The 288,358-nt window shown below is 39.8% G+C and overlaps 1 protein-coding gene across 1 annotated transcript; it reads right to left on the bottom strand.

Moving 5' to 3' along the window:
• Nucleotides 1–68,110: 68,110 nt before the first annotated feature.
• On the bottom strand, nucleotides 68,111–286,308 carry CCDC85A (coiled-coil domain containing 85A). Its single transcript, XM_020909034.2, is given in 8 exon segments — nucleotides 68,111–69,954; nucleotides 74,147–74,245; nucleotides 77,681–77,800; nucleotides 80,863–80,997; nucleotides 116,207–116,283; nucleotides 276,558–277,194; nucleotides 277,196–277,510; nucleotides 285,224–286,308. Coding segments are annotated over 8 exon segments (1,731 nt in total). The 5' UTR covers nucleotides 285,482–286,308; the 3' UTR covers nucleotides 68,111–69,864.
• Nucleotides 286,309–288,358: the final 2,050 nt, after the last annotated feature.

The raw sequence follows: 288,358 nt of genomic DNA, 5'->3' as shown, positions 1-288,358 counted from the left end.
TCCAGTTACTTCTATCAGATTTTTGTATTTAACAAATGGTAACGATAACCTATTCTGGCAAAACAAGAGGATAGGATCATGGAAAAAAAATAAGGAACAACTTCACGAATATTTCTGTCACTTGCAGGCAGCATTGCACTTATGTATGTCCAGTTTAACGTGAGTGGAAGCGACATGCAGCATCTTACCCACTACCAGGATTTAACATGTTACTTTTAGCAAGAAATAACAAAATCAGAGCCTCTCATACAGAGGAAATCATATGGGCACATTAAAGTTTGAAGAATTTCAATTCAACTCTATTAGAAGACTCTTATTCCCCAAGGATCGTGGTCAAAGGGTAAGTTTACTTTTGCATTCTGCACACATATTTATATACTCTCACCTACTCAAAATACTCAAAGTAGTCTCACCAATAAGAGAGTCCATCTATAGAGGATCTTCCAATTTATGATTAATTACATCACAGAACAGGACATTTCTATAAGAAGCAGCCCAGGTTTTAGAGAAATCATTCTTATAATCAACTGTAGTATTTGTTCTTGGAACGTTTTTTAAATCACAATTCTGTTCTCTTGATCAACAGGAAATAAATTTACTGTAATCCTTCTTCCTCATGGCACACTTACAGGTCTTGTAGATGGATATCAATTCCTTCAAAGTTCATCTATATGGTCATTCTTCCTTGTCCTTTCAGTTAATCTCTCTTGATGTTAATACTCCCTGTTCTGTTAACTTTACGTGAATTCAATCTATTGCATGAAAGCCTCTCTTAAAATATTGCATCAGGAACTGAGCATATTATTCAATGTACAATTTAGTCAAAACAAGAATTATTTCCAGTAATTTGAACAATTTACCATTTTTAATACAGCTTGTCATACTGTGTGCATTTTGAGTATTCTTGCAATCATGGAAGACTTGGGGCTTATAGTGACTGCATGATTGTTAATTCTTCCAGGTTCTTTGCACATGAAATGCTATTTAGAAAAGCATCCTACTTCTTTTTGGCTCAACTAAATAAATCCCCATTTGTTATTGCCAATTTTTTTCTTGAGTCTGTTTATCATTTCAAGACTATCAATGATATTTTTAATGTATGATCATATCATGTACTTTCCCTCTCTTAATTTCCATCTCCTTCCTATACCCACTTCTCCCCCCTTCACATTCTAAGTGGTTTGGCCGGGGCCCCACCTTTCTACCATAGAAGTCTTGGTCTCTTAAAATTTTGAGTCTTGAACTGAGATAAAAAGGCATGTAAAGCTGTTGGAACTTTGTTATCTGGTGACAGCAATACATAAGCTTGTCTCAGAGCTCCATCTTCTGTGATCTCCTCTGCCTCCTGGTTGTGATTCTGCCTACTCAGCTGTTCTTGCAATTCTGTGAGATAGCATGTATTCCCCAGTCATTTCATTCCAAGCTCAAATTACTCAATGCTGATCTAGTTGCTCACAACCAAATATTCTAACTGTTTCATACAATTCTCAATTTTGCATCCACTGTAACTTTTATTATTAAAAGTAAAACTTTATTCTTAAAAAAATTAAGCTTTGCATTCATTATAGGTTAGAAGATATTCACTGATTGTTTGTGTAGGCTTTATTTTTCTTTTTTTCTGAGAACTGCCTAGTCATTTAGAAAAACGAAGTTATTTACTTCCTGGAAATATAATTCATGGGATAATGATTCGAAAATCTGATTAGAAAATGTACAGACATTAAGAAATATATGAAAAGTTATTTAAATAGATTTATTATGTTGTTGTTTAGTCTCCAAGTGTTGTCTGACTATGCGACCCCACGGACTGCAGCGCACCTTGCTTCCCTATTTTCACTATCTTCTGGAGTTTGCTCAAACTCATGTCCACTGAGTCAGTAACGTTATGCAATTATCTCATCCTCTGTCACCCCCTTCTCTCCCTATGCTCAGTCTTTCCCAGCGTTAGGATCTTTTCCAATGAGATGGCTCTTGGCATCAGGTGGCCAAAGTATTGGAGCTTGAACATAGTCCTTCTAATGAATATTCACTAGTGCTTTCCTTTAAGATCTTTTAAAGTGTAAGATTTATTATATTTACATTTTAAATTCTCAACATTTTATAAGTATGCATTTTAAAATCCAATTGGTTCAAACACATTGGCATGTGTGTATAGATGCACATATGTGTGTATACATGCATATATGTGTGCATACATTTATTTTATTATGCTATATATAAGTTACTTTGTATTCATTACTTCTTTTCTTTTAAGGACTTTTTAGAAGATAATTATCTATACTTAATACATGGATAAGTACCTGTTTAATAAATTGTTCAAAGATTATGTCACTTAAAAGTTTTACTGAACATGAACTTCCTGTCAGAATTACATTAAAGCACATGCTATTAGAGCAAATATACTAAAGAAAATGGAGATAAGAAATATGACAAAAATAACATGATTCAGGGTGAGAATATCAAAATTTTGGAGTGAGCACAAATATTGTGTAAACTTTATAAAAACATGTAGAAAATTTATTTATATTGTGCTTATGTGTGCACCATCCAGAAATGCATTTTAAAAATATTAATATTTGATTATATATTAAGTCTTGGGGGGAAAGTGAGTAAAGACTGAATAAATGGATATGTAGAGAGCATATTTATCTTGTTCTTAAAACAGAAGCTTGAAACTACCTTTCATTTTTATATATAAAAGAGAATTTGCTCTACTCTACATCCCTATACAGAGATATTTTGAAAATACACAAGACCATGAACATTTAATTCACTTTTTAATAGTGAATGCTAAAATTAAATAAATGGCAGCTAAGTTACAGATATTTGTAAAAACATTAAGATAATTTCCAAACTGAAGCCTCTGTGATTTGGAAGCTTAAAAATGTTGGAACAAATACTCCAATACTACTTGTTGGTATTAAAGTACATTGCAACTTAGTATCTAATGCTTTATATTGAGTCAAAATACAGCATTTTTTTTCTTTTAATGTCTGAGTTTTTACAATATTAAAATGTAAAGCATTTAAAATGAATTTTTTTCATAGTAGTCCTGAAGTACTGTTCAAGATAAAAAAGAACTTCAGTTCAGTTTAGTCGCTCAGTTGTGTCCAACTCTGTGATCCCATGAACCACAGCACACCAGGCCTCCCTGTCCATCAGCAACTGCCGGAGTCTACCCAAACCCATGTCCACTGAGTCGGTGATGCCATCCAACCATCTCATCCTCTGTTGTCCCCTTCTCCTCCTGCCCTCAATCTTTCCCAGCATCAGGGTCTTTTCCAGTGAGTCAGCACTTTGTATCAAGTGGCCAAAATATTGGAGTTTTAGCTTCAACATCAGTCCTTCCAATGAACACCCAGGACTGATCTCCTTTAGGATGGACTGGTTAGATCTCCTTGCAGTCCAAGGGACTCTCAAGAGTCTTCTCCAACACCACAGTTCAAAAGCATCAATTCTTCGGTGCTCAGCTTTTTTCACAGTCCAACTCTCACATCACTGGAAAAACCATAGCCTTGACTAGACGGACCTTTGTTGGCAAAGTAATGTCTCTGCTTTTTAACACGCTGTCTAGGTTGGTCATAACTTTCCTTCCAAGGAGTAAGCATCTTTTAATTTCATGGCTGCAGTCACCATCTGCAGTGATTTTGGAGCCCAAGAAAATGAAGTCAGCACTGTTTACACTGTTTCCCTATCTACTTGCCATGAAGTGATGGGACCAGATGCCATGATCTTAGTTTTCTGAATGTTGAGTTTAAGCCAACATTTTCACTCTCCTCTTTCACTTTCATCAAGAGACTCTTTAGTTCTTGTTCACTTTCTGCCATAAGGGTGGTGTCATCTGCATATTTGAAGTGATGGAATTTCAGTTGAGCTATTTCAAATCCTAAAAGATGATGCTGTGAAAGTGTTACACTCAATATGCCAGCAAATTTGGAAAACTCAGCAGTGGCCATGGGACTGCAAAAGTCAGTTTTTGTAAATGTTTTTAGATTTTATTACACTAAAAAAATTATGTCTATTTTGGTAAGAAATTTTTATGAGTGACTATTAAGTTTTTTCAAATTATTTTCCTTTTTTGATTGAGATAGTTAAGTAGTATTTATATTGCATGAAGAGAGACCAAATATCAAGCAAAAGAAATTAGAATATATAACTGAGGTAAGGATATGAAAATGCATTATTTTGCAAAACCAGCATGTCTATTTATAGTTTCTTTTTCATTTTTCACTTTAGTATCATAGCAGCTAACATTAAATTTCATTTTTCACTATATTATAGCTCATTGCCTCCAGAATTCCTTTTTTTATAATCATAGAAATTACATACCTATTTCCACAGTGGATAATTTTATTAGGTATGGTTAATACAAATTTGAATTGTAATTTTGAGGTTGCATATAAATACAAGAGGAATATTAGCTTATTAAAAGCTTGCTTAATATCAATTGTTTTTACCTTATAAGTCTAGATATAGAATAGATCATCTTTTATGAAATTAATAAGCATTCAATAAATTGACTGTGCATCCTGATGAAGTAGTGACTTGTTCTGGCATGAAATAAGTTCAGGTGAGAATTTTTACATAAGAATTTAATGGCATTTCACCATTTTCACAGAACAAATATATTAAAAATATCTTCCATCATCTTAAGGTAACATATGGTTTTATAGTTTACAACAGTTGGTGCAATTTATAGAGGAAATTGAAAGGGACAAGTAGATAGTATTAAAGTCACAAAGCATGTTATTCAATTAGAAGTAAATAACTATGCTTTAGAAATATAGCTGCCTCAAAACTTAGAATAATGAAGTCTTATTTCAAATGACTTTTTGTAGCCTGATACACTGTGCAAATAATTAATATATAAACAGTAGTATTTCTGAGATTTCTGAAATTATAGACTAAGTATAATTGTCTGTCACTATTTAATACATTTATTACTGCTATGGAAATTTTTAAAGTTCATTTATCTATTTACATTATGCTTTATTTTATTGATTTTAGAGCCTTTAGTCTTAGTGAAGTTTATTTTGTGTGCATATGTATGTCAGCAACAAAATCTCTGTGATTTCTACTTAATTAAAATAGCAATCATTATTTAATTAGTGTAGTAGGCAGAATTCTAAAATGATCCCCATGATTTTTTTCCTTCAAGTTAAGCCTCTGATTATGTTATATTCCATGGCAAAGGGATCTTTCGGATATAATTAAAGTTTTTAATCAGTTGACTTTGAATTAATCAAAGGGGAGATTACCCAGACCAACCTAACCTAATCACCTGAGCCCTTTAAAAGTAGGATTTCTTTGGTTGTTTATAGGAATTGGACACATAAAATGAGAGAGGTTCAGGGAAGGCTCTCCATTGTTCTGATGGAGCAGGGCCAGAGGCAAAGGCAGAAAGTATCCAGTTAGCTCTCTCTAGCTCCAAGCACAATTATCTATAATATATCTCCTAAAGACCTCTCTCTCCCCCCACCCCCCAGGAAATGACCCTGATGAATTATTTTAGTTCCTGGATCCACGCAGTGTCAGCACTGGGTTCCTGTGAGACAAAAGGAAGAGGACAGGCCAGGGAGGGCTTCTCATCAGTACATGTTCTGACCGGTCCTGACTCTCCTCTCCTTCACCTTCTACACACACAGCAGCTTTTAAATGAAGAAACTGCCTCGTCTGAAAGAATAAGAGGAGGTAGGAAGCAGCCTCTGTCAGGCCCTGAGCTGAGGTGTTCTGAGTCTAAATCTGGAATACAACTGAGGACTTTCAGTCCACCAGGGGCAGGACAAATGTGAGAAACAGACCATAGGAAAATGCCTACGAAGCAGATAGTTCTGGGTGAACTGTAGGTTTCAGGACTATTCTGTTAGGAGAGGCAGCCTTTTCAAGATAACTCTGAGGACAAAGTTCTATTGTTACTGCCCTGTGGAGGGCCAATTCTTGTCAAAATTGTGAAATGGATTGTACTGGAACTTTCTGTGACAGAAACTCTATTCACTTTGCTTGGGCTAAAAGGAGAACCGGCTGGCTCACGTTGTTGGGAAGAACAAGGCAGGGCTGGCTCCAGGCACAGAGGAATCCCCAGGTCTCTCCTCCTCTCTCTCTCCTCTTGAGTCCCATGTTTGTTGCCTTTTAAGGCATCCTCTCTCCCTGTGGTGACAGAGGGTTACCATCAGCATCTGGGTTTCACTGTTTTGGTATCAATCCCCAAAACCACTCTGATAGACCTTCCTTGAGTTACATTTGTACCTCCAGACTCCTCACTGCTTCGCCAAATCAGGAGCGGGGACAGGTCCGCTCGCACTATTCGATTTGGGAAGCCAGAAGAGGGGAAGTGCTCTGGGAAGACAAAACAATCACATGTACTAGTCACTGGGGCAGCTTTATGGTTTCCCACCACCATCCTCCTCCACCGGCCCTGTGAGGCATTTACTCTCCTCTCACCGCCCAGCCACTGTCCAGCACCCATCTCAACACTCTGTCTGTAAGGACTGCTGTCCTCTCCACTCTGTACTTTATAGTCTTCAAATTCCAGCCCCTGATGAGGATGGAATGCATAAATTTGAAGCTGCTGAAAGAAATATTCCTTCAACTGAGGAGCCTCCTCTGTTGATGGAGGAAGGTCAGAACCCATCAGAGTACAGGGTGTAGGCAGTTGTCTTAGAAAGTCAAAAGGTGTACTTTCATTTATTTGAATTCATGTCAGAGCTTTAGGATCCTCTCTAACATACAAGAATAGCCTCCAAGTTTTAGAAAGCTTCTCGAGAAAGCTGGCATTTACCTTATCCATTCAGACAAGCCCAAGCTTAAAAATCTGTTAGGAATTCAGCAGTAGAGGCCTGAGCCTGGAAGCAGAGCTTCCTCCAGATCTAGGGCTGCCAAAGTGGCCCCTCCTGGCCCTCACTTCAGGGAAACTCCAAATCAGATCAGCATTGCTGGGCTTGTTCTGTGCTCTAAGTTGGACCAGACAATCAACGAAAAGTGAAAAACCATACTGACCCCCCAAGAGGCCCTGACTCATCTTCCCTCACACTCAGAAAATATCACCTTCCTTATAGAACTTTCACAGCCTCCATAGATTATTTTTTGTTGTGTTGTGTGTTTTAATAGTAATTGGACCAGAAGGATTGTGAAAAATCCTCTTAAAACCAGAGATCATAAAATTCAGAACAGTATGTTGGGCTTTACAGGCTAAAGTAGACTTCCCAATGTGTCTTGTTTTCTTGCTACCAAATAACAGCCTTGACCTCTAGGGCTCCAGTCAGGGACTAGTTAAGGACTAGCACTGTAATGAGTACCATGCCTCTCTCCTGCATGGAGGGGGATATCTGTATCAGCTGTGTCTAATAGTCATATGTACATAAGAGGCCAGAAGAATCATATCCTCTCTGATTTCTATATTATGCTGGAAAATACCAGAGATTCTCAACCATTATCACACACAGGATTGCCTGGGAAGCTTTCAAAATAGGCCTATGTCCTGACTTCATCCTCAGAAGCACTGAAATAATTATTCTCAGGTGGAGCACAGACATTGCAATGTATTACAAACTTCCCAGGAGATTCTGCTGCACAGCAAAGGTTCAGAACCTGTGCTATACACACAAAAATTGTATTTATTGAGGCCTTGCCGTATGCTAAGGATTGCACTTAATTATTTAGAAGCATTATCTCATTCAAGTCTCAAAACGACTCTACTTGATAGCTGCCATTATACTCATTGTATAGAGGAAGCTATTGAATTTAGAGGGGTTATTTAAATAGCCATTAAGCCTTTCTATGGTTAAAAGTCAAGTTTCTTTGGGGAGGAGGAAAATGGTGATGATGATAAGAACGACAGGACAATAATGTAGAAATATTTAGTGCCCTCACTCTTCCTTTTAAGTACACAGAAAAGTTCATTAAAAGAAGATACACATCAACAAAGGAATGGAGAAAGAAGATGTGGTACATATATGCAATGGAATATTTCTCAGCCATAAAAAGGAATGAGACTGCATCATTTGAAGAGAGGTGGATGGACCTAGGGACTGTCATACAGACGGAAGTAAGTCAGAAGGAAAAAAAAAAGTTGTATTTTAACGAATATATGTAGAATCTGAAAAAAATGGTAGATATGGTCTTATTTGCAAAGCGGAAATGGAGACACAGAGGTAGAGAACCAACATGTGAATACCAGGAGGGAAAGGGGAGGAGTGGGAAGAATTGGAAGATATGGAATTACATACATACACTACTTGTGTAAAATAGATAATAAATGAGAACATAGCACAGGGGACTCTACTCAGTGTTCTGTGGTGACCTAAGGGGTAAGGAAATCACAAAAATCAAAGTGATTCACTTTGCTATACAGCAGAAACTAATATAGCATTGTAAAGTAACTACACTCCAATAAAAATAAATTTGAAAAAAAATACACACACTTGCACACATATGACACAGGGTTTAAAAGAACCTTAAAATTATTCATACCAGAATTTAAATTTTGCATATGAGAAAATTAGGAAATGAAAAGTGAAATGATTTGCTCAGTATCACACATATTTGAAAAACCTGGTTGTAAGTCTCCTGACTCCTAATTTGGGCCACTTTTCCATACTCAGTGACAGAGAGCTCATCAGGAAAACAGATCAGTACCAGAAAATATACAACATACTATAATTGCATTCCTCCAACCTATGACCATTACATTAAATTGCATTCCTCCAACTTACAGCCATGACATTACCAACCAAGTCACAGTCATGTGCTTATGCTGAGAGTCTGAAAACAGTTTGCAGAGGGCTTCTTGGGAGTCTCAGGGCTGTGTCCTCCATTATTTATATCTGAAAAACAAATGTGTTTTCTTCCAGAAAGGCTACCTAACCCATGTGAAATGAGTCCACCAAACCCATATGCATTTAGGTTTTGCTTTCTCAGTGGTTTCCAAACTGGTTCTACCCTGTCAGGTCAGAATTACTCAAGGTACTGATATCAAAATACATTATTGTGGGCCATGAAACCTTAGTACCAATCAGAATTCCTGGAAATGAGGCCCATTTTGAAAAAGTACTCAGGTGATTCTTCTGCACATGAACACTTACTTAAGAACCACTGACTTTAGGTAAGAGCCTTTCCTGCTACAGGTGGGTTCCCAGAAGGACCAGGATAAAATCAGTGACTTCATGACTAAAAATGCCTTTTGCTTTGTTAGTTCTGATTCTTATCTTATACTGAGAGCAATGATATTCCACTAGGAAATCCCTGAGAATTTCTATACAGACTCTAAGCCAGGCTGGAAGGCCTATGTAAAGGGCTGCGGTTCCTCTACCTTTTGATCTCGGGCATTGGAATCAGCAGAACATGGCATCTTTGTTCACCAAGTCCCTCGAGCCCCTCAGCTTCTCGATGCCTCGTTTGCTGCCCAGAGGACTGTCAGCAGGGGCAGATGGCCAGCCCTGGGGCTCAGCTCCGCCCCGCTCTGCCGTGCTTCCCCCAAGCAGTGGCTTTCCAGAGAGTGACACCCTGACGCTCCTGTGGTCATTTGCCATATTTATACTTTTTTATCATCTCTGGGGGATTCAGCCTTTCCATTTATGCTAGCAATGGAAGTACAAGTGAACCCCTCTGCTGACTCAAAAGTTTTTACTTCTTCTTGTAATGTTTAACCAAAAAATCAAAAATTTATGAGGAACACTGGGTGCTTGCTCTCTGAAAAGAAGGCAATCCTCTGTATAAAATATATCTATTTCTTTGCATTCTAAGACTTATTTTTCAAGGCATAGGTATGCCTTCTGTGATATCATAGGATCATAATATGAGACCTGCCTAATCAGAGATAGGCAGCATCCTGACAATTGGATGTTATGTATTCGTGATGCAGGTAGAGGCCAAAGAACAAGAAGAGACAGAAGGGAGTTGCCTCTAACCATTTGTATGAAAAAAAAAACCCACCCAGCTATTTGAACTAAATTGAACCATGTAGTATTATCATGTTCCGTTATATGTTACCCTATCAAAATCTTTAGTCAATCTCTTCAAACAGAATCAAACCCATATATAGTAGGTAAATTTACTAAAACAGAAGAAAACTGGAAAATCCTTATTCTCCAATCTCCGGAATAAACAGAATCTGGAGTTTAATCTGATTTATAGCCCTAGTGCAAATCCAGTCCAACATACTCAAAGTGTCTACAATGTAATATCAAAATATATTACAATAAAAACCTATTTTAGACAATGTATTAAACTAGAATCCAATCATGAATCATGGCATTTGGTTCTAGAGGGAAACATGGTAACAAAGGTGGGAAATCTAAGCAAAAGTATGTCTCTACGGGATAATAACCCTGGGAGATAGTGAAGGACAGGGGAGCCTGATGTGTCCATGGGGTCGCAGAGTCAGAACTTAGCAAATGAACAACGACAATGGAACAGGCCCAGAGGCATACCCCTGTACCCTGAAACTCTGCATCTGACTACTGTGGAGTCTCATGACTCAAGTGGTTAGGGCTAGGCCCAAGTAGGACAGGATTAATGTATTTCCCCTCAGTTAGGAACCAGGATTGAGCTTGTTGGTAGGTTTGTCCTAAAGACAGTTAAGACAGACAAAGCCTTAAGCTAGAAAGAAAGAAGTTGATGGTAACAAAGAATCAACTTGGAGGGGTACAGTCATACACAGCCTGCTGGTGGAATCAGACGGGGAAAGTCTCCCAGTTCATTCCCATTGGAAAATAATTTTCCTCCTTTATCACAAGATGTCATTTTACTCTGAGCCAACAATCTGCAATTAAGGTTTCCCAGAACTGAGGGTGCGGTGGAATTCTGTGGCTAGGGTGAGACACCTGCCACTGGCACCAGCACAAGGACATTTAGTGCTTGGCCCAAAGAGCTGCCCGTTACTCAGTTGAATCTGGAAGCCAGGACCACCCGGCTGGAAAGCTTCATCTCCTTCCAAGTTTCTTAAACACAGAGACACCTGGGCTCCCCAACAATGCTGACATTTAAAGAGAAGCCTGCCTTTAAAAGGCAGTGACTATTACCCACCAAAATGATCTCATTCACTTTTGTTCTAGAAATGCTTTAACACTTATTAATATTTAATACTTACCTGTGCTTCCCATAGCATCAACCCAGTAAGTATTGCTTCAATCTTAATATAAAACAATGTGCTTGATTGCAAAAACAGATGAGTAAAACTCTATATTTGCCCTAAATAGGTTTGCAATCTAGTATTAGTAATGTTTTACACATGCGAAGTGGTGAAGTATCAAGAAGTGCAATCTAGGACCATCTGAATTTGTTAAAGGCAGACAAAGCCTGAATAGGTGTTTCTAAAGATCTAGTGCTTAGTTCTCAGAGTGTCCTTTTTTGCTTGATGTGGGAGGACTGGAAAGCTTTGTAGGTTCATTTTTTGTATCCGGATCCAGCCTTTGACTGTTATTTCCTCTCTGCCTTTTGAGTGTTATTGAGGATATGTAAAACACAGGGAAGAGCTAAAAGGAGTTACTCAATCAGTCTATTGAAGTATTTTTTATATATGTAATTTTTGTTTATTTCTCTGTTTAGCTATGCTGGGTTTTCATTGCTGCATACAGGCTTTTTCTCTAGTTACAGTGAGGGAGCTACTTTCTAGTTGCAGTGCACAGGCTTCTCATTGCAGTAGCTTCTCTTGCTGTGGAGCACGGGCTCTAGGGCTCTAGGGTGCACAGGCTTCAGCTGGTGTGGCATGTGAGCTTAGTAGTTGTGGCTCCTGGGCTCTAGAGCACAGGCTCAATAGCTGTGGCACATGGGTTTAGTGACCCCACAGCATGTTGGATCTTCCCAGACCAGAGATCGAATCCATGTCTCTTGCACTGGCAGGCGAATTCTTTTACCAGTGAGCACCAAGGAAGCCCCAACATGTTTTTAAGTACTTACTTTTATTCTGAAGCATGAACTCTACCCTGCATCCTAAGCATGTGCTTTTCCATATATTTTCCATGTTCTTCACAAGCATCCTATATCCGGTTTATAACAGGCTTAGATGTTCTGTGTCACTTGTCAAAACTTGTTAGAAAATGATAGAGTTGGAACTTAAGTCCAGCTTTGTCTATTTTCAAGTAGTTCTCCTAAAATATTGTTAGATTTTGCCTCATGCTGTAACTAGCTACCTACCAAATTGCTGTTGTTCAGTTGCTCAATTGTGTCTGACTCTTTGTGACCCCATGGACTATAACCCACCAGGCTCCTCTTCCATGAGATTTTCCAGGCAAGGATACTGGAGTGGGTTGCCATTTCCTTCTCCAGGGGATCTTCCCAGACCAGGGATCAAACCCATGCCTCTTGCACTGGCAGACAGGTTCTTTAACACTGAGCCACCAAGGAACCCCAACTACCAAGTACTTGGTATCAATATGGTACCAGGGTTGGGGGTAGGAGTGGAAAATTATTCTAGTTTGAACTAAAAATTGTAGAATTAAGGTATTTCTCAGCATGTCAGCAAAACTCATGGGATGGGCAAACTAGAGATATTTTCATGAGATGACAGAAAGTTAATTTGTTACGATTATTAACCTTTGGGGGATTTTGAAATACCTCTAGTTAAATTCACATACCCACAAAATGTTTGTACAAATTCACTAGGCTCATATAACTTCTGCAGCTCATTCAGACCCAGTCAGGACTGGTCGACTCAGGTAAAGAATATAATTTCTAAGGGAAAAAGGAACCAGTCACAGCAAGCTTGACGCATTAACCAAGTCTCAAGCATAGTGTGGTGTCTCCTGCTCACCTTTGGCTGGTACTCTAGCTGCCATCCACTCTAATCTTACGGTCCTGAAAGCTAAGATGAGAGTAGCAGAAAGAGTAAACCCTTAGGAGGAGTTAAAATTCAGTGCAAGCTGCTCTTGTGTAGTAGAAAAATTGCACACATACAAAAGAGAGTAGAAAATTCCACCTAAAATATGGGATTTAGTCCCGAACCTCATGCAGCTTTGGTACATTGGGTGTCAGGTTTTAGTAGCAGTGCGATCTGTCAGGGGCTTCTCCAGTGGCTCAGCAGTAAAAATTGGCCTGTCAATGCAGGAGCCACAGGAGACCCAGAATCAATCCCTGGGTCAGGAAGATCCCTTGGAGGAGGAAATGGCAACCCACTCCAGAATTCCTGCCTGGAAAATTCCATGGACACAAGAGCCTGGCAAACTATAATACATAAGGTCGCTAGGAGTCAGATTGAGAGACTGAGCAGAGCAGAATGGCATTGGTCATCATGTAATTGATGTGATCTACTAGGGACTTTCAAAACAATTTTGAGAGTTGTCAGTCTAAATGAGGCTAGAGAGACAAGAGCATTAGGAAGAATAGCTCCAAAACACACACACATACCCCAGAAATTAACAATAACTCCTACTACATATAATAATTATTACATTATTATAATAATTATATAATTACACTATTATATAATTATTATATATAATGATAGTTATCATTGTGTGGAAAACTTTACAGAAGTAATTGAAAACATGAAAATGTTTGACTTACCAGTGAAAAAAAGAAATGGTTCATTGTGTGAGAAGACTGGAATGTGAAGAGACGGGATCACCAAAGTGATTAGCCAGCAAAAGCATTACTTTAAAAATAAAATGATTTTTCTATCTTCTAAAAATTCCCCTTTTTTTGTAGTGGCCCCATTGAATTCTACTAAAGCTATACAAAATGCATTTTTTTCAACAGATTAATTCTCCAAAACCCATTAATGTATTGCTTTAAGAGCCTTTTACTATTTATTGTTATTCAAATAACTGTCTAAATAACATGTCAGTTGCTTCTCCTGTCAGAAAAGTCTCTTTAGACCATGAAAGAAATGGTAATTAAACAGAATCCCTACTGGATGCCATTGATCTTTCACTCGGGATTGAAACCTTTCTGTAGAATATCAGAACTGACAATAATAAGTTAACACTTGAATATAAAGTGTCAGTGTGCTTTGGGAATTTAATTTCAAATTCTGATTACAAAATATTAGACAGCTGTGTATAATTCAAAGCATTAGTACTTAATAATTGTACTTTAAATTGCTTAATTCTAAAATGAGAATAATGTGTGGCTTCATATGGACTACTTTCTTATTTATAATAATATATGTATCTTATGTATAAAAATTATATCTCATTAATTTTTTATGTTATTCTGAGATTTGGGGGATATTTCTGATATTTTTACGGATTAACCAAAACTAGAAATTGGACATAGTGCCATGGAAATCCCTTTCTGCAGAAGTTTGCAATGTAAATCAACAATTGTGGGAAAACAAACTTTAACAGCACAGGGGTAGATTTTTGTTGTCCCTTGTTGTTGATGGTTTTTGTTTTCATGGGGTCTTGATTCTGTTTTTGTTTATCAGGTTAATTTCTTTGCTTTTGGACACCAGAGAACTTTTATCTTATTTTGGCCCCATTGATTTTTTTTTAGACATACCTCACTCCTTTGTCTGCTACATTAAACAACTTTTAACTGCTATTTTGCAGCTGAGATTTTAAAAAATCTATTTGAAAACCCTAATGATCAATTTATTCATCTTGAAACAGTATCCATTGGGCACCTACTACATGCCAAGTACTGTTCTGGGCAATTGGAACACAGGCCACTGACTCCATGAGCTTGTAGTTTACAAACACCCTAATAAAAAAATAAATGCTATGGCAATATATAGAAAAAGTAGTTAGTGCTAAAGAAAAAGAAGATAACAGAGCATAGAAAGAGGGACCAAGACTCGGCGCAGGGTTGCAATCTTATCTAAGGTTGTAGGGGAGACCTCACTGAGATGTCTTTGAGGAGGGATTTAGAGGAGTTGAAGAGGTTAGCTACAGACATCTGGGAAAAGAGAATGAGACAGAGAGAGGCAGTGCAACTAATATAAAGTGGAATTATATCTCATGCATTCAAGGAATAGCAGGAAGGCCAGTGTGCCTCTAGTGGAGTGAGTGAAAGGAAGAGTAATAGGAGAAAAGACAAGAAGATAATAGGGAGACTTATAAGTCTCTGCAAGTACTTGTGATTTTACTCTAAGTAGCAGGGAAATCCTTTGGAAGGTTCAACCTCTGCCACCCCCATCTGCTTTTGCCTTCCTTCTTTCCCAGCATTAGGATCTCTTCCAGTGAGTCAGCTCTTTGCATCAGGTGGCCAAAGTATTGGAGCTTCAGCTTCAGGGTCAGTCATTCCAATGGATATTCGGAGTTGATTTCCTTTCAGATGAGTCTCATCTGGTACCACAGTTCAAAAGCATCAGTTCTTCAGCTCTCGGCCTCTCTTATGGTCCACCTCTCACATGAGTACATGACTACTTGAAAAACCATTGCTTTGACTCTTTGTCAACAAAGTAATGTCTCAGCTTTTTAATATGCTGTCTAGGTTTGTCACAGCTGTCCTTCCAAGGAGCAAGCATCTTTTAATCTTCACTGTCTGAAGTGATTTTGGAGCCCAAGTAAAGAAAATCTGTCACTGCTTCCACTTTTTCCCCTTCTATTTGCCATGAAGTGATGGGACTGGATGCCATGATTTTAGTTTTTTGGATGATGAGTTTCAAGTCAGCTTTTTCAGTCTCCTCTTTCACTTTTATCAAGAGATGCTTTAGTTCCTCTTTGCTTTCAGCCATAAGAATGGTGTCATCAGCATATCTGAGGTTGTTGATATTTCTACCAGCCATCTTGATTCCAGCTTGTGATTCATCCAGCCCAGCATTTCACATGATGTACTCAGCATATAAGTTAAATAAGCAGGTGACAATATATAGCCTTGACATACTTTTTTCCCAATTTTGAACCAGTCCATTGTTGCATGTCCTGTTCTACCTGTTGCTTCTTGACCTGTATACAGGCTTCTCAGGAGATAGGTGAGGTGGCCTGTTATTCTGATCTCTTTAAGAATTTTCCACAGTTTGTTGTGATCCATACAGTCAAACAGTTTAGTGTAGGCAATGAAGCAGAAGTAGATGTATTTTTGGAATTCCTCTGCTTTTTCTGTGATCCAAAGGATGCTGGCAGTTTGATCTCTGGTTCCTCTACCTTTTTTTTTTTTTTACAATATTGTAGTGGTTTTTGTCATACATTGACATGAATCCACCATGAATACATGTAAATCCTCTACCTTTTTAAAATCCAGCTTGTACATCTGGAAGTCCTCAGTTCATGTACTGTTGAAGCCTGTCCTGAAGGATTTTGAGCGTTACCTTGCTAGCGTGTAAAATGAGTGCAATTGTATGGTAGTTTGAACATTCTTTGGTATTTCCTTTCTTTGGGATAGGAACAAAAACTGACCTTTTCCAGTCATGTGGCCACTGCTGCATTTTCCAAATTTGCTGGCACATTGAGTACATCATTTTAACAGTATCATCTTTTAGGATCTGAAGTAACTCAACTGGAATTTCATCACCTCCACTAGTTTTTATCATAGCAATGCTTCCTACAGCTCCCTTGACTTCACACTCCAAGATGTTCGACTTTAGGTGAGTGCCCACACAACCATGGTTATACAAGTCATCAAGGCCTTTCTTGTATAGTTCTTCTGTGTATTCTAGCCACCCCTTCCTAATCTCTTTTGCTTCTGTTTTGTCCTTATCATTTTCAGTCCTTTGTCATGCCCATCCTTGCATGAAATATTCCCTTGATATCTCCAATTTTCTTGAAGAAATCACTAGTCTTTTCCATTCTGTTGTTTTCCTATGTGTTTTTTACATTGTTCACTTAGGAAGGCTTTCTTATCTCTCCTTGTTACTCTCTAGAAGTCTCCATTCAGTTGGGCTATCTTTCCCTTTCTCCCTTGCTTTTTGCTTCTCTTCTTTCCTCGGCTATTTGTAAAGCCTTCTCAGACAACCACTTTGCCTTCTTGCAATTCTTTTTCTTTGGAATGGTTTTGGTCACTGCCTCCTGTACAGTGTTAAGAACCTCCATCCATAGCTCTTCAGGCACTCTGTCTACCAGATTTAATCCCTTGAATCTACTCATCACCACCACTGTATAAGGAATTTTATTTAGGTCATACTTAAATGACCTAGTGGTTTTCCCTACTTTCTTCAATTTAAGCCTGAATTTTGCGATTATGAGCTCATGATCTGAGCCACAGTCACCTCCAGGTCTTGTTTTTGCTGACTCTGTAGAGCTTCTACATCTTTTGCTGCAAAGAATATAATCAATCTGATTTCAGTATTGACCATCTGGTGATGCGTCCACATGTAGAATCATCTCTTGGGTTGTTGGAAAAGGGCATTTGTTATGACCAGCATGTTCTCTTGACAAAACTCTGTTAGCCTTTGTCCTGCTTCATTTTGTAATTCAAGGCCAAACTTGCCTGTTATTCTGGGTATCTTCTTGACCTCCTACTTTCACATTCCAATCTCCTATGATGAAAAGAACATCTTTTTTTGGTGTTAGTTCTAGAAGGTCTTGTAGGTCTTCACAGAACCATTCAACTTCAGCTTCTTTGGCATCAGTGGTTGGGACATAGGCTTGGATTACTGTGATGTCGAATGGTTTGCCTTGGAAACGAACTGAGATCATTCTGTTGTTTTTGAGATTGTTCCCACGTACTGCATTTTGGACTCTCTTGTTGACTCTGAGGGCTATTCCATTTTTTCTAAGGGATTCTTGCCCACAGTAGTAGGTATAATGGTCATCTGAATTAAATTCACCCATTCCCATCCATTTTAGTTCACTGATTCCTAAGATGTTGATGTTCACTCTTGCCATCTCCTGCTTGACCATGTCCAATTTGCCTTGATTCATGGACCTAACATTCCAGGTTCCTATGCAGTATTTTTCTATAGAGTATTGACTTTATTTTCACCACCAGACACATCCATAACTGAGCATTGTTTCTGCTTTGGCCCAGCCTTTCCTTCTTTCTGGAGCTATTTGTAATTGCCTGCCATGCTTCCCCACGTAGCTCAGCTGGTAAAGACTCTGCCTGCAATGCAGGAGATCCCCGTTCGATTCCTGGGCCAGGAAGATCTGCTGGAGAAGAAATAGGCTACCCACACCAGTATTCTTGGGCTTCCCTCGTGGCTCAGCTGGTAAAGAATCTGCCTGCAATCCAGGAGACCTTGATTCAATCCCTGGGTTGGGAGATCCTCTGGAGAACGGAAAGGCTACCCACTCCAGTATTCTGGCCTGGAGAATTCCGTGGACTGTACATAGTCCATGGGGTCGCAAACAGTCAGACATGACTGAGAGAGTTTCACTTTCACTTCCCCAGTAGCATATTGGATGCCTTCTGACCTAGGAGGAGTGCTCATCTTCTGGTGTTGTATCTTTTTGCCTTTTCATACAGTCCATAGGGTTCTCCAAGCAAGAATACTGGAGTGGGTTGCCATTTCCTCCTCCAGTTGACCATGTTTTGTCAGAACTCTTCACTATGACCTGTCCACCTTAGGTGGCCATGCACAGCATGGCTCACAGCTTCATTGAGTTACAAACCCATTTGCCATGACAACGCTGTGATCCATGAAGGGGGCCTGGATAATAGATATGTTTTAAAGGTAATGCCATGGGATTTGCTGATGGGTTAGAGAGTGAGAGGAGTTGAAGATGGCTCTAAGTGTTTGGTTTAAGCAATCAGAAAGATGGAGATGTCATAACTTGGAGAACACAAAGCCAAAGAATGGACTTAGAAAGATAAAGAACTCTAATTTTTAAAAAAGTGGAGTTTGGACTTCTGCTTTCCTGTCTGGAATTTAAGAAACTTAGAAGTCATCACTCCACTCTAATGTATAGAAACTGCAAAATCAACAACCCTTCTTACCTCCATCACAGAAATGATGTCACAGCACACCCCCCCCCACTGCCCCTCAAATTGGGGAGACAGGCAAGTACACAGAGAGGCAAGCACACTGGAGAGGAAACCCGTAAGCAGTAACTTCCACAGGAACCAGTCCAGTGTAGGAAAACTTTCCCTGTAATTGATGGATTGCTGGAGGCTCAGTGTGGGAAAGTTTGAGAGTTTAAAACTCCAGGGGCCCCACTCATGGGGTACCCCAACATTTATGTAAGTTTTACCTCCAGGACCCATACAGATCCTCACAGTGAATATCAGAAAAAATTCTCTTCATGATTCCAGCAGAGTACAAAAAAACAAAACCCTTTGAAAATATGCTAGAGAATTCTGATTTTAAGGCCTATCCTCAGGTAAAACTATTTTACCAGAGCCCAATTTGCTGGGGTTTTATCAGAATCCAACCTATATGAGGGAAGGGAAATATGCAACTGCAGCCCATCCTGTCTCATGTAGGGGAATAAGAATATTGAGAAGTACTGGTAAAATTCACAGTCCAGGGATGCAGGCTCTCTATGAGACTGAGATCTAACTATAGGACTTGTTAGCATTATAGAATGCTTCCCCTCCCCACCACCACTTACCACAGTATTACTAAAGGCCTTTTATTTAATATCTCATATTCACCTTTCAACAAAAACCTTTAGAAAACATTCTAGCAGAGGAAAAAAAAATAGTTCAAAGAGAATTAGAACGGGAGTCAGAAATAGCAGCTATGATATGGTGGGGTATATTCAGTGTTAGATGCAAATAATCAATAAATTTCTGTCTGCCCTGCTCCCAGCTTTTTATGCAATTTTGCCTCCAATGAGCTCCAGCAGTCTGTTGTGACCTACTGTCCTCAGGGTACCAGAGCCACTTGTGCAGAAAGCTGAAAGTATCTGGGTTTTCCATTCACACCACCATGCGCACACCCTTATTCTGCATCCAGTCCTTTGCAAGTGACAGATGGCATGGCAGGATGACAGCCCAGCTTACTTGCCTTGACTCGGGACTGTTTACACCCTTGCAGCATCAGGCTAGGGTACCCATCCCCCTTCTGTTCATATTTCCCCCGTTTCTCCAGAGACTGCTTCTCAAATACAAGAGTGCTTCTAAGAAACGTGACCTGAAACATTTTTGTAGTAAGTTTTCGCAGCACCTTGTACTTCTGCTTCATATTACTCAACTGACAGGCAATTACTTGTGCAAAATCTATTTTCCCTCAAGTGTGTGAACTGTGTGAGTGACTGTGTTGTCCTCACTGCTGTATCCTGAGCATCTAACCCTGTTAGTGGCACATAGATTCAAATACATGTTGGATTGTAAACGAATGAATGAACAAACCAAGAGGATCAAGATTAATTAGTGAATTAGTGACATGTTTGTAATGTTGTTAAAGGAAACAATGCTCTATTGCCTCTAAGTAGAGTTAGTGAATTAACCTAAGACAGATAAGCTAGACTTACTGCTGAAAAAGTCCTTACAAATATACTTGTCAGTTTTTTGCCTTCTGGACCTTCTTTATATTTTCAACTCTGATCACTTTACTTAAAAGAGAAGACAGAAGCAAGAAAGGGGCTAAGTAGGTACCAGTTATACAGGATACATGGTTGTCGTAGTCCTTCTTCCTCTTAGGTTCCATCCTTATAGCTATGGTCAATTGAACAGTGTTCAGAATATCAGATTCTTTGAACAAAGTCAGCAAAACACAACAAATGGTTCAAGCCCCAGTCATCACCTCTGCTGCTCATATTTGCTAATTGAGGCCTCAGCAAATGGTTCAGGTCATCAGAGCAATAAATTCAGGAGAGGAAATGTGTGCATTAATCCACCTGTTCATCTGAAGGAAAAGGAACTAACTGATTCTCTCAGTGTGTGTTCTCACTCACTTAAGACACCAAATGGCAACAAGTATTTCCTGAATAATGTCAGGGCAAAGAATACAGAAGAGAAGTACACATGGAAAAAAAAATTAGCTGATTCTTCCTGCTCTTCTGCCTAGAATTTTAAAAGGCAAACTGAACAAATGTGAATTTTTCATTTTTAAATCTTTTTTTAAGTTTTCTTCCTCTGTGAGTTGAATATTTCATTCACCCAATATAAATATCAATTTTGAGTTGTAATGTAGAAAAAGATGTGTTCATTATCCATAAGACCTTGGCTCCAACTTGGCTCCAATATTCCCTTGGGGAGCTAAGGAACCTTGCTCAAGATGAAAGAAATTAAGGTCCTGCTCTGAGCTGAAGAGAGTCCTGCGGAGAGAAAAGTCAATGTGTATTGTCTGCAAAGATGTCTTCTTTATAAAAGCCTCATGCTAACATTTTGAGAATAGTTATACCATCTCAGAAAAGAATGAGAACCATGTTTGACTTTGTGTGCTAAATGAAGAGAGAATTCAGTAACTAAATCTCTGTTTCATCATGTATGCAAATTAACTGTATTGATTTTAACTCAATAACTAAATCTTGTTTCACCATAAATGCAAATTACTGCATTAAAATATAATTTATTTAATCCAAACTTAGATGAAATGTTTATTCACATAGTAAATGTGAAAAAGAAATAAACCCCCTTAGTTCATGGCAGTGTTGTTTTATTTTTGTTTTGCTTCATGGTAGTTGATTTAGAATTTCCTTAATGCTCTTCCTGTGACTTTGGTTGGCATTTGATAAGGACAGCTTGATGGTTATATTTTTAAGTTCCTGAATATATACTCTGGTTCTTTCAAAAAATAGTTAATGAGCTTATGAAAAGATGACACTGGAATGGCTATTGGAAGTAAATAAATCAGGAATGGAAAATAAGGACTGAGGAAAAAATAGAAATTCAAAGATGCTTGTCATGGAGATTAATACTGTTTATATGACTGAAATTCTCAACATCACTCTGGACCTCCTGTCAGTCTACAGAAGGTCAAATGTTGTAAGTTTAAACACACTAAACAAAAGACAGTGGGGGGGGGAAACATCAATATTTCATTATATGAGACTCAGTTCAGTTCAGTTAAGTCACTCATTCATGTCTGACTCTTTGCGACCCCATAAACTGTAGCCAGGCCTCCCTGTCCATCACCAACTCCCAGAGTTTACTCGAACTCATGTCCATTGAGTCAGTGATGCTATCCAGCCATCTAATCCTCTGTCATCCCCTTTTACTGCCCTCAATATTTCCCAGAATCAGGGTCTTTTCAAATGGGTCAGCTCTTCCCATCAGGTGGCCAAAGTATTAGAGTTTCAGCTTCAACATCAGTCCTACCAATGAACACCCAGGACTGATCTCCTTTAGGATGGACTGGTTGGATCTTCTTGCAGTCCAAGGGACTCTCAAGTTTCTTCTCTAGCACCACAGTTCAAAATCATGAATTCTTCAGTGCTCAGCTTTTTTTATGGAGAGTCCTTAAAAAACTAGGAATAAAACCACCATATGACCCAGCAATTCCACTCCTAGGCATATACCCTGGGGAAAACAAAATTGAAAGACAAACATGTATCCCATTGTTCATTGCAGCACTATTTACAAAAGCTAGAACATGAAATCAACCTAGATGTCCATCAACAAATGAATGGATAAAGAAGTTGTAGTACATATATACAATGGAATATTACTCAGCCATAAAAAGGAACACATTTGAGTCAGTTCTAATGATGTGGATAAATCTAGAATCTATTATTCAGAGTGAAGTGAGTCAGAAAGAGAAAGATAAATACTGTATTCTAATGCATATATATGGAATCTAGAAAAATGATACTGAAGAAATTATTTACACGGCAACAGTGGAGAAACAGACATAAAGAATAGACTTATACACATGGGGACAGGGGAGGAGAAGATGAGATGTATGAAAAGAGCAATGTGAAAACTTACATAATCATATGTAAAATAGATAGCCAACAGGTATTTGCGGTATGGCTCATGAAACTCAAAACAGGGGCTCTGTGTCAACCTAGAGGGATGGGGAGGGAGATGGGAGGGAGTTTCAAAAGGGAGGGGATATATGTATACCTATGGCTGATTTGTGTTGAGGTTTAACAGAAAACAGCAAAATTCTGTAAAGCAATTATCCTTCAACAAAAATTAAATTAATTTTTTTAAAAATCACCTGGTCCTAATACACAATTGAATGCCAGTTAAGGCCTCTATGTAAACTCAAAATGTGGCAGTGGGCAGAGAGATTGACTGGCTTGATGGCCTCACAAGACAAGCCTCATTCGTAAGTTCTCTTGTTTATTGAATCTACCATCTCCTAGTCTGGAGTGGTCTGCCTCTTTCTTCTATCTATCCATGACTTCCATATACAGGAAACTATTTGTGAACCAACAGTTGACAAACCATTTAGGAGATGGGAGAAATGGGCCTTGGTAAAGGGGTGTCCACAGAGAAAATTCCAAGTTGGTCTTTGGCCTCTGTGTTCTTTAGATGCTTGTGGATTGCTGTGTGTATAGCAACTCGCTGAAGATGCTGGCTGGACTAATGTGCTTCTTCAAGGAACAGGGGGGAGTGCATTTCAGCAAAGAAAACCATATGACTGCACATTAGGCTGGGCTCTGCTATGGGCAGTTCTGTGGTCACTGATGCCCAACCAGAGGCAGAAATTTGGGTTAGAAATTTGGAAGGAGGGCTGTGATGATTAGAGAAGAATGTGTGGGTGTCCACTACTCTGGCAGTTCAGGGCTGGCAGATAAGATGGGCAAACTGGACAAATTGGAGACATTTATGTGCTGCTTTGCAAAACTAGAAGAGTGAAAGTTACAATTGATCATGGTGTGAGTGCTGGTGATAAAAGAGGTTGGGATGCCAAGAGGTGGAATCTTTGTGAAAATGAGTCTAGAGGAAGATGCTGTGGTGTTTGACAGAAAGGATGACACTTCAGTAGATGCAGCAGACTGGGTGCATAGAAAAAACACCCACGGTAGCACTTGGGTGGATGGCATATTGCCAAGAATGCCAGATTTCCACTGAAGTATTGGGCCGGCCAAAAGATTCATTTGAGTTTTACTTTCCCTTTCACATTGTATGGAAAACCCTGCATGAACTTTTTGGCCAACCCAATGCAGTGACTTGGTTAATGCAATGATAGCTTGTTCTGTGTGTTCTAAACAACAGCCAAGGCAACTATCAAAGGAGTCTGAGGTTGCCCACCAAGGTTCTCAACATGCAAGGGATTGGCAGATTATATTAGGCAGACCAGTCCCTCTGAGTATAGGTTCTAAATGTGCCTTAGTTTGTGTGGACACTGTGTCTAGCCTAACCCAGCCAGCAATCACTAGGGACTAAAGAATTTAACTGAGTACCATGTACAAATACCCTCCTCATCTAGATGGTGACTGGGATCACATTTTAAAGGTCATGAAGTGTTATTGTTGTTTAGTCACTAAGTCATGTCAATCTTTGCACCCCCATGCACTGAAGCATGCCAGGCTTCCCTGTCCTTCACTATCTCCCTGAGTATGCTCACACTCATGTCCATTGAGTCAGTGATGCCATCCAACCATCTCATCCTCTGTTATCCCCTTCTCCTCCTGCCTTCAATCTTTCCCACCATCAGGGTCTTTTCCAATGAGTTGGCTCTTCACATCAGGTGGCCAAAGTATCAGAACTTCATTTTTAGTATCAGTCCTTCCAGTGAATATTCACGGTTGACTTCCTTTAGGATTGACTGGTTTGATCTCTTTGCAGTCCAAGGGACTCTCAAGAATATTCTCCAGCACCAAAATTCAAAAGCATCAGTTCTTCCACACTCAGCCTTCTTTATAAAGACTGAAGTGAACAACACCCTAATCTAATCCCCAGTCCAAGGGACTTAGTAAATTAGTGGTTTGGCTCTTGGTGGGAAAAAAAAAAAAATGTGTTACATCTTTTAGGTATTGGTGAAGAAGAGCTATAGTGTCTCTTGATGAAAGTGAAAGAGGAGAGTGAAAAAGTTGGCTTAAAGCTCAGCATTCAGAACACTGAGATCATGGCATCCGGTCCCATCATTTCATGGGAAATAGATGGAGAAACAGTGGCTCACTTTATTTTTGGGGGCTCCAAGATCACTACAGATGGTGATTGCAGTCATGAAATTAAAAGACAGTTACTCCTGGGAAGGAAAGTTATGACCAACCTAGAGAGCATATGAAAAAGCAGAGACATTACTTTGCCAACAAAGGTCCATCTAGTCAAGGCTATGGTTTTTCCAGTGGTCATGTATGGATGTGAGAGTTGGATTATAAAGAAAGCTGAGCACCGACAAATTAATGCTTTTGAACTGTGGTGTTGGAGAAGACTCTTGAGAGTCCCTTGGACTGCAAGGAGATCCAACCAGTCCATCCTAAAGGAGAACAGTCCTGAGTGTTCATTGGAAGGACTGATGTTGAAGCTGAAACCTGATACGAAGAGCTAACTCATTGGAAAAGACCCTGATGCTGGGAAAAAATTGAGGACAGGAGGAGAAGGGGATGACAGAGGATGAGATGGTTGGATGGCATCACCCACTCAATGGACATGTGTTTAGGTGGACTCCAAGAGTTGGTGATGGACAGGGAGGTCTGGCATGCTGTGGTTCATGGGGTCTCAAAGAGTCGGACACGACTGAGCGACTGAACTGAACTGAACTGATCTTCATATGTGGTTTATCTTGCATTCACTTCTGTTGCTACTGTGGTATCTGCCTCTACTGCAGCCAGACAGCCACCAGACAAGCCACCTCCATGCTAGTGGAAGCCCTTGCTGACCTCTCGGGGTGTCTCTAAGATTGTAAGAGCCAGTTATGAGGCATATTGGAGAAGGTCTTCCATAGGACATGACTGCCGCTTGACCCATAAGTTGGACCCAGGTAACTGGAGGCTCCTCACAGCCTCCCCTGTCCTTCAAATGAATGTTCTTGCTTTATCCACAGTGGGAGCTATTTTCAAAGCCGCGGCCTTGAGAGAGCAATATGCTGAGACCATCTGGACAGTACACTTGACTGAATCTCATTATGGCCTCTTTATGAACTTTTAAGGTTAAGGCACGGGTGGTGCAGAGATCTCATCTTGCGACTATGCAAAACAAGCCTCTTTAATTTCCTTAACTGTTAAATAGCACCTACCAATCTAGAGTGGCCCACCTCTTTCTTCCATCTTTCCTTTCCCTCCTTGTGTAGGAACCAGCATTCAAACCAACAATGAAATATTGGCATAAAAAAAATCAGTGAACCAAAAGAGATCTAAAAACACAGATGCATGGGTGTGCACACACACTTGTATATATTTATAAACTTAAACAAGTGAAACTAAAAATAAGTGCAGAAGGATGGACTATTCACTAATTGATTCTGGAATATAATAGAGAAAAAAACTTGATTCCTATCTTATAAAACATAAAATTATAACTGGTTAGATTCACATATAAATAATACAATTTTTTAATGCTTAGAATAAGTAGATTATCTTTAGAGTAGTTTCAGGGTAAGAAGGCTTTCTGGAGGGATAGTTGATATACAATATTAAATAAGTTTCAAGTGTATAACATTTGTTGTTCATGTCTGACTCTTTGCACTGCAGTATCCAGGCTTCCCTGTTCTTCACTATCTTCTGCAGTTTACTCAAATTCATGTCCGCTGAGTCGGTGATGCCATTTAACCATTTCACCCTCCTCTGCCCTCTTCTCCTTTTGCCTTCAACCTTTCCCAGCATCAGGGTCTTTTCCAACGTGCAACATAGTACATAGTGTACAACATAGTATGCAGCATAGTGTATAGCATAGATATTCACAATTAAAGGTTATATGGAATATATATATTTTATAGTTATAAATATATAACTATATATATAGTTATATATAGTTATAGTTATATATAGTTATTTATATAAACTATATATATAAATAAAATATATATATTTTATAGTTATAAAATATTGGATATATCCCCTGTATTGTACAATATTTTCGTGTAGCTTATTTTATGCATAATAATTTGTGCATTCATGCCCCATTGTTCTCTTGCCCCTCTCCCTCCCCTCTTCCCACTTACAGCCACTAGTTTTGTTCTCTAGATCTGTTTTCTTTGTGTTGTACTCATTTGTTACTTTTATTTATTAGATTCCATTTCTGACTTATTTCACTTGGCATTATAAACTTCCAAGTTCATCCATGTTGATGCAAATGGCAAGATTTTTATTCTTTTTTATGACTGTGTAGTATTCCATCATGTGTTTATCCATTCTTTATCCATTTATCCACCAATGAACACTTAGGATACTTCCATAAATTGTTTGATTTTAAATAATGCTGCTATGAACATGGGTGTGCATGTACCTTTTCAAACTAGTGTTTCTTCCAGATACATACCTAGGTTTGGAATTGCTGGACCAGATGTTAGTTATATTTTTAGATTTTTTAGAATCCTCCATACTGTTTTCAACAGTGACTATGCCAGTATACATTCCCAACAACAGTGTAGGAAGGTTCACTCTGCTCCATATCCTTGCCAACATTTATTTGTGTTCTTTTTGATGGTAGCCATTCTGACCAGTGTGATATGATGTCTTTGTAGTTTTAATTTGCATATCTTTGATTAATGCTGCTGAGCATCATTTCATGTGTCTATTTGCCATCTGTAAGTCATTTTTGGAGAAATGTCTATTCACATTTTCTGCCTGTTTTTGAATCTGCTTGTTTTGTTTTGTAGTTGTTGAGTTCTATGTACTCTTTGTATATCTTGGATATTAATCCATTATCAGTTATATTGTTTGCAAATATTTTCTCCCATTCAGTAAATTGTCTTTTCACTTTGCCAGTGGTTTCCTTTGCTGTCCATAGGTCCCTTATGTGTTTTTGTTTCCTTTGCCTTAGGAGACAGACAAAATATTGCTACAATTTATGTGAAAGAGTATTCCGCCTATTCTTTCTTTTCAGTTTTGGGTCTTAAATTTAGTTCTTTAATCCATTTTGAGTTTATTTTTCGGTAGAGTGTTAGAAGATATTTCATTCTTTTCCTTGTAGCTATTTGATTTTCCCAGCACCACTTATTGAAGAGACAGTCATTTCACCATTGTATATTCTTATCACCTTTATCAAAGAGTAATTGACCATAAGTGAGTGGGTTTATTTCTGGCTCTCTATTCTGTTCCATTGAGCTATGTGTCTATTTTATGCCTGTATAATACTGTTTTGATTACTGTAAGTTTGTAATATAGTCTAAAGTTAAAGAGCATATTTCCTCCATCTCTGTTCTTTCACAAGATTTTATTGACTGCCAGAGATCTTATGTTTCCACAAATATTTTAAAATTTTTCTAGTTCTGTGAAAAATGCCAATGGTATTGACAATGTAATTCTTCTAATCCATGAAAATGCTATATCTTTCCATCTGTGTCATCTTCAATTTTTTTTTTCATCAGTGTCTTATAGTTTTGGGAGTACAGGTCCTTTGCCTCCTTAGGTGTGTTTATTCCAAGTATTTTATTGCTCTTAATGCAATTATAAAGAAAATTGTTTCTTTAATTTCTCTGACAGTTCATTGCTAGTGTGTAGAAATCAACAGGTTTCTGTGTATTTCATATTTTGTAAATTTAATTTATTGATGATCTTCAGTAGTTTTCTGTTAGCACCATTAGAATTTTCTATGTATAATATTATGTCTTCTACAAACAGACAGCTTTGTTTCTTCTTTTCCAATTTGGAATTATTTTTATTTCTTATTGCTGTGACTAGGACGGACAACCAATACAACGTTGAGTGAATGTGACAAGAGTGGACATCATGGTCTTGTCTCTATCTTATAGGAAACACTTTCAGCTTTCCACCATTGAGTATGATGTTTGCAGAGGATTTGTCAGATAAAGTCTTTATCATGTTGAGATGTGGTCCCTTTATGCCCATTTCCTGGAGAAATTTTATCCAGGAAAAATTTTTATCCAGGAAATGTTACATTTTATCTAGAGCTTTTTCTGCATTTATTAAAGTGATCATATGGTTTTTGTTCTTCAATTTGTTGATGTGGTGTATCACTTTGATTTTTTTGTGAATATTGAAAACCCTTGCATCCCTGGTATAGATACCACTTAATCATGGGGTATGATCAATTTAACATACTGTTGGATTTTATTTGCTAATACTTTCTTGAAGATTTTTGCATCTATCTCCATTAGTGATATCGACTTGTAATTTTCTTCTTTGTGATATCATTTTCTGGTTTTGGTGTGAATATGATACTGACCTTGGCAAATGAATTTGGATGAGTTCCTACCTCTGCAAATTTTTGTAATAGTTTGAGAAAGTTAGGTGTTAACTCTTTAAATGTTTGGTATGAATCATCTGTGAAACCATCTAGTCCTAGACTTCTGTTTGTTGGGAGACTTTTTACTACTGATTAAATTTCATTATTGGCCATTTATCTGTTCATATTTTCTACTTCTTCCTGGTAGTATTGGAAGATTGTTCATTTCTAAGAATTTGTCCATTTCTCCTAGACTGTCCATTTTATTTACATATATTTGTTTGTAATCTCTTATGATCCTCTGTATTTCTATGGTTAGTTTTGACTTCTCCTTTCTCATTTTTTTATCTTATTGATTTGAACATTCTCTAATTTTTTCTTGATGAGTCTGGCTGAAGATTGATCAGTTTTGTTTATCTTTTCAAAGAACCACCTTTTAGTTTCATTGGTCTTTTTATTGCTTTTTTTTTAGTCTCTGATTCATTTATTTCTGATCTTTATGATTTCTTTCCTTCTACTAACTTTAGATTTTGTTTGTTCTTCTTTTTCCAGCTCCTTTAGATGTAAAGTTATGTTGTTTGTTTGAGATATCCTTGTTTCCTGAGGTAAACTTGCTTAAGTATCAACCACCTACTTAGAACTATTTTGCTGTGTCTCATAGATTTTGGGTTGTGCTGTTTTCATTACCAGTTCTCTCTAAGTATTTTTTATACTTCTTTCTTGATTCCTTCAGAGATTCATTAGTTAAGAACATACTATTTAGTCTCTACTTTATTTTGCAGCTTTTTTCTTAGAGTTGATTTCTAGTTTCATAGCATTGTGGTCAGAAAAGTTGCTTGATATGATTTAAATTTTCTTAAATTGATTGAGTTTTCTTTTGTGACCTAGCATGATATCTATCCTGGGAAATGTTCCATGTGCTTTTGAGTAGAATGTATATTCTTCTGGTGTTGGAGAGAATATTCTGTCTATGTATATTGAAACCCATCTGGTCTCATGTGTCATTGAAGGCCAGTTCCTTATTGATTTTCTGTCTAGATGGTCTGTAGATGATGTAAGTAGGGTGTCCCGTACAATTATGTTACTGTCAATTTCTCCCTTTATGTCTATTAACATTTTATTAACTGGAGACATATTAATACCTTCTTTGTTATCCAAACACTATTGACTAGAGACATTTCAATATTCACTTATGTAACAAATTTCTGGCCACAGGCAGTAGCTTCTGTAAAAATCCTCCAGTCAATAATCTTTTACTATTTGCTTTCTGTATTTAGGTGCTCTTATGTTGGGTGCATTATATATTTACAGTTGTTGTATCTTCTTGAGTTGATCCCTTGATCACTATGTAATGTCATTTGTTGTTATTTGTGACAATATTTTAAAGTCTGTTTTGTCTGATATAAGTATTCTTAACATGGCTTTATTTTTATTTCTAAGAAATACCTCCTGAAATACCTCCTTCTATCTTCTCACTTTCAGTCTGTTTGTCTTTAGATCTGATGTGAGTCTGCTGTGGTTCTTGTTCAGTCCCTAAGCCATATACAACTCTTTGTGACCCCATGGACTGCAGCATGCCAGCTTCCCTTTCCTTCACTATATCCCACAGTTTGCTCAAAGTTATGTCCATTGAGTTGGTGATACCATGCACTCATCTCATCCTCTGTCGCCCCCTTCTACTCCTGCCTGCAATCTTTTCCAGCATCAAAGTATTTTCCAATAAGTCAGCTCTTCAGATAAGGTGGCCAAAGTATTGGAGCTTCAGCATCAGTCCTTCCAATGAATATTCAGGGTTGATCTCCTTTAGGTTTCACTGGTTTGATCTTCTTGCTATCCAGGGGACTCTCAAGAGGCTTCTACAGCATCATGATAGGAAAGCATCAATACTTCAGCACTGAGCCGGCTTTATGGTCCAACTCTCACGTCCATACATGACTAATGGAAAACCATAGCTTTGACTATATGGACTTCTGTCAGCAAAATGATGTCTCTGCTTTTCAATACACTGTCTAAGTTTGTTATAGCGTTTCTTCCAAGGAGCAAGTGTCTTTTAATTTCGTGGCTACAGTCACCATCCACAGTGATTTTGGAGCCCAAGAAAATAAAGTCTGTCACTGTTTCCACTTTTACCACAACTATTCATCATGAAGTGGTGGGACCAGATGCCATGATCTTAGTTTTTCAAATGTTGAGTTTTAAGCAAGATTTTCACTCTTATAAAGAATCTCCTGGTTCTTCTTCAACTTTCTGCCATTAGTGGTATCATTTGCATATCTGAGGTTGTTTATATTTCTCCCAGCAATCTTAATTCCAGCTTTCAGATTCATCCAGCCCAGCATTTCACATGATGTATTCTGCATGTAAGTTAAATAAGAAGGGCAACAATATACAGCCTTGACGTACTCCTTTCCCAAAGTGCAACCAGTTTGTTGTTCCATGTCCACTTCTAACTGTTGCTTCTTGTCCTGCATACAGATGTCTCAGGAAACAGGTAGTGTGTTCTGCTATCCCCATCTCTTTGAGAATTTTCCAGTTTGTTGTGATCCACACAGTCAAAGTCTTTAGCATAGTCATTGAAGCAGAGTAGATATTTTTCTGGAATCCCCTGGCTTTTCTATGATCCTCTGCTTTTTCTAAGTCTAGCTGTTCTTGGTTCACATACTGTTGAAGCCTAGCTTGAAGAATTTTGAGCATTAACTTATAGCATGTGAGATGAATGCAACTGTATGGTAGTTTGTGCGTTGCCTTTCTTTGGGATTGGAATGAAAACTGATCTTTTCCAGTCCTGTGACCACTGCTGAGTTTTCCAAATTTGTTGACTTGTTGAGTGCAGCACTTTCACAGCATCATCTTTTGGATTTGAAAGAGCTCAACTGGAATTCCATCACCTCCACTAGCTTTCTTCATAGCAATGCTTCCATGGGCTTCCCTGGTGGCTCAGCTGGTAAAGAATCCACCTGTGAGGTGAGAGACCTGGGTTTGATCCCGGGGTTGGGAAGATCCCCTTGAGAAGGGAAAGCCTACCCACTCCAGTATTTAGGCCTAGAGAGTTCCATGAACATGCAGTGCACAGGGTCACAGACATGACTGAGCAACTTTCACACACACAAGTACAATGCTTCCTAAGGCCCACTTGACTTCACACTTGTAGATGTCTGGCTCTAGGTGAGTTCCACGCCGTTGTGGTTATCTGGGTCATTAAGACCTTTTGTGTATAGTTTTTCTGTGTATTTTTGCCACCTCTTCTTAACATCTTTTGCTTCTGTTATGGCCTTGCCATTTCTATCCTTTATTGGGCCCACCTTTGAATGGAGTGTTCCCTTGATATCTCTAGTTTTCTTGAAGAGATCTCTAGTCTTTCCCATACTGTTGTTCTCCTCTCTTTTTTTGCATTGTGCACTTAAGAAGGATTTATTATCTCCCCTTTCTAATCTCTTGAACTCTGCATTCAGTTGGGTATATCTTTTCCTTTCTCCTTTGCCTTTCATTTCTCTTCTTTTCTCAGCTATTTGTCAAGTCTTCTCAGACAACTGCTTTGCCTTCTTGCACTTCTTTTTCTTTGAAGTAGTTTTGGTCACTGCTTCCTGTACAATATTATGAACCTCTATCCATAGTTCTTCAGGCACTCTGTATACCAGATCTAATCCCTTGAATCTGTTCATCACCCTCACTGTATAATCATAACCACTATATAATCATAAGGGATGTGATTTAGGTCATACCTGAATGGTCTAGTGGTTTTCTGGACTTTCTTCAATTTAACCCTGGATTTTGCAATAAGAAGCTGATGATCTCAGCCACAGTCAGCTCCAGATCTTGTTTTTGCTAACTGTATAGAACTTCTCCATCTTTGGCTGAAAAAATTATCAATCTAATTTTGGTTGACCAGCCAATGATGTCCACGTGTAGAGTGGACTGTTCTCTCATGAGGACACCAAAATCACAACTAGCTGTTGAACAACCATTGACAGAGGATGTTGTAACTCACCAAAACAAGATAACCCACGTCTAGGGACAAAGGAGAAGCTGCAGTGAGACAATAGGTGAGGCCCAGTCACAATAAAATCAAATCCCATACCAGTGGTTGGGCAACTCACAAACTGGAGAACAATCATACCAAGGAAATTTGCACACTGTTGAGAAGGTTTTAGGCCCCACATCAGACTTCCCAACCTGAGAATTCAGCAAAGGAACTGGGAATCTCCAGGGAATCTGACTTTGAGTCTGTTGTTGGCAACATATATATGGGTCTTGTTTTTGTATCCATTTAACCACTCTCTTTTGATTGGAGCCTTTAATCCAGTTACAGTTAAAGTAATTATTGATATGTGTGGTCTTCTTGCCATTTTACTAATTGTTTTGAGTTTGTTTTTTATATCTTTTTTAATAGGTTCCTTCTTTTGTGATTGGATGTCTATTTTTATGTTTGGATTCCTTTCAGTTTGTGTGTGTATGATTTATTATAGTTTATTGGTTTTCAGTTACCATGAGGTCTATAAATATAGCAATATATATGTGTGTATATGAATATGACTTTTAAGTTATTGATCTCTTAATTTCAAATTCATTTTAACAATCTTGTATTTGTACTCTCCTCCCCTCATGATTACTGATTCTAAGATCATATTTTACATCTAATTTGTTTTGTTTGTTCCTTAACTGCTTATTGTGGATATAGATGATCTTACTATTTTGTCTGTTAACCTTTCTACTAGCTTCGTGCATAGGTGATTACCTAAATTTACTATATGTTTACCTTTGCCAATGAGCTTTTTCCTTTCATAATTTTCTCATTGTTTCTCATTGCTTGCTTTCCTTTTTCTCTTAAAGAAGTTTCTTCAACATTTCCTGTAAAGCTGTTTAGATGGTATTAACACTCTTTTAGTTTTTACTTGTTTGTAAAGTGTTTGATCTCTCAGTCAAGTCTGAGAGACTTGCCAGGTAGAATATTTTTGATTGTAGGTTTGTCTCATTGATCTCTATCAATATATCATGCCATTTTCTTCTGGCTTGCAGTTTCTGCTGAAAAGTCAGTTGATAGCCTCATGGAAGTCCCCTTGTACATAATGTGTTGCTTTCCTCTTGCTGATTTTCATATCCTCTTTATCTCTAATTTTTGCTGTTTTAATTACAGTATGTTTTGGTGGGTTCCTCATTGGAATTCTCCATGTTTCCTGGACTGGTCTGTTTCCTTTGCCACGTAAGGAAATTTTTTAATCATTATGTCTTCAATTATGTTCTCAGATTTCTTCTCTCTCTCTCTCTTTTCCTTATAGGATTTCTGTAATACAAATATTAGTGTAGTTGGCATTGTCTCAAAGGCCGTCTAAACTGCGTGCATTTATTTTCCCTTCTTTTTCTTCTGTTCAGTGTTGGTGATTGCCACTACGTTCCTCCAGCTCAGTGACCATTGCTCTGTATCATTTAGTCTACTGTTGACTCCTTCTCATGTATTTTTCATTTCTATACCTATGCACCCATTTTGCTCTTGAGTTCTTGATCATCTTTACAGTCACTACCCTAAACTCTCTTGGGTTGATTGCCTATCTCCACTTCACTTCATTCTTCTTTTGGAGCTTTATATTGTTCCTTCATTTGGAACATGCTCCTCTGTCACCTCATTTTGCCTAAATTCCTCCTTTTGTTTCTATTTATCTGGTACATCGGTTTTGTCTCAACCTTGGAGAAGTGGCTTTTTAAGGAGGCATTGTATGGGTCCCAGAAGCACACTACCCTCATCCCCAAAGTTATATGCTCTAGGGGTTCCCCCCTGTAAGTGTTGTGTGGCTCTATCTATTATGAAAAATTATTTGGGCAGTCTGATAGGCCTGGCTGGCTTCCAGTCTACTTGGTTGCCAGGTCCTAGCTTATGGGAAGGCTACAAGTTGCTGGTTGGTGGGACTCAATCAACAGGCCACTGTGGAATCCTAGTGGCCCGGGGCTAGTGCTAGGTTCCGTCAGTCCAGTTCAGTTCAGTTGTTCAGTCGTGTCCAACTCTTTGCAACCCCACGGACTGCAGCACACCAGTGTTAGGTTACTTGTGGTTAAAGAGAGTGTCCAAGATACCCAGGGGCTGTTTTCATATTCTGGTGGATGAAACCAGCCGTGGGGTTACTGCCAGCATACTGGCAGTTAGAACCAGGTCCTGGGGCTTGGTTGCAGAGCCCATGGGTCACAGAGTTGGTGTCAAATCACTCGTTTGGTGGGGCTAATTCACAAAACAATTGAAATCAGTCTTGAAGCTTATGTTGGTCTGCTGGTTTATGGGACCAGAGCCCAGCAGGTCACAGGGCAGATTCTGGCCTGCTCATGAGCATGTTCAATCCACAGACTAAAGCACTACAGTTTTCTTTCAACTGTTGTCTACTCACTGACAGGTAAGCCTGGGCCTGAGGCTAGAGCAGGCTTGGTGGGGTACAAGGCCAGGACCCAGGCATTCTGGGGCTGGTACCTGTGCACTGGTAGGTGGAGGTGGGTCCCAGAGTGTCTGGTTGGAGCACCCTGGAAGTTTATGGTCTAGCACCTATGCAGTGGTATGTGTGGCTGTGCCCTGAGTCCTTGGAAGAACAGGAATGTTTCCAGGGGTGACTTTAGGCTCAGGGAGACATAAGGCAGCCCTTCTGCTGGTAGATGTGTCTTTGTCCATGCTCAGTTAGGTGTTTGGCCTGAGGCATCCTGGAACTAGCAGCAATGGGCTGTTGGTCCAGGGCAGGGCTGAGTTCTGGGGCTAATAAGCTAGAGGGAGTATTCTAAAATGGTACTCACCAGCACCTGTGTCCACATAATAGCGCGAGCTTCACAGAATAGTTGACACCAGAGTCTATGTCCCCAGGGTGAGCTGCAGTTGCCTCCTGCCTCATCAGGAGACTCTCCAAGGTAAGTAAGTAGGTCTGACCCATGTGTGTGTGCTCAGTGGCTCAATCACATCCAACTGTCTGGCCTCATGGACTGTAGCCCACCAGACTCCTCTGTCTGTAAAATTTTCCAGGTAAGAATGCTGGAATAGGCTGCTATTTTCTACCTCAGGGGATCTTCCCGACCCAGGGATCGAATCCACATCTCCTGGTGTCTCCTGCATTGGCAAGTGAATTCTTTATCACTAGCACCATTTGGGAAGCCCAGATCTGACCTAAGTTCCTATCAAATTACCTCCTCTTCCCTGGGTTCCAGAGTGTGTGAGATTCTGTCTGTACCCTTTAAGAGTGAAGATTCTATTTCCTGTAGCCCTCCTAAAATTAAACCCAACTTGCCTTCAAAGTCAAATACTCTGGGGTCTCGTCTTCACAGTGCAGGACCACCAGTCTGGGGAGCCTCATGTGGGATTCAAGTCTCTCAGTCCTTTGGGAGAACTTAGCAATTGTAGATATTCTCCCATTTTGTGGGTTGCCCTCCAAGGGGATTTGGCACTTGACTATGTCGTGATTCCACCTCTCCAATCACCTCACCGTGGTACCTTTTTATATCTTTATTTACCGAAGATCTTTTCTGATAGGTTCTGATCTTTTTTATTGATGGTTGTTCTGCAAATATGTGATTTTGATGTCCCTGTGAAAGGAGGTGAGCTAAGTCTTTGTACTCCACCATCTTGGCCAATCTCCTTAAGAAGTCTTTCTCAAACTGCAAAAAAAGCAGAAGTCATAAGGGAACACTAAAATTTTTCCTACATAAATATTTTAGGTTGGGAAGATCGCCTGGAGAATGAAATGGCTACCAACTCTAGTATTCTTGCCTGCAGAATTCCATGGACAGAGGACTGAGGCCACAAAGAGTTGGCCAAATGAGCAACTAACAAACAAGAAGTAATGAAAAAAATTGGGAAAGATATGTGTGGTACGTAAAGCACTTAGTCTTACTAAACAAAATATATCAAGCCCTAAAATTTAAAAAGCAACCTAGAATACAAATGGTTAAGTACGTGGACTTCAGGAGGAAAACCAAATGACAATAAATATTATTATGGTTAATCTCACTAACAGTGGGGTAAAGCCGACTAAAATCACAATGAGATACTATTTTATACTTATCGGATCAACAAAACCTGTACAAGATCCTATGTACCAGATGCTAAGTACATAGGTAAATAGATCTCTTGAATGTTCTACTGGTACATGGACAAATCATTCCAGGGGATAGTCTGGTAACATATTATAATTGAAGACATTCATATCCTTCAAACAAATCATTCCATTTCTAAGTGTTTATTCTAGAACTCTGGCACAGGGGCACAAAGAGAAATGCACAAAGGTTTTCACTGAACTTTGTTTATTTTGCTACTATACATTATTTGGCTATTATAATCTAAAATAATCTAACTCTGGGTCAAAATAAATTGTGGCATATTCTTATGATGAAAAATTATGCAGCAATTTAAAAATATTAATTAGATCCTCATGAATTAATATATACATATCTCAAGTATTTAATAAAGAATTTGCAGGATAACATTTATGTAAATGCATAAAACATAAGAACAATTTTCTACACATATGAACATATTTATGTTATAAAAGTATGAGTGGAAATGACACATAAAAACCCTGGAACACATTTTACCTTTAGAATGGGGAGAAGGAGATGAATACAGAAGGAAATTCAAAAGAGACTCTCTAAAAAATATTCTCTGTTAAGAGTGAATCAACGATTAGCAAAATGTCACCATTTGTTAAAACATTTTCTTTTCACTAAATCTTTGAAATACTTTATAATTTGGAAAAATGGGCAAACTCCAAGTCCAGAGTTTTATTAACATCTCTGGTCCCCTTTTATTCTCGGAAATTCTAAAACTCCTAGGATTCCTCCTAGGGCCACTCCAGTGGACCTCTCCCATCCTCCACTGATACATTTCCTTGCCCCCTCTCTTCTCAGCTCCCAGCATAGTTGGGTCTGAAATACTGCTTCTCACTCTTCCCACTGCATTTCTACAAACAGTCTTCCTTTACCATTGAGACTCTACCTCAGCACTCTTTTATTTTTCTTCCCAGATGGATTGGTGGATGGAGGAGTTGGCAGAGGTGTGACATAACAGATGAAAATAAACAAGCAAAAGGAAGCAGGAAGGCCATGAAGCCCCACTGGCGATTTTTTTAAAAATTATGGTATAGTTGACACTTTCAGTCATACAGCATAGTGATTTAGTATTTTTGCAGATTATACTCTATTATATGTTATTACAAGATAATGACTGTAATACCCTGTGCTATAGAGTAAATCTTTGTTTCTTATCCATTTTATATACAGTAGTTTGTTAATCTCATACCCCTATCTAATTCCTCCCTACTTTCTCTCCTGTTTCATAGCCATGTTTATTTTCTATATCTGAATCTTTTTGTTTTTACATATACATTCATTTGTATTTTTGAGATTCCACACATAAGTGATATCATACAGAATTTTTCACTCTCTGATTTATTTCATTAAGCATAATATTGTCTAGGTCCATTTATGTTGCTATAAATGACAGTATTTCATTCCCTTTTATGGTTGAGTAATATTACATTGCACTCATCTCACAGGCTAGTAAAGTAATGCTCAAAATTCTCCAAGCCAGGCTTCAGCAATACGTGAACCATGAACTTCCAGATGTTCAAGCTGGTTTTAGAAAAGGCAAAGGAAGCAGAGATCAAATTGCCAACATCTGCTGGATCACCGAAAGAGCAAGAGAGTTCCAGAAAAACATCTATTTTTGCTTTGTTGACTATGCCAAAGCCTTTGACTGTGTGGATCACAATAAACTGTGGAAAACTCTTCAAGAGATGGGAATACCAGACCACCTGACCTGCCTCTTAAGAAACCTGTATGCAGGTCAGGAAGCAACAGTTAGAACTGGACATGGAACAACAGACTGGTTCCAAATAGGAAAAGGAGTACGCCAAGGCTGTATATTGTCACCCTGCTTATTTAACTTATATGCAGAGTACATCATGAGAAATGCTGGGCTGGAAGAAGCACAAGCTGGAATCAAGATTGCCGAGAGAAATGTCAATAACCTCAGATATGCAGATGACACCACCCTTATGGCAGAAAGTGAAGAGGAACTAAAAAGCCTTTTTATGAAAGTGAAAGAGGAGCGTGAAAAAGCTGGCTTAAAGCTCAACATTGAAAAAACTAAGATCATGGCATCTGGTCCCATCACTTCATGGGAAATAGATGGGGAGACAGTGGAAACAGTGTCAGACTTTATTTTTGGGGGCTCCAAAATCACTGCAGATGGTGATTGCAGCCATGAGATTCAAAGACGCTTACTCCTTGGAAGGAAAGTTATGACCAACATAGATAGCATATTAAAAAGCAGAGACATTACTTTGCCAACAAAGGTCCATCTAGTCAAGGCTATGGTTTTTCCAGTGGTCATGTATGGATGTGAGAGTTGGACTGTGAAGAAAGCTGAGTGCCAAAAAATTGATGTTTTTGAACTATGGTGTTGGAGAAGACTCTTGACCATCCCTTGGACTGCAAGGAGATCCAACCAGTCCATCCTAAAGGAGATCAGTCCTGGGTGTTCACTGGAAGGACTGATGAGTAAGCTGAAACTCCAGTACTTTGGCCACCTCATGTGAAGAGTTGACTCATTGGAAAAGACCTTAATTCTGGGAGGGATTGGGGGCAGGAGGAGAAGGGGACGACAGAGGATGAGATGGCTGGATGGCATCACTGACTCGATGGACATGAGAGTTTGAATAAACTCCGGGAGTTGGTGATGGACAGGGAGGCCTGCCATGCTGCGATTCATGGGGTCGCAAAGAGTCAGACATGACTGAGAGACTGAACAGAACTGAACTGAATATTCCATTGTGTATGTATATATGTGTATGTATATGTATATTGTGTATATATATATATACACATATATATGTGTATATGTATGTATGTGTATATGTATATATATGCATGTATATATACATGTGTATGTATATATGGTGTTTGGGTTTCTTACATGTCTTGGCTATTGTAAATAATCCAGTTATGAACTTTAGGGTACAAGTATCTTTCCAAATTAATATTTTCATATTTTCTGGAAATATACTGAGGAGGAGATTGCTAGATCAGATGGTGGTTCAATTTTTAGTTTCTTGAGAAACTTCCATGTTGTTTTCAATAATGACTGCACCAGTTCACATTGTTCCCAACATTGTGCAGGAGTTCATTTTTCCACATCTTCACCAACATTTGATATTTATAAACTTTTTGAAGATGTCCATTCTGATAGGTGTGAGATGATAGCTCCTTGTCTTCATTTGCATTTCTCTAAAATACTTAGTGATGTTGAGCACTTTTTCCTGTGACTATTAGCCATCTGCATGTATTCTCTAGAAAAATGTCTATTCTGATCTGCACATTTTATGATTGATTTATTTTTTCTTTAATATTGCATGAGTTTCATGTGTACAGTGTAGTGATTTCATTTTATTTCAGAGTATGTTCTATTATAGGTTATTACAAAATATCAGATGTAATTCCCTGTGCTATATAGTAAATTCTTGGTTGCTTACATGTTGTATCTATAGTAACTTGTATCACTTCATCCCATACTTCTAATCTGTCCATCACCTTTTTGGTGACCATAAGTTTGTTTTCTTTTTCAGTGAGTCTGTTTTTGCATATAGACTCATTTATACTATATTCTCTATTCCACATATCAGTATATGTAGTGTTTGCCTTTCTCTGTTTTACTAAGCGTAATATTCTCTATGTTTGTTGATACTGCGGAAAATGGAAATATTTTACTCTTTTCAAAAAATGATTGAGTAATATTCCACTGTGTATTAATATATAATTTCTTCTTAAGCCTGTTAATGGACAGTTGCCATGTTTCTATGGCATGGATATTATAAATAGTGCTGTTATAAACATTAGGGTGCATGCATCTTTTTCAATTAAAGGTTTCACTTTTTCCCAGATCTATACACAGGAGTGAGATCACTGGATCATATGGCAGCTCTATTTTTAGTTTTTTGGGGAACCTCCATGCTATTTTCCATAGTAGCCGCATGAAGTTACATTACAAGCAGCAATGTATGAAGGTTTTCTTTGTCTATACCCTCCTCATTATTTATTATTTGTAGACTTTAACATTTTTATTAGAGTATAGTAGATCTAAAATATTGTGTTAATTTCGAGTGTGCAGCAAAGTGAATCAGTAGTACATATACATATACCTACTCTTTTTTGCATTCTTTCCCCATATAGGCCATTACAGAAAAAATTGACTAGAATTCCTTCTGCTACACTGTAGGTCCTCGTTAGTTACATTTTACATATAGTGGCATATACATGTCAACCTTAATCTCCAAATGTATCCCTTCCCCCACCTTACTCACTGGTGTTGTTGTTTCTTTCCTTACATCTGTAATTCTATTTCTGTTTTGTAAAGGTTTGTTTTTACCCCCATTTTAGATTCCACATATATGCAATATCATATGATTGTCTTTCTCTGACTTGACTCTGTGTGACAGACTCTAGGTCCATCCACATCTCTACAAATGACCTAAATAATGCATTCCTTTTCATGGCTGAATAATATTCCATTGTATACATGTACCACATCTTCTTTATGCATTCTTCTGTGGATGGACATTTAGGTTGCATCTGTGTCTGGGCTATTGTAAACAGTGCTGCAATGAATATTGGGGTGCACATATCTTTTGAAATTATGGTTTTCTCTGGATATATGCTGAGACATGAGATTGCTGAATCACATGGTTGCTCTATTTTTCAGGTTTTTAGAAAACCTCCATACCATTCTCCATAGTATCTGCACCAGTTAACATTACTACCCTCAGTGTAGGAGGGTTCCCTTTTCTCCACAGCCTCTCCAGCACTTATTGTTTGTAGAATTTTTGGTCATGGACATTCTGACTGGTGTGAGATGATACCTCATTGTAGGTTTTTTTCTGTTTGATTTTTGCATTTCTCTAATAATTAGTGGTGTTGAGCATCTTTTCATGTGCCTGTTGGGCATCTGTCTGTCTTTTTTAGAAAAATTTCTATTTAGATCTTCCACCCATTTTTTTGACTGGGTTGCTTGCTATCTTGACCTTTAACTGCATAAGCTGTTTATATATTTTGAAGATTAATCCCTTGTCAATTGCTTCATTCCCAAATATTTTCTCCAATTCTGTAGGTTGTCTTTTTGTTTTGTTAATGGTTCCCTTTGTCTTGCAAAACCTTAAGTTTAATTAGGTCTCATTTGTTTATCTTTGTTTTTTTTTTCATCAGCCTAGGAGGTGAATAAAAAACATCTTGCTGAGATTTATGTCTAAGAGTGTTCAGCCTATGTTTTCCTCTAAGAGCTTTATAGTATCTGACCTTACATCTAGGTCTTTAATCCATTTTGAATTTATTTTTGTGTATGCTATTAGGGAGTGTTCTAATTTTATTCTTTTACATGTGGCTGTCCAGTTTTCCTAGCACAACTTACTGAAGAGACTGTATTTTCTCCACTGTACATTCTTGTCTCCTTTGTCATAGATTAGATCATCACAGAAGCATGGGTTTATCTCTGGGCTTTCTATCCTGTTCCATTGGTCTACATTTCTATTTTTGTGCTATACCACCCTGTCTTGATTACTGTAGCTTTGTAGAATAATCTAAAGTCAGGGAGCCTGATTTCTCCAACTCAGTTTTTCTTTCTCAAGATTGCTTTGTCTTTTGTGTTTCTATACAAATTGTAATTTTTGTTCTAGTCCTCTGAAAAAATACCATTGGTAATTTGGTAGGGTTTACATTGAATCTGTAGATTGCTTTGCATAGTGCAATCATTTTCAAAACATTGATTCTTACAATCCAGGACCATGGCACATCTCTCCACCTGCTTGTGTCATCTTTATTTAATTCACCAGTATCTTACAGTTTTCTGAGTGTAATTCTTTTGTTTCCTTAGGAGGGTTTATCCTTAGGTGTTTTATTCTTTTTGACGCAGTGGTAAACATGGTTTATTCTTTGATTTCTCTTTCTGATCTTTCATTGTTAGTGTATAGGAATGCAAGAAATTTCTTTGCATTAACTTTTTATCCTGCAACTTCACTAAATTCATTGATGAGCTCTAGTAGTTTTTCTGGTAGCATCTTTAGGGTTTTCTATGCATAGTATCATGCCATCTGAGACAGTAACAGTTTTACTTCTCCTTCTTTAATTTGGATTTATTTATTTTTCTTCTCTGATTACCTTGGCTAGAACTTTCTGTAGACTAATAGTAGCAATAGTGGGTATTTTTGTCTTGTTCCTGATTTTAGAGTAAATACTTTCTGTTTTTCACCATTGAGAATGATGTTTGCTGTGGGTTTCTCATATATGGACTTTACTATGTTGAAGTAGGTTCCCTCTACACCCACTTTCTGGAGAGCTTTTTTATTTTTTAAAAACATAAATATATGTTGAATTTTGTCAAAAACTTTTTCTGCATCTATTGAAATGACCATGCATTTTTTATTCTTCAGTTTGTTGATGTGGTATTGTGGTATATCACACTAATTTATCTGCAGATATTGATAAATCCTTGAATCCCTGGAATTAATCCTACTTGATCGTGGTGGATGGTCCTTTTAATGTGTTGTTTGATTCTGTTTGCTAGTATTTTGTCATGTCTATGCTCGTATTTTGTGTGTCTATGCTCGTCAGTGATATTGACCTGTAATTTGGTGGGGGGGATGTGGTGGTATATCTTTGTCTGCTTTGGTATCACCATGATGGTGGCCTTGTGGAATGAGCCTTTAAAATTTTTTGGAAGAGTTTCAGGTTGACCTCCCAGGTGGCTCAGTGGTAAGGAATCTACCTGCCAATGCAGGAGACACAGAAGACACGGATATAATCCCTTGAACAGGATGATCCCCTGGAAGAGGAAATGGCAAACTGCTCCAGTATTCTTGCTGGGAAAATCCCATGGACCAAGAAGCCTGGTGAACCCCTGAAGTCCATGGGGTTACAAAAGAGTAGGACGTGAGTAAGCAATTGAGCACATCAGGTTAGGTGTTAACTCTTCTCTAAATGTTTGATAGAAATTTCTGTGAAAGCATCTGGTCTTTGACATTTATTTGTTGGAAGATTTTTAATGACAGCTTCAATTTCAGTATTCACGACTGGTCTGTTCATATTTTCTGTTTCTTCCCAGGTACATTACGGAACCAAGGAGAAGTAGAAAATATGAACTGACCAATCATAAGTACTGAAATTGTTGACTTTTTCGTGATATCTTTCTGACCAGTATGAAGTGATAGCTCTTTGTGATTTTTATTTGTATTTCTATAAAAATTAGCAATGCTGAGCATCTTTTCATGTGCCTGTTAACCATTTTATGTCTCCTTTGGTGGGGGAAGTGTCTATTTAAGCCTTCTGTCCATTTCTTGTTGTTTTTTTTTTTATTTTGAGTCAGAGCTGTTTTTATATTTTGGACATTAATTTTTTCAGTAGCACATATTTCCTACTATTGCACAGAATGTTTTACTCATTTTGTTGATGGTTTCCTTTGCTTTCGAAAAGCTTTTATATTTGACTAGACCTCATTTGTTTATTCTTTCTTTTATTTCTTTTGGATTAAGAGACTGATCTAAGAAAATATTACTGGGATTTTTATGAAAGAATGTTTTACCTATGTTCTCTTCCAGGAATTTTATTATGTCATATCTGATAGGACTTTAAACCATTTTGAGTTTATTTGTATGTATGATAAAGGGAGTGTTCATTGATTTACATGTAGATGCTCAGCTCTCCAATCAATATTTGCTAACCAGACTGTCTTCTCTTCATTTCTTCATTGTATATTCTTGCTTCCACTGTCATAGATCAATTGACCATGGGTACACAGGTTTATGTCTGGGCTCTGTATTCTGTTCCCTATGTCTGTTTTTATGCCAGTATCACAGTATTTTGGTTATGTACCATCGTAGTATAACAAGAAGTCTGGAAGGGATACACATCTAGCTTTCTTTTTTTCTTGTAATTGCTTTGACCATTCTCAGTATTTGATGTTCCCATATGAATATTGGAATTATTTGTTCTAGTTCTGAGTAAAAAGTGTCATTGATATTTTGATAGATATTGCATTAAATCTGTAGATTGCTTCCAGTAGGATCGCTCAGTTAGTCAGTTCAGTTGCTCAGCCATGTCCAACTCTTTGAGGCCCCATGGACTGCAGGACACCAGGATTCCCTGTCCATCACCAACTCCTGGAGCTTGCTCACACTCAAATCCATCAAGTCAGGGATGCCATCTAACTATCTCATTCTCTGCTGTTCCCTTCTCCTCCTGCCTTCAGTCTTTCCCAGCATCAGGGTTTTTCCCAATGAATCAGTTCTTTGTATCACATGGCCAAAGGATTAAACTTTCAGCTTCAGCATCAGTCCTTCCAATGAATATTCAGGGCTGATTTCCTTTAGGATTGACTGGTTGGATCTCCTTGCAGTCTAAGGGACTCTCAGGAGTCTTCTCTAACACCATAGGTCAAAAGCATCAATTCTTCGGCACTCAGCTTTCTTTATAGTCTAACTCTCACATCCATACATAACTCCTAGAAAAACCATAGCTTTAACCAGACATTTTTGGCAAAGTAATGTCTCTGCATTTTAGCATGCTGTCTAGGTTGGTCATAGCTTCTCTTCCAAGGAGCAAGTGTCTTTTAATTTCATGGTTGTAATCACCATCTGCAGTGATTTTGGAGCCCAAGAAATAAAGTCTGTCACAGTTTCCATTGTTTCCCCATCTATTTGCCATGAAGTGATGGGACCAGGTGCCATGATCTTAGTTTTCTGAATGCTGAGTTTTAAGCCAGTTTTTTCACTCTCTTCGTTCACTTTCATTACGAGGCTCTTTAGTTCTTCTTGGCTTTCTGCCATAAGAGTGCTGTCATCTGCATATCCGAGGTTATTGATATTTCTTCCAGCAATTTTGATTCCAGCTTGTGCTTCATCCAGCCCAGAATTTTGCATGATGTGCTCTGCATATAAGTTAAATAATCAGGGTGACAATATACAGCTTTGACGTACTCCTTTCCCGATTTGGAACAAGTCTGTTGTTCCATGTCCAGTTCTAAGTGTTGCCTCAGAAATCTCCTAGATTTCTCAGGAGGCAGGTCAGGTGGTCTTGTATTCCCATCTCTTTAAGAATTTTCCACAGTTTGCTGTAATCTACACAGTCAACGGCATTGGTATAGTCAATAAAGCAGAAGTAGATGTTTTTCTGGAACTCTCCTACTTTTTCAATGATCCAATGAATGTTTGCAATTTGATCTCTGGTTCCTCTGCCTTTTCTAAATCCAGCTTGAACATCTGGAAGTTCACAGTTAATGTACTGTTGAAGCTTTGCTTGGAGAATTTTGAGCATTACTTTGCTAGTGTGTAAGATGAGTGCTACTTTATTAATATTAATTATTCTAATCCAAAATGTAGGATATCTTTCCATTTATTTGCATTATCAATGTTCTTTATCAATGTTTTCTGGTATTTAGAGTATAGATCTTTCACATCCTTGGTGAATTTTGTTACTAGGTATTTTATTTTCATAAATGTAATTTAAAATGGGATTTTCAAACTTTACCCACCTGATATTTCATTAGTGTAAAGAAACATAACAAATTTCTATATATTAATACTGTTTTCTACACCTTGCAGAATTTATTCTAATAGTTTTTGGGTGGTGACTTTGTGGTTCTCTATATAGAGTACTCTGTCATCTGCAAAGAGATATACTTTTACTTCTTCCTTATCAATCTGGATAACTTTTATTTCTTTTATTGTCTTATTGCTGTGGCAAAGCCTTCCAATACTGTATAAAGTGAAGCGATGAGAATAGGCATCCTTTTCATGTTTTTTCTAAATTTAGCAGGGATTTTTTTCAGTTTTTAACCTTTAAGCATGATATTGGCTGAGTTTCTCAAAAATGACCTGTATTATGTTGAGATTTGTTCCCTTGATAACTACACTGGTGAGATTTTTTTATTTGAATAGATGTTGAATTTTGTCAAATGTTTTTTCTGCATTTAGTGAAATTATCAGGTATTCTTTTTCTTTCCTTTTGTGAATGTGATGTATTACACTTATTTGCATATGTGGATTCATTCTTGTGACACTGGAATGAATCCAACTTGATCATGGTAGATACTTCTTATGTATTGTTGAATTCATTTTTCTAATATTTTAAGATTTTTGCATCTATATTAATCAAAGATACTGGACTGTCATTTTCTTTTGTGTAGTTTCTTTGTCTAGTTTTGGTATCAGGATGATGGTGGTACCATAGGATAAATTTGTGAGTGTTCCCTCTTCTTCAGTTTTTTGGAACAGGTTAAGAAGGATAGTTGCAAGTACTTTGTATACTTACTAGAATTCCCTAGTGAAGCACTCTGCTCCTGGACTATTTATTCCTGGGTGGTGGTGGTGGTGGTGGTGGTGGTGTGTGTGTGTGTGTGTGTGTGTTTAGAGAGTCTATTTTGCTTCTAGAGTTTCATCTGTTCAGGTCATCTATTTATTCTTTTCTTGGTCTTGGCAAGCTGTATATTTCTAGAATCTTGTCCTTTGCTTCTAGGTTGTCCAGTTTGTTGACATTTAACAGTTGATAGTATTCTTATAGGACTTTCAGGGTATTTCTATTGTACGGGTTGTTATTTCTCTTCTTTCAATACTTACTTTGATTTTTGGGTCCTTGATTTTCTTCCTGGTGAGCCTGACTAGGGGTCTGTTGATCTTTTTTCTTAATCTCTTCAAAAACCAGCTCTTGGTTGTATTGATCATTTTTCTTGTTTTTTGATCTTTGTGTTATTCATTTTCTCTCTGATTTTTATTTCCTTCCTTCTTCTGACTTTGGGCTTGTTTTTTCTTATTTCTCTAATTCTTTTAAGTGATAGATTAGGTTGTTAAGATTTTTTTATTTTCTTCAGGAACAACTGTATTTCTGTGAACCTCTTATAGCTGTTTTGCTGCATCCCATAGATTTTGTGATTCTATTTCTGCTTTATTGACTAGAAAACAAGATTCTCCTTCTGCTTTATTGACTACACCAAAGTCTTTGACTGTGTGGATCACAACAGACTGTAGAAAATTCTTAAAGAGATGGTAATACCAGACCACCTGACTTGCCTCCTGAGAAATCTGTATACAGTTCAAGAAGCAACATTTAGAACTGGACATGGAACAACAGACTGGTTCCAAATTGGGAAAGGAGTATGTCAAGGCTGTATGTTATCATCCTGCTTATTTAACTTATATGCATGGCATATCATGTGAAATGCTGGTTTGAATGAAGCACAAGCTGGAATCAAAATTGCTGGGAGAAATATCAGTAACCTCAGATACACAGATGATACCACTCTTATGGCAGAAAGTGAAGGAGAACTAAAGAGCCTCTTGATGAAAGTGAAAGAAGAGTGAAAAAGCTGGCTTAAAACTCGACATTCAGGAAACTAAGATCATGGCACCTGGTCTCATTATTTCATGGCAAACAGCTGGGTAAACAATGGAAACTGTGACAGGCTTTATTTCTTGGGCTCCAAAATCACTGCAGATGGTGACTACAGCCATGAAATTAAAAGACACTTGCTCCTTGGAAGAGAAGCTATGACCAACCTAGACAGCATGCTAAAAAGAGGAGACCAAAAAAAAAAAAAAAAAAGCGGAGACATTACTTTGCCAAAAAAGGTCTGGTTAAAGCTATGGTTTTTCTAGGAGTTATGTATGGATGTGAGAGTTGAACTATAAAGAAAGCTGAGTGCTGAAGAATTGATGCTTTTGACCTGTGGTGTTGGAGAAGATTCAGTCTTGAGAGTCCCTTGGACTGCAAGGAGATCCAACCAGTCAATCCTAAAGGAAATCAGCCCTGAATATTCATTGGAAGGACTGATGCTGAAGCTGAAAGTTTAATCCTTTGGCCATGTGATACAAAGAACTGATTCATTGGGAAAAACCCTGATGCTGGGAAAGACTGAAGGCAGGAGGAGAAGGGAACAGCAGAGAATGAGATAGTTAGATGGCATCACCAACTTGATGGATATGAGCAAGCTCCAGGAGTTGGTGATGGACAGGGAATCCTGGTGTCCTGCAGTCCATGGGGTCGCAGAGTCAGACACAACTGAGCGACTGAACTGAACTGAACTGATCCATTTGTTAATATCCACTTTACAATATTTACTTTAGTTGCCCCTCTATTTGGTGCATAGAGATTAATAAGTTTAATATTCTTACTGAATTGATACCTTTATCATTATATAATGCCTTTCTTTATCTTTCTCTATAGCTGTGTTTTAAAGTTTATTTTCTTTGATATGAATATTGCTACTCCCACATTCTCATCATTTCCCTATGCAAGTAATATCTTTTTCCATCACATCACTGTATTCTGTATTTTGCCCTGAAGTGGATCTCTTGCAGTCAATATATTGCAAACTGTTTTTGTTTCTTTTAATTGAGGTATAGGTGCTTTACAGTGTTGTGTTACTTTCTACTGTACAATGAAGTGAATCAGCTCTAAGTATACATATATCCCTTCCCTTGTGGACCTCGCTCCCACCTCCCACCACCCCACCCATGTCAGTCATCACAGAACACTGAGCTGAACTCCTTGCACTTTATTGCCAGTTCCCACTGTCTATTTTATACATGGTAGTGCATTGGAGAGAGGAGGCAATGGCACCCCACTCCAGTCCTCTTGCCTGGAAAATCCCATGGATGGAGGAGCCTGGTGGGCTGCAGTCCATGGGTCGCTAAGAGTCAGACACAACTGAGCGACTTCACTTTCACTTTTCATTTTCATGCATTGGAGAAGGAAATAGCAACCCACTCCAGTGTTTTTGCCTAGAGAATCCCAGGGAAGGTGGAGCCTGATGGGCTGCCATGTATGGAGTCGCACAGAGTCGGACATGACTGAAGCAACTTAGCAGCATCAGCAGCAGTGTTATTTATGGGACTTCCCAGGTGGCAGTAAAGAACATTCTTGCCAATGCAGGAGACATAAGAGATGCAAATTCAATCCCTGGATTGGAAGGAGTCCCTGGAGAAGGGCATGGCAACCCACGCCAGTATTCTTACCTAAAGAATCACATGGACAGAGGAGCTGGGCTGACTATAGTCCATAGGGTTGCAAAGAGTCAGACACGACTGAAGTGACTTAGCACACAGGCACGCACATGTATTTATGAGCTTCACTGGTACCTCAGATGGTAAAGAATTTGCCTGCAATATGGGAGACCCAGGTTTGATCCCTGGGGCAAGATCCCCCGGAGAAGAGAAAGGCTACCCACTCCATTATTCTTGCCTGGAGAATTCCATGGACAGAGGAGCCTGACAGCCTACAGTGTTTTATGTCAGTCTTAATCTTCCAGTTCATCCCTCTAGCCATCAACCCTATGTCCAAACATCCACTCTCTATGTCTGCATCTCTGTTCCTACAAATAGGTTTATCTGTACTGTTTTTGTATAGCCACATATATGTGTTTTTATCTTTCTGACTTCTCTCTGTATAATAGATTCTAGGTCTTCCACAAATGACCTGATTTCTTTTCTTGTTATGGCTGAGTAATATTCCATTGTATATGTGTACCACAATTTCATTATCCATTCGTCACTGGACATGCTTTCATGTCATGGCTATTGTAAATAATGCTGCAATGAACATTGGGGTGCATGTCTCTTTGAATTAAGATTTTCTCAAGGTATATGCCCAGTACTGGTATTGCTACATCATATGTTAGTTCTATTTTTAGTTTCTTAAAAATCCTCCATACTGTTCTCCATAATGACTGTATCATCTTACTTATATTCCACCCAACAGTACAAGAGGGTACCCTTTTTTCCACAACCTCTCCAGTATTTATTGTTTGTAGATTTTTTGATCATGGCCATTCCGACTGGTGTGAGGTGATACCACACTGTAGCTTTAATCTTCATTTCTATAATAATTAATTATGTTGAGCATCCTTTCACGTGCTTTTTAGCCATTTGTATGTCTTCTTTGGAGAAATATCTATTTAAGTCTTGCACTCATTTTTTAATTGGGTTGTTTCTTTTTGTGATATTGAGCTGAATGTGCTTTTAATATATTTTGAAGACTAATTCCTTGTGAGTTGCTTTATTTGCAAATATTTTCTGTCATTCTGAGGGTTGTCTTTTCATCTTGTTTATGGTTTCCTTTGCTGTACAAAAGCTTTTGAGTCCCATTGTGTTTATTTTTGCTTTTATTTTTTTACTCTGTTCCTGTTCAGTCACTAAAGTGTCCAACTCTTTGTGACTCCATGGACTGCAGCATGCCAGGTTCCTCTGTCTTCCACTATCTCCTAGAGTTTGCTCAAATTCATGTCGATCAAATCGGTGATGCTATCTAACCAGCTCACCTTCTGCCACCTCCTTCTTGTTTTGCCTTCAGTCTTTCCCAGCATCAGGGTCTTTTCCAATGAGTCAGCTCTTTGCATCAGGCCAAAGTATTAGAGCTTCAACATCAGTCCTTCCAATGAATATTCTGATTTTTTTGACTGGTTTGATCTCCTTCCAGTCCAACAGACTCTAAAGAGTCTTTTCTAGCACCACAATATGAAAGCATCACTTCTTCGGTGCTCAGCCTTCTTTATAGCCTGACTATCACATCCATACATGACTACTAGAAAAACCATAGCTTTGACTATATGGACCTTTGTCAGAAAAGTGATGTCTCTGCTTTTTAGTACACTGTTTAGGTTTATCATATCTTTCCTCTTAAGGAGCAAATGTCTTCCAATTTCATGGCTGCACTCACAGTCTGCAGTGATTTTGGAGCTCAGGAAAAGAAAATCTGTCACTGTTTCCACTTTTTTCCCTTCTATTTGCCGTCAAGTAATGGGACTGGATGCCATGATCTTAGTTTTTTTAATATTAAATTTCAAGCCAGATTTTCCATTCTCCTTTTTCACCCTCATCAAGAGGCTCTTTAGTTCCTCTTCGCTTTCTGGCATTAGAGTGGTATCACCTGCAAATCTGAGGTTGTTATTTCTCCCAGCAATCTTGAATCCAGCTTATGATTCACCCAGCCTGGCATTTCACATGATATATTCTGCATATAAGTTAAATAAGCAGAATGGCAATGTATAGCCTTGTCATGCTCCTTTCCCAATTTTGTACCAGTTAGCTGTTCCCTGTCTGGTTCTAACTGTTGCTTCTTGACCCACATACAGGTTTCTCTGGAGATAGATCAGGTGTTCTGGTACTCTCACCTCTTTCAGAACTTTTCCTTAGTTTGTTGTGATCCACACAGTCAAAGACTTTAGCATAGTAGGAGGTGGTTAAAAAAGATCTTGCTGTGATTTATGTCAAGGGGGATTCTGCCTGTGTTCCACCAAGTTTTATAGCATTTGGGCTTACATTTAGGTTTCTAATCCATTTTGAGTTTATTTTTGTATATTGTGTTAGGGAGTGTTCTAATTTCATTCTTTAACATGTAGCTATTCGGTTTTCCCAGCACCACTTGCTAAAGAGATTGTCTTTTCTCCATTGTATTTCTTGTCTTCTTCATCATAGATTAATTGAGCATAGGTATGTGGATTTATCTCTGGGCTTCCTATCCTGTTCTAAGGATCTATGTTTCTTTTTTTGTGTCAATAACATACTGAGTTGATTACTGTAGCTTTGTAGTATAGTCTGAAGCCACGAAGCCTGATTCCACCAGCTCTGTTCTTCTCTCTCAAGATTGCTTTATCTTTTGGGTTTTCATACAAATTGTAATTTTTTGTCCTAATTCTGTGAAAAAGCCACTGGTAATTTGATAGGGATTGTACTGAATATATAGATTGCTTTGGGTAGTATAGTCATTTTCACAGTATTGATTCTTTCTATCCAAGAACATTGCACATATCTCCATCTGTTTCTTTCATCTTTGATGTCTTTCATCAGTGTTGTATAGTTTTCTGAGTACAGGTCTTTTGCCTCCTTAGGTAGGTTTATTCCTATGTATTTTATTCTTTTTGTTGCAATGATAAATGGGGTTGTTTCTTTAATTTTTCTTTCAGTGCTGTGACTGTTACTGTATGGAAATGCAAGAGATTTCTGTGCATTAATTTTATATCCTGCAACTTTACCAAATTCATTGAGCTCTAGTAGTTTTCTGGTGGCATCTTTAGGATTTTCTATGTATAGTACCATATCATCTGAAACAGTGACAGTTTTACATCTTCTTTTTAATGTGGATTCATTTCATTTCTTTTTCTTCTCTGATTGACATGGCTAGAACTTCCATAATTATGTTGAATAATAGTGGTGAGAGCGAAGTTCTTATTTTATTCCTGATCTTAGAGGAAATGCTTTCTGTTTTACACCAGTGAGAATGATGTTTGCTGTGGGTTTGTCATATATGGACTTTATTATGTAGAGGTAGTTTCTCCCTATACCCACTCATTGGAGAGTTTTTAGCCTAAATGAACTTGAATTTTGTGAAAAGCTTTGTTTTAAATTTTTTTTGAAAGAAGAGAAGCTAAAGGCAAAGGAGAAAGGAAAGATATACCAATTTGAATAGAAAGTTCCAGAGAATACCAAGGAGAGATAAGAAAGTCTTCCTCAGTGATCAGTGCAAAGAAATAGAGGAAAATAATAAAATGGGAAAGACTAGAGATCTCTTCAAGAAAATTAGAGATACCAAGGGAATATTTCATGTAAAGATGGGCACAATAAAGGACAGAAATGGTATGGACCTGACAGAAGCAGAAGGTATTAAGAAGAGGTGGCAAGAATATACAGAAAATATCTTCATGACCCAGATAACCATGGTGGTGTGATCACTCACCTAGAGTCAGACATACTGGAATGTGAAGTCAAGTGGGCCTTAGGAAGCATCACTACAAACAAAGCTAGTAGAGGTGATGTAATTCCACTTGAGCTATTTCAAACTCTAAAAGATGATGCTGTGAAAGTGCTACACTCAATATGCCAGCAAATTTGGAACAACTCAGCAGTGGCCACAGGACTGAAAAAGGTCAGTTTTTATTCCAATCTCAAAGAAAGGCAATGCCAAAGAATGTTCAACCTACTGCACAACTGTGCTTATCTCACATGCTAGCAAAGTAATGCTCAAAATTCTTCAAGCCAAGCTTCACCAGTATGTGATGCATGAACTTTCTACTGTTCAAGCTGGATTTAGAAAAGGCAGAGGAACCAGAGATCAAATTGCCAACATCTGCTGGATCATTGAAAAGCAAGAGAGTTCCAGAAAAGCATCTACTTCTGCTTCATTGACTATGCCAAAGCCTTTGACTGTGTGGATCACAATAAACTGTGAAAAATTCTCCAAGAGATGGGAATACCAGACCACCTGACCTACCTCCTGAGAAATCTGTATGCAGGTCAGGAAGCAACGGTTAGAACTGGACATGGAACAACAGACTAGTTCCAAATTGGGAAAGGAGTATGTCAAGGCTGTATATTGTCACCCTGCTTATTTAACTTACATGCAGAGTACATCATGCGAAATGCTGGGCTGGATGAAGCACAAGCTGGGATCAAGATTGCTAGGAGAAATATCAATAACCTCAGATACACAGATGACGCCACCCTTATGGCAGAAACTGAAGAGAAATTAAACAGCCTCTTGATGAAAGTGAAAGAAGAGAGTGAAAAAGCTGGCTTAAAACTCAACATTCAAAAAATGACGATCATGGCATCTCATCCCATCACTCCATGATAAATAGATGGGGAAACAATGGAAACAGTGACAGACTTTATTTTCTTGGGCCCCAAAATCACTGCAGATGGTGACTGCAGCCATGAAATTAAAAGACGCTTGCTCCTTGGAAGAAAAGCTATGACCAAACTAGACAGCATATTAAAAAGCAGAGACATTACTTTGCCAAAAAAGTTCTGTCTAGTCGAAGTTATGCTTTTTCCAGTTGTCACATACAGATGTGAGTTTTGGACTGTAAAGAAAGCTGAGCACCAAAGAATTGATGCTTTTAAACTGTGGTGCTGGAGAAGACTCTTGAGAGTCCCTTGGACTGCAGTGAGATCCAACCAGTCAATCCTAAAGGAAAATCAGTCCTGCATATTCATTGGAAGACTGTGCTGAAGCTTTAACTCCAATCGTTTGGCCACCTGATGTGAAGAACTGACTCGGAAAATACCATGATGCTGGGAAGGATTGAAGGCAGAAGGAGAAGGGGATGACAGAGGATGAGATGGTTGCATGGCATCACCTACTCAATGGACATGATTTGAGCAAGCTCTGGTACATGGTGATGGGTAGGGAAGACTGGCATGCTGCAGCCCATGGGGCTGCAAAAAGTCAAACATGATTGAGTAACTGAACTGACTGGGATGAGATTATATACGTTTTTTATTTTTAATTTGTTAACATGGTGTATCACATTGATTAGTTCAGGTATAAAGGATAATCCTTTCATCACTGAGATAAATCCAATTGATCATGGTGTGTGATCTTTTTAATATGTTGTTGGATTCTGTTTGCTGGTATTTTGTTAAGGATTTTTGTGTTTATGTTCATTAATGATATTTGCCCCAAATTTTTTTAGGGGGGATATCTTTTTTTGTTTTTGATATCAGGATGATGGTGGCCTCATAGAATGAGCTTAGGAGTGTTCCTTCCTCTGGAATATTTTGGAAGCATTTGAGAAGGATGGATGTTATCTCTTCTTTAAGTGTTTGATAGAATTTGCCTGTGAAGCCATTTGGTCCTGGAATTTTGTTTGGAAGATTTTGCCACTTTGTCTGTTCATCAGATTATTTTGTTTTTTGTTATTTAAAGTAATTATTCTTAAGCATGTGCTTATTGCCATTTCTGTCCTTGTTTTCTAGTTGTTTTTGTTGTTATTCTGTTTTTTTTTCCATTTATGGTTTGATTTTCTTTGTAGTATGTTTGAGTTCCTTTCTTTTTGTTTTTTTTATAAATCTATTTTATGTTTTTGATTTGTGGTTATCATGGAATTTAAGAATTTGACAAGGAACTATATCTATTCGCTTTAACCCTAGTCATTAAATTTAAAAGACATTCCAAAAGAGCTATAATTTTGTATACTCCTCACCCACATTTTGTGATTTTCGTGTTCTGTTTTATATCTTAATGCATATCCTTTTATTTTTTTATTGCAGTTATAAGCATGTTTACAATTTTGGACTGTTTTTAATCTATGTACTGGATTATTTAAATTATTTTCAATTCTTTCAATATATTTGCCTTTCCTTTTGGGATTTTTCCCTTTCCTTTAGATTTTTGTGTTTTGTTTCCTATTTAAAAAATACCTTTCTGTTCTCCTTTTAAGGTAGGTTTAGTATGCTGAATTCTTTTAGTTTTCACTTGTTTCAGAAGTCCTTTATCTCTTCTTCTATTCTAATCCAGGGAAGAGTATCCTGGATTGTAGCTTTTTTCCCTTGTAGGACTTTAACTATATCATGCAACTCCCTTCTGGCCTGTAAAGTTTTCTGTAGAGAAACAAGCTGGAGAGCCTTAAGGGAATTTCCCTTGTGTATCACTTTTCCTCTTGCTGCTTTTAGAATCCTATTTTTAAACTTTTACCATTAATTATATTAATATGACTATTTGGGTTCATCTTGATTGGGACACTCTGTGTTTCCTGTACCTGGATATTTCTTTCCTTAGATTTGGGAAGTTTCCAGCCATAATTTCTTCAAATAACATTTTTAATGCCCTTTTCTCTCTTCTCCTCCTGAAACACTTATTATGCAGTTGGATGGCATCACCAACTCAATGGACATGAGTTTGAGTAAACTCTGGGAGTTGGTGATGGACAGGGAGGCCTGGCATGCTGCAGTCCATGGGGTCGCAAAGAGTCGGGCACGACTGAGCGACTGAACTGAACTGAACTGAACATGCTTTATATTACCCCAAAGATCTTGTATAGTATACTTTTTTGCTCTCTCTCTATGTTCTGATTGGGTGATTTCCATTTTTCTGTTTTCCAGACCATGTAAGCATTCTTTGCTGTCATTTAATTGACTGTTCTTTGCTTCCTGATGGCCTTTTATTTCAGCTGTTGAATTTTCTATTCTTGATTGTTTTATCTTTATACTTCCCATTCCCTTTTACTGTGTCTGCATTTCTATTGATAATTTTCTTAATTCAGTTAGCATTTTTATTACTGCCCTTTTGATCACAGAGTGTGGTGGACTGGTAAGCTCTGTGTATTACTCTTTCATAGATTTCTTTTGTTTCTCTGTGCTCAGTCGCTTGGTCATGTCCGGTTCTTGGGGACCCAGGGACTATAGCCCACCAAGCTCCTCTGTCCATGGAATTTTCCAGGCAAGAACACGAGTGGGCATCCATTTCCTACTCCAGGGGATTTTCCCAACCCAGGGGTTGAACCCTAACTCTTACTTCTCCTGCATTGGCAGGCAGATTCTTTACCACTAGTGTCGTCTGGGAAGCCCCAGGTATTCCTTTATTTGTTCCTTTAGTTGGGTATAATTCCTCTGCCTTTTCATTTCACTTTACTGTGGCCTTGAGGGTTTGTTTCTATGTTGGAGCAACCTTGTACAGAGTGTGTCTGTCCAAAGTCTTTGGTACAAGGGCTGGTTTTGGTATAGACACCAGTCATGTCTTTGCTCAGGGTGTGCTGGCCTTTATCTGATAGGAGGTGCAGTTGGTGTTGGAGAATGTAAAACCTGTGCAAGATGTCATGTAGAACTTGCTCTCTGCTCTGCGTATGTCACTGCCCTGTTGGTAGTGGGTTCTGCTTCCCAGTTGTTGGAGTAGAAGCCCTGAGGGTCATCTTTGATCGGGCTTCATGCCCTTGAGGGCAGGTCCTGCCCCAAAGGAGGTGATTGCTAAAATGATTCCCATGTGGTGATTCCCACATGCACTGCCTGTGTAGATGTCTACATCTCTGCTTAGAAGCAGGCCAAAGTCATATCACTTCCCATCTGTGTTCATACCAGATTTAGTCCAAGGTTATGTTGTAGAATAATCTGGGACTGAGGGTATGGCATTCTCAGGTGGCTGCAGTGTTGCCCAATATCTGGGCTGCCTCTGTGCCAGTATTCTCTCAAGACCTGTCTGCCCCAGATCAAGTGCTAAGTTTTGGTGTGGAATGGGCAGGGTCAGGGTGGTCTCATTGGGAGATGAACCACTGCATGCTCCTGCAGCGCATGGCTGCCACTGCCTGCTTGGACCACACCCAAGTCCCCCAGGTATCTCTGCATAGTTAGGTTCTGAGTCCTTTCCCAGAGCTCGTCTGCCAGTCTTCCAGATCTGAGCTGCAGTGCACTCCTATGACATTGCCTCTGGCATGTGCTGACAGCAGCCGTCACTGCTCCATGCAGATTACACACCAGACACTCATCTGGGTCTATGTACCTAGTCTAAGTCTCTACCCAGGGCCATGACAACTTTGGTACAGAGTGAGTGGAGCCAGGGTGTTTGCCCTGTTTGGACGGGAGAGTACAGCAGCGAGGTGGCAGCCCGTAGTACAAGACTTTCTCCACCCTGATGGTTGGCAAGCCAGCACACATGCACTCCTCCTCTGTGTCAGTGGTTCTCCCAGGAGCCAAGAGGATTTGTCTCCTCCACACAGGCCCCTAGGACTAGGATACCCATATTGCAGCTCGACTGCTTGCTCCATAGGATGAGGGTTCTACAGTGACCTACAGTTAGGTCTTTAAACCATTTTGAATTTATTTTTGTATATGGCATGAGGAAATTGCTTGTTCTAATCTGCTTGTTCTATATATGACTGTCCAGTTTTCCAAGCGCCACTTTTTGAAGAAACTGTCTTTTCTCCGTTGTATATTCTGGCCAGTTTGTCATAGATTAATTGACTTCATGTTTGGGGGCTTATTTCTGAAGTCTATTTTGGTCCATTGACCTATTTGTCTATTTTTTGTCAGCACCATGCTGTTTTGATTACTGTAGTTTTGTTTTCTGTTGTCTGGGAGGGTTATAACTCCAGCTTTTCTTCTTTTTTCTGAAGACACTGTGACAATTTAAGGTCTTCTGTGGTTCCATGTGAATTCTAAGATTATTTGTTGTTGCCTGTAAAAAATGTGATACCTCTCTGTGAGATGTGCCTCATTTGATTTGCATTTCTCTAGTTAGTGATGTTGAACATCTTTTCATACATTTTTTGGCCATCTGTATGTCTTCTTTGGAAAAGTTATCTATTTAGATCTTCCATCCATTTTCTGATTATGTTGTTTGTTTTTTGATATTGAACTACATGAGCTGTTTGTATATTTTGGAGATTAGTCCCTTGTCGATTGCTTTGCAAATATTTTCTCCCATTCTGAGGCCTGTCATTTTGTTTATGGTTTCCTTTGCTATGCAAAGGCTTTTAAGTTTAATTAGGTCCATTTGTTTTTTTCTATTTTTATTGCTCTTTGAGGTGGATCAAAAAAGATGTTGCTACTATTTATATCAGAGTGTTATGCTTATGTTTTCCTCTAAGAGTTTTATAATATCTGACCTTATATTTATGTATTTAATCCATTTTGAGTTTATTTTTGTGTACAGTGTTAGGAAGTATCCTAATTTTATTCTTTTACATGTAGCTGTCCAGTTTTGCCACCATCACTTATTGAAGAGACAGTCTTTTCTCCATTGTATATTCTTGCCTCCTTTGTCATAGATTAGTTGACAATAGGTGTGTGGGTTTATCTCTGGACTTCTTATTTTGTACCATTGAAATGTATTTCTGTTTTTGTCCCAGAAACATTGTTTTTTTAGTAGCATGCTCTTTAGTGTCCACATGTTTGTCCTTTTCTCATTTGTGCTTCTGTAGTTGAGTCTAATTTTGTACTATTAAGGCAAGAAATAGTGCTTGATATAATTTCTATCCTATTCAATTTGTTGAGCAGTTTTATGCCCTAGTATGTGCCTTTCCTGGAGAATGTTCCATGTGCACTTGGATGTGTATTATGCTGTGTTTGGATGTATTACCCTGTAGAAATTAATTAAATCCAACTCATTGATTGTGTCATTTAATACCACTCTTGTCTTGATTTTTCCATCTGGATGAGCTGTCTGTTGATGTCAGTGCTACAGTTAAAATTTCCTACTATTATTGCACTACTGTCAGTTTCTCCCTTGAAGTCTGTTAGTGTTTACTTTATATACTTACATGCACCAAATATAGGGGCACCTATGTTAGTGGATACTATAATATCTTCTTATTGCATTATTCTGTCAATATATAACAGCTTTATTTGTCCTTCATTATCATCCTTATTTTAAAGTCTATTTTGTCTGATATGACTATTGCTATCTCTGCTTTCTTGGGAGTTTCCATAGAAACTTTCTTTTTCCCAGCCTCTCACTTTGTGTGTGTATGTCTTTTGCACTGAAGTGTGCATATTGCAGGTTCTTATTTTGTTTTTTAAAATCTAATCTGCTACTATGTCTTTTGATTGGATCATTTAGTTTGTTGATATTTATCATAATTATGGATAGGATGTACTTATTGCCATTTTAATCATTGTTTTCTGGTTATTTTTGTAGTCCTTCTCTGTTCATTTCTTTTTGTTTCTTTTGTGGTTTGATTATATTTTGTTTGATTATATGATTGGTTTCCTGTTTATTTTTTGTGTCTGTTGTAGGTTTTTGATTTGTGGTTACTGTGAGGTCCTTATTGTTTACCTATAATTATATCTATTTTATTTAAACTGATATTCATTTAAGTTCAAATACATTCCAAAAGATCTACAATTTTTACTTTCCTTCCCCATTTCTTTCTAATTTTACATTTTCTACCTTAAGCTTATCCCTTAACTGTATCATTGTTATAGTTGCTTTTACAAATCTTTGCCTTTTAATCAACATACTGGCTTATTTAAATGATCTTCAATCCTTACTATATATTTGTCTTTCATATTGAGATTTTCCCTGTTCTGTAGACTCTTGATTCTTTTTAGAGAAGATACTTCAGTATTCCTTTGAGGGTAGGTTCAGTATGGGCAAATTCCTTTAGATTTTGCTTGTCTCCTGCTGCAGTCCATGGGGTCGCAAAGAGTCGGACATGACTGAGCAACTGAACTGACTGAGAAGTTCTTTCTCTCTCCTTCTATTCTAAATATTTAATAATCTTCCTGGGTAGAGTACCCCAGGTTGCAGCTTTTTCTATTTCAGGACTTTGAATGTATCATGCCACTCCCTTCTGGCCTGTAAAGTTTCCTTAGAAAACCAGCTGACCGCCTTATGGGAATTCCCTTGGAAAACTTTTTCTCTTGCTGCTTTTACTCTCTTTTTGTCTTTCAGTTCAGATCAGTCACTCAGTTGTGTCCAACTCTTTGTGACCCCATGGACTGTAGCACGCCAGGCTTCTCTGTCCATCACCAACTCCTGGAGCTTGTTCAAACTCATGTGCATCACGTTGGTGATGCCTTCCAACCATCTCAAGCTTTGACTTCCCCTTCTCCTCCCACCTTCAATCTTTCCCAGCATCACAGTCTTTTCGAATGAGTCAGTTCCTCTCATCAGGTGGCCAAAGGATTGGAGCTTCAGCTTCAACATCAGTCCTTCCAATGAATATTCAGGGCTGATTTCCTTTAGGATTGACTGGTTGAATCTCCTTGTAGTCCAAAGGTCTCTCAAGAGTTTTCTCCAAAACCACAGTTCAAAAGCATCAATTCTTCAGCGCTCAGCTTTCTTTATAGTCCACCTCTCACATCCATACATGACGACCAGAAAAACCATAGCTTTGACTAGATGAACCATTTATGGCAAAGTAGTATCTCTGCTTTTTTAATATGCTGTCTAGGTTGGTCATAGCTTTTCTTCCAAGGAGCAAGCATCTTTTAATCTCATGGCTGCAGTCACCATCTGCAGTGATTTTGGAGCCCAAGAATATAAAGTCTGTCACTGTTTCCATTGTTTTCCCATCTATTTGCCATGAAGTGATGGGACCAGATGCCATGATCTTAGTTTTCAGAATGTTGAGCTTTAAACCAATTTTTTCACTCTCCTCTTTCATTTTTATCAAGAGGCTCTTTAGTTCTTCACTTTCTGCCATAAGGGTTGTGTCATCTGCATATCTGAGCTTATTGATATTTTTCCCAGCAATCTCGATTCCAGCTTGTGCTTCATCAAGCCCAGTGTTTCTCACGATACACTCTGCATATAAGTTAAATAAGCATGGTGACAGTATACAGCCTTGACATACTCCTTTCCCTATTTGGAACCAGTCTGTTGTTCATGTCCAGTTTCTAACCGTTGCTTCCTGACCTGCATACAGATTTCTCAGGAGGTAGGTCAGGTGGTCTGGTATTCCCACCTCTTTCAGAATTTTCCACAGTTTGTGGTGATTCATACAAAGCCTTTGGCATAGTCAATAAAGCAGAAGCAGATGTTTTTCTGGAACTCTCTTGCTTTTTCGATGATCCAGTGGATGTTGGTCCCTCTGCCTTTTCTAAATGAAGCCTGACTTGGAGAATTTTGAGCATTACTTTGCTAGCGTGTGAGATGAGTGCAATTGTGCGGTAGTTTGAACATTCTTTGGCATTGCCTTTCTTTGGGATTGGAATGAAAACTGACCTTTTCCAGTCCTGTGGCCACTGCTAGGTTTTCCAGATTTGCTGGCATACTGAATGCAGCACTGTCACAGCATCATCTTTTAGGATCTGAAATAGCGCAACTGGAATTCTATCACATCCACTAGCTTTGTTCGTAGTGGTGCTTTGTAAGGCTCACTTGACTTCTCATTCCAGGATGTCTGGCTCTAGGTGAGTGATCACAACATCGTAGTTATTTGGGTCATGAAGATATTTTTTGTATTGTTCTGTGTTTTTAACTTTTGCCATTTTAACTATGACATGCCTTAATGTCAATCTGTTTGGGCTCATCTTGTTTGGGACCCTCTGTGCTTCCTGTCTGAATATTTCTTTCCTTCTTTAGGTTTGGAAAGTTTTCAGCCGTAACTCCTTCAAACAGTTTCTCGAAATCTTTTTTTTCTTTCTTCCTGTAACCCCTATATTGGCACCTTTGATAGTATCCCAGAGGTTTCATATGTTATACTCACATATTTTTATTTGTCTGCTGTTCTGATTGGATGTTTTTCATTAGTCTATCTTCCAGATCATTTATGCAATCTTCTGTGACATTTAGTCAGCTATTTGCTGTTCCTAGTGTGCTTTTATCTCAAATATTTATCTATTTTTTTGTGCTACTTCTTTATAATTTGATTCTTCATGAAAAATTAACTTTGTTTACATCAATTTTATCCCCTAATTCATTCAGCCTTATTACTACCAATATTTTTGAATTATTTGTCTGGTAGATTACACTCTGTTTCATTAATTTTTCAGAAGTTTTCTCTTGGTCTTTCAATTGAGAGTAGTTTGTGCTTTCATTCTATTTAACTTTCTGTGTCTCTATGAATTTAGGTGAAACAGTTACCTATTTTGGTCTTGAAGGGGTGTCCTTATGTGGGAATGTACCTGTGTAAACAGCACGTGTCCAACCCCTTTGATGTGGGTGCCAGTCATGTCTTTCCTCAGGGGGTGCTGGCAGCTGTCGCTTTCGTAGGAGGTTCAGCTGCTGATAGAGGAGCTAGAGTCTGATAGGGGTATGAGGCAGGACTTGCTCTCTGCTCAGTGGCCATCACTGCCCTGTCAGGTCGGGGGGCCTTCTCTCAAGTTGCTGGAATAGAATACCTGAAGGTTTGGCTCAAGCTAGCTCCATTCCCTTCAACTGTGTGTTTTGCCTTCTCCCCACACTGGGACCTTTGTACCAAAGGAGGGCACTGCTGAAGTAGAGTTGGTATGCTCACAGAGGTCCAGTGCTCTGCCTGTGTAGGCATCCGGGGCTCTGCTCAGATGCAGCACATGGTGCATCTTTTCCCCTGTTGTGACCACCTTAGATCTAGCATTAGACTATGGCATGCAGTGGACAGGGCCAGAGCATTCACTTGGCTTGGACTGGGGACCTGTCTCTGCCATGCCTGGGGGCAAACCAGCACCTGTACACTCCTCAGGAGTAGAGTCCAGACTTCTCTAGTCTTTCTATCTGTCCTAATGCTTTTCTAATCAGTCAAATGGGCTTGTCTGCTATACATAGGGCCCCAGGACTGGGATACCCAGTCTGTGCCTTGAGCCACTCACTCTTCAGGGTGAGTGTTCACACATGCAGTCTCCCTTTTCCTCTTGGTCCTCTCCCAGGTGGATCGATCCTGGCTCAGTGCTTTTCTTCCCACCCTACCCAAATATGTCTGTATCTTTCTTACAGCATTGATTTTATAGGAGACCTTCTGCCCGTTTCTAGTTTTTCATAAGAAATTACTCCACATGTAGATGTATTTTTGATGTGTTTGTGTGAAGAGATAAGTTCCACATCATCTTACTCCACCATGTTGACCTCCCTTCTACTAATTTTTATTCTACTACATAAAGATAACATAGAATCTCTTTTCTGTGACAGCAGTTAGAGGAATCAGTTGTTTGAACACACTCCTGTTCTTCCCAATACAACTAAGACATCATCGTAGAATATTTATCCTGCAATTTCCCATATCAGGAGACCAGGTATTCAATTCATAGCATTTAAAGTGTACAATATTAGTAACAGAATCCCAAATCAAAAACAGTATGGAAATTTGAATCTCTAAGAGTCCAGAATTAGGGTAGATTCCAGACAAGGTATAATCCATGTTTCAGCTCCCTTCTTCGCAGTTCTCTTGGCCCTACCCTCTCCTGTATGCATGCTTCCTCCTCAGGATGACTTCTCAATGACAGTCAGTATGGTTTCATGCAACAGACAACTCTTCCTTATACATCAAAAAAAAAAAAAACTTCTTCCCCAGTAAAATTTAGATGAACCCTGTTAGATCATGTTGCCACAATTGGGCCATAGGAATGTTGTGTACTGATGGGCTGATGCTGGGCTTCCTAAACCAATTACTGGCAACTAGGATGAGAGTACCAACATGAACTCTGAGTCTAGGCTTTAGAATAATCAACGTTCAGCAATAGAATTGGAAACAGCTTCTCCTCATTCTCTTGGGCAGTGTCTTTCTAAAGCAAAGGAGAACTGTCTTAGGAAAAAGAGAAAAATGAATCTTGGATAGCCAGTCAGTATGGTCACTGTTGAGTGGTAGGGCTAGACTGAACCTGGTGAATGATGATGGTTAAAAAAGACAGAACAAAGCCCTCCCTAGAGACTGTTATCTGGATTGTCAGAAAATTATTCTTACCTAACCCAGATTTTTGAAAAGGGAAAACAGATTTTGTATAATGCTATATTAAGCCCATGCAGGTTGACCCATACACAAAAATGGCCCATAGAATCAAAGGCCAATTTCAGACCCTTTGTGCTTCTTTAAAACTGCATTCCTGATTAGCATATGAATCCTGTTGCCATGGCAATTACAGCGGTATATATTGTATGCTGTCACTTTAGAACAGGATCTAGAAAACTAAAGGTCCTAGAATAGAAAATGAAAGCCTTCTTGGTAATAGGATCAAATGGAATTATAACTTGGGCGTCAAAACTGAGAAACATTTCCACAAAATGAGAGGCTCTTGTGTTTTACAGAGACATCCTGAAATTTCAGTGAAATGAGACTATGCTTCACTTATGATTGCTCCTTGCTTCCAAATGGTTTTGTGGTACCTTTAACACTTAAACTCATAAAATAGGGAAACTAAACAACTAGGAAAGAGAAGGAAGAAGGAAATGTAAGAAAGTGAGAGAAATGTTGGGTGGTGTTTGGTTGTATACTCATCTTAGTATTGAAATTTCCATATTAACCTATGTTTATTCTACTACTTGCCTGAAGAAGAGGTAAGGATGCTGGGTGTGGGAGATACTTTAGCCTCTTTAAGTGCAAAGGAGTAGTGGGACAAACTTTTAGGCAAGATGTATCATTAGTTAAGGATCTGAACACAGAGGGTGCCTTTTCTACTGGTTGTTACCAATCTGAAAACTTTGCACTGTGTCTGATTCAGTCATGTTTCTCCTCTATTCTGGCCTGGGAGTAATTATCTCTTTTGTTCTCCTCCTGAGCTAGGGAGGGAGAGGTTATATGCAGGAGTCAAAAAACCTGACTACTGCCATTTATCCCAGGATCCCATGCCATGGGTGTATCAAACTCTTCCTTGTTTAACATTCTTGGGGCCATGACTCCTTCTTAAACAATACCCTCCATCATGTATTTTGAATTTTGGATCCATTCTTCAATAAGATAATGTTTTATTTCCCTTCTTTCAAGAATTCATCATAATTGAGGGTCTACAGAGTACACTATTTTTTCATGTTCTACTGGAATTATGAGTTTATTAAGTATCTTTTCCACCATTTTTAGGGATCAAGGCAAGAGGGAGAAGCTGTAGTATGTACTTATTCTGCCATTTTGAAGTGAAAGTATTCTCAAACATTTCTGTGGTGGCATGAAAAATAAAGAATTAAATGGTTGTGTAAATTGTTTTTCAAACATACTCTTCCTATGTGAGAATCAGACAAACACCCTTTTTCCGCACTTCCAAAATCAGTCTGTGATTGGTCACGCAGGGCCTGTAGTAGGCTGAATGAGATGTAAAGGACAGAGCCTGAAAGTACGTATGTGCAGCTAGGATCTCTGTGTGGTAGATTGTCCCTTCAGTGCTGATGCGGGCCCTTCCCCCAGCCTAATGGTATAAATTGCTCACAGGTCTAGGCTCCAGTATCTTAAAGGACTCACCACTGTTTCTTGTGAACTGTCAAGATCATTGAACTTTGGAACTAGGAAGACTACTAAAAAGCTTAGAGTAACTCAGATGTTATCTCCATTTGGCCTATCAGGACAGCGAGGCTCAATGAGGTTAAGTTATTTATTCAAATGCACAAAGCTAATAATAGTCACATGCTGAACTTGCTGCCCCAAAGTCAGCCTCACTAAGCCAAAGGCCTTTTATTCAATACTGCACTTAGTAAAGCATACTGCTCCAGCTCAACATGCTGACACTAACTTGTACTGCATTTAATCCCACAAAAAATCTACTAATCATACAAAGTCGTACCATATGAAATTGCTGTTTTTATAATCCAAAGATGGTCAAATATTGGTAATCTCATATGGTTCAGTCTGATATATTGTCCTTTAATTGTATAATGAGATGGAAAATTTTTTGAGAAGTAAATATATGAATTCCTCATAGAAGTATATCTTGAGCTTGTTGAGAATTTACCTTGATAAGCCAGCTTGAAGTAGGCAGATCCTTTCCGAGAATGGGTGATAGGATTTCTAACAGAATCAGTTTGTCTTTGAGGTGAAGGAGGATGAGTCAACAGAAAGCTTGCCATAGAGTGAAAACTCTGGAAATGAGAAGTCACGAGGAAACGTAGCACTTCCTCAAGATCACAAAATGGGTATTTGAGGGAAACTTATCTAGGTCGCAAGGATAAAGGAAGCTCTTCCTGGTACCCAAGATACTATGGTTCCATGTATTTCCTGAACAGTCACATCTGAGTAAGGAACCAAAATATGTTAACTCATGTGATAGCGGTAGACATTCTTGAAAAGTTCATTGAATTAAAGAATAAGATTGTCAGTATTTTGCTGGATGCCACATATGATCTAAATATTCTTTCGTGCAGTTAGCAAATGCTAGAAACTTATAAATCATGAATTTAAAAAGCTTAGATTCTGATAGACTAACAGCTTCAAGGCTGGTAAAGGTAACCTACCAAGATATGTAAATTAACCTTTTTTTTCCAGGGAAAATGAGATAAATAATCTGGTCACATAAAAGAAGGGTATCACTCAGTTTTACTGATAAAAATGTTGGGCAGTAGCAAGATTCAGACCCTGAGCTGTCCATCTACTATGCCATTTAAAGTAGGGGCTAATGCTAAGTGTAAGAAGCCTTATTCCACAGTGATTTCCAAGAAGTATGTCTGTCCTCTGACTTGCATCTTGTCATTCTTTCCTCAAAAATGCAGAAGTCTCTTAAAGACACCAAGTTGTCTATTTCTTTAATAGTTCCCTTCTAGTTTATATCCTTCTGACTACTAATATTTTAATAATAAATAATTGAGGTTTAATATTAATCTATATGAATTAAAACTAAAAGATACCTAATTTTTCAATTTTCTTAAATATCATTCTAAACTTTTTAACTACATTATACTAAAAAATAGTGAATTAAGGAATCTCTAAATATTAAATCCCTCATTAAGAGCATATTTAAACATGCCTTTGTTTTATATTATTATCATTACTGTCATCATACAGGAGCAATATGATACTTAGCAACTATGAGAAATCTCAATTTAGGGAAAACATTTTGAAGGAAAAAAACACTGGGATTAAATAATTTATTTCCATTGCTAAGATGAACACATATACTTGATACTCAATTTTAACTTTAGAACTTTAAAAAAATAGTTTTAATACAGTATCAAAATTTACACAAGTATTTTGTCAAAAGACCAGTGTTCCTTGTATTAGCTTCTGCAGGCTCCACTGCAGGCACAAAACTTTTTTAAAATGTCTTCAGAGTGTAGGAATACAACAATTTAAGGATGAGAGCTTTTCAAGAAAAGGTGTAAATATAGTAAGCAATTTTTCCTTTATAGAGTAATAATATTCTTAAAATATATAACATTTTAAAAGAAAAGCTTAAATGGTAACCCAATTACAATAATTAGAAAGATAATTCTATAGCAAATTAATTCATAAATATTTTCTGAGAACAGGACTGCCTTTTCATCACAATAACATTTAAAAAAGTATAACAGTTCCTTCACTAATGACAATTAATACATGTGTAATGAGCCCATTTAAAAACAAGAGCAACAGAATATCTGCTATGAATCAAATCTGAGCAATTTCGAAGAAAACTGGGAATCACTGCATTCCTACTTTTATAATTTTATATTACAATATAAAGTTAGCATTCGGTCAGAGAGGCCTCTTGCACATTCATACAAGAAACTATCATTGCATTTGAATAAACACAAAATACCTATCATAGCATTTCCAATACACACAGTCTATTATTTTATATTTATATATATATATACACATATATGTATATATATGTGTATATATATATATATATACCAAAAATAAGGAAAAACTAAAGCTAGCACACCTCTTTTCAAATCTCAAGCAATCTGAATGAGAGCTTTTAGCTTCAATAATGAAGGACATGCGTCAGTTTCATAAAACGTTAAGATAGCTGCTGTAGGCTAATAAAGTTTTTTCATAAATGCAGTGCAATATTTTAAAGTTTACAGAAAGTTTATTAAATATAACAGCATGTCTAGAAACTAAATTGTAGAAATTGACATGTCACAGCTGGAAACACTTAGAAAAATTGTTTGCTTGTTCTTTAATTGAAATTGTTAATATTAACATTAATGAATACACTGAAGATGGAGGTTGATATGTCCCCAAGATGTGTCTTCATGAATAATACATTAAGATGAAAGAAAAGATATATTTACTTTGATTAATTTAAGTAAATGGCACTCTGATAATGCACTCGACAAAGTCCTGCTACCCTTCTAGCTGGTAAGGAAAACTGATGTGGTATTTTAGTACCTCAAAAGTCAAAACAAAATCCAAGAAACCTAACCTTATCTTGCATCCAAATTAATTATGCATCAGGAACTAGTATTTTATTGACTAAAATATAATAGGTTACCAACTCTCCAACTTGGGAAGCTGGAAACCACTTGTTATCTTCAACAACATGGTAGAACACTCCCACCATGATATGCAATGATTCGATTCTATCAAAACCACTGAGGGTCTACTGGACTCTTCCAATCATGCAGGTTTCCCCATTACAATTTTAGATCTGAAGAGTCAAAAACATTTTAGTTCTAATGAAAATATTGGTACCAAAATGGTGATTTTCAAAGCTACCTTGTTTAAGATGGACTGTAGTGAACACCAAAGTGAGAGACAAAAAATACAACTTCAGCCATACTAAAGTTTTTCGAGGGAAAATGTGTGCAATGTACAATGACTCCAGGTTTGTGGAAATCCACTCTTTCCTCTCTTATCTCTCTTGCAGTGGTGATGTCATGTTTGAAAGAGAGTGCGTCTCACATGGGTCCCTTGTACTGGTTTCCAGACAAATGTTGCCTAATTCCAGGACACGAACCTGCAGCATCTCCAAGTTTCCTCCATACAACCTTAAGAAAAAGAAGAAAAAGAGTAAGCATCTTAATTGTCCTGTTCCATACAGGGGTGTGTATGGTTTTTTTTTTTTTAAGGGGGGAAATCTATGAGGACAAAGAGGAATATAAGACAAGAGACAAAATATTCACACGAATGAGCTCAAAAATAAAATGAAATGTGATGCAAGTTTCTAAATCATGAGAACTGCTCAACAGACAGGAGTGCTATGCTTCTTTAGCAATCAGGGTCAAAATTACAGAATGATATGCCAACTTACACTGGTTATGAGACTGGTCCTCAACTCTGGGCATCCACTAGGAATTAAACAGGTAGGGTCATCTATTTTTTTTAAAGCTGTCAACATGATTCTAATGTGTAGTTAAGAATATATGGTTCCTACAAAATCATCCTGGTTCCTATATTATACACCTAAAATGAGGAATACCAAAATGTTAAATAACTAAGAACAAAAACTCCTTCACTGTCTGTAGTGGTTTAAAGTCCTGAGCTAGTAGCCTTAGGGTCACTAGTAGATTTCCCTTGTTTTCCCTGTGGAATGGGGGGTCTTAGTTATCATAAATCTTAGCTACCCAATAGTATATCTCAGATTACCACAATAGAAAGCATTCAGATGCAGGGAAAAGATAAAAATAAATTCAAGAGTCACTAAAAACAATATGTTAAAAATTAGGCTATTTTAAAGGGACAATAGCAAAGGGTGAGATTAATAAGTAAAACCACTGAATCCAACAATGACATACCAATATACTACATTAAGAAACCACATAGTAACAGTCATAACTCTCTCAGTGTTTCCCTATTAGGATTATGATCAGATTGATTACTTCCACGTAAATTTACATTGTTCTAACATGAACACAAACCAGCTGGTTCATCAATACTTCTTTGTTTTCTCTTTTAAAAGAGCAGATATTCCAGGGAAGCAGATTTCTAAGTCATAGTAACACATAAGCATGTAGGGGTCTGTCTACCTTCATTGTGAAACCTATGGAACTATTCATCTCTGTGTGTTAGCAGACACTACTATGTGATAGAGATGTCCTGTCATATTTGAAGGGAGTTGTAGTTACAGTCCTTAAATATTTGGGAAGGAATTTCCTAGTAGCTTAGATGGTAAAAATCCACCTGTAATTCAGGAGGCCTGGGTTTGATCCCTGGGTCAGGAAGTTCCCCTGAAGAAAGAAATGGCTACCCATTCCAATATTTGTGCCTGGGAAATCCCATGGACAGAGAAGCCTAGCTAGCTATAGTCCATGGGGTTGTAAACAGTCAGACACAACTGAGCATATCTAGCAGTGAACAGTTTAGGCTGTACCCAAGGGAGTTAGGAAAGTGTCCTTTCTCAATACATTGACTGAAGAGGGACACAATCAGGAAGCCAAGGAACACTATGGACTTTCCCTTTCTAGCCCTTAAATGCTTTACATCTACCCAGAATGCTTTCACATCTTGTTTAGAAGCAAAGGATAGATTCAAATGATCAGGAACAAAAGGCATTAGATGATGACAACTCTTAAGTGTTGTACACAACTCCCTCTTCAAGTATTCAAATGTAGAATGTAATGGGCCTTACCCCTGAAATTACATGGTGAAAGGAAACTCCGAGAAGACAGAACTTTGAAATAAGCCAAAGACATTAAGACAGGCACAGAGTAGTGACTTGTTAAATAAGTAAGAGAGCTGAACAGTGGGTGTCTGAGATGGTCACTGAGATGGCGGCCCAGTCAAGTGTCTCAGCTGTTCCCAGGGAACTGACATGTGCCGAACAGAAAAACCTAAGATAAAACCATTACTATGAAAAGGTAGATAATATACTGTTTCTGAGAGGACAGTATATCTTTGTGGTAGAGCTGGGAAGAGACTAGAAGCACTACATGCTTACTGATCAAAATGATGGTGCTGTAAAGAAAGGTTGTTAACATCTATAAAATGGAAAGACTATCTAGATGTTAACAACCTATTTCCAGAAAGAATACCAGAGACAGATACAAACCTGAGTGTGTTAACTGATCTCACATTATGAGAAAGCTTTACATTTCTGTAACATTATTGTAAAAGCCCATAATTCCTCTAATAGGTTTCATAATCTTATATACATTATTATTTAGAAGTTTTGAAACTGTTCCACAAACTGTATTTTTGTTTATTCTCCAATATTTGCTATGTGTTCTTGATATGGATATAACTTACAATGGTGACACAAATATTTTAAAACAGCACTTTTTTTTTTATGGCTTTTATATAGTTTTCAAATATAACAGTGCTAACAATCAGATTTGAACTAACTTACTTTTTTGTTTCTCAAATTTTGGTGACCAAAGGGGAAAACAGAAAAGATGCCCTAGAGAACTTTCCAAAGTCAAAAGCTCTTGGATTTCTGAAGGCAACAATTACCACTGTGTGTGTCCTTTTGAAAGATTTTTTGGAAATACAGGCAAATCAAGATCAATGCAAAACTAATCAAGATCCAATTCATTAGTGGGTCCCTTCTCTAAGAAATAAATTTTCTAATATCTAAAAATATTTAATCAAAAAAGAGACAAGAAACAGTCCTGTGTTTATTTAGACAAATTCTGGCATTAAGCACAATAGAGATGGTTTCCTCTGTAAGATACAGTGATTTTCATTCTTTGAGAAAGAAAATGGAAGTGCCTAGATTCACTACAATTGGGAAAGTGGAAAGAACTGGTCCTCAGAGAAAATCTGGGTATATGCCTGACTTCCCTATTCATTAGAGGACAAATTGGGGCAAGTAATTTAATTTCAGAATCTTAGTTTCTTCAAGTACAAAATGAGAGTTCCTACCCTGATTGCCCAAGATCTGGTGCAAAACCCAGACTTCTGAATTATGAAGGAGCCTCAATGTGACTGAGAACCACTGAAGGTATAACCTCCTATGTATGGTCCCTTCCAGCTTTACAATTCCTAATGTTTGAACTTTAAAATTTATCTGAGGGAGGTGTTCAAATTGAAAAGCTTAAGAACAGACAAAAAGCTACACTTAGGAAATCATGACATGATGCATTTCATCATGCAAATCAATCATGATGCATTTAGGAAATCATGACATCTAGAACCAATGACCATTTGAAAAGAGACAGCAGAAATGTAAGAAAGAAAAACGACAACACAAGCAAGCAAGAGGCTGTATGTGCTGGGGCGAGAGTGCTACATGCCCATGGGGCTTATCTAACATCTCCTGGATTCTAGGAATGCCTTGGGGAGGTAGGAAAATGAGATACCTGGTCTTAATAGCCTAAAGCTGAAGGGTATTTCTAAGCAATTTTGATATCCTAATGAACAAATGATAAAAGCACAATGGAATACCAATTCAAATCAAAGCTTAAAATAACTGACCATGAATTTTTGCTTTTAACAAATGTCTTTCCCATCGTATTCTGCTTAGTTTTTAAATAAGATCCACAAATTGATTAAATGATATATCCAAACATATTACTCAAAAATTAAAATTAAGATTAATCAAATCCAAACCCCAATAATGATTACATAGGCTAAGCATTGTGAAAATAGCATGTCTTCCCCCCCCCAGCCCCCCACTGTATTTCTGGGATTTCATAGGCAGATTTCTGTGTGGCCATCTCTTAAGTTCATATCTATCGCTTACTATGTTGAGATACTGCTGGGCATGACATGAAGCACGCACCATATGAATGAAGAACTTAACAAATATTACCTACTGGGTTGGCTAAGAAGTTCGTTCCAGTTTCTATGGAAAAAAAATAGAACAAACTTTATGGCCAAGCCAATATTAAGATGGTGATTTTTTTCCCCAAGTATTGTTACAAATAATCTGCAGAAGGCTGCATTTTCTTTGCTTATCATAGGTTTTTAAACACTGCTCTTTAAGGAAAATTATGAAATGGAAACTGATTTATCAAAACTAGTAACATTTTAGGAAATTTATTGTTCAGAAACTTTCACAGTTCATTCTGGAACACAGAATTGGCCGATTCTTGCTCACCTGCATATTTTACATGATTATTGTGTTAAAAAAATACTGCAATAACATTTATTAAAGAAAACCAAGGGAAGATTGGTTTTACTTTCACATAAAAATATAAAGGCATTTGGCCAGCATTTTAAAAAGTAGGTATTCATGAAGCAAAATCTAAGCTATGATGAGGCTTTCAACACAGAATACACAATAAAGCACATTAAACTTACATTGCACATTTCTCTGACTATAGCTTTTTCTGTCTCACTAAGGTCATGTTCATACTCTTTACCCTGTTGACGATCTATAGTTTCCTGAACATCCAAGACCTGGATTTGTTGAAAAAGAAAAGCAAATTTCACATGGAAAAAAAAAAAGTTTGTTAGTTATGAATAAAAATCACCAAGGAGCTCCACTTTGTAAAAAGAAAAAAAAAAAAAAAACCTTAGTTTTTTTTCCATGTCTGCATATCAGAGTACGTTAGTATATGGCAAAATCTTTTAAAAGAGTTGATTGTTCTGAAAGCTATCTGGTATCAATTCTACTTGATTTTCAAATGGCCATTAAGAGCAATCTACTGCATCACTAATAGTCAATTGAATTCATTTATGTCCAAAAAAATTAGATACATTTAGTTAATTTGGTCATTAATATAAAGCTGACTGTCAACCATTTGGAGATAGTCAATAAATCTTGCTCCATTGTAAAGATTGGCATGTAATTAATTATATTACTCAACAGTCCAAATGATATGTAGACACGGCCTATAGAAAAAATGACTAAAAAGGATAATAGTGACAGGTGAAACTTGTCGGAACCCATAAGAACTTTTAACATGAACGTTACTGATCTCCGAGTTCTTGCCTGGATGTGTTCCTGGTGCCGAGGACAGGACTATGGAGACAGCTCTTTGACAAAAGCAAAGAGAAGCAATGGCTCTCCAGTCATGAAAATATGTGAGCAACACTAAGTATTTTTCATTTTTCATCTGAGAATGAGATGCTTTTAAACAATTTTAGATTCTACCTCTCTAAATTATCCCTAAATGAATTGAGAATAAGATTCTGTTCAGAATGTCTTTAAAACTTTCATGTCAATACTCTATATAGTACAAAAGAAGACAAAACTTTGGCCTTGAGTGCTATTTGTTATTTTTCTCTACATCAGCTTCTAAATCAAATAACTGATGTAGTATTAAAAAAATGTTTCTCCTAAAAGCTCTTGTATAATCCACAATGAACTGCAACACTGCTAAACCCCTTGGTTCTATTGCCACGGTCAATGCTGATGGCCACACCTAAAGGTGTCACCTGAGAATTCACACTTAAAAGCCTGAAGCAGAACCCTACAGAGTCAGTTCACATTCTTTTTATACTTAGAGGAAATTATTGATGATGCTCAATGAATATTCATAGAAAACTTAAAGCACTCCTTGGAACAAGCTCATTTGCCCACAAATTCGATTTATTATGCACCTGAGAGAAGTGTACTTCAAATCAGTTAATTTCTACTAAATGAAGTGAAGCTCCAATTAATAGTTATGAATTTTAAAGCAAGAAAAATGTGGCATATTTCAAGTGGACTAATTCCTCACATTGATTTACAACTCGTTCCCCCAAACTATGACCATGGAGTTTATTAAAGTTTAGAAATTTTTAAAACTTTACAAGAAGATAAGAAACTGAGCCACTGTTTCAACTACTACTTTCAGAACAGAAAAATCTTATGATATAAATCAGCTCTAGATTGGTAGCTTTTAAAAACAAAACATGTCAAGAGGCTACTTTTTTTTAAATGCTGAGATATTCCAAAGATGTGTTTCGCAGAGGCTATGTTTGCACATATTTCTGTCTCAACTCATGGAAACAAATGCATTCTATATTCAAGAGCCTCCAGTTACCCAATCAAGGTGCTTCAGTTGCTCAGCATTACCCATCAGCCAAGTGAGGACACTTAATGTGTTCTGATTATAACATAATATCTTCCTCTTAAGATAAAATTTTATATGAAAATTAGAAAATGCATTTGGAGAAAACTGAAGAGCTCTTCCTTGCCGTCCCCCTCCTTTTAGGCCATACTACCGCAGCTGCGTTGAGAATCTAGGGAAAGATGGCAGTGTGACCCACTACACTGATCTGATTCCAACTGCACTAGTCATTGAATAAGGCAATGGGCTGAAACAGGTTTCAGTCTGGAAAGCAGGGCATTGTGTCATTTCTGGAGCATGTGTAGATACCAATACCACAGGCTTGAAGCCACTCCATTTTTCCATTTCTAAAGTGCTTTCAGATGCTAGTGTCTGATTTATGCTCAAGTAACAGCTTGTTTAGCATGCTGCTCATACTAAACAGTATCCAAGTGCTGTTGCTAAGAGCAAGCCAGTTGATAAACCAGCAGCTGTCAGACAAAAGGCAGGGAGGGCCCCTCATTCTGGTGTGCCTTCCCACAAATTCCTCTCAGTTGTTCATTTTGTGAGGTTTCCCAATCAAGACAGGAAACACCACGTTCATTGCCACTGGCCCCCAGCATAGTTCTACCACCTCCCCTTGTCTGCAATCTGTAAGTGCTTGGGAGAAGCACACTCATTTCATCTAAGTTACAGCAAAATGTAATGAGGGAGCTAAATCAACTGATAAAACAATCATCCTCAAGTCAAGTAAATATTTTGAAGTTCTCATCTACTTCTTTGCTTTTCTGCATGCCAAGGAAAGTGTGGCATAGGAGTGCCTCATCAGCCTGTGGATAAATCATTCTGAAGCCAAAACAAATTTAGAAAAGTTGTGAAATCCATGTGGCAAAAGCAGGAAAGGTCTGTGCGACCCCATAGACAGTAGCCCAGCAGGCTCCTCTGTCCCTAGGATTCTCCAGGCAAGAATATTGGAGTGGGTTGCCATTTCCTTCTCCAATGCATGCATGCATGCTAAGTTGCTTCAGTCATGTCTGACTCTGTGCAACATGTGAGGAATTAGAGATAATTTGGGGGACAGTGTTTTATACTTTGGAGCTGATGAAATTTCAAGGAATTGCCTCAGTTTTTAATACTATTTTTATTGCCTGTAGTTTCTTCTTAGAGAGGTAAATATCTATATTGCATATTATTAATTTTACTTATTAGAAAGCTCATTACTGGTAAAGAAAAATAAATGATAAATTTAAGCCACATCTTTTGTTAAGTTATTGCAGAATCTTAATTATAAGCCAAAAATAAAATATCTTTATGAGTAAGACCAGATGTCTATTTTCTAATAGTCTATAAAGAGGCATTAACTAGAGTTTGAAGACTTAATTTCTATTTAGTGGTGACCAGAGTAGGTTTTTGTTTATTTGAAAACTTTTTTTAGTAAGTTGCACAACGTACTTCAGTTGCAAAAAGAAAAATATGGTATCCTTCCTTATTTTGGCTATTAAGTTCCTATATTTGAAGACGCCCATGCTACAAACATTGCACAGAAAATACCTGTAACAATATTTTACACATACATGCACATCAAACTTCAACTTCAATGCAGGTAGATATGAATCACATTACTCAAAACAAAATGATAAAATCAGAGATTCAATTCAACCATAAGTACTCAAACCCACTATTAGTTTATAAAATTAAAATCATTCTTCAAAACTTAAGATTAAAAACAAAATTATACCATAGGGGTCAAAAAATAAAGTATCTATGGTTAAAACGAGACCGTGAGGATTACCAGACTATAGTGAACAAGCCACACACAACTGAAGTACTGAGGAAATGGTTGTACACAGTTGGTTACCTTAAGAGAGTGTACCACAGGTTCAGGCTGCTGAGAAGGTGTGGTATGTCCACTGAAGCTAGCTGGAGAGTTGGGTGAACTGTTACTCCCATCAGCCCCTGATGACAACCTAAAAGAACCCTTAGTAGAAAATCAACAACTTTGTTATTAAAACAAAAGTCGTTTATAACTGAAGAGATGTCATTCAATATTCAATATGCCAAATTAGAATTAGCCTTTTTTTTCTAGCCTGTCATAAGATGCTATCAACTTGTTAATTGGAATACACTTGCTGCTTGACCAGCAAAAAAAAAAAAAAATAACCAAGAGCCATCTCTATGCATTTCCAGATGTCAGTTCTGATTTACTGAAGAGAGCAATGCCCCCTAAGGAATGCCCATTAAGAACATTTTAAGAATGATTTTTGAAACTTAAAGATACTCAAGAGCAGGGAATTTGTGAGTTACTCCACATTTGAGTTAAACATGCTCACTCAGCATGACAAATGCCATATTCCATATGTCTCAGAAAATGCAGATACATCACATTGGAGAAATGGTGTCCCTTACCTATGGCAGAACATTTCCCAAAGAGATTTAACCATATGCAACATTTTCTTCAAGAATTCTCTTATTTTATGAATTTTTAAAAAATGAAAAAACAGATTGCAAATTACATGTTTGTAGTTTAGTGACTTTTCAACCGAATTGCTGAGAAGTCAGAACCTTGGCATCATTAATTTGATTTGCAAAGTCACAGTCGCCCACATAGGAAGTGGGAAAAAGTAAAAATGTCACTTTTTCCAGGGTTCCTTGGGAAATATACTAATGAATCAGGAAAGAAAAAGAATAGCAGTGACCTACCCTCCTAGCAAAAACAGTCTGGTGGGAATTTTCCTGTTTTTAGGGTCTGAGAGATTTTAATTTCTATCCATCAACCAATCTGCAGATTTTTTCATACCTACTAGATTAATAACTGTTCCCTTTAACTTGATCCTATGAATCTAATCCCCTGAGAAGGAGCCATGGAAGGTGCATCATATGTGGATTCCTGGCAGGAAGAAACAACAGTGATCTGGGAGATTAATTTTCTAGCATCTTCAGGAGTGCTTCTATGTTGTGCATTTTAGGGATGGGTGGGAGGAGCTGAACACAGCAATAGTTACGGGTATGGGTTTTACACAAACCATGCTAACTGCAGAGAAATTAACTCTTGCTATTGATTTTTACAGAGATGATTATTTATAATGAATTGGGAATATCTTCTCCCTTCCCTCGTCACTGTCCTTTCTATCTACATGTCCCTGAAGGCTGTCCTTGCCATCTCATAAGCCAACTGAGGCCATGTCTTTCCTATGCAACCAGGTCAGGTCCTGCCCCCACCCTTACTAGCCAACAGGGAGAGGAAGCCATGGATTATGACATTTAGGTGACCTTCCAGCTTCTGTCTGCCACTGCAGTTAATGATGAAATTAATAGCAGGTGATGACACAGGACATACAATTATAACAGCCCCAACCCCCTCTGGGAAAAAAAATAAGGTTTGTTTTGTTGTAATTTGAATCAAATCAGACATAGAGTACCTAAACCAAATAATAGAAAGTAAACTATATGAAGTTTAAAGATGATCAATAACAGGCACATGCCCTCCACCCAACCACAAATTTGGACATTCTCTTCCTTTGTAGAAATCAAATATTTCCAAAACAAATGAGTTCTAAAGGAAGTTCTTCCCTGAAAAGTTCTGGTTCTCTACTATTCTCTTTCCTTACCAGTACCACCCTTAGGAACTCTTTGGAAAAGGTTTCTGAGATTATACAGAGTTCACATCCACATCTCATTTGGGCTCCACCACTGCAGTGCTGTTTGCTCTGAATGGTAATCTAACTTGTCAGGCAAGATCCTTCCCCCTCTGGAACAAATTCCCTTCAAATTCTTCCTTTTCTTCCCAGTCTGTTTCAAATCCCAGACCTGGCAAAATGTGGTAGGCATATCCAATTCTAGCTTCTTTGCCCTTGGGCACAGGACCTCTATCTTTCAGGGTAATTTGGTTTAAGAGAATTTCTGAAATCAATGATAAGTAGCTTCCCTAAACCACATCCTTTGGGCAATTTAGCATTGTTTAGACTTAAGGACAGTCCTGCCTATTCAGAAAGACATACCCTTTTATTAAAGAACTTTCACCACCATCATCATAAAAGCTACAATGGAAGCTACATGGGCAGGGGAAAGGGGAAGAGGCAGTGGTAGGCAACTTATTCAGGGATTCAAGCTCTACTTCAAATTTGCTTAGCAAGTCATGGACTTAATCATCACTAGAAAGGTAAAGGTCCATATTTCATGTAGTTTTTGTGAAGCTGCAAACATTACTGAATGCGGGTTAAGTTGTATACTAATAGATGCTAAATAGTTTTCTTGATTATAACCGAAACAAGCACCTCATTCTTTTTGTCACATCTCATTTAGTTACTATAAAATGAAATTTTTGATTTCTACTGCTTATTGGTAGAGTTTTATCTGGGCTTTCTCTAGGCTCTGGGCTCCATCAATACACATTTCTCAGTTGAATAATATATTTTCATTGAAGTACTTTTTAAAATATGCTATTGGGTAAAATACTAGCACAAAAAATATTTTAAAACAGTCCCTTGGAGTTTATTTCAATAAGATTTAGCCTGCTTATTTAAATTGTATCTTGGCTGACTCAGGAGACAGGGAATTTAAAAAGAAAAAAATCTTACTGAAATTGGAAATGCGAGTCCCAGCTTTGGGGTTGCTTGTTTTCAAGCTACACATGACCACACACAGTGTACATACCACCTCTTGGGTCAGCGGTAAGTTTGAAAGGGCAAGGAATAATTTTCTGAGCTGGTCTTGACACTTCTGTTGGTGTCTAACAGTTCATTTTCATGGTCACTGACTTTAAACCCCTTTTCAAAAAAAAAAGGTTCAGGTACCTTTCTCCTTCTTCAGTGTTTGGGGTTATTCAACTTTCACCCCCAGGTTCAGGGGGAAAAGCACTGAAGGTGACTGTTTAGAAGATAAAAGACTCTATTCCCGCCTTCCCTCCCTGGATCTGGACACACAGTGACTTTATTTCATGTGTGCAGACTTGTTCTCTCCCCCCAGTATATCTTTTCCTCTAGCAACAGAATCCATCTGGTTATGCACAAGCAAATCAGCAGCTGACTCATCTTCACTCACCGGGAGAGTGGGCAGGCATCGTCCTATTCCTCGGCACCCTTGCCACCACTGCAAGACCCGCCGGGCTCTGGGCCCCCAGCCTTTCTCCATATTTGAGCTGTTTCTAGTTGGAGGTTGCCTTCTATTCTGGGTGGCCTTATATTTGGAACAATATAGTACAATCACTCAGAAAAATGCTGTTTCCCAAGTCTCAAGAAAGCAGATAGAACAAGAAGCTTAATGAAATGAACCACAATGACCACAATGGCAAGCTGTAACATGCACCTCTAACAAGGGAGAACATTAAAAAACTCATGAAGTCCTGTATATGAGAGCTAATATTGATTTTTTTTTTTAAGTTTTGGGGATAGGTATAACTAATTCTCAAGCTATCAAAAAGAGATAGATGATAATGCCAAAATTCTACCAAAAAAAAAAAAAAGAGGAAGCTATTTATGCAACTTAATTTTGTTGGTTTTATTTGTGAGAAATAGAGAATTAACATAAGGTCTTCTAAGTATTTAAAGTGATAACTTCAGAACTTAGAAATTATTAAAATGCAGTTGGGATACTCAGACCTTATGTTAAGAAACACAAGTTGGGTAGATATATTCAATAATCAGAAAAACTGACACTGCATTAAATTCTCAGCAAAATTTCTATACACTGAGGAGTATATAATGAACTTAGAGATCACAATTGCAATAAACTATTTTACATGGGGCATATACATAATTATCAAAATTTCTATTAATCAGTCATTTCCCAAGTTTCTGTATTGGTTGTAACTAGAGCTATCACATAACTGACATAAAAAGAAAATACAAAGAGTTTTCATCCCTAAATTTCAGTTTTTTTCCATGACCAAACTGTAATTTTATTAAAATGAACAGAAACAAAATGAACTCATTTGTCCATAATTTCCTTTCCCTGCCAACTTTCACTAAGACCTTCTAAGAATGCTATGTCCTAAAGAATAAGAAACAATTTTTGAAATATAGAAAACTTGAAAATATAGTCTAAAAATTCCAGTGTCCAAACATTTAAGTTAATTTTAGGAGACTGAAAATGAGAAAATTTTTTAGTTCTCATTAATCTGTTATTTGCTTTATGGTGAACAGCACTGGTCTAATTTTTACTTTTCTCAGACTTTTGGAGGCAGAACAATAAAGAAAATATACCATGGTCTGAAGTGAAATCAGAAAGGGAGCAATGTCGACCAGCATTTGGTACTCACAAAATTTTTTTCTGAGTCTACAAAATAAGTATGAGTTACCTATTAAGTAAGAAAGTCACACATATTCTTCACATATAGCAGAGAAAATCATATATTTGCAGTTGAACCACAATGATCATTTCCTCAAAGCAACACTAATTTAAACTTTGCTCTCTCAGTAATCATCTCATATGTCAGTGTCTATACCCATCATAAAGAGTTACATCCAACAATTTATAATGTGGTGGATGGCTGAAAAGTCACCCCCCCCTCCAAATCTGCACAGTTTTGTTCCTGGGATGATAATTAGCAATGAATGCAGGATTTTTTTTGTTTTGTTTTGTTTTACAAATGAGCTCTATATTCTAAATTTGGTTCTCTCCAAGACTTACACATCTCACAGATTTCATGTTTTTTGTATCCAACAACCAAATAAAACATAAAAAATTCTTTCATTTGTATTTAATGTGTAGTGAGATTAAATCCCAATGCCTCTCCACTGTAACAAAACTTATTACAATAACCATGAAAACTAAGGTAATATCTATGACCAGTTAGAAGCCTACTAGAAGAAGCAGTCATTTATTTTCATTTTCAGAAAGTTGATACGACATGCAATAGCAAAATTTTTCAGTATCTTGTAAAAGGTTATTTTTAAACATACTCAAAACAGATTGTAGAGAACTAATCTCATAAAAGGGGGCAATATATGTATTCATACCTTGAGAACCCCATGAACTGTATGAAAAGGTAAAATGATAGAATACTGAAAGAGGAATTCCCCAGTTGGTAGGTGCCCAATATGGTACTGGAGATCAGTGAAGATATAACTTCAGAAAGAATGAAGAGATGGAGCCAAAGCAAAAACAACACACAGTTGTGGATGTGACTGGTAATAGAAGCAAAGTCCAATGCTGTAAAGGGCAATATTGCATAGGAACCTGGAATGTTAGGTCCATGAATCAAGGCAAATTGGAAGTGGTCAAACAGGAGATGGCAAGAGTGAATGTCGACATTCTAGGAATCAGCGAACTAAAATGGACTCGAATGGGTAAATTTAACTCAGATGACCATTATATCTACTACTGTGGGCAAGAATCCCTTAGAAGAAATGAGTAGCCATAGTAGTCAACAAGAGTCCAAAATGCAGTACTTGGATGCAATCTCAAAAATGACAGAATGATCTCCATTAGTTTTCAAGGCAAACCACTCAATATCACGATAATCCAAGTTTATTCCCCAACCAGTAATGCTGAGGAAGCTTTAGTTGAATGATTCTATGAAGACCTACAAGACCTTCTAGAACTAACACCCAAAAAAGATGCCCTTTTCATTACAGGGGACTGGAATGCAAAAGTAGGAAATCCAGGAATACCTGGAATAACAAGCAAATTTGGCCTTGGAGTACAGAACAAAGCAGGGCAAAGGCCAATTGAGTTTTGCCAAGAGAACGCACTGGTCATAGCAAACACCCTCTTCCAACACAAGAGAAGACTCTACACATGGACATCACCAGATGGTCAATACCGAAATCAGATTGATCATATTCTTTGCAGCCAAAGATGGAGAAGCTCTATATAGTCAGCAAAAACAAAACCAGGAGCTGATTCTGGCACAGATCATGAACTCCTTATTGCCAAATTCAGACTTAAATTGAAGAAAGGAGGGAAAACCACTAGACCATTCAGGTATGACCTAAATTAAATCCCTTACGATTATACAGTAGAAGTGAGAAATAGATTCAAGGGATTACATTGGATAGATTGCCTGAAGAACTATGGATAGAGGTTCATGATATTGTACAGGAGACAGGAATCAAGACCATCCCCAAGAAAAAGCAATGCAGAAAAAGAAAAATGGCTTTCTGAGGAGGCCTTAAAAATAGCTGTGAAAAGAAGAGAAGCAAAAAGCAAAGGAGAAAAGGAAAGATATACCCATTTGAATGCAGAGTTCCAAATAATAGCAAGTAGGGATAAGAAAGCCTTCCTCAGTGATAAGTGCAAAGAAATAGAGGAAAATGATAAAATGGGAAAGACTAGAGATCTCTTCAAGAAAATTAGAGATACCCAAGGGAATATTTCATGCAAAGATGGGCACAATAAAGGACAGAAATGGTATGGACCTAACAGAAGCAAAAGATAGTAAGAAGAGGTGACAAGAATACACAGAAGAACTGTACAAAAAAGATCTTCACAACCCAGATGATCACTGGTATGATCACTCACCTAGAGCCAGACATCCTGGAATGCAAAGTCAAGTGGGTCTTAGGAAGCGTCACTACAAACAAAGCTAGTGGACGTGATGGAATTCCAGTTGAGCCATTTCAAATCCTGAAAGATGATGCTGTGAAAGTGCTGCACTCAATATGCCAGCAAATTTGGAAAAATCAGCAGTGGTCACAGGACTGGAAAAGGTCAGTTTTCATACCAATTCCAAAAAAAGGAAATGCTAAAGAATGCTCAAGCTACCACACAATTGCACTCATCTCATATGCTAGTAAAGTAATGCTCAAAATTCTCCAAGCCAGGCTTCAACAGTACATGAACCATGAACTTCCAGATATTCAAGCTGGTTTTAGAAAAGGCAGAGGAACCAGAGATCAAATTGCCAATATCCACTGGATTATTGAAAAAGCAATAGAATTCCAGAAGAGCATCTATTTCTGCTTTATTGACTATGCTAAAGCCTTTGACTTTGTGGATCACCACTAACTGTGGAAAATTCTGAAAGAAATGGGAATACAAGACCACCTGACCTACCTCCTGAGAAATTTGTATGCAGGTCAAGAAGCAACAGATAGAACTGGACATGGAACATCAGATTGGTTCCAAATAGGAAAAGGAGTATGTCAAGGCTGTATACTATCACCCTGCTTATTTAACTTACATGCAGAGTACATCATGTGAAACGCTGGGCCTGATGAAGCACAAGCTGGAATCAAGACTGCCAGGAGAAATATCAATAAGCTCAGATAAGCAGATGATACCACCCTTATGGAAGAAAGTGAAGAAGAACTAAAGAGCCTCTTGATGAAAGTGAAAGAGGAGAGTGAAAAAGTTGGCTTAAAACTCAACATTGAGAAAACTAAGATCATGGCATCTGGTCCTATCACTTCATGGGAAATAGATGGGCAAACAGTGAAAACAGTAACAGACTTTATTTTGGGGGGTTCCAAAATCACTGCATATGGTGATTGCAGCCATTAAATTAAAACACGCTTGCTCCTTGGAAGAAAAGTTAGGACTAACCTAGGCAGCATATTAAAAAGCAGAGACATTATTTTGCCAACAAAGGTCCATCTAGTCAAGGCTATGGTTTCTCCAGTAGTCATGTATGGATGTGAGAGTTGGACTATAAGGAAAGCTGAGTGGCAAAGAATTGATGCCTTTGAACTGTGGTGTTGGAAAAGACTCTTGAGAGTCCCTTGGACTGACTGCAAGGAGACCCAGCCAGTCCGTCCTAAAGGAGATCAGTCCTGAATATTCATTGGAAGAACTGATGTTGAAGCTGAATCTCCAATACTTTGGTGACCTCATGCGAAAAACTGACTCATTTGAAAAGACCCTGATGCTGGGAAAGATTGAAGGCAGGAGGTGAAGGGGACGACAGAGGATGAGATGGTTGGATGTCATCACCAAGTCAATGGACATGAGTTTGAGTAAACTCTGGGAGTTGGTGATGGACAGGGTGGCCTGGCGTGCTGCAGTCCATGGGGTCACAAAGAATTGGACAGGACTGAGTAACTGAACTGAACTGAGCTGATATGGGCCAGATTTTCACAGATGAATAAACTACCTGAAGATATCATTTTAAAGGAAAAGATACTCTTTTAGAATCAGGATTATTGACTTTCAACTCATTTCAGCAACTTTCTTGTTTTAAATCAGGTCTTGGAAAAATGTATTCTGGACTGGCCATCATTTTTGACCTTCAAGTAAAATATAATGAAGGTTTTCTGCTAGCTCTACAGTTGTCAACCATGCTATTTTTTGAAGACAGATTCATAGAATATAAATCATCAGTAATTCTGGTTGTAGTGATTTTTGGCAAATTCAGAACCTGAAGTGGGGGACACCCAAATTCTATCCAGGCATTTGGAGAACAATTCCCAGCCACCTTAACAAAGTCATTTCCTGTTTTCTAAGGAATTCTATTTTGCTTTGTTTTCTGCAGTTTTCCAAAAATTCAAATTCATTTTTTTCCTAAAAAGCATACATGAATGACCCTGCTATTGAAATCTGTGTACTCATCAGCTACTTTATATACAGTTAATCTGAAAATTATTTAGTATTTAGTATTCTATTTAGTATTTATTTAGTATTTTGCATGTTATTTAACATTGCTATTTTGTTAATAGCAAAGGAATGCTGCACATCCAGATGTACAAAAAGTAAATGACAGATCACTTAACATGTGGTAGGTACTCATTATAAAACTCACAAATTCTACTGTTATAAACAAATACCCTAGATCAGGAAACAACGCACACCTCAACATAACATAAGCTAGAATTACCACCCCAAACAAACAAACAAACAAACAAAAAACATAGCCTAAATGTGTCAGCTATGATGACATAGCTGACATCATACTCAATGGGTGAAAAGCTAAAAGCATTTCCCCTAAGCTGAGCAACAAGATAAGGATGTCCCCTCTTGCTAGTTTTATTCAACATGGTGTTGGAAGTCCTAGTTATAGCAATAAGACAAGAAAAAGAAATAAAAATACTAATTGAAAAGAAAGAAATAAAAGTGTCACTGTTTACAGATGGCATGATACTATTCAGAGAAAATTCTACACATCACCAAAAAACTACTAAAGTTCACCAGTAAGTTAAGTGAAGCTGCAGGATACAGGATTTATATACAGAAATCTGTTGCTTGTCTATGCACTAATAATGAATTATCAGAAAGAGAAAGCAAGAAAACAATCACATTTAAAACTGCATCAAAAAGAATAAACTACCCAGGGTTAAACTTAACCAAGGAGGTAAAACAGCTGTATTCCGAAAATTATAACACTCTGATGAAGGAAATTGAGGATGATACAAATAAATGGAAATATATCCTGTGTTTGTGAATTGGAAAAAAAAAATAATATTGTTAAAATGTCCATACTATTCAAAGGAATCTGCAGTCCTAATGCAATCCCTATCAAAATATCTGTGACATTTTTCACAGAACTAGAACAAATAACCCTAAAATTTATATAGAACCACAAAAGACTTAATAGCCAAAGAAATCTTGACAAAACAGAACAACGCTGGAGCTATCATGTGCCTTGAATTCAGACTATACTACAAAGCCACAGTAATCAAAACAGTATAATACTGGCACAAAAATAGACACTCAGATCAATGGAACAGAATAGAGGGCCCAGAAGTAAACCCACACACTTATGGTCAATCAATCTATGACAAAGGAGTTGATAATATACAATGGGGAAAAGATAGTCTCTTCAATAAATGGTGCTGAAAAAAACTGAACAGCTACATGTGAAACAACGAAATTAGAACATTTACTTACACCATATACAAAAATAAACTCAAAATGGATTAAAACCTAAATGTAAGATCAGACACCATAACACTAGATGAAAACATGGGCAGAACACTCTTTGACATAAAGCAGCAATATTTTTTTTGGATCTGTCTCCTAAGGCAAAGGAAACAAAAACAAACATAAACAAATGGGACCTAATTAAACTTAAAAACTTTTGTACAACAAAGGAATCCACTGACAAAATGAAAAGACACATAATGGGAAAAAAATATTTGCAAATTATATGCCCAATAGGAGTTAGTATTCAAAATATTTAAAATTCATATATATATATATACTCATATATATATATAAAACTCATATATATACATATGAGTTTTAAAAGCTCATATATAAAAGCTCATAATACTCAGTATCAAAAAAAAATCTGATTAAGAAATGGACAGAAGACCTAAATAGACATTTCTCCAAAGACACACAGTTGGTGAACAGGCATATGAAAAGATGCTCAACATCACTAGTTATCAGAGAAATGCAAATCAAAACCACAAAGAGGTCATCCTGCTCACATCTGTTAGAAAGGCTATCATCAAAAAGACCACAACTAACAAACACTGGTGAGAATGTGGAGAAAAGGGAACCTTTGTGCACTGTTGCTAGGAATGTAAATTGATGAATTCACTATGGAAACTGGTATGGAGGTTCTTTAAAAAACTAAAAAGAGAACTACCATAGGATCTAGCAATTCCACTCCTGAATATATATCTTAAGAAAGCAAAAACATTAATTGAAAAGGATACCCCCTCAATGTTCACAGCAGCATTATTTACAATAGCCAGGATACAGAAGCAACCTTAGTGCTGACTGATAGATAAATGTATACAAAAGATATGGTAACTATGCATGCATGATCCTAGTTTCGCAACCAGGGATTGAACCCATACCCCCTACATTGGAAGCACGGAGTCCCAACTACTGGGCCACCAGGGAAGTCCCTACTACCCTTGTTTTATGACATGATATCTGGGACACTTTCTATTATTGTCCTTAAAATAACTGACCTTTGAAATTAAGGAAAAAATATAAAACTATTCAAATTTTTAAAAGATCATCTAAACAAAAAGAAAATACTTACAGTCCCAGAATACTTTTTACTTATGGTCCTGGAAGAAAATTATTGCAATTCACGATGTGAGATTTAAGAGAACTAGCAAGATAAAGCTTTTGTGATTATCTTCTTGCTATTTTATGGTTATATTTTACTAGTTTTAATAAAATTATATTTAACTGACACTCTAGAAGCTTCCAGCCTTTTGCCTCATAGAAGTAATTTTTTAAGTCTTTAACAAGAATAGGAGAATATTATGTTTTTATATTTTATCATAAATACATGCTTCCCACTTTGATATAAATCAGATACAATGCATTTGTAATAAACATTAGAGTCCAGCCCCCTTACCTATTATAGAAAGCCAACTATGAAAGCCTGAAGATTGATCGGCTAAAGTGGTTTCCTGTTAGTTAAAGATGTTTAATTTTTTATAAATCCTGAAGCTAGGTCAAACTATCAGACTGTGCGCCTCATACCTCACGAGAATGCATGCCTAGTTTAAGAGTGAGGATGGATTATCTTTTTCCTTATTATATGGCAAGAGCAGATGCTTTGGAAAATAATATTTTGCTCAGTTTGATCAGTCTTCATTTTGACATATTGCAGTACTGCAACAGCACACAAACAAATGCTCAGATAAGAAGAGATTTTAAAAGTCACTTTGACAAGTCTTTTCCAACAGATTCCTGAGAATAGACTTAGAAATGCTAAGAGACCCTCTGCTTTGGTCTGATAGATAATAGTTGACTGTATTCACAGAAAAGCAATTCTTATTTACATTAAAGAATCTATTAAATACTACCTTAAAATATTAGATAATTTCCTAGATTTACAGATATTCATTTATTCATTTCACATGTATTTACTAAGCACCTACCAAAGATAATATCCCATATGATGCCAAGTACATTTCGATTCCAATAAATTTTTGTTGAAAGAAAAGCACAGTAAGTTTGTATTGTTGACTATAGGATCACAATGTTTAGGTTCAGAGTCTTAATCTGATACTTAGCAGTGGCATGACCTCTCTGTGCCTCAGTTTCCTAGTCTATAAAATGTGGATAGTAATGCTACAATGGAGCGTCAGTCTACAGGTTTGGTTACTTACATGAAAAGAGCTTTACAACAATGCCTGGCCCACAGTAAGTGCTAAGTAATTGCTGTCATTATCACAAATGTTTTAGCTTTGCTTGTCAACACATTTTATAACTTGTTTGTCAATCTACTTTCACATGTTTATTATTAAGAGCAGTTCTCAACCTGAGGTGATTTGGCCCCCAGCAGGAGATATTTGGCAAAGAGACCTACAGATATTTTTAGTTGTCAAAACTGGGCAGTTTCTCTGGGAATCTAGTCGGTAGAGGACAAGGATGCTGCTGAATATCTGACAATGCTCAGGACAGGGACAGCCCACTACAACAGAATTATCTAGCCCCACGTGTCAATAGTCTCAGGTTGAGAAATCCGAATGTAGTGAACCTAGTGAATCTCTGCATTTTGCATGTGAAGACAAGTTGCCCACAAGATTGTGATGGAGCCTGTGATGATTTTAAAGGAAATTCTCTGAGCTTAAGACCTCAAGTGATCTAAGTATAAAGACATCTTTATTTCCACCTCCCCCCCCCACCCCCCCGCCAAAAGCAGGTTACTCTTTCTAACAAAAGGCATAGTATTAAAAATACCTGATACATCCTACTGTAATAACACTAGCAGAAATAGCACACAGAATGGGCAGGCTCAGGGCAGCAGTCCAGAGGACAAGGAACTGTCAGAGTGGAGAGAGACAGCACGCTGCAGCGCCTTGAAAACAGAGACACCAATCCCACAGAGAGTAAAATTGGCAGAGGTGCTTTGTGGACATTATGGGAGAAAATGAATCTTCCTTAGCGAAACAAAAGGTAAAGATTCTGCCCTTAAGTAGTCACACCAAGAAAGAATAAAACTGCCCACAAATAGAAATGAGGGCTCTGACACATGAAATGACATCCCAGGGCAGATGAGAGCACGCTGTGATAGGCAGAGAGGAATCAGAGAACACTGGACTAGAACACGGACCACTCTCTCCAGATGTAGCTAAGTCTGTTAACATGTTTGTCTCCTCAGTAGGAAGAAGACTCGTTGAGAGTGCCTCTGAGTCCTAACAGCTCTCAATTACTAAGCCTCTGCTACGTGTTAGGACTCTCCTAAGTGCTGTCAATTAAAAGATTATTAAGAGTAGCTCATATGAGCTTCTACTATATGATAATATCCATTAAGACATGAACTGTTGGCCTGCTGCTTGTTCTCAGTAATTTACACTTTGTAGTGACTTTTTTTTCTTTTTGGCTTGGGGCCCTATAGGTCTTCTGTTCCAGGTACTCATCCTTTAGCTCCTGGGCTGCGAGGAGATCCTGTAGATCCTAGGGAGCAACAGGACTGACCCATGGGCTTGAGGAGGTCAGAATAGAAGCATTTTAATAACTGATGCAGAAGAACTGGTACATACCAGATGAACATCAGCTGTGGGCCCAAGGACTTTGTCCACTCCAGACTAGAATTGCAGCCACAACAGTTACATAAAGCTTGCAGCTGTAATAACCCAAAGATTTTGAGACTTGAGATTTGATGAAGTCACCTAATGAATTTGTTGAGAATTGTTAGCAACTCACTTTGGAGTGTTACATGAGTCACGGTATAAATGAAATACAATAGGGTTCCAGCTCAACACAGTTATTGAGAGGGCAGTCTATTTCCTATTCTAGCTTTCTGCTCTCTGGATTTACAGTTCCCGTGATACTTTTCTGGATCCCATGCTTTTCTTATTCCATACTGGTGTGATCCTGGATGTCATTCTCCTGATTCTGGTTCCTTCATATTTATTCATATTCTTTCTTTTATTCTGGAACAGGTGTTGAAAAAGCTTGTTTCCATCTTGGCTCTGATGAACAAGTCATGATCATGGGGACTCTACTTTCATGGTTTGACAGAGGGTGTAATTACCCTGACCACTCACTGCAAGGTGAGCTGATAAGACTCTTGTTCATATCCCTGTCCCATTTGATAGTAATATTTCATGTATCTTGGAGCTCCTTAAGGCCACTGCACTTGACTTTTATTATCTCTATAATCATAATAACCAGTGCCCTATCTCCACATAGAAGCTGCTCAATAAACTTAATATATTAATGGATAATAAGAATCTATGTGCAGGAGAGTGGTTTTTCCTCTATCATCTCAGAAGTAGTTGTGTAAATGTTTTAATTGTGTGTTTGTGTACTCTGTAGTTAGTAGGTACTCAACTATTTATTGAGTCATTAAAGCATACTTCTAGAGTGCTAAAATGGTCTGAAACAAATAAAACTGACATTTCTGTGATGTCTACAGAATTTAAACATAGACTAAATTTCCATTCTTTTTTCTGATTCATCAGAATTTAAATATAGACTAAATTTCTATTATTTTTTTCTTATTTGCCAGAGCAAAATTAATTTATTCTGAAAATCTTGAATCACTTCCTTCTATTTCTAAAGCTGCAGTGAGCTCAAATATGTTAAAGGGGGAAGAAAAGTAACTGAAAAGATTACTAGGAATGGTTAGCAAACCAAAAGTAGAAATAAGACATTATGGAGGCATCCAAAATACATGGTGATTTCCATCAAAATCATTGTATAATTACAAACACCAAATGGTGAATATAAAAAGTTATTATCAAAAGAGGTATTATTCTCAGCTTCATTAAGTATAAGCCAGTCAATCTATAAATATTCACAAGTTCCCAGCTAAGGATTCAAGAAGGTATTTTTCATTCATTGACCAGGTGGCACCATTGGTAAAGAACTCACCTGCCAATGCAGGCTAGACATAAGAGACATGGGTTCCATCCCTGGGTCAGTGAGATCCCCTGGAGGAGGGCACAGCAGCCCAATCCAGTATTCTTGCCTGAAGAATCCTATGGACAGAGGAGCCTGGCAAGCTGTGGACCATAGGGTCGCACAGAATTGGACATGACTGAAGTGACTTAGCCTGCATACATGTATGACTCATTTATCATGCCAGACAATGTCTAAGACTGAGGTCTATGAAGTCACAGTTGAGGTGGTGAGGAGCTCCAATTCAGATAACCTGAAATTTTAAGCAGCTGTCACATTCAGGGAAACAGGAAGTTGTTCAGAAGAATGTGAGGCTAGAACATTAGGGACAGGGTAGCAAGCAATGAGGCTGACATGAACGGCAAGAGGTGAGATGATGAAGAACCTTCTATAACATATAAAGGATTTGAAATTTATTCTATGATGAGGCATGAGCTGCATAACAAGACCTGATGTGGTTTGGCAGATTGTTCTGGGAATAATGTGGAGCTTGATCTGGGTGGGACAAGACTTGTACTTAATCGCTCAGTCACGTCCGACTCTTTGCAACCCCATGGACTATAGACCCACCAGGTTCCTCTGTTCATGGGATTCTCCAGGCAAGAATACTAGAGTGGGTTGCTATGCCCTCCTCCAGAGGATCTTCCCAATCCAGGGATCGAAGCCAGGTCTCCCGCATTGCAGGCTGACTCTTTACTGTCTCAGCCACCCAGGGAAGCCCATGAATACTGGAGCGGGTAGTGTATCCCTTCTCCAGGGGATCTTCCTGACCCAGGGTCTGAACTGGGGTTTCCTGCATTGTAGATGTGCTCTTTATCAGCTGAGCTACCAGACTAGCTGGTATGAAGACAAGCTAGTCTGGGATGAAGTCCAATTATGAGATTAACAAAGAAGTTCAAATGAACAATGATTACTCATCACCTACACTGGACAACAGCCGAAAGAATAAAAAGGATGATATTGATGGATTAAAGGGAAGGAACTTACAAGCTTTAATATTTATTTGAATGTAGGTAGGGAGGCTGAAAGAGGACTCAAGGATGGGGACCAGCTAACTGGTCATGTCATTAACCAGGATAGGAAATGCCAGGGGAAGTAATATATCTAACCCTTTCATCAGATTTTAAAATCCACATCAAAGAGGGAATTAATAGTATAAAGCACAAAAGCATCTTTCTCACAAATATTCCCCAAAATGGTTTACTTCTGACATGTAAAATAGGAGCTTGCAAAATATTTAAATTGTAAATGACTTGAACTTCATGCCATAATGAAAATATGTTCTTGGAAAAGAAAATAATTCTGAAATATCTATGACGCCAGGTGAAACCTGCAGATATTTAAATGCAGTTTCTGAAAATAATAATAATAAATGAAAGTAATTACAGAGGTTAGCAGGATGCCTTTTTACAAGAAGGAGAGAAGGCAAACCCCAGGAAGAAAAGAATAAGTATCTTGAAAGGGCCAGAACAGCGAACACCCTCTATCTCTGCAGCCAGAGCAACAACAAAGAATAACAACAAAGGCATAGCAAAAAAAAAAGCTATTCAACAATAGGTAGGAAATGTGGACAATTAGATTTACATCATTCTGTAAAGAGTTTACATGCTTAATTCTTGTTCTGTACTAACCATACACCTCCCTGTTGAGAAAGATTGAAATTTCTGGGGAACAAGAAAAAATAAAGATGATATCTAAATGGGTTTCCAATCAGGTTGACATTAAGTAGTAAGTGTACAACACTGTTGTTGAGATAAACATATCTGAATATTTTTGTCTTGAGCTTATAAAAAAGGCGGTGGGGGTGGGGAACAAGGAGAGCATGAGGGGGAGTGAGAGTTCAAGGCCTAGAACGCAAATGACTGTGCAGATGCAAAATCAAAAAAGTAATGCTAATTAACACTGCATTTGGCTTGCAGAGCAGAGCTGAGTAATGATTGTGTTCAATACCTCAGCAATTCAGAGCCCAGTGGAAGAGCTAGAGCCCGAGGGAGTAAACAGAAATTTAAGACAAATCCTTGTAAGGTGGTGTTTGCTGGCTGGGCTTTGGCAAACCGAAGGATCTCCAGTTTCTTCAGAGTCTTGCAGTCCACAAGGGTCCCACACAAAAATGGGAGGTCAAGACACGAGAGAGGTCAACAGAAGTACAAAGGGTCAGCTTCACCCAAGGGCGGTTGCCACACTAGGACAGGCATTCATAACACAAATAAGGACACTGCCTGTCAGACCGCAGCTCAGCTGTGCCAGTTGTGGAAAATGCTACCTCGGAGCAATTCACAATGATCTGAGTGCGAAAGGTTTATAAAAACCAGAGTGGCCCAAATGAACTGAGGCCCCACAGCCTCTGCTCAAATGGCAGTAATATCACCAGTGGGGAGAACTGAGATCTCCCATCAGTGACAGCACCATTATTGCTCAAAAGGAAGCATCACGGGGACTTGAGCTCAATTTTCACAAACAGCTCTTACTAGGGAGGGAAGAAAATAAGTGACTTTACAAATATGTTTATTTCTGCACTACTTTCTAACATCAACAATTTACTCCCCTCTCCTTCCCTACCTCTAACTCGTGCCATGTCCCAAGGCGCAGTCCACAAACCACTTTTTTTTTCCCCCTAAACATACATTCACAAAAATTGCTTATTCAGTCCTGTAGTCATGTATTCTTTCAAATTTTTATATTCAGCACTGACCTTTCCCAAGTTCCACGTATCTGACTCTACATGTGACATTGTCTGTGTCCAACAGCTCACCTTTCCCACAGCCTGAAGAACTTGATTCCCCTGAAACCCCTCACCTGCTCCTTCCATGCTTCCCCATCTCAGTAAGAAGCGCCACCAGTCATACATACAGCTGCTTAGATTATAATCCAAGGGTCATCCTTGATTTTCCCCTCGGCCACCATTTGCTGCGCAGTCTCTGTAAACAGCTCCTCCTGGGGTGGTCAGTGCCGAACCCAAGCAGTTTCTTTCCTCTATGGTCCACATCCAATCTATCATGAAGCTCCATCAGCTCTACTTAAAGATACAGCATCGTGAATCCCACGCCTCCTCACCACTTCCACCCCTACTTCAAGCTACCATCAGCCCTCCACCCTCCAAAACAGCTCCCTAATGAGTATCCCTAAGTCCCCTCCCCCTGCCTCTACCATTTTCATTCCAGTCTCCACCCAGCATTCACAGAGACCTTTGGGAAACATAAACAGATGACACCATACCCTCACCCAATCCCTCCAATGGTTTTTCATTAACTAAGACCCACAGTCCTTGCTGTTCTCACTTACTGCAATCCTCTTTTCCAGTCATAAGCCTTTCCTTCTTTCAGGCCTCTTCAGATGTCACATCCTAGAGAGGTTTCTTCTAACTCCATGTAAAATACCCCTTACTCCAGTCACCATTCAATTTTTTACCCTGCTTTTGTTTTCTTTACAGTTATCATCACTTCCCATTACTATGTATCTATGGCTTTCAAACAATAATCCACCTATTAAAATGTTAGCTGCATGACTATTTTATTCAGGGCTGATTCCCCACTGTCTGAAACAGTATCTGTATATGAGGGATGCTTAAAAAAATACTTGAGGGGTAAAACACTGACTGAGTTGCCAATACAAGTCATCAGCCTCCCATGATCTACAGAAATTCCATTACCTATTTGTTAGGGGTTGTTTTGGTTATACTAAGAAAAGCAGAGAAAGCCCAGTGATCACTCGTTATTGAGTGACTATCACTGAACCAATTTAACAACAAATGTCAGCATCTCTCCTTCCAAAAACTGAGGTAACTGCTTTTGTCTAGCCTATATGAGCTTCTGGGAAGAAAAGACGGAATAACTGAAATAGAAAGCAGTTTTACCTTACCCTTCCATACAGGTTTTTTTGACAACAGCTAATGCCACAAACCAAGTCTGCCTGGTTGAAAATTTTTATTTCTCCTGAAATCTCTCTTGAAGTCTCTAGGTGAAGAATTCAAGAGAAATAAAAGGGCCAGAATTATGAGATCATTACCTAAACAAAGGAGCTGGCTAAACTTTAAAATGCACAGCTAAATTTTTTCTGAAAATTTCTGAAAAGTGACATTATAAAGCTTTAAGAAAGGCAAATTTAAAAAAAAGATTAAAGTTAGAATTTCTGTAGTAGTATTATCCTGGAAAACAATCAGGTCAATGAGTAGATAAGTTTTCCAAGGTTAGAGTTGGCTTTAAAAATGAAAGAGAGAGAGAATTTTGCTAACCCATGAGAGATGACCCAGGGACTAATGACTTCCATAAGCAACTCACTGCCTGACCCTCATCAGGTCACTTGTCCTCAATGCTAAAGCAGAGAGGCGCCTGTCAATTAACTTCACATGGTGACTGAGACAGGGGACTAAAAAACTGATTGCAAGGTACTCTGAAAACAACAAGCAATACAGAGAAAGGCTTGCTAATGGCTAGGTTGCCATCAGTCACCATCTAAGCGTTGCGCATGCACTTAGCTCTTTTTATGCTCCCTTCTTCCTCTTGACTCTTCTGATGTCAATCATTCCTGGTGACAAAGACAAGTGAAGATTCCCCTGTTTCTCTCACTCATTTCTCATTTCCTGATCTAGCCTTTGTATTCCTCTTTTGTTTCCAAAGCACCTTCTAGATCCCCTCTGAAGGAAGAGATTGTGTGTGTGCACGCGTGCATGCACGGGTTTGATTGCTCAGTCATGTCTGATTCTTTATGACCCCATGAACTAACTGCGGCCCATCAGACTCCTCTGTCTGTGGAATTTTCCAAGCACAAATGGCCAACTGAAGGCCTTTCTTTCCTTTCCTTTCTAAGTACACACAGATCATAGTGAAAGCCACATATTTGACAAAGATGATGAGAGAGAAGATTAATATAAAGGACCTGAAAACATACAATTCACTTCATTCCTGTCCGCGATCTCCCTATATTTTCATTCTTTCATGAAATGCTCTCACTAAAGGGAAAGGGAGATTAACTGATTTCTGACCTCCTCCCAAGCAAAAGTGATTTTCCTCATTTATTGATAAACATGGATTTAAAATTTTGCTTGTCTGTGAAGGACTTTATAGAAATTCACATTCTTTCCAAGCCACCAACCATGTGGTATCTATTAAAGACAAGCCTGCCCCATGTTATCTTCCCAGCCATCTCCGGAAGGCAGGCAAGAATAGCCAGGACACAAAACCAATATAATCACTCATTCACTAAGTGCAGATTCAGTCACCATATGTATGTGTTTCAGAAACACACATATTCCTATTAGCATTGCAACTGTCCTTGTAAGGGAGGACTTGCCTTTTCAAGTCAAATGCAAGCACCTTGATCAACAAAATTCTTCCAAAGCTAAGTCATTTGTTAGGAAACGATACCTTTACTTTTGCTCAGCTACTCCTTTAGTTCAATCACTTTTCAACTCCCAAATACTGATAACATGTTTGGAGATGGTAAGACAAAGGAACTTCAACCAATGAAAAAATAATACTTATTGAGAAAACTATTTGCATACAATAAATTCTTTATGCACAGATGAAAATTTACATAACACTGAAAATGTTAGTCACTAAGTCACGTCTGACTCTTTGTGACCCCATGGACTGTAGTCTGCCAGGCTCCTCTGTCCGTGGAGTTCTCTAGGCAAGAATACTGGAGTAGGTAGCTATTCCCTTCTCTAGGATATCTTCTATGAGAGACCAATTTTTAAAAAGGTATTAACGGATAACCCAACTGACACACAAGTGTTTTTAGTGTAGGACAGGAGTCAGCAAACTACTCCCGACTGAGTTAACTCCAGCCCCTTTTACCTATGCAATAAACAAAGTCTTTTTAGAAAACAGCCAAACCTATTCATTTAGATAGTCTGCATTTGTTGTCAGCTGTTTTGGTTCTACAATGACAGACATGTGCATACTGTATGGCTTACAAATTTGAAAATGTTTACTATCTGCCCCTTTACTTAAAAAGCACCAACCCCTGGTATAGAAGATAACAAGGTCACTCCCAACCGGAATAGTCTGGGAAGCTTCTGGAGAAGGAAGCAAGCAGTTAAGGAGAGACTATAACTGAACCGGAAGACAAGTGATGTAAGTGAACAAGTATGTTTTTTTTCCTGAGTACTCATTTATCTAGGGGCTAGAAATGTCCTTAAGACTGATAAAAGGATGAGACCTTCCCATGCTGAGAAAATCATTATTGGAGTGATGAAAACTCTCAGTGAATAGCAAAGCAGATGGACTAGAAAATTAACTGGGTTTCTTAGCTAATTCCCAATTCACACCTCAGTGGTACCACACCAGAGGTTTGTCTTGGATGGTGGCAGAGACATTGCTGGTTATGATGTTTTCGTAGCTACCTTGTTTCAAGAGAAACATACTTGCTACAGGACAAGTTTCAGCCAAATGGGAAGAATACTATGCTAGCAGTACCTGAAAATCTGCACACAAAGCTTGTCTCTGGCATTAGTGAACATATACTCACCTGCAATAGGGATAATCATAGGGACCAAGGTCAGAATGGGAACCAGTACCAAGATGGACTCAATGTTGGTCCAGTCCTCAGGACCTCAACTGTTCCTTGCATTGTAGTTTAGTGCCTATGACCTAAACGAGCCTCCTGGGTGGAATGGGAGAAACTATTACATCCTGTGCACTGTCTGCACCCTGAGGGGGACCCAGAAGCAAGGGTCACAGATTCTTCTAAGTCACTCATCATACTGTGGGCCAAGCTGTTTCTCAAAGAAAGAAAGGTTCATTTTAGGCTATTACCAAATCATTTAAAAGAAGGACATATTCAAATACAAGAATTAGACACTATCCTTTTCATAACCTACAATGGGGTATCTCTGTGGGCTCTGAAAACTTAAGATTCTGAACAAACAGAAACTTAAAACTAGTAGAATTGATGCCTTCAAATAGAATTACCATAAAAAAGACATATAAAATAAAAAGCATACTTGAACAAAGAATAGCAAGGAGGATAAGAAAGCCTTCTTCAGTGATCAATGCAAGGAAATAGAGGAAAACAATAGAATGGGAAAGACTAGAGATCTCTTCAAGAAACTTAGAGATACCAAGGGAACATTTCATGCAAAGATGGGCACAATAAAGGACAGAAACGGTATAGCCCTGACAGAAGCAGAAGATATTAAGAAGAGGTGGCAAGAATACACAGAAGAACTGTACAAAAAAGATCTTCACAACCCAGATAATCATGATGGTGTGATCACTCACCTAGAGCCAGACATCCTGGAATGTGAAGTCAAGTGGGCCTTAGGAAGCATCACTACAAACAAAGTTAGTGGAAGTAATGGAATTCCAGTTGAGCTATTTCAAATCCTAAAAGATGATGCTGTGAAAGTGCTGCGCTCAATATGCCAGCAAATTTGGAAAACTCAGCAGTGGCCACAGGACTGGAAAAGGTCAGTTTTCATTCCAATCCCAAAGAAAGGCAATGCCAAAGAATGCTCAAACTATTGCACAATTGCACTCATCTCACACGCTAGTAAAGTAATGCTCAAAATTCTCCAAGCCAGGCTTCAACAATACTTGAACCATGAACTTCCAGATGTTCAAGCTGGTTCTAGAGGAACCAGAGAGCAAATTGCCAACATCCACCGGATCATCAAAAAAGCAGAAGAGTTTCAGAAAAACATCTATTTCTGCTTTATTGACTATGCTAAAGCCTTTGACTTTGTGGATCACCACAAACCATGGAAAATTCTGAAAGAGATGGGAATACAAGACCACCTGACCTGCCTCTTGAGAAACCTGTATGCAAGTCAGGAAGCAACAGTTAGAACTGGACATGGAACAACAGATTGGTTCCAGATAGGAAAAGGAGTACATCAAGGCTGTATATTGTTACCCTGCTTATTTAACTTATATGCAGAGTACATCATGAGAAACGCTGGGCTGGAGGGAGCACAAGCTGTAATCAAAACTGCCAGGAGAAATATCAATCACCTCAGATATGCAAGATGACACCACCTTTATGGCAGAAAGTGAAGAAGAACTAAAGAGCCTCTTGATGAAAGTGAGAGAGTGAAAAAGTTGGCTTAAAGCTCAACATTCAGAAAACTAACATCATGGCATCCGGTCCTGTCACTTCATGGGAAATTGATGGGGAAACAGTGGCTGACTTTATTTTTGTGGACTCCAAAATCACTGCAGATGGTGATTGCAGCCATGAAATTAAAAGACGCTTACTCCTTGGAAGGAAGGTTATGACCAACCTAGGCAGAATATTAAAAAGCAGAGACATTACTTTGCTGACATAGGTCCATCTAGTCAAAGCTATGGTTTTTTCAGTAGTCATGTATGGATGTGAGAGTTGGACTATAAAAAAAGCTGAACGCCAAAGAATTGATGCTTTTGACCTGTGATGTTGGAGAAGACTCTTGAGAGTCCCTTGGACTGCAACCAGTCAATCCTAAAGGAAATCAGTCCCGAATATTCATTGGAAAGGCTGATGCTGAAGCTGAAACTCCAATACTTTGGCCACCTGATGAGAAGAGCTGACTCATCTGAAAAGACCCTGATCCTGGGAAAGACTGAGGGCAGGAGGAGAAGGGGACGACAGGGGATGAGACGGTTGCATGGCATCACTGACTCAATAGACATGAGTTTGGGAGAACTCCGGGAGTTGCTGACGGACAGGGAGGCCTGGTGTGCTGCAGTTCATGGGGGTCACAAAAAGTCAGACACAACTGAGCGACTGAACTGACTGAATAAGACAATAAAATATTTTTTAAAAAGCAATGAGATAACAAAATTAAATATATTTTCCTGGTTTAAAGACCAGTTGAAGTATGATTCACAAATTACTCTGGCATCACTTATAGCCCTGAAGCCCTGAGAAACCACCTAGAATTGAGAGATGTCTTATCATATTCTGGTGACTGACTCTTAAGGACCTTGTCAAGACCCAGATCCTGAGCAGGGCACTTATTTTAAGTGAAAAACACTGGAAGGGAAGCTGTCCTTACCTGCTATCAGGTCCATTTTGATCTTGTTCTCAAGTGTCAAAGGCTCAATATAGCTGGCTCCCTCACCAAGAGAATCCTCTCTAATAAAATGAAAGCTGGGAGGCTACATGAGCCACCTTCTTGACAAGTGGCCATTTAGTAGAGGGTCCAGTCTTCAACGGACCTCTCCAACATCCTTTTTAATTGGCAATGAACATGAGCTGCCATCACTACCTACCATTTGCAGCGATTATCAGCAAAGACATGTGAGTTTTGCTGGTTAAGGATCTGTGCATTATAACAGGAGTGGGGTGAGAACAAGGGCTGAAAAGTGAACAGAATTTGTACCAAACAAGATAACAAATTTCAGAATGCAAAATCGCTAAGTCCCCCTCTGTCTAAAACTGTCAGAAAGCAAGCATCCAGATTCCATCCGCAGCTTCTGTTACCTTCTGGCCCTCAATACGTGCCTGGCACCCAAAACAACAAAGACCCATCATTCCCACACAATTTACTTGTGATCAAACTTACTGGAGTTGTAATTTACTTCTGAGTGTGTATTTTATGTTTTTCTTTTATGATACTTCTGTAGTTAGGGTTATTTTTAATAAATTTCTTAGAACATGAAAATGTTTAAATTAAAAATTAAAAAATCCCTCTTTTTAACATTAAGACATACCTGCCTTGAATGTCAAAAACAGCTGAAATATTTTGATGATTAAAAAGCCTTTTTTAGAGCCAGCTTTTATGTAAGCCCAGGATGGCTCCCATCTGGTCGTGGGTTTATTAGTTATTTGCTATCTGTCAAACATTAGAACTTTTTGCTTCACATGTTGTTCTGCTGCAAATAGGAGGCATTTTAGGTCAAGAAAAAGGCAGTATCAAATTTCTTTATTTGCTCTACAACATTTAAGTCAGATTTATGTTTCTTCTGTGATCCTTACATTTCTATATCCAATCTTTTTTCTAAGAGCAATAGCTGGATGAATAAAACTACCAAAACACTAATTAGTCCAAGAGTTTTTAAGCAAGGTTAGCTGTCTCCTTATGTTTTATTTTTCTCTGTTTTAAAAAACAATAATTCGAAACTTGCTTCTACTCCACTAAAGTATACTACGGAAGTTACAAAAATCTGAAAGAGGGAAAAAACTCATAAAGAGGCACAGATGATCTGTGTGCCTTGGCTAAAGCACTCCTGAAATCACAAGTATCTGAGATGAGTGGATTTGTACGAAGTATCGAAAAGTTTGGGTATAAGATGTTCTCCCAAAGGGAAGAATTACACCAGGGAAGAGACACTTAAATCAAGGATAAAGAAATACTTTCAAAAGGGAGGAAGAGTCTTTAAGTAGACTGTCCTTTCACTAATCATACCTCTTTCTTCCCACCTCCAATGCTGGCGCTAACACTAAAATCCTGTGGTAAGAAATACTTTTTCTATGGGCTTTGGGCCTGAAACAAGGTAGATGACAAATAGGAATTGGAGGATTTTCTCAGACCAGAAAATGCTTGGAACCCTGATCACAGGAGCCCTGGGAAAGGACCAGGACATCACTGTAGCAGCCAGTCAACAGCCCAAGTCAGGACCAAACTTAGGAGGATAGGGAAACCTATACACTTGAGGAAGGAGCAGCTCCCAAAGGCAGGCCCCCAAGGGCTGAGCACAGACCCCATCCACCCACCCAATTTGTGCTGACCTGGCCTCAGCAAACAGTCTACCATGACGTTCAAAGGAGCACCACATTTACACGGGTATGTGGGTTGCTTTTCAAAGTACTCCACTGCTTAGCAATACAGAAACTGCATTGTAGAATTTCTAGATTAAACTTTAAATAAACCCTAAATCCAGCCCCTACAGACCCTTAGGTCATAAAACAATTAAGGGGGAAGCCTGTAGTGTATTTCATACACTTTTTCTTCATATTGCTTCTCTATACATGCTTTAATTAACTTCATACATCAACACATTACCAGTTTATACAGATTCCATGGCACACAATCCAAAAGACAGTATATAAATGTTCCATGGGAACTGTAAAAGCAACACTGATCACTGTCTCACAGTGTACCTCCTACCCGCGTTCTTTCAGTCTCTGCGTCATCTACCATATCCAAAGAAAGGCCTGGTTCACTTTTTGCTGGCTGCTGTTTCAGATGCTTCAGTCTACAGTCATCTATGAGAAATCAGTTTCCTTTGAAAGAACATTTTCTTCCTTCTGTGGATCCCAGGATATCCGCCTTTGATGCACTTGCAGGTCCTCTTGCTTTATTTTCCTCAGTCCGGTCACACTGCAAAAGACTGTCTGATACCTCATATCTTTGTCATCTCTTTTTCACAGTACTTTATTTTGGCTTCTCTCAGAATCGAATTCCTGAAAAGTATGTTACATTTTAGAATAAAGAATACACATTGTTTTGGCATAAATTAGAGGTAAATAATAAAAGTTGATTTTCTAACATTTCCTACACTGGTGTTCTCTTTCATCATAATTTTAAAAATTGTGTGAAATATTCTCCATTTATTATATAAAATCCTTTGAAATATTTTAAATATGATTTTTTAAAAAATGTTTACATTAGTTTTTCTGCTTAAGAGCGAATATCCCAAGTTCTGGTGATCTTTAACTATCATTGGTATCAACTTTGAAAACGCATTTCTTCTCAAATGATACTACCTCATAGATAATACTGCATTTTCAAAAAGTAATAAGGCTGTTCATACTTTGGGGCTCTCTTTGAAATGTTGTATTCACAAACTGGACGTAGAGCACAGCTCAGTGATGCTTGAGGGGTACCACAGAAAGCATGGAAGAACAAAAAGCCTGTGCTCACCAGGTGATGAGTGATACCCATCCATATTTCACGTGGGCTCCTCATTATCACTGGGCTATAGTGTGGCTATATGTGTGGCTATATAGTGTGGCTATAGTGTGGCCCAATATCACTATAGCCCTCATTATCACCAACTCAGTCATCACTGCATTTCTCTATCTGTTCTGGACTACAGGCCCCTTCATTCTGGGGCTTAGTAGTTTTGCATAGTTTTAAGACACACACACACTTTTATTTGTCCTTGGGTTCCGAATGTTCAGGGCTGAAAGGAACTACACTTTCCAGTGAACAGAGGCTTTTGTATCTGACCGGAGAGAAATCCATAAGCAATCATTACACTCATCTCGGTTCTTTTTAAACATGTATACTATTAGGGAAAACGAGTGCCTTTATGTTCATCACATATAATTTTATATAAAGAATAAAAATACACATTAAGGGGACTGCACATTATCTCTCAAAATAGACATAAGCTAACATGGCCCAGACTCGAATGCCCATTATATGCATACTTGATGTGATATGAACCTCAAAGTTTTATACACAAGACTGTATGTTAACTTAAATTTAATAGCTATCTGATGAAAGTTCATTAACATTACAACACAATGAGGTAGAATAACCCACAATACACACCTGTAAATAAAAGATCCAATACAGTGTCAAGTTGTAGTTTTAGGGAACTTTCTATCAGAATTAAAAGGGGCACACCTCTTTTGTGCATACATTACACATACACACAAACTTTCTCTGGATAAAAAGTCATGGTTTCCAGTGTTTCATCAGGACACTATAAAACTCTTAGAGGAAAACACAGGAAGACCATTCCTTGACATAAATCATAGCAAGATCTGTTTTGACCTACCTCCTAGAGTAATGAAAATAAGAACAAAAATAAACAAATGGGACTTAAAGAAACTTAAAAGCCTTTGTACAGCAAAGGAAGCCATAAACACAATGAAAAGACAACCTTCACAATGGGAGAAAATATTTGCAAACAAAGCAACTGACAAGGGATTAATCTCCAAAACATGCAGATAGCTCATGAAACTCAATATACTTTTTTAAAAAAATCTGCAAAAAATAGGGCTTCCCTGGTGGTCCACTGGTTAGGAATCTGCTTTGCAAATGCATGGGACACTGGTTCAATCCCTGGCCCAGGAGGATCCCACATGCCCTGGAGTAACTAAGCCCAGTGAGGCAGGGCTACTGAGCCAGCGCTCCAGAGGCCAGGAGCCGCAACTACTGAAGCCTGAGTGCCCCAGAGCCCGGGCTCCAGCAAGAGAAGTCACCGCGATAGGAAGCCTGCACACAAAGCGGAGCCCCTGCTCACCGCATCTAGAGCAAACCCACGCAAAACAACAACTCAGTGCACTAACAATGACAAAATTACAAACAGTAAATGCTGGAGAGGATGTGGAGAAGACAGAACCCTCTCGCACCACTGGTGGGAATGTAGATTGATATACCAACTATGGAGAGCAGTCTGGAGAGTCCTTATACTGAGAAAATCAAAATTCAAAAAGACACATGCACCCCAATGTTCATTGCAGCACTATATACAATAGCCAGGTCATGGAAGCAGTCTAAGTGTCCATCAACAGATGAGCGGACAAAGATGTGGTTCCTAGACACAATGCAATATTAACTCAGCCATAAAAAGGAATGAAATTGGGTCATTTGTAGAGACGTGGATGGACCTAGACACTGTCCATCTGTAATTCTTATACAGACTGATGTCAGAAAGAGAAAAACAAATATTGTATATTAACACACATATGTGGAATCTAGAAAAATGGTACAGATGAACCTCTTTGCAAGGTATGAGTAGAGATGCAGATGTATAGAATGACATGTGGACATGGGGGATAAATTGGGTAATAGGGACTGACTTATATACAATACCATGAGTTAAATAGATAATCAGTGAGAACCTGCTGAATAGCACAGGGAATTCAGCTCCGTGCTCTGTGGCGACCTAGCGGGGTGAGACTGGGGCAGGGGAAGGCAGTGGGAGAGAGGTCCAAGAGGGAGGGGATCCATGTGCATATATACGTAACTGATTCAATCTTCCTTTTTAATCAAGCATTCAAGGTTCACAGAGGTTAGGGTTCCGTCCTGGTCCAACAGCTCATTAGGTCAAGTCCTAATTCCTGTAATTCCTAGTCGGTGCTTGGTCTAGCATATTCACAGCAACTCCATTAATTACTCGTTTACTAAAAGCGTCCAAAGTCATGGCTGACTATGTCTCAGCTTTTTAAAAACAACTTAGTTATGTTTTGCTTATTTTTCACACAATGATAGCTTTTAAAGTATAATTTAGGAAAATCTCAACTCACTTGGAAATATATTGACAAACTGTCTTCCTTTGTCAAGGAATATAATTATTTGCCTATATTACATTTATTATTTATATTGTATTTATACTTAGGAAATACAGATATTGCCTATATTACATTTATGTTTGTCTACTTAACACTCTGAAGATATAGGTAACTGCCAATTATTAAGACACACCAATTTTAATTTTTATTCTAAGTTACACATTTTCCTCAGCAGCAATAGCATGCGTGTGTACTCAGTAGTGTTCAACTCTGCGACCCCATTGACTATAGCCCGCCAGGCTCCCCTGTCCATGGGATTATCCTGGCAAGATACTGGAGGGGGGTGCCCTTCCCTCCTCCAGGGGTCCTTCCAGACCTGGGAATCAAACCCATATCTCTTGGATCTCCTGAAACGGCAGGCAGATTCTTTACCACTGTACCACCTGGGAAGCCCACACACTTCCTCAAGCTACAGCAAAGAAACAAACTGAACATTTAGATTCATAAATGAAAAAATGCCTAAACTCCACTGTAGGAAAGGGTGGAACCAGAGATAAGAGGATAGAACATGGTTCAGATGCCTCTCCTCCATCAGTCAGAGAGGTCATGATCTCCAGCAGGAAACAGAGATGAGAATGAGGCTGTGCTCCAATGGGGGTCTCAGCACCTTCAGTGTCAACTAACCATGGTGTCATAACTTATTTTATATCCATATTTCAGTAGTATTTAATTTACTTAATTTAATCCCCAAGTCAAATATGATACAACATTTTCCACCACATTTTTTTTTAAGTTTACTTATTTGGCTGAGCCAGGTCTTCTTTGTGGCACATAGAATCCCAAGTTGTGGCATGCGGGATCTAGTTCCCAGACCAGGGATTGAACCTGGACACCCTGCATTGGGAGCGCTGAGTCTTAGCCACTGTACCACCAGGGCAGGCCCTCCACAACTTTCGATAAGACTGTTTTCTTACCCTTAGAAAGGAGCAAGAAAAGGGAAGACCGTTCCATCTCTACCTTATAAAAATGATTTGACTCAACTCTGGATTTTAAAAAAATGAGTAAAGGTCCATTACTACAGCACAAGGCATCGTTAATTTCTCTTATAGTTCAACCTCAAATTTTACCCAATATTCCTCCACATTGCTTCTCATTCTTTGACTCTAGTTGATATTACTATACAGTAAAACTTTGTGCTCAGAGCGTCCCGTCATTTTTGGTGACAAATTCTGCCAGACAGGTAACAAAACTGCTACTATTTTTATGGTGATGACAAATGAAAAACCTTTTTAAAAACATGCCTTTGTGATTGAATTACTAACATACCAGTATAGCTATAAAAAGATAACATTGTTGAATATGAATTATTGACACCACAGCAATAATTGAGTACCTTTTAAAATCAATTATAAGTTTAATAAGTAGTATAGCTGTGTTTCCTATTGCATTTCTACTTCATTGATTTTCTCTCATTAGAAATAAGATTTCTCATCATGAAGCAGATTCTCAAACAAGAACTCTTAAGCATGAAGGGGGTCACTGAGGAAAGCTATAAATACCCTCTTAGAGAGAGTCCATGTTGCCATAGACATTTTTCCTATGAGCTTTACTTTTTTATATTTTCTGACAGATTTTTGATTTTCCCTTAACCTAGTCTCCATGTATTTAGATTCTCCATCATGACTTTCCTCCATTAATTTACTTTCCATATCTATTTGTCTCTTTTATTCCAGTACACCCACACCACTTGTGTAGCACCCATCTGTCCTTTGAAAACTCTATTGAACTATACATAAAAGCTTTTTTCCTTGTGTTTAATTATATAAATCATGGTGATTTAGAGAAAATCATATTCCACAAGCACTGTTTCTCTGGTGGAGGTCTATTTTCTCCCCAAATACGACTAGAAGCAACCAACCCTTAATGGATTTAACTAAACTCTCCTATCAGTAGCATCCCGATTCTACTCAGCTTATGCAACATAATTAGAGCTGCTATTCATGAAAACAATCTTTTTACACAAGTTACTCCTCAGGAGTGTCACATGCGAATAACAACAGGAGGATACCACCACTCACTTGAAGCCTCCTAGAAAGCATCCCTGTGTGTCTCCTTTTGTGCAATTGTTACTGAATTTTCCTTCGAGAGCAATTACAGCTCAAGAAAAGCCAAATATATTTATGACCTGATAAGGCAAAAATGATTTGCAAAACATAAAGTCAAAAACTGTGGAAAGCAGAAAGAGTGCCACAATCAATAAATAGCTCCACAGCAAAACTGGAAGAACACAGGAGGCAAATCTACACGTCAGAGAGAAGCTCCCCCAGCCCCATCTCTGCCCAGCGCCTGGCAGTCTGCACAAACCCGCAGGTGAGGCGGCCTCTCTGAGATGTGATGCTGGACCTGGGCTGTGCTGCCACAGAAGAGCTCGATTTCCTCAGCTCCAGTGGACCCTCCTCAGCACTTCTGGGGACAGTGACAGCTTCTTCCTTTTGTTCAGAAACAGTTCTAGAAACGACCCTGCCCCTTGCCCAGACTCTGAAAGACCACACTGTTTTGAGGCCACATTGCAACCAAATTACATGAGAGGGGGACTTTTCATTTCCATTCCTAAAATTAGCCTCTTGCATGTGCGCTCGCACAACAGAAATAGAAACACTTGCTGAAAGGGCCCACTCAGTGGCGAGCCAAGTTGCCAGTGCCTTTCAAACACACAGCTGAACCCACAGGGCAGGCGCAGGACACTAGGCACCAGCACTGATTCTGGAAACTGGCTCTAAAATGTTGGTCTCAAGAGGTGGGTGGTTTGCTCTGGAGAGGGTTTCTGGGGCACAGAGGACATACAATGCTTTCCTAGCAGATGCTGGTGCCAGAGCATTAGAAGAAAAAACAGATTTCCCAGTTAAGACTTGTAATAAATATACTTAATTGACTTTTCAGCAAACCACTTGTTTCTTGTCTCTAGCCCTCTCCATGATGCAAGATTCAAACTCAACACAAATTACATGAGAGGGAGATTTTTCATTTCCATGGGTGAAAATAGCTTTAAAAATAATAGTTTTTACCTTATGGTTGTATCTGAAAGGTAACTGATGTCTTTAAAGGATAGTATTTATAATAAAATCATCAGATAAGTAATCATCATCCACTTTAAGATATTTTCTCCTGGTGAACAGACTGCATCTCAGACATAGCACATAAATGCTATCGGTTAGGTCTGGATTAAAAAAATCTTTGTGACCATCAAGAAGAGGACAATGGAATGAGTAAAGAGATCCAGGCAAGGGTTTTGAATTTAGGCTAAAATATCAAATGTCACTGGGACATGCCTCAAAGACCACTACTGCATCTACTAATTTCCCTGCTCACCTGCCTCCCAATCATCTGAACAGAATGACCGTCTCAGACCACAGGCTGTGAAATACCAATTTCTAAGTATGCAGATATGAGTCGGTGTGTTTGAATATTATAATTTTATGATTCTGAAGTATTTTGGAAATGTGTCAGGAAGGAGAAGACTCTAAAATATGTTTTTCTTTCATTTATGATGGATACTGTATCCTGAAGAACAATATTTCCCTGAAAGCAGGAATAAAGGCCTAACAAATCTTAGACGGCTACTCAGATCTAATGTTAACTCTTAAGATGGTGGTGGTTTAGTCACTCAGTCGTGTCCGACTCTTGTGACCCCATGGATGGTAGCCCACCAGACTCCTCTGTCCATGGGATTCTCCAGGGAAGAATACTGGAGTGGGTTGCCATTTCCTTCTCCAGGGGTTTTTCCCAACCCAGGAATCAGACGTGGGTCTCCTGCATTGCAGGAAGATTCTTTACTGACTGAGCTACGAGGGAAGCCCTTTTCTTGTTTTTTTTTTTTTTTTTTTTTTTTTAAAGATAAATGTTTAAAAAAAGAATTTGACAGTAGGACAAAAATAGATATAGCCGCTTAATTCCAGTGAATTAAGTTAATGGTATGAAATGATTAAAGGCAGCACTGTGTGTACACGAGAGAGAAAGCTGAAGAGGCCTACTTCTTGGCCTGAGTCAGCCTGTAATTAGCTGTCTGACCAGCACTATGCTCCCAGACTCTGTGAACCTGATATGCCTTTTCTAAAGGAGGGGGTTGTCCAATCTGATACAAAACTAAGATTCCAGTCATACTTGAAAATTTATAACTTTATCCAGAGCAAGCTGTGTTTATGTGTAAATATACATGAAATAGGTATGTTCCTTTTAAATTTCATATGCCTGGGACTTCTCTAGTGGCCCAGTGGTTAAGAATCCGCCTTCCAATGCAGGGAATGCAAGTCTGATCCCTGTTCGGGAACTAAGATCCTACATGCTATGGGGCAATGAATACCCAGTGCAGCCAAAATAATAATAGTAATAATAAATTTTATATAGCTACAACTTTATACTTTCTTGGGTCCTTTAGTTACAAATGGCTATATATGACCTTGTGGGTAAATCTACCTTACTGGATTTGGAAGTTAATGTAATTTCATAGACAGCAGCTACATTTATTTAAGTAACACACAATTTTCATTTAGGGTTCATATCATATTAAGTGGGCTTCCCTGATAGCTCAGTTGGTAAAGACTCTGTCTGCAACACAGGAGTCCCCGGTTCGATTCCTGGGTCAGGAAGAATCCCTGAAGGAGGGATAGGCTACCCACTCCAGTATTCTGGCCTGCAGAATTCCATGGACTGTATAGTCCATGGGGTTGCAAAGAGTCAGACATGGCTAAGCAACTTTCACCATATTAAGCATATACATAGTGGAGTTGATAGACCAGTCTGAGCAGTTTTATCATTATATGTAAGAGGGTAGATGCAATCATTTGAAACATTTTTAAACATAATTTGTAAAAAATGTTGTTAGTTTATGTGTTCAAGGAAGAATATCCCAGGTCCATGTTATTTTTAATGACCATTTATGCCAACTTTCAGAAATGCATTTTCAAGGTTTACCCATGTTGTCTTGTATGGCAGGATTTCCTTCTTTTTTAAAAGGCTAAATAATGATCTATTGTATGTTTATACCACATTTTCATTATCTTTTCACCTGCTGATGGATATTTAAAGTTGCTTCCATATCTTGGCTATTGTTAATAGTGCTGCAATAGACATAAGAGTGCTAATATCTCTTTGGGATCCTAATTTCAACTATCTTGGGTAAATTGTCTGGAAGTGGGATTGCTGGATCAAATGGTAATATTACGGCAGGAGAAAGAAGCCAGTCACAAAAGGACCAGCATCACATGATTTCACTTACATGATAAGGTATCTAACACAGTCAGACTCAGAGGAGCAAAAAATAGAATGGTAGTTGCCAGGAGTTGGGAGAGGGGGAGGGAGAGATGAAAAGTCACTAAATCTACATGTGTAAAATTTTCAATACGCAAGGTAAGTTCTGAAGATCTAAAGTACCAATATGTTGTACCAATAGATAACAAGATTGTATTATACACTGAAAAATCTATTAAGAGGGTAGACCTCATGTTGTCTTCCTCACAAAATTTTAAAAACAGTATAAAAAGCATTTTCTTTTCAAATAATACCTAGCAAATAATAATAATGCACTTTCTGAAATTAATGAGACTGTTCTTACTTTAGGACACCTTTGAAATACTGTGTTAACAAACCAGACTTCCAGTGCAGCTTAGTTGTCCTCGGAGGATACTGCAAAGGCTCTGGCAGAGCAAAGAATTCTGTGCTTACTAGTGATGACCTCCACAGCAGTCGCACTGACATTTCTTTTTTTTTCTTCTTCTGCAGTTTCTTTTTTTTTTTTTTTCCATTTATTTTTATCAGTTGGAGGCTAATTACTTCACAACATTGCAGTGGGTTTTGTCATACAATGACATGAATCAGCCATGGAGTTACATGTATTCCCCATCCCGATCCCCCCTCCCACCTCCCTCTCCACCCCATCCCTCTGGGTCTTCCCAGTGCACCAGGCCTGAGCACTTGTCTCATGCATACAGCCTGGGCTGGTGATCTGTTTCACCCTAGATAATATACATGATGTTCTCTCGAAACATCCCACCCTCGCCTTCTCCCACAGAGTCCAAAAGTCTGTTCTATACATCTGTATCTCTTTTTCTGTTTTGCATATAGGGTTATTGTTACCATCTTTCTAAAGTCCATATATATGTGTTAGTATACTGTAATGTTCTTTATCTTTCTGGCTTACTTCACTCTGTATAATGGGCTCCAGTTTCATCCATCTCAATAGAACTGATTCAAATGAATTCTTTTTAATGGCTGAGTAATATTCCATGGTGTATATGTACCACAGCTTCCTCATCCATTCGTCTGCTGATGGGCATCTGGGTTGCTTCCATGTCCTGGCTATTATAAACAGTGCTGCGATGAACATTGGGGTGCACGTGTCTCTTTCAGATCTGGTTTCCTCGGTGTGTATGCCCAGAAGTGGGATTTCTGGGTCATGTGGCAGTTCTATTTACAGTTTTTGAAGGAATCTCCACACTGTTCTCCATAGTGGCTGTACTAGTTTGCATTCCCACTAACAGTGTAAGAGGGTTCCCTTTTCTCCACACCCTCTCCAGCATACTGACATTTCATCCATGCCTCCTGCGAGCTCCTCTTCACCACCAGACAGAACCAAACTGAGTCTTCACTACATTTTTCTATTTTATAAAAAATCCTTCATTCTGGGACCTGGTAACTTTGCGTGGGTGGAACACTGGACCCAAGCTTTAATTATACTTAGGCCTATGAAATGTAAGAGCTAGGAGTAACCTTGTCATTTACATATTAGGAAATGGAAGGTTTTGCAACTACCCAGAGAAAAATCCACAAGCATTTATGACACTCATCTTGGTTAGTTGTATTTCTAGGGCAAAGTTGTGACTTTCTGTTCATTATATACAATTTTATATAAAGAATAAAAGTAGGCATTAAGGAGATTCCTTCATCCAGGAAAGGTTTTATGTAATTTAGTCTAAATACTCAACCAACAGCAAGGAACCTTGCTACAGCCACAAAAGGTATCTGATACACTTGGAATTCCAATTGTCTACTATATTCTTATTCCTGCTTATCCAAAGCCAAGAGGACTTTTTTTTTATTTTTTTTACAAACTTGGGAATAAAAAAAATTATACATTCTAATCAAGGCACAGTGAGCAAGTTCTTATAATTGAAAACCAAGTGTTCAGATACTGATACTAATTTATACAGGGATGTCAGCTTGTCACATTGAACTGACCTTGCAAATCAGCTCACATCATGCAGTCAGAAATTGTTTCTGAAGGGAAATTTCATGATTAAACATCTAAGAATAAGTTACATATGTCTGTGTTATTTAGTCCAAGTCTAAGACTTCTACAAGGATTCAGTTGACATGATTCCCACTGCTCTGAGGTCCATTTACTATATTCCATGCTCAGATCTGATCTACTGTCCATGTTTTCAGCTTTTTTTTGTTCATTTTGTTCATTTTTTGCTCACCAATTTCACTTCATTTCAGTATTTATACAAGTAGTTGCAAGTGGTGATTCTATCATACCTATCTTAGCTATAAATGAAGGCAACACTCTCAAGTACAGAATTTTAAAAGAAATAATATTTTTGATATTTTTGAACTGAGTCAGATTATATGCATTGCATAAAGTCCAATAGAGTATTACAAACAATAGATCTTCTCTGCATTAAAGTACTTTAGACACAGAAAAAGCTGAATTCTAAAAAAAATTATTTTTCCTTCTTAACATCCATCAGTGAAATCAGCAAGAATCTGACAATAACTGATAACATCTTTCTTCTTTCTAAAAAGTACATATTATAATGGTGCCTCCCACATTAATAACATCCTAGGTTCAATAAAATACGGGGTTCTAAGCCCTTTCTTGTAGAGAAAACCAAACCCAAAACCAACAGCAATCTTCTTTGATGAAAAACAGCAATGCACTTAAAATCATATGAATTTGTAAAAAATAAGTAATAGCATCTATTCTTAACTACACAAATATTTAAATACACATGTACATATCAGGTATAGTTGAGGACTCTTCTGATCCCCCTTCAAGACCTCTAAAACTCACTTTCACAGATTTTTAAAAATCAGTTTTATAATTATTTTCCCATTTGTTTGTACCTCTTTTTCAATAAGACAGCACACATGCATATACCCAATACTTGGTGTAAATTTCAAATCCCACTCAGAGCAAAAGCAAGAAACACATCTCTTTTTTCCTCTCTTTTCATCGCTTACATTCCCAGTTGCCTCAGAGATGGTATAACATATATAAAATAAGCTAATCACACTTTTTAGGTTTTTTGGAACAGAGAAGTTAGATACTGTCAGTTAAGGTATTAGCACACTCATACCCTGATCCAATATAAAAAGGAAAAATGGCAAAGAAAATTTAAAAATAAAAAGTATAAAAGAACACGAGAAAAAACTCTACCAGTAGTATTTTATTTCATAATGCAAATAAACCTTTCTGTCATCATGAGCATTGACATATGTACAGTTTGAGAAGGGTGAGAGATAGACTCATTTCATTTACTCTCCAATGACTGACCAATAAAAGAAAGAAAGAGACATTCCTACAAGCAGTACCTGACAGCCTAAACCATCATCAGCGAGCAAAGCTAGTTTAAAAGCAAGGTTTAAAGGACCTAAACAGCTTTCCAAAGTCTTTGGTTAATTCTTTGTATTAATGTTTATATATCTTCTCCTGAATTATAAACACTCTTTGTCTTGACATTTAAATTGTTTATTATTAGAGGTTCAATTTTCTCTTAGTCACTGATGAAATAGAGTCACCAGAATGTAGAAAGAACACTAGTGACTAAATGTTGAGAAAATTCTTTTTTATGAAATATTAGAACACATTACTGTTTACCTGTCTGTCAAGGAAACCAAGTCAGAATTAGTAGATTTGTTCAACTCTTCAACAAAACATTTCCCAAGAACCATGACCTCAACCAACATCATTCTAAGATAAACAGCCCATGGAAAAAAGTAGAATATATTTTTAAGTAAAATATACAGCAAGGCCTTAAATCCCATAAAAGGTACCATTTTATATTCATCCAGGAAAAGAAATTAAGCCCCAAGGTAAAAACTATCAATTACTGTCATTTCTTTCTTGCACTCAAAGTGTTAAATTATATCACAAAAAATTTTAGGGAGTACTCATTTAGTTAAAATATGAAATCTTCAAACTATCTGTAGCTCTCCCTAGCTCGTACATTAGCACATTTTCCACCAAAATAAAGTCCCTTCCCTATGTTCACCAACAACATGCATGACAGATGTGAGCAGGACCGTCAAAGCACTTTCTACTCTTGTTTTCTCTTTCTTCTTCCTTACAAAATGGTATGACATTCTTATTTTAGACATATGTACCCTTTAGTATCATGCTTAAGAATCTGGACAATATGATGATTCATTATGAAAAGCAGTCATGCTGTACATTGATGAATGACTATTGACAAAATGATGTCTATCATTTAAAGGAGAAAATGTAATTGAGACTTTAAATTCCAAATAAAATACTATAACTCAAATGACACTGACTAGCTGTGAGCTTCTAGAAGTCACCCACCTGGGGCAGCATGCGATTTTCTTCCTCCAGCTGTCTTACTCTTGCCTCCAGCTGCCTAACATAGGACAAGGTTGATTCTAAAATTGAAAAGAAAGAACTCACATTATACACACAGGTCTTGTTTGGTACACTGTCAGGCTACTTCTGGCTCCATTTATTTAAATCAGGTAGTGACTACTTAGTCTGATATTTAGAAAAAAAGCTCTCTCCCCAGAAAAACTATAACAGAAGCCATTAAAACTCAAAGCGGTTTGAACAACTGCACAATGTTAAGGAGAATCAGAGAAATATATAGGTGGTAAGATTGTAGGCGTCTGTACACCATGCAGCCTTCAGAACATTAGACATTTTGAAGATAGTTATTCCCCCTTTTCTACTTATTTTGTGCATTTTGAGCTTTCCCATGCATAAGCCTTCTTCTAACATTCATTATAACCAAGCTAAATTACAAGGTCTTTTAAAAAATTGAAAATAAAATATTTTGAATACCCAGCTGCCTTCATTTTCTCAATAAACTTTTCAAATATTAAGAGGAATGGTTTGTTCTTCTCACAAATCTATAGATATCTATGACCGAATCTAGAGAACAGCTACAAAAGGGCTAATAAAGCTAGTCTCAATTTTGACTTGATTTTGGCTCAAGTTTTTCCCTATTTAGATAAATCAGGGCAGACTTGAAATTTGTTTTCCTTTCTTCAACAAGCTTAGGTGTGTGCTGACAGCTCAGGATCAGCATCATGTTAGTGTCTGTTCCATAGTGAAACTCTAGATTTTATAGCTTTACATTATGAAAATGCGGTCCACATGTGGAAAAAGGTGAAGTTTTATTCTGAGCAACCATTTGACAGCAATGCTTTTTCATTAAACTGAAAATAATCCAGAGCACAGCACCATACTGCAGCATAGCTGGAATTCATTCCTTAGCCACGAGCAAACATACTTCAGGTATAGTGAAATGTACATGACCGAAGAATCCCTCCAGAGCACACTTACACAATTAATATTGAGGCAACAGATCCTCAGTACATGTTCTTCAGCCTCAAAAATACAAGAGAGTAAGAGGCAAGGCCAAGTTGGTAGTGGAATTAAGAGGACAGCATTTGAAGCCCCTGATAGTCTGCACTTAGGATGACTATGTGTGCAGATGAATACCTTGACCTGAAATTTTGTCATGGAAATGCTATACTTTTTATATGAAAATTGGTTACATGAACCCAGTTCCATTTTGTGACCTCCAAAGCAACACAATAACATTTTATTTTCTTAAAACACATAAGAAATTTCAGTACTTAATTCACAACATAAAAATTAAACTCACCCCTAACTGGCTTATAGCCTGTCTGTTTTCATAAATGTTTGCAGAAGTCCCCATCACTAACATTAATAGAACCATCCACTGATCTCACACCAATGGTGATGACTTGCCTTGAGCATTTCTCAACAAGACAGAAGAAACACAAGGTAGAGGAAACTGGTGACATTTGCTAGAAATATGTTCTCATTCTTTTTTAGTTCAATGAAATGTTACGTGTTTGCCTTACGGACTTCAAGAGGGGAAAAAGTGTCTGGTATAAATGAATAACAAACTTACTGATTTCATGAATCTGTTTTACTCTAGCAAATGAATAAGTGATTTGCTGATCATCAAAATGTGAATGTATAACAGATTCCCTGATTTACACAGTTCTACAAGCTCCCCTCTTTAAAAAAAAAAACTTAATAAATGCCATTGAAGTGAAAAGGTGCTCAGAAACAGTCTATGTAAACCATGAACAGATACAATCCTTTTATACTTTGTTCACAATTTATACCCTATCTTTATTGTACTTACTGCACTATCCTTAAGGCTAAAGTACTGAAAGGAGCTATACAGAGTGATTTAGGTGACAGTTGAAATGCTACTGAATTTTAACTCAATAAGTATCTCCAGTCGTTTTAATCTATTTCTCTTCTTTAAATCTTTGTAGTTTACATATTTGATGACTCCATTAAGTTTCTACTTACATTATGAAAGGCATATCATGTCAATTCCAAAAAATGGGAAATTCCTGAATTTGGAAAACATTCCTTAACTGCAATTTTTACTGTCAAGTTACAACAGATAAATTCCAAATATTTGTTTCAAAGCATTCACTGCAAATATGGGCAGGGACAGGAAATGATAGGGAATATTTTCAGACAGGCAACGTAATGAGACAAGTTAGCTCTACAGTAAAGGCAGAGTTAAGGAAAGTCTCGGGTTCATTTGTTCCACACAAGTATTTACTGTGTCACTGATGTCCATCAAGGCACTCCTGGGGTTGGGATGGAGAGAAGGCCAGTTATTGGAAGTCTTAAGTTTCTCAGAATGCAGACTCCATTTTAAGATTACATGCCCATGTGCTATGTTCCAGAAGGTCCTGTTCTTCCAGGTTCAGTTTCTGTTGCAATTATTACTTAACAATGAACGGATACAACGAATGGAAAGACTCCTCATGTGTGTGTGTGTGTGTATGTGTGTGTGTGTATGGAGGAAGAGGGGACAGGAAGAATAGCTGATCTGCATAAATAAATACAAGAATTCACACTGTTCACTGTTTAGTTCATCAAGAAATTGGTTACATACTGGTTTTACATGGGAGTAGAGCAGGCATACTTTTTTCTGGAATATACTAGAAGATCATCACTGAATCCCTGAGTCCCTATATGCAGAGCTATTGAGGAACCATTCAATCTTTCAATTGTGACATGACAGAAAAACAAATATTTGTTTTGTTAAACCTTTACAACTTCAAGATTTGTTACTGCACCATAGGCTAGCCAAGCCTGACTACTACTACATAACCAATAATGGTACAGAAAATATGTAAACATTTTAATAAAATATAAAAGGATAAAGTGTAAGAAATTCCACTTCAAAAAAATACATCACAATCCACATCCCAATCCTAGTTGATCATTAGAAAAAAAAAAGATAAAATCTTTTAAGAACAAAAAAGAGCCCTTTGTGTGCTGGAATATATTTGACCATGTCTGCGACAGTCCCTTCCGCAGGCTGCTGCTTCCTTTCCCTTCCTTTCTCAAGGACCTTCCAGAGTGGTGTCAAGCTGGTCTTTCATTACACCCAGGCAGTGTGGAGCACAGCTGTGCTCCCAGGAGAAGTATATGACAGAAATAAGTGTTTTTATTATAAAATGATACATACACGCATGTGCATGCACACACACAACTGCATTAAAACATGCTATCATTTAAACTGATGGCTACATTTATACCAGTGGCTGACAGCTGTTAAAACAGATTTCAGGGTGTCATTTTTAGCTTTCAGAACTGTGAGGATGAGGTTCCAAAGGAGCAGCAAGATTCCCTGCAGAAAATAGCCAAATATGAGGCTATACATAGATGTCCCACATATTAAAGAAGGATGCTATCTTCAAGGAGTGTATAAAGAGTTGAGGGGAGATAAGGAGGGAAAAAAATAAAGCAATAAGGTAATATGATATTCTGAGCTGAATCATGTGAAACAGGAGTACACAAAGATCAATACTGTCTGTGGTTCTTCTGAAAAAACCTCACTAATGGATCAACAAGAGCTTCAGAGATCAGACAGAAGCCAGTGAAGTCACAGGATGGACAAGAATGATCCTGCTATAAACAAGGGAGAGAGAAGGAATGTACATGAAAGAGAGAGGGGATATACTGGGAGCAGACAGAGAAGAAGCCAGGTACGTCCCACTCTCATGGATCTGAAGAACCAATGTCAAATCACAGATATGCAGATGGTGAGATTTGCTTTTTACATCCGCCAAGGGCATTTTCTATTTCCACCCTGGGAAATCTACAGACATCTACACATTAGAAAAGCTAGGTGAAACAAACAATACCACTGTGAAATTCTAATGACATTCTCAGGATTTTTGGGGCAAATCTCTATCACATTTTCAAGGCAGAAACCATTCTCTCCATGTATCTCACTCTTTTTTTGAACCTATATGGAGCATGAGTTCACAGTATCTCTTGCAATAAAACAAGTCTAAGAAACAGTCCTAAGAATTCCACTAATAAACATCTTCTAATTGATTCCATTTTTAGAAATGAAATATACCTAAGCGATTCCCCAATCTAACCTATCCCTAATCCCGACTCATTTGGCAGATGAGAGAATAAAGTCCAGAAGCTAGTGAATTTGGCCTCTGACACTGGGGATTAGCTACATACATTCAAAAGATTTTGTTTCATTCCTGGGCATCACAGGGATTCCCACTGCGGATCTTCTAATCACTGAGATGTCAAGCTTCTCATACAGATCTAAGAAGTTAAATTCTAACTTCTTTTATTTTTTCCTGATTTTAGATATCCTGGATGGACTTTTACCTTTAAAATAACTTGATATTCTCCTTGGACAACATCCTGGACTTGATTTCCCTTCAATTTACCTGAAATGCATTCAGTCATATAAAGTAGCTTGACTTTTTGTTTTTCTCTGCTAGTTTGAAAATACCCTGGTCAAAATATTAAACCCTCTAATTTCCCCCTGGTGTGGTGTTTCTCTGCCTGGAGGACTCCCACCCATGAAATCAGCCACTGAGTTCCTCTGATCATTGTACCTAAAAGGTTTACTGTTGATATTTGCAACTGTCTAAGGTCTGTCAAACTTCTACGTGGTTTTGATTAGAAAAAATTCCATCTGGTCCTTAAGATTTCAGGGCAAAAAATAAAATTTGGTAATGGTCCATTCTAAAACACATTACAGCATTTGGAAGGATGTGCAGGAGGAAAGTCATCTGGAAGACTTTTGCTGCTAAGACAGGCCTTAGCACTTCTGAGGCTAAGTTAGTCTCCCTCAGCCAGAGAAAGTCTAACGGCCAGATGATTTCAAATCCGTAGGCAATCTCTTTAATAAACCCCAAACTCTAAAGACACTCCTTGAATTAGTTCCAAATTAATCCCACCATCCACAGGCTTTTACATATTCCTGAGGGAAAGTCTTTAGAACTATATATTTTAAAAATTATTATGGTTCTAAAAGTGTTACTCTTTCTTCCTCAGGCAAGCAAAGTTCAGCCTCCTACTTAAGAATTAATATTAGCTCCAGAAGTATAAGTGATTACCATTTCTCACTATAATTTGATGCTTTTCTTATTAAACGAAAATCTTGTTGGCATCAGCATTTTAGGATTTGCCTGGATATTTAACTCAGACTGCTTTATTGGCAGCAATAGAATTTTTTTATTTTTAATGGGATCTTTAATTGTCCTCAGTAGGTTAAAAAAAATGATGTCAGGTCTTGCTCTGGTTCATCATCTATGAAGCTAATTCTACTCTTGTCAGACCTTTCTCTAGGTGGCAATCTGAAAGAAATATGAGATGGTTATTTTCTATTCCAATCCTCCCATGCAGAAACCCGTTCACTGTTTTTCACTGGCCCCAACTTCTCTTAGCTCTGGGTCTCTGCCCACAACTTCCCTGCCAAACAATCTTTCTCAGCCTAGCCTATACTCCTTATTCCTCTATGCATGTCATAAAAAACAGCTTTATAATTAGATGCAGAAAAGATTTCTACCTGTGTATGCTGCTTGGCTAGTCTCTACCTCTGAAGATCAATAATTGTACAATTCTAAATTCTTCTCCCTCCATAAGTGCCTTTCAATTTTCCTTATCATTTGCCAAGAAATCATATATTGAGTGTCCTGGGATTTTTCTTTACATAGTTGTTTATGTTGTTGCTGTTGTTCAGTCGCTAAGTCGTGTCCGACTTTTTGAGATCCCATAGACCACAGCTTGCCAGGCTCCTCTGTCCTTCACTATCTCCCAGAATTTGCTCAAATTCATGTCCGTTGATTCAGTGATGCTACCTAACCATCTCATCCTCTGTCACCCCAATCACCTCCTGCCCTCAATTTTTCCCAGCATCAAAGTCTTTTCCAATGAGATGGCTTTTTGCATCAGATGACCAAAGTATTGGAGCTTCAGCTCAGTCCTTCCAATGAATATTCAAGGTTGATTTCATTTAGGATTGACTGATTTGATCTCCCTGCTGTTCAAGGGACTCTCAAGAGTCTTCTCCAGCACCACAGTTCAAAAGAAAGCATCAATTCTTTGGCACTCAGCCTTCTTTATGGTCCAACTTTCACATCTATACATGACTACTGAAAAAACTATAGCTTTGACTATACAGACCATGGTCAGCAAAATGATATCTCTGCTTTCTAATACACTATGTTTGTCATAGCTTTTCTTCCAAGCAGCAAGTGTCTTTTAATTTCACGGCTGCTGTCCCCATTTGCAGTGATTTTTGTTATTTATTTTCACATTTTCATTTCTTGCCCAAATATGCTACATTAAAACATTCCCTTAAACCCTACACAGTGACTGCTGATGTTCCCTGCAGGGATTTAAGACACACTTGTTGATTTTCTGTAATATCAATTCTTGGTCGTCACCAATGGTGATTATCTGCTGTGTACCAGACACTCTTCTAGATACTGCAGATAAAGCAGCAAGCAATAGCAAGAGCGATAAGGTTGTGAGTTCATGATAGCACATTCCAGAGGGGAAGACAGACAATGGAAAGCAAATACACTCTTTTGTGAAGGCAACATGAGAAATAAAGGCAGCAAAACAGAGATCTTGGGAAGAGAGATGAGCACAAGTAGGTCTGCATTAGGGAGCCTGGCCTGGGAAGAGTTCTCTGGGGAAGACAAGCTGCAAATAAGTCAACTATGCAAACAGCAAGGGGAAGAGAATTCTCCCCATCAGGGAAGGGTGTGCACAGGCTCTGCTGCAGAGTCCCTTCTGGGGTCTAGCTGTGAAGGGGGAAGGGACAGCAGCTTGAAACTGGGACCTGTTTATCTCATCACCTTTCTCCATTACTTACATTTTTAAAAAAACTTGTGTTCTCTTTGGCTATTTGCGCTTAGACCTAGACTTTAATCCTTTGACTATTGGGTTTGCTTTGTGACAAAAGCCTTAGCATTCCACTTGGCTGCACCCTCTCACACACCCTGCTTCCTTCCCATCAGGAAATTCTGTTGACCCTGCTGCCAAAATATCCTGAAAATCCAACCTTCTACTAGTCACCTAACAGGTGTCCACTCTTCTATCCCTACTTCCTTTCCTGGATCTACTATCATGCAAGATATATCTCAAACCCACAGCAGCCAGGGTTTTCTTCCTAAAATGATGCCCGGTCACGTCATTCTTTTAAACCATTTTGTTCCACATAAAAGTCAAAGTCCTGGGGCTCCTCTGGTGGTCCAGTGGTTGAGAATCTGCCTTCCATAGCAGGGGACACAGTGTCAATCCCTCATCCAGAAAGATCCCGGACGTGCCACAGGGCAACTAAGCCTGTGCGCTGGAGCCCAGTAGCTACAACTACTGAGCCCACTTGCCCTACAGCTCCTCCTTCAAAATGAGAAGCCACTGCAATGAGAAGCCCACATACAATTAAAGAGTAGCACCCCTGCTCTCCGTAACTGTGCACAGCAACTAAGACTCAGTGCAGCCAAAAATAAATAAATATATACTCTTGAGGTCAAAGTCCTTAAAAAGCCCAGCAGGGCCCCATGTGATCTGGATACCCGGCAAGGCTCTGACCTCATGACCTCGCACCTCAGCTCCAGCCCTCAGGCTTCCTTTCTATTCCCAAACATCCCAGGGACACTTGCTTTTGTTGTCCAGCTTCTGGGCTGCTGGTCCCCCAGGGAGATGCTTGGCTAATTTCCTAGCTCCTGCAAGTCTCTGTTCAGATTCCTCCCTCTCAATGACACTCACCAAGCCTACCTCACTTAATCCTGCAAACTGCCCCCACCTCCACCCCACATCTTCCCCATCTCTGGTAGTTTGTTCTATTTCCTTATTTTTCTTCAAAATATGTTATCACCTTCTGTCATATAAACTGTCTTATTCACATGCTACATTTACTCTATAAGCCCCATCTCTCCTCATCAGAATGTCAATTCCAGGAGGCAGGGATCTTTGCTGTGTTGGGTGATGCACTCCACGTGCTTAGAATGGTGTCTGGCACCATAAAAATTTATTGAACAAATCAATAAACCAATTACACAGATAGTGTCCTGAAAGGACACTATTTCATAGGACAAGTCTACACATTTCAATCACACCAGGTAAGACAGTTTGTATTTGAATGGAGCCAATATCAATTCGGTTGTGCCACTGAACATGAAGAACATTCTACAGAACACTAAACTTTGGAGGAAACACTGGGGAGGTTCTCAAATTATGTCAGATCTAATCATTGGTGGGCCATTTTGGTAAGAAAATCTAAAATGTGTTTTCATCAGGCTCAAAAAAAAATTGTTCTGTATTGGGGAGGGTGGCGCATGGAGAAGGAAAAAGGGCAAGAAGGAAAGTCAAGGTGAGGAATAGACAGAGAGACAAACATAAAAAGAGTCATGGGAAATGTGCCAATATGAAGCATTTCTGCCACTAGTATCTTGGAACACAGTATTTCCAGATGGAAATTTGCTTAAATTGATAAGGTTCCCCTTCAGAAATGCCACTGGAAGGAATTTAAACTTCACCTGGACATTCCCCTCCCAGCCCATCCCTGCGACAGAGGGGTGCATGAGGGCGAAGGCAGGAGAGCAATCACAGCTGTGGGGCACGGGGCAGGGGCCAGCTGGGCCCTGAGTGAGGGGCTCTGAGCTGTCGGATGGAGGGGTGCATGAGGGCGAAGGCAGGAGAGCAATCACAGCTGTGGGGCACGGGGCAGGGGCCAGCTGGGCCCTGAGTGAGGGGCTCTGAGCTGTCAGAGAGCAGCCTGAGGAGGGCAGAGAGCAGTGGTCCATGTCGAAACAGGTTATGTTTCTTCATGAAGAGAAAAACCTGTCATTTCAAAGGAAAAGAGAACAGAGCAATGTGCTGTCCTGTTTATTTTAATTAGAATGAAGGCTGGAAATGGAGGCCTTTCCCGAGAATGCTTTGACAGGAAAAATCACAAGTGCTATCTCCTGAGAGTGCCATGCAAGGGATATGTTTTTGGAAACAATCCAGAGTTTGTTTCACTAATTATTTTCTATAAAAGAGTAAACAGTTAAATGAATATGGAAATCCAATGATGTGCACATAAACCAATTTAGAAAACAGAAAAGAAATTCAGGGCCTATGTCTTAGCTTTGTTTCAGAAAATAATCACCGGACATTTTTCAAGTTTCTCCTTTTTCCAAATGAGAGTGTTTGTAAACTGAGAGAGAATGGCATTTTGTTGCCCATTTGCCAACATCCACCCGTACCTATTTGTTGGGAATTAGCACCTGGCTGTTTCAGCTTCCATTTCTCTCTAGAAACGAGAGGCTCTATATGGCAAGTCCTTGGCCTTGTAGTTACATTCCAAGTTGTCTTATGACTCACACAGCTCTATGAGTGAAGGTGCCCCATAACTTTTGGTTGAAGAAATGAATGAATGTCCTCGTCATTCGGTTCCTAGCTGCTCTGGTTGCTTCTCTAAGTCTGGTATTCCCAGAACAGTTTGAAGCATTTAACTCAAAATCCAGTCAAATTTCCACCAGAAGTTCACCAATAACAAGCAATCTAAACTGATGTCTGAAGTTTGTGTGCCCTCAAATTGCTTTCCCTTTGACTTTGCTCTTTGATAGCATCAACCCTATGAAGGAGAAATTAGATAAGTAGCACTGAGCTGGCCTAAAGGACAGGTGACTCTATGGAAAATATTTCAAACTCTAAATAGCTGTTTAGTGTATCATTTTAACAGTTACCCCAGGTTAAAATGTGCCTTACTTTCCACTGCTATGTTGCTGCTGCTGCTGTTGTTATTTCCCAGGGAAAAATGACTGCCTTTTCCCAATGCTGGAGGATAAAAATTCATGTCATTTTAAGAAATGTAACAATTTCCTTCAATGTATGTGGCCCCCTTGTAAGTGCATCTTGTCAGCACTGTTAATGAATGAACAAGGAAGCAAATCTATAAGAAAACACATTTTCAAAAGACAGTAAGCCTATAAAAATTTTTTCTTTGGATAATTATTTTGATTTTTATATATATTTAGATGCTTTTAAAAGCCTATATACAATAGCTTTTTATTGTCATACTTTTCTGCAAAATAAAATATTTTTATGGCATTGTACAGCAAAGCATCATTAGTTTGAATTTCATCAATTGGGGATTCATAAAAATTTTGTTCAATTCAGCCTATATATAATCTCTGCATTGGCTATGAAAAGCAGAGGGCAAAACAAACTCAGAGAGTGACAATTAAGAAATAATTGCCTTACATAAGAAAAGCAAAGTTTTCACAATGTTTTAGCATTATCTATCCATACACAAAGTGATATAGATAGATAATGGATGAGTCTATCAGATAATGTAGCCATTATCTGATCTATCTAAACTATTGTAGCCAGGTAGTTTAGATAATATTGGAAAGACCAAATACTGTGGAACTTTTTTTGTTGTTGTTAGCTATTTTAGTTGTATTAACAAGCACTTTGGACTCAGTTAAGATACATTTATTAAGTAATTACTATGTGCTATATTCTCATGCGCTATATTCACTCTACTGAAAACAAAAAGGGCTCCTCTGCTCAAGGAACACTATAGTATGGAAGACAGATGGACAAGCAAACACCAACATATAAGTAAGCACACTGCTCCCCTGTACACTCGCCATAACTTTAGCTGAGATCTAGATCATCAGAGAAGACCTGAGGCATCCAAACTGAAGCTTGAATGTAAAGTTTCTGGGAACAAACTTTCCAAATAGCAAGAATAAAATCTGTAAAGGGGGGATGAGCCAGAGGCGCTCAACAAAAAAAAAAAAAGACTGTAGTGATCTGAGAGAAGTGAGGGGAGATGAAGCTGGAGGAGCAGAGACAAGACCCATGGTGTCAGTGAATCAACAAAAGGAGATGTGATTTTTGTACTATTTGGAGCACGGAACCGTTGGGGAAGGGAGACTGGTACATTACAGTGGCAACAGTTCAATGTGTTGGTCACATCAGAAAAGACCCTCTTGCTGGGAAAGACTGAAGGCAGGAGGAGAAGGTGAGAGAGTCAATTCCTAGGTAGGTTGATAAGAAGTCCAGGTCTCCCAGAAGGAGAGAGGTGTCTAGGCTCTCAAGGAGGGGATAGGGTTCTGGCAAGTTCAAGGAGGAGGAAAGGACACACTTTTTTTTCCCCCTACATTTCTTAGTAAGGATTTTATAACAACAATGCATTCTGCTTGAGGGCAGTTTCTCCTTCCTGAAAAACTTCTGACTAATCCTGTTCTTTCTATTGTTAAGTTCTAATCCTGTTATCTTAAAATGTAAATTGTGGAAATGGGTCTAGTAAGATCTTTACAACCTTGAGACATTCTTTTGATTTATTGTAATAACCAATTGAAAAAGTATATAACTCCTTTTTCTAAGACTAGTGAGGGGGCCACTCTCCTTCCCCCTTCTGATGTCGATGTCAGCAGCTTTCTTTGTCCCTTTTCACTGTAATAAAACTCTGCTACACAAAAGCTCTTGAGTGATCAAGCCTGGTCCCTGGTCCCAAAGCCAAATCTTCTTCAGAGATCACCAATCTGACATTGTTCACCGTAAGCTATAGAAGGGAATGACAGAGGATGAGATGGTTGGATGCCATCAGTGACTCAATGGATATAAGTTTGAGCAACCTCCAAGAGATGGTGAAGGACAGGGAAGCCTGGTGTGTTGCAGTCCATGGGGTTGCAAAGAGTCAGACACAACTGAGTGACTAAACAACAACAAATCTCAGAAGTCTTATTAAATACAGCCAACACAGGGCACCCTGGATATGTTCACGATGGTTTTCATGCCCTTTGATTTCAGAGACACCTGATCATACTGCAGGAGGGAAGGGCAAGTTCTAAGAAAACTTTGCATCTTTCTCCATTTCCAAAGATTCAATCATCTTGTCTCACTAAACAATTACCAGGTAACAAACAACAGACTAACCAATTTGGTCAAGCAAGTATATCAGATGATACCCATAATAGCTAATAATTTTAATCTGCCTTATCATTTATCAAGCACTTCACTAAAGGGGCAAAGGTGTTTTTCACATGCAATAATGCATTTAATCCTGACTGCAAGATCATGAGAAATGCTGGACTGGATGAAGCACAAACTGGAATCAACATTGCCAGGAGAAATATCAGTAACCTCAGACACACAGATGACACCACACTTATGGCAGAAAGTGAAGAAGAACTAAAGAGCTTCTTGATGAAATTGAAAGAGGAGAGTGAAAAAGTTGGCTTAAAACTCAACATTCAGTTGCAGGATATAAAATTAACACACAGAAATTCCTTGCATTCCTATAGGCTAACAATGAGAAAGCATGAAGAGAAATTAAGGAAACAACACCATTCATCATTGCAACAAAAAGAATAAAATACTTAGGAGTATATCTACCTAAAGAAATGAAAGACCTATATATAGAAAACTATAAAACACTGAGGAAAGAAATCAAAGAGGACACAAACAGATGGAGAATATACTGTGTTCATGGATTGGAAGAATCAATATTGTGAAAATGGCTATACTACCCAAAGCAATCTATAGATTCAATGCAATCCCTATCAAGCTACCAATGGTATTTTTCACAAATAATTTCACAATTTGTATCAAAATACAGAAATCCTCGAATAGCCAAAGCAATCTTGAGAAAGAAGAATGGAACTGGAGGAATCAACCGTCTGACTTCAGGCCCTACTACAAAGCCAGAGTCATCAAGACAGTATGGTACTGGCACAAAGACAGAAATATAGATCAATGGAACAGAATAGAAAGCCCAGAGATAAATCCACGTACCTATGGACACCTTATCTTTGAAAAAGGAGGCAAGGATATACAGTGGAAAAAAGACAACCTCTTTAACAAGTGGTGCTGGGAAAACTGGTCAACCATTTGTAAAAGAATGAAACTAGAACACTTTCTAATACCATACACAAAAATAAACTCAAAATGGATTAAAGATCTAAACATAAGACCAGAAACTATAAAACTCCCAGAGGAGAACATGGGCAAAACACTCTCCGACATAAATCACAGCAGGATCCTCTATGACCCACCTCCCAGAATATTGGAAATAAAAGCAAAAATAAACAAATGGGACCTAATGAAACTTAAATGCTTTTGCACAACAAAGGAAACTATAAGCAAGGTGAAAAGACAGCCCTCAGATTGGGAGAAAATAATAGCAAACGAAGAAACAGACAAAGGATTAATCTCAAAAATTTACAAGCAACTCCTCCAGCTCAACTCCAGAAAAATAAATGACCCAATCAAAAAATGGGCCAAAGAACTAAACAGACATTTCTCCAAAGAAGACATACAGATGGCTAACAAACACATGAAAAAATGCTCAAGATCACTCATTATCAGAGAAATGCAAATCAAAACCACAACGAGGTACCATTACACGCCAGTCAGGATGGCTGCTATCCAAAAGTCTACAAGCAATAAATGCTGGAGAGGGTGTGGAGAAAAGGGAACCCTCTTACACTGTTGGTGGGAATGCAAACTAGTACAGCCACTACAGGAGAACAGTGTGGAGATTCCTTAAAAAACTGGAAATAGAACTGCCATATGACCCAGCAATCCCACTTCTGGGCATATACACTGAGGAAACCAGATCCAAAAGAGACACATGCACCCCAATGTTCATCGCAGCACTGTTTATAATAGCCAGGACATGGAAGCAACCTAGATGCCCATCAGCAGATGAATGGATAAGAAAGCTGTGGTACATATACACCATGAAATATTACTCAGCCATTAAAAAGAATTCATTTGAATCAGTTCTAATGAGATGGATGAAACTGGAGCCCATTTTACAGAGTGAAGTAAGCCAAAAAGATAAAGACCAATACAGCATACTAATGCATATATATGGAATTTTTAAAGGTGGTAATGATAACCCTATACGCAAAACAGAAAAAGAGACACTGATGTACAGAACAGACTTTGGGACTCTGTGGGAGAAGGCGAGGGTGGGATGTTCTGAGAGAATAGCATTGAAACAAGTATACTATCAAGGGTGAAACAGATCACCAGCCCAGGTTGGATGCAAGAGACAAGTGCTCAGGGCTGGTACACTGGGAAGACCCAGAGGGATCAGATGGGAAGGGTGGCGGGAGGGGGGATCGGGATGGGGAACACATGTAAATCCATGGCTGATTCATGTCAATGTATGGCAAAAACCACTATAATATTGTAAAGTAATTAGCCTCCAACTAATAAAAATAAATAAAAATGAAAAGAAAAAAAAACTCAACATTCAGAAAGCTAACATCATGGCATCCAGTCCCAAACACTTCACGGCAAATAGATGGCATTGTCAGACTTTATTTTGGGGGGCTCCAAAATTACTGCAGATGGTGATTGCAGTCATGAAATTAAAACAGGCTTGCTCCTTGGAAGAAAAGCTATGACCAACCTAGACAGCATATTAAAAAGTAGAGATATTACTTTGCCAACAAGGTCCATCTAGTCAAAGCTATGGTTTTCCCAGTGGTCATGTATGGATGTGAGAGTTGGACCATAAAGAAAGTAGAGTGCCAAAGAATTGATGCTTTTGAACTGTAGTGTTGGAGAAGACTCTTGAGAGTACCTTGGACTGCAAGGAGATCAAACCAGTCCATCCTAAAGTAAATCAGTCCTGAAGATTCACTGGAAGTACTGATGTTGAAGCTAAAACTTCAGTCCTTTGGCCACCTGCTGCAAAGAACTGACTTGATGGACATGAATTTGGGCAAGCTCCGGGAGTTGGTGATGGGCAGGGAAGCCTGGCAGGCTGCAGTCCATGTGGTCTCAAAGAGTCAGACACAACTGAGCGACTGAACTGAACTGACCTTCAAGTAAGCCAGAGTCAGCCAAATTAAGTTCAGTTCAGTCACTCAGTCGTGTCCGACTCTTTGCAACCCCATGAATCACAGCACGCCAGGCCTCCCTGTCTATCACAAACTCCCGAAGTTTACTCAAACTCATGCCCATCAAGTCGGTGATGCCATCCAGCCATCGCATCCTCTGTCATCCCCTTCTCCTCCTGCCACCATCCCTCCCAGCATCAGGATCTTTTCCAATGAGTCAACTCTTCGCATGAGGTGGCCAAAGTACTGGAGTTTCAGCTTCAGCATCAGTCCTTCCAATGAACACCCAGGACTGATCTCCTTTAGGATGGACTGGTTGGATCTCCTTGCAATCCAAGGGACTCTCAAGAGTCTTCTCCAACACCACAGTTCAAAAGCATCAATTATTTGGTGCTCAGCTTTCTTCACAGTCCAACTCTCACATCCATACATGACCACTGGAAAAACCATAGCCTTGACCAGACAGACCTTGTTGACAAAGTAATGTCTCTGCTTTTTAATATGCTATCTAGGTTGGTCATAACTTTCCTTCCAAGGAGTAAGCGTCTTTTAATTTCATGGCTGCAGTCATCATCTGCAGTGATTTTGGAGCCCCCAAAAACGAAATCTGACACTGTTTCCACTGTCTCCCCGTCTATTTCCCATGAGGTGATGGGACCAGATGCCAAAGTAAAGCTATCAAGTTTCTAGTTCAAAAACCACCAAACCACCCCTGGCTAAGTGCTTGGATCTGCCAAATCATTAGGTGCTGCTGAGCTTAAGTTGCTCAGTCATGTGCAACTCTGCAACCCCATGGACTATAGCCCGCCAGGTTCCTCTCCTCTGTCCATGGGGTTTCCCAGGCAGGCAAGTATACTGGAGTGGGTTGCCATGTCCTCCTCCAGGGGATCTTCCCAACTCAGGAATCAAACCTGGATCTCCAGCATTGCAAGCAGATTCTTTACCATCAGAGCCACCAGAGAAGACTGTCAAGTCATTAATGGGCTTAATGAACACAGATACCTTTTACAACATGCTCTTTGAACAATTTTACAAACTTCTTACAATTCAGAAACCTACAAACCAATCAGTCCTAAAGGAAATCAGCCCAGAATATTTGGTGGAAGGACTGCTGCTGAAGCTGAAGCTCCAGTACTTTGATCACTTGATGTGAAGAACTGATTCATTAGGAAAGACCCTGATACTGGGAAAGACTGAAGGCAGGAGGAGAAGGGGATGACAGAGGACAAGATGGTTGGATGGCATCACTGACTCAATGGACATGAGTTTGAGCAAGCTCTGGGAAATGGTGAAGGACAGGGAAGCCTGGCATGCTGCAGTCCATGAGGTTTGAAAGAGTTGGACATGACTGAACAGCTGAACAATGACAACAGGCTTAGAAGAAAATTCTGGACAAAGGCAAAGAGCAGTTTCTTCTGGCTTACTGATGTCTAATCTGAGTTGTTTTCACAGCAGCTGCTTTCCTGGATTCACTTCTGAACTGTTGGGGAACCCAATGAAATGTTACCCACTTTGCTTAATTTAATGTCACAGCTACCAATGCTGTTTACCATTCTTCCTGGTGAGAGCAAAAGGAAATCTGATATACATCACCTCGTAGGCATCTGGACAGAAGTTGGTTATTCCCCCAAGGTGAATATCTCAACACAGTATTTCTCAAGTAATCATGCTTGGCCACAAAATCCTATAGACACTCAAAGTATGTATCAATACTTAATGAGTCATGAGAAATAAGAGCAGGTACAATGAACTTGTATACCTAAAGTAACTGTAATCACCAAACAATGATGTCTCAAGCTCTGTACAGCCTGAAATTATACGTACAACAATGGAAAGCATATTTTAACTTCATTTTAGCCCTGCAATGAACTTACTAAATTCTGTTTACACTAATTCCCAGATTGATAATGTATTATCCTAGAAATGTTATGTGCTGTATTATAAAAATGACATCATTGAATCAATGATTTTTATTCACCCTCACAAAATATAAGAGGGCTTCTTTAACTTTCAAAGCAGATGGAATTGAACATCTTTATGTTTTCACTTGTGTTAACTCTTCTCAGTGCAGTCTCTATTTAGGGAAAACCTTAAGTTATAAATAAAAGAAATGCATGAGTCAAAAAGTAAAAGAAGAAATAATATAGAGTGTGAAATCCTAAAATAAACTATGAAGTCCACGTTCCTTAGGGAAGGGACTGTGTTTTTTTTTTCTTTATAACCCAAGTTTGGCACCAATATTTAACTTCAAATAGATGTTAAACTAAGGTGCATGCATCTTCAACATGAAAATGACCTTTGAGTATTTTAAGAATTAAAAACGTCTCTATAAAGTTCAAGTATATGTGAGTTGAAAGAAAGTCCAAGCAGGTGACTTTAAGGAAGAAGTATAGCAGTGAATAAAAGAAGCAGATGCGAAATCAGATGATAATAATAACATTTCCCTTTAAAATACATTAATAAAAAAGGTCTACCTGGTCTCAGGTGGGTTGAGTGAAGGATTCTAATTAAAACAATAATAATTAAATGATGTTTTTACACCCTTGGGAAAACTCCATTCTAAAGAGATATCTTAGGGCGTGCTAGGTGGTAGGAGACTGGTCAAAGAGATACCCCTTGCCTGTGTATTCCTACAATTAATAATTAACATTATTCTATTCCTACTCCTCTGGGAGTACACTGCTCTGGGGGTGGGTATCATCATCATGAAAAGAGAATTATAGTCTAACATTTCTTCTTGAGAATAAAGCTATGCAAGAATTTACAACAATGCAAGAAGGGGGGGCGGGATCCACTAATGCAACTGTTTATAAATACATCCTTCTCTCCTCTATGGACAGTTCAGCTTTCTGCCATTAGCACCAACAAACCAACCGGGTCTCCTGTTTGTGGCTATTGGCTTAGCAGATTTATTGAGAAAAGGCTTCTTAAATCATCACATTTGACCCAGGAATGGGACAAGATAAAGCGTTTTTAATTTGCTGTCTGTCCATAAGAAGTACTCAGGAACATTAAGATAGAATAAAACGGTAGGTCCACGGCCCAAGTAAATTCAAATCCATAGAAAATGATGAATGCCTCTTAAATTTACAAATGTATATATCTTTCCATAATGTCCGTTTTAATGAACTGACTTATAAAGAGATAAATTGTCTTAGTCTAAATAACAACTCACTTGAAATTTATTTTCCTGTTGCTGTCTGTGCAGCCCCCAAAGACATTCATCTGGGATCTGGTATAGATTAGTGGTGAAGAGCATGGAACCAGACTGCCTGAGTTTGCATCCTCACTCAACCACCTTCTCTGCAGCCTTGTGTGAGTTATTAAACTCTGTTTCCCCATTTGCAAAGTGGATCAGTAACCATCACCCACTCATGATGTAGGCACTGAGTGAGTTACTGGGTGGAGGCACCTAGGACAGTGCCTGGCACAGGGTGAGCCCCCGCTATTAACACTCGCCACCCTTCTGGGGCTCAGTGTGGCCCTGGGACCACCACCAGCACCGCTGACCCTCTGCAGTGGGGCAGGCTGCTTGCCTGGCCCTCCTCCTTCCAGATCCTCGACGGCAGACAGCACTGTGCTCCACATGTGTGCTGTCTCCTGTGCACATGCCTTTCACAGCCTCTTCAGCCTTGCTCTCTGGCTACTTTGTCTCAGCCATACACACGAACCCTGGTAAGTCACACCTTCCGCTGAGCGCAGCCTGACCACTGCATCAAACACTGAACATCAGCAAAGAGAATCGGTGAAATGGGAGTGAAAACCAGCTGAGTACAAATGGGTAAGAAGATTCAAAGGAAAGGGAATGCCTATGTTTGGGAGCAGCACTAACTAAACGTGCACACACCTCATTTGATTAGTCTTTAAGTGACTAGTGACCCTCTGGCTGTTAACAAACACTGCATTTAGGCCAAAAAAGCATATTTTTTTATACAGCAAATGGTTCAATGTTTCAGACATGGAGTTATAATGGAGAACAAACAACAGATAAGCAAGAAAATAAAATCATTTGAAATGTGCTAAGGGTGATGAAGGAGTGGCTGAAGAGTTAGAGAAGGCCCCTCTAAAGAATGGGCATTTAAATTAAGAAATAATGACTGACAGCCATGGTTTAGAAGATGAGCATTCTAGACAAAAGGGGCAGTGTATGCAGAGGCCCTGTGGTAGAGGTGAGCAATTTACTTACTTATTTTTAATTAGAAAATATAGAGACTTCCCTGATTAAGTGGTTAAGAAACTGCCTTGCAATGCAGGAGACATGGGTTCGATCCCGGGTCAGGGAACTAAGATCCCACATGCCGTAGAGCAACAAAGGCCACGTCTACTGAATCCTGGGTGCAGAATGAGAGTCCGTTCACCTCAACGAAAGATCCAACATGATACAACAAAGACCCCATGTGCTGCAACTAAAACCTGATACTACCAAATAAAATACATATTAAAAATAAAATAATTCAGTTCAATTAAAAAGAAGAGTATTTGGCACCAAATCTGTATCTGATGGTTAGGTTCATGTGACCCCTTCCAACTCTAAAACTCCATACATCTCTCTAGAAGGTGATGTATTGGTAGGTACAGATAAGGCAGATTAAACTGGCTCTAGCACTCTGGACTGACTATACAAAAACACCAGAGGAAAGCATTTTAGTAGATGATGTGCATAAGCAGTCATCTGCTTTCATCACAGGAATATAGAAGATGGATTGGATTTTATAAGTTTTGTTATTATCTGGTTGGTCAAAGAAAGAGTAAAGTGGTCAAAGACAATCCCCCATCTTCACAATTTAAAAACCATGGGATTTGAGGATGAAGGAGATGCAGAGAGAGAAAGTGGGACTTGGAGATGACACACACAACAGCCAAGCAGACCCATGAACGACCTGGAGTTTAAAAAATCATTAAAAAAAAAATTTTAAATTTCAAAGGCTGTTCATGAACTTCACTCACACTGCTCTGCAGGACCTCTGAAACAAACACCCTCTTCAAGTCCCTTCTGAAAAATTCTTTTCCAATTATGAAGACAACTCCAATATTTTAGGTAAAATTTCCTCTTAAAGAGGGAAGAGAGTCTGAGGATAGATAAACCGAGTTGCCTGGCTAAGTGTTTAATTTCTCACTCAGTCTGGCAAATCGACAGAGAAAGCCTTAGTTCATACATTAATATTTATGAAAAATGGCATAGTGTTCCATTTGGAAAGAAGATTTGGGGGAAATGCTACATCCAGCAAAGCCAGCTCAGACTCTCTGGACTGCAATCTGCTTCTGCAGGTATGCCCCTTAGTAGGGAAGGTAAACTTCCAATTAATGTGGAATTTCTGTTGTAAAAATATCTTTACAGATAAATAGATCAAAGAGAGGCCTCGGAAACCACAGCAACTATATATTTTAATTAAAGTTTGCAGCTCGAAAGGAAAATCTTAAATAATTGGTGCCTCCAAGTCTTTGCTGAATTGGCTTAGCTATGGGAAATACAGGCTTTTAGCAACAAAAGAAAAAGCTTCCACTTTACCATCTTCCATTTACTACACACATCTCTTAGAATGTGAGATAGCCTGAGTTAATTCTCCAATATGTGAAGCTAAAATTTGCCCTCTGAATAGAAAGTCCACTTGAACACAAAATAGAAGAAAAATTATAACTCTGGCTTAGGAATGTTTTTCCAGCCACAGGTAAGATGTACACAAAAGATATTATTTTAAAAATCTTTTGACAACTACCATTAGTACTCTCAATTTATTGAATGTCAATGATGTCTGTTTATCATAGAAAAGTGACATTTTGCTACTTTTTGAATAATTGCCTGAAACAGAAGTGGAAACCCTTAACCACATACTTATTCAACAAACATTTTATGGGCTGTCAACCATGTGTCTGTATGGAAAAAAAAAATCCTAATAGAATATATTTAACAGAACATTCCCATACTATGTGCATTCTGGACACTATGCTTTATTTTCACAATAATATCATAACTATTTGACAGACAGGGTGACAGTGATCTAGTGAAGATTAGTGACCTTTTCTAAGTACTAAGACTGTGTCTGTAACTGCAAGCCAGTTCAAAGCTTCAAGAGAACTAGTCAGTTAACTACATCAACAGCCTGTCAATAATACCAAAAATAAAACTCAGGTAAATCACTGGAGTGATCTATCTATGCACAGGAAAAATTACAGATGGAATCAGACTGCTTTTGTCCCTAATAACAAAGAATATGTTGTAGGAGAACCATGTAAGTGTCTACATGATCATATAAGCATCCCAGCAAAGATTAATAGTTAAATGCCATCCAAACCAAATGTGGCACTGGGGCAGTTCTTGGAATGATTCCAAAAGGAAACAGGCAACATTTTGTTTGAAATGTATAATCTCCTTTGCTGTCAACTAATCCAAATATCTAAGTTTTACAACAAATATGTCTCAGGAATATATTACTATTTATTATTAACATTGTGCTCTCCTATCACCAACTGTATCTGGTCCCAGGTCCGCCAACACCAAGTCCCCCACTGAACTGACTCCTTCTATCATAAATGGAAGTTCTATGCGTTGCCACCAAGCTGGCAAAGTTTCAACTTACAATTAAGCAGGGCAGCTGGGATGGGATTCTTCCTGTCTGAGGTGGACACATTCATTTTCTCAGGTCCTGCACGTCCACTTGCCACCACAAAGGGGAAGTTCCCATGATCACCCCCTGATACAAAATACTGCCTCGCACACAACGGGGCTTAAGAAACCTTTCCTTTGAGGAGGTGTGATTTACTTATGCTTTTGCCCATCTAAACATGGTCCTTTTTCTTTGTACGATCTCAATTCCCAGCTGTCTTTCAATAGTTGGCCCTCAAGTCCTTCATCTCAGCAGAGACTCCCTTGACTAAGTTAGTCTGCCACAGTCGCTCCCATCTCTGAATTCATACCACACTTTGCCGTAACTCAGTGTAATGCTACACAGAATAACACTGGGTTCCATTCTCACGTATCCATGAGAACAGTGGTTCTACCTCCCCGGTTGTGTCAGTCCCTTGAAGGCAGAAGCTTGGTTGATATTCCATGGTATCAGGGACAATGACAGACACTTAGTATAAGCTGCATAAATACTTTCTCTGCGGTAAATATCGTCAGTCTCAAAGTCATTTCCATAGCTAGATTCAGTCACTTCAAAAACAGTCACTTTTACTTCCACCACGTTTTTTACTGAAATTTCCCCATTCCCAAAAGACTTCTGGGAAAAAAGTTATTTATGCAAAATGCAGCCTGATAAAACAATTAGTATTTTTCCTACTCTTGATTACAAAATGTTTAAACAGATTGCATTTAAGAAGTTACCTCAGCCAACCCAATGGGAGGTGGGGTGGGTGGGCAGAATTCCAAAAGTTTATTTGTAAACCAGTTGTTGGGAAAAAGGAAAACACGTTCCAAGTGACTGACATAATGCCCCTGGTTGGCGGTGTTGTTCGTCTTCCAGCAGCCTGTAACTGATGAAGCCAAAGGGGCTGAGAGGAAGAGACACGGCATCAGGGAGGCTGACTTGACGCCCAACATCAAGGCTCTGGGAAAGGAAGGAGGAACAATTGCAGGCACCCTCCACACCCCTTCCTCTAAATCCTGATTGGGAATCAGGGACCAGTGCTCCCGTGCTGGGGGTCAGGAAATTCCAAAGAGCAGTGAGTCTCCACTATAACTTTCAAGAGGGACAGAACGCCAAGTTAAAGTAAAAAGGAAAGGACCAGTTGTGGCTCCTCAACTGGTCCTCAATACACAACTGGATGGGCCATTTGTGTATCTGTGGCCTCTTAAAGGAATGATGGATGTACTTAGGGTACCCTCCACCAGCAGGCATCTGGGAGATCACTGAGCACAGTCTTTGTCAAGCTTGAAACCCCCTCACCAAGTCAACACTTCTTTGGGAGAAGACACACCACGGTCCATCAGTCTGGGAACTACTGGGCTAAATAAAAATCACCATAGGTCACCACCAGCTACTGGAAGATAACAGTGAATATTGTAAATCTCATCAATGTTGACGGAAGACAAACCACACAACATTTCCCAAACTATATGAACACAGGATGCTTTTCCAGAAGGCAGCACTATGCAGGTCATTGGACGGAAAACACATATGAACCCATCAGATGAGACAACTAAGTAATTTCTGGAGACAGCAGGATTACTATATGGAAAAACAGGAATAAGACTCAGAACTGTCCTACTCTAGAGCTGTACACTTTCTTCAGAGCACCTCCCAGTTTCTAACTGTAACTCTGACCACAGAATCCATTGTTAGGAAGCTGTGGCTCAGCCCAACCTCCTCTCCTCACTATCCTAAGGCTCTGCCTTTCCCCTCCTTCCATAGCTAAGAGCCCAAGCTCATTCAAGATCACCCTTGCCTCCTGAACTACTCTACTCTACTTAATACCGGATCCAATCTCAACTGCCTGCTCACCTGGATCTCTGCAGATTACCAGATTCCTCATCTCAAGGTGGCTGAGCCAAAACCTGTTGCCCCTTTTGATGCTGACTACTGCCTGCAGCAGCCCCATCTCCTAACACCACATGCTGGCTCCCTCCACAGGCCCAACCCTGATTATAAGGCCCCCCACAGCCTCAGGGGTCCAAGCAAAGTCCCCGCCCTCCCTGTGAATACCTGGTACTCACATCCTATCCCTGTTCCTTTGCTACCCAGCTAGCTATTTGTTGCCACAGGCAACATCATGTACCAGGGCCAGGAGGACAACTTTCTGCCAGGGCAAGTATCCATGGTAACAAGATGGGGCCAGCAAATAGAATTAAAATCCACAGATAATTCCCCAAAGTTAGCTTAGCTAATAGATGATTTATCAGAGCAGTGGACATTTGGCAAAACCCAAGTACATTGGGCTCCAAATCCTCTTTGTTGCATTGTGGTCTGCTGGGCAAAGACATGGCTTAAAGTGAGAGTCTAAAAAAGACAGCAGTCCTAACCTTAACAGACCTAGAGAAAAAACACTGTCTAGGAAATGAAACAAATGCAGGCAGGATGCAAATCAGGATATTAGTTCTCCTTATTCTCACTCCAGATTCAACAACATTTATCAAGGGCCTGTGATGTACCAGGTAATATAAGGAATATAAAGAAATGTATAACACATGTGAGATTTGCACAGACTAATTAGGAAAATAAAACTGAAATGCATAAGAAGATAAATATGATTTAAGTGACTATTAAGATAAAAACAGAAAGCAAAGTTACCACAAAAAAGAACATGACTAGCTGTCAACCGAATGGTACAAACAATAATAGCCATGAATGGTCAGACGATAGTATGACAATTACTCATCTCTGCTCATAACAAAAGACACTGAGGACACAAAAGCCAGTGAGACCATCTGACTCATTAATCCTTTGATCAAATGAGCATGTTAAACCCTGAGCCACGAGGGTTAGACAAAATGGCATATATGAAGCAATCTGGAAGCATGAAGAACTCTACAAACTCAGTTATCATGCTCTTGTATTTCAGGATCAAGAACTAGACCACTAAGTCAATTCTCTTCATGTGAAGCTCCAGAAACATTACATTAAATCAGCTTCAGGGCTAGTGAATATTGTCAGATTTTCATAATTAGAGATGAATGTAATTAGCACAGAGAAGACACTCAATAAATACCAAATAAATGACATTAAAATCAAACTGCTGTGCAGATAGTATTTCCTTTTTGCCAAGTTAAAATCCTTAAACTTACTTTATAAAGTGGACTCTCATAAAGCAGATCATGCTTTCCCTCTGAGACTATACAGTAATTGGATGTTTATTTCTGACCAAGGATTTGGTATCACAGCTGTCACAAATATAATCTACAGTGTCATAAAAGCAAAGATGGAATAATCATAAATCTTCATAATCATGGAACGCACTAAAGTTCTTCTTCAAACCCTATAATAGAGGCATCTTGCATGGTACACAATGATTACACAAAGGACCCAATGCATCATAAATTCTACCTACATCAAAATACAGCCCCATTATATTATAAATTCAAACCCAAACCACTGTAGTAACTATAATAAACATTTAATTAAAAATGATTTTCTTGCTGGCTTAGCACTGTCTCCAGCTACTCAAACACAGTACAAGAAATTCTGATTTAGGCTTCAATTTTCTCCCAATAAATGTCTCATAATAGAGGCATTCTAAACCAATCCGTCAACTGAGAGCTGCCATTTAAAGGAAAGGGTTTTCATAGATGCTTTCTAGTGATCAAGATAGTGATGCTGGTGTCTCTACACCTCAAAAATTACTTTGTGGGTCACCATTAACACAGCACATCTCTTCTTTTGCTCCTACTTCCTGCTTTAGTCACAGTTAGAAAAGCAAATGTCCCATGTCACACTTCAACAGTGCCACCAGGAAGCAAGTGCCCCTCCTCCATCCTCCTATCTGTAACAGTCTCTGGTTTAACAGACTTCTGTGTATAGCAGTGCCTTTCCACCATTAATATGCATTCAAGTCACTTATGGATCACCTTAAAGTGTAGGATTTTGGTTCAGCAATTCTGGCCTAAGATGACATTCCTGTTGCTAGTCTCTGTACGACCCTTGAGAAATAAGGTATTAGAATGCTGCAGATGCTTGAATCCCTGCTCTGCCCTCCATTAGCTGTGAGACCCTGAGCAAGTCATTCAGCCTGTAGAGCTGGTCTGACATCTGCAAATGAGAACTTATACTGCTCCATTTTTTGGAATTATTGTAAAGCTCTTAGTAAGGTACCTGACAGATAACTAGATTCTCATTAAGTGTTAGTTACCTTCACTTTATTAAAAAGTCATCAAAATGAACCAAACCACGATAGTAACAGACCATTAGCTTAAGCTTCCAGAAGCAATCTGTAAACAGCTCTTATCAAAATTGCTAGAAGCCAGCAATGGCCAAAATCCTGTGTTTAAATATTGATGGAAAGTGTCAAATGGAAAAAGGCACTGGGACCTGAAGGATGGTGTGACTGCTACAATGTGATGAGGGCAGGAGGAAAATGGGCAACAGTTAAAGAAGGCTATGAGATGTTAAAGCTTATATTCTCTTCCCCTGAGCCTTATCACTAGAGAGGACCAAGGATTCTGAAGAAATGCTAGAACAAAATACAAATCAAAATTATTCTCTCCCTTCTGTATTTCAAGTCAAAATATCAACATATAAGAATAACATATATAAGAATGAAATAAGAATAACATATTCACAGAAATGTTTAAGGACACTGCCACTGAACTTATAGGAAATATGGGTAGAAAAGGTCATATTCGACATTCACTCCATAAATTAAAAGTTGCCAGCATTGCAAGGATCAAGAGTTCCTGGAAGGTATGAATTTAAGAGACAGACAAATGGCTCAAGCTGTGGGAGGAATAGGGATTCAACAGTCTTTGCTTTCTGCCTATGCACATCTATAAACCTCCAGTGAAAATTTTGATAGGATTGTTTCCTCCTGAAAAGCAAATACAATTTTCCATACAACCTTGCCATATATAATTCCCAGATATAGCCATATATTTAACTTAAAACAAACTACTAATAAATCAGTCAGAGAACCCAGGGAACATGAAATCAATTAAGAATGTGCTCAGATAATCCAATAAAGTAAAGCAAAGTTGATCAATTTTTTTGTTTATTTGCTTGATCAGTCTAGTTGGATTGATTTGGTTCTTAATATAAAATCATTATTATGGTCCAACTTTGTAAGGACCTCATTATAAATTAGAATAAAGGAAGTCCATTTTATCTAAACAGAATTGTTCTGAGATTCCTGTTGTGTCCTCCCATGAACCGTGGGACTTCTTGCTGCTTCTGGTAGCTGCAGTTGACAGAATAGAAAGGTAGATTCCATCAGGAATATATGCTAAACTCCACAGCATCTTAAGCTGGTCCATGGTCCACTAGAAACTGCTTCATGTATTTAGGGGAAACCCTCCTCTCCAGACTTGCCTCTCACTTTGTCCAAATAAGCAAACCTCTGCCCAACAATCAGTTGCCATCAGTGAACATGGCCATGACATTTCATCCAAGGCATGTCTCTGTCTCCCCTGAGACTACAAGTACATAGGTTAAACAGTAGCTGGAACCAAAGACAGCAAATAACTCCAGCCCTCCCACAATTGGATGGGATCAGGAATACATCATTTCTTTAAGTCCCTGGTTCTTCATATGTCATATGGGCTAAACTGAGATTCATGATGTGACCAGTATGACTCCTCCAGGGCCTTATGCAAACTACAAGAAAGAAAACCCATTTTCTCTGTTAGGCAAAGTACATATTAAATTATAAAAACTCAAGAAGCAGGACTTCCCTAGTGGTCCAGTAGCTAAGACTCCATGCTTCCACTGCAGGTGAAGCCAGTTCAACCCCTGGTTAGGGAATTAAGATCCCGAATATTGCATGGTATGGACAAAAAAAAAAAAAAAACCAAAGAAGCAAAGAAACAAAAACTCAAGTAGCAGCCATAAAGTTTAGGCATGGAGCTAGACTTATATTTAGCCAACTGTGCTGTGATGAATTCAGCTTCAAACCCCATTGTCAAAACCCCAGCACCTTCTCAGAAGCATTCAGTTTCCTAGTTAACATCCTTTCCTGCCCTCAGCTAGCACAATGGTCAAAGTCAGTGACAACTTCTCACCACGGGGTACATGATGGCTTCTTTATTTGTTCAAATTCCTTCCTAAAGCTGTTGAATAAATGTGACCATCAAAAGATGAAACAATATCAAGTAGATTCATTTCTACTGCCCCAATCAAACTGCCCCAAAATTGATTTTCAAAATCCCTTTTATTATTAATCAAATGTTATAAACAATCTTGTCACCACACCCATGAGCATCACCATTACTTTCTGAGAACTATTTTATACAGTTCTATTAGATAAGTTATCACTATACCATCAAACATTTTACAAACTGAGCTTGTAATACCAAATAGGGTCTGTGAAGCTTTTACGATCATTAAGCTGATGGTCTCACTTAATGTGTTGTAAGCGGAAGCTCATAAAACATTCTTACAAAACAACTATATCTGCAGAGAGTTGCCTACCAGATTCAAGAGCTGGTTCTGATTTCAAGAAATTTAACCATTACAAGGACTCACATCATAAGTTACTTATTTTCTTTATTCTGTCTTCAGACAAGAAATAAAATCTAAAACGTTTACTCTGTAAAGTTATCTTATGAAAAAGTTTTGCTATATAAATTCATATACTATGGGTTTTTTTTCTAATTTTTCCCACAGAAAGAATGCCCAGATTACATTTAACCAAAATAAATTTCAACAACTCTCAATACAGCAGACTTATCTTATTAATAATAATATTTTCCCATTATTTCTAGAAGAGGCAGTCTCAAGGTCACTTTCAGAGTCTGGAACTTTGGAAACTGGGGAATTCACCTCTCTTTGCCACATCCAAAAGGGAATTCTGGTTTCCAAAGAGAAGAATCCCCTCATTTCCCCCGAAGGAACAGCCTTCTGTCTTTCCAGGCAACAGCCTGTAAGTTTCAAGGCTAGGACTCCAAAGCCAAAGAAATTTGGACTATAAAGTACATGATGCACAGATTCAGTGTAACAGTAGAGCTGTCAAAGGCCTGGAATCAGTGGACATCTAAAATACAAGTTTCCTCCCACTCACAAATAATTACCATTCTGGCTGAACACCCCCTTCTTTGCTTTCAATGAATAGTAGTATCAACAGTGACAGAGCTTTATAAAAAAATATCCACAGTAGGTTATGATTAGGTTCAATTTTCCAGTTGAGGGAAAGTGAAGTTCAGGAAATTCATCTCTCCAGGACTCACTAATGTTCAAATAACTAGCAGATAGCAGTCAAGATTTGAAGCCACATCTTTCTGAGCCCAAAAGAAAGTACAATCTTGTTAACTCCCACGTTAAGTGGATCCTCACAGTTCCAAATGTTGTAAATAAATCCCAGTCTAAAGTGACACTGGCTGAACCCAGAACCCTTACATGGATCTATTGATGAGAGCTCCCCCAACACTGCCCTCCAGTTTAGTCCAAAATAGGTTAGGCAGGAGCAAGGAGGAGTTCTTTCTACAGAGATATAGACAGCTTGCAAGTATACAGACAGCTTGCAGGTAGCACAGTGGTAAAGAATCCTCCTGCCAATCCAACAGATGTGGGTTTGATCTCTGGGTTGGGAAGAAAATGGCAACATGATCCAGTATTCTTGCCTGGAAATTTCCATGGACAGAGGAGCCTAGTGGGTTAGTTGCATGACTATGTGACTAAACAACAACAATATAGCTCAAAGTGTGAGCTTCAGAACAGAAACATTTTAATGAACATCAATTAAATCTCTCTCTAGTGGAAGCAGCTCAGATATTCTTCTTCACTAGAATGGATGACTAAATTGTGGTACATCCAAACAATGAAGTATTACTCAGTGTTAAGAAGAAATGAACTATCATACCATGAAAAGACATGGAAGAATCTTAAATCTATAGTATTAAGTGAAAGAAGCCAATCTGAAAAGACTACATACTGTATGGTTCCATCTCTGTGACATTTTGGAAAAGGCAAAATGATGGAGATAGTAAAAAGATAAGTGGTTGCCAGAAGAGGGGTGGGTGGATGAATAGGCAGAGTGTAGAGAATGTTCAGGGCAGTAAAAGTAACCTATATGATATTAAGATGAAGGATATCTGTTATTATACTTTTGTCCAAACCCACAGAATGTACAACACCAAGAATGGACCCCAAGGTAAACTATGGATTTTGAGTGATTAGGATCTATCTATGTAGGTTCATCAGTTGTATCCAATGTACCACTGTGATGAGGGATGTTGATAGTGGGGGAGGCTATGCACGTGTTGGGTAGTGGGTATGTTGGAAAACTTTGTACCTTTCAATTTTGTTCTAAGTCTAAAACGTCTCCAAAATATAAAGTCTTGAAAAAGGGTCTCATTTGAAAAAATGTCTGAAAACGGTGAACTACACCAGCTTATCCATGACTAGTTTGAGGAAATGTCAAGATTTGCCCACGATGGCTTAGGCTGCTGTCAAACCACCAGGTCACCTCTTTAAATATCTAGTCACACTAAGAGAGGAAAAACAGAATGCTCTCAGACTGCATGAACTTCAGAATGGGAGTGACTCACATATAATGTACTTCCTAAAGAGATTTCAGTGTTTGCTACTGACAATAATGTAATGAAGGCTGTGTTCAGAAATGCCTTTCTTCCCTGCATTGTTACTCACACCAAGCTTACCTCCACTGCCAATAGCCACTACTCAAAAAACTCAAGAAGTCAGTCCTATATATGAGTCATAGCCACCTCTCTGTACATAACAGATGTATTTGGAAAAGACTTATTTTAATAAATCAAAGTTTTTATATGTCAAATCATTTTATATCAGGTTTTGTTTAGTCTAAGGTATATTACATCTTCTGCAGCAAAGCTGGAAGCAGGCAGGAACATCTTGATATTGGAAGGAGCAAAACTACATAACAACCATTACAGACTCTTTTTTTTTTTTTTGGCCTGGGCATACTTTTATTTATTTATTTATTTATTCCATTTATTTTTATTAGTTGGAGGCTAATTACTTTACAACATTGCAGTGGTTTTTGTCATACATTGAAATGAATTAGCCATGGATTTACATGTATTCCCCATCCCAGTCCCCCCTCCCACCTCCCTCTCCACCCGATCCCTCTGGGTCATCCCAGTGCACCAGGTCCGAGCACTTGTCTCATGCATCCAACCTGGGCTGGTGATCTGTTTCACCCTAGATAATATACATGTTTCGATGCTGTTCTCTTGAAACATCCCACCCTTGCCTTCTCCCACAGAGTCCACAAGTCTGTTCTATACATCTGAGTCTCTTTTTCTGTTTTGCATATAGGGTTATCGTTACCATCTTTCTAAATTCCATATATATGTATTAGTATACTGTAATGGTCTTTATCTTTCTGGCTTACTTTGCTCTGTATAATGGGCTCCAGTTTCATCCATCTCATTAGAACTGATTCAAATGAATTCTTTTTAATGGCTGAGTAATATTCCATGGCATTACAGACTCTTCTATCAACTTTGCTTCACTGCAGGTCAGTGCTGGGATGCCTTTGGGCTCTGTGTGACCCTGCTATTTCCACTTAAGCCATCACTGGATTCCCCATCTTTCCTTGCCAAGTAAAACAGCACATATATGGACAAGGCATGGGCCTTGAAGTCACGGAAACATTTGTTCTAATTGTGGTATTGCCAATTACTAGGTACACTACCGTTAACTGACTCTGTCTCCTCACCTGTAAGATGAAGATAACAATATTTTATAGAATGCTCTAAGAATAATAACTGTCACAAAATAATCAATAGTAGGCTAAGTATTATCACTTTTACATGCAGACATCAACAAAGAAGAGCAAACCCAAAGTCTCCACTCATCAGTGTCACTCGGTAGAAGAAAAAGGGCTATTTGTTCAACAGATATTAGTTCATTAAATTTCTACACCACCTCTTATCATTGTGCAAGGTACTAGGGTCACTCCTGCAAATGAGAGAGACCAGTGTGGGGCTTGACTGAGAGCTTTCCTGATTCACACTGGACTTAAGCCCAGTTTTTTTTAATGCACAAATGATAATTTCTTATTATGGAATTAATACATTTCACCCATAATGATAAATTTCATTATTTGCTATTTTTCTTGTTTTGCATACCTAAAAGCAGGCAATCGCTTTAAGTGGTCTTACTATAATATGCAAGAAAAGAAAGAAAAATGAATTTTAAAACATTTACAATAAACGATTTAAAAAGACTCCAATTTCACTGGAGCCCATTATACAGAGTATAGTAAGCCAGAAAGATAAAGACCATTACAGTATACTAACACATATATATGGACTTTAGAAAGATGGTAACGATAACCCTATATGCAAAACAGAAAAAGAGACTCAGATGTATAGAACAGACTTGTGGACTCTGGGAGAAGGCGAGGGTGGGATGTTTCAAGAGAACAGCATTGAAACATGTATATTATCTAGGGTGAAACAGATCACCAGCCCAGGTTGGATGCATGAGACAAGTGCTCGGACCTGGTGCCCTGGGAAGACCCAGAGGGATCGGGTGGAGAGGGAGGTGGGAGGGGGGACTGGGATGGGGAATACATGTAAATCCATGGCTAATTCATTTCAATGTATAACAAAAACTACTGTAATGATGTAAAGTAATTAGCCTCCAACTAATAAAAATAAAAATAAAAATAAAAAAGACTCCAATTTCAATTAGTTAAGACCCTAGAAGTAAATTATGAAGGTGACTGCCTAAACATCTTTGGCTTGGGATGAAGTTCTAGAAATTCTTTAAATGTTTAACTTTATCTCCAGCTTAAAAATCTAAATTATTAAGAAAGTCACATAAATTTTGAATCAAGTAAAATCACTCATTCTGAATTTTCAATCAATCAACCTAAATTAGGCAAAATGCCTTTCCAAGATAACGAGGGCTGGGAAAGAGAAGAATATAAACCACTTTGGACAAAAATCACATTGAATCTGGCAGTAACCTACTAGATCATCTGGTCCAGAAGGACAGGTGCTGCATCTTGCTCAATGCTGTAACTCAGCACCTAGCCCAGGCCTGGCACATAGTAAGTGTTCAATAAATGTCTACTGCCTGTGTGGGTGCGTGCTCAGTTTTGTCCAACTCTTTGTTGGACAAATGGACTTTGTTGATCCCATGGACTGTAGACCAACAGAGGAGGCTGGTGGGATTATACCAGCAAGAATACTGGAGTGGGCTGCCATTTTCTCCTCCATCTCTTGCCTGATCAAGTATCAAATTGTTTACTTGATACCTGGCAGATCTCCAGCTAGAAACAGTCCTTGCTATGGACTAAACATGTCCTCAAATCCCTACAGTGAAGCCCTAATCATCACCCCATGTGATGGTATCTGGAGGTGGAGCTTTTGAAAGGTAATCAGGTCATAAGGGTGGAGCCCTCATGAATGGGATTAGTGCCTTTTTAAGAAAAACACAAGAGAGATGGTCTATTTTCTCCACCATGTAAAGATACAACAACCAGGAAGAGGAAATCATGCTGGGACCCTGAATCTTAGATTTCCAGTCTCTAGAATTGTGAGAAATAAAATTCCATTGTTAAGGTACCTAATCTGTGATATTTTTGTTATGGCAGCCCAAATTAAGACAGGCCATGACAGTGGGTAACTACATGCAACAAAGACAGTAAGTAAAGCAATTCTGAGTTATTATTTTCACTATGGTTATGCAATAAGTTAAAATTTGAATATTTCTATAAAACATTTTCAATCCAACTCAAAAATTGCTACTAAGACAGAGAGAAGTTCTTCTATGCTCAAGTCTCACAAAATTTGTGGTACAGAAGAAGAGGCTAAGATAATCCTGTTTGTGTTTATCATCATAACCACATCATTGAGCACAGTCTGGCACCTAAGGATTTAATACAATTTTTGTGAAGAAAGTGAAAGAAGGAACAAAGAGCATGAGAAAGGAGGGAATCTCTTCTTGGAACAATTTTATAGCTCAACTGAAAAGAAATGTGTCAATCTTCAAATTGTCATTTTTGGTTCTGAATATTATTATCCAGGAAACAAGAGTACTTGATTATTAAATCAGCAATGCTGATTACAGAATCAAAAGCACTCTACACAGAATTAAATTCAGCAGTTAATCAAAAGCCAATGTGCCCACTTGTAAATATCAATATCAAATTTTAAGCATATAAACCAGCCAATCAATTAAAACTGAGACCATGACTTTAATCAGTGAATGTTGAGATGCAATTTGCTGAATTCTGCAAGTAAAGAAACTTAGGTCATTGTTGAAACCTGCTAAAAGGTAAACTAAGGCACATTAAAATTTTGAAAAGCCTGTAAGAAAGCATTTATTGGCACTGGGAAGTACTAAACCAAAAGTGGCTGAAGTTCCACCAAGAGGAACTGGGGGCAAATTTTTCATAGTGAAAATGTGAAAGCAAAGAATTTATAGCTTCCCTCAGTATATACAGGGGACTGGTTCCCCTGCAGATACCAAAATCCATAGATGCCTGAGTCTCTTATATAAAATAATGTAGAGTATTTGCATGTAACCTACACACATCTTCCTGCATACTTAAATCACCTCTAGATTACATTACCTAAAACAATGTAAATGCTATGTAAACAGGGGCAAAAAATTCAAGCTTTGCTTCTTGGAACTTTCTGCATTTTTTTTTTTTTTCTATCATGGTTGAATCTGAGGATACAAAACCCCTATCTAGGAAGGATCAACTGCAGTTGACTATAGCGTAAGTGGTTGGTTGTTGCCTTATTTGAAAAAGTCTCATTGGCTGTTTGTGACTGGGTGTCCTTAAGTTTCATTTTCTTGTATTCAAGTGTATTCACTCTGATTGAGGTTTTGGTTAGCTCACCTAGGTGACCAAGGCATCAGTGACCAGAACCTAATGGCTTCTTTATCATAATACTTTAACACTCCTGATCTTCTTGACTTTGGGGCAGATACACAAATTATAGAAATTCTCAGTGTTGTTATCTACTGGCTGTTCTCTTGCCTTTTGAATATATTTGGATGCAGAGGTCATATACTACAAAGAGAACTCCCCTAACTGCAAACACAGGGCAGTATGTTTTAGCTTTTAAAAGTATAGGAACTAGAGACTACCCAAGCTCAAGTCCCAATTTCACTACTTACTAGCTGTAAGTAACTTACTAGGGTAGGTTACTTGGGCTCTCTGTGTTTCAATAAAATGGGGATGATAATAATATTGGGTTGGCCAAAAAGTTCAGTAAGACCTGAACAAACTTCTTGGCCAACCCAATACCTACCGGACATACTTATTGGAAAATCAAGTTAACACCTGTATCTGCTACACAGTCAACTGTTTAGTAAATGTTAGCTATTACTAACAAATTTACATATTTGCCCCCCCCCATTCCTTAAAGTCACAATGTGTCAATAGCATTATATTCTAATCATACAATCATTAAAAATTTTTCTAATAATCCTAAGGATAATCTTCCATTGATTATTAAAACATTTTAAAATTTCTAAACATTTAAAATTAAACATTTTAAAGAGAGTTTACTAAAGTCAGACATTTTCTTTAAAATATTTGAGATAAGGACTTCCTTGGTGGTCCAGTGGTTAAGAATCCACCTTTCAATGCAGGAGACATGGGTTTGATCCCTGGGATTAGCGAACTAAAATCCCACGTGCCATGGAGCAACTAAGTCCTCACACCCCAATTACTGAGCCCCACACCACAACTAGATAGAAGCCCACACACCAACGAAGAGCTTGCATACTGCAATTAAAAATTTTTTTAAAAAAGAATTTTTTAATATTTGAAACACATTTCTATCTCCCAGATTCCCCCATGAATAAAACTGAGTATCAGGCAAATCATTTTTTCATACATTTGCTATTTCAAAATTTCTGAGTTTCATGTTCCTCACAATATTATTTCAAGTGGCCCAACAGTTCACCCCATAACTTGAATTTCCTATGCTTCCACCAGCACAGATGCAAATAAAATCACAGAGTGTTATTTCACCTCATATTTATGTCTATTTGGCCCAGTGAATTCTCACATAAATGCACCAGTCCTAGAGGAAATTATCAATGCCACTGCATAAAAGTCAAACCTGCATGCATATCATGTTCCTTAGAATTAAAATTCTATTTAGAATCCATCTTCAGTGCAATTGTTTAGTGTGAGCATGACAGTGTTTCAGAACATTATTTATTTGAAATGTCACTTCTGTGAATCTCCCCTTAAGTCCAAAAAGCCCAACATAGGTGCTATCTTCAACAAAAACCACAAAATGTAAGGTGAACCTTCCTGTCAGTGGCACTGATCATGAAATGGAATGGGACTGCAGATAACATGTCATATTTCCCAATGAGAATGCACTTACAACAGCCCAACTCACAGCAATGCAGGGAACCATCACAATTGCTATCTAATTGAAATAACTCATGTAACTGTTGCTTTCATCTGATGAAAATAAGTAGGACAAAGAGATCCAACATCTACTTCTTCCTCTTTTTGTTCTAATCTTTATCTCTTTCACAGCTTCTCCTGGCTTTCCTTGATATGATGAACTTCCTCAACTCTTAGTATCAGTTCCCAAAAATGCCCTTGCAGACTCTTGGCTTCCAACCAGCCTGCACTAGGACATACATCAACCAACTTATTACTTGTCCATTAACAATGCCGGAACATGAGAGTCTAAACTATACTTAATAAAATAATCGCTCCTTGCATTCACCAAAGATAGTTCAAAAACTTTTATGGGTATTGTAATTTTCTTCCTGCAATCAATCAATCAAAAAAAAAGAAAGAAAGAAAGAAAGAAAGGACCTGGTAGTTTCTCATTTGCACTGTAAACAGAGCAACCATTCAGAGAGAGAAAATGATCAGGCTCTCATAAAGGCAAACTCCTCTTTCTCCCTAATCTTTTGCTCCTAGTAATAACCAGCTTTAGAATGCCTTTACTGGCTGATACCTTTCAAGCAGAGCCTACTTATTCTTTCAGATTCAGTGTTCAAATCATGTCCTGCTCATGACAGTCCTTGCTGATCTTTATCCATTTCTTCATGCAACAAATACTGATTAGGCATGGACTCTGGTCCAGGTCTCCAGCCAAGAACTGAGGGTGCATCAGAGCAGAAAATAACGTTGATGCCCTCTGGGTTCTTAGTCCAGCATCATATCTTTAGAACTATTTGAGTTTGAACTATGACAGTATGCATATTCTTTCATTCAAACATTACATAGCTGCATGGGCATGTGCCATAAAGGATAGAGAGGACATAATCATAGACCTTAGGCAGTTTTTTCTGAGTCCAGCACAGGGGACAGAAAAGTAAGGAACTGCAATGTAGGGAGATCGGTTTGTAAAAGACTGGTATAAGGGGATATGAAAACACAGAGAAGGATCCTTTTTAGGTTGAGGAGGAAGCTGGAGATGCCTTCACAGTAGTAGCGCATAAACAAAGGGCAAGGACAGTGTGTCCTAATGCAAAGACAATGCAGACAGACATAAGGGGACAACAGTAGTGCCAGGCAAGTGGGGGAGAGGCCAGGAAGGCGGGCAGAAGTCAGGGGATGAAGAACCTCTTCCTATCTTCACAATGCCCTTTGACCAGTGCATTGGATAGCCACTGAAAAGTGATAAATGGAAGAACAGACGAGATTTGTGTGATAAGAGATGGGTATATAACAAGCTAAGAAACTAGTACAACTTAAGAGGACAGTATAATTTTTAAGTAGCTAATGGGGAGAAAGATAAAATTTAAAAAAATATTCAGAAAGATCATGGAAATTGGGACAGAGTTCATACCATGAAGAGTGAAGGAAGAAGGTGATGGATGCAAGAGAAATCTATGTTCCCTGATGATGGGTGCGATGTTTCAAACCTCTTTTGTATCATAGTGCTTACTTACTGCAGCATATAGCACATAGAAGACGGTTTCAATAAAATTTAGCCATTTGATCATTTTGGAAAAAAATCAGGGTGTGGAGAAAAGGGAACCTTCCTACACTGTTGGTGGGAGTGTACATTGGTACAGCTACTCTGGAGAACAGTATGGATATTCCTTAAAAAATCTAAAATTGGAGTTACCATATGATCCAGCAATCCCACTACTGAGCATATATCCAGACAAACTTCTAATTCAAAATGATACATGCACTCCCCTGTGTTCACAGCAGCACTATTCACCACAGCCAAGACATGGAAACAAACAAACAAACTGAATGTCCATTCACAGATTAATGGATAAATAATATTTAGTGTATATATATATATATGTATATATATATATACACACACACACACACACACACATATATATACACACACACATACACACACACAATAGAATATCACTCAGCCACAAAAAGAACAAAACAATGCCATTTGCAGCTTTTGGAGCAACATGGATGGACCTAGAGACTGTCATACTGAGTGAAGTCGGACAGAAAGACAAATATCATGATACTGCTTAAAAGTGGGCTTCCCAGGTGGCACCGGGGGTAAAGAACTCATCTGCCAGTGCAGGAGACATAAGAGAGGTGGGTTCGATCCCTGGGTCAGGAAGATCCCCTGCAGGAGGATACCTGCCTGTCCATCCTCCCTGTCCATCACAAACTGCTGGAGTTTACTCAAACTCATGCCCATCAAGTTGATGATGCCATCCAGCCATCTCATCCTCTGTCATCCCCTTCTCCTCCTGCCCCCAATCCCTCCCAGCATCAGGTCTTTTCCAATGAGTCAACTCTTCGCATGAGGTGGCCAAAGTATTGGAGTTTCAGCTTCAGCATCAGTCCTTCCAATGAACACCCAGGACTTATCTCCTTCAGGATGGACTGGTTGGATCTCCTTGCAGTCCAAGGGACTCTCAAGAGTCTTCTCCAACACCACAGTTCAAAAGCATCAATTTTTCGGCGCTCAGCTTTCTTCACAGTCCAACTCTCACATCCATACATGACCACTGGAAAAACCATAGCCTTGACCAGACAATCTTTGTTGGCAAAGTAATGTCTCTGCTTTTTAATATGCTATCTAGGTTGGTCATAACTTTCCTTCCAAGGAGTAAGTGTCTTTTAATTTCAAGGCTGCAGTCACCATCTGCAGTGATTTTGGAGCCCCCCCAAAAAAGTCTGACCCTGTTTCCACTGTCTCCCCATCTATTTCCCATGAGGTGATGGGACCAGATGCCATGATCTTAGTTTTCTGAATGTTGAGCTTTAAGCCAACTTTTTCACTCTCCTCTTTCACTTTCATCAAGAGGCTTTTTAGTTCCTCTTCACTTTCTTCCATAGGGGTGGTGTCATCTGCATATCTGAGATTATCGATATTTCTCCCAGCAATCTTAATTCCAGCTTGTGCTTCTTCCAGCCCAGCGTTTCTCATGATGTACTCTGCATATAAGTTAAATAAGCAGGGTGACAATATACAGCCTTGATGTACTCCTTTTCCTATTTGGAGCCAGTCTGTTGTTCCATGTCCAGTTCTAACTGTTGCTTCCTGACCTGCATACAGGTTTCTCAAGAGGCACTACTATATATAAAATAGGTAACTAGTAAGGATCTACTGTAAAGCACACAGAACTCTACTCAATACTCTGTGATGTCCTACATGGGAAAGGAATCTAAAAAAGTATATGTGTAACTGATTCTCTTTGCTGTCGACCTGAAACTAACACAACATTGTAAATCAACTATACTCCAAAAAAAATTTTTAAGAAAACAAACCAACAAAACATTTATCTTAATGGGTCTAATTCCAGATTAAAAGAACTAAGATATGGTAAAATAAAAATAATGAAGAAAGTCATGTCTACTAATAAGATACTGAATAGTAATATCACTTTCAAATGGTTGACATTTTATTTGAAATGGGAAAGAAATTATTCCCTTGGAAGTTTCAACCTCATTCTTTATCGTCAGCCCTACAACATACATTCAAAAATGCTACAGTAAGCTTTGGGGACCCTATGGTTTACAATCCTATGTAAGTCCCAAATGCCTTGCATGTGCAAGTGACTAAACTAAGAAGTGAAGGATTTCTTTGAAACTTCAATTATCAGAAATATATTCAATCAGAACTCTCTAAATCCACTGGAGTGTCCAGTTTGCAACTGTCAGCATGTCCTATGAGTTAAGTACTATAATCAGCATCTCAGAAGACAATACGCTACAGTCACACAAGAAGAATGATGGTCACTGAGTGATCACATTAGCAACATAATATTCCAGCTTGGAGAGCCCCAAAGAAACTTTGTTTTTCCTTTCTTTTCATCCTCCCTGTTCAATTTTAATCAAGTACTTATCAATTTTAGGTCTCTGTTTCTTTATCTCTAAGATAGCCATAGAAATAGTTCTTACTTCACAGGATTAATATAAGGATGAAATAAGTCAATATGTATCAAATATTTAGAAAAAGACTATAAATGCCCAGTATTTCCTATTTTGTTTTCTTTTAGATGATAAACGTAATCCTATGACAAAAGTTGAAAGCATATTGACTAGAAAACAAGTAATTATTTCCAGCCGTCTATAAGCTTTACACCTGCATCAAGGAGAGAATAGAAAAAAAACCAGCAAGTCCATTCAAAGCGGGCATGACAAGTGGATGGGAAAGGCACTGGCCTGGCTCCTATCTCTAGCTCTGCAAGACACAGAGCACAAATCTTAGCTTCTCCCCTACTCAGGTTATCAGCTTAAATGCACCAACAAAGTCTTGTCAATTTCATCTGCCTCACAGGATTCATATGAGCATCAAATAAAGGAAAAAGAGGGAAATGCAATTTACTAAAACCCTCATTCGCAATTCTTATACCAGGCTGGCTGTAGAGAAGGGTATAAAAAGCTTAGAAGAGCTGACATAGTGCACACTAATAAATATAACACACATGCTCACAGTGTCTCTAACAGAGATATTTGTAAAAATTAGCTTTATGTTGCAATTATGACATTAGTTTAATATTAGGTTTATGGCAGAAAACAGAGGAAACAAAGATATCTTTGTATTCAGAAAATATTATCTGAACACATTCACCTCTATTTAGATTTTATTGTCCTTAGCAAATAGTACAAAAGCGAATACATTTCTTCCAAACAGTTTTCCTCCTGTAATCACGTGGTTAGTTTTTCTGGTCCAAATTTCTGAACGCCATGCCCATCTGGAGGTGGGATGCAGGAAGGAAACTTATGTGGGCCAAAGCATCACATGTTATTCTCGGTGGTTTTACAATCAGTCTCATTTCTGTCTCTCAGTGTTTCTCAGTTCTCTGAAGTCCTTCATTATATTTTGCTTCATCATGCCTATCTAGGTATCTACTGCCCTAGGGAAAACAAAGTCTTCATCCAATGGTGCAGCTCTATTTATGATCTTTTACACTCTATCTCTAGTTTAAGCCATTCTTTGTGCAGAAAATGTCTATCTCTTGTCTCAGAACCTAAAAAAAATTCAAATTCCACATTGCCTATAAAGTTTTTCCCAACACCCCAAACATCATCTCTAATGGCCTTTCCCTTTCTTACTTTCTATTCACTTGGTGTTAATCACATCTTGCCCAAAAACTCACTCAGCCTGATATCCCATGTTTCAGAATAATGCCTCAAGAAATTCGGCTTGAAAAGTAGGGCCAAAGAAGCTATATTTAATGGGGATCCCTTAGAGGATTCTTTCTTGGGTGGTAGGAAGGCCACACTCAGAGGAAATCCCGCCACTAATTCATCCCATGACAGAACTCTGCACACACACTCACACACAAATACACACATTTAACAACCACTGAGTAATTTGATTTGCCTCATAAATACTTTCATGACACTTTATTATTTCAGTAAAAGCAGTATCCAAAGTGTAGAGGTTGACTTCCTTTACATTTTCTGGTACAAAAACTTATTTTATGCAACTTGAACAGATTAAAAAACAGTTGGGGGGGGAGTTGAATATTACTTTTTCCATTCATTGCTGCTTATAAGATAAAGCCAGGGTTTCAAAACCTGTATTACTTCGATGCTGCTGCTGCTGCTACTGCTGCTAAGTCGCTTCAGTCGTGTCTGACTCTGTGCAACCCCATAGACAGCAGCCCACTAGGCTGCTCTGTCCCTGGGATTCTCTAGGCAGGAACACTGGAGTGGGTTGCCATTTCCTTCTCCAATGCATGAAAATGAAAAGTGAAAGTGAAGTCGCTCAGTCGTGCCCGACTCTTTAGCGACCACATGGACTGCAGCCTACCAGGCTCCTCCATCCATGGGATTTTCCAGGCAAGAGTCCTGGAGTAGGTTGCCACTGCCTTCTCCAACTTAGATGATAATCTAGACTAAAATTTACAGTTTTTAGAAAAAAATTAATGTAATTAAATGTGACTCAAAACATAAACTCAATGTAAGATTCACTGTCTTTCCAAGGCAACCAACACAAATGAAATTGCACTAGGAGAAATCATCATCCCAGATTTGAGATGACAAGAGTAGGCCAGCCCATGTGACTAGAGTGCCCATACTGCCACCTATTTTTATATCAGGTTATCTGTAACTACTTTGGAATGCTTCCTTAAATCCTCTGGGGAAGAAAAAAAGACTATAAGTGAGTTTACAAACAGAAAGGTATTCCATCCTTGAAAATTCAGGCAGTACTGTGCTAGAGTGACCCATGTTTTCTGCATTTACAGTCTCTTCCACCCAACTAGGACACACTGATCCTGTTCTCGGGAGCTGTCTTCCCCTGATCAGGCTCAGCCTCAATCCGGGGTGACCAAATCTGACGTTATAGTAGGGGAGGGGGAGAAGGGATTGCTGGGGAACTCTAAGTCAACTCACTAACAGATCCACCATTGTATTATACTTGCTGATCAGTCAGTTCAGTCGCTCAGTAATGTCCAACTCTTTGTGACCCCATGGACTGCAGCACGCCAGGCCTCCATGACCATAACCAACTCCCAGAGTTTACCCAAACTCATGTTCAGTGAGTCAGTGATGCCATCCAACCATCTCATCCTCTGTCCTCCTTCTCCTCCCGCCTTCAATCTTTCCCAGCATCAGAGTCTTTTCAAATGAGTCCAATAGATACACCACCTGAATCTATTTTAAGTATCAAGAAAAAGTGCTTTCTATGTTTACCTGTTCAACAAATATTTATTTAGAACCTACTTTGTATAACATACGGTATTTAATTTCAAGAGTCTTATGGTTGACACATAAGTCAAACTCCGAACTCCACCCATCCCTTCCCCACAGAACCATGTCCTGTCCTCCCCCCACCTAATATCTCATTCTGTGTCTTGATAACTTGTCCAGCAGCCAGCTCCTTCAGGTCCAGGGCCCATAGAATCCTTTCTGTGAATATCAGTCACCTTGGAAGGGTCTGGTCTGCCTGGATCCACATGAACTATCTGTCTCTGAATGCTGGCAGCTCTCAGGGCCACCACTAGGATACCCCTTTATGTCACCCAGGCGCCTCTTACCTGCCACCATTCTCTCCAGATACTATACTCCCTTATTCCCCAGAATAGGGCTTATTGAATGTGCCGAAGGTCAAGTCTCCTGGCCATCTGCTCATCTCGTTCAGTTTTTCCCAAGCTGGCAAAGTTCACTCTTCAAGTCCCAATTTTGCCCTTATTACACCTGGGACATCTAAGAAATGGGTCCCCCTTGTACCTGGACTTGAAGTGAACCACTGTAGGTCTTTAGTTAGCAAAAACCCATTTCCCAGCCCTGCATCAAACACCTTAATCCAGCTGTAAAAAGCAATGGGGTGGGGATGAAAGCTGATTTCATGAGGATAACAGCAGGGATTAGCAGCTAATATTACTTCAGGGAGCTAATTCCGTCTGTCTTTTTGCTTACAAAGAGCTGTTCCTCACCCTGCTCAGTTTCTTGAATCAGGACAAGTGTTTACCAGCCACCACCCTTTCCCATCTCCACAGCAGCTGGAATCTCCTCTTCCGAGTCAGGCAGACTGTAACTGACCACCCTCCACTCCCAGCACTTTCTTTCTCGTGTTCATGCTGCTCATCCAACAACCAGCCCACTTGCCAAGGAAATGTGTTTCCAGTGGCAAAGCAAGGAAACAAAAGGCATCTGGGCTCCAAAATAGAGAACACCCTTAGGGTCCCAGGCAGACATTACGAATCTTAATTCTAGACTGCAGCACTGATGCACCCAGGCAAGGACATTAGGAAAGACTAATCAAGGAAGAAATCAGCAGGGGGCATCCGTGCAGTGGATGGCTGACAGCACTCTAAGCTCAGCACAGCCAAGGCTAATAGCCTCCTTACATTCTTCCCGCCCATTAAAGATGCCCTGAAAACAAGCTACCCAAGAATACTGCTGCAGTTATCACAGTTACCAAATTGGCAGGCCATCTTCTCTAAGTGCACTAGGCCAAGAGCTGAGGATTTCCTGTGCACCCTTGTCTCTTCCAGATGGAGTGCAGTTATAAGAGGAGTGAGCGCAGAGGTGTCGCGATAAATAATGCATGAGAGCTACAGGTGCAGAAAGCTGTATTCAGACCTGCCAGGCTAACGCATGCCTAAGCGCCGCTCCCCACCTCCCCCTCCACCACCCCGTCCCCTGGCATTTGCCACAATGTGACTGGATTTGCTACTGTGTGTGTCCACAATGGTAATCCGAATGACAGAGCTGAGGAAGGATCAGTACCTTTGATCTGGTCCTTACCCTTTATCCGGCTGCTCTGTCCACTCTGCTCTGCAATCCTCTCCCAGGCCTCTCCCCATCTAGACCTTTGCAATTTGCCTAGCTAATAAATTCACAGCATCTCCAAGGTCACAAAAGTAAACAGAACTGATGTGTGTGGTTAAATACTCATTAGTGAGCCCATAAATTTCTAACCTTACAGAGCTTTATTTGCAATTAAATTAGCTGCCGCTCCTAATTTGCAATTGTTCTCTACTCTTTAGATTGGTGATGTCACCATGAACCATTCAAGTGACTGCTCAGACTTCAGTTGTCCTAGAAGGGGTGGAAGAAAATCTAAAAATGGAAAAGGTGTAGTAGGCTCCAAAGATACCTTAAACTCATCAAATCCTTAGGATTTGATATCACATATATTAAAAGACCTGGAGGAGGACATGGCAGCCCACTCCACTGTTCTTGCCTGGAGAACTCCCATGGACAGAGGAGCCTGGCAGTCAACAGACCATGGGGGTCACAAAGTCAGACACGACTGAGCAACTAAGCACACACACTTACATATTAAAAAGATATTCCTCAAACATTTCTGAACTAAGATATTCAGCTGGGCAGAAACAGAAGTAAGGATCTAACTACTTACTGGAAGTATTAACATGCGCCTCTAACCAACTGTGGAACAATATTCCTTTTTCTCCACAATGCAGACTATCATGTGGTTGAAATGAAGGCTCTCCTGCATTTAGGAGACTCCAAGATCTGAAATTCCATGATGTTTCCTATCTGTGCAGGCATCTGACTGGAACTTCTTCACACACCAGAACCCTCACTTCTGTAATTACCTCTGTATAGAACACAGAGCATTGGATATTACTTCAGTCTTGCATATTGTCTCTCCTGCTACCATTTGTCAACCAGGACTATTAAGTCAGTCTCCAATTACCCCAAAGAGCACAGGGTGCCATTTAGCAAATGCATCCACAAACAAGGAATCATCATGTTTCAACATAACATCAACCCCAGGAAGGTTCTATGGCTGTGCAAGACGGCTCCAGGGTTTGGAGCGTGACCTTGTAAATTTTTGCAGCCCTGTGTGGAATGGCACAGCCTGGGAATCATAGCTAAACCTTTCCCAGAGTGCAGGTCACAGAGGTTTATATTTGGAACAGGTTGAAAGGTACCGCCATTTCACAGACTTCTTTTTTTTTAATAAACAACCCTAAACATTGCCAACGGCTGGTGCCAAGCTCTGTCTGCCAAGTGCCACCCAGTTTGGCCAAATGGCCAGGGGAGAATGCAGCTCTGGAACCAACTCAATGTACTAACACCCAAGGCCCCAAAAGCCTTTCAGGAGGCAAGCTCTGACACTCACCTGAATTTAGTGAGAAAATATTTCCCACCATCTACACTATTGGAATTGACTGAGAATGGGGCATACCCTTGCTCCTTGGGGAACTCAGTGTAACACAGAAAACCTACCAATGAGAAACCACTTTCCTTGGCCCTGCACCATGATTCCTTTTGAAATATATAAGCATTTAGTTGATTAACTCTCCCTCATTACATAGCTACATCACAAATGCCATAACTCTTGGCCCTAAAACTTGAACAACCACACACACATGCTTTGGAAACAGAAAAATGTACATAGGTCACATAAAGGTCACATAATGGAAAACACAGACAAGTACAAAGACTGGTGTCCAAAAAAGCTAAGAGAAGGATGTGGTTTTCTAAACAGAGGGCTAGAAGAAAGGCATTGCCTCTCTGTTGTCCTGAATATGTTTCCCAAACTCATCCATACTCCACTTAACACACTGATAAGAATTCAATTCAATGAAGCACTGTGGCTTGGCTTGCTTCTCATTCCCCCGATCATTTTAGTGCCATTGTGGGAAGCATCTGTAATGTGCTTACAGATACATGCCCCCACCTCTCAACAAATAAGTATTTCCTCAGTAAATCCCGCTGAGAATGCACTCCAGAAAAAGCAGTGCTTGCAAAACATCTCATGTTCATTTTTCAGAATTCAGAATGAAGTGACTAACCCCTGATATACAATAAAAATGATTAAATGCAAACACTACTGAGCCTCCATAATAAATATTTTATATATTAATACCTTTTCAAAAGTCTTATATCATTTTTACAGCTTTTGGTACAGCATTATTCTATTTTAGTACATGCAATGAAATAATCTTTCATGAAAAAAGTTGGATTTTCCCAGTCCATTTTAAATAAGTAAATGGATAATTATTGTGTTATTAATTTTCTATGTAAATTGTTTAAGCTGTTCTTTCCTCTTTCCATTATTAGAGATGGTTGAATCCTTCCCAAGGGAAATGGAAAATTCCTTCCCAGGGCAAACTGTTTCCTCCCTCGCATCCAAGACATAATCCAGGTGCTCTCTCCTATGATTTTTTACAAAACAAGTCATAAACTCAGTGAAAAGCACTGAGTATAATGCCTGCTTAATGCTCATTCAATGTCAAAATCCACTAGCATTCCCTTCTCTGCTCTAGAAGCCACTTTGCTTAGGAGAAAACAGCAGGTGGGGACCACTTGATGCCTCCATAGAGTAACAATAGATGTCTAGTGATGCTGCTTTCTCCTCTGACAGGCTTGGGTGTGCTTCAGTAGTCTCCATTCCTTGCACCTAGAGATTATCCTGCTAAGCGAAGGAAGCCAGACAGAGAAAGAAAAATATCTTATGATATCGCTTATACATGGAATCTAAAAAAAAGAAAAAAATCAATGATATAAATGAACTTATATACAAAGCAGAAATAGATCCAGACACAGAAAAGATATCCGTAATTACCAAGGGAGAAAGGTGAGAGAGGGATAAATAAGGAGTTTAGGATGAATAGATACACACTAGGATATATAAAATAGATAACCAACAAGGACCTACTGTATAGCACAAGTATACTCAATATTTATTAATAACCCATAAATCACTATATTGTATACCTAAATTAATACAACAGTGTAAATCAACTATACTTCAGTAATTTTAAAAAAAAGTCTCTATTCCCTGTTTTCATTTGCTGTTTATGGAAAAGGGAAAGAAGAAAACTACCACATTCCAGGGACTCCTCAGTAAGTATGATAAACAGTTTTTATAGCATCCTGGCACAGTTTAGCAATAGATCATTTTCTAAAATGTGGGACACACCTTTTATGCAGGTGCTATGATGGTAGCCAGGGAGGCACACGCATGGCCGTGAGACACATTTAGAAGCTTCTATTAAGTGGGAAATATTAAGGAAGAGAACAGAAAGAGGCAATGAGAGCTATACCCATGAGATTCTGTCAGTGTGCTCAAGTTCCTGATGTTATTTTCACATAGAAGAAAGGAAAATTGCTTCCTGTAGATTTCACATTTTAAAAACTGACTTCTTTTTTCATTTTCAGGGCTGCCTGCCTCCTGTCTCCTTATCATATATGTAAGAAAGATGTCAACACTTTACTGACTTAATTGGGAAGTAGTAGAAAACCTGTCAGCTAAATTTGCAGAATCCTGACCCAGAAACCCTCAGGCTCACAGCACGTGGGCAGCCACCTCCCCCTCTCACCGGGCCTGTGCCTGAAGCTAGAAGCTACTAGGTGTGGGCGGGAGAGGGATCCCCCAGGCACAGTCTTCTCATTCCATCCCCCAAAGAGTTTCCTGACATTAGATAATGATGCTAAAGCTCCTGGGAAGAAGTCGCTACACAGACCTTCTTAATTTGGACAGAGAAGATCTGGAACAAGAGTAGCAGAAGAGTACCCCTCCTCAGAGAGAGGGGTCACTTCTCTTTAGTGGAGCCAGGCACCACTATCTACTCCGACTGCCACCCTCTGAGGACCCTTAGGATGGACTTCAGTAGCATCCTTTCAAAAGAGGTCAACCTCCTTCCCACTAATCATGTGTAGGCTGAGTTTCCAGATCACGAAAGAAGAGTGAACAGCATGCTATTAATCAGTTAGACTTACAGCACAGCCCATAAGCAAAGTCTGGCCCTTTGTAAAGAAACCTACCCATCCTGGAAGATGACAGATTAACAAACACAAAGGAAACCTTGACTTAGGTCTTACTACATAAAAGAAAACAAAATTTAGGATAAAGTTCAGAAATAAAGATGTAAACTAAATAAATACATGAAAGAACAAGTAATAAAAAGACCTTCTAATAAAAAAAAAAAAAAACAAGTGTGAAGGAAAAACAAATAATAAACACATGGGCTTCCCTGGTGGCCCAGACATTAAAGAATCTGCAATGCAGGAGACTTGGGTTTGATCCCTGGGTCTGGAAGATGCCCTGGAGAAGGGAATGGCCAACCCACTCCAGTATTCTTGCCTGGAGAATTCTATGGACAGAGGAGCCTGGTGGTCCAAGGAGTCATAAGAGAGTCGGACACGACTGAAACAACATGCTTGTCAAATTAACTTCTTTATTTGAAGCTGTGAGACTATTTTTAGAGGGTGAAATTTAGGTAGGTGTTTGACTTATTAAAAAAAAGAAAGAAAAACAACTGGTCAATGAAAAAGACCTGGGCAGAAAAAAAAATGTAATATCTGGGGCATATTCCTTCAGCAATCTGGATGTTATAAGCACAATGTTTGAATCTAATACTCTTTATCAGGTAATGCATATAGTTCAATGACTCAAGTTTTTGCTATCACATGTTTAGTCTTCATGACTACCAAAATCACTGCTGGAATTTTTACTACTATTAACACCACCAAACCATTCTGAGAATTCTGGGTACCTAGCAATGGGAGGTTGAAGAAGGCAATGGCACCCCACTCCAGTACTCTTGCCTGGAAAATCCCATGGATGGAGGAGCCTGGTAGGCTGCGGTCCATGGGGTCGCTAAGAGTCAGACACAACTGAGCGACTTCACTTTCACTTTTCACTTTCATGCACTGGAGAAGGAAATGGCAACCCACTCCAGTGTTCTTGCCTGGAGAATCCCAGGGACGGGGGAGCCTGGTGGGCTGCCGTCTACGGGGTCACACGGAATCAGACACGAGTGAAGCGACTTAGCAGCAGCAGCAGCAGCAATGGGAGGTACTGGCCTTGGGAACCACCATGTATTTCCTCACAGCTAAAGCTGTCTTCAAAGCAGCAAATCTCATATTAGACTTAGGGTCTTCTTTTGTCAATAAAGGTATAGCTGATTTGAAAGTGAAAGTGTTGGTCGCTTAGTCGTGTCTTACTCTATGCAAACCCCATGGACTATAGCCCACCAGGCTCCTCTGCCATTGAAATCTCCAGGCAAAAATACTGGATTGTAGTTGATTGACAATGTTGTGTTAGTTTCTACATACAGAAAAGTGATTCAGTTACATTATAGGCTTTCAGATTCTTTTATATTATAGGTTATCATAGGATACTGGATATAGTTCCCTGTACCATACAGTAGGGCCTTATTGTTTATTTTATTTGTTATTCCAAGATCCTGATTTATCCCTCCCACCACCTCATCCCTCCCCCACCTTTTCTTCTTTGGTAACCATAAGTTTGTTCGCTGTGTCTTTGAAGACTTAGAATCTTAAGTGTGAGATTTCTAGAAGTTCTCCCCCCCAGCTCAGCAACCTGGAAAACTATCCTCTTTTCATTCATCAGTTCCCAAATTCTGATGCTGCTTAGGTAAGGGTTTTATCTGTCATCACCAGTCGACTGATGATCACATATATAATCTATATGATTATAGACCAAGTGACTGAAAAAGATGTGAATCCTCAATTCTGAAATTTTTCTAGTAGTCATGTACGGATGTCAGAGTTGGACCATAAAGAAGGCTGAGCGCCAAAGAATTGATACTTTCAAATTGTGGTGCTGGAGACTCTTGAGAGTCCCTTGGACAGCAAGGAGATCTAACCAGTCAATGCTAAAGGAAATCAACCCCAAATATTCATTGGAAGTACTGATGCTGAAGCTGAAGCGCCAATTCTTTGGCCACCTGATGTGAAAAGCCAACTCACTAGAAAAGATCCCGATGCTGGGAAAGACTGAGGGCAGGAGGAGAAAGTGGTTACCAAGGATGAGATGGCTGGATGGCATCACTGACTCAATGGACATGAGTCTGAGCAAACTCCAGGAGATAGTAAGGACAGGGATGCCTGCCGTGCTACAGTCCATGGAGTCACAAAGAGTCAGACACAACTTAGCAACCCAACAAGAACAACAGTTCTGAAAAGAGTTATCTGGTTAGTATGAACAAGAAGATAAATTAATTTTAAGCGGCCACTTCCAAACTAAGAATATCACTGACTAGATAACACTATTGTAACCATTCCTACAGAATGAAAAGCAAACACCATGAGCTGGAAAACTGACTTGTAAGTCCCATTTATGGTACGCCTTTGGCTTTTCTTTCACACAGTCCTCCAGCATAGAACATTCCAACTGGGACAGCTAGTAGGCAGCAAGTAGGTCATTAATAGGCCACAGACACTGATCCCCTCACCGACAAGAGCAGCCATCCAGTGCCCAAGGGGCCAGAGTCCTGAATCTGTGCTTCTCCAGCCTGGTCCATTCACTCCACTGTGCTGTGCAAGGCTCTCATTTTCTATATGTGCCATGACATGACAAGGCTGAGTATGTTACATTCCTCCATCTGGGCTTCACAGGATTATTTCGCTTTAAAATATCCAGAAATTTACACCTACATAGGTATGCACATTACTTCATTTTTAGCTTCTTTTTATAAATGATCTCATCACTGTTAGCCATGATGGGATGGGCTGGGATGGCACTAAGCTAGGGACCAAAATCCACAATGCCTTTGTGGCCCCTTTGGAAGAGACAGGTATAAATGCCATGTCCAAAGGAACTGTGCAGTACTGTAGACCCCTGGTAACCCAGAACAGATCACATGGAATGTTTTTCATTATTTGCCTAGGTTTGAGGCAGTTACAAGTGACCTACAACAATAAAAGCAGGCCAGACTAATTCCATGTCTCACGTGTATGCATGTCAGTTGCTTCAGTTGTGTCCGAGTCTGTGCAACCCTACGGACTATAGCCTGCTGGGCTCCTCTGTCCATAGGATTCTCCAGGCAAGAATGCTGGAGTGGGTTGCCATGCCCTCCTCCAGGGGATCTTCCCGACCAAGGGATCAAACTTGTGTCTCTCAAGTCTCCTGCATTCTAGGCGGGTTCTTTACCATTAGCACCGCCTGGGAAGCCCCCATTATCCTGCAAAGCTCTGCTGGCTCCTCAAATGTCCTTTCTTACTTCAGAACCTTTGTGCTTACTGTCCCTCTGATCTGCCAAATTTTCACAGAAATAGCATCTTTTCATCTTTTAAGTTTCAGTTTAAACATTACCTACCCAGGGAGGCCTTCTCTAAGCACCCTAGCCAGGGTAGCCCCCACCATCATATTCCCTCTCAGAGCCACAGTCCATGACTTCACAGCCATCACTACCGGCTCTTTTCATGATCTTCTGAAGCGTTCCATGGTCTATGGATGTGTTCTTCCAACCTCTCTCTCACTACTACCCTGTCACTAAGGCCCAGTACAGTGCCTGTCTCACACTGGAGGCTCCACGAGCACTTAAATGACCAGTAAGTGAAGAGATGAGCCACAATATGGCTGGATCCATCTATGTATATTTTGTTGTTGAGCCTCTACTCAAAGATTAAGAAATCAAGATTCTCTTAATTCTCTCACTGTTCTATTTGTATTCTTTGATACTTGTCTCTGAAATACATTTAATTTTCCCAAGATCAGAGTTTCCCAATTTATCATCGGTTGTACTAATAAGGACTACCACACAACCCACACAACACAGTTTCTGTAAATCATCTCCCATCCCCCAAATAGAGTTACATGATCAAATGAATCTGGGCAACATGCCACATTTTTTTTTTTTTGCCTTGGAAATTCACAATGCACATTAACATATTAAAAGCTCCAGAAGAATTTCAGTCAAGAAGCCTGGTTATCCTCATTTAACCACAGCTTTAAGATTTTCCACACTTGTTTGACAACAGCACCAGTTTTTCTACCAGCACCAATGAACATCCATAAGAACTAGTATTTCACAGGATACACCAAGGAAACAATTTTCTATATGAATATATAGAAGATGCAAATGTAATTTTCTTAGGAGACATTTGCCAGATTCAAGGTAAATATGTATTGGTGCTATAAACTTGAAACACTGAAAAAGATAGTTAAAAGTCAACGATCCACAGGAAACTCAACCTGGTACTCTAGGCTGTGACAACCTAGAGGTGTGGGATGGGGTGGGAGGTTCAAGAGGGATGGAACATATGTATACCTATGGCTGATTCATGTTGGTGTATGGCAGAACCAACATAACATTATAAAGCAGTTATCCTTCATTCAAAAATATATTTTTAAAAAGTCAGTGGTCTATAGACCAAAGGTTAATTATATGATTTCAGAATTACGTACACTATTTCCTTTTCCTGTTTGTCTTCTGGATAGTTAAACAATCACCATTAGTGACGTTAACTATCGAGTTCAAACTCAAGCTGAGTAAGCCTGGAAGAGTTAAAGAGCAAAATTTCGCCATAAACACAAAGAGAATTCATTGCTCTCATTCGCCATTGCTAAGAGGCAACGAGTCAGGCATGTAAAATCATAAACATGGGAAATGGCAAAATGTTATTCTCTTGCCCTGGGCACCACAAACGATGAATCTTCCTAAGGCCCCCTTCTAGCAAAACCAGGAAAAAAGCACACCGAAAAAAATAGAGATGTCTTGTTAGTATTGGCAAAAAGTTACACCTTCAGCATTTACATAAATGACGTAGTTAATAATTCAGAACCAAAATAGCTAGAATGACAGATAATGGATTAAGTTGAAGACTGATCTCTGAGTGACTATAGACAGAGGGACTGAGAACTCACTACAACTTGAATGTCAGCACTGATGTAAGAAAAGAGGAGGGAATTGGAGAAGGATGCGACCCAGAGTAGTACAATGCGGAGAACCAGATCGCAGCAGGAAAAGATGGTTTGAGTCAGAACCAGGATCATCACTACCCCAGCTCCTCTGGGATAGGGTCTGACTGAGACCCCAAGGGCCAGAATAAGCTCTTCAGCTTGATCCGTGTGAAGAAGATGGAGGAGGGACAACTGAGAGGGCCCTTTAAGACCTGGTGTGTGTCTCTCTCTCCAGCTCCACCTCTCACTGTCCCCTACTGTGACCTCTGCCTCAACTGTTTTGGACTCTCTATTCTAAGCAAATGAAGCAGCTTCCCAAGCATGCTATTGTCTCTCAGGCTGCTCCCCCATGCTTAAAATACCTTAAGAAGTCTGAGTTAACTGCGTCTCCCAGGGCTTACACAATTATATCAGAATAGCTATACTATGCTGGGAGAATCCCATGGACAGAGGAGCCTGGTGGGCTACAGTCCATGGGGGTCACACAGAGTCAGACACAGCTGAAGCAACTTAACATACATGAACGCATGCTGCCTAGTCTATTTACTGGACAATTTATTGTCATGCTTATCCTCAGTGTCTGTCACAATGAACAGTAAACAGTAATATGTACAGGTGAAAAGAATAAATGCATGAAAAAAATCTATGCAAAAAGAGAGACAAGGAGTGATAATGTGAGACTGAATTCAGCCAATAATCAGAAATCATGGGTCCTGATGCCTACTGACTTGTGAATCTATATACTTTCACTGGACATGCTGATGGCAGCTTAAGCAACTCTGCCTGTACTGTAACCGGGAACCCTGGTCTGCCTCCCCAGACTCCCCAGTCCCCTCCCATCTCTGCTAACACTGTTGAATCACTCACTGTCATGTCAGTGAATCCCTCAGAAACTAAAGGGTCACCATATATGGGGCACAAGGTTCTCTGCACACTGACCTTTAGAAATAATCATTACTTTTTCACTAGAGAGCAAATGCCATGCCCCCCTCCTCAAGTCATCTGAACTATTAATACAGACACCGAACTACAAATTTGCAAGGCTCATTGATTAGGAAAATGGTGTTAATTGTGGTGCTCTGGTTTCAGAATCTATAATTTCATTACCACCAATTTTTTTTAATATTAATTTGAATTCAGCAATGGTAGGGAGAAGCAGAAACAGGGCCCCAGGAGATGAAACGTATTTCTCTAGTGGTATGCTCTAAAATACACCACTGACCTTAGTTCTCAAAATGTCATTTTCATGCCAAATTAAAGGTAAACATAATTACGTGTAATACATCAAAAGTGCCTAATTAAAACATTCTTTGAGGCTAAAATATGCATACAGACATAACCAATTCTAACTTATTTCCTAATAATTTCATTATTTATTGAAAAGTACCAGTCAAAAACATTAAACTGGTTTGTGTTTTTAAGAAGAGCTTAAAAACTGGCAGCAATTTTCATCATAATTCATTCTTGGTTTCTTGCTTTGTGAAATCTATAAGCATCTGATTATTTTGATTTTAAAAGGGGAAGAAAACAACAAAAGGAAATTTTAGGTATGGAGAGGTGGTTAGTGAAGATAAACCCTGGTGAGTCACGTTAAGTTTGCTTCAAATAAAAATGCTAGAATTGTGACCAGATATAAAACTATGCATCACACTAATATAAAGCGCTCTGTCTTCCTCAGTCCACCCATCCCTCTGTGACAAATAATGACTATAGCACCAGTGATCCCTTTCAGCAGTGGGGAGGGAATTGTTAATCAGCTCCCAAGCATTGTATTCAGAGATGAGGCTGTCACCAAGTCTGGAAAGCAAGGAGACAGGTCCTAAGGTTTCCCCAGAGAGCCTCTTCATGATTCGTGGCAGTTCTTGGGGAAAAGGAAAAACCTGAAGATAACAGAGAAGGCACTTAAGAGGCCTAAAGCCCTGCTCCAAATTGGGAAGAAAATGTCACACTCCCCAAAGTAGTTCACATCTATATGCGCAGAATGTTGTGTGCTGGGGCTACAAGGTCCCACTTCTTAAAATCAGGCAAACAGTGAAAAGCAAAAGTATTCAAAAAGGGTAAAGGTGAGAAAACAAAAGAGAAATAGCAGATTGGAGCCATGAATGAAGACCCACATACATACTGGGTCTGAAAGGCTGAGCCTGACGTATTAATGTATCTGGTAGACAAAGGATGCAAGAACACAGAGAATCAGTCATTTAAGTGTAATATGCATCTGACAGAGAATGTTACTTCTACTTTTAGTCCTGACACAGTAATTGGGACTGGCCTTGCCTTCCTGGCATAAACAACTAAAAAGTTGGATGGAATATTAACAACCGTTTTCAGACACTCAATAATAGGCAGTGGAAAATCTTTGAGAGAAGGGAAACCTAACAAAGTCTTTAGATCTCCTACAGGTCCCTGATCAAGGGCTGGGTTGTACAAGTGAACAGGGAGACCCTGGAAGGCCAAAATAAATGAATATTCCAGGTGTTACTCTAATGCGAAGAAACATTAGAGCTCAGCTGTAGCCAGAGTGGAGAGACCTCATCACACACCTTAACCTTCAGTTAAGACCAGAGAATGGCTACACTTTGGAAAAGCACCACACCCTAAGGAAAGGTCATCCCGTAACACTAAAAAATTAGTAAGGACTTAGGAGATCTGCTCAACACTATCAACTAATGAACATTTAGAAATGGCTACATCCAGGAATGTCAGAATTCACATTCTTCTCAATTACAAATGGGTTACTCAAGAAAGAGCAATAAAAATCATATTATAGAGTATGATATACAAAAACAATAGAATTATATTGGAAATCAAGATACTATATATAAATACCTAAGTATTTAAAAGGTGATCACTTATTAGTAACTTTTTTATTTAAGAACAAATCAGAAGGGAATTTGAAATTGATGAGTAACAAAAACAATATATCAAAATATATGGGATGCGGATAAAGTGCTTAGAGGGAAATGCAGAGATTTAAATACTTAAAAAAGATAAAAAGGCTTAATATCAGTTATCTAAGTTTCTTTTTTAAAAGGAGCTAGACAAAAGTGAAAGAAATGTTAGATCCAAAACAATTAGAAATAAGAAATGATAAAGATAAAACTTAATAGACTAAACACAAACACCAGGAAAAATTTAACAAAGGTAAATGTAATTAATTTAAAAATTAGGACAATTAATAAACCCCTAACAATGCTGATTTAAAAAATAAAAACACAAATTGCAAATATCATACAGGAAAGATGGTATATTACTATAGATCCTACACATATAGCAACTATGTAATAGAAACTTTAAAAACTTAGATGAAATGGACAAATTCCTTGAAAAATACAAATTATCAATATTTATTCAATAAAACCAGCATAACTATGATACCAAAAAATCAATGTAATTCACTCTAAAAGAATATAAAGAAGCCATATTGTAACAAGAGACATAGAAAACATATTTGACAGAACACCTGTACATGATGAAAACTCCGGAAACTGGAACAGAAGGGCACAACATTATAAAGGACATCTACAAAAAAGTGACAGGAACTGGACACTCAAATTCAAAAAAAGAAAAATGAATCTAGATCTTAGACTCTTCACAAAAATTAACTCAAAATGGTGCACCTGGAAGAAAAACTCAATCACATTAAACAAAAAGTGACAGATACCAATACGAAACATCAAATGCTTTCCCTTTCTAAGCTCAAAAAGGACTCTCGTCACTTCTATTCAACATATTATTTGAGTTCCTAGGGTCGCGAAGAGTCAGACACGACTGAGCATGCTTGCACATGTCTATTAAGGCAATAAAAATAAGCAATATATATTGTAAAATGAAATAAAAATGTTTTTATTTGTAAATTACATGATTCTTTTCCTTTACACAGATAATCCTAAATATTTTACTAAACAACTACTACAATAGGAGAATCTAATACTGTCAAAGGATAAATATAAAATATCAACTGATTTCTATATACAAGCAAAAAAATGGCACAATTCAATAAAAAATAAAATCTTTAGAAATACATTTTTAAGAAGAAATGCAAGGCTGCTATTCTGAAAAAAAAATGCTAAGAGATGAAACAAACCTAAATAAACAGAGAATAAATTAAAAGACTCCATTATAATTAAGATATATAGATTCAATACAACCCAAATTGAAATTCCACCTGATGGTTTTTTTTTTTTTTTAAAGTAAAAAGTTGACTCCGAGATATATTTGATCTCAAATGATGGAAATAATCTTAAGAACAAGGACTTAGGATATCTGATATCAAGACTTTCTAGAAAGCCACAGTTATCAAGACAGTCTTTTAGACAAATATAACAGATCCACAAAAAGTTCCATGCGTATATGATCAAAAGATCTTTAACAAAGGTACCAGTGTAAGACAGTCAATGGAGAAAGAATACTCTTTTTCAACAAATTGGGCTAGAATCAGGATATTCTTATGGAGTGGGAAGAACTTTCAATTCCTTGTATTAGTAACAAAAAAAAAAAGACGTTAAAGGAATAATAGATCTAAAAAGGTAAAACCTAAAGTGATAAAAGTTCTAGTTAAAAGAAAGTTAGCACAGAGGATAACAATGGATAGGCAACACTTTCTTAGAAAGGACAGCAAGTATGAACTCAAATTTTTTGAACGGATACACTGGACTTCATCAAAATTAAAGACTCCTGTTCATCTAGAAAATGAAATATTAAGCTAAAGATGGAAAAACTATTCACAATGTGTAATATCAAACATGCTTATCTGACAAATGACTTGATTGCAAATACATAGAGAACACCAACAATTTAATCAAAAAGATGAACAATCCAACTTAAGAAACCCAGAATAATTGCACACTTCATTAAAAAGAAATACAAACAGCCAACACACACATCAAAAAGTACTTATTACTTCTCAGTTCAGTTCAGTCATGTCTAACTCTTTGCGACCCCATGAACCACAGCACACCAGGCCTCCCTGTCCATCACCATCTCCCGGAGTTGACCCAAACTCCTGTTCATTGAGTCAGTGATACCATCCAACCATCTCATCCTCTGTCATCCCTTTCTCCTCCTGCCCTCAATCTTTCCCAGCATCAGGGTCTTTTCAACTGAGTTGGTTCTTTGCATCAGGTGGCCAAAGTATTGAAGTTTCAGCTTCAACATCAGTCCTTCCAATGGACACCCAGGACTGATTTCCTTTAGGATGGACTGGTTAGATCTCCTTGTTGTCCAAGGGCCTCTCAAGAGTCTTCTCCAACACCACAGTTCAAAAGTATCAATTCTTCTGTGCTCAGCTTTCTTTATAGTCCAACTCTCACATCCATACAAGACTACTGGGAAAACCATAGCCTTGACTAGACAGACCTTTGCTGACAAAGTAATGTCTCTGCTTTTTAATATGCTATCTAGGTTGGTCATAACTTTCCTTCCAAGGAGTATCTTTTAATTTCATGGCTGAAATCACCATTTGCAGCAATTTTGGAGCCCAAAAAAATAAAGTCAGCCACTGTTTCCACTGTTTCCCCATCTATTTGCCATGAAGTTATGGGACCAAATGCCATGATCTTAGTTTTCTGAATACTGAGCTTTAGGCCGACTTTTTCACTCTCCTCTTTCACTTACATCAAGAGGCTCTTAAGTAGTTCTTCACTTTCTGCCATAAGGGTGGTGTCATCTGCGTATCTGAGGTTATTGATACTTCTCCCAGCAATCTTGATTCCAACTTGTGCTTCTTCCAGCCCAGCATTTCTTATGATACATATAAGTTAAATAAGCAGGTAACAATATACAACCTTGATGGACTCCTTTTCCTATTTGGAACCAATCTGTTGTTCCATGTCCAGTTCTATTTGTTGCTTCCTGACCTGCATACAAGTTTCTTAAGAGGCAGGTCAGGTGGTCTGGTATTCCCATCTCTTTCAGAATTTTCCACAGTTTATTGTGATCCACACAGTTGAAGGCTTTGGCATAGTTAATAAAGCAGAAATAGATGTTTTTATGGAACTCTCTTGCTTTTTCAATGATCCAGCAGATGTTGGCAATTTGATCTCTGGTTCCTCTGCCTTTCTAAAACCAGCTTGAATATCTGGAAGTTCACAGTTCACGTATTGCTGAGTCCTGGCTTGGAGAATTTTGAGCATTACTTTACTAGCATGTGAGATGAGTGCAACTGTGCATCAGAAGAATGCAAATGAAAACCATAAGGTACCATTATATACCTCCCGGAATGGCTACAATTTAAAAACCTGAATACTGTTTAAGTATGTGAAGTAACTAGAACTCTCATGCACTTGATGATAAGAGTGCAATGACTTTCAGAAATAATCTGGCAGTTTTTTTAAACAAAGTTCAACATATACCTACCCTATGACCTATACTTCCACTTCTAAGTATTAACCAGAACAAATGAAAATGTATGGGTACACACACAAGGCATTATTTAAAATAGTCCCAAACTAGAAGCAACCCAAATGCCCATCAACACAATCATGTATAAACAAGTTGTGCTATATTCATACAACTGAACACATTTTTTAGAAAATAATTAACTGATGATAATGGAGAAAGGAATGGCAATCCACTCCAGTATTCTTGCCTGGAGAATTCCATAGACAGAGGAGCCTGGCTGGCTACAGTCCATGGGGTTGCAGAGTCGGACACAACTGAGCAGCTAACACAAACACACAACTAGTGATACATGTAACATGGCTCTGTCAGGCATGTCCTTCCCTCTGTCTGAGCTACTCCAACTCGCCTTCCTAAACTCAGAGCAAGAGTCACCCCCTCTTAGAAACCCAGAGATGATGCTGCTTTCTCTACATTATAGTGTTTCCTAAGAAGAAAATATTAAGAAGCAGCCCCTTAGGAGGCTCCAAGGCCACATCTAGAGCCTATCTTACTCAGGCTTGCATTCCTTATGCTGAGCAGTATCTTGCACACAGAAAGGGCTAAAACATTTTATCTGAGAGAATAAATGAGAGAACCACTACAGATATGAATTCTGTCAAGGATTTCTTCCAGAAAACACTGAAATGTAATATCTGAAGCAATCATCTTACAGCAAGGCAAAGCCTGAGTACTGCCTATGACTTTAAATAACCAGTGAATTTTCTTGTGCTTCCATGTCTCTGGTGTCAAATGGGGAGACTGGTTAAACAATCACTAAAAATTCTTCTCAAATCCAAAAGTCTGAGGTGCAAGAAGGAGATGGGCTTAATTTAAAGTAGGAGAGATTCTAGCTAGACAGAAAGAAAGAACTTCTTAACAAAGAAGAAAATGAGGACATTTTAGGGTTCTGCTCCCAGAGTTTTCAGGAGAAAAACAACCATCTGTTTTAAAATGTTGAACCACGCCCTGAACATGAGGGGTCATACAAGATTATTTTTAAATTTTACCTCCTTTTCCACTTCCTAATTATTATAGGGTGCAGACCTCAAAGGTACAAGTAGAAATTCCCCACTGGGAAAGACTAGGGGAAGGTTTATCAAAGAACTGCCAACCAGGACCCAGCTTCCTTGTTTAAGCTGAGCTACTGTAAAGGAGTCAAACTGTCAGAGGCACCATCAGCAACCCAGGGAGAGAGCTTACCAGACACCTGGCCCTGCTGGTACACCACTGACCACGGGCTCCAGAAATGTGAGAAAGAGATTCGAGTTGTTTAAGCCAGTCTATGGCATTTTGTTAAGGCAGCCCAAACAGGCTGAGATATAGGTTACACTTAGATTTCGATGGTTAACTTCATGGGTCAACTTGGCTGGGACATGGCACCCAGATGTTTGATCAAACACTAGTCTAGACGTTTCTGTGAACGGATTTGTGAATGTGACTAATATTTACAATTGATAGATCTTAAGTAAAGCAGATTACCCTCCATAATGTGGACCCAATCAGTCGAAGGCCCTAAGAACAAAAATATGGTCTCCCTAAAAAGTAAGTAAGTCTGCCTCAAGACTACAGCAAAAAACTCTACCTGAGTTTCTAGCCTGCTGGCCTGCCCTACAGATTTGGACTCATTAACCTTTAGCCAGATTTCTGATATGCTACCCAGCCCCATAAACTTCAGATTTACCACCCCTTCCCAGCTGTCCCTTAAAATAAATCTGCTTTCCTCTTTTTGTGTGTGTATCACGTATATATGCTCTTTGGTTCTGTTTTTCTCTAAAACTCTGCCTAATACACAAGTTAAGCAAAATGGTACAACACACACATGGGACATATCAAACAATATAGAAAATAATTATGACTAGGAGAGAAGGGGACATGAAGAAAGAAAATAGCACATCTTTCCCAAGTTATCTTTAAGAGTTAGCGGCAATTTGCAGCGGTGTGCGTGTGTGCACGCGCTTAGTCACTTCAGTCATGTCAACTGTGTGCAACCCTATAGACTGTAGCTTGCCAGGTTCCTCAGTCCATGCGGATGCTCCAGGTTAAGGATACCAGAGTGGGTTACCATGCTTGCCTCCAGGGGAATCTTTCCACCCAGAGATCAAACTCAGGTTTCCTGTGTCTCCTGCATTGCAAGTGGACTCTCTACCACTGAGTCATTGGGGAAGCCCTTACAGAGGCACACTATTTTAGACTTATCTGATTTGGTTGATAAGCCTAAGCAAAGAAGTTAAAGCTTTTAGTACTGTCTACCATGATTATGTTTAACTAAGTGAAAGTGTTAGTCACTTGGTTGTGTCCAACTCTTTGCGACCCCATGGAGAGTAGCCTGTCAAGCTCCTCTGTCCACGGGAATTCTCCAGGATAGAATACTGGAGTGGGTTGTCATTTCCTTCTCCAGGGGATCTTCCTGACCCAAGGATCAAACCCTGGTCTCCTGCATTACAGGGAGATTCTTTACTGAGCTACCAGGGAAGCCCCATGATTATGCTCGCTTTAACCAATTTTGTGTTTTTCCCTAGAGATGATAATGGCCTTCAATATTAAAAAAATAAAAAGGAGTTTTCCCATTTGCAGAGTTTTCAATTCATTCATCTTTAATATTTGCCAGCAGATTGCCATATGTCTGACAAAAAATGTTCCCTCACAGTGAACCAACATCAGATAGCCTATCAACTCGTTTTTCTCCCGGGGTCCTCTCCTGGAGTCACCTCCAAGTCCTCTTACTCCTCACACCCAGATCTACTCCATCCTAGGACTCCCTTTTCCTTTCAGTGTTGCATTGTCTTTTCTATGGAACCCATGTCCTCCTCTTTCTTGATTTATTTACTCATTTTGTTAGAGTGCATCTTCTAATGACTTTTCAAGAAAGGTTATATGGAAGGTACATTTTAAAAACACTTTTATCCCTGAAAATATCATTATTTTACTTCACAATTGTTTGATCATTTGCTTGGGCATGAAATATTAAGTTGAAGGTAACGCCCCCTCAATTTCAAAGGCGTTGCTCCTTTGTTTTCTAGAACCTAGCTAGTGTTGTTATTATAAAGTCTGACTCTAATTCCTTTGTGTTTCTTTCTCTGCCCCCCACCCACCCCCATCCCACGTTGTAGATACTCCATGTACTAAGGCATTCAATGTACCTTTCAGAAATACATGTCTTTCGGAATTTCGATTTGTTCAAAAACATGGCTTTTTTTGCTTTTGTTTTTGTATTGCTTCTATGTTCATTTCCTATCCTTTTTGTTGATCTCTGTAGAATTTATACTGATTTGAACCTCATAGGGTGATCTACTTTTTTATCTTTCATCTCTTATTTTCCATGTTTACTTTTTACTTTTTAGGAGAATTATTTTCCAAATTTTCCTTCAAATTTATTTCAGCTATGTTTTTATTTACAAGACTTCTTGTTTGTTCCCAAATTCTTCCTTTATCATAGCATCATGTTAATTCATAAATAAACTACCATCCCAAATCTCTTTAAGAATATTAACTGTGGCTATTTTGACTTTTTCTTGTCTCAATTTTTATACTTTTTTTTTCAATTTGTTCATATTAGTGTTTCTTCCTCATTGAAAGTTTCCTCTAATGCTTGTGACCTTTGCTTGCATATTCATATTTACAAGTTAAAGCACTAAAAATCTCAGTGGGAGCTTGACATATACAGGCTTGGCATGTTGCCTGGTAGCTTCACTGAAGAGGAATCAATCAGAGAGAAGATGTTTCTTCTTTTTTTGAAGAGACTCTCAAATGTAAGGATCTGGAAATCTTTCCATCCAGGAGTCGGGCTGTTTCTCAAGACACTAATTTTCTGCTCTCCTGCCTCTGGAGTTCTACATGCAGTTCACCGAATCTCCTTGTTTTCCCCTGTAATTTATCTTTGCCCCCTGCTATATACATGATATTCCTAAGTACAGAGCTTCCCAGCTAACTTGTCAAAAAAGAACCTCAGTTCTATGACAAAGAGGAGAGGTTAGTGAAGCAAGTATCACAGAACCATGTCACATACAGAGGGACCGATGATCCCCAAACTTACAGCTTCTTATGAGATATGTAAGATCTCAATTTTATTTCTACATGTAGCAATGAACATATCGATAAAAATTTAATAAAAACTTTAAATGAAACCACTTACAATAGAATAAAAAAATCAAATATCCAGGAGCACATCTAATAAAATATGAATGCGACTTCTCCATAGAAAAACAGAAAAAGAAGGAAAAAACTGAGAAAAATTAAGAAGAGTTAAATAATTTGACTGATATATCTTTGTCCATGGATTGAAAAGCTCAATATGGTAAACATATCACTTTCATCCAAACTGATGTAGTTTCAATGCAATTTCCCAAGAAAGAGAGAAACATCTAGGTGCCTGCCAAGTCCATCAGCTAGACAGTTATGTTGCTACAAGCTGGTCTAGTCACTGCCTACAGGCCTTGGTGTTCTCCTGTTAAACAATTCCACTGAACATGAATACTGGAAAAGAACACCCAGTGCCCATGCTGGATCAAAACAAGACTACTCTGTAACCATCTGGAAAGAGACAGGACATGAATATTGTCAACCCACAAACTACCAAAGAGTCCTCTATACTGGCAAAGATGAAACTGTAGCTTCTTTACCGATTACAACTCTGGCTTCAGTCTAATCTTGCCTCTGAGGGAAGATTTATTGAGATACCCAATAATAGAATTAGCCCTGTTTTCTGACAATGTCTGATGCAGAGCAAACACATACTTCCTTAAACTTTCCATAAAATCATGTAATACAAATCTAAACTCTATAATAAATCTTTTAAAATACCATCTAACTGAGATATCCTGTAGTTCCTCATGATGTACATTCTCTCTCTCTACAATAAGTAATAAATTCAACATATTCAACAACAAGTATATTCCTGGCCTACTTTGGCTGGAAAACATTGCACCTGGTAAGCTTTTTCCAAAAGCTGAAATATTATTGCCTATTGTCAAAATTATATGGATATTTTCTAGTTACATCTTTCTTTGAAATTTTAGCATAATTCTACTATTTCTGGCTAATATGTTGTTAAATAACAAAATTCAAATCAGTAAATTGTAAGGATATTATTGGCCTCATTCAATGATTCATGAATCGGGCAGCATCCCCTCTAGCAGAATAAAAGGCATTCAGAAGAACTATACAAACGGTAAGTATTTTATAGGCAGAAGGGAGTGGGGGAAGAAGTTATACTACTACAAAGGGGACTGGTTGTGGCAACATCACTGTCCTGTAGGGGATGATAAGCATCTACCAGGCAGGTTATCTCACTAGTAATCAGGCAGATCCTGGTCCAAAATTCTACTTCTGAGAGAGGCTAAAAGCGTAATTAAGTTAACTCTGTTTGGCAACACTGGGAGTAGTGTAAGTGACTGTGTTGTCTTGTTTCTGACAAGCATTTGGACGTGTGGATTTCAATGTTGTTGTTCAGTTGCTAAGTTGTGTTTGACCCTGTGATCCCATGGACTGTAGCCTGCTGGGCTCCTCTGTCCATTGGATTTCCCAGGCAAGAACACTGGAGTGGGTTGCCATTTCCCTTTCTAGGAGATCTTCCTGAACCAGGAATTGAACCCACATTTCCTGTGTGGGCAGGAGGATTCTCTACCACTGAACAACCAGGAAAGCCCATGGATATCAATGACTTCAATGTAATGAGAAAACTGCTTTCATTTTGGTAAACATCCCATGTTCATTTGGGGAAAATGTAATAATAAGGTATATGAAGAAATATAAAAAAGATATTTTTTTAGTTGTTCATTTTAATATTCTGTCAATATGACTAAGTTTATTAGTTATTTTGTTCAAATTTTTCCCCTCAACTGGGATTTTTCTGCTTGTTCTAACAGGTATCAAGACATTTATATTAATGCCCCCATTCTGGTTTTTTTTTTCTTTTAAATTTGCATAGTTTCTTTCAATCCAACCTTATGAACCTTCTAAACAAGAGTATTTTGGCAGTTTTCAGATCTATCACATTGCCACCATCTGTAGTACCCGCTACCTCTAAGACCATTAGGTTCTATAAGATGAATCTACTTGCTTCTGGGCAGTATACCCCTCTGTAAGATGTTAAGTGGTAGCTTCCTCTGTTTTGCCAGGTTGGTTACCACTCCTCTTTCTGCATTTGATCTTGCTAAACGTTATTCAAGTCTACTATCCACTAAGGCCACTATCCCATTTTCTTTAGCCTTAGGTATTAATACCATTTAATAACTTTACTGGTGTTTGATAGCAGGACTTCCCTGGTGGCTCAGATGGTAAAGCGTCTGCCTATAATGTGGGAGACCCGGGTTCGATCCCTGGGTTGGGAAGATCCCCTGGAGAAGGAAATGGCAATCCACTTCAATATTCTTGCCTGGAAAATCCCATGGGTGGAGGATCCTGGTAGGCTACAGTCCATGGGGTTGTGAAGAGTCAGACACGACTGAGCGACTTCACTTTCACTTGGGTGGAAAAGGTGAGGAGAGAAAAAACAAGTGGTCTACTCATCATATTAAACTGTGTCCAAAGTCCAGGATCACCATATTAGTCACACACACACACACACATATTCAGCTTGACTAACATATTTAGAAATGAAACCCCACCTCACCCAGTCCTCAGCTTCCCACCAGGTTCAGGCAGAAGCTGGAAGAAGACTGGAAGTTCGCAAATCCAAGTGGTGCATAACTTGCTTGTACCTTCCCCTCCATGTCATCAATGCCATCATTTGTCAACGACAGCAGGCACTGGCCGGGGACAGCCTTCCACTGACAGGAAGAGCCTAGATCTGTTTCTGCCCCTGAGCATGCTGTCTTTATGCTCTGTGTGAAGCTTCCTGGTCTGGGGCTTCTCACCTTCCCCAGATGGAGGGAATGCCTCCCCTTGTCTCTGCACCTCGTCCACCATCAGACACAGAGACCTGTTCAGCAGTGGAGACCACAGTGGTCTGAAACTCTGAGGCAGAATAATGCATCAGGAGCAGCTTGCCAGGGAGCGGGAAAAAAAGACTGAAGGATTTACTATTACTTGCTTGCCTCTCTATAAGACAACCCGACCATCTCTGCCCTGAATCTCACCTGCATAACTCTGACACCTGCTGTGTAGTGTCTGTGAACCCAAAAGAAAGATGCTCCATCAAATAGGGAAGAAAGAAGCTCTGGCTCACGTAAAATGCCTCCCACTTCTAGTTAGCATTCCCACCTTCTTGGCATCTGAGCCCTGCCAGCCTAACCAGTGATATCTGTCTGCTCCTCTCAACTAGAGCTTCGCTGCCTAGTCCAATCTTGTGCTTGCCTAAGCACACAAAGGATCTACCCACCCTCCCACTGTGCTCTGTCCAACTGTAATCCACTACTCAAATTATTCTTGTCTTTACTGAAGACCAGTTTCTGCTCAAAATCCACAGCTCCTCAAAACTGACCCACATCTGACCCAAATCTGATTCTAGCCTCAAAACTCCAGTTTAGTAAATCCTACAGAAGAGGTGATGTAGTACACTAGCAACAGATTAAACACTGGAGTCAGACAGACCTAGATTCAATTGCAGCCCTGCCACTTATTAGCTGTGGGGTCTTGAGTGATTTATTATAACTCCTTAAGCCTAGTTCCTCAACTGGAAAATAGAGATAATAAATTCTAATTCATAGGGTTATGAGGATGCAAAGAAATATTACAGCAATTATCAATTAGCAGAGTATATAAAATAGAACAAGCACTTGATAAGTATTAGTTCAGCCCAAAACCAACTTGAACCAATAATAAATCAGTAGTTTCCCCATGGTGTACAACTTAAGACTGTTTGAGAAGCATGTGGCCCCTGCCTGCCTTGCATTCCTAAATTAATCGCCTTTATCTTTAGTGGTGATTTCTGCTTCTAAATGCTGATTTCTGCTTCTAAATGCTTCTAAATCCTTCAACCTCAGTCCAAACACAATGCAAAGCCAATCTTTCAGAGCCATTACAATAGTCAATGTATATAAAATAGCAACAACAAAAAAATTAAAATGGGAGGTTGCTACAATTAATCTGAACATGTAAAAATAACTACAAAAGTAACACCTAGGTTTAACAGTTCTTGATTTAAGTAGAAACTCAACTATACTCCTAGGTACACAGTAATTGACATAATATTGCAGATATCCACAAAGTATAGGTCACTTTTCATCCCAAGTTTTTAAATGGAAATGGTAGGATACTATTGCATTCAAAGATTTTCTTGCTCTTTAGTATTTTATATCACATTCTCTTTGGAAATCAGACTGGTAGCGATATTCTATTCAATTACCTAGAACCAGACATAGAACAACAGACTGGTTGCAGATTGGGAAAGGAGTACATCAAGGCTGTATGTTGTCAACATGCTTATTTAACTTATATGCAGAGCACATCAGGTGAAATGCCAGGCTGGATGAAGCACAAGCTGGGATCAAGATTTCCAGGAGAAATATCAATAACATCAGATACACAGATGATACCACCCTTCTGGCAGAAAGTGAAGAACTAAAGAGCCTTTTGATGAAAGTGAAAAAGGAGAGTGAAAAAGCTGGCTTAAAACTCAACATTCAAAAAACTAAGATCATGGCATCTGGTCCCATCACTTCATGGCAAATAGACGGGGAAACAATGGAAACAGTGACAGACTATTTTCTTCAACTCCAAAATCACTGCAGATGGTGATTGCAGCCATGAAATTAAAAGACGCTTGCTCCTTGGAAGAAAAGCTATGACCACACTAGACAGCATATTAAAAAGCAGAAACATTACTTTGCCAACAAAGGTCCATCTAGTCAAAGCTAAGGTTTTTTCTCTAGTCATGTATGGATATGAGAGTTGGACTATAAAGAAAGCTGAGCGCCGAAGAATAAACATTTTTGAACTGTGGTGTTGGAGAAGACTCTTGAGAGTTGCTTGGACTGCAAGGAGATCAAACCAGTCAATCTTAAAGTAAAAAGATTAAAGTAATAATCTTAAATATTAAAGTAATAAGATTAAAGTAGTAAACAGCCCTGAATATTCATTGGAAGGACTGATGCTGAAGCTGAAACTCTAATCCTTTGACCATCTGATGCAAAGAACTGACTCATTGGAAAAGACCCTGATGCTGGGAAAGATTGAAGGCAGGAGGAGAAGGGGATGACAGAGGACATGATGGTTGGATGGCATCACCAACTTGATGAACTGAGTTTGAGCAAGTTCCAGGAGATGGTGATGGACAGGGAAGCCTGTCATGCTGCAATCCATGGGTTTGCAAAGAGTCAGACATGACTGAGTGACTGTACTGAACTGATATATCTAGTGAATTATTAATAATAGAAAAATCTATTTTGAGGTATTGTTCATTGCTATCAAATTATGAAATTATACAAATACTACTTACAAAAACAATGCTAATTCCTCCACAATTTTTGAAATCTTGTCAATTTTCAATAAATCAAACCTTTCTGGATCCTACCACTAATTACTGTAATGGAGAGGGACAAATTAGCCAATCCCAGCTGACACAAACACATGTATACATTCACCCGCCAAGATCTTAATTCCTGCAGTAGAATGAAAACAGGTTGGGTATCCTTGACAGGCTATTTCTGCACAAAATGAATCTGACACTCACTTAGCCTGACAATGCCATTACTGTAAGAAATCATTTAGCAGACAAGGCTCCTAACAGAAGTCCAACTGACAGATATGCACACTTCAAGCTGAGTATAAAATAAAAATCACCAGCAAAGCTAATGTGGAAGGAAAAAAAATCTAATAGTGCTGTTTCTGGTAATGGATCATCTGAGATAACCCAAGGGAATGAATGGGTGTTAACTCCGTCTTATGCCCAAGAGTCAGCCTAACTTAAAAAGCTGATTCAACTTCACACATACATACACATACCCTCACTTTAAAAAGAAACAACAGCTTTCTTTCCTGGTACTTTTTTAGCGAGGGGGTGGGTGGCACTAATGGGAGGAATGAGACACCAGCAATTAAATACAAGGAGATTTTAAATTCACATACTTAAATTAGGAGGACTGAATGTGACCCTGGGGATTGACACTGCTGGTGAGGCAAAGTGCCATACTCTTCCTCGAGGGAGCACTCTTGGTGATGGATTTGATGAATCCTCAATACATATTAGCAGAGACAAATTCACTGTGATGATAATGACGCTTAATCTTTAGGATTCTCACTTACACGGGCCTCTTCCAAGGACTTGGGAGGAGCTCCAGCAATGTGTTCATAACAGATTTGGATTTTTTGTAAATTTTGTAAAAGTGAGATCTGTTACCACCACCATTGAGACTGCTTCCTTCTACTCCAAATTTTCCTGCTTCACACACACCCTGTCAAACAAACACCCTGCCAGGCAGTGTGGTAAATTCCATGGGCAGGTTGGGATCCAGCTAAGGAGAAGCTGAGTTGGGAGGACATTAGTTGGGATTTAGGAGGATACATTTATGTGCTTCCGTGTAAGGTAAATTATTACTAGGGGTCCTGGTGGCAAATTATTTTCAGGGACGCTCCTGCCATACACAGTCCTAGTTCCCCCTGAGTCATGACCCAAAGATGCAGGGCCAGGGACTGCAAAATAAATGTGGTCTGCATCGCCTAGCACCAAAAAGAAATGAGGTGTGGAAGGAGAAAACAAAGGTTGAAAAACATGTTCAAAGCCAGAAATCAGTCTATGGAAAAGTCTTCCAAATCTTAGAGAAAGATATTTTCCATGAAAGAAACTGGAGTTTCTCAAATTTGACAATGGTGCTAAAAAACATATGACATCACTAATAAAATCTAAAGTTTTTCTAAACTAATGATAAAAAACAAAGTCCAATCAATGCTGATAAAGGCAAGATAATTATCTAAGCTCTTTGTAGAAAATATCACAAAAGCTATTGTTGTATGAGGTGGATCAAAGACCATGCAGCCAAAAATGTTTTTCGAAAATCAAATGGTAGGAGCAAATAAAATATTACATAATTTTTCTGGATATTTATGATAATGGTGTTGTCAGGCTTTTTTAAATTGTAATTTGTTGAGATTTTTCTCATTCTAAATAGTCCATTTGTACTTAATCTATTGTTTTTCCTTTAAGAGAGCCTCCAAAATTTTGTGCTTCAGGTCCCATGAAACCTGGATCTGCTTCTGAACAGTAGATCCTTGTTTTCAATATTCCATAGGATAATGGAAAATCATGACTGACATATATGTGAAAGCCTCAGAAATTTCAAATTTTAACTTCATCTTAACCTGAAGAGCTCATGTAAATCTTCTAAAAAATAATGAATACATTAACCTGGAGCATAATTGGATCTAACATCTCCTTTAATTCATATATAAAGCTTCAAGGGCATCATTTAACCATCATACAGAAGAGTCAACATAGACAGTCTATGAGATTTATCCTTGAAATTTACTTTTAGGAAAAATTGTTGACATGAGCCTTCTGAGCCTACCAAACTTCACACCAAACACCAACGGCTCTAATTCCACTACCATTTAGCCTGTTTCTCTAAATTATGTTTGAGGAGAAAGTCTAAATATTTCTAAATCCTGATAGTTAGATTTTTGACTAATTACATTTATTTTAAGTGTAATTCTGGCTGAAGTTCAAAATAGTCCTGAATTACAGTGAATCCCACTTCCCAGTGTTTCTAGTTGAAATATGAGTTTATTTGGTCATCTTCTGAGGTTAACCATGCAAAACACAGCCAGATTTATGCTCCATGAGGGCTGTGAGCACTCAATAAACCTACCCCAAAGACCCTCCCCACCCCCACCCCCCGGGGTTCGCTCTGGATGCCAGCATACCAAGCCATGCTGGCATGTCACATCCTTCCCATCTGGTCCCAGTCGGAGTGAACACAAGGGTCTGTGCGCTGTGATGAACACACCAATTACCTTTTTGAGAAAGGATAAAAAGCTGGGTGGATCAAAACATCATTCAAATGATTTAGGTGTGTACCATATGTAAAAAGGGCATGAGCACTTGAAACACTATCATTCCCAACAGGTTTAATCAATCTTTTTACAAGCCTGCATCTTCTTGTTTAGGGAAAAAAAGATCAGAAATAGCAGTACTGGCTGTTACAGAGATCTGCTCAGGGAGCTGGCCTGACTCCTGTTCTGTAGCCTTCACTAGGGATGGTGCAAACTGGCAGGAAAATGGGTCTGGGGGGTGGAGGAGGAGTCCATCTCTATTTTTAGGGTCGGCAAAAACTGTTCCACTTCAGGACAGCTTTTACTTCTCAGTTGGAAATATCACCGACCAAGCCCCCATGAATGTATTCCATTGTCCATAATTACATATTACACTATCTCTACACTGTATATATATTTTTTAAAAAAGCTAAGGCCATCTTCATGTGTGCAAGCACAAGGAGATTCACAAATAGAAAAATCTTTAAAGAACTTGTTCTCAAACAGTCACTTTTTATTTAAGGCAAACCATATTCCACCCATTTAATGTCAAAGGTCTTTTTATCCTATCTTCATATAACAACAGGGAAGTCTTAATTAACTGCTAACATACCTTAAGCATCCTCATTTGGACAACTTACTAAGAGTCAGGCTATAAGTAGCGAGCACAGCTGCGACAGTGAAGAAAAGGGAAAGAAAACTGAACAACAGGATTCAGGAGGTGGATGAGGCCAAGCAAGACCCTCAGTGAAAACACAGAGTCGTGAACCCTAAATCATACACTTCAAGGCTTTCTTCAACTCATCTCATATACATTAAGGTTAACCTTCTTTGGTAGCTGTGTTAGAACTGTACTCACAGAAGGGATCAATCTAGAAAGCTGATTTAACTACAGGCAACTTTGACACTGCTGGCAAACTGGTGTTAGAAGGACAGCTGTTCTTCCTATAGCTTGTCCTTGCCTTCTGATTCCTCTTCTTTTCTCCTCTTCCCTTTTCCTACTCCTCAAGTAAGACTTAGGAGTGCCAGCAACATCCATGAGCAATGCCTCCCCTCTCCTCCCCTTGGCATTCTGGTAAATTAAGTTCACACAGTGGTATGTACTAAGCAGAAAAATAAAGGAAGGTAGAAGAGGAGGAGGTTAACACCAGAATGAGGCCATAGTGTTACAGGCAAATCCAGGAAAGCCTCCTTACAGAGGTGACATTTTACCTGAGATTTAAATCAAGGATCTAAACCATGCAAGGATATCCAACTAGTCCATCCTAAAGGAAATCAGTCCTGAATACTCACTGGAAGGACTGATGCTGAAGCTGAAACTCCAATACTTTGGCCACCTGATGTGAAGAACTGATTCATTTGAAAAGACCCTGATGCTGGGAAAGATTGAAGCCAAGAGGAGAAGGGGACGACAGAGGATGAGATCGTTGGATGGCAGCACCGACTCAATGGACATGAGTTTGAGTCAACTCTGGGAGTTGGGGACGGACAGGGGGGCCTGGCGTGCTGCAGTCCATGGGGTCGCAAAGAGTCGGACACAACTGAGCTGAACTGAACAGAACCGTACAAAGCACCTAAAGGTAAGAGGGAAGAGTACAACAGAGGTCCCAAGGCAAAAACATACTGGGTGTGGCTGAAGAGCAGGCTGCAGGGGTGGCCTGGAGGGGAGTAAGTGAGGTGAAGTGTGGTGGGAGGCGAGATCAGAGAGAAAGGTGGGGGCGAGATCACAGAGGGCCTGCCTTCTGAGTCCTTTAAGGACTTCTGCTTTCAGATTGTACGAAGGGAAGCTATCAGGAGGGCTGAGAATAGAATGACAATCTCACTCTGGCTGCTGTGTGAAGAACAGACCATGGGGAGCAAGGGTACATGTAGGGAGACCAGTTGTGAAGCTACTGCAAACCTCTCAGAGAGAAACCACAGTGGCTCAGACCAGGATGACAGGGGGGTAGGAAAGTGGATGAATTCTGGGTATGCTTTGAAAGCAGAGTCAATAGGATTTGCTGGAGGTTGGACATGAAACTTCAGAGAAAGACAGGATGTGAGAGAGTCAAAGGTGACACGTGGGTTCCTGGTCTGGGAAACAGAAAAGATGGTGAAGATGGTGTTACTCTCTATGAAAACGGGTCAGGCAACCCAAGGAGCAAGTTTTGGGGGATGAGGATATTAGACGTTTGGTTTTCGACAAGTTTGAAAACCTACTGGATATTCAAGAAGAAATATCAAATACAAGATACAAGAATACAACAATCTGGAATTCTGGAAAAGAGGTTCAGGTTGTACATAAAATTTGAAAGTTAAAAGCAGAGAAATGACATAAAGGCTGTATGAGTGACACAAAATGGGATAAAATCATCTATAGAATAAGGAGAATGGAAAAGGGAAGGGGTTTAAGAATTGAAACCTGGGGCAGTTGAATGTTTCAGTTTGTAAACTGAAGGAGATAAAATCAGGAAAAGGGGCTGAGAAGGAGTCCCTTCTAAATCATATATGCCCCACTGTAAAAGGAAAATGAACTAGTTCACAGTTCCCAAGAGCCATGCCCCCCATTGCTCAGGTGTCTACACGGTCCCACTCCGTCTCTCGCCAACAAACTTGACTCCTATACATACAGGAACGCACTTGGGATTTTCCCAGCCAGGGCTTCATGGAGCCAGGAATTAACCGCGAGCATCACTCCACTCACCTAACAAGGCAGGCAAAGAGGAAGAGAACAGGGACTCTGCAAACTTCAAGGCGGTGTATGATTCAATTACATAGAATACTTTCCCAAAGGAAACAAAACCTCAAAAGTAAATTACTCTGCTTGTCTCCAAACATTCATTCAAGTATTAAAGGAGAATTTACTTCTTACTAAAACTTACAGAGATTAACACTATCCAGGAGCTCTTTGAGTGTGATCCCCAGTAAAGACTAAGAGCTGGGGATGGTCAACTCCCCTCATGCACCGGGACTGAGCAATCTAAGTCTCTCTAAGGAAACTATGCCTCTGGATTAGGCTGCGTTTCTATGAGATGTGATAGTGCCCAGGAAAGGTCAAGTTTTACATTCTAATTAAGTACTTTCACTTGCTTTGTCTGCTCACAGTATTTCTAGTTCTGTTCTGAAACTAAGTATTCATTTGGTCCCTGCTGGTCTCTTTGTTAATCAAACGCTTTAAGTGGTCTTGAAAAAGAAATGTTCTCTGAGGCGCCTCTTATTTCTCAAGCATTATAATTGAAGCTGTAGTTATATTTTGCCAAAGTAGTGGAACGATCCAGTCAGGGGAGAAGTGGGCAAACCAAATGCCCTGTTTAGAGACATGTGGCTGAGTCCTTAAATTTTCTATTTGTAAGCTGTTGTGCTGACACCACATGGACTCCTCTGCACCTTGGAGCTTGCCTGTGATGACTGGACTGGAAGCAAGAGACAGCAATGCCCTGTCTCAACCCTCCTCTGAACACGAGGTCCGACCCTGCCGCAGTTTCTCATAAATGCAAGCGCCACTACATACCAGTTACCACAGAGACTTTAATGAACCCCTAACAATGTGTGGATTGCTTACTGAGGGCCACCACTGGGAATGAGCATCTCCCAGTGAGGTGAAGACAACCTTGATTACCTGGGGGTACCTGAGTTATACCACTTTATCCAGCAGCACCTAATTGCCCAAACCCAGCCTTCTCATTCAGAAAAACCCTTAGAAACTAAGGAAATCTGGGTGAAAGTCATTTTTGTATTAGACTGAGACATTTCCAGCAATTAGTTACAGAAAAAAGTGAACAAGTCTGTGAGCAAAGCCTATCATTCTGTTTGAGATAAAGACCCAAAATATCTGATGTATTCCTGTTCATACCATTTTTTGTTTTTAAATACAAAACCATTATTAAGTTGGCCCTGAAAAAAACACCCTACAGTTATCCAAACCTCAGTCAAGACTTAAGTACAAGAGAATGAAATCTTGTCATCTGCAACAACATGGATAAACCTTGAGGATATTATGCTAAGGGAAATAAGTCAGACAGTAAAAGACAAAATATTGTATGATCTCATGTATGTGTGCAATCTTAAAAATAAAAAAACAAACTCCAAACTCCTAGATACAGAGACTGAATCAATGGTTACCAGGGGCTAGGGCTAGGGGAGCAAGTGAAATGCCTGAAGAGGATCAAAAGATACAAACTTTCAACTGTAAAATAAGTCATGGGGATATAACATACAGCATAGTGACTGCTTTAATAATAGTATATTCCATATATGAAAGTTGCTAAGAAAGTATATGTTGAAATTTCTCATCACAAGAAAAGAAATTCTGTTAAGTATTAATATTATGGTGATACCAGACTTATTGTGATCAGTTAGTATACACATAAACACCAAATCACTATGCTGTATACCTGAAACTAATCAATAATGTATAATTACAGCTCAGTGGTAAAAAATTAAAAGTGGAAAAAAAATTTTTAATGTTAAAAATAGTAAAACTAAAATTATACTGACTTTAGACATATGTCATAACTCAGTAGATTTTCAACAAATCAATGAAGCTAAAGAACAATGAAAAAAGACTAAAAAATTCAATTTTAAGATGGGTTATTATACAGCTATAAGTGAAAGTCGCTCAGTTGTGTCCAACTCTTTGTGACCAAATACACTATAGTTCATGGAGCTCTCCAGGCCAGAATACTGGAGTGGGTAGCCTGTTCCTTCTCCAAGGGATCTTCCCAACCCAGGGATTGAACCCAAGTCTCCCACTTTGCAGGTGGATTCTTTACCAGCTGAACCATAAGGGAAGCCCTTGTACAGCTATAGACTAGCCCATATCTTCACTGACCCTCTCAAATTTCCTCTACATTCCCACTCCTGATCATGGAAATTTCACCACTAGAGAAAAACTGGGTTCATGAAGTTGTCTCTTCTTAGCTTCAAAATACTCTAAAATTCTCTAACACAGTATATGGCAAATGTTCATTAAGTACATTCTAAACGAATGTATGATTAACTGCTTTCATTTGCTCTTTTCTAGGTGCCAGGAAAGTAGGTGCCAGAGTAGCTAGGACAGTAGATGCTAAGATGGGGTTAAGGAGTGAAGAGTCAGCATGTGGCTTGTTTTGAATCTCCGAGCAACTGAGAGCTTCAGTACATGAGTCAAGGGCATCATTAAAGGATATGTGAAGGGTGCTCCAAAACTTCATTTCACCTACAACACTAACTTGCCCCATCACTCACACTATTTCCACCTTTCAAATAGCAAATGTACAGCTAGCTCATTCTCATTTCACCAGATGGAGAGTCTTCGAGAGCTGGGGCCAGGCTATACTTAACAGGTCTTCGATGCTCACTCAGTAAATGTCAGGTAAAGTGGACTAAGTAAAATGAGGCATTGTTTCAGTTGTGTCCAACTCTTTGTGACCCCACTGACTAGCCCACTAGGCTCCTCTGCCCATGGGTTCTCTAGGCAAGAATACTGGCGTGGGTTGCCATGTCCTCCTCCAGGGGATCTTCCCAACTCAAGGATCAAACCCACATCTCATGTCTCCTGCACTGGCAGGCAGGTTCTTTACCACTGAGCCACCAGGGGAGCCCTAAAATGAGGCATAGATTGTGTGAATACAGCCAAAGTGATTCTACTGTGCTGCAATGAATGCATGCAGAATTTCAGACTGGCTTAAATGTGATAAGTCTTAGCATATGAATTTGGTTAAGTGATGTATGAACATTGGGAACGGCAGCAGAGCTATGCCCGAGTCACTTTGGATGCAGGAGGATATGCACACAGCATCCGCAAAGGAAGGAAAGAGGATAGAACACCCGGGCTTATAAATTACCAATCTCACTGCCCTATTTCCCTCCACAAGGCTCAGTGTCTCAGTTCTAGCTCAAGAATAGCACCATACGTTTATACAGCCCTGTGGTTTTCAAAGTGCGACCGCAGGTTTCTTCACAATCTCCCTGATGAAGGAGGTTTCATTATCCTCATTTGAGAGATGAGGAAATGGCATTTCCAAGAGGCTTTGCATATTTCCCTGGATCACTCAAGGACAGGACTGATCTAAGATGCAAACCCAGGGTACTGACTCAGGACTATTCAGGGCTGTGTCAACTTCATTCCTAAAGCAGATTTGTTTTTAAGAGATGAAAACTAAAAACTAAACAAAATTGTATGAACTGATTTTCCAAAGGCAAGGTGCATTTAAATTTTTTTTGCTTTTTGCAAAGATCTATGAGAATCTAATAATCAAAGGTTAAATGCCCTGGAATAATACAGAGACTATTCAGGCTAAATAGGATGTTTAGCCAACAAATTGAATCACTAGGAATATTTTTTATATGACACTGTTTTATACATCCAATCAATATTTTCCTTATACTAAAGTAATTACCTGCCAGGTATGCTTCTCTGATGGCTCAGCAGTAAAGAATCCACCTGCCAAGGCAGGAGACCCAGATTCAATCTCTGGGTCAGGAAGATTCCCTAGAGAAGGAAATAACAACCCACTCTAGTATTTCTGCCTGGGAAATCCCATGGACAGAGGAGCCTGCAGAGCTATGGTCCATGGGGTCGCAAAAGAGTCAGACATGACTTAGCGATTAAACAACAGCAACGGTTACTATACTTCCAGAACCAGTGATTTTATGCTAACTCCAGGCGCCCTCATGCACAAAATTCCCAGCAGCAGCACCTAGTGGAGAGGACAGCCAGGTCATGAACGTGACAAGATTACTAACACAGCTCCGACCTGCTCATTATGCTAAACTTCAGAACCACGGCACACGGCTACTTCTGCCGGCAGGTAAGTTATCATCACCTAGAGCAGCTCAAGGAAAACTGGACAAATATTATCATGTCTGTGAAAGCCCATGTTTGAATAAAAAGTTCCACTAACGTTTTATTTCAGGCATGACATCTCCCATTATGGGCAGAGGCAAATATCTTCTGGAAAGAGCAGTGATCAACAGAAAGATTCTTGTGATTCTTTGTTAGAATCGACCTTTATCTTTCACCAGGGCCCCCAGGCTGATTCAAGCTGAAATCCCTAGGAAAGCCAAGCTCCAGAAAGTCTACTCTCCAGCAGGAGGCCAAATGGGTGTTTTGGCAAGGGCACACATTCCTGATCATCTCTCTCCTGCTGCCCTGTCCATTTTGCCCTGCTGCTGTTGTTCCATACTATCTTTCCAGATGTCAAGATGCAGGCTGATTTTCAAATTGGTATTTCTCTGCTCACCGTCAGTCTTAATGTCTTACGACTCTCTGGTTTACTTCACATTCTACTTCTCCTGTCTTAAATGCTAGTTTGCTTGCTAACCCACCACCTCACATTTCCCAGCTCAATATGAACATTTGAGTAGGTTTGGCCAAGGGAGTCCTGAGGTCTCCACAGAACAGACTCATAAGGAAGCAGGTCCACTGGGGTCCAATGGAGATGTTCCAGCTATCAAGACTGTCCCCCAAGATGAGCTATGGGAGTTCAGCATTCAGTGTCTGAGGAGACAAGGAGAAATCAGACCTACCTGGGCCATCAGCAGTGTATCTGAAGAGGCCCAATGTGGCAAAGGACAAAGGTGCTTTGTGGTTTTCAGTCCATTAAGGCAATAGAGGGCCAGCCATGCAGGTAGAGCTCCAGGTGATCCCAAACCCTGAGAGGAGCACTAGGAGGAAATAGAAACAGTTGCCCAGACTGCAAATACCAAGGGGCTCAAGGGAGGGCTACAACTCTGTGGACACCCAAGGGCCAGGATCCACCACATCCATATCAGACATGGGAGTACAGAAGCAAAACTAAATCCACCTCCACCCACCAGCGGACTGGAAGCGCCCAGCGTGCACATTCCCATCCTGCTCAAGGTGCTCAGGGACTAGATGGGCCTGAACTAGAAGCGGGAGGCCTAGAAGACCAGGGCCAGGAAGTGGTGCCAGGGGGACCAGGGCCCATGGGCTCTGTGGCCATAGCTTTCCCTCTTGTCTCCTTTGTTCTTTACCATTTCATGGCATTAATTCTGATATGTCAGCCTCTAGGAGTGGGGAAGGAAAAAGCAGTCAGTGCATATGATCCTGCCTACAAAAAGTGAGCCATGTCCCAGACAGTATTAATGTACCCCAATGTTCACTGCAGCACTATTCACAACAGCCAAGACATGGAACAACAGACTGGTTCCAAATAGGAAAAGGAGTACGTCAAGGCTGTATACTGTCACCCTGCTTATTTAACTTATATGCAGAGTACATCATGAGAAACGCTGGGCTGGAGGAAGCACAAGCTAGAATCAAGAATGCTGGGAGAAATATCAATAACCTCAGATATGCAGATGACACCACCCTTATGGCAGAAAGTGAACAACTAAAGAGCCTCTTGATGAAAGTGAAAAAGAAGAGTGAAAAAGTTGGCTTAAAGCTCAACATTTAGAAGGGCATTCGGTCCCATCACTTCATGGTAAATAGATGGGGAAACAGTGGAAACAGTGGCTGATTTTATTTTTTGGAGCTCCAAAATTACTGCAGATGATGGTTGCAGCCATGAAATTAAAAGACGCTTACTCCTTGGAAGGAAAGTTATGGCCAACCTAGATAGCATATTAAAAAGAAGAGACATTACTTTGCCAACAAAGGTCCATCTAGTCAAGGCTATGGTTTATCCAGTGATCATGTATGGATGTGAGAGTTGCTCTGTGAAGAAAGCTAAGTGCTGAAAAATTGATGCTTTTGAACTGTGGTATTGGAGAAGACTCTTGAGAGTCCCTTAGACTGCAAGGATATCCAACCAGTCCATCCTAAAGGAGATCAGTCCTGGGTGTTCATTGGAAGGACTGTGCTGAAAAGTTGAAACTCCAATCCTTTGGCCACCTGATGCGAAGAGCTGACTCATTTGAAAAGACCCTGATGCTGGGAAAGATTGAGGGCAGGAGGAGAAGGGGAAAACAGAGGATGAGATGGTTGGATGGCATCACTGACACGATGGACATGGGTTTGGGTGGACTCCGGGAGTTGGTGATGGATAGTGAGGCCTGGAATGCTGCAGTTCATGGGGTTGCAAAGAGTCGGATACGACTGAGTGACTGAACTGAAGACATGTAAGCAACATATATGTCCAATGACAGATGAATGGATAAAGAAGACATGGTGTGTGTATGTACATTGTGTGTGTGTATACATACACAGTGGAATATTATTCAGTCCTGAAAAAGAATGAAATAATGTTATTTGCGACATCATAGATGGACCTAAATGTTAAATTACTAAGTGAACTAGCCAGAGAAAGACAAATATCAGATATTGCTTATATCTGGAATCTAAAAAAAAAAAAATGATGCAAATGAACTTACAAAATAGATCCACAGACATAAAAAAACAAACTCATGGTTACCAAGGGGGAAAGGTAAGGGAAGAGGGATAAATTAGGATTTCGGGATTAACATATACACACTGCTATAAAATAAATATGTATAAAATAATCAGCAAGGACCTACTGTATAACACAGGGAACTATACTCAATATTTTGTGAAGTGAATTGAGTCGCTCAGTTGTGTCCAACTCTGTGACAAAATTTTGTAATAACCTACAATGAAAAAGAATATATATATATTCTTTTTCATATTCTGTTTCTTCCTTATCAATGTACGAATAATTATACTTGTAAATAAATATAAATTTCCTTTAAAAAAAAAGGGAACAAATAGTATCAATAAGGTACCCCTTACTACCCCTGAATCAGGTCTTTATTCTTCACCAACTTTCCTGCTCTGTTCATCCTCAGTACTAGTAAGCTCTGCATAGCCCTCAGTTGAAGGAAAAAGCCATAATCTAGGTCACTGTAAATACATGACATCCAACCTTACTTGGTCCTCAAGGTTGCCTAATTATTTTATTCATCTCACATTGATGCGGAATCACCCAACACTCAGCAATTACCCTAGACTTTACCAAAGGGCCTCAGCTCACATCTTATCCACCTATTTACACTGAGGACTTTATTTCACATTTTAAGGCAAAGACTACAGAAATCCAACTTAAAGTGCTCCAAATTTCTTTCCATCTGTTTCAAAATCACTCTCTATATTTACCTTCCCCCTCATATCTCAGGAAAAAGTGTCCCCTCTTCTTGCCAAGCCAAACCCAGACTTGATCTCTTTCCCTCTTGAATTGTGCGACTTTATGAGTTCCTTTCTCTCATAATTCAACTGCATTTTTCTACTGACTACCTCTTTGTCACAACCATATTCAGGTCTCTCCCGTCCTACATCTCATTTTCTCTTTTAAACTACGACCTTATTCTCCCAAAATTCTAGATGGAAGAGTCTGTACCAGAATGCCAAACAGCCCCATCCCACAGCCACCTTTGTTTGGCACAATTCTCTATGAAGAAGGACACAGGTTAAAGCCAGGCCAGGCCATGGCTGATGGCAGAGCATGACACGGGGAAGGGGAGCCACACTCAACACACTGCCTTTATCTCCCCACCACCCACTCACCCCTGAATTTCTTGCATCCTAGCTTCAGTGAGATCCTAGTGGTTACATCCACAGACATTTTTCATTCTTCATTTTTCTTGTACCCTCCTACTGCACACTTTCTTCCATTGATTTCATTCTTCTCCCTCCCTGGCCATTCCTCCCCATCTCCTCCACAGCCCTGCTTCCCTCCTCACTTCTTCACTGCAGGGGTGCTCCTAGACTCAGCCTTCTGCTTTCTTCTGTATCTGCACATTCCCTCCTCAGAAACTGATTTACTCTTTCAATGCCATGTCCATGGCTCCCAAGCTGACATCTCGAGGAAGAATGTCTCTGATAAATTCTAATACATCAATGATTTAAGAAGTAGAAGTCCAAACCTGTTATGCTAGCTGACCCCAATAAAGAACAGTTCTGATTTTCCCACTCTTGTTGATGAAAAGGATGTCAACATCTTATTACCATCTTCCATCCCTGTTTCTTTCCTTCCTTCAGTAGCTAACGCACAAAAATTCGACATCAAGAGCATCTTTGTTTTTTCTCCTTCATACCAATTCAAAGATCATCTATCCTTTAGATCTTTGCAACTGTTCGTTTAGATCATCAAAATAACTTCCAAACTCATCTCTCTGCCTCTAACTCTTCTTATGCATACCTGGATACATACCTCATTAGCCTTCAAAAATATAGTTTCTTCCACTCCCCAACTTAAAAAATTTAACAACTCCTCATTCAGGCATCTAAGCGCCTCCAAAATATGCCCAAACCTACCTTCCTCCTAGATATTTTTTATGTAACTTTTCTACCCCTACCCCTCACTTCTGCCTGACTGTGTGGTTGCATACCCCTCACCTTTGCCCACCTCCTGTTTCCCTTCCACTGCCTTATGCTCTTCATTGTAACTTTACCCCATTTCCCCATCTTTCTCTTTCACTAAACCACCATAATTGGGTTTATTTTTTACTTAGGGTCCATTTTAAACACTACTTCCTTCATTAAAAACTTTCCTGATTCCCTGACTGAAAACACTACCTTCCATTTTTGAACTTCTACAGTACTCTGGGTCTCATTTTTGTCACCCATCACAGTCTGGGTTGCATGATTATTTCTGCCACCTCCCCAACACATACACACATATATGATAATACAATACTATTAAGTTCTCTGAGGTCAAGGGTTGAATCTTATTTAAGTTTGTGCTTTGTGCTTCGAGAATGTAACAAGACCTTGTTCAGGGAGGGTACATGTTAAATGTCTGATTAAAAGCAAACTGAAGTCTATAATATGGTAACTTCTAAGGTCATGGACCATTTGAGTTATTTTGCATTCATGGTATTGGAAGGGTGGTACTATGTGGACTTCAGGTCAAGGTTCCCTGTGTGAGTGACCTCTCTCCTTTTCTTTCTCAAATATTTTGACAAGTTGAATCTGTCTGAAGTTACTACCAGTTATTTTTAAAACTCTCAAGCACAAAATGAAAAATAAATGGCATTTATCCAGCAACACTTTACAACAGGTACCTGTTCTTTTTTGTTTGTGTTTCCTTTTTAATGTTTTCAAATAAGTCTGCAGGACTGTCCACTCTCTTCACAACTTCTGAAGTCACAGGGATCTTACCAGTCCCATGTAAGCTTACAGCTTACAGTATGCAGCAGTCACTCACACAACTTAGGCACTCAGCAGGAGATCTATTCATCTGGCTGGGCAAGAGACTAATCCAGACAATACCTGAGTCACCTGTGTGGCTCTTAAATTAGGATAAAAATGGCTTGCCCTACTTTGAATTTTTAAAGTGAACATTGAAGACCTAACCCTCTAAAAAAAAAAAAAAATCCAACTTAATGCTGTAAATGAATTCTGATGGGTATAACTCATTCCCTCCTTATGCATGAGTTATTTTAGTCAACTACTTTATAATTGAATTTTCTTTAGGCAATTCACAGCTAGTCTGACTGACAGGTTTTAAAGTGATAACACTGATCAATAGGCCACCAAGGACACATTGTGCTCACTTAATAAATAGTAATAAGGTGCCTGACATCTGAAAGATAGTCTCATTAATTAATCTCAGACACAGCCCTACAAGCTACCTTGACTCTGCTTTAAAAGATCTGTAACCCCTTATAGTTAGCAGGTTGGTTCTATGTTCCCATAAAAACATAGCACAATAACATGCACAATTATTCAAAATGCAACACTTACTCTTATTTTTAATTTCACAATAACAGCCCTTTCATAGAGTCCTCAGTATTGCAGCCTGTAAGCAAGGTATTTTGGAATTCTGGTCTTTGTAAAGAGCTAATTTGAATATTTGATCCCACCAAGAAATTTACTGTATTTTCCAGCATCATGAACAGGAAACCTTTAAGGACCTTGAATCTACATGGGCTATGTACATCTTCTCATCTCTTCTATCAACCCTTTCATCACCTCAAACGCTTCTCTGTATTTTCAAATGCCGCTCCCATCTACTGCTTTCAGCTCTAAGAAAGAAATGCCCCCTCCCACCTTGTTACCAAGGCTAACTTTGTACTCTGCTCTGGTCTTTTCTAAATTCTTCCTGTATTTTCCTGTATTCTTCCTGTATTTTCATTTTCTCTTTCTCCATATCATTTCTATTCTATGCTTATCATCATATCCAGAATTTACTCTCCCCTCAAAAAAAAAAAAAAAAAACCCCCTGAACCCATGACTTCAATAACGACCCAGAGCTCCATCATTTTTTTCTCCTTTTAGCTGATCATCAGTGATGTTCTCAGTTCCCTGGACCTGATGAGTGGCTTCGTTTTCCATGTTCTCAAATGTCTACAGCGTTTGAAAGTGCTGGCTGCGTCTTCCTTCTGACAGTTCCCTCACTGGCTACCGTAACTCCATGTGCTATTCTCCTGGTATTGGCTGCAGGAGAGTGCTCTCCAAGATGACCTAGAGTCTGTAATAGAGAGTGAGGTGTGTCAGAAAGAAAAATAATGCACATATGTGGAATCTAGAAAAATGGTGATGAACCTATTTGCAGGGCAGGAATAAAGATGCAAACATAGAGAACAGACATGTGGACACAAAGTGGGAAGAAGAAAGTGGGATGAATTGGGAGGTTTGGATTGACATATATACACAACCACGTGTAAAAGAGAAAGCTAGTGGTGACATGCTACATAGCACAGAGAGCTGAGCTCAGTGCTCTGTGATGACCTAGAGGGGTGGGATGGATGGGTGGGGAGGTCTAAGAGGGAGGGGATATATGTATACATATATCTGATCCACTTCATTGTAGGCAAAAATTAACACAACAATGTAAAGGAATTATACTCTAATAAAAAAATGTAAAAAGTCTAAATACACTAATCCAAAAAAAGAAATAAAACACAGTTCTCACTACCTTCCTCCCCTCCAGTAGTTTCACCCATGGCTCCATATTTGTACTTATACTTAAAATGCCATCTCCAACCCTCCCTTCTCTTGCAAGGTCTAAGCCCTACATTTCCAACTGTCTGTGGGCATCTTCTCCAACCTAATACCCCAGACTAAATATGATCTCAGCCAGACTTACCCTCTTCCTCTCAAAAGCCTCTATCATTCCCTTAACCTTATGAATTGTACCTTAACTCCACATCCATCCAGGTGCTAAAAAGTCACCGCTTTTCTCCCTAACTCCTTCCCCTCCTTTCCTACCCACTTTTTATTAACCACCAAGTCATTCTGACATATCATTTTCATGGCCACTGATATGCTTTACCCCTTTGACATATCCATAATCATTACTCCAGAACATGTTATTTGTCTCCCAGTTCCCAGCAGTTAGGTGGGGTCATGCAATCAGCCTGGCTAATGGGCTGTGAGTGGAAGTAGGTTACTTCTGGATGGGGATTAGGAAAAGCAAGGCACAGGGACTCCCTGTGTTGTCTTCTCATTTTGAACCAACCAGCGATGTTCTAGGAGGGAAAACCACCATCAGCTGGGGTCCCCCAGGGCCTAGGAAGAACAGGAATCTCCTCACCAAGGTATATCATTTACGAAGGGAAAGGAGGAAGCAAGCCTCTTTAAAGTTAAGCCCCTAGAATCTGGGGATTAATGTGTTATTCACACGTTACCTAACTGGCTTTCTGTCTTGCCTCTTCAAACGGCCCTATTAGATATGCTTTTCTCAGCTCCTTCTCCTGCCCAAATGATACTATTCTTCTTGCACCTTAATCATCAACCTCCCTAGGGAAGCCTTTGCTGATGTCGCTAGCTAGATCCAATCCCTATTTATAAACTCTCATAAACCATGTATTTCTCCCTTATGGGACACATCACGAGCCTGCAAGTACCATTAAGAGCAGAGATGCCATGCTTGTTTTAGGTCACCATGGAAACCCAACAACCAGCACAGCATAAAGAAATTTATACACAATTGGGAACTGAGTCAATGTTGCTCATCTTTCTATTTACAGTGTCTAGCACAACGCTTGGTATAATATTTGGTTTTTACTATTAATTAAATTATATGGTACTATCATAAACAATAGACATGGAAAAAATGCCTTAATCACCTCTATTCAATTGTTTCAGGGCAAGATTCACATTTTTATCCATCTTTAAATGACTTTTTTATTGGCGTGTGTTGTGTTAGTTTGTGCTATAGAGCAAAGTGAATTAGCTAGATATGTACAAATATCAGCTCTCTTCTGGACTCCATTCCCATGTCATTACAGAGCACTGAATAGAGATCCCTGCACTCTGCAGTAGGTTCTTATTAGTTCTCTTTTATATATACTGAGGGAAGTCAGATAGAGAAAGACAAATATATATGATCTCACTTATATGTGTAATCTAAAAAAACTGGACAAAACTGTTTACAAAACAGGAATTGGGTCAAAGATATAGAAAACAAGAAAGAAAGTTGGGGGATAAATTGGGAGATCAGGATTGGCATATACATATTTTTATTCTTGGTATCACTGCTCCCACCACCACCATAGTTACGGGGACACAGCATCAATAAATCCCGTAGAGCGTCATCAAAGTGACGCTGGGCCCTCTGTGAGCTCGCTGAAGAGTGCTTTATGAGCTGCAAATAGAAAGTAAGATTTGTCCTTTCATGTTCATCAAATTCAACAGAACTCATCAATCTTCCAAATACTTATTCTAGCTAACTCCTGCCTGCTAAAAGGGAAAATACAAGCTACACGCTGACATGCACACATCTCTGTGCTGTGTGTGCTCAGTCGCTGAGTCATGTCCGACTCTTTATAACCCCACGGACTGCAGCCCACCAGGCTCCTCTGTCCATGGGCATCCTCCAGGCAGTAATACTGGAGTGGGTTGCCATGCCCTCTTACAGGAGATCTTCTCAACCCAGGGACTGAACCCAAGTTTCCCGCATTGCAGGCAGATTCTTTACCATCTGAGGCATCAGGGAAGCTCAAGAACTCTGGAGTGGATAGCCTATCCCTTTTCCAGGGGCTCTTCTGACCCAGGAATGGAACTGGGGTCTCCTGCATTGCATGCGGATTCTTTACATACATCTACATATACACACATATTTGGTACACATGGATAGCTGTGTGTGGGTGTCCATGTATGCATGTTTGTGTATCTCTTCCTCAGGAGTTAGGAGATAGAAGAGGAAATGTAACACATTCTATTAATACCCACATGTGTCAATCTATGACTTAGAGCCATCACAACCAGCAACCGCTTAGATGACCACAAAACTAACCACACCTGTCCTTGGTTTTGCCAACCCTTTCCCAAATCTGCATTCTTCAGAGCCACTTCAGTTGAGCTGGCAGATGGTGTCAGTGACTGACATCACCCTCTGCCACTTTTCCAACCAGAAACCTAGAAGTCATGCTTGACGCCTTCCTCTTCCAGTCCCTAAAGCTTACCATCAACAAGTCGTGTTAATCATTGCTCTGAAACATCTCTCAAATCCACCCACTCCTCTGCATCGCTACTGCCGTCCTTAACCAAGCCACTTCGTCTCTGGATTAGAATACTGAAACAAGCTTCTAACCATCTCCCTTTATGCACCCTGGCTCTTCTCCAATCCAAACTTCACCCTATATCCAGAGCCATCTCTTCATAAAAAGATATCTGATACCCTCCTCTCTCCAACTCTACTGCTTTTAGGATGAGACACAACCTCACATGATGGTTCACAGGACCCAGCAAATTCAGTCTTACCTTCCTCTCCAGACTCACTCTGCACCTGCCTCTTTCTGCACATCTCATGCGAGTCTTCTTTCAGCTCCTCAAATGCTTCCCACTCCCTTGTGCTACAAGAGAACCCACCTGGAAACTTTTCCCAGTCGCCACCTGAATTCTTGTCACTCTCACCCTTCAGCTCTCAGTTCAAGCACACTTCCTCAAGGAGGCCTTCCCTGGCTTCATATTTGATCCACTCTCTAAACCAACCCAAAGGCATCACTTTGCCAACAACAGTCCATATAGTCAAGGCTATGGTCTTTCCAGTAGTCATGTACGAATGTGAGGGTTGAACCATAAAGGCAGAGCACTAAGAATTGATGCTTTCAAACTGTGGTGTTGGAGAAGACTCTTGAGAGTCCCTTGGACTGCAAAGAGATCAAACCAGTCAATCCTAAAGGAAATCAACCCTGAATATTCATTGGAAGGACTGATACTGAAGCTGAAGCTCCAAGACTTTGGCCACCTGATGCAAAGAGCCGACTCACTGAAAAAGACCCCAGTGCTGGGAAAGATTGAGGGCAAGAGGAGAAAGGGGTGACAGAGGATGAGACAGTTGGATGGCAACATCGATTCAATGGACATGTACTTGTGCAAACTCTGGGAGATGGTGAGGCACAGGGAGGCCTGGTGTGCTGCAGTTCATCAGGTTGCAAAGAGTCAGATACAACTTGGTGACTGAACAACAACAGGTAAACCAACCCACAGTTTTACAGACTGCCATCAGAGTTCATCCTCCAACAGGGAGCAGCACATGAAGAGGATGTGAGGGGGGCACTTCTGGGTGCTGTTAAGTTCTTGATCAGTCTCAAGATCTACAAGCTGATCAGTTTGTTGATCTGGTGCTGGCAACACAGGAATATTGAGGTTGTGAGAATCCACCAAGCCATATATTTATATGTCTTCTCTGATATGTATATCATACGTTAATAAAAAGCTTTTAAAAGTACACAGGGCACCCTGATCCTAATATATTTTTTGATTTGTGTATCCTGCCTCTGCACAGCTGCAATTTCACATCATTAGAATAACATTTAACATTCTCCCATTAGATGATCAGCTCCGTGGAAGTCGGCTGGGTGCGCTCTTCAGTAACTCTGCACTGCCCGTCCTAGGTTAATACTCAAGAAATATGACGTGATTTGGCCAGTGAGACTATGGTAAAATGAATCTCACAGAAAATTTTTAAATGGGTCCCAGTGAATGGCACAGACAGGAAAAAGAATGGTCTCTTTCTCTCCTGCAGTGGACATTCCGCTCCCTGAGGGTCGCCCCACCATCGCCCCGTGCTCATCTGGTGTGAGGAAGCCCAAGCTCCCCACCCTAGAAAGACCCGTGTCATTCAGGAAGGCAGAATGAAGAAGCCGTAGAGGCGCTGTAGAAGGGAGGGAAGTGGCGGCGTCTCAACGGCAAGGACAGAACAGCAGGAGGGGGCCGCGCAGGCAGAGGGAGCAGGGAGCTGGCGCCAAGCTGGCCATGGAGGGAAAGCAGACGGGCCTCCGGCAGCAACACCGCCCATGGGAGGCTAAGCCAGGAGGAAGGAGCAGCTCTGGGTAAACAACCCGAGGGACAGAGAAGGGAAAAGAAACAGTAGAACCCACTGGGAATGAGCAGCTGCGAAGGAAACAGAGCCCGAGACTAAACGGCAGCGGAAGCGGCAAAACCACCATACACAGAGGCAAATCCAAGAGCAATTTTTCTTTCTCCACCATTTTCCTTTATCTTTCGCTCTTCCTGCCCACCTTCTCCAGAGAAAGTAGCCACTTTTTCACACATTCACCAAGCACCCAATATGCAGCAGGCAATGGGCTGACGTGGGCTCACAAGGCCTTAGATAACCACGAGGAGGAAACGGAGCCATGTCAAGGCAGAACTACTTCCGGTCAAGTCAAATGCACCCATGCCCTCCTTTCCCCAAAGTCTACAGGACTATCAACGTATCTTGGCGTTACTTAAAGGATCCACGATATGAGCCTGGGGGAGAAACTGACAAGGTACACAGCACTGATAATATCAGATGAGGGAGAGTATTGGACCAAAACCACCCAAAAAGAAAAACAAAACAAGGTAACAGCGAAACAAAAAGGGGGTGGGGGGAAATTACACTAGAGTGGAAAGAGAATAAACAGGAAGCAGAATAGAAAGCAAAAGAGAAGAGAAGGGAGGTCAGGTAGGCATAATGGAAATCTGGCAAAAAGAAAGGCAAGACTTTCACAATAAGAGCACTGTGCCCAAAATCCTTCAAATGTACTCCTAACATTTCTGTTTGTTCTGGCTCAACAGACCACCTCTGGACACAACAAATAGTCAATGAGCAGAGAACTGATGGCTGAAATTAACCAAACACCTCAGTTTTCCTGGATGCATCAATATTTTTAAAAGCAGCATACAATTTGAATCATGTTACAATCCTTCCTCTAATATATTCACTTCTTAAAACCCAGGAAAGAAATCCCTACTCACTGCTTCTAAGGAGACCTGGAATTCTCCATCCTCAGCCTGAATGTCCTGGCCCTGGCCTCCATCCTGGTTTCTTCCTCGTTCAACTGCCCTGCCAATAACCCGAGGAGAGCTCTTCTTCACATTTATCCACGGAAGATATCTTGATACATTTATCATCTTGTTCTTGACACACAGTGCAATAACTTTCTCAACAATGGGCCTAATAGAAAGTCTGCCTGTCTTCTAACTTCAAACTAAGAACACTTCTCAGAGTACTCATGCACAAGTATGGGTCCATGGAAATAACTGTAAAACCCCACTGCAGCCTCCATACCAATTTCAGACAGGATCTAGGGGACATTTCTATGGCTAAATATGAGGAGAGCATCCTAACATAAAATCGTAATTTTTGAGCAGACTCCCCCCAAAATGTAACAAGTACCAAGCCGGTTAAAGAGTTAATATTTGTTTCTAGATGCTTCTTCTATCCCACAAGGCCCTTGTCATCTACTGCACTCCCCGATAACCCCTTGACTGCACACGGTTAGGGAAGTGAACTGTCTGAACACACAGATTTCATGGACAGGGCAGGGCCCTGCCTGCCCTTCATGGCTGCTGGCTGATGGCATTTACTGCCTCAAGATCCTCAAAAGCAGAGCTGATGCAAAGAATCAGGCGATGAAGCCATTTAAATAAAGCTATGGCTGGGCTTGGCAGTGTTACAGCAAATTAAATTTTAATGAGACACGGAAAACGCTGAACCTTCGGAAAGTTTATCAGAGGAAGGGGCATCTGAAGGACACAAATGCCCCAGGGCCCAGGCATAGACACAGAGGGATAACTACACACCACCGCCACTCAAGGTCGAGAATTTGCAAACACCACAGACATCCAGAGAGGGGAGACTAGACCTCTGCAAATATGCTGGTATTTTTCACTCAGAAGGCAAAGCAAATTGATGCAAGCTTCTTCCTAAAGGCGCAGAGAAAACTAATATGTAACGAGGTCGAGTGAAAGATGCCACATGTACAAGGGTAACTGACTTAAATACAGCTGCTGACCAACGACCCAGTGACCTCCAAGCTGCCACAGTGTGTCTTCTCAGGTGGGTTTCAGGGACGGGCTCACAGATGGGCTATGAACAAAGACATTCCCTGTGTCCTTGTCCGGATTCACTCTCCCCTTCTCCACCCTGCTCTGTGCCCCAGAAAGCGGTCACCCCAGCTTCCCTGCCTCTGAGCATTGGGCTCAGATGATAAGACTTGGCAAGAGATGGGAGTCAGAAAAGAGAAAAGACTGGGGTTCTCTCCCAGCCAGGCTGTGGTTTGGCAGTGGGTACCCGCCCCTACTTCCGGTGCACTCATACCTGGGGGGCCCTCTCATGTTGATAGCCACGTCTTCCCCTTGTGCGCTTGTCCCTGTGGGCCTGATCCGTATGGATTACAGCAGCGGCTTCTCCCAGCCTCTGGCTTCCGCCTGGGGTGTCACTGAGCAGCCTTGCAGGACACCGGACAGAGGGCAGAGAGCGAGGCCCTGGTTTTCATTCTCCCAACAACTCCCTCCCATGGCATGTGGGCTGGCATCTGACACTTCACTGAAGGTGACAGCCCCTGCCTGAACCTTTGTCAAGGAGTTGCACCTGACACAGATACCCACCTGGTATGATCTTCAGGACAACTACAACAGCTGTGAGTGTGGGTTTTAAGGTTCAATTCTCTGATTATCACTTATGATTTTTGCCAGTCAGTATCATGGAGCTTTCCAGATGGCTCAGTGGTAAAGAACCCACCTGCCAATGCAGGAGATGCAAGTTTGAGCCTGGGTCAGGAAGATCCTCTGGAGCAGGTAACACACTCCACTATTCTTGTCTGGAGAATCCCAGGGACACAGGGGCCTGGTGAGATACAGTTCATGGTGTCGCAAAGAGTAGAACATGAATGAGCAACTGAGCATGCCATAGTCAGTATCTCTGCTATCTTGGACCAGTGACCTGCCCTCTTCAAGCTTCCTCATCTTGGGGATCCTAAAAGAACCCAGATCAGAGTGTTGTCATGACAGTTAACTCAGGCATGTGCATACATACTCTCACCGTGTAAAAGTGCTTGACAAAGTTAGTAATTACTATTATTATTTACAACGATTCCTCCCTAGCTTTTCTTTTGCTGAACTGCTACCTGCCTGAAACTCCCACTTTTGTGATAAGCCTCTGCATTGCCAGAAGGCACTTGTTAAAATAGAAACACCTTGAGAATATTGGGGAAATCTCTGTACCTTCTATTCAATTTTTCAGTGACCCTAAAACTTCTCTAAAAAATAAAGTCTATTAAATAAAAAAAAATAAAAATAGAAACCCTGCAGGAACACATGACACATCCAGCAGCTCGGACCACCTATCATTTTAAGCAATTATGCGCCCAGAAGGGACGAGTGTGGTAGGCAGGACTCAGTGCACTGCCACAAGACCTCTGAGAAGCCAGGGCCGCCTTCGAGCAGAAACCGAGGCCTCAAGAGAGAGGCCAGCCACAAGGCAGAGAAGCCAGCACCGGAAGGCAGGCAGACGGGCACGCAGGGCCTGTGTCATCTGCTTTCCTGTCTTCCCAAGGGCAAGCCTGACATCATGGACCAAGCAGCATGGGAATCTCCCGAATGTACCACCACACCCCAGCTCCTAATCAGGAAACTAAGGCTGTCCCCAAACCAGAAGTCACCAAGGCTGGAGACCCTAGCAAGGAAGCCCCTTCCAGAGCCAGCCGGGCCCAGAATAGACTCTTCACCCTAGATCCATCATCCTTCCTGCCAGCTGGCAGGACATTCTCCCTGTTGAGCCAATGCTTCTGTGGAATATTTAGACAGCAACAGCATTTATCACAGTGATATATTCTGACTTCCAGAAATAGAGACATCTAGAAACAGCCATCTGAGTAATATCACTTATATCCCCTGTCACTCTCTCACACAATCCAGGAGAGAGAAAGATAAAGTTGCTGTAATTTTCCCCGGAGCAGGTAAAGTAAGAGTATATCTGACATGCCTCCCTGCTCCCCGGCAAGTACACGGGGTGTTTCTGAAGCACTCTCCTTTCCCTCTCTAGGTAGTTTCAGGTACCAGCAAAACATGGGTCCCAATTCCAATATCCTCAGACTCCGCACTTGTTTGTTCCATCAATGTATTCCGTCCTTTCTTGGAGAGGATTAAACAGGGCCACATTCCACAGAACTGTATGAGAAGGGAAAAAACATCTCTCTTCTGTGTCCTTCACATCCTCTATGATGCCTTTACTTTGTTTATATTTTAAACGGTCTAGTCTTTACCATTTCACATTTTTATCAAAGTAGAAAAGAAGACACTTATCAGTCCCCATCAAAACAAGACAGTCTGGAAATATCCAAATAAAACATTTCAAGGATATAAACAAGGTGGCTTCAAGGATCCTATTAATTCTTTCTGTGGGCTCATACTGCATTAAAAGCTAAAATACTCTCAATGAGAAAAACCAGGACAACACTCCAACTGCTCTAAGACTGCAGAGGGACACACCAGGTGTGTGAACCATGCAAGGCAGAACTGCGGAAGAAAAATATATCTTCCGAGTTTCTTTCCTGTTCCTCCCAGGGACAAAAAAAAAAAAAAAAAAAAATGCTACCTGTCACAGTCCAAGTCTATAGTTTCCAGATAAATATTAAAATAAAGTTTAAACTTCTCAGCATTCACTGTCACTAGATATCTGTAGGTTATTGTTAGTCTCCCAAGCAATGTACTTTCATTGCAACCCAGTGTCAGAGAGTCTCAATGCCAATCCAAACAAGAGATCATGACAAAATAGGATAAGTTCTAGAAATTCACTATGTTCTGGTCACCTTCAAATTCCCCCACATTAGACAGTCAGAGTCACACACCCTAGTCAGTCATGGTTCCTACACAGAACCTGTACCATGGCATAATCATGTTTTGAGAGGATATCATTTAGCCTGTAGCACATCTGAATCCCCATAATAAAATTATAAAATGGAGCTCCATTGAATTTTTATAAGAACAATAGTTAAGATTATTCTAATCAGAACTCCTTCAAATCCTTCACACAAGGATGCAAGGATGACTGGAATGGATTGTTCTTTCTCACAATAAATATTTTCAACCATGAAGTCAGAAGAGAAAGGTCCTAAAACCATTAACCTTTGAATATAAAACAGAGCAGAAACAAATACAACAAAAGCTACATTTTTAGCTTAAAAAAAAAAACTCAATGAAAGAAATCTATGCATTAAAACCTATAATGTTGAAATCCAAGTTGACTATATTCTCATGTTCCAAATTCCCTCCTCCTCCTATGTGTTCTCCTTTATTACTTTACACTGACTCTTCTTTCTAGGAATTTCTTTTTTAAAAAGTTGTCCTTTCTTCAAAGGTCACCATTTAAGATGTCAAAGGGAGCTGCAAATTAGAAGAGGAAAACACGGTGACATACTAGGGAAAGGTCTCTTGGCAACAGCACTATTCCCTACTCTCCTCACCTTCAGGAAAGTCTGTCCTTCCAGCAACTCGCTGTGAATGTCCAAAACCAAATGAAGTGACAATCCTCTAATGGATCCCCAGTGCTGACACTGTGATCTGCCTTTAAATGCCAATTCCAGTCACACTCCTCCATCGTCTCTCATGATATAAATTTCATTAATTTAGCTTAAAAAATATAGACAGCATCACAACATAAAAACCTTTTCCTCTCAAGACAGAAGCCTGCAAATCAAGTTGAATTTAAATTCTACCCATGACCAAGTAAGAGTTATCTCAGGAATGCACAGTTGGTTCAACACATGGAAAAAGACAAAAAAAACAATGTAATAGACCATATTTATAAAGAACAAAATCACATGTGATAAAAATCCAATACTTTTTCATAATAAAATGGCTCAACAAACTAGGAATAAAAGGAAATTTTCTCAAGCTGATAAAAGGTGTCTATGAAATACCCACAGTTATCATCATACTTAATAATTAAAGACTGAAATTTTCCTACTAAGGTCAGGAACAAAATAAGGATGTCTGCTTTTCACTACTTCTATCAAAGATCATTGGAGCAGGAAATGGCAACCCACTCCAGTATTCCTGCCTGGAAAATTCCATGGACAGAGAAGTCTGGTGGGCTACAGTCCAAGGGGTCACAAACAGTAGGTTTTAGGTATGGAAATTAGGCAAGAAAGTAAAATAAAAAGCACCTATTTGGGGGGGAGGGTGGAAATAAAACTCTCTTTCCACAGATGGCATGATCTTGTACACAGCATCCACAAATGAACTACTTGAGCTAATTAATGAGTTCAGAAAGGTTTCAAAATACAAAAATCAACTGTATTTCTATACACCAGCAATGAACAACCCAATATGAAATTAAGAAAACAATTTACAAAGGCATCAAAAGAAAACAACACTTGGGAATAAATTTTACAAAAGAAGTGCAAAATATGTACACTGAAAACTACAAAACTGTTGCAAAAATTAAAGAAGGCCTAAACAAATGGAAGGATATCCCAGTTCACTGATGTGAACACTTAAAATTGTTAAGATGTTCAGATGATCCCCAAACAAAAATATTCCCCAAATACAATACCTATTAAAATCCCAGCTTGCTTTTTTGCAGAAATTCCCAAACTCAAATACCCAAAACAATTCCAAGGCCCCAGACCAAACAAAATAATCTTGGGAAAAAAAAAGTTGGAAGACTTACACTTCACATGCAAGATTTACTACAAGCTACAGTAATTAAGAGAGTGTGGTAGTGGCATAAGAACACATAGGTCACTGGAATAAAATAGTCTCGAAATAAACTCACATTCACAGTCAACTGATTTTTAACAAAGATGCCAGGATATTTCAATGGAGAATTGTCTTTTCAACAAATGGTTCTGAGATAACTGTATATCCATGTTCAAAAGAATGATATTAAAATTCTAGCTCGTATCATATATAAAAACTAACTCAAAATGGATCAAAGACCTAAAAGTAAAAGGTAAAACTAACAAATTTCTTAGAAGTAAGCATATTCATAAATCCTCATGACCAGGGATTAGAAAGTTGTTTCTTAGCCATGACACCAAAAGCAAGAACAAAAATAGGCAAACTTGATTTCATCAAAATTAAAATTTTGTTGTGCTTCAAATGACACTATCAAAAAAGTGAAAAACAAACCCTAGAATGAAAAAAAAAATTTGCAAATCATGGTGATAAGCACCTTGTATCTGGATTAAATAAAAACCTTGTAATCCTAATAAAAAGACAACTTAATTTTTTAAATGGGCAAAGTATTTATCCAAGCAATATAAGAAAAAGGCCAGTGAGACATGAAAAGATGCTTACCAGTCTATAGGGAAATACAAATCAAAACTTCAAGATATAGCATTTATACCTATTAGGATGGCAATGATCCAAAGAACAGACAATAACAACAGGTGGCAAAGATGTGGAGGAGATAGGAACCTTCACATATTGCCAGTAGGAATATAAACTAGTACAGCCACTTTGGAAAATGGTTTGGCAGTTGTTCAAACAGTAACACACAGTCACCATATGATTGGAGCCATTCTACTCTCAAGAGAATTCAAAACATATATCGACACAAACACCTGTGTACAAATAGTCATAGCAGTGTTATTCACTAGTCCAAAAATTGAAATAATTCAAATACCTATCAATAGATGAGTGGATAAATAAAATGTGGTACATCCATACAATGGACTATTACTCAGCCTTTAAAAGGACTAAGTACTGATACATGCTACAATATTAATGAACCCTATGAAAATCGCTGGACTGGATGAAGCACAAGCTAGAATCAAGATTGCTGGGAGAAATATCAATAACCTCAGATGTGCAGATGACACCACTCTTACGGCAGAAAGTGAAGAGGAACTAAAAAGCCTCTTGATGAAAGTGAAAGAGGAGAGTGAAAAAGTTGGCTTAAAGCTCAACATTCAGAAAATGAAGATCATGGCAACTGGTCCCACCACCTCATGGGAAATAGATGGGGAGACAGTAGAAATAGTGTCAGACTTTATTTTTTGGGGCTCCAAAATCACTGCAGATGGTGATTGCAGCCATGAAATTAAAAGACGCTTACTCCTTGGAAAGAAAGTTATGACCAACCTGGATAGCATATTAAAAAGCAGAGACATTACTTTGCCAACAAAGGTCATCTGGTCAAGGCTATGGTTTTCCCAGTGGTCATGTATGGATGTGAGAGTTGGCCTGTGAAGAAAGCTGAGCGCCAAAAAAATTGATGCTTTTGAACTGTGGTGTTGGAGAAGACTCTTGAGAGTCCCTTGATCTACAAGGAGATCCAACCAGTCCATCCTAAAGGAGATCAGTCCTGGGTGTTCATTGGAAGGACTGATGCTGAAACTCCAGTACTTTGGCCACCTCATGTGAAGAGTTGACTCGTTGGAAAAGACCCTGATGCTGAGAGGGATTGGGGGCAGGAGGAGAAGGGGATGACAGAGGATGAGATGGCTGGATGGTATCACCAACTCGATGGGCATGAGTTTGAGTAAACTCCAGGAGCTGGTGATAGACAGGGAGGTCTGGTGTGCTGCGATTCATGGGGTCGCAAAGAGTCAGACACGACTGAGCAGCTGAACCGAACTGAAAAACATTTTACTAAATTTTGCACTAGTATTCCATAACTTCTCACAGAAAAATCAAAATGAACTTTTTGAGCAATCCAATGAAAGATGTAGACACAAAAGATCACATATGGTATGACTCTATTTGTATGAAATGTCCAGAAGAGGCAAATTCATAGAGACAGAAAGCATGTAAGTGGTTCCTTGAGATTGAACGAGCAAAGAATGGGGAGCAACTGCTAATGTTTCTATCTGGAGTGATAAAAAGAATGAGATCTAGGATTAGTGTTAATAATAGTTTCATAATTCTATGAATTTACTTAAAACCAATAAATAGTACACTTGAAGGGGGCAAACTGTATGGTATATGAATTATACCTTAAAACTTTGTACTTTAATGGCATGTAGATTTTAAAGTATGCAAATCTTGGTTTAAAAAAAAAAAATCAAGCAATTCCACTAAAAACTTACCATGAAACAGATAAATATATAAAATGACAAACTAATAAAAATATCTAAAGTTAAAGGAGTCTTTAAAAGTATGATTACAGAGAATTTCCAAGGGAATTCTTCAACTAATTATCCCATCATATTACCGCTATCACTGAAGGGTCAGGATAATGTGCTTGCTGAATAAGGCCAGACAATCCAAACCTGGAAAGTGTCTATCTTGGTCTGAAGATTCCAACTCAGTAACTGTTTAAGAAAATCCTTAGTCAAACAAAGTTTATCCCCCCAAATTTTTTTAACAAATCTTCATGATAAAAATGATTTATTTCTCAAATAAGTAATTTGAGAAATAAATTACAAATAAGTGAATTTTACAAGGCTCCAGATCCCAACCTAGTTGGTGGCAAGTGTTTGGCTCTCTCCCAGTAACAAGTAGCTTCCTACAAAGTTACTTTGAAGAGGGAGCTGTCACACACCAGATAAAACCTACACAGAGTCATTTGTCAGCCAGTACAAGCCATTAGTCAGCCAGGCTTCATAAGCCTGTCACTTCATGGCATTTCTCTTTTGGGCTTCATCATCCAGAACTCTCTATCCCTCTTGTCCACTTTTAAACAAAGAATAGCATGACATGTACCTTGCACATGAGGACATTTAATTATCTCTTTTCTGACCCAAACAGACTTTCTGTGCCTACTCCACAGTCTTACAGTGACCCTGACAACTGGCTCAATAAAAAGACAGTGAAATGTCTACTCGGAGAACCTCGAAAAGTGCACCCTTCTCTCTTCAGGATTTTAAATTTCAGCACACCTTAGAGAGGAAATCTGTCTCTCTGTTGAAGCTACTTTGCATTTTTTTCCAGCTGCCAAGGGGATTCTTAAGTATAAGGATCCATTTTGCTTTTAGATTAGTACCAAGTATATGGATATGATATCCATCTCACAGGGAAACATAACATGGAAAGATATAAAGTAGTTGAATAACCTTTAGCAAACATCCGCTTCACATGTAAGGCTACATGTGTACATGATAGTTATCAACTGAATCAATCCTCTGTGAAAACGACTGGTTTTGTGTAGACTGACCCATGATTCAAAATAATACAAGTTAATCACTCTTGCCCAGAACTTAGTAAGTGATCAGTTCTTTGAAGCAAAAACAAGTCTCTGATTATGCAAATGAACTGCATAATTTGGTCACTCCAATTAACCAAGTATCCCTATAAAAACAAAGCCTCCAAGTAATTTTCAAAGTTTTTTTCATATTCTCAACATGTTTGCACAATGTTCAAAGATATGGGTTACAAAGACTGCACCAGAAATGTCATAAATAACAAGGCCTATTTTTAAGAAAAGGCTATATTATACATTTGTATTTTAAAAAAGAAAAAGTTGAGTGCTGGGTGCTGATGTGACATCAACCTACTACCTCCTGGCAGAGTGGCCCAGTGGAAAGAGCAGAAATAAACAGGACAGGCAGGCAGCCCTGTATTCAAAGCCCAGCCTGGTCATGAATTGGCTGTGGGTGAATGTCTGCTTTTAACTCTGGAAAACGGAGATAATTAATTATATCTACTTTTTAAGGTTACATGAGGATGCAACAATCACTATCTCATGTACCACAGCAGGTGGCACAAGACCCACAATCCATCTCTATGCCTGGAGTAGGCACCTAACCTATACTGTTTTCATTTACAAAAGAAACAATACTTTAGTACTCATTTGTCACAGCAAATTTGTTTTATTATTATCATCCAATGGTTAGAGGTAATAGAGCATCACAGTTGAGAGCTCCAGCAAACCAATAACGAGACTTAACTATGAATCCTAGCTGCACTGCACCCAAATAAGTAGACTCACACAAAATTTCTCAACCTTCCAAACACAGTCTTTTTCCCTTGTTCTTCCAGTCCCTTTGTCTTTGAAATAGGGATGAGACATTCACATAAATTGCCTAACAAGATGCTTGATACACATTTGGGATTACTGCTATTACTTATCAAGAATCTTATATGAGTTTTTTTTCTTTCTTTCTTTCTCTTGAATTACTTTATGTACCCATCTGCTGAATCTCCATCATGGCAGCAAAAACAATATCCCAGAAACACCTGCAGACACCTGCTTTCTGCCTCCTGCATCCAAGCTTCCTAGCCAAATGAGCTAGGCTTGCCTGTTATCTGAATGATCATTCTAACTGTAATGAAAATAAGCTTGAAGAGCTAATGATAGATGCTGCATGCTAAGTCATGCCGGGAATCTAAAGAGGACATCCGGCTTTGCCAGGGTGCACAACCACATCTGAGCAAGTGACTCTCCAGACTGGCAAGGTCTGGGTCAGCTCACCTAGTGAGGCTAGGTTACTCCAGGGAGAGGCCTGATAGAACAAAAATGCTGAATTAAGCACTATGTAGAAATGGCCCTTTGTATCAAACCAGCAGTTTGCACAGATTAGCAGCCAGTTAAAATATACATTTTTGATGAGCCATGTAAATAAGTGCTAGGAAAGCTGGACAAGACAGATGGAATCAATATTCCTAAGGGGAGGGGACTGCTTTGTAACTTCCGTGAAAGACTCTGCATTACTCACACACTTGGGTATAAGAACAAGTAAGGGTGATACGGACAGAAGGAGCCTGACAAGTCTGCACAAACGTGAGGCTGAAATTCTGAAGCAGCCACCTATGGAGAGAAAAGAACTTACTAAGGAGACCTGGATTCTCAAATCTCTTTCACTAGGTAGCCCAGGATACTGATTTTTATCTTATCTGCCCCAAGTCATCACCCCTCACCCTGATACTATGCAGAGTATTTTTAAGATTCTGAAATGGAATGTGCAAAGTGTGGAAGGAGAGCTAAAAAAAATAAAATAAATTTCTCATAAAATGCCAAGAAATGTGCAGGCTCACACCTCCTCTATCCTTCCATTCATTGCTCTTCCTCTTTCCTCCACAGAGACCCTTCTCACCTCCTCTCTCCTTACCATCTGCACCGGACTCCAACTCAAGGGAGAGGCCAAGTCTGGAAATGGGTTACAGAAAACACAGGTCACACTGTGCTGGCCCTCCTGGTCTCCCAGCTACAGGCCCCTCCCAGCTCCCTCCCCACTCCATTCCATCAGGCACAGGATCCTGTCACTTCTGTGCTCAAACACAGGGAACAGCTTCCAACAGCCCGCTTAACACCAGCTGGTAACTCATAGCACGCACAGGGTACCGGGACTGTATGAGGCTTTCCTTCAGTATTCCCAGTGCTCACAGTGACCCTGGAAGAAAGTTATTCTGCTATTATTGTTGTTACCCCCAGTATTCTTCCACCTCCATATCTGGTCACATCCGTACTTTCAGTATCATTCCTTGAGCTCTCGACAAACTGAACTTGCTGCTGCTTATTCAAGCCTTTGGCTCTGCCCCTTTGGTTCTTGCCCGGGCTCTCCCTCGAACAGAAACATCCTCCTACTTCTCAGGCACTAGTTTTCAAAGGGGGTCCAGACACACTTCCTCCACGAGGACTTCTTACACCTCTTAGCCAAAAATAATGCTTTCTCTTCATTAATAGAGATATTTTTGTAGCCTACCAGGCTCCTCTGCCCATGGAATTCTCCAGTAAAGAATACCGGAGTGGGTTGCCGTGCCCTCCCCCAGGGGATCTTCTCGACCCAGGGATCAAACCCGTGTCTCTTACGTCTCCTGCACTGGCAGCCGTTTCTTCACCACTAGTGCCAGCTGGGAGGCCCTCTCTCATCGGTAAGTTCTGTCTTTTCTCTAATTTACCTTTTTCATTTATGTGTAAAAAACAATATCAAAACACGCCTTCTACAGTCTATTTTTCAAAGTACATCTAATAATGGTTACTCAAGACTCTGGTTGACTCTGCAGTAAGTGGACCTGAAGAAATTAAGGGAAGAAGCAATGCAGAAAACTTTCCATGCCTACTTAATCAACTAGTCTAAGTGACAAGATTATCCACATTTCCATTTAGTTAAGCTTGCAGATTAGGAGTAATAAACTAATATTTAGCTTCATACTTTTTCTCTATCACTTTGCACACTAGAGAAGACAGTATTTCAGTATTTTTAGCTTGTTCATAGGTCTCCATGGATGTTTAGTGTAAATTAATGACCCTGAAACCTTACATCTGTTTTGTTTCTGATTTTAGTAAACTGTTTTTCACAACCTGAGATCAAGTTATTTACACCCAGGCTTATAAGTATTTGGGAACATCTACTAAGCTGTTTCTATCAGCAGACATGATAGAACTGTTCAACTTTCATAATATGCTAATTATTATTCAACAAATAATTAGAATATAGTATCTCCCCTAAGTCAGCAAACAGACAGGACAAGAAAAGAATGTGTAAACACTCAGGTGAAGGAAAATGAATACATAATCGAAGGATTAAAAAGATTAGATGAATTCTGAATCTCTTTAAGAAAGGTCTAAGCTGGCTCTGGAAGAACATGCATATTTGAAAGGGAAATGGAACCCAGAGAGGAGAAAAAGGTGGATGGTGAATAATGAGGGACTGACACGTAACAGGCAAATATGAGAAAAAGACTAAGGAGTTACAAAATGAATCAAGATGAGAAAAAGCACGAAACACAAGGGAAAATCAAAATCCACAGAGGGTGAATTTTTTTAAAAATCAGAAAAATAATTGTAGCCAAGACATTCTGAAGGGATAAGAGCAATAGTTAGACAGGAAAGGCTAAGGAAGCCTGCGGTGTTGGGGCGGGAGGTAGGGGAGGCGGTGGTAAGCTGGAAGTTTAATTCCACAGCTGTTTACTGAAGTCCTAACTCAGGACAAGATGTCATGTCAAGAGGGCAGAGCCCGCAAGACAAAATAAGACAGACCTCACTCTCCAGAAGCCTAATGAGACGACGAAAACAAAGCTAGCACGTACCTAAAAACCACGACAGATGGCAGATGGAGATGACTACCAGGAGTGAAGAACCCAGAGATGAGGAGGAAAAGGACTAAGCTCCATAGTAAAGGACATGACCCACCATCACTGATACACTTTCCCATGAGCACAAGAGACATTCAAGAGAAGAGAGTTCAATAAACACATGAAAGCCATTCTCAGACTCACAAACACAGCATAGGAGAACTCCAGTAGAGAAGGGGTCTGCAAACTGTGGGCCCTATGCTAAATCCAGGCCATTGCCCATTTGTACGTGGTCCACAAGTTACAAATGAGTTTTGTATTTTTAAATGGTTAAAAAGAAAGTTTTTAGAACATATTTTGTGACATGTGAAAATTATATAAAATTCAAACTTCAGTGTCCATAATAAAGTTTTACTGGAACACAATCACTTTATTACAGATTGTCTACGGTTTCATTGGCACTATAATAGCAGTTGAGTAGTAATAAGAGAGACCTTTTGGCCCAGCAATCCAGCCTAAATATTTACTATCTGGGTGACAGTAAAAGCTGACTGACTTCTGCTTTAAGAGCATGCCAGGCCTCTTCAGCACAAATGTCAAGCACGAATTCTGTCACTTTTCAAAGGATGAGACAGGAAAGCTGTGTAGTTTTGTCATTACACAACAGGCTCTGTCGTGACAAGGACAGGGTTCCAGTCCTGGTCCCTCAGTCACCGGCCATGCAATCTGCCAGTTTATTTAACTCGTCAGAGCCTCAGTTTCCTCACCTGCCCAGAACACTATCAATCTACACTAACCAACCAGCAGTTAGGCTTACCAGGAGCTGGACAGGCTGTGAGTTCTTGGCCTTCACCTTTTAGCTCACATAGAAGTTCTTTCATATGCCCATTTGAGATGTTTATATGTACACAACACAAAGGCATTGGCCACACAGGGGCACAAAAGACTAATCCCAAACCACAAATCAATTGTTTTGCTAACATCAGTTATTTTTAATGCCTTTCTAAATCACAAATCCCTTTGAGTATAATCATGCATTCATTTACCCAACAAATAATTGAGTTCTATGATTGCCAACTGATAGCCTGTTGGGGAAACAGACAACAAATACAAATCTATATACCCTTACACACATTCATATACATATTATAGTTTTTTATATATATATATATCCACAAAATTTTATTATGTACAGACATATGGAGAGAGAGTCAACAGACTGGATGTGGAAGATAAGGAAATGCAAGAAATTGAATACAAGTAAGACATTTTTGGTATGAGCAATTTTGGGTGCCATTTTCTAAGATCAGCAATTCCACAGGAGAAGCAGCTACAAGGAAGAAATCCTGAGTGTGCTTTGGGGCAAGATTTAAATACCAATCAGACACCCTAGTGATAATGCTGAAGAGGGATTTACCGAGAAGAGTCTGATATTCTTCAGTAAAGTGATGGATACAGGCACAGATTTGAGAGTCCTCTGTACTAAGTTAGCATTTAAAGCCCTTGGACCAGATGAAATGATTTAAATATGCAGATAGAAAAGAGGGGGAGTACACAGGAGAGCACCCTGGGGCCCTTCAACACTGAGAGGTCAAACAGAGACGCGAGGAAGGTCTAACAGAAAGAACAGCCGGAGAAGTAGGCAATGAGGAACACGAAGTCACGAGAGTCTAGAGTTAAAGAGTGTTATTAATACAAGGAGAAATGGCCCTCCTTGTCCACTGCTGCTGAGCGGCTGCAGCCCTCTGGGATCACCAGGATGGAGGCAACTCGGACAGAGTCACCTCAGTGAAGTGGTGGGCGGTGAAGAGCTACTGGAATGGGATAAGAAAAGAATATGAAGTGAGGAAGTGAAAAGCATAAATATCTCTGATAAAACCAAGAACTTTTATCCCAAACCAAAAAAAAAAGCACACTAACATATGAAGCATCAAGTATTAAGGGACTGAGGGGATTAAACAGCAGAACTCTCTAGAACTATGAACCCCCTAAGGTTCTAGGCACTCCATTAAAAAAACTTTGGTCCACAGTGGAAACATACCGCCATGGCAAACTCCACATGGCCAACCAAAACCTACAGTCATGAAAAAATGGACGATTCCAGGTATTTGGAGGTCTCCTGTCTTTCCCATGAAGCTCATTCCCTATAGAATGTGTCTCTTTTTCATGAAATGGAGTCACTGAGAATCAGAATGAACCCATAGGCTTCATCATGGTGAACTGAGTCAGTCACTCTAGCTCTTTCATGGACTTGTTTAAGAGACCCTGTTCAACTTGGGGGGGGGGGGGGGGGGGGGGCGGCATCAGAGCTCAGATACCTTAATCCTGTTACCTGACTTGCTTTTCCTGCCACCTCAAGTTTGAGACACTGTGGCTAGCCTAAGGATTTTACCAAGAAGGCAGTTTAAATATTCTTAATTTTCCAGAAAAGACTCTAGTGCCAAGTTAAGCAAATGAGTAGCCAGGACATCATACTGTCCAACCCTACAGAGCCTGAATTTTTAAAAGATAAAGTAGTATTCATAGGACTAATTTTTTCCACCTCTTATTTGATCCTAAATCTCAACTTTGGCAGGCATGTTGCCCTTTCATATAGGGGAAAGATACCAAACCATGTATGCTAGGCTTACCATGTTTCTTACAGCCATGCTGAGATGTAATGCACAGGTAACCAGGGCTTGTGTGGACGGTGCTTTACAACTCACTTAAGCACAGACACCAACTTTTAGTGGCAAAAGAATCAGAATCAGAAACAGTTCATGCTTGTTCTTCTATCTCCTTTAGCAACCTTCTACCAAGCACTAACCCTTTCAGAAGGCCAAACCAAGGTGAGGACCAAGATCCAAGCGCTGAGTTACAGCCGAGATCCTTCCATTCATGGAGCTCATTTTTTAATGATGAAAGACAATTAACTTATATAGCCATGTATCTAACTATATGAAATTTTCAAATGGAGATACACACACACACACACACACACATAAAGAAACTTTCAAATTGGGATTATTGTTTTTTAAAAACTCTAAGAGAACAGGGTGGTCAGGGAAAGACTCTCAGAAGAGGTCATGCATGAGTTGAGATCTGAATAACAAGGTGTCAGCCATGGGAAAACCTGAAGAAGAGTGTTCTGTCTATGCTTTTAAAATCTTGCTTCCAGAAGGAGAGGAGCCAAGATGGTGGAGGAATAGGATGGAGAGACCACTTTCTCCCCTACAAATTCATCGAAAGAACATTTGAACGCTGAGCAAATTTCACAAAACAACTTCTGATCGCTAGCAGAGGACATCAGGCGCCCAGAAAAGCAGCCCATTGTCTTCGAAGGGAGCTAGGACAAAATATAAAAGATAAAAAGGGAGTCAAAAGAGCTACGGATGGAGACCCATCCCGGGAAGGGAGTCTTAATAGAGAAAGTTTCCAATCACCAGGAAACCCTCGCACTGGCGGGACTGGGGGAAGTTCTCGGCAATCTAACTGGGAGGAAAAATTAAACAAGGCCCACAGATTACGTGCCTAAAAGCAACTCCCAGCAGAAAAGTACCCCAGACGCCGGTACCCGCCAGCAACAAGCGGGGGCGGAACGGAGAGGAGCGGGCGTCATTGCTTAGGGTAAGGACCGGCCCGAAGACCCTGAGAGCAATCGGAAGGAGCTTTTTTAAACTGTGGGATAGCAAGGGACAAAATTAACTGGCCCGAACACACTGCCGGCGGTTTGCAAAACAAAGGGACTGAGAAACTCCAGAGAAGAGCCGGCCCATCCCCGCTGGAGGTAGGAGGCAGGGGGCGTGGGGGGGGGGGGGGGGCGGAACTCAGCCCCTGAGAAGCCACCCCCTCCCACACTGCAAACAGGCCCCCGGTTCCTATCTAAAGACTTCCTGAGACCCGACTGGCGGCGCGCACTGAGGCCGCGGAGGGAAAAAGCGCGCCGTACCCAGGGAGATTGCGCCCAAGCCTCTGGCTGCCTGAGCCGCTCGCCGTGGAGGGAAAAGGCGCGCCGCATCCGGGGAGAGTACACCCAAGCCTCTGGCTGCCTGAACCGCTCAGGCCAGGGAAGGCACAAAAAGCAGGCGCAACCGAATCCGCACTTTTGTGGAGTACCCGAAAACTGGAACCGCACTCAACGCAGGGCCCGCTCCATATAGAGCAGCTGGGAGCCTGAGCAGTGTAGACGGGGAAAGCACTGACACCCGTGAGCGGGGCAAACCCAGTGTGGCCGGAACACAGTGAGTGCTATCCACACAGAGCGGTATCTGTCTGCAGTGCCCCGCCCTCCCCGTAGCAGGACTGAACTGAACTAGCAAGCCTAAATAAGAGATCGCCTCCGCCTGCCTGTGTCAGGGTGGAAATTAGACACCGAAGAGACGGCAAACAGAAGCCAAATAAACAAAAGGAACCACTTCAGAAAGGACCGGTGCAACAGATTAAAATCCCTGAAGGTAACATCGACTACACGGGAAGGGGCCTACTGGTATCGAGAAGTGTAAGCTGGAAAGAGGAGCTATCTGAAATTGAACTGAACCTACACTGACCGCAACAACTCCAGAGAAATTCCTAGAAATATATGTATATATTTTTTTTAATTAAAAAAAATTTTTTTCTTTCATTTTTTATTTTTTCTCTTTTATTTTCTTTTAAAATTCCCTATTACTCCGCCATTACTCCTCAACTTTTATTTTCATATATTTTTACGATTTTTTAAATTAGGGGAAAAAAATTATTTTTTCTTTTTTTTTCTTTTTGTTTTTCTCTCCTATTTCCTTTTAAAGTCCTCTAATACTCCTCTATTATTCCTTAATTTTCATTTTCATTTCATAACCTTGCCAAAAAAAGAGAGAGAGAAACCCTATTTTTAAACCAAACTTCATATACATTTCTAAATTTTTTTTGTGTTTTTGTTTTTGTTTTTAAATATTGTATTTCAAAGAGTCTAACCTCTATGCTAGATTTTTAATCTTTGTTTTTCAGTATGTGATATAAATTTTGGACATTCAAGAATCCAATATTCAGTTCCCATTTCGATTCAGGAGTGTGGTGATTACTCTCTCACTTTTGACTCTGTTTTCTACTTCAGAACACCTCTATTTCCTCCTTTCCCCTTCTCTTCCCAATCCAATTCTGTGAATCTTTGTGGGTGTCTGGGCTACGGAGAACACTTTGGGAACAGATAACTGCGTAGATCTGTCTCTCTCCTCTTGAGTCCCTTTTTTCTCCTCTTGCTCACCTCTATCTCCTTCCTCCCTCTCCTATTCTTCATGTAACTCTGTGAACCTCTCTGGTTGTCTCTCACGGTGGAGAATCTTTTCACCATTAACCTAGAAGTTTTATTATCAGTGCTGTATAGTTGGAGAAGTCTTGAGACTATTGGAAGTATAAAACTGAAATCCAGAGGCAGGAGACTTAAGCCCAAAACCTGAGAAAACCAGAAAACTCCTGACTACACGGAACATTAAGGAATAAGAGACCATCCAAAAGCCTCCATACCTACACCAAAACCAACCACCACCCAAGAGCCAATAAGCTCCAATACAAGACATACCACACAAATTCTTTAGCAACGCAGGAACATAGACCTGAGTGTCAACATACAGGCTGTCCAAAGTCACACCTAACACAGAGACCCATCGCAAAACTCATTACTGGACACTCCATTGCACTCCAGAGAGAAGAAATCCAATTCCACGCACCAGAACGCTGACACAAGCTTCCCTAACCAGGAAACCTTGACAAACCAATCGTCCAACCCCACCCACTGGGTGAAACCTCCACAATAAAAAGGAACCACAGACCACAAGAATACAGAAAGCCCACTCCAGACACAGCAATCTAAACAAGATGAAAAGGCAGAGAAACACCCAACAGGTAAAGGAACATGAAAAAAGCCCACCAAGTCAAACAAAAGAGGAGGAAATAGGGAATCTACCTGAAAAAGAATTTAGAATAATGATAATAAAAATGATCCAAAATCTTGAAAACAAAATGGAGTTACAAATAAATAGCCTGGAGACAAAGATTGAGAAGATGCAAGAAATGTTTAACAAGGACCTAGAGGAAATTTTTTAAAGTCAATTAAAAATTAATAGTGAAATAAATGAGATCAAAAACACTCTGGAGGGAACCATGAGGAGAATAACAGAGACAGAAGATAGGATAAGTGAGTTAGAAGATAAAATGGTGGAAATAAATGAAGCAGAGAGGAAAAAAGAATCAAAAGAAATGAGGACAACCTCAGGGACCTCTGGGACAATGTGAAATGCCCCAACATTCGAATCATAGGAGTCCCAGAAGAAGACAAAAAGAAAGGCCATGAGAAGTTACTCGAGGAGATAATAGCTGAAAACTTCCCTAAAATGGGGAAGGAAATAGCCACCCAAGTCCAAGAAACCCAGAGAGTCCCAAACAGGATAAACCCTAGGTGAAACACCCCAAGACACATATTAATCAAATTAACAAAGATCAAACACAAAGAACAAATATTAAAAGCAGCAAGGGAGAAACAACAAATAACACACAAAGGGATTCCCATATGGATAACAGCTGATCTATCAATAGAAACCCTTCAGGCCAGAAGGGAATGGCAGGACATACTTAAAGTAATGAAAGAGAATAACCTACAACCTAGATTACTCTACCCAGCAAGGATCTCATTCAGATATGAAGGAGAACTCAAAAGCTTTACAGACAAGCAAAAGCTGAGAGAATTCAGCACCACCAAACCAGCTCTTCAACAAATACTAAAGGATCTCCTCTAGACAGGAAACACAGAAAGGTGGTATAAACGTGAACCCCAAACAACAAAATAAATGGCAACGGGACCATACCTATCAATAATTACCTTAAATGTAAATGGGTTGAATGCCCCAACCAAAAGACAAAGGCTGGCTGAATGGATACAAAAACAAGACCCCTATATATGCTCTCTACAAGAGACCCACCTCAAAACAAGGGACACATACAGACTAAAAGTGAAGGGCTGGAAAAAAATATTCCACACAAACGGAGACCAAAAGAAAGCAGGAGTCTCAATACTCATATCAGATAAAATAGACTTTCAAATAAAGGCTGTGAAAAGAGACAAAGATGGACACTACATAATGATCAAAGGATCAATCCAAGAAGAAGATATAACAATTATAAATATATATGCACCCAACATAGGAGCACCGCAATATGTAAGGCAAACGCTAACAAGTATGAAAGAGGAAATTAATAGTAACACAATAACAGTAGGAGACTTTAATACCCCACTCACAACTATGGATAGATCAACTAAACAGAAAATGAACAAGGAAACACAAACTTTAAAGGACACAATGGACCAGCTAGACCTAATTGACATCTATAGGACGTTTCACCCCAAAACAATCAACTTCACCTTTTTCTCAAGTGCACATGGAACCTTCTCCAGAATAGATCACATCCTGGGCGATAAATCTAGTCTTGGTATATTCAAAAAAATTGAAATCATTCCAGTCATCTTTTCTGATCACAATGCAGTAAGATTAGATCTCAATTACAGGAAAAAAATTATTAAAAATTCAAACATATGGAGGCTAAACAACACGCTTCTGAATAACCAACAAATCATAGAAGAAATCAAAAAAGAAATCAAAATATGCATAGAAATGAATGAAAATGAAAACACAACAACCCAAAACCTATGGGACACTGTAAAAGCAGTGCTAAGGAGAAGATTCATAGCATTACAGGCCTACCTCAAGAAACAAGAAGAAAGTCAAATAAATAACCTAACTCTACACCTAAAGCAACTAGAGAAGGAAGAAATGAAGAACCCCAGGGTTAGTAGAAGGAAATAAATCTTAAAAATTAGGGCAGAAATAAATGCAAAAGAAACTAAAGAGACCATAGCAAAAATCAACAAAGCTAAAAGCTGGTTTTTTGAAAAAATAAACAAAATTGACAAACCATTAGCAAGACTCATTAAGAAACAAAGGGAGAAGAACCAAATTAACAAAACTAGAAACGAAAATGGAGAGATCACAACAGACAACACTGAAATACAAAGGATCATAAGAGACTACTACCAGCAGCTCTATGCCAATAAAATGGACAACTTGGAAGAAATGGACAAGTTCTTAGAGAAGTATAACTTTCCAAAACTGAACCAGGAAGAAATAGAAGATATTAACAAACCCATCACAAGCAAGGAAATCAAAACTGTAATCAGAAATCTTCCAGCAAACAAAAGCCCAGGACCAGATGGCTTCACAGCTGAATTCTACCAAAAATTTAGAGAAGAGCTAACACCTATCTTACTCAAACTCTTCCAGAAAATTGCAGAAGGAGGTAAACTTCCAAACTCATTCTATGAGGCCCCCATCACCCTAATTCCAAAACCAGACAAAGATGCCACAAAAAAAGAAAACTACAGGCCAATATCACTGATGGACATAGATGCAAAAATCCTTAACAAAATTCTAGCAAACAGAATCCAACAACATATTAAAAAAATCATACACCATGACCAAGTGGGCTTTATCCCAGGAATGCAAGGATTCTTTAATATCTGCAAATCAATCAATGTAATACACCACATTAACAAATTGAAAGATAAAAACCATATGATTATCTCAATAGATACAGAAAAAGCCTTTGACAAAATTCAACATCCATTTATGATTATAAAACTTTCCAGAAAGCAGGAATAGAAGGAACATACCTCAACATAATAAAAGCTATATATGACAAACCCACAGCAATCATCACCCTCAATGGTGAAAAATTGAAAGCATTTCCCCTGAAATCAGGAACAAGACAAGGGTGCCCACTCTCACCACTACTATTCAACATAGTTTTGGAAGTGTTGGCCACAGCAACCAGGGCAGAAAAAGAAATAAAAGGAATCCAGATAGGAAAAGAAGAAGTGAAACTCTCGCTGTTTGCAGATGACTTGATCCTCAACATAGAAAACCCTAAAGACTCTACCAGAAAATTACTAGAGCTAATCAATGAATACAGTAAAGTTGCAGGATATAAAATTAACACACAGAAATCTCTTGCATTCCTATACACTAACAATGAGAAAAGAGAAAGAGAAATTAAGGAAACAATACCATTCACCATTGCAACAAAAAGAATAAAATACTTAGGAGTATATCTACCTAAAGACACAAAAGACCTATACATAGAAAACTATAAAACACTGATGAAAGAAATCAAAGAGGACACAAACAGATGGAGAAATATACTGTGTTCATGGATTGGAAGAATCAATATTGTCAAAATGGCTATACTACCCAAAGCAATCTATAGATTCAATGCAATCCCTATCAAACTACCAACGGTATTTTTCACAGAACTAGAACAAATAATTTCACAATTTGTATGGAAATACAAAAAACCTCGAATAGCCAAAGTAACCTTGAGAAAGAAGAATGGAACTGGAGGAATCAACCTGCCTGACTTCAGACTCTACTACAAAGCCACAGTCATCAAGACAGTATGGTACTGGCACAAAGACAGAAATATAGATTAATGGAACAGAATAGAAAGCCCAGAGATAAATCCACGAACCTATGGTCACCTTATCTTCGACAAAGGAGGCAAGGATATACAATGGAAAAAAGATAACCTCTTTAACAAGTGGTACTGGGAAAACTGGTCAAACACCTCTAAAAGAATGAAACTAGAACACTTTCTAACACCATACACAAAAATAAACTCAAAATGGATTAAAGATCTAAATGTAAGACCAGAAACTATAAAACTCCTAGAGGAGAACATAGGCAAAACACTCTCCGACATAAATCACAGCAGGATCCTCTATGACCCACATCCCAGAATTTTAGAAACAAAAGCAAAAATAAACAAATGGGACCTAATGAAACTTAAAAGCTTTTGCACAACAAAGGAAACTATAAGCAAAGGTGAAAAGACAGCCCTCAGATTGGGAGAAAATAATAGCAAATGAAGCAACAGACAAAGGATTAATCTCAAAAATATACAAGCAACTCCTCCAGCTCAACTCCAGAAAAATAAATGACCCAATCAAAAAATGGGCCAAAGAACTAAACAGACATTTCTCCAAGGAAGACATACAGATGGCAAAAAAAAACACATGAAAAGATGCTCAACATCACTCATTATCAGAGAAATGCAAATCAAAACCACAATGAGGTACCATTACACGCCAGTCAGGATGGCTGCTATCCAAAAGTCTACAAGCAATAAATGCTGGAGAGGGTGTGGAGAAAAGGGAACCCTCTTACACTGTTGGTGGGAATGCAAATTAGTACAGCCGCTATGGAAAACAGTGTGGAGATTTCTTAAAAAGCTGGAAATAGAACTGCCATATGACCCAGCAATCCCACTCTGGGCATACACACCGAGGAAACCAGATCTGAAAGAGACACATGCACCCCAGTGTTCATCGCAGCACTGTTTATAATAGCCAGGACATGGAAGCAACCTAGATGCCCTTCAGCAGATGAATGGATGAGGAAGCTGTGGTACATATACACCATGGAATATTACTCAGCCATTAAAAAGAATTATTTTGAATCAGTTCTAATGAGATGGATGAAACTGGAGCCTGTTATACAGAGCGAAGTAAGCCAGAAAGATAAAGACCATTATAGCCATGGATTTACATGTATGACAAAAAAAAAAAGAAATTGTCACTCAAAACAGAAAAATAAAATAAAATAAAATCTTGCTTCCAATATCAGACTTGGAACCACTGGAAAATAACCTAGACTAAGCCATTTAGCAGCAGTATTGCTAACAGCAGAAAAAATAAATATGAACTCCTGGGATTGCCTATAAAAAGGAGTGAGTCATTACTTCTTTTATGAGGTTTTCAATGACTAATTAAGAGAACAGGGAGCCCAGAAAAATTACAACTGCTTGTACTTTTACTGCCTGTGTCCACGAATTACATCATCTGCCCTGGGTATCTATCCCTAGAGTAAGTCTATGTTGCTAAATTATCAGTCATGACTTCCTAATATAAGCAGGGAAGGGTTTAGTTCAATTAGTCTAAGTAATTGTACAAATTTCATGCAGACTCAAGAAAAGGACTGAAACACAAAAAATGAAACATGAGATGAAGAAAGTAGAATGTTGAATATGCGGGGCTCAACGCTGGGGCTTCCCAGGTGGCACAGTGGTAAAACATCTGCCTGCCAATGCAGGAGACTCAGGAGACATGGGTTCAATCCCTGAGTAGGGAAGAACTCCTGGAGTAGGAAATGATGAACCAGTCCAGTATTCTTGTCAGGAGACTTCAATAGGCAGAGGAGCCTGGTGGGCTTTGGTTCATGGGGTTGCAAAGAGATGGACACAACTGAGCATGCATGTAATGTTGCCTAACATCTTGATAAAATTTCACTTGTTGATTCTGATAATTACACTGTCCAGTATTTTTTTTAAAATTCAAGCATAATTTTACTGACAACATCAATATCTGTATCAACTTCATGAAAATTCTCTGACAAAAAGAAAAAATTTTCCTAGTGTAATATCAGAATCAAAATTCAGATACATCCTGCTGCTAAAGCAAAGTCAGCTCAAAGTGAAAGTCATTGATTCCCTGGTGAAAACCCATTTGCTGGGACTGATTCATTTTTGCCCCAGATAAAACACAGATAGTGTAGGCTATTTAAGCCTAATTTGTACCATATTGTTTCAAAAAATTGATCACTTTCATTTTTCATTTAGGAAAAAAAACCAAGACAAAGATTTAGCTGTTTGTAACTGGTGCATCATCTTCAACATGGTTCTCCTACTTTTAAGAATGAGCGAGTTTATGATTACCTACAGCAAAACTCAGAATCCACCTGCCAACGCAAGAGATGCAGGTTTGATCCCTGGATTGGGAAGACCCCTTGGAGAAGGAAATGGCAACCCACTCCAGTATTCTTGCCTGGAAAATCCCATGGACAGAGGACCTTGGCAGGCTACAGTCCATGGGGGTTGCAAAAGAGTCAGACATGACTTAGCAACCAGACAAAAACAGCAAAAATCAGAGGTCTAAGATACCAGCAGTATGCTGCTTTTTCTCTAACTTTCCTCTCCTCTCCCCTATACTCCAGTGGAATTAAAGAAATAGAAGGAGGGAGGGAGAAAATGTGTAGACTTCCATGTTACTGCCACCAATACTCAAGTCTTACAAGAATTTTGCAGAACTAAGGTCTAAAATGACTGGCAATCACTCACTCAAAGCTCTGACCATAATTACTAGCTACAATGTTCAAAACTGTACCTAAATAATGCTCCTTTAAGGTCCTCTATTAAAAACGAGGGAAACATCACACATGTCCAAAACATTCAACCAAGCAAAAGGAGGAAATTAAATGGATGAGAAATAAAATAGATATTCAGAGACAGAAGTATGCCTTGATCATGTAGGATTAAGCCTCTTATAAGATAACACTAGAACAGAAACCCCCCTCCACTGGATATGCAACTGACAAGTGAAGCTTTAGATAAATTCCTGCAAAGACAACAAAACTTCCAAAGAGACGTATGTAGGTCCTAGTTCAGCTGACGAAAGTAATTGTGTCACAGCAATCCTGGACTAGGATAAACAGAATAGGAAAATCCTTCATTGGATGAGAGAGAGAGATTTCTAACCAGGAAGAAGTCCAGGGTCTTCAGAACCATCAGCAGCATCCAGGTCTCTTTTTATTCCAGTTGTGCAATGGGAGAGCCTTATCCTGAAAGCTCATTATTTAAATATATTATCATCCAATGAATACAAAGTTTAGAAGGTTGATGAAAACATATCTTCTCTCAACTTGATTCTGAATCTTAATGAGGCCACATCAAGTGGAATTAAAGAAACAGAAGGAAGGGGGAAGAATGTGTAGACTTCTGTTACTGCCTTTAGACATGTATCAAATAATAAAGACAAACATACTGTACACTTATAGTATATAAGTGTGTTGTCAGGCAGTGTGTTGTCTCACTTAATTCTGAGAAGCACCTTATAAAAAGGTGGGTACTATTATTAGCCTCAGTTTACAGATAAGGAAACCAGGGCACAGATAAGTTGAGAAACCCTATCACAGAGCTTGGAAGTAGTCAGAAAGCAGTATCAGTCTGGCTGGCTTCCCAAAGGAAGTTCTTAGTGACATAGTTATTCCTTGATGCTCAACGGGAGACCTTTAGTCCTCAGATCTGCTCTGTGCTATGTCCTTTAAAAAAAAAGCATCTCTTAATCTCTCAGCAACTCAGTCACTTCTCTGACTCTGAAATAGTACAGATTTACTTTACAAGTCATAGTGAAAGCTCACAACAGAATGAAAAATTCTGTGGGGAGAACACTGGCGTCCAAACTACTGAATCACACTTTTTGAAACAGGTAAGCTCACTTTGAAAAGGGCACTCAGACCATCAACAAACGTCATAACAAGCCCACAGCGGGTTCTGAAAAAGCCCTGCAGGGGCCTTGAATTCTGACAGGGGAGAGAGGTTAAGCTTATATATATTTATTATAAACATACAATAATTAAATACACCAAGAAGATGGAGTAGGTCTCAATGTGTCAGACAATGGTTAGTGTTTGTTTCAGAAAGGTTTTCTGGAGAAAAAAGGCCTGTGGCCTGTAAGTTTTTGGAAGGAAACAACGAAAAAAAAAAGAAGAAGAATATTCCTCCATACGTAATGGATAGCCTGGGCAAATCCTCAGATTGTGAGCTTGTGTTCCGGCCAGAGTATCTATAAAGCTCAAATGGACAAAAACTAATTTCTACTTAAAATATTTATTAGAAGACAAATGCAAGAAAAATATTGCTGCCATGCTGTTTTCTTCTACCTCTAGGCTATTTTTCCTCAAATAATGAAATCATTTTAATAAAAAAATGAATAATAAAACCCTGAAGTATTTTTAAAGTCTGAAAACATTATATTTTTCTTTCTGTTGCCAAGCAACATACGTTTGCTATGATAAAATCTGAGACCTTGATTAACATTCTCAGTCGTATAGAAAGGTTATAGAAACAGGATATCTTGATCACAGAATGAAGGTTTTTTTTTAATAAATAAATGAAAAGAAAACAGTAAGAAATGAAATAGGACTCATATCAAACCACTGCATTTTTACACTGGAAACAGAAAGCCATGAATTCTTCAATTTCAGAAAACTCAAAGTACAGGGCTAATAATAAAGGGAGATTCTATGCAGATACTCAGATTGCTGCAGCCATATGAAAACATAGCAATGTCACTGCTACTACCTTAGCTATAATTAAGTGTTTTCAGTGACTGAATGGTTTTTTGTTAGCTTTTGCATCTTTCAGCACTAGCCCTCACCTAGCTGATGGTAACAGAGCTGGGTAACTGATGGCAAACAAAGCAAAATGAATAGAGTTCTTACTCTCAAGAAATCCATGGTCTAGAGGAACGTGCTGCACTCACCATCCTCATTTTACAGATGAGGAAATTAAGTAACTTCCCCACAGAGCTAGTTAGTGGTAGGCATGGAATGGCAACTCAAGTCTGTTTTGACTCCAGAATCTACCATGGTTCAATGCTTGTGTCCTAACTTGAGAGGTGAAAATTCCATTGTGCCTCACAATAATATCACACCTAGAAAACAGCAGTTTTTAGTTCTACGTGACTTGTTTTAAAAGGAGACTTGAATTCCTCTAGACACATTCTAGTTTGTCAATCAGGAGAGTGGAATATCTGGAAAATATATTAGGAATACTCTCCAGGTTGTCTGACCGGCAGAGAAGATTTAGGTGGTGATGTGATAAACATCTATATAACAGAAAATTTTTACATAGAAAAAGTATGAGACTTATTCTATAAAGCCTTGAAACAAGAGTAGAACCAAAGATAAAATAATGGGTGGAAGATAACAAGGGGCAGATTTCAATTCAACAAAAAGAGCTTTTTTGACACGAAAATTTGTCCAAAATTGATTATAGGTGGTTTCAGAACAAAATGAAGGCGCTTCCCTGGCAGCCCAGTGATTAAGAATCCGCCTTCCAATGCAGAGGACACAGGTTCGATCCCTGGTCAGGGAGGATCCCACATGCTGCAGGGCAACTAACCTGCGCACCACAACCCCCAGGCCTGTGCTCTGGAGCCCGCAAACAGCACCTACTGAGCTCACCTGCCGCCACTGCTGAGCTCACCTGCCTCAACTGCTGAGCTCACCTGCCGCCACTGCTGAGCTCACCTGCCTCAACTGCTGAGCTCACCTGCCTCAACTGCTGAGCTCACCTGCCTCAACTGCTGAGCTCACCTGACGCAACTGCTGAGCTCACCTGACGCAACTGCTGAGCTCACCTGCCGCCACTGCTGAGCTCACCTGCCGCCACTGCTGAAGCCGTCACGCCCAGAGCCTGTGCTCCGCAACAAGGGCGCTATCACAGCGAGAAGCCCACACACTGCAACCAGGGAGTAGCCCCTGCTCGCTGCAACAAGAGGAAGCCGGCGCACAGCAACAAAAATCAGCACAGCCAAAAATAAAAATGATTTTTTAAAATATGCTTAAAAAATGAAGTCTCAGGAACTAAAATTCTTCACGTGGAGAACAGCCAATAAACCATGGACAGTGATATGGATGATGTATGAGAACTCGAGGTTGGATCAAATAGTTTCTAAAAATCCATCCACTTCAATATATTGTCATTCTAGAGGAAAGTCTTATACTTTAGTTTTTGACACATACGTACATACATATAAAATTCAGGTAACCAGGCATATATTCCCACATGTAGAAGAAAAAACTCGTTTTTAATTTTTTTAATTATGTTGACTATATCAAGGAGAAAAGTTTCAATGAGGTGCCTATTTATCTTTAACAACTCTTTTTAAGGTTTGCTGAAAAAAATCAAAACAATAACAGCCAAAATATAGCAGGAGTGGGCTGAAGGAAACCCAGGAACCAGGAATCAAAGAAGAGTTAGCAAATATAAATGAATATTCAAAACTCTAAATCCTCTACCAGCAAATCTGTAAGGTTTCCAGTTGAGAGAATATATATTGGTCCTATCACAGGACCACTGAGTATCACTGTGCATTTTATAGTCTCTGAGAATTGCACTCCGTGGAGTTGTTCAAGGCATAATTTGCCAGACTATATGCCCCAACCCTGCATATCCCTCATAAACCAAGAGAACATAACCAACTCTCTCCCAGTTAGAAGAAACATGTTGAGTTCCATATCCACTAGTGCCCATGACCTTGTAAGCTCAAGTTACCTTTTCACCAGCCCCTCATGACAGAGGATGGTATGTATTTACAAGACTGGCTAAGACAGTGATCAAATTAATGATCCTGACTTCACTGGCCCACTGCTCTAAGAAAATAAGCTAAGCAAGCACCCTGTCTGCTGCTGCTGCTGCTGCTAAGTCACTTCAGTCCAACTCTGTGCGACCCCATAGACGGCAGCCCACCAGGCTCCCCGTCCCTGGGATTCTCAAGGCAAGGACACTGGAGTGGGTTGCCATTTCCTTCTCCAATGCATGAAAGTGAAAAGTGAAAGTGAAGTTGCTCAGTTATGTCTGACTCAGCGATTTCATGGACTGCAGCCCACCAGGCTCCTCTGTCCATGGGATTTTCTAGGCAAGAGTACTGGAGTGGAGTGCCATTGCCTTCTCTGGCACCCTGTCTGGTTATGGCCAAAAACAAAATCAAAATCAGTTCACTATTAGTAAAATTAGTAATAATTTCTTTTTAAAAAAGTTCACTACTTTCCCGACCTTGGACTTTTTTTTTTTTTTTAACAAACCACCTATGAAAGACAGAAATTTCTTTTTTTCAGCTTGTCCCTGACTTGCAGTTAAGGAAAGATAATACAGAACTGCTTGAGGTTTCCCACATATAATATACAGTATTATTTAGCTCTCTTCCTTTTTGCCATCCTAGGAGATTTTCTGCTGAGAGTGGAGGGTACAGAGGTTGGAAAGAAGACTTAACTATGGTGTTAAAAGGTCTGAAGCAGTTAGAGAGGAACAAGAAAAAAAGATGTTAACTGAGTCCAATTTTTTTAATGTCTAATTTGCAGACATGATGTTAAATACAGAAAATTCTAAGGAATCCATTAAACTATCAGAACTAATAAATGAATTCAGTAAGACTGCAGGATATAGAAATCAACACCATCTCTATACACTAGCAATAACTGAACAAAAGTAAAGAACAACCAATTCTACTGACAAGGCCATCAAAAAGAATAAAGCACATATAAACAGATTTAATAACAAGTGTAAAACCTATACACTGAAAACTCCAAAACACGACTGAAAGACATTAAAGAAAATCTAAATAAACAGAAAGACATCCAATGTTAATGAATCAGAAGACCTGATACTGTAAAGTTGACCATATTCCCCAAGTTGGTTTCCTGACTCGCTGTAATCCCTATCTAAATGTCAGTTGCAGGACTTTTCAGTGGTTAACAATCTGAGCTCCCAGTACAGGGGGCCTGGGTTCAATCCCTGGTCAGGGAACTAGATTCCACATGCTGCAAATAAATAAGACTTCACACGTTGCAACTAAAGAAACTGCATGTGGGAACTAAGACCTGGTACACCAAATATTTTTAAAAATTTGAGCTGCTTATTTTTGAAAAAATTAAGAAACTGATATCAAAATTCATAGAGAAATTCAAAGGACCCAGAATATCCAAAGTAATCATGAAAAAAATAAGTTGGATGATTCACATTTCCTGATCTCAAACTTACTACACAGCTGCGGTAATCAAGACAGTATGGTACTGGCATAAGGATAGACCTATAGACCAAATGAAGAGAACTTTCATAAATCTAAGGGTTTATTTTTGACAGAGGTCCCAAGTCCATTCAATGGGGAATAGTCTTTTCAAAAATGATGCTGGAGTAACTGAACATCCACACGCAAAGCAATGAATCCGTACTTCCTACCTCACCCCATGCACAAAGAAAAACACAAAATGGGTCTTAGACCTAAATATAAGAGCTAAAACTATAAGACCCCTAGGAAAAAGATGGGTGTAAAATTTTCATGAGCTTGGGCTAAGCAGTGGTTTCTTAGACATGACCCTAGAAGTACAAGCAACAAAATAAATTGGACTCCAGCAAAATTAACAGCTTTTATGCTTCAAAGGTGGAGAAGGAAATGGCAACCCACTCCAGTATTCTTGCCTGGAGAATTCCATGGACAAAGGAGCCTGGTGGGCTACAGTCCATGGGGTTGCAAAGAGTCGGACACGACTAAGCAACTAACACACACACACACACACACACACACGCACGCACGCACGCACGCACATGCTTCAGAGGACAATACTGAGGACAAACTGACCTATAGAATGGGGAAAAATATTTGTACATCTGATATGTATACTTGATAAAGGACCTGTATCTAGAATATATAAAGATTTACCACTTTAAAAAAAAAAAAAAAAAGCTTTAAAATGGGCAAAAGAGTTGAACAGACATTTCTCCAAAGATGACATACAAATGGTCAAGCACATGGAAAGATGCTCAAAAAACTGGGATGCTACTTCATATCAACTAGGACAATAATAATAATAAAGACAACCACCAGTGTTGGTAAGGATGGAGAGAATTGGAACCCTCATATATTGTTAGTGGGAATACAGAATGGTGCAACCCCTTTGAAAAACAGCTGGAAGTTCCTCAAAATGCTAAACATACATCATATGGTTGCCATGTAACCTAGAATCCCACTCCTAGGTATTTATTCAAGGAATAGGAAGACATATGTCCACAAAAAAAACTTTCATACAATCATCCACAGTAGGTTTAAAACAGCCAAGATAAGAAGACCTAAATGTCCATCAACAGATGGAGGGATCAAAAAATGTGGACTATGCATACAATGATGCATATTACCTGGCACTAAAAAGCAACAATATACAGATAGATGCTAAAAGACAAACTGTGAAAATGTTATGTCCAATGAACACAGTCACAAAAGAATAATTATATGATTCCATAAAATCCATTATAGGCCAATCTATAGAAGCAAAATATATCAGTGATTTCTTTGGGGTTGGGGGGGAGGGGAGAGCTGGACTACTAACGCGCACGGTGTGTGCATGCATGCTCAATCACTCAGTTGTGTCTGACCGCATGGACCAGAGCCTGCTATGCTCCTCTGTCCACAGGGTTCTCCAGGCAAGAACACTGGAGTGGATTTCCATGCCCTCCTCCAGGGGAATCTTCCAGACCCAGGGATTGAACCCACGTCTCCTATGTCTCCTGCATTGGTGGGTGGATTCTTAACCACTGGCATCACCTGGGAAGCCTTAGGGTAAATACAGATTCTCTTGGGGAAAACTAAAATGTTCCCAAGTCTCAGTCATGGCTGTACAACTGAATATACTAGACGTCATGGAAGTGTACACTTTAAATGGGGGAGTTTTATGATATAGCTTATATTTTCTTAAAGATATGAAAGGAGGTGAAATGGTAAGGTGGGTAGGAGGGGAGAGGGAAGAAGCTGGGTAGGAGGGAAGGAGAGGAAAACAAAAAACACCATTAGACTGTTGAGGCAGATTCTAGAGGATTCTTTAGGGCTATGGAAAATGCATCTCATCACAGCTCCGACAAATTTCTGATGAAGCCATTCCAGACGACTGTATGGTCGGACTTTGGGGCAGCAACACTGACAGTCAGAACAATACAGTGGATGAAGTACAGAAGTAAACTCCCCTTCAGCCCTTTAGACTTCTGCCAAGGCTACTTGCTAAGAATATCAGATTTTAATTTATAGTAATTTTTTTCACCTTTGATGTAATGAACTGTCCTTTAAAATGATAATTATTATATCAAAGATGGGAGCAATGATATCAATTCCTATTTTCAGGGGATGAGACCAAGATAGAACTATTGAGCTTCATCCATTTTTCAGGACACTGTGAGAACAATGTTTGACAAACCATGGCTCAGTGGGCCAGAACCTCCTACCTGTGTTTGTAAACAAAGTTTTAGGGGAACAGAACCATGCCCATTCATTTACATGTTGTTGCATGACTGCTTCTGCACAGAGTTGGATATCTGTGACAGAAATTCATGACCTGCAATGTCTAAACTATTTACTCTTACTCTTTACAGAAAAAGTTTGCCAATTCCCACTCTAGATAAATACAACTAATTTGATTTTTAACAATAATTTATACACCCAAATTAATAGTCTCCTTTTCAAAGCATTCACCTTCTTCAGTGGTTTATATTTATTTCAGTGATGCTACCATTGCTCAATGCTTTTCTGAAATTCTCCTTCTGGGTTGTCTTTTAAGATCTGAAATGCATATCCTAGCAATGGAAAACCAAGGTAAGTAGCTATTTGGATCCAAGATGATAAATGAAGATGGGTAAAATTATCACTGGTTTAAAATCAGGTATGACTTTAAATAATCCACTCCAGTATTCCTGCCTGGAGAATTCCATGGACAGAGGAGCCTGGAGGGCTACAGTCCATAGGCATGCAAAGAGTCAGACAGGACTGAAATGACCACACAGCACAGCATGACTTGAAATAACTCAGCTGGTATTCCCATGAAGCCTGTAAACTGTCTTCAACAGCAATTTCAAATGAGTTCCAAAAATGACTCAAGTAGAGACAGCATCTTTTGAGTAATTGTTGGCCCTCCTACTGTCATTAATTTGAAGAAGAAAGCTCATTTGGATGTATAAAGTCCAACATATTGGCTACATTCTCTCTTTACCTCCCAGTCACATCTTCTACTGGAGACTTTGGATACATTATCAACGGGTGGGCAAATATGTCTGATATGCCCCTGAATATTATGTGCCAAGAAAACAGATTTACAAAGACATTAACTCTCCATGGTTCAATTATCCTTGATGGGCTTTCTGATAGGCTGCACATCGTCCTCCCTGCCGAGGTCCAGAAGTTCATTCCCCTGTAATAGAGAAGAGTTCCAGCCCGGTGGGTCTAACAGAGAATACCCCTCTATGCACGACTGCACATAAAAAGGAGTGGGGGTGGGGGGGCTTGCATTTCAAATAATTCCCAAGTCTTTTGCCTAAGATATGGCCTGATGGGGGGTTATTTCATTAATTTCAAAAGTCAGGAGTCATTTTAACAAGGATAAATATATGCAAAGACCTTTTCTCAGACTGTACTGTCCTGCTCACAAAACCCAGTGCAAAATGCATCACCTAGATGTTCTAGTTTTGCTCTCTTCTTTCAAGTGCAGTGAGAAATTCACACTTAAACATTTAAAAGTAGAGTGAGAAATAAGCTATCTAGCAAAAACTTTCTCAATTTTTATGATTCTGTTTTCAAATATTTTACCACTTTCTTGCCCAATTCAAATTTGACAGCAATTTTCATTAAACAACTTACCTTTACTGAATCTTTCCATAGCACTTGATTTACTTTTCATAATTTCAGGATCACAACGAATGTAATGGACAATAAACAGGTTTGGGAATACATACAACTACCTCCTGGTAAGCAAACAGTTCAACTAGTGCGAGAAGCTGATGAGTGTACCAGAGTGAGTATTCTTCTAGCTGAAATGGCACTGGTCAGTATGCTTTACTGCAAAAAATGGAAATACTCACAGTGTTAAGTAGGAAAAGTGAAAGTTAAGTGCACGTCTACTACACTGTATGTGCATAGGTGGTATACAACTTCATGAGGTTGATAGAATCAGCCTGTGTGCAAGGCTTTTTAAACTATCTGAGTAGCCGTCTATGAGCCCAAATCTATCCAAGACATTTTGATGAAATGATTTGTGGTTCATCTCTTATTCATAAGTGAGCACTTGTTATCTGTGTGCCAGGAAATGGAGTCAGAAAAGCAAATAACCACAGAAAAAAGAATTAGGGTCTTAAATGTGCATGTTATCATAAAACAGGAATCTGTTTTGAAAAGGGACAGAAATGTAGTCTGATCCAGTGGACCAGGGGTGGGAGGTTGGTGAAGGCAGGGGTGACGAAGGCTTTGGTGGGAATGGAGAAACCATACTAGACTCAGTCAAGAGACCCTACATCCTTGGCCACCTGAGTATCTCTTGCCTTCTAGATCCATGGGAAAATTTATTATATGTTATTTTTGGTAGCCAGGAGACAGAAGAGGTTATTGATGGAGATCAACCTTTATTGCTGTTTTGTTAGGTGAAGCCAGTCACACTTAGCTCTTAGACAATCCATTTGTGGTTGGTCCTATCACTAAGTGCACGGACATTGCTGAAGAGGGATCTTCTGGAATGCCACTTAGCTACCGAGAAGAAATGACAAAGCACAAGCTGCCTTCTCAGAAATGTCTGACCCACTAAACTGTCTGCAATAAGTGAGTTTCTGGCAAACAAAGTACTACCCCCTCTGTGTTGTTCTTTGTGTCTAGTTTATTCTTTGGAAGTACATCTGTCTTTCTTTAGAGTCATTATTATAAAAGGTAAGCTGTTTTCAGAAGCTTAGTGATAGATTCCTGGCTTGCTATAAATAATCACATCTTATTCTTTGATATGTCAATAGTTTAGTGTTTTGTCTTTATACTCTACAAGTTTGGTTTCATAAAAACAAAATCCCTAAAATATTTATTCAGCATGTGGAAGGTATCTGATTTAGCAGTTTTTTTTTTTTTTTTGATTTAGCAGTCTTTTAAGGGAAAAAAATATAATAGTGGAGCAATGGAATTTTAGATTAAATAGAAAACAAAATCAAAAAGGAATTAGAATATTTGTGCTTAAAGTGACAAGCAAAGATCTTCCCAGAACACTGACATCTCAGGCTTCCCCAAGTATGTCTTGACTTCAGAACACCATGCTTTTATACTTACCTGTTTCCTGTATTCCACTGGCCTTCCTTAGCAAATGTCAGAATCCTTACATCTTTAGAAACTTCATTGAAGCTCTACCTCTTTCCCACATAGTCAATGGTTCCCTATACCTTGCTCCCATAAACCACCACACTCATGTCTATTACAGTTATTATAGTCCATTGTTTCTGATACTAACTCCTACTATATTTCAGTCTCATAAAGAAAGGGACAAACCCTTATTCTCATTTCTTTCTATCTCACAGTCTAGTATTAATTCTGACACATAACGAACATTAGAAAAATATTTACAGAATGGATGAAACAGAAAAAAGGAAAATGTCTGCTTGTAGGTGGCAAAGCAACAATATTGTTCAAGTGGAATGGAAGAAGACTAAGCTTACACTTTCTTTAGTAAATGGCGTTATACACACGGATCTCTGAGAGCACGAAGCGGGGTGAACAGCCAGGTGTGAGGCTAATGTGGAGTAAAACTTGCAAAGCAAGCCAGGTAAGGGGGTCATTCCTGACAAAGGAACGAAGCAAAGGCACAAAAATACCAAATAGCTGGAAGGGCAAGAGGAAGATGAGACGGCAGAAGACTAAGCTGTTTTTGCAGCAGGATGAAGGAGGAAGTGGTCAGGAAAAAGAAGCTATTTAAAATGGATACATTTTATTATACGCAAATGATGCCTCAAGAGAGGATTTTAAATACAAGATCACAGAGTGTTTTAACTATAGTTGATTCATAGGATCCTGTTAGGTTCAGGGGTACAGGGTCATGGAGTATTTTTAATGCCATCTTGTTTGTTGTTGACACACCATCTAACACTGCATTTAGTTATTTCTCCATATACTGGTACATCTTTTTTCTCCAGTTATTCTAGAGATCCCTGAGGAAAGTCTGTGCTGTTTATCTTAACGTTACTCATCCTCACCTCCTTAAGGTCTAACACAAGGCATGGCACATTGTAGGTACACTATACTACTGCTTCCGGCAGGGGACCTAAGGGCCCAGACAAGAAATGTATGTGTGTGTGTACAGGCGCACACACATAAAATAAAGTCAGTGTGAAGGCACATTACAGTCTAAACAAAATTCAACAATGGTACCCCTGCATCACTACCAACGTCCTTAGTACATTGGTGCTCATGACTATCCTACTTCAGTTCAGTTCAGCTCAGTCGTATCCGCCTCTTTGCGACTCCATGAACCCCAGCATGCCAGGCCTCCCTGTCCATCACCAACTGCCAGAGTCTACCCAAACTCATGTCCATTGAGTCGCTGATGCCATCCAACCATTTCATTCTCTGTCGTCCCCTTCTCCTCCTGCCCTCAATCTTTCCCAGCATCAGGGTCTTTTCCAATGAGTCAGCTCTTCGAATCAGGTGGCCAAAGGATTGGAGCTTCAGCTTCAACATCAATCCTTCCAATGAATATTCAGGATTCATTTCCTTTAGGATTGACTGGTTTGATCTCCTTGCAGTCCAAGGGACTCTCAAGAGTCTTCTGCAACACCACAGTTCAAAAGCATCAATTCTTCAGCACTCAGCTTTCTTTATAGTCCAACTCTCACATCCATACGTGACTACAGGAAAAACCACAGCCTTGACTAGACAGACCTTTGTTGGCAAAGTACTATCCTACTTAATATACTAAAAAATGGAAAAGTCAGGGCCTCACAGTTCGGGAGGCATCTCATAAACTAAATATGTAAATAATGAGTAATTAGCACACCCTTACAGATACAAGTGTCTTCTGAGCTCAGTAATATCTTTACATGTTCCCTCCACTCCTACCTCTGGTCCTCCCAACACCTTCTAAGGAGTAAATTTCTAATAATTCAAGAAGTTAAATGCTATCTCCAAAAACTGTAATATTAAAAATCTATGAGAACAAGACAGCTTGCCCAGTTCCTTCTGACGCAGTCTCTTCAGCAAGTTACAACACAGGAAAAAAGTGAGGACTCTGCTAGAGGGACAGAGGAGGCAATGGCAACCCACTCCAGTACTCTTGCCTGGAGAATCCCAGGGACAGCGGAGCCTGGTAGGCTGCAGTCCATGGGGTTGCTAAGAGTTGGACACAACTGAGCAACTTCACTTTCACTTTTCCCTTTCATGCACTGGAGAAGGAAATGGCAGCCCACTCCAGTGTTCTTGCCTGGAGAATCCCAAGGACAGCGGAGCCTGGTGGGCTGCCGTCTATGGGGTCGCACAGAGTCGGACACGACTGAAGTGACTTAGCAGCAGCAGCGCTAGATGAAAGCACCATAAAGGGACAAAACAACTAGAGGCAAAGGGTGACTTGCAATAGAATCTAGGCTAGACTAACAAGTTCTAAAGGATATTTTGGGGATGATCATTCAATTTTGAATATGGACCAAGTAATACATAAAATGCAAATTTACTGACATGAAACACTAGTGAGCATTAGCTGGAATAAAAGCAGATTATAAAATAGCACGTAGAGTATGATCATTTTGCTTAAAAAAGCATGTGCATGGAAATGGATATAAAAAAAATTTACAGAAATTTATGGTAATCTCTAGTGGTAGGAAGATGGTGTTTACTTTCTTATATTTTCTATTTTCTACAATGTACATCTTTGCTGTTATAATAAAAGTTATTTTTAATTTTAAAAAAGCAGTTAGGTAACCTAGCTTCTTTAGCAAGCATAGTTTTGCTTTAAAATAGTTTAGATCACTATATTAAGACTATAGTTTCCATTTTTATTTCTAAATTCTTCTTTCTCACAAAGATATTTAGCACTGTACCCAAAGTTACAATGTATTTCCTGAAATTACTTAAGGAGCATTTTAACTGAGAAAAATTTTACATTGAGGTTTATTCTTCTTTTTTGCTGCTTTTGTTTTGGTTCCTAAGCAAGATTTTTCACACAAGATGTTGTATCAGACAAGATGCCATATGTCCTCAAAACTCAGCAGGAACAACTCAGAGTCTGTAAAACGGATTTAATGATGCTTTTTCATAAATTGACTTCCCTATGATCCTTAAAATATGCACATATTTTGAGAAACCAATAATCAGGCAAACCTAATTAAGAAAGATAATTATAACTAACCAAAAAGATTGGCAAATCATATTCAGAGATGTATATTCAGATGTTTGCCATGAGTTTCATGTTCAATAAATATAATCCTTGGATAATTAATTTACATTAAGTTTTCAGAAAAAAATCATTATTTTGAGCATTTTGCTTTTATTCCACATAGTTCTTTTTCCTGTCCATGCTAGATGTTTATGCCTTTGGGAAGAAAACACCAATACCTTACAAATGCTGGCTCTCTTGACATAGCATCAACATATGAGGATACAAAAGTGAAAATTCATTATCCACTTACTTTGTTTAATACCAAACATTCACGTATTTTAAAGCACCAAAAAGATATAACTGCCAGTAAAAAAAGAAAAAAAAAGGCTAAGTAAACAGATTCTCCTCCTCCAAAACCAACCAAAAAATTAAATAAAGAAGAAACCTCTTTGGAACAAGAAGTGACAACTCCACAATGGGAACTATGGAGCACATCTCAACCACAGAGGTAATGTTACCACCCATACCTCCTCATACATCAGTAGAAGTAGGTTTTCCTAAAAGTTCAAGTCAGATGAGGCCTATAGGCAGAGGAGGCCTATCCAATGACTAAGGCAATCAGATGCAGAGTTTTAAATCTGGGGAAAGGGGCAGGGGGAGTTGGGAACTTGAGATGGTTATAGGAAAGTAAAGGCAGTAAAGACATAGAACAAACAAGAGTATAATAGGAGATACAGCTAAAACAGAAACCTGTTTTTTTTGTTGTTGCGGTTTTTAAATATGCTACCTCTGACCTAACCTTAGAGGAGGGAGATTTTCAGAGGAAAAGCAGTCAGGCCAGGAGATCACAGAGTCTCTTACTTCGCTGGTATTGCCATGAGTCACATCACCTGTTAAAAGCTAAACTCTAAGGGAAGACTAACCCAAAGGGAAAAAAATAGCCTATTTAATGAGAGGACTTCTGAAGCAAAAACCAAAACTACAACCAAAGATTGTCCCAGTTCACATTCCCCTTACCCCATGAGCAAAGATGAAGAACATAAAAAGAAAAACAATGAAACAGAGAAAAATTTCAAGCTAATAGCTTCCGATGTGTGCAGGGAAATTTTAGATTAAAAGGCTCATTTAAGGGACTTCTCTGGTGGTCCAGTGGTTAAGAATCTGCCTTCCACTGCAGAGGATGGGGATTCAATCCCTGGTCGGAGAACTAAGATCTCACATGACTTAGGGCAACTAAGCCCATGCGTCACACTAGAGAAGCCTCCACTTTCCTCAAGAAAGAGCTGTGTGCCACAGTGAAGACCCAGCGCAGTTCAGTTCAGTCACCCAAGCCATGTCTGACGCTTTGTGACCCCACAGACTGCAGCACGCCAGGCCTCCCTGTCCATCACCGAATGCCAGAGTTTACTCAAACTCATGTCCATTGAGTCAGTGATGCCATCCAACCATCTCATCCTCTGTCGTCCCCTTCTCCTCCCACTTTCAATCTTTCCCAGCATCAGGGTCTTTTCTAATGAGTCAGTTCTTCACATCAGGTGGCCAAAGTATTGGAATTTCAGCTTCAACATCAGTCCTTCCAATTAATATTTAGGACTGATTTCCTTTAGGATGGACTGGTTGGATCTCCTTGCAGTCCAAGGGACTCTCAAGAGTCTTCTCCAACACCACAGTTCAAAAGCATCAATTCTTTGGCACTTAGCTTTCTTTATAGTCCAACTCTCACATCCATACATGACCACTGGAAAAACCATAGCCTTGACTAGATGGACTTTTGCTGGCAAAGTAGTGTCTCTGCTTTTTAATATGCTGTCTAGGTTGGTCATAACTTTTCTTCCAAGGAGCAAGCATCCTTTAATTTCATGGCTGCAGTCACCATCTGCAGCGATTTTTGGAACCCCCAAAAATAAAGTCTGTCACTGTTTCCCCATCTATTCACCATGAAGGTGTTTGGGGAAGCACACTCACTGAAACCGCCCACCCTGGCCAGGCACCATAGTAACCATTTGCATGAGTTGTTTTACCATAGGAGGTCCTGCTAAGGAACGCGGAATAAGCCACCACCAACCAGAAGAGTTCGGGAAAGGTCAAAAGGAGACACCATATGTCTGACCACCTCCCAGAATCCTTCTCTCTGGCATCCATCTTGGTTGAACAAGGCATGCACCACCAGGAAGGACTCTGAGTCAGTATGATTGGCTAAAGACAACCCAGAAACTAATCCCATCACCATAAAACCAGAGACTGTAAGCCATGTGACAGAGCAGTTCTCCTGGGTTCCCCTACCCTACTGCTCTCCACCCGGATGCCCTTTCCCAATAAAATCTCTTGCTTTGTCAGCACATGCGTCTCCTTGGACAATTCATTTCCAAGTGTTAGACAAGAGCCCACTTTCGGCCCCTTCCTGCAACAAAGTGATGGGACCAGATGCCATGATCTTAGTTTTCCGAATGTTGAGCTGTAAGCCAACTTTTCACTCTCCTCTTTCACTTTCATCAAGAGGCTCTTTAGATTTTCTTCACTTTTTCCATAAGGGTGGTGTCATCTGCATATATGAGGTTACTGTTATTTCTCCTGGCAATCATGATTCCATGAGGTTACTGTTATTTCTCCTGGCAATCATGATTCTGGCTTGTGCTTCATTCAGCCCAGCATTTCTCATGATGCACTCTGCATATAAGTTTAATAAGCAGGGTGAGAACATTGAAGTACTTCTTTACCGATTTGGAACCAGTCTGTTGTTCCATGTCCAGTTCTCACTGTTGCTTCCTGACCTGCATACAGATTTCTCAAGAGACAGGTCAGGTGGTCTGGTATTCCCGTCTTGAAGAATTTTCCACAGTTTATTGTGATCCACACAGTCAAAGGCTTTGGCATAGTCAATAAAGCAAAAGTAGATATTTTTCTGGAACTCTCTTGCTTTTTCAATAATCCAACAAATGTGCAGCCAAAAATAAAAACATTTCAATAAAGTAAAAAGTTCAATTAAAAAAAAGAAACAAGTTTCAAAGAAATAAGATGACAAAGTCCAGATTTAAGAAAGAAAGAGAGAAATGGAAATATTGCTGAGACAAAACACATTACAAAGAAAAACAGATGGAATGAATACAACTAAAACTACAATTAAAAATAAGATGAACAGGATGGAGTAAGTCATCTTAAAAGGAAGGTGGGGGAAAACACAACACATATAATTGGTGTTTTGAAAGAACAGAAAAGAATTAAATGCAGAAAAATACTGCCTCCCCCCCCACCAAGTATAATGGGCATCATTGGTGGTCAGGAAGGAACAAATGAACACTTGTACTCTAGGTTTCACCTATCAGACTGATAAAATTTAAGTCATACAAATAGCCATTATTGGTGAGCATTTCATCCACTGTAGGTGAGAATCTAACTAGAAATGTCCACTCTGGAACAAGTGGTATCATCTAGGAAAGCTGAAGACAGACACAGTCCATGACTCACTCCAAAGTACAATCCTAGCCATGGTACACATGTTTACATGAACCAGTATACATGTATAGAGCTGTTCATGATGACTTTTTTCATAATTGTCAGAATCCAGTAACATCCTTAAGCCCATCAGCAGGAGAATAGATTCACATTTTGTGGAATATTCATGCAATAGACTACTACACAACAGGGATCAGCAAAGATTTCTGTAAAGTGCTAGATAGTAAACACTTTCTACTTTGAGAACCTGTGATTTCTGTTGCAATTACTTAACTCTGCCATGGAAACACAAAGGCAGCCAGAGACACCACACACACAAATCAACTGCCATGTTTCAATCAAACTTTATTTATGGACAATAAAATCTGTATGTCATAACTGTCACACCACAAGATATTATTTTTCTTCAGACCTTTTAAAATATCATTTAGAAATTTTAAAACCATCTCAGCTCACAAGTCATAAAAACAGGCAGCTGCCTAGCCTGCAGGTCAGAGTACAGCAATGAAAATATACAAAGCACAGCCAACTGCAGAAGACTCATGAACTGCAAACATAAAATTGAGTTTTTTAAAAAGTGAGCAAATTCCACATATAAGTGAGATCATTAGAATTTTTTTCAATTTAAAAAGTTCAAAAAGAATATATGCTAAAGAGGAAAATTATGATTATATCAATATAGAAACAGCATTTAACAAAAACCCAACACTCTTAAACCAGGAATAGAGGAGAACGTCCCTAGTTTGATCTCAAACATCTACAAAAAGCCAACAGCCAAGTTCATACTGGATCCTTTGCCCCTAAGATCTAGGACAAGGCAAGAATGTCCTACCTCACCATTCCTATTCAACATCACACTGAAAGTCCAGCGAGTACAATAAGGAAATAATATACAAATTGGGAAGGAAGAAATAACATTATCTTTGCTCACAGATGACATGATTTTCTATGCAGAAAATGCCAAGAGGTAGGGAGGTGAAGGAGGGGAATACTTCCTGGATCTAACTAATAAGCCAGTATGGTAAGGTTACAGGATAGAAGGTTAATACATAAAAGTCTACTGCCTTCCTGTATATCATAAATGGATAACTGAAATGTGAAACTTAAAAAACAATACCATTTATAACAAATGGAGAGCTATGTTCACAGACTGGAAAACTTACTGTTGGCAAGACATCAGTTTTCCCAATCTGATCTATAGATTCAGTGGAATCCCAATCAAAATCCCAGAAAATATTTTGTGAATATCAACAAACTGATTCCAAAGTTAGAGTCCCTGAAATAAAAGTCACCGAATAGTCACCACAGTGCTGGAGAACAAATTTGAGGACATGCACAACCCAATTTCTATAATCACAAAGCTACAGAAATCAACAGTGCAGAATTAGCAAAAGGATACACATCGATGAAACAGAAAAGAGAGCTCAGAAACAGACCCACATAAATACAATCAATTGATCTTTGACAGAGAAACAAAGGTAATCAAATAAAACTGGTGCTGTCCATACACACAAAAAAATTGACAGACCTTACATCTTTCACAAAAAGTCAAAGTGGATCACAGACCTAAATGTAAAACATAAAACACTCAAAAAATAACAAAGAAAAATCTAGGTGACCTTGGATTTGACTATGAATTTTTATCTATACCACCAAAACATGATCCATTAAGAAAAAAATTGGTAGATGTCATTAAAACTAAAACATTCTGCTCTACAAAAGACACTCCACAGTCTGGAAGAAAATAATTGTAAAACACATATTTGATAAAGGACTTGTATCCAAAAACACACAGAAAAAACTTAAAAATTCAGTAAAACAAATGATCCATTTTAAAATGAGTAAAATATCTGAACAGATGTTCACCAGAGAAAATATACAAGTGGCAAAACAAAAAACACTCAGTGATATTTAACATAATTTGTAATTAATAAATCCACTCAGTGCAAGTTTAAGTAAACTAAACTAGACCATTTCAGGAAATGAATGCTGAGGGTAAGACTACAAGAAAAGCAAAGAAACAATGACTCTCAAAGTCAGGTTAGGGTCCCCCCAAGGGAAAGAAGGGGTCATGATTGGGAAGGGATAATAGGAGTTTTGCTGAGGCAGTGAAGATTTGGGTCTTCACCCAGGTGGTGGTTCCCTGAAAATTTGGCTCATAAACAATTCTTACAACTGTACAATTTAGTTTCATTCCATTTTCTCTACATTACATTACAATAAAAAAGTTAAATATTTCAATGATATAATAGAATAATAATAAAATTTAAAAGCATCAATAGGGTATCCTCCACCCCAGGAAAAACAATTCTGAAGCATCAAGACATGCTCAGGGGAAGTTTACTGAAAAACCTAGGCAGAAAAAGTCACATTCATGAAAAGGAAAGTCAAGTTGGCCTTATATTTCTCTACAGTAATCTTCAAAATAAGGTGCAGGGATAGATCTATCTCAGTTTATAAAACAATTTCTGTCTACCTATCATCTATAATATGCATGGGGAGTTGTGTAGAAGGTTCACAAATTTGAAGGATGTTTTTAGCTTGATGATACAACTTTGGCTTTTTTTCCCTTTTTTATAATTTTTCTGGGTTGCTTAAATTTATTATATGAAATTTTTACAAAAACAATGAAGTCATTATTATTGAGGATGGGGAGGAGGTATATCACATTTCACTTTGAGGTTAAAAGTCCAGACTCCAGATTCAAACTGCCTGAGTTTGAATTCAGGTCTGCCAGGAAACAAAATCCATTGTTAACCATGATTTACACATACTCTTCATTCCCATTTTTCTTTACTTGTACAATCTTTAGCTCATCTTAGATACTAGGAATTTGGCAAGCGGGATGAAAGAAAATTCACCCCCTGGGGAATTAGCCTCCAGGTAAAGTTTCCATCTCTGATACCACTAACTTTCACTTAGTCTCCAAGCAATAGGGCCATCAGTGGAAAATCCTAACCCATCTTAGACATTTAAGCAGCACTTACTACGTGAAGGTTCAATCTAAATGCTTTAGATATGTTGATTTTCTTACTATTCACAACATCCCTGTAGGGTAGTTTTACCACCTTCTTCCTATGAATGAGAAAACTAGGTTCAAAAAGGATACATCACTTACCAAAGGTCATACAAATAGCAAGTGGAGAAGCTAAGAAAGAAAATCCCATCCGGCCTCAAAAGTCCAGACATGTATAATATATTCTATATACAGTAACATCAATTTATCATCCCTAGGAAACTGTGTTTACCTGTGTAGACTTGTCTCTGGAGAACGTTCAAATCACCACCTACTATCGGTCAAGCTGAGCCCCCAGTGCCTGTCCGACTTTACTGGACATATCTGGTACCACACCCTGCTGCTGATTGTGCACCCTCTCCCCCAAATTCCTGATCACTAGTAAGGCTTCCTCTACCCAAACTGGGCCACTTAAATGTGACTGGCTCACATTTATAAGAAGAGACTATTTGGGGTGGTTCTATTTTCAGTTATTAGACTTTGTTCTTTCTATGCCTGAGTTGAGGCAAGGGATAAAGAAAATCACTTCAACAGCAACTTTTTTACACTTGAAATAAATACACCTAATATCCAGTCATTAAAAGTGCATTAGTCTCCTTCCAAGGGGTTCCTAGAGTACATAATAATAAAAATTTTAAGAGGAAGCTCAATCCCTGTTTGGCCTAGATCCTAGAGTCTGGGTATTCAGTCACAAGTCATCAATCTCCCCTCTCCAACCACTTAGAAAAAAAAGCAATTCCTAGAAGAACTGCTTTTGGTTGAAACCTGGGTAATTTTAGCCTCGGCTCTTGGCAACACAAAGAGCCAGCTGCAAATTACAGCCAAATCTAAACTCTTCATAAGGCAAGACTGTGAATCTCAGCTGCTCCTGCACTGCCTTGCCATCGAAGCCCTTCTGAGTTTCTGTCTACAAGAAGTGGGAATGAAATACAGCTCCACGTGAAATACTGACCTAAGACCATAGAAACCGTCAACAAAGGACCAGGTCTAAGCAGTTAGCTTGAAACTGAAATTCTAGACACTCAGAGCATGTCAAGTGCTTCTTTCTTCTTTTATAAAACAAGAGTGACCACAGAGAATCTTTGTAAAGCTGTCAGCTGACATAACAGCACAGAACCCTGCCCAGGACTGAGTGGTCAGTTGAGAGCTCTTCACCTTTTGTTCCCTTGAGCCTGCGATGGTATATCCTCTATACACATCACTAGTGACAATTAACTTGCAATCTGAGGTTTACTTGCTTCTAAGTTGCTGCAATTAAAGTGACAAAATAAGGAGCTAAGAGGTGAAGGAAATGGCTCTCCGATTATCAAACAAAATATTTAGGTGTGCAATTATTTCCCTTCTGGAGAAAGGAAAGAAGGGACCTAACATTTGTCAACTTCCACTCTTACCTGCTACTTACATTTTATAAATATGGTGAGGCTCTATGAGATAAGCTGTCCTCTAGGACGTGTAGTTCAGGAAAGACTAGAACCAGAATTTGCAGAATGCCAGGCTCCAAGTTCACATCCTACCCACTGTACCTCGGTGCTTCCAAGAGAATGATTGTGAAAATCTGAGTTGCTCACTGCGGGGACTAAGAAATGAGTCACAAATGCAGGTACACACAAAGGAAAGTTGTTCTTGACATTTATCAGGAAAGACTAGATTTAACACTTTCTTTTGTAATATACACAAATATATGATCACAATACAGGCTTCCCAAGTGTCATTAGGGGTAAAGAATCTGCCTGCCAAAGCAGGAGACATGAGAGATGAGGGTTTGATCCCTAGATCAGGAAGATCCCTGGAGGACGGCATAGCAAATCCACTCTTGGTAATCGGCCACCTACCTGTACATGTCCTTCTCATCTCTAATATCTCCTATTCCAAACTGTCCTCTGTTTTATAGTGATCTTCCTAAACTATCAGATCATGTTAATTCTCTGCTACTGACAGTAGTATCTCTATGCTGGGACAGTAGCATCTCTACGCTTCCCATCTTTTAACTGGGAAGATAATCCACTGAGGTGTAATCTGTGCTTGTATTGGCTGTGTCCTGTATCTGCACTTGTATAAATGTATTATCTTGCCCATGTATTCATGTCCTTATTTGTTGCCTGGAGAATGCCATGGAGAGAGGAGCTGGGCAGGCTACAGTCCACAGAGTCGCAGAGTCAGACATGACCGCACACATGAACATTATCAGAACATATAGTTTCCAGAAAAAGATCTTGTCTCCTTCCCCGCCCAAATACACATTTGTATACATTCCCTGTCAGTGTGAAGAGCACAGAGAAGGATGCCTCCCAAAGAATAACTTGGAACAGGATTCTCTCCCCCATCATGTTTGCCCTTCCACAAGAGTAATTTTGGAATGGAATCACTGGTGGGCTTCAACCAGTCAACCATTCTATCAACATTTACCAACAGCCCTACATATGCCAGGGATTGATATACAGAGACAAAAGATAGTTTCTGACTTCAAGAAATGTAAACTGGAATGTGAAAGCAGGTGGTAAACACATTATTATACTGGAAAAATACTCTGGAATGTCACAGAAACCAAAAATTGAGTTGGAACATTATGGAAATGACAGAACACCAGCAAAGGCTTCCAGTTTAGAATATGGCCAGGTGTACCCGGCAAGTGCTTGGGAGCAAGTGGCCAGTTATGATCAGAGTAACTTATGGTGTGAATGTCCTGGAGGGGTAAGAGCAGTTTGGATATGAGGTCTAAGAGCCACATGCAGTTCATTCTGTTAAGATATCCTGTGCCATTTTGAAAGAAGGCTGAGTTTTATCCAGAGGCATAGAGATGCTGTCAGTAGCAGAGAATTAACATGGTTGATCTGATAATTTAGGAAGATCACTGTAAAACAAGACAGTTTGGAATGGGAGATATTAGAGATGAGAACATACAGGTAGGTGGCCAATTACTAGAAGTACCAGTGATGAGAGGCTGAGCCAAGGGAGCAACAGTAGGTACAGGGGATCGAGAGAAGGAATATAGAGAAGGTTAAACAAATTTGACAGTCTAGGGTGATGGGCAAGGAAAGGACTAGATAACACCCAGTATTCCAACCAGGACAATGATGATACCTTCACTGGAAGAAGCGAAGTTGTTAAAAATGAAAAGGGCGACAACAGCACTAGTTTTAGATTAGTTTTTTTCTTAATTTTTTAAACCTGTGGTTGCTTTATTTCTAATATTCCTACTAGTGCAGCACCAATAAACAAGAACTTCATTATTTACAACAACAGTGGTAACACCCACAGGATATTTTAAAAATAATAAACAAATGGCTTGGCCCATCTTCCCCAAAAGAAGGAAATGCACACGGCCAAGAACAAGAAATACGGAAATGAATACATGGGTAAGACAACACATTTCTGCAAGTGCAGATATAGGACACAGTCAATACAAGTACAGATTACACCTCAGTGGATTATCTTCCCAGTTAAAAATCACACAAAGCTTCTCAAAAGGACTTTACCATGTGAGTCCACTTTGCATTCCACTCCTTTCCCCAAATTACACACTTAGATTTATCATTATGAACGTTGACAGAAGAAACTAACTAGAATTTAGGGTTCATCTACATTTGGAAGTACAAAGGAGGAGCAGTAATTCCTTACCCAAGGCCCTCAGGGGCAGTCAGATGGTAGAAAAGAGTAAAGTATCAATATTTATTGCATGTATTGGTAATAGGGAGATGTGTTTTGCCTCCTTGGGCAGTTTTAAAACAAAGTTGCAAATTCCTCAACACTTAGCCCAATGAGAGGAGGGGTATGGTCTCTCTTTACAACTTGGTGGGCTTGAGACTCAATCCATAATAGAAGGCAAGGAAAGTGACACGGTATGACCTCAGAGGATAGACCCATAAAGGCCAGGTGGCTTTTGCCTGGTTCTGCTGGAACTCTTGCTCTTGACTCGCTGAGCTGCCAGGTAGCAAGCCTGACTATCCTGAGGTTGCCAAGTCACAGAAGACACAGACAAAGACCACATGGAAAGACCGGGAGCTGCACACAGATTTGGAGGGTGCCCATGCAACCCCAAGATATCCCAACCCAAGCATATGACATGTGAGCAACAATACCTCCAGATGATTTCAGCCTCCAAAATTTAAGTCCCCCGAGCTGAGGACTCAGACACCGTAGAAGAAAAACAAACCATCTCCACTCCAAATTGTACAAATTTCTGACCCACGGGATCCATGAGTATGATGAAAGGGTTGCTGTTTTAGACTCTAGGTGCTGAATGGTCTGTTACCCACCAATGAAAAACTAGAACACCTCCATTAAAGAGGCAGCCACTACTGCATCTGCTGACCAGTACCATGTGAGGGTGCATGACCAGTGACAGAAGACCCTCCCACTTATCAAGAGAAGACAGAAATTTAGGTTTGTATGCAACTTTTCCAACTGCTAAAAAACTGTATGGGCCAAATGAAACATGACTGTGACTGGATCTGGTCCTTAGATCATTAGTTTGCAACTCCTTGTGTAGAATGTAGAAGCTACAGCGGCACAGGCCTCTTTCAACAAGCACATGATCAGTGAGTGGTTCAGACCACCTTGCCATCTCCACTCTGTGCCACACCAGCTTTCACGGCTGCTTCTCATTAGACAACACTAAGAAAGAAAGCTCTAGGGAGGTCTGAGACACTCCCCCAAATATTCCTAAAAAGCACTCTAGGATGTGCTTTAGTTTTAAATCCCCAAATGATTTTAAGGTCCACATTCTAACACCCAAAGCCATGGGGTTGACATTAAAATTCAAGGACCACTAAGTTTGGAAGTCACAAATATGAGTTCAAGCAGCCGGCCTGAGATCCATAGTCTATAAAGCAGAGCTGGAGAATAAAAGTTCAGCTGGAGAATAAAAGGGAGCACTGAGTCTAGTACCTAGGGCTGGGTTGTGTATTGTGCTTAGTCACTCAGTCATGCCCAACTCTTGGCAATGCCATGGACTGCAGCCCACCAGGCTTCTCTGTCCATGAGGATTCTCCAGGCAAGAATATTGGAATGGGTTGCCATAGCCTCCTCCAGGGGACCTTCCCAACCCAGGGATAGAACCCAGGTCTCCCACATTGCAGGCAGATTCTTTACCAGCTGAGCCACCAGGGGAGCCCAAGAATACTGGAGTGGGTAGCCGATCCCTTCTCCAGGAGATCTTCCCAACCTAGGTATTGAACTGGAGTCTCCTGCATTGCAGGAGGATTCTTTACCAGTTGACTTACCAGGGAAGCCCAGTACCTTGTAGTAAGCTCAGTAAAACATAAAAGAAGATCCCCTGGAGAAGGAAATGGCAACCCTCTCCAGTCTTCTTGTCTAGGAAATCCCATGGAGAGCAGAGCCGGGCAGGCTACAGTCCATGGGGTCACAAAGAGTTGGACATGACTCAGTGAGCAAAAGCACCCATAAATAGAGGAATAAATAACCATTTCAATATGTGATGTGTCCCATCTTCCTTTAAAATGTATTTTGGCATCTCCACAAAGACAAAACCACAACCCAGTCTAAATTCACTTAGGTCTTAAACTGATGTGAATTATTAAGTCTCTAAAACAGAAATGACAAATTCTCCCAAGTTTCTATCTCTGATGGTGACCTAGCAGTATAGCTAGTTCATTACAGCCCAATACAGAATAAAACCTTTGCCAAAAATGAAAGTATTAAGTAGACAACCAAAAAAAAGGTCACTTTCATTTAAACTATGAAATAGGAAATTTTGTATATGAGTCACACTGACTTCTGGGGGGGAAAAAAACACTCTATTCGTACCCAGGTCTCCCACAATGCAGGCAGATTCTTTACCAGCTGAGCCACCAGGGAAGCCCATTTGTATCTCTAAGTTTTACCAAATATCACCCAGGCCTAAATTAATCTTTTTGTGACTAGGCTTTTGCTTAATTTTCTTTATAAGAAGAAGAGAAAAGAAGGCACATGAGAATCCACAAGAATGTTTACTTTCAAATAGGTTGCATTCAACAAATTAGCATTCTGTTTACTTTCTTTGAAGTCACTGTACCACAGCCATCTGTAGAAGGAAGCTACGATAGAAATTATCACATTAAGACCAAATACGAGAGACAACTTGAATATGAACTCTGACAGCAAATTCAAATCTGCCACCATTCTTCCATCTGCTCAGAGAAATATGGCTCAGAATGGCCAGACACTGATACCATGGCCAAAGGATTCCTTCCTTCCTTTCCTTTCCGCCTGATTTAGACCCCAGGCACACACGCACAGGAAGTTCTTGTGATGGTGAAGAATGCCTGCTGCCTCCTGCCTATCACTAAGGACACAGTTCATTGCAGCAGAACATTATAACCGAGGGATTTCTGAGGTTCCATATGGGGTACAGAAGGAAGTTCTGGTTTCTTTGGTATTTATGAAAGGATTCTGGAGACCAGAACATGCCAAGAGTTTATAAGGAGACAGGAGGAACATCCTCACTGCCAGCTCTCCTGATAATGCTCTCCTTCCCTACCTTCCTTTAATCCCGTGTACTGGGTGAGCCTGGAAGAGGAGAATGAGGTAGAAACTGGAAATTATTATACTGAAGTCTGTCAAGTCACCGCAAAAGTTTCTCTGACTCAAGCTGGGTTCAAGACACTTCTTGACCCCATGGCAAGTGGTTCACCATGGGCCCAATAAATTCTAAGCTTCCATTCATCAATCCAGGCTCTTTTTGATTTACATGAACCCAGGATTCCAGAAGCGCTGACTACAGGAAAGCAGAGGCTCCTATGTTGCTATAAAAAAAACACCACTGCTTCAAAACGCTCTGCTGTAATGAACTGTATCCTTAGTGAGTTTTAACACCCTGCTGGTGGTATAAGATTAGGCGTATGTTTGTGAGAGAGAGTATGTGTGTATAAGAGAAAGGGCGGAGATCTAGAACAAAGCCTCATGTTATAGATAAAATTACCAATTTATCTTTTCTTTCTGAGCTAATATAATTTAGTATCCTGAATAAAAGCTGGCTTTTAAATAAATAAATCTTCTGATCAGAACTCAGCATTGAGTCAATGAGGTCATTAAATGACCCTAAAACTCAAACACGACCTTTTCAAATGGCAACCCACTGATGTAACAATAAAGATCACATTTATCTAATTAAGCTAAGAAAACATAAATTCTGCCCAAGTAGTTCCACAGAACAGAGAGGAAAAGGGGAGGCTCCAACAGAATAAAGTTATTTGTTGGTTGATTTAAGGATAAACATTAAGTTAAATTTCTCTAGAAAAGTTGGTCACTACTATGATAATCACTCAAAATGACCAGCACACACCTCAGCAGCTCCAGGTAGAGGTTAACAAAAGCTTGGTTTCCGTCAAAGAATTTACATTTTGTTTCTTCTCCAGCCCCAGAGGGCATCACAAAATAGAGAACAGATGGTAGAGACTAAAGGAGGAGAACCTGAAGGTGAAGGTTTTTGAAGATGCACTAATTTAAACATCTACCTCTGAAAAAGACAGTCCCCAGGCCTATAAATTAACCTGAATGTGTGTTTTCATAACATGCCTATCATCACAGCTGAGACCCAAGTTCACACCCTCAGCAACAAGAAGAATCAAGAAATGGTGTTATCTGGGACCATCTATTCTCTGGTCCAGAAACCCAGCTCGTGCATCCAAATGTTGCTTCTTTTGGCCTCTCTGGGTTAGATCATGGGTTTTCAAACTTTGTAAAAGTCACCTTTGTTCCACAGAAGCTTAAGCAGAAGTGTGAACGAGCCAGTTAATGTAGGGCTGCCCCAGGTGAAGGGCACCTGTGGTCATCTGCAGCCGGTGGCAGAGTCTGGCTCCTCCCAGCCCTGCCAGGGCTCAGTGGAACACTTTAAAAGCCATCCGAGACTGAATATACAGCAACATGGGCTAAACTGAGGTCAAAACAGTAAATTTGGCCCATATCTGAGCGACATCAGAATGAATGAAATATAAAGGCTAACTTAGGTTAATTTTACATTACACCAACCCAAAGGTCAACAAGTTCCAAGAATATTTTTCTCACTTTATTGTTTTAACAGAATTAATTTATTGATTTGCACCTAGCAGTGTATGTCTGCCTTCTGAAGAATGAGGCTATATTTTCCCCAAAACCTTATCACATCTTTATTACTGACTGAAAATATACTAGTCAGAAGATGGGTTTTCTTAGCTGATGACCCACATTGTAAAACTTGCCCACTAAAAAAGAACTGTAACTCAGCATAGCCTTTGCTAGAAAAACTAATGGAAGGGGATTAAATGGTAGCATAAATTTGGGTACATAAAGCCCTCAAGCACTGATCACTGTAAAATTTTTTTCCTCCAGGAATCCTAAAGAAAAGAAACAAAGAAATTAAGCTGAGTTATAAAATCCTAACAAGGGATTTTTTTAATGCTAATGAACTAGCTTTTCTGGTCCATTTCATTTAACCAAAAGGTCCCAACAATGGAAAATATTTTACCTTCCTCCTAGTATGAGAAGTTAATGTCTACTAGGAAACACTATCGGAAAGCAATACCCTCTTGTAATGTAGCCCCTACCCACTTCGCAGCATCACCTGCAGCAGTCTAAGGAAGACATCCAGCACAGACCTGCTCCCACCCACGTGGGTCCTTAATACCATTTGCGCATTTCTGGTTCACATTGTCTCTTCCAGACATCCTCAACCCGCCTGCCAGGGAATCCAAATTCGACTCCTCCCAAGACCCAGCCTGACAACAGGGCTCCCTGAGCGGCCAGCACTAATGTGACGGAATGTGAACCAGCACTCAGGCTCACAGAGGCCCACAGCACCGAGAGTTCACTCTGCACACCTGGCTCATAATCACACACCTCCTGCCACGGACAAGGTGGGCAGCTAATTCCTAGTATGAAGGGCCTTGGCTCACTCTTCTGCTCCGCCTCATAGAGGATGTATCACCAGGCTGCACCCACACGGAGCATACAAACACTTGTTGAATACATGTGTTTATACCTCATACATGTGTTTATTCTCAGACGGTAGAGTCTGCCTACAGTGTGGGAGACCCAGGTTCGATCCCTTGGTAGAGAAGATCCCATGGAGAAGCAAACAGAAACCACACCAGTATTCTTGCCTGGAAAATCCCAAGGATGGAGGAACCTGGCAGGCTACAGTACATGGGGTTGCAAAGAGTCCAACACAACTGAGCAACTTTACCTTGCACAAATGTGTCATTTTCAATCATCTCCCATCTACACATGAGACAGTGGAGATACTTAAAAGCAAGTGAAACATGAGCAGAGTTTGGTTTTCTGCTACCACCCACACCCTTGAGTCTTTTACCAGCTCGTGCTTCTCCCAACTGTCATTTATGTTTGTTTGGCTATGTTGTTTATCTCAGGACATGCTGTGATTAGCCTTTAATTTGTTGTAATAAATCTGTTACCCCTGATACTGCTTAGAACATGTGCCTGGCTGATAAGCCAAGGAAAGCTTTACAATGAAACTTTGCCTTTCCCTTTGGTTCATGGTACCCACTCAGTTTCATCAAAGAGTCTCCCTCCAAGGTAGTTCAAGCTCCAGCTGTGAAGTTATAGGGTTAAAGTGCTAAATAATGGAAAGAATGCCTCCTCTTTCACCCCAAGGTTCCAGGAGAAGGTAACCAACATCTGGCTAGATGGGACATAACAAAAACATGAACAGTATGGCAACACTGCATCACCACTGGCTTATTCTCTTCTGATCTTGAGTTGATTAAACCATCCTCTCCCATTTGGTACAAAGGTGGCAAAGAGATTTGAGAAAATCTGGTCTACAAAGGAGCAGAAAGTAAATTCCTCCACTCTGATTTTCCAGAGCACTGTCCCACTAAGCAACAGGGAAATAAGAATCTTGACCCAGAATGCATTTTTCACCCATGGCCAACCCATTTGCAGCCTACCATCTGAGACCACCCGAAGAGAAGAAATCTTACATCAGAAGAAATCTTACATCTTGGGATGCTACAAATCCCAAGACACCTCCGCTATAGCCTCTAGAGCTCCCTGTTCACCCAAGAGGTATTCAATCATTACTGTCGCCATGCCAAAGGGGACTGGGTCTGTTTGGACATTGCTGGGTGAATGCTGCAAACCCAACAAGTTCCTGACAAGGCGCAGAGATGCAGGGCAGGATTTAGTGCCACAGTTCTCAGGCGGTGCCAGACACAGTGAACTTTCCACCTGAGCACAGAAGCCCTCAAGGGTAACATCCTTACTGCTCTGTGAGGAGCCCAGACCCAGCTACACAAACTCTGGAAGGAAGCAGGTGGGCTCACACGCAGAGAGTGGAGCCCCCAGTCCAAGCTGGTCAGGCCCTCAAGTTGCTGTCTTCCCGTCCTTATAAGAGGAGGAGCAAGAAGCTAGAAGTGGTACATGGGCTGGTTTCTGGCTTCCATCAGTTCACCTAGACTCTGCCTAAGTGAAATCAACATTGTGGGTTCTGTGTTTATCAACATGTCAAGCTGTTGAAACTAGATTTTCTATGATGACTGAGATAAAAATAAAGTCCACAAACATGCTGGCCACTAGACATGCACTTCACATTGCATCCTGGAATCTGAAAGCCAGGCTATATGTTGTTACTATTTCCAAAAAAAGTTTAGTAGAGATGTATCAGTACAATGTGAGGGAAAAAAACTAGTAAATAGTATCTTTTGTTTCTAAATGTTCAAATGATCTTTTGTGACAGATGCTGTTAATAGATGATTGTTTTATGGTAGTCCTTACCTAACAAACATAGAAAGTTGGCAATTCTTGGTTTTTTCTCAGGTTTTATACATCTATAAAATCCAAATTCTGAGACTACTGACTTAGAAAAAATGTATTCCAAGCCCCTTGTCTGAGAGAGAAATTACTGTGCCCACTGAAGTGGGTGGTATGCTAAAGGTCACACAGCAAAGTGCAACGTTGAAAGTGGCAAAGCCACTTGTATACCCAAGTCTCCTTTTATGAAGTTAGGGTATCCCACTTTAACTCCATGAAAAAATGTAATAATTTTTAACTGTTTTGAAATATGTTTTAAATAAATACCACTTAAAGGAAGTTTATAAGACTGCTTCATTGTTCTTAAGTTATAAAGCTAGTGTACCATATGCCAATTTAAGGATGGCTGGAGCCACGTGGTGCTGGGGCAACTGTGAGGAGATACCCCACACCCAAGGGCAGAGAAGCCCCAGCAAGACAGTAGGCACAGGAGCAGCAGCTGCTTGGTGCTGGAGCGACTTTGAGCAGATACCCCACGTCAAAGGGCAAGGAGAAGCCACAGCAAGACAGCAGGAGGGCCGAAATCACGTTTAGAATCAAACCCCACACCCGCCAGAGACAATCAGGTCTCAAACATTGTGCACACCAGGACCCAGAGACCCCACAGAGACCGAGACAGAGCTGTGTCTGAGTGTCTCCTGAGAGGCACGGGTCAGCAGTGGACTGCTGCAGGGGCAGGGGCTCTGGGTGAAGCAGATCTGGGTATGGCATAAGCCCTCTTGGAGGAGGTGACCATTAACCCCACCACAGAATCATAGAACCCCTTCAGAATGTACACAGGACCGGGGAAACAGATTCTGGGAGGGCACAAACAGAACCTTATGTGTGCCAGGACCCAGGAGAAAGGAGCAGCGACCCCACAAGAGACTGACCCAGACTTGCCCATGAGTCTCCAGTGGCAGTGTGGGCAGGCAGTGGCCTGCTGCAGGGCTGGGGACACTGAGGGTACCAGTGTGTGCATGGGAACTTTTGAACCCACCATTATTTTCATTACCTCCATCAGAGTTTGGCCTCAGGATCAAATAACAGAAATTTGCATTAAAGATATACTGCACATGGCCCTGCCCATCAGAACAAGACCCAGTTGCCCCTCAGTCAGTCTCTCCCATCAGAAAGCTTCCATAAGCCTCTTATCCTTCTCCATCAGAGGGCAGACAGACTGAAAACCACAATCACAGAAAACTAACCAATCTAATCACATGGACCACAGCCTTGTCTAACTCAATGAAACCACGTGCCATGCCATGTAGGGCCACCCAAGATGGACGGGTCACAGTGGAGAGTTCTGACAAAACGTGGTCCACTGGAGAAGGTAATGGCAAATTATTCCAGTATTCTTGCCTTGAGAACCTCATGAACAGTATGAAAAGGCAAAAAGATAGGACACTGAAAGATGAACTCCTCAGGTCAGTTGTGCACAATATGCTACTGGAGATCAGTGGAGAAATAACTCCAGAAAGAATGAAGACATGGAACCAAAGCAAAAACAACACCCAGTTGTGGATGTGACTGGTAATGGAAGTAAAGCCCAATGCTCTAAAGAGCAATGTTGCACAGGAACCTGGAATGTTAGTTCCATGAATCAAGGAAGTGGTCAAACAGGAGATGGCAAGAGTGAACATTGACATTCTAGGAATCAGCTAACTAAAATGGGCTGGAATGGGTGAATTTAAATCAGATGACCATTATATCTACTACTGTGGGCAAAAATCCCTTAGAAGAAATGGAGTAGCCATCATAGTCAACAAAAGAGTCCAAAATGCAATACTTGGATGCAATCTAAAAAACAGAATGATCTCTGTTCATTTCTAAGGCAAACCATTCAATATCATGGTAATCCAACTCTATGATCCAACCAGTAATGCTGAAGAAGCTGAAGTTGAAACGTTCTATGAAGACCTACAAGACCTTCTAGAACTAACACCCAAAAAAGATGTCCTTTTCATTATAGGGGACTGGAATGCAAAAGTAGGAAGTCAAGAGATATCCAAGACAGGCAAATTTGGCCTAGGTATACAGAATAAAGCAGGGCAAAGGCTAATAGAGTATAGATCTCTTCAAGAAACAGAGATACCAAGGGAACTTTTCATGCAAAGATGGGCACAATAAAGGACAGAAATGGTATGGGCCTAACAGAAGCAAAAGATACTAAGAAGAGGTGGCAAGCATACACAGAAGAACTGTACAAAAAAGATCTTCATGACCCAGATAACCATGATGGTGTGATCACTCACCTAGAGCCAGACATCCTGGAATGTGAAGTCAAGTAGGCCTTAGGAAGCAGCACTATGAACAAAGCTAGTGGAAGTAACAGAATTCCAGTTAAGCTATTTCAAATTCTAAAAAATGAGGCTGTGAAAGTGCTGCACTCAATATGCCAGCAAATTTGGAAAACTCAGCAGTGGCCACAGGATTGGAAAAGGTCAGTTTTCATTCCAATCCCAAAGAAAGGCAATCCCAAAGAATGCTCAAACTACTGCACAATTGCACTCATCTCACATGCTAGTAAAGTTAAGCTCAAAATTCTCCAAGCCAGGCTTCAGCAATACGTGAACTATGAACTTCCACATGTTCAAGCTGGTTTGAAAAAGGAAGAGGAACCAGAGATCAAATTGCCAACATCTGCTGGATCATTGAAAAAGCAAGAGAGTTCCAGAAAAAATCTGTTTCTGCTTTACTGATTATGCCAAAGCCTTTGACTGTGTGGATAACAATAAACTGTGGAAAATTCTGAAAGAGATGGGAATACCAGACCACCTGACCTGCCTCCTGAGAAATCTGTATGCTGGCCAAGAAGCAAGTTAGAACTGGACATGGAACAACAGACTGGTTCCAAATTGGAAAAGGTGTACATCAAGGCTATATATCGTCACCCTTATTTAACTTATATGCAGAGAACATCATGAGAAATGCTGGACTGGATAAAGCACAAACTGGAATCAAGATTGCCAGGAGAAATATCAATAACCTCAGATATGCAGATGACACCACCCTTATGGCAGAAAGTGAAGAACTAAACAGCCTCTTGATGAAAGTGAAAGAGGAGAGTGAAAAAGTTGGCTTAAAGCTCAACATTCAGAAAACTAAGATCATGTCATCTGGTCCCATCACCTCATGGCAAATAGATGGGGAAACAGTGGAAACAGTGACAGACTTTATTTGGGGGGGGCTCCAAAAATCACTGCAGATGTTAACTGCAGCCATGAAATTAAAAGACACTTTCTCCTTGGAAGAAGAGTTATGACTGACCTAGACAGCATATTAAAAAGCAGAGACATTACTTTGCCAAAAAAGGTCAATCTAGTCAAAGATACGGTTTTTCCAGTAGTCATGTATGGATGTGAGAGCCAAACTATAAAAAAAGCTGAGCGCTGAAGAATTGAACTGTGGTATTGGAAAAGACTCTTGAGAGTCCCTTGGACAGCAAGAAAATCCAACCAGTCCATCCTAAAGGAAATCCAACCCTGAATATTCATTGGAAGGACTGATGTTGAAGCTGAAACTCCAATACTTTGGCTACCTGATGCGAAGAACTGACTCATTTGAAAAGACCCTGATGCTGGGAAAGATTGAAGGCGGGAGAAGATGAGGACAACAGAGGATGAGATGGTTGGATGGCATCACCGACTCCGTGGACATGAGTTTGGGTAGGGAATTGGTGATGTGACAGAGAGGCCTGGCATGCTGCAGTCCATGAGGTTGCAAAGAGTCAGACACGACTGTGCAATTGAACTGATCTACATATTCCTTTAAAATGTGAAATTCCACCTATACCTACAAATGTAAAAATAACTAGCTATGTTTTGTCAATAGGTATAATAGTAGTAACATAGGTCTCTTTTTTAAATAAATGCCTACTGTATACATGGCTATTCAGACTCTAGCAAGAACAATGTTTCCATCACAGATTTATGTGCTAGGCCAATAAAACCCAAAGTGGACAATTTTGAGATTACAACAGGAAAAAGTCAAAAGTAGTTTAGGGTGAAAACCATATGGCATATAGTGTAAGAGTAAGAAGGACTAAGTATTGCTCTCCATTTAAGCGCTAAAGGGACACTACAAAATCAAGCAATTTTCAAGCCTGTTCCTTGATTCCTAACAGTTTCTCATGAAAATCACTACACTGAGAAAGCTATTTATGACAAACCACCTGAATAATGTTTATTTCTAGACCTCTAATTGATCATAATCGTAAATTTATTCTGTTCCAAAGTGCCTTGTATATACAACAAATAGCTAAATTCAGCCAGTCCCCCTGCCCTCCCATATAGCTCCATAACCAGGTCAATTCTGGTTGGGTCCTATAACAATGAGGCAGCTGACCTTGCCAATCACGTAAGACTGCTGGTTATTAGCAACAAGGGGCACCACAAATAGGTAGATCTTTTGACATTCCTCAAAGCACCCCACTCACTCAGCCTTTGTCCAGTAATTTCACTCTCTCCCCTTCTTTCCTGTAAGTTGACTCTTACATCACTTTCCTTTGAGTCACTTGGAATCCATCACCTACAGATTCGACTAAGTGACTTGTCTTTCAGGGTTATATTACACTGTTTAGGTGAATAGGTGAACTGGCACTTGCTGTTTAGGAAAATTGAAGAGATGCTGAATTAACAAGCATAGTTAATTTGAATTCTCAAGAGTAGTTCAACAGACCCAGCTGCTTGGAACAGAAATTTGCAACTCAGATATTCTGACCTTTTAAATGACATCAAAAGTGTAATGAAAGTGTACTTTACTTCTGCCGACAGTAGCATAAATCAGAAAAACGGGCTTAATTAGTTTTGTTTGCAGTAAGCAGAGTTATTAGAAACACAATTCCTTGAGAGCAGTTGGTGTTGCCATCTGGTCCAACCCCTTGCTCCTGGTCTTTCCTTCTGTTTCTTGTGGTCCAGAAGCTGACACTTCTCCAGACAAAGCCCTTTGGCTGTGAAGACAATCAGATGTGTGAGGACAGGACTAATGTCAGCCCATCTTCACAAGACTATTGATCTGGAGGAATGTGGTCCTGGGTGGGATGAGTCCATGTGTGAGGAAGAAAAGCAAGAAGGCTGTTGGTCTCTCAAGCAAAAAGCAGGAATATTCCTTCTACTAGGGATGCATTTCAAGACTTGTTCACCCAGCTGTGAACAGTTCACCCCACCTAACTGAATCAGGGGCAACCGATCCCAGCTCCCTCCTGCATCTCCAGATCTCCTCTGTAACTTCTCTAGGCCCAAGTCTACCGACATCCCCCTGTCTCACTCATCATTGCAATTCGCTGGTTTTCTGGAATTTCCAATAGGAACACAGGAAGACTGGTCTCCTATTCCATTTAACATCTTTGTTAACACTACCCCTATATCAAGCACCTTCAAAGTCTGGAAGATTAAATATCTTTATAAAAGTGATGCTTTGCCCTGGAGTACACAGGATTCTAATTCTCTACTAACTGGCAATTGGCCTTGGACAACTCACTGAACATCTCTGAAAGTCGATTTTCTCAATCAGAAGTGCATGAAATGGAGAGGACCTCACAGCTCCATCAAGTCGGAGCTCAACAGACTCGATGGACATGAGTTTGAGCAAGCTCCGGGAGTTGGTGATGGACAGGGAAGCCTGGAAGTGTGCTGCAGTCCATGGGGCTGCAAAGAATTGGACGTGACTGAGTGGCTGAACTGAACTTATAGCTCCAAGTGTTATCAGATAGTGTCCTAATTGTTTAGCGATGAAATAGACATTCTCAATTAACCAAATAAACACATGTACAAACACGTGTATCTATGCTCCCAAATGCAATTCACACTTACCATTTCTAAAACAAGAGGCAATTATGGACACTCAGGAAGCTGAAGCTGCACATCAGCCAAATCAGGGTCACCCCTAAAAGCCAAAAGATGCCCCCCTCAATAATTGGAAGAAAGATGAGAGGGCCTTTCACTTTCCTTTATAATCAAGACTAGAAGACAAAATTCTGAGTTTAACATAGCAATGAACATATCTGACTAGAGAAACCAAATCAGGAATCAGAGACCATCTTCAAAATGTTGGTCATCAAAAGGTAACCAAAACATTCTATCCCTCAACCATAAAAGCAAGCAAAAATGGTGATATAATTATCCTGTCTGTGAGATTTTTAAATGTAAGTAGTCACTTTCTTTTATGTAGCTGAAAATGGAAGGAGTCATTCAGTATTTTCAAATTCAAAGCATTTAATGTTTGATGAAAAATGCATATAAGAACACTCAAGACAGTGTGCACATGAGAGAGAGAAAAGCAAATAATTGAAACAAAAACTTAGAGCAATCATCAAAACCCAACCTTTCTCCTTTACATATCCTGTCTCATAGAAAAGCCCACAGGAGGCCTAAAAAACTGGGATCTGAAGAAGGAAAAAACTAAAAAAAAAATCACTCCCCATACTTTCATCTATTTATAATTGAATGTGTGCCTAATTTCAAACCAGGGCCAAGATGAACTCCCAAGACTTTGTGCACACTTCCATAATGATTCAAGTATGTCCTTGCCTCCTTTGTCGAAGATAAGGTGACCATAGGTTCGTGGATTTATCTCTGGGCTTTCTATTCTGTTCCATTGATCTATATTTCTGTCTTTGTGCCAGTACCATACTGTCTTGATGACTGTGGCTTTGTAGTAGAGTCTGAAGTCAGGCAGATTGATTCCTCCAGTTCCATTCTTCTTTCTCAGGATTACTTTGGCTATTCGAGGTTTTTTGTATTTCCATACAAATTGTGAAATTATTTGTTCTAGTTCTGTGAAAAATACTGTTGGTAGTTTGATAGGGATTGCATTGAATCTATAGATTACTTTGGGTAGTATAGCCATTTTGACAATATTGATTCTTCCATCATGACACGGTATATTTCTCATCTGTTTTGTGTCTCTTGAATACTTTCTTCAGTTTTTTATAGTTTCTAGTATAGGTCTTTTGGTTATTCTTTAGGTGAATATGAACTAGGCTACTCTTTTAAAATGAGAGTGCTGGAATAACTGAACAGTAAGAATTGAAACTAAAGAGTTCTAACAACCATCACAAAATTCAACTCAAAATTGGATTTAAATGACTCAAAAGTAAGACAGGTATACATACATATCAAAAATACGCTAAGTTGTGAGAACAATAAGAAAACACTTTCCCTTGACATTAAGTTCCATCAGGTCCCTCTCTGTCTCACATTCGTTTTTCAGAAACTAATCTCAAAAATAACCTTTGGCTAATGAAACTTAATAGATTTGAGACAACTAAAGGATACACTATAAGCAAGTGTTGAGAATGAGCAAGCCCTCATGTGTGAGGAGAAAAGAAGAACTAAGCAAAACGAAAGCAACTAGGATGCAAAGGATTTAACTAAAAATAACTAACAGGACAACTCCTCCAGCTCCAATCTCCTGTAATTCTAGGACCCAATCTAAAAATTGGGCCAAAACTCAACGAGTTCTAATTTCCAAGGAACGACATGAAGACTGGCTACTATCCATTAGCACTTTGTAAAAATATCAAGCACATCATTATCTGGAGAAAATCAATTCATAAAAGTGATCATTTGCCGAGTCAGGAGGATTATCAATTCCTACAAGCTGTAAATTGCTGGAGAGATCTGAAATCCGAAAAGGTGAACTTTCAACTGTATAGTGCATGAAATTGAGGTACAGTCCACAATGGATAAGACTGTGGACGATATTCTTGAAAACCTGGAATATGAATGCATGGACCTGCAATTCTGCACCATGGGCTACACACAAGGAAACAGATCTGAGCAGCTGAACTACTTGCTCCAATGTTCATCGCGGGCAATGTTTAGATAAATAGCCAGACATGAAGCAACCCAGATGCCCATCCAAAACAGACGAATGGAATAGGAAGCTGTGTACATATGACACATGATATTACTCAGCCATTAAAAAGCAAAAGAATCAGTCTAATGAATGGAATGAAATGAGAGCCCTTATACAGATGCCAATAAGCCAGAAGATAAAAGAACCATTACAGTTATAACACATATATCAGAGACTTTAGAAAGATGATATCGATAACATAAGCAAAACATTAGCCTCAGATATAGAACAGACAATGTGATCATGGAATAGCAGGTGGGATGTTTCAAAAGAAAGCATTATCTGTATATTAGCTAGGAAATAGCGCTATAATACATTTAACTCTTTGTGACATGAAAACTGTAAACAACTCAACGGTGTGAATAACTTAGCCACTGTCTTTTCTTAAGGAGGACAAACCAGTACTGCCTTTATAAGGACAATGAAACAAGCTGCTATTCTTCTGCTCTTTTCTCTTCTCTAAACACCTCTTCTGCCACTCTGCTGCTCAAGGATCTCCCCTCTCTGAAAGAGCAGCCACTCTTTCTATTGGAAACTCTCAAATGGCACTCTAAAAGAGAAGGCAATTTATGTCAGGAGCAGCAGTAACTTGAACCTCACTCTTCTGCAGATTAGAGACAGAAATTAGAGCTGAGATTTCACACATCTGATTTCTCAAGTGTCCCATGGTCTACTCTTGATGTTGAATCACAAATTTCCTAGAACTCTTGAAGAATCAGCCCATTTCATAAAATGAAACTTTTAATATTTCCCAGGATCGAGTTCAAAATAAGTGTTTTTCTTCAAATGTTCACAAAGCTTGTCATAAACACTATGCATTAAAGTAGTATTAAGAGCAACCTGGTTGTTCTGTAGTACCCAAGGAGCAAAAACTGCTGAGTTGCTAACGGGTTCTCCTGCTATCAGAAAAAACGAGCGCTCCTATGAAACTGTGTGTAAGCTGAAATAGCGTAAAGTGAAGCAGCAATTACCTCAGACACATCTTGCTAACAGATGCACAAAGCGAATGGAGATAAAGCACAGATGCTCACAGACACAGTGAAAAGCTACGGTGGCCTGATGCTGAGTGTGCTTCCCGCGGAAGGAGCTTGGCGCTGCCACCCTCACCACTTGGGGTGCCCACTGCCTCTCCAGAGGCTCACTGCCAAACCAACCCTGAAAGCTATTTTTGCTTTTCACTTTTCCATAAAATTGAATATCCTCTCTAGATTTCTTTAGGTTAGCAAAAACAGGTACTAAGGTAGGTCTTCAGTAGAGCAAATTTTTGAAAGGTAGGGGGACCCCTGTATTACAGAAACACTTCAATTATCTGAAACACAGTCAAGACCCAGAAAACAAGCAAAAACGAACTTTTTCAGCCCAAATAACTGATAAATGCATGACACATGATTATTCACTAAAGTCCATGCACTTTACTCACAAAAGGATACTTCAAGGTCACTTACTCTTGTTTTCAACACAGTTCTTTCTAATCAGTGTGGTTATCCATTTTTCCAAGGTATGACAACCATTAGAGCAGAGAAGAATTTAGAAACAGTGAGGAAATGAGTTAAAATCAGGGCAGGTAAGGGCAGCAAGGAATACTGCTGACACCATGCTGGTACTAGAGTGACTGAAAATCTATTAAAAGTAGATATTGGAAAAAAAATAAAGAAGAGCTATCTAACATAGGGACACACAGCTCTATCTAGCTTCAGAGTTTCTAAATATCAGAAGTGGCTAAAACGAGAAATTTCAGAGTCGAGGGTCACAGACTTCGACACATGTATACATGTTAAGTTGCTTCAGTCATTCCTGACTCTTCGACCCTATGGACTGTGACCACCTCTGGAGACACACAGGCTCCTCAGTCCATGAGATTCTCCAGGCAAGAATACTGGAGTGGGTTCCCGTGCCCTCCTCCATGAGACTTCATCACACACTGGCCCAATGGTGCTACACAAGCAAAACTTTTCTTTCAGTTTTTGCAAGGTTTGGCTTCACATTCTTACTTTTGAGCAGTGGAGCTTAACTAATATGATCCCCACACTGATGTCTCCAGAATAATCTATCATTACTATGAGTAAATGTAGAGCCTTATTATTCATTTGACACTTGTGAAAATGACTCCTCAGATGAAATGGAATAGTCACCGTAATTTTGTTGTAAGTTAGGCTTTTTCTGAATCATTTCAGTTAAAAAGATAAAAGCATTACTAACTCAAGTGTATTTTCCTACTGTGCGTATCTTCTGAAAAGTTGCAATGGACCCCAAACTACAAATATTTAATTGATTTCAACTAGGTCTAAAGAGCACAACCATGATCAGCTGAAAGTAATTTGTCTTCAGCTTCACAGCTTATGTGACTGAACCCCAATGCATTTAAAGATGTTTGCTAAACAGAATCAATCAGCTGAATGGCTGGCATTATTTAAACATAATATTAAAGTTACTGAAATATATATATATAAACACATACACACAGAGCATATAGATGATATAGATAATCTCCTTAGAAGATTAAAATGGTCCCCAAGATTTCAAGAATGTTTATAGCTTTGTGCTATTATTGCCAGTGCAGCTGAAAACCTTACATTCTACCAGAAATTACCTCTGTAAGCCATCTAGGTTTTCTAATAATAGTTTGCCCCTCAGAGAGTTTACAATATCTTAAACTATACTTCCAATATTAAGCATTCTATGTCATTAAATCAAATTTATTCTTATGATAAATGCAACAGGCTTTGAATAAACAGGTAGAGTATAATCGATTATATTTTTCAAAAAGTCTTAAAATTGATGTCCTATCAAAGTGTATATAAGGCTACCAAATTACCATACTGAAGCTTGAAGATCAAAAACTATTATCAAGGTCTTTAACCATCTCTGTGTCAGCTCACACAATAGAAAATATACTCAGAGAACCTCAGTTAAAAATCAGTTCTATAGTATTTCTGTAACTGCTGACATTTTTCTCCCAAGAGACAGTCAATTTCTATTGTCCAAATGCATTCATAAGTGATGGTCTGACTTTTTCTAAGCAAAAATAAAAGATCGATGAGAGCGATCACTCATGCTGTAATGTACCACTATTGAACTCACAGTGCTGGGCTCTTCCAGACACAGGTTATCTCATTCCTAACAGACAAGGCCATTTTTGTGTTATCAGCATCTTTCATCTACTCATTAGTAACCTCAACAGAGAATTAGAAGCAATCTTAAAACTCAAGGTAAAACCTATAAACTGAGAGATCTGAAATGTGGGGTTCTCTTGTGGGAAAAAGCCAGTAGGATGCAGATGCCATATGATCTACATGCACTGGAAATAAGCTAGAAACCCCCGTGCTTCTTTATCTTGATGTGAAGGCTTTAAAAAGTAGCCTTAAATGATTCACATGTCAGTTTCCCCAAATTAACCTAATAATCCCACCCATCAAAACCTCAAATTTTCAACTCACACCCCCAAAGATAGCCTTGGGCTGGGGTTGTGAGGGGTGCAGTTTTTCAGTACCTGCTGCGATCAGTCCTCTCAGTTCTGGCGGTCAGCAAAGGAAAGAACTCCCTTCTTCCCAGGCTGCCTAGGTGTTTAAGAGCTTCACTCACACCAACCTATCTTATCCAACAACCACGCACCTTGGCTAGGGGCTTCCACCTGGTCTGCTTATTAGAATCACCTGAAGGGTTCTTTTTTACAATGTGCCTACAGCACAGTGCCAGAAAAAAATCAATGTTCATCAGAATGTGGGGTCCATGCACCAGTGTTTTTACAAAGTCAGTCCAGTGATTTTAACCTGCAGCCAAACTGAAAAATGCTGCTCGAAAGCAGTGATTTTGAACCAGGGGTAATCTTGCTGTCTCGCTACCCCAGGAACCTCTGACAGTTGTCTGGAGATATAATTGTCACAACTGGGGGTGGCTTACTGGTAGACCAGTAAGTTGGGAATGCTGCTACACCTCCCAAATCACACCAAATGATTCCCTCACAATTTTCACCTGCTTTGTGTTCAAGCAAAAACATTTAAGTGCTCATCCAAAACACCCATCACTCCAACCCCACACTGAAGGACTCTGTAAATGACTCAGCAAATTTGCAATTTGGGATTTACCTCGCTGCTGATTCCTATCTGTTTATAAGCCAGTAATTCAACCAAAGTGTGTGGGGATTTAAAAATTTGAAAAGTCATGTCTTACCATCCATATAAAAAATTAATTTGTAACAGCAGGATAAACACAAGCTACCAGTGCCCAAGGCTGATGATCCATAAACATCTCATCGTGCCTCTTCATTTTCCAATTAATTACTGAAATAAAAATGCAATGCAAATAGACTACAAATACACTTTGGTGAGGATATCAACTGCAGAAGATTTGTCACTTTTGAAAGGGAAAACTTGAAGTAAACAAGAAACTATGGTTTCATTCTAAAGAATATATCTATGTTACATCAAATCTTTAACTAAATTAAAAAAATTTAAAAAAAAAAAATTTCCTGTGAAATTAGTCTGAACTCAGGCAATAAGATTCCATGATGTAATGTCCTCTCAATCTAGAGACAGACCTTACTTAGCAAAAATTGCTTAAAAATTGTACCTAAAATCCCTTCTGGTAAGTTAAATTGTACATTAATTAGAGACGTTCTTTATTTAAATAAGTCCTTTTGCAAGAAGAATTGTTTTGTAAGTGAACCACCTGCCCTTAAGTAATCTTTATTTTGATTCAAGACACAAAATTTCCTCAAAATAGTGTGCACATTTACTATTCATGCTAGTTAAAAAATAATCAAGAAACAGAAAAGTCATCAACTTTACCTTCCCGTTAACCCATTACCCCCGAGGTCAAGTTTCATAGCTGATGATACATACATCCTGTGATAGCAACACAACCAAAATATCTTTTTAAGAGACTTTCATCTCTTGTGAGAACTGCACAGCTGAGGCTGCCCTGCAATCAGGCCCCTCCTCCACCTCTGGAGCAAGAGCAAGCGAGGGCGCCATCAGCAAAGTAAAAGCCCCCACCAGCCAGGCGGTGGCCTCAACACAACAGTGAACTAGCTTCTCCTGGCTTCCACCTCCCAGCACACACAACTGAGAAAGCAACAGCATCCGCCCTTTCCTGCTCTTTCCAGTTCCAAATCTGTGCTTAAAATATTGGATGTATTAGAAGCCAAGCTTCAGGAGTCAATTTTCAGCACTATAAGATTAGGATGAAATGAAATCCAACAGGTAAATCCCCAAGTATAATATTGAAATTTTACCTCTTTGTGTCACTGCTAAAATTGGTGGCCTCGACCACTGCTCAGAATTGACTTCACACAGACTCTGGGGCAGCTTTCAGATAAAGTGAAAAACCTCAGATACTGAAAATTTTTGGATGCAAAAACTCCACTTCATAAAGCCAGTCATTTTAGTTCTAACTCGGCCACATGTAACATAAAAGAACTGTGAGGATTTTTTTTTAAAAAACAGAAAACTATTTTCTCTCACGTTCAAAGTGGTTTCAGAACCAAGATGCAGAAAATTAAACCTCTTCCAAAAGGTTTGGAGTCAGGTTCAGGGCTGTAGTGTTAGCAAATGTAGTGGCTGTTACGCTTTGGAAAGCAAAGGAATGTTCAAACACATCTGTACATTTTAAAGGGACCACTTAAACAACCAGAAAGATGACTCGCAATGTAAAAGAGTATGCTACTCAGAATACCTTTGAGGGACTTTTATGAGAGGACTGGGTGGGTTTTGACTGAACTGGGAAGGAAATCATTTGATGCACTCCAGATGGAAAGAAAAGTCACAGATCCCTGTTGAAGTCCCCAACACATCCTCAAGGTAAAGTAAGGCATGTTTACAGGCACGTGGCAACCCAGTTTCAAGCCATTTAAGGACGCCCTAGTTCTTTTTTAGTGTTATTGTTTCTCATAATAAATACTTATTTCTTCCTGCACATAAGCTGTTAACTGGATTCAGAAACCTCTGGTCACCTGTTTCAGCAGAGCCCTGTAGGAAACTACACACAACTAGGAAAATGTTGAAGACACAGCAATCTTAGATTGGTTCTATTTTTATCTTCAATGACCAAAATCTCACCCTGAATACTCAGGGTCCCACAGAATTATTATTCCTCTCCTTCCCCTGCCCCCTCCTCCCCAATATTCTCCAGGCTACCTGATAAATGCAAAAAACTAGGACAAATGGAGGGTGAGTAACACACACCATAATTTGGGGGCAAAAGTATGCTGCCCTTCCCCACCCACCTCCAGGCCAGCGCCTGCTGGCACCCGCACTTGCTTACGTGGCTGGCAAGCCCTTCATCATCTTAACTGTCTACAGAGTTGCCCCAGTTCCGCAGCACGTACTGACCCACCGTTCATGCCACTGTAGACATTCCGGTGATGGGCGGACACATCCTCTTGCGCCTGCCTTCGGAGGGTGCCCTCCCTGCTGCCGCCGCCGCTGCCGCCGCCTCCACCCGCGTGTTTGTGATCAGGGCTCCCCCCGAAATGCTGTTTGAGGTGCTCGGGGCTGGTGCCCCTGACCCTGGGGAGGTGCTCCAGGCTCCCACCAAGGGCGTGTTTCTGCAGATGCTCGGGGCTTCCTCCGCTGTGCCTGGGGTGCTCTGGGCTGCCCCCGGGCCTGTGCTTCTGGAAGTGTTCGGGGCTCCCGCTCAGCACGTGCTTGGGCAGCGTTTCCGGGCTGTTCCCTGCGTGTGGGTGCCTCTGCTGTTCTGGACTGCCCTTGCACAAGGGTTTGTGGTGCTCGGGGCTGGGGCCTTTGAGCGCTTTGGGGTGATCTGGGGTCCCGGAGGCCCTGGCTTTCTGCAGATGCTCGGGGCTGGCACTCCCGTGCTTGGCGTGCTCCGGGCTGCCCTCCGGCCTGGCTTTCTGCAGGTGCTCGGGGCTGCCGCCGCCCGCGTGGTGCTTGTGGTCGGGGCTGTCGGTGCTGCCTGTGCTGGAAGTGCTGCTGCCATCGCCCACGTCCCGCACATAGGGCGCCGTGGCGGCAGGAGAGCTGGCACAGGCTGGCCTGGCTGTCGATGGAGCAGCGGCTGCCCGCGCAGCCCGTGCCCTTCTCCTCGTCCAGCAGCACACACAGCTCCTTGAGCTCCATGTTCTCCTTCACAACCTCCTCCTGCTTCACCTCCAGCTCCTTCAGCTTCTGCAGGTATAAGGCCACCTCCTTGTGCATCACCCCCGCCGTGTACCGGCCCAGTCTCTGCCATTCCCGGGACACCCTCTTGCCCTTCTGCCGGTCATCATCCAGGAAACAGCAGAGGTCCCTCAGTTCCTGGTTGTCCTCCTGGAGTTTCTGGTTAATATCCTGAAAAGAGACACACAGCCATTCAAGGGAGGTATGATCACGTATGGGCCGGGGCACCAGGCTCACACTTCCTGGGAGCTGGGAGTCGGGAATGGGTGAATTCTCTGTGATGTTAGGGGAGGAAGTGAGAAGGTGAGCGGAAGCTAAAGATGCCTAGCTATCCATAAAAATGAAAATAATGGGTATTGATTATGCTCCCTGCCCCCTGCTTTACGTGCATTATCTCATCTACTTCTCACCAAACCCTCAGGGGATAATGGTTTTCCTGGGTCTTTTACAGAATGGGAAACTGGACCTCAAAAAGCTTCACCTGTCCAAGGTCATCCAGTCAGTCTTGAGGGAGCAGCCAGTTCATTAACAGGAAATCGGTAAAAAAGAAAAAAGAAAAAAAATACAAGGGTCCCTGCCTCACCTTCAAGGAAGAAAGATGGCTACTTGGGACCTGTGAAAGACTTAAAAGCTCTGAAGCAACAGACTTTTCATCACCACAAATAAGAAACACAGCCTTGGCGTTCGCCCCATGACATGGGATCTGCAGCCCCGACCCCTCTCCAGGGAGCAACATAACTGCCCTCTGGTGGCGCTTCAGTCCTGCACATCCAGCCCCTTGTTGCCAGCCCCAACCCCCCCAGGTCTCCCACGCATCTCACGGAAATTCAAGCTCTTGTGTTATATTCAGACTCCCCTCCCCAAATCACACCTTTCAGCACACGCCACCTCCACCCATCCTGTTTCTCTTCATAGGAATCTGTAGTTGTGCCTGGCACTTCCTTCTCCCTCACCTCCCGTTTGCAAGCCAAACACATCTCCTGAACTCTACCTCTGAAATTTACCTTGTCACTCCCATGCTTCAAAGCCTTAAAAGGGTCTCACTGCCCTTAGGACAAAGTGCAAAATCCTGTAAGTCTCAAAAGGCTCCCAGTCCTCTCAACTGGCCTACTTCTCCAGCATGAATGGTGATTCCTTCCTGAATATTTAGTAAACATCCATTATGTGCAAGGTCTTAGTCCAGGTGCTAGGGAGAGATCAGCGGGCACAGCAAGGACACTGACTGTGGACCTTGACCTTGAAGGACCTCGACCTTCCCATGGCTTTCATTTTGGTGGGAAAGACTAGCAAAAATTACAGGATGTAACGTCATAGTAAAAAGTGCTGGGAAAAAGACTAAAGCAGGTGAAAAAATACTATCTATAAAGAGAAGGCACTTCTGCAGAGAAGGAAAACATTTGAGCAAAGACCTGGGTGAAATCAAGGAGCAAACGTTTGTTGAAAGAGAGAAAGGCCAGTGTAAAAGCCCCGAGACAAGCGTGGCTCACACTGCAGCAAGGTCAGCGGACCTAAAGCGCCATGAGCAAGAGGGGCAGTGAGGACGGAGGTCCGGAGGCGAGGTCCACGTGGGTGGCTGCCAGGGCTAGGGAATGTGGGCCACAGCAGCCACAGGAAAATTCTGGACTGTTGAGGAGCTGAGGCTAGAGGACTGGCATGATGTGCTTCGTTCTATAAAGGATCACCAGTGTTGTGAGTTTGCTGGGGGGTGGAAGGAGGGAGTGACTTGAAGTGAGGGAGACAGGATAAGGTGAAAGCTGGAAGACCAGCTAGGAGGCTACATGGTAAGTCCAGGCAGAGGGAGATGCCGGCGGCTGCAGCCCACGGAGGCAGTGGACAAAGTGAGACCATTCCTCCCCATCACGTGCTGAGCCCCACCCATGCTGGCTGGTCTCAGGCCCAAGGACGAGCCCATCCGCCTTTCATTCAGATGCTTCCCAGCCTCTACACAGCCTTTATGACACTTCCCCACAGAAGCCGTCCCGGACGGCTAATCTAAAGAAAGTCCTCTTCTGTGCTGGACCCCTTCAGCATCCCCTCTGTTGGGCTTTTTACAACTTCTAATCACATATGGTTGAGTGTGACTACTGGTCAAGTCTCCTTCACAGGACCAGAGCCATGAGAATGGAGACCCATCTATTCCTTTCACCTCTGTGTATCCCACACACAGCACCCCCACTGTGGATACCTGAAATCAAGGCATTCAGAATTAACTGTGAAACCCCCATTTAGTCTCCATTCACACAGAGTAAAAGGTAGCTGTTTCTTGCAGCGCCATCCTTCGGAGGGGGTGAAAGGGGGGCAGCTACCTAAGATTTCCCTTGCTTCACAAAGCCTGAAAACCTCTGGTCCTGTGACTGTCAGACAACCCAGAACTAGAGGCACTCGGAGAGGGGACCTGATTCTCTCAAACTCAGACTGACTCCAATGCTTTTCTTGATACTGACTAGGAAGTAAACCATAAAACATCTGCCAACCATGCCTGGCACCGCCTGGCAGTCATGAGGCCTAAGGCAGGAGTGAGGCTCAAGGCCTGAGGAGAAAGAGGATCAGTGCAGCTTAGTTTTCAACTTGATTCTAACTCCTGGCATTACCAACGGCTCTGTTTCCTTCCCTCTAATGCCCATCCACTTCTTCCGCTTCCCAGTGCCACCTCTGACCTCAGGCCTGCTGTCTCCAAAAGCATCCCCAGGCCTCCCAGCCTTGATCTGCCCCAGCCCCTAACTTCCCTCATTCATTCCAATTCAAGCTCTCCCTGGCCAAACTGATCAAACACTTTCCCTGCAGGTGACATCTCTCCTGCCTCCATCACCTCCCCTTTGCCAGGGAAAGTGAAGAAACCCTTGCACCAGGCCCGAAAGGCTTTCTCCTGCCTTTCTACCTTTAAGTAAGTAAGTAAGTGTTAGTCGCCCAGTCATGCCTGACTCTTTGCAACCCCAATGACTGCAGCCCACCAGGCTCTTCTGTCCATGAGATTTCCCAGGCAAGAATACTGGAGTGGGTTGCCATTTCCTTCTCCAGAGGATCTTCCTGACCCAGGTTCAAACCCAGGATTCCTGCACTGCAGGCAGATTCTTTACTGACTGAGCTACAGGGGACCTTTAGCCCCCTCTAATTATGAACCAGCTAACTAGGAACCCTGATTAGGTCTAACTTTCCAACTAGAAAAAACTACCTTGCCCTGTCTGTGAATTCGCCTAAGAGGAGAGCTTGCTCTGATAAGACTCCACCAGCCCTAGAAGAGCACCAGGTATGCAGGAGCACCAGGTCTGAAAGAATGAATGATGAATTTCTACTCACTGCTTAATGCCTGTAAGAAACACTCCCTAGAGCACTCATTGGGCATCATTTTTTTTTCTTTTCTAATGTAGATGGCTTCTGGAGGGCAAGAATCCATTTCAATGTCTTTCTTTGCATATTTGATTCATCTGACTTGGTGCACTACACACAGTGAATGCTTAATAGGTGTTGATGGAGCGACCAACCCTTTAAAGCCCTAGGCAAGTGATCCAAACAAGACACAGCTCTAGCTACTGACAAAAGGCTTCTTATTGTTTTCTGCTAGTTCCCGCTGTGTTGGAGCCTATAGTAATAAGAGAATAAATTATCCCTTGAGACGGGTGCTTTATGGAAAATCAGAAGCTGTGGATATTCTGAGAAAATAATGCTAAACAAAATCAATCTTTCTCAGCTTCAAAAATTCTTCCACATTTAGCTTAATTCTGGTATTTCACAGAAAGTTCAACTCACGTTCTTCTTCATCTGAATCTCCATGTGAAAATATTACCTTTTGACTATCCTACAACTATTCCCGTTTTCTCCAGAACTGGGACGTAAACAGGACTTGTGCCACCATGGGTTGCTTCCCAAACGGTGTGAAATATATACATGTGACTCCTGAACAAGCTGGGGGCTAGGGGTGCTGACATCTGGCCAAGTTGAAAAGCCATTCAACTTATAGTCGGCCCTATACACACCAGATCCGCAATCATGGATTCAAGCAATGGCACATCATAGCCCTGCAGTATTTACTAGTGAAAATATTCCTGTAAAAATGGACCTGAAGCATTCAAACCTGTGTTGCTCAAGTGTCAGAATTCTAGTTGAGGTTGAAGCGACAGGTATTGCCTCATTCAGTTTTATCAGTATACCTTTTCTTTCATTTATTCACCATTCCTTTTTTTCATTGCATGCATACTAAGTCACTTCAGTCATGCCTGACTCTTTGCAACCCCATGGACTGTAGCCTACCAGGCTCCTCTGTCCACGGTATTTTCCAGGCAAGAGTACTGGAGTGGGTTGCTATACCCTCCTCCAGGGGATCCGCCCAACCCAAGGATCAAACCTGCATCTCTTATGTCTCCTGCATTGGCATGTGGGTTCTTTACCACTAGCACCACCTGGGTTCTTGCAAATATTATGTACTCTGCAATTTTTAGCTATTTCCTTTGCCTTCTAATGTATAGCTAAGCAACCAGCTTGATAATAACCTTGTGAGCTAGTTTTTTCCAATCTGTCACTTTAAGACTTGGGTTGTCTTTTTCAAAACAGTAAGTGTTTTTTTAACATTGCAACAGGCCACTAGATGTTACCCATTTGTCCAAAGTGGGCTTTTAAAAAGACTAAATGTATAATCACTTGAAATTCACATCATCCCAAATTTCATACATAGGACTGTCAAGTACTACATGTGTATGAGCGCTCAGTCACTGAGTCCTGTCTGACTTTCTTATGACCCCATGAACTGCAGCCCGCCAGACTCCTCTGTCCATGGTATTTTCCAGGCAAGAACACTGGATTGGGTTGCCAGGGTATCTTCCCAACTCAGCGACTGAACCTGCATCTTCTACATTGGCAGGTAGATTCTTTACCACTGCACCATCAGGGAAACCCCTCAAGTACTATAATTGAGGTTAAAGAATTATTTTGTTATTTTTCCATCATTGCAGGATGGGGAATTAGTGTGTTGGAGAGCGAGGAGGAAAATTAATGTGCTGCAGATAAATCCATAGAGATTCAGTTGCCCCCAACCTCCCCTGGCAAAACTCTAGGCCAGAGAGCTCTGTGAGTGCTGATACATGTTCAGAGAGCAGGAATGTGGTTCTCAGGAATTCATCCCTTTCAACATCAGCACCCTAACCAGAATCTCCTTTCTTGAACCCCTTTTAGGAAGATGCATCCCAATCAGAGAATGTCAACCAGCCAAAAGAAAAAAAAATCAGCTTACTTGGATCATTTCATATCTGTGTGACCTTAAGAAAGCTATTGAACCTCACTGGGTTTCTTCATCTGTGTATTATTTAAACTTCATCAAACTTCATGCAAAAATAATATACCCATTTAGCAGATGAAAAAAACGAAAGCTCAGAAAGGTGAGCTATTTGCCCATGCTACCCAAATCATCAGGACCCAAAACCTTTCACTTTCTACTGCCCCACCCTGCACTACCAAGCCAGTGCTTGGACTGGGTCATAGGCCCCTCAAAGGATGAGAATGATGTTTCCATCTCCCCATGTCCACAGCCTTCAAAATATTGAAATGCAATTTCAAAGCCAGCTCACAATAAAAAAAAAAAAAAGGAAGCAAAGTGCTATGGCCTTAATTACTCCAAACTTATAGTCTTCAGCTGAGAGTCCCAAACCAACAGAGGGCAAAAAATAAATCCCCTTCCTTCCAATTAAATGAAAATAAATGTACTATTACTGATTCAGTCAGACATTTATGGATCATGATGGTGTCTATGGAAGCTCTGAGCAGAGATGAGGAAGGGAGGGAAGATGGCTGGCCCCTTGACAGGGCTTTACCACAGCCCTGGGGGGAGGGATGATGGGGATGAGCAGAGGCTGTGTCAGATAGTAACCTGCTCCCGTCATTTCTGAACCTGGTGGACTGGTCACGAATTCCAGCCACAAGGGAGACTACATGGGGTGTAATAGCTGCTCTTAATTGGCCGTATAGGTATTCCTCTAAATGAGGTTACTGGAATCAAGACCAGGTCCCCCATTCCCCACACCACTTACACATAGACTTACACACAGTCCACACAAACGAAAAGAACTTTCAAGTATTTCTAAGCACTTATGTCAATGCTCCACACTATCAAAATCTCTAGGAAATTAATTACAAACTCTTTCAAGTCATATTATAGTTCAAGCCATGGAAGAAGATTAAATTGGAGGACCATGAACTATACTTGGGTCCAGCTTTGCCGAGGAAACTGGGACTGATCCAGAAGATGCGTGGCTATACATATACTTATGCATCGTCACCTGATGACAATAACCACCATTTTTGTAGACAAGTCCAGAATTAAACCTTTACCTACATTATAATTTATGTCACAATCCCCAAGGTGATGGTTACTATGATTTGCATTTTATTAATGAGTAAAATGAAGCTCTGAGAAATTAATTACCCAAGCTCACCCACCTGACCAAATGAGGATTCTACTGTAGATGCAAACCCACCTCTGAGATGATCTCCCCACTACCCTGGCCTGCCTCTAATCCCCCAAGAGTCTAGTACTTAATAAATAGTCCATTAGGAACGAATCAAACCAAAAGAGAGATTAAGCCATGGGTTTTTCTAACTGAGATTCCCCCAACTGCACCCACTCTAGGGACCATATGACAGTCAGCTGGAGCCTCAGGGCAGGGCCATCTCCACCTGGAGTGGGCCCAGCACCCAGGTGAGCATCTTGCCTTCTGCCCCTCCCACTCCCCTTTGCCCCAGAATCCTAGAGCTGGACCGCTGGGGAAATTCGGTAAGCGTCTAAGACTGAGAAGTGGGGTGGGAGTGGAAAGGGGACAAGAACAGCATGTGCCTGAGGGTATTTGCTCCCCAGGTTCCTTCAGAGATTTCGTTTGTGTCTGGCTTCCTATAAACAAAAGAAGAACAATGAGAGGAAGGAATACCAGGAGGCACCAGCGCAAGCAGTGAGGAAAGGAAGTTTGTGGTACACACGGGCAGGGCGGTTCCCCACCACTCATCTGCGGCAGCCACTGGGGCGGGCACACTGCAGGCACACTCAGAGGCTTCCAGGCGAAAAGAAACTAAGTGGGGGTTTGGGGCTTTACTGTTTTGCTTTTCTTTTGTTCTTTTCTTTCCCCTAATAGCAAAGAAAGGAAAAGCATCATTGGCTGACACTTGAGGTCCCTTTTCAGAACCTTGTGCTTCCCACACTGAGTCCCTCTGCCCTTCACCCCAGGCTAGATGAACTTATAATCAAATCGGGGGCAAATGGTACGGTCGGGCAACCCCAGATGATGCCAGTCTAACTCGAGGAGAAGGAAAGCACCGGAACAGGTAGAAAACAGAACGGGAAGGCAGAGGTAAGCTTCTCTGCAAGATGAGACATAGCCCAGCTCCAGGGATGGCGCCAGGCTTCACCCCGGGCGCTCCGTCAGCCCTTTTCCCTAGCACTGTCCCTTTCTTCGCCTTATGCCCCATGGGGAAGTCGTGACGCCAGAGCAACCGTATGGTACCCCTGATCCCCAAGGGCGAAGACGCCCTGGACTCAACCCTAAGCTCGTTTTTGTTTCCTGCCTGGCTGTAACCCGGCTCCCCAAAGCACCGATTTTCCAGGTTTCCTGGGAAATTAAAGATTCCGCATGCCCATCGCTGACCTCCCAGCCTTTCGACATCCCTGGAGCACGCTCCTGGGGCCACGAAGGACCACCGAGTTCGACGCTAGCGCGCCCCATATGGGGAAGAGGAGGGAACCAAATGTCTCCGAAGTTTGGAAAAGTTTCCAAAGGGCTGGGGAAGGGGATCGGGGGATGCAGACAGGGAGACAGGGGAGCACTACCTGTTGACGGAAGGAGGGAAAGTGGCCTGGCCCCACCTCCCCGGTGCCCAGCTCCCCGCCCTGCCGAGCGCAGCGCTCACCTTGAGCCCGCGTATCTCGCCGAGGTGCAGCTGCAGGCGGCGGTTGACCTCCCGGATGAGGTTGCTGTGGTCCAGCATCGCGCTCACCTTCTCGGCCTCCGCGCGCCGCAGGCAGCGGATCAGCTCCTCCTTGCTCCACTGCAGCAGCTCCTGGTCCGACACTTTGGACAGGTCCTCCACGGCGGCGGCCGCAGGCGGGCCGGCAGAGGTTGGAGGACAACTTTCCGCCGCCGATGCGCCTCCAGCCGCTTTCGACATGGTATCCGCGCGGTGGCAGGTGCGAGTGGGTGGAAAAGGAAAAGCGACTCCCGAAGACGCGGGCGCTGCGGGGCCGCCTCCGCCCACACCCCTGTGCGCTCCAGCGAGTCAGCTGCACCGCCCAGGGGCCGCTGGGTTGGGGCGGCAGGGGTCGCGCTGGACGGCCATCCTACCTCGCCATCTCCGCGCGCGCGCCCGCGCACCCCCAGGGCCGGGCAGCCACCCGCGCGCTGCGGCCAAGGCACATCCCGACTCCGCGCAGGTCCATGGTGAGGGGCGCCGGGAAGCGGGTGCCGCTGGGGGAGACACTGGGGAGCCGCACCCCGGTTCCCCTGCCCTCTCTGCTGCCCTAATTCGAGCCTGTCGCCCCCTACACTCTCGCACGCACACAACGCACACACGCTCACTTTCTTCCCCCTTGCTCAGCTGCAGCCCCCGCCTCTCTCCTAGCCTCGCAGGGGCGCGCTGGGCCCCGCGGAACCTCCGGAGCTAAGCTAGCGCCGCCGCCGCTGCTGCCCGGGTGATCCGTGCGGACGGCCGGCTGCGCTCCTCCGACCGCCTTCGCTGCTCCCGCCGCCGCTCCCAGGGAAGCCTAGGATTTGCAGCGCCGAGCAGAGGAGGGGTGGAGGCTGGGTGGGAAAAGGCTAGATCGGCAGGAGGAGGAGCCTGGAGCCAGGGCCGCCCGCAGCCGGCCGCACCTCCTGCGCGGGCCGGACGCAGCTGCAGCCGTTCGCCTGCCTGCTGGGACGCCGAAGCACGCTCTCCGCTGTCCCGCCGGGGAAGGCCGGGGGTGCGGCTGGTTCTGCGCCCCGGCGCGGGTGGGGCGGGAGGAGAAGTGTGACAGACGTGACGCTCGGGCTTTGGGAGGCTCGCGGGCGCCACCGTGTGACCGAAGTTACTGCTGCCTCCGCCCCTTGCCTGCCAGGCTCGTTACTGGGCAGGGGAAACAGCTGTGAGCAAAATGAGAGCTACTTGAAGAAATTGGGGTTCAGGAAAGATGGGTAGGACGACATGAGGGTAACCGTCTGAGTATACTTTGGAGGACGGAAGAAAAGGTCGGTGGCAAAGACATCAGAGGGTTGTGGGGAAGGAACGTGTAAGAAAACCCTCTAAGAAGGGGAAAAAGAGGCTTCTGGGCAGTACTCTTTAGGGACCACACACCCTCACACTCACCACAGCAGGCCTCTGTCTTGTCTAAAAACCCACTACTTAGTGAAGAAGCTTAAGGGGAGGTTCTGGATCTTTTATATTTTTGTTTGAAAAACATCAAAGCCTTAAGGGAAAAATAAAAACTCCTGCTCAGGGAGGGGTTTGATTCAGGTCATACCTGAATGGTCTACTGGTTTTCCCTACTTTCTTCAATTTAAGTCTGAATTTGACAATAAGGAGTTCATGATGTGAACCACAGTCAGCTCCTGGTCTTGTTTTTACTGACTGTATAGGGCTTTTCCATCTTTGGCTGCAAAGAATATAATCAATCTGATTTCGGTGTTGAACATCTGGTGATGTCCATGTGTAGAGTCTTCTCATAATCAAATCCCTTACTATTATACAGTGGAAGTGGGAAATAGATTAAGGGACTAGATCTGATAGACAGACAGACAGATATCTGATAGATCTGATAGAGTGCCTGATGAACTATGGATGGAGGTTCGTGACACTGTACAGGAGACGGGGGTCAAGACGATCCCCAAGAAAAAAGAACGCAAAAAAGCAAAATGGCTCTCTGAGGAGGGCTTAAAAATAGCTGTGAAAAGCAAAGGAGAAGAGGAAAGATATACCCATTTGAATGCAGAGTTCCAAAGAACAGCAAGGAGAGATAAGAAAGCCTTCCTCAGTGATCAGTGCAAAGAAATAGAGGAAAACAATAGAATGGGAAAGACTAGAGATCTCTTCAAGAAAATTAAAGATACCAAGGGAACATTTCATGCAAAGATGGGCTCAATAAAGGACAGAAATGGTATGAACCTAACCTAAGCAAAAGATAGTAAGAAGAGGTGGCAAGCATACCCAGAAAAACTGTACAGAAAAGATCTTCATGACCCAGATGATCACCCAGATGGTGTGATCACTCAACTAGAGCCAGACATCCTGGAATGTGAAGTCAAGTGGGCCTTAGGAAGCAACACTATGAACAAAGCTAGTGGAAGTGATGGAATTCCAGTTGAGCTATTTCAAATCCTAAAAGATGAGGCTGTGAAAGTGCTGCACTCAATATGTCAGCAAATTTGGAAAACTCAGCAGTGGCCACAGGACTGGAAAACGTCATTTTTATTCCAATCCCAAAGAAAGGCAGTGCCAAAGAATGCTCAAACTACCACACAATTGCACTCATCTCACATACTAGTAAAGTAATGCTCAAAATTCTCCAAGCCAGGCTTCAACAATACGTGAACTGTGAACGTCCAGATGTTCAAGCTGGTTTTAGAAAAGGAAGAGGAACCAGAGATCAAATTGCCAACACCTGCTGGATCACTGAAAAAGCAAGAGAGTTCCAGAAAAACATCTGTTTCTGCTTTATTGATTATGCCAAAGCCTTTGACTGTGTGGATCACAATAAACTGTGGAAAATTCTGAAAGAGATGGGAATACCAGGCCACCTGACCTGCCTCTTGAGAAACCTGTATGCAGGTCAGGAAGCAACAGTTAGAACTGGACATGGAACAACAGACTGGTTCCAAATAGGAAAAGGAGTACATCAAGCTGTTATATTGTCACCCTGCTTGTTTAACTTATATGCAGAGTACATCATGAGAAACGCAGGGCTGAAGGAAGCACAAGTTGGAATCAAGATTGCCGGGAGAAATATCAATAACCTCAGATATGCAGATAACATCACCTTTATGGCAGAAAGTGAAGAAGAACTAAAGAGCCTCT

The sequence above is a fragment of the Odocoileus virginianus genome, chromosome 2 (genome assembly GCF_023699985.2).
Source record: "Odocoileus virginianus isolate 20LAN1187 ecotype Illinois chromosome 2, Ovbor_1.2, whole genome shotgun sequence".
Classification (NCBI taxonomy): domain Eukaryota; kingdom Metazoa; phylum Chordata; class Mammalia; order Artiodactyla; family Cervidae; genus Odocoileus; species Odocoileus virginianus.
The sequence above is the reverse complement of the archived record's forward strand: the minus strand, read 5'-3'. Positions and strand labels throughout refer to the sequence as shown.